Source organism: Serinus canaria (assembly GCF_022539315.1).
Source record: "Serinus canaria isolate serCan28SL12 chromosome 7 unlocalized genomic scaffold, serCan2020 HiC_scaffold_29, whole genome shotgun sequence".
NCBI classification, from domain to species: Eukaryota; Metazoa; Chordata; class Aves; order Passeriformes; family Fringillidae; genus Serinus; species Serinus canaria.
This window is the reverse complement of record NW_026108147.1, coordinates 508,425-758,843: the sequence shown is the minus strand read 5'-3', so window position 1 is coordinate 758,843 and position 250,419 is coordinate 508,425. Positions and strand designations below refer to the sequence as shown.

Here is a 250,419-nt window from a genome sequence, read left to right as displayed (position 1 = left end):
GATTTCTCCTGGAGGGAGAATGGATGGGGATAATATCTCTGACTTGTGTCTCATCCCACTGGTCCTCAGTAGGGAGAGCTGTGCTGCTTCTCTTGCACAGTATATGAACAGAGAGAACTCTAGCAGTTCACTGACATGGGTGTTGTCTTTGAGGGTTAATAGTCTATTTATTTTTGGGTTAAAAAAAAATTGCCATAATGACTCTGCCTGAAATGAGGTTCATGAAAGTATCCACTTGTCCGTGGGTGCCAAAATCTTAAGATCATTTATGATAATATTTGCCTAAGGGGAGTGATGGAGGATGAACAACTTGGTTTTATTTTTCTGTCTCTATACAACCCACCTGCACCGGACATTTTTAATAATTGCCAAATTCCTGTTACTTAGGCATTGTTTTCATCCATGTGTCTGAACCTCAGCTGGATTCAGCCAGGAACTAGCTCACCTCTGTGTCTGTAGGTGCCAGGGAACCTGCTCCCTGCGAAGCTGCTGTGTGTGCTGGCACTGGGAGGGCAGCCCTGCAGAGGCAGAGGCAGCTTCTTCACCCTCCCACCCAAATTCCTCTGCTTCCATGACTTTTTTTGTCCCAGTTCAATGACCGCCGGCGTTTGTCTCACGGTCTGGCAGAGCCTGGCGCCACACACACCCGAGAGACAAAGAAATAGGCTGTCTTTTCTCCTGGAATGAGGAGCCCACATTGTGAGGGACACAGGCAGAGGGCTCAAGTGTTTTGCTCAGCCTTGGGCACTGAAAAACCCCCTTGCTTCTTGAAACATATCAGCCCAAAGCTCTGGCGAGGAAGCTCTGACCCTGAGGGAAGGAGCCCCAAGGCTGCACCCTCCTGTTTGAAGATCAGAAGATGAATTTTACAATAACAGAAGCAGCTCTTTGGGCAGCACTGGAAGCACAGCTCACAGCCCCACACATACCCAGAGCTCCTGGACTGTCACAGGATGATCCAGGCCAGGAGAGCAGTCTTTGCTAAGGATATGAGCCTGGACAATAATCAGGAAAGTCTCTTGGAGCTGCTCATTAGCAGAGGCAGAAGAGGATCAAGGTTTCTGGTGTTCACATCTGATCCTGCTGCTTCTTCCCTATCCCATCATCACCTTTAAAAGTGAAATGGACAGCAAGAACCACCAGGAAAGAGAATTTCAAGACTCTTCAAGTTTTGATCTGTCAAATGATACTTTTTATGTTCCATTTTAAGGAAGGTCACTTTCCAGAATGACATCAGAATATGGTTTAAGGAGATGAGCTAGGACCTTGTCTCTGACTAGAAAAGGTTTGCTTTAATGCATTTCTTGGCTGAGGACTGAGCTAGAGATCTACCAGATCAAATTGCTATCAACAGAAAAAGGCTGTCTCTTTCCTGCTGACAGAGAGCCCCATTTATAGCCAGCTCTTACAGGAATGCAAGTACTCTTGGAAAAAATCAAACAGTGCAAAATTGCTGACAAACTACCTCCACACTAGAAACAGCACTACCTAAAAGCATCCCTGCTGTCCCTGCTAGTCCCACCAGAGCACAGATAACTGCTGTACTTTGCAATGTCCTAAATGCAAGAATTTCAGTGGTCAGGCAAATATTTAGAGTTGACATACTCCACTTTAATGCCAGGGAAATTATTTTCCCCCAAACCAGTGTTTGAGCCTGTTATAAAAACTTTCATGAGCTGATGTAAGGAAATTATCAATGTAGGTGGGATTTTTTTACATCAGTATGTGAAAAAGTTTTTTAAGTGACATGGTTGGTGTTGTATCAGTAGATTTGGGAACACAGGAACTGCCAGGGAATATGTCTGTTCAGCAACAGGGTTTAGATAAAAGTGCTTTTAATGCCAGTTAATGGTGGCCAGTGGGGCTGTCAGGGGACATGTAAACAAGTTTTGTATCAAGACCCCATTTAAAAAAAGTTTGAGATAACTTTTCAAAGTTTCTAAAAAGAAAAAAGATCTTCTAGTGTGAATCAGTACACAAACAGTAACTCATCATTTTTCTGAGTTCTGCATGTTGATTTACACTTCACAGAACTGGTTCCAAATATTTGCAATTTCACTTGTGTCTGGTGTTAGGTGGATATTTCTTGAACATTTCAACATTTCTTGGACAATACACACAGAAAAGTGTAAGGCTTATGCTCACACTGACTGCAAAATGTATTTTCATTGATGCTTTCAGTCCCGTGGTATAAATGGTTGCACAAGCAGCGATGGTTTCAGTCTGACAAAGCATTTTGTTAGGTGCTAAATTTGGTGAAGCTGAGTGAATTGAAATAACCTCATTTTCCCTGTCTGGCCTGACTCTACAATCTTGAAACAGTAGAAAGCAGAAAAAGTGTGTTCAACATTAATATTGTGCAGTAAACCCAGTGAAAAGATCAGACATACAAGGAATTGCTATTTTTGCATACTCACTGTTCAGAGAAGAACAGCAGCTTCAAAGAAAGCATTCACATCTTTGAATGAGCATTCTGTGCATTGAAAGACCCATCTAATGAACAGAGAGGAGGCATTCTATCTTTGAAAAATATGAACAAATAAATGGCACCATAATAGATTTATTGGTAACGTGTAACAACTGTGTTTAGGGATAATCTCCAAGTGCTAGTTTAAAAACAAATTACTGCAATACATTTTGAAACGGATAAATCCCTACGTAGGTGTCACTTATAAAAACTGGCTGATTGTAACTGAAGCACAGACAGGTGAAAAGGAAAACAAGGAAAGCCGGCGGTGTTTTCCTCTCCCAAAGGCAGCTTCCCAGCGGCTCCCACGTGGGAGCTGGGTCGGGTCCCTGCGAGCAGCTCTGCGGAGCGGAGCGGGCACCGCGCCCGGCTCGGACTGCCCGCCCCGGCCAAGGCGCCTCCCCCCGGGCATAAGAGGGCAGCGGGTCCCGGCTGGGGAGCCTGGCCACGCCGCACCGCTGTGCCACAGCCCCGCCGGCAGCAGGGAGGTGAGAGGGGCCGGGGGATGCCGGGGGATGCCGGGGGACTGGCCCTGCCCGGGGCAGGTGGATGCTGTCAGGGCAGAATCAGCGCTGCTCTGGAGCGCTCCTCAGCCTTGCGGACGGGGAGCAGGCAGGGCTGGTGCATGAAAAGGGAATTTTTGTTAGGGTATTTTCTAGCGTGTCTGGTAACATTCTTTCCGTTCGGGCACTGACTGCTGAAGCAGGGGAGGACATCAGCTGTGGGGTCAGATTCAGTACCTTGTGGTGGAGAAACAGGAGCCAGGTCGCAGGGCAGGAGACATTTACCGATGGGATATGAACGAAACGAGTGCCAGGCAATAAGGCTTCTTTATTTTCCCAGCTTTTGGGTTGGCAGCTCTCCCTCAAACAAACAGATCAGAGTCTCTGCTTTGTGAAGTCTGCAGGGAATGCTGCAATCTGAATTATTATCATATCCCAAGAGGGTCTCCAGACCAAGTGTGAGGGAGGGAGGTTCGAGAGGTGTTCATTTTGACCTGCTGGCACCCATCAAACCCAGTTCCTACCGGGCTCCCCAGACTGCTGGGCTGGACTCAGGGCTGCAGGCAGAGGCACAGCCAAAAGGACCTGCGACAGCAGGGACAGCAAAACTTTTCTGAAGCTCCGGAGCTGTCCCATGTCTGCCCCTCTCCTCATCTTGTGGCTCTGCTGTCTTCGAGAGCCCTGGCAGCAGAGTTTTGGTTTGCTGTGACCTTCCCCCTGAAGCCCGGGCTGCTGCCAGCGCTTCCCAGCAGAAGCCTTGAACGTGGTCCAACCTTGCCGATCCACGGGTGGAGCCCCGGGGTGCTCCCAAATCAACAGGAATTGCTGGAGCTTGCCCAGGCTGGCACTCCACCGTCCCTTCTGACCGCAGGGCCGTGCCACGACCATGTCTGAGCTGGAGAAGGCGATGATCGCCATCATCGAGGCCTTCCACCAGTACTCGGGGAAGGAGGGAGACAAGCACAAGCTGAAGAAATCAGAACTGAAGGAGCTCATCAACAACGAGCTGAGCCACTTCCTCGGGGTAAGCACTGCCCTCCCCACAGCCTGGCTGGGCTCAGGGGCCATCCAACAGCCCCTGCACTCCCCCAGCTCTCTCTCCCACGGGAAGCCAGTGCAGGTGAAGAGGTTTATTTACATAGCAGGGCATTAAATCCTTTGCCCCAGCTCTACAGAGCAGCAGGATGAGGGGAACAGTTGATATGTCAGACTGGGGTGTGGGTTGGATACTAGGGAAATTCACCTTCCCTGACCCAGGGGACAGCCTTGCCCCAAGGGGCTCAAGATGTCCCCGGGGCACAGGACAGTGCCCCACCAGACTGGGAACAGCCACAGGACATTTGGGATGTGTCTTAACAGAGATTCAGCCATGAGAGCACTTGGGAAACGAGTGCCTGTTACTGTCTGGGCCTCGCTGTGGCCCTCCCCAGCTTTGGCTGCCTGTTTCTATCCCTTCAGGAAATCAAAGACCAGGAGACCGTGGACAAAGTCATGGAGGCACTGGACTGCGATGGGGATGCAGAGTGCGACTTCCAGGAGTTCGTGGCCTTCATTGCAATGGTCACTGCTGCTTGCCACGAGTTCTTTGAGCAGGAGTGAGCTGGTGGGAAGCAGGTGAGCCCCTTCTGCTCATGCTGGAGAGAGGCAAGGCAGCATTGCTCCTCCAGGAAAAGGACTGGCTGTGATCACAGACACCTTAGAGTTCAGCTTGCGCTAGACTTAAGCAGCTTATTAAAAGTGCTGTGGCTTTGTGAACAAGGAACACTTGTGTGGCTCAGGAAAGGCTGGTGCCCACTGGGCTGGGTGCAGTGAGAGTGCCTTGCCTCAAGCTCCTTCCCTGCTGTTTTAAGTCAGGAATGTGCATGGGGGCTAGAAGCAGAGGGATGCTGTGATCCAAGCTTGCTTGCAAAGGAAAAAAGGAAATTCAAGGGTTGAAGGAAGAGGTGATGCAGAGGGGCTGGTTTTGGCAACTTGCTGCTGAGCGCACTGGCCTGGACGGGAAGGCTCCCAGTGATTCCTGTGGGCTCTAGGCATGGCATTAGAAACCAGCTCCTGTCCCATCACAGGTGCTCAGCAGAGCCCACCCATTTCTTGGTGCATTGAGACACCCTTGGCTTGCAAGGCAAAGTGTAACAATCTAAAAGCATAACCATCTGACAGCTCAGGCTTTTCACCTGTTGATCAATCCTGCTTTAGCAGCCGGCAGAACTGGAAGCAACAGCTTATAAGGCTCCTGCACTGGGGTCAGCTCCTGGGCCTGGATCTGCCTTGACAAGGTGTCCAGGCTCAGTCAGAAGGGAAGTGGGAGTGACCCAGTGTGACCACAGACCAGGGACAGCCTCCTGAGTGTGTGGAAATGACAAGGAATAAAACATTGGTTTGGCCTCTGGTGAAAACGTGTCCTTTTGTGCCAGGCTGCTGTGCACTGAGAGAGCAAGGCTGGGGGATCAGGCCTGAAGCACTGCTACAGCTGATGCCCCTGGGGTTCTCGTTGGGCATCGACCCCTCTTCTCTTCCCTGGTGTCTTTGTGACTGGCCAGCTACCCCTCATTTGTCACCAGCACTGTGCCAGGTGTACCTGCTAGGACAGAGGAACACAAGGGCCCTCTGCAGGATGTCACTGCTGCTGGGGTCCTGCAGCTCCAGCAGTGACAAATTCACAGCAAAGATGCTCTCAGTGGTACTGGTTTTACCTCACTCCACATATTATAATGATTTTATGCACAAAATGACATCTTTGGACAGGGACCCTCTTGCTATTCTCAGCAGCCTCCCCCAGGATGTGCAAGGGGATGCTCAGGCAGAGCCAGGCACACAAGATGCCACTGTCTTTTTATGTGCAGTGCTTTTAAACACAAAACACATTTTGCAGGATCGATTCTTGTTTGTTTCCTAAATCTACTGGCAGTACAAATGGTTTCTGTAAGTGCCTCACCCCTCTTGCCTTTTCAAACAAAACACTTGCCTTCTTTTAAAGACTACAACTTAATTTACTTCCATAAACAAGGATCTAAGTAAAAGCAGGTGGTTTGGTCAGGAACCTGTGAAAGTCTGGGTTAAAAAATGCAGATGACACGAAAAAATCTGCCAGGGCTCCTTTCCCAGCTGGAATGCCCTGTAACCACAGAGTGTTCTGCACACTGTGAGCTGCTACTGGGCCCAGCAGTCTGACTCATCTGCTGCACCTCAAAGAAGTGTTTGCATTGAACTTTGTGTCAGAGAAAGGAACCACTTGGGAACACACCTGGGAGTGATGCTGGTGCAGCACATCATTTTGTCCAGATAAACCAGACACCCTACCTCCCATAAGCCACATTGCAAGAGGGACAGGAAGAGTTCTTTCTGGGATTTTTTTACAGCCTTTCCAAAACGCTGCAGCGTTTGGAAGTGACATAACTTTAAAAAAATAATTAATGGTTTTGTTTTAATTAATCATAACCAGTATTTTAATTATAAGCAGTACATTATGTCACGTAAAGCAGCATTTAGCAAAGTTGTCTGAAGTTACTTTTATGGGAACACAGCTTGGGAAAACTTCTGACACATTAAGTTTTGATTAACTAAATCTGATATGCTTCAATGAACAAGGCCTGGGAGATAAAGATGTATTGTTGAAGCTGGACATCTGGAATGCAGAATTTAGGGACAAGAAGGACACTGTGCAGAAACCAGAAGAGACTAACAAAGACTGTGTCTGTGTGTGGAAAAGTCCTTACTGGAGAAAACAGATACTAAAACCCCTAAAAATATTTCCAGGGTATCCTTGGTCATTCAGGGAGTCCTGTGAGTATGGCCCTTGCCCTCCCCAACCCTTCTCACCCCCAACAGCCCCTCTCCTTCTCATCTGTCCTTCCCAGGGGGCACATGGGACTTACTGGCCTGAAAGGGGAGAGCCTGCAGAGAACCTTCTTTGCCCTGACAGTTCTGGAGAATTCTGGCAGCACAGCCTGCTGAAGTTCTGGAGGGCATCATCCCAGTGCTGCTGTTTCTGCTTTTCCTTTCCAGCTAGTGCTTCCTCCCTGGCAGTCATCAGCCTGGATCTGGCATCAGGCCTTTCTGTCCAGCTGCTGCCTTCTGCAATGTTTCCCAAGGGTACAAACTTCAGTGGATGCCTGGCTGCAAAGCAAGCAGGGCCAGGGCCAGTCTGTGCCTGCAGCTGGAGCTCAGAGGCCTGGAAAGGCTCAGTCATGCCTGGAGCAGCTGCTTGGCTGCAGCATGGCAGTGACATCCCAGCAGCCCTGCCCTGCCAGCCCCACAGCAGTGACGTCCTACCTGACACGGTGACAACAGCAGTGCAGCTTGGCAGAGGCTCAAAGCAGGAAATTCAGGAGCATCCAGGCTTTACAACTGCTTTACCTGCAAAGCAACTGCAGTGAGGTTTTGCAGAAAAAGCTCTTAATGCAATAAACTGTCTGTAACACGAGTGAGAACTGTGCTAAGCCAAGGTTTTCACCTAACAGCTTAAGTTTCAACATTCATCAAGTCAGATTGGCAAGAGCTGTTCTGAAATGTTTAATAAGCTTTTAGTTTTAAGATTTACTTTACAAGGCAACTTGTATCACTTTCATCAGTATCTCAATACAAAAAGTCTTACAATGCTTTGTTTGCTAAAAAACTACAACATGGAACTGGGGGTTAGGGAGTTGTCTCCTTCTGCCAGCTGTTTTGGGGGCAGGGCTGTCCCACAGCCTGCTGCTAGAGGCTGCTGGATCAAACAATAAGTTACACAAGTTCTGTACATAATTACAGTCAGAGTATGCAGCTGTATTATACACCACAGGTAAACACCATCAGGGCCCATAACTACTATAAAGGAGAGCTTTTTCTTGAAGATTTCAGAGTTTATGGATAAATCTGATCTATCAGGGGACTGACATCCATCTTTCTTAGGCACTGATCCAGGCAGAATTGCCTTGCCAGAAAAAACTGGCTCTTTTGCAAACTTGTGCATTATTAAAAAAAACTTTATGTAGCTCTCAAGTCTTTAACAAATTTATAAAAATAATTATTTGCTAGTCTTGTGCCTACCTTCAAACACAGAATTACTTGAATAACTTCATATTCTCTTTCTGTATTAGGTTCACTGCAGTATTAGATCAGGCAGAAACTTCAGAACCTTAATTAGTCCAACTGTGTCCCAGCCAACTGGATATTTTAGCCTGAACAAGAGTTTAAATACAACTCCAAGGAAAACAAAGGACGTTTGTACCACAACAGCTCAAGCTAACTAACACTGAATGGGTTTCCACGGTGGGGAGAAAAAAGCTAAATTTCAAGTTTTAGCACAGAATATTCAGGGAAAACATTTATACAAATCATTCAGAGTGGCTTTGGAATGGATTTTCAAATCCTTGGCATTGTGCAGGGCAGGAATTAACAGCTCACACCATGAAAACAAGCGACTTTGACAGGGAGTTAGAAGAGCAAGAGCACTGAAGGCTCCTGCATCAAGTACTTAAAACTGGGTATTACTTTGTATTTTATTATAAAGTTTATAGCATTACAGAGTCCAGCGTGGCACCGTAAGTAACCTTGTTACAGCATTTGTTTTTGCTTGGTACAAAAAAGCTGATCAGCAGCATGACTGTTACACTGAATCCAGGATTGGAAGGGGTTGGCTTCTTCTGAATAGGGATGAGTCAGTGTTTTCAAATAAAAAGGCTGCATTTTTAAATCTCAAATATGTGCAAAATGCCTTTCAGTAGAGAATGTGGCAGAGGTGTGTGCAATGTTGAAGGACATGCCCCAGTCCCACACTGCCAGTGTACTGCAGTCACGTGGAGGGGGAACTCTGGATGGCCACTCGTGACTTTGGGTGCTGCTTCCCGGAGTCCTCCTCACAGCTGGTGCTCTCTCCCCACCCCACTCTTTGTCCTTTTATGCAGTGCATCAAGTACTGACATTCATAATTATTCTCTCCCCTCTGCCCCCCCTCCTAAAATAAAATTGGTCCATGATAGTTGTAATAAGCTTCCTTCAGGAATTCCAGTAAACTCTCCATCCTAAGACAGCTGTGACTGTTACAATGGGTTTATGAAAGCAAATGCAATCTGGGAGATGAAGGGCTGCATGTAAAGAGAAGGATCTCCATTTTCCTAGGGTCTTCAACAGCTTTTAAAAACAAGAGCATGGATTCCGATGTTATTATGAAGAAAGCCCCTTGGATTTTGGTGCTTTAGCCTTGATGTTATTTGCTGTTTTCACATGTTGTAGGCAACATAAATAGGATCCAACTGATCAGCTAAAAATCCGTCTCTCAAGTGCATCCGTTGTTTCTCGCCACGGGAGTTGATGGGAATGACCCCGGGATCCACGATGACCACCACACCAACAATGAGATAATGCTCTTCCAAGACCACGTTGGTCACCAGTGCCACCAGGTCCAGTGCTTCCTGCTCTGAGCCTTCCAGCTCCACCACCACCACCAGCAGGTTTGTCCACGTAAACACAGCGCTGTCGGCATGACACACACATTAATGAGGAGGGAAAAACTCCCAGACAAGTTATTAGAAGAGATTATTAAAAGAAAGACAAGGCCTCCCAAAGCTTACAACCAAACCTGAATGCTTTGTGGCTGGAGAGGACCTACAGCCAGTGATATACATTAGGGCCAAATGGGAATAATGTATGTGAGAAGACACCATCCATGAAATCCCTGAGATGTGTTTACCACACCCACAGGTGTACATTCTGACACTGCCAAAGGAGTTACATGTTCTTCTGCTTTAGAAGAAATGAAATGATACAGAAGAATAATGCTGTGGCTCTTACCATTCTGCAATGCTCTTATGTGCCCTGATCACAGAGGTTTCTATGTCGATGGGGTGGTACCTCATTCCTCTGAGCTCCAGTGTTTCATCCAAAGAGCCCACCACATACAAGGCATCGTGTCTCTCTGCAATACAGCACACACATTTCAACATCATCACAAACATGATCACATGCACAGCCCAACCTTTGCTGCTCAGGCCCCCCAGCAGCCTAACCCCGGTGCCCTGCAGGTGAGAACACCTCCCCCTTAACTCAGGAATCTTCTTTGGTGGAAGTCAGCACAGCCTGGCTGCACAGCCCCGTGTCCTGCAGCGAGGTGAGAACACCTCCCCGTCAATTCAGGAGTTTCCTGCAGTGGAAGTCAGCGTGGCCTGGCTGCACAGCCCAACCTTTGCTGGCTCAGCCCCCCGTGGCCTGCAGGTGCAGGTGAGAACACCTCCCCCTCAATTCAGGAGTCTCCTGGGGTGGAAGCCAGCCCAGCCTGGCTGCCCAGCCCCGTGCCCTGTGCTGACCTCCGCTGGCGTCGGTGAGCTCGGTCCTGCGCAGGAAGCCCAGGTAGCCGGTGCGAGCCCACAGCGTCTGCGTGTCCCCGAAGCTCAGGCGGGCGCTGAAGTGGTCGGCGTGCAGAGCTTCCTCTCCGTACACTGTGTAGTACCCAGTGGCATTGTGGGGGCTGCTCACCCATATCTGGGGGACAAACCACAGCCAACTGCAATGAACGTGGGCTACTGTGCCAGGCACAGACAGCAACATTGACTTAAAAGACCTGTTTCACTGATAATTTTGATTACTCCAAAATGCCAGTTCTACTGAAAGCAGTAACTTCTGAGCAGAGAAAAGGGGTTTTATGTACACGTAGCTGAGATATGGTAAAGGCCATAAAGAAATGAACCAGGCATTTGGCTCACTGGAAAGGAACACCTGCTAACCTTTTAGCTGGGCATCTTATAAAAAACAAAAGATGCCTATAAAACAAAGGTCAAACCAAGCAGCAAATTACCTACTGCTGCTGCCCACTGATGGCAGTACATCCCTACCTGTTCTGGGCAGACACAGCCCAGTGCCCTGGTCTCACCAGCACCAATGCACACAGTGCATTCTCTGGGGGGTTCATTCACACCCCACCCGGGGGAAGGAAGGCATTTATCTAACAGGAGGCATCCCTGCATCCCACCACTGCCCACCACCACGGTACAACAGTACCAAAGCTTTACCTCTCCTAGATGGGAGTCTCCCAGAGGTCCCTTGGTTTCTGTGTGTGCTATGATGACCTTTACTCCCGGAAGAATCTTGAATAAGAAGAAAACAGAAGTGAAGAAAATGAATTCCTCAAAAGAAAAGTTCATCAGAAGTCAACAGTCTGTGCTTCCCTGTCTGCACCACAAACACCAACCATCCCTTCCTACTACAGCTGTTTAACTTATTAAATAAGTCTAACTCTGAGCAGTCGTTTTGCAGCCTCAGTGTTGGTTTCACACCCAGAAAATGCCTTCCATATGAAGGCCCCAGATTTGTTTTGGTGGTAGCAATTTGTTCTATTGCTTCATGCCATGCACCTGGCTTCACCTCACTACTCAGTCACAACCTGTTCTGGACACATTCTGATTAGCCAATCTCATCCCACACATTCTTTAATGAGATCTGGGTGATGCAGCTCCCCACCCAGGTGGGGCCATGAGGACATAAGAGCACCATAATGGCTTTAAACTGAAGCAGGAGTTTTAGAGGAGATATTGGGAAGAATTCTCCCCTGTGAGGGTGGTGAGGTCCTGGCTGGTAGAGGCTGTGCAGAGGCTACCTCAGGTTGTCTGTGGCTACCTCACCCCTGGAAGTGTCCAAGGCCAGGTTGGACAGGGCTTGGAGCAGCCTGGTCTAGGGGAAGGTGTCCCCCCCACCCATGGCAGGCAGGGACTGCAATGAGATGAGCTTTGAAGTCCTTTCCAACCCAAACCACTCCTCGATTCTGTGAGGAGGAAGGATGACACTGTCTCTCACCTTCCCAGACTCCATGAGTGGCAGACTGTGTGGAGAACCTCTCTCTACCAAACGCACCCTGGAAAATAAGAGGAATAAATTTGTAAAAGGCTTTAAAAACGGTTGGAAATTAGGTTTTCTTCTTTTTTTTTTCCCTCCTTTTTCTCTGAGGGAATTTTCTCCCATCTGCTGCCTAAGAGATGATAATGACTGTATTGAAGAGAGACAAAAGATGTAGCTGAGGAGGAGGAGGAAAGGTGCAGCTGGCTGCTCTCTTGTAGCTGAGGGGCTTTCTCTTGGGATACAGCCCCTGCTGTGCCCACCAGTACCCCCGTGGTTCCTGTTACAGCTGCAGAGTTTCTGCTGTGTTCTCTTTGCCACTCAGGGAAGGCTGAGGAACAGAGTTGTTTTGGTTTGAAGGAAGAAGAAAATAAAAAAGACTACAGGAGATTGTAACTGTGCTATTTCCACTAGCAAAAGGATTGTTAGGGAGCAGGTTCCTTGGCATTGCATGGCACAGGGATCTAAGATGGCAGGGAGCCATTGGCTGCTGCCAAGGATAGCTCAGCACAGCAGTGCAATGAGGCTGAGGTTTGCTCTCCACAGCCACTGAAGGGTTAATGCTGTGACACACTGTACCTGTCATGTCGAAGGGCTCTCATATCTACATAGACTGTTGTTGGATCTGGTCCTGCTGTGCCCTAAGGAGAATGAGGAAGAGACAAATTCAACAGAAGCCACAACACCCTGCTTTCATTCTCACAGCCCATAAATTCACACATTTCCTCTCTTTTTACAGACACTGAGAGAGCACTTCCCTAAGGTCCAAGAAATAAAGTAGCCCCCCATTGCACAGTGACTACTGCAGAGCCTTTGCTTTTTATGGAACCAGTAATGAATGCACAGGTGAAACACACAGTACAGGTAACTACAACTGCTAAATGGTTAGATTTAAAATTCAGCTTTTAGGATTTTACTAGTAAGCACCTGCTCTATAACCCCCAGAGCCAGTGCAAAAGGATGTGAGCACAGACCTGGGTGGGCCTAGTGCCCAACACTGCAGAAGCAGATGGACTTTAGGACGTGACAAGCACACATGCATCACTATACCTGTTCTGCCAGCTTGCCCAGCCTGTTTGGCTGACAGCAGGACCACAAACAGAAGTAACAGAGGCCATCAAAGTGTGGGAAACAGAGAGAAAGGGGAAAAAAAGAAAATACAAACAAAGAGGCACTGGAAACATAAGATACACACAGTAAGACAGAACACAAAACTTACACTGTTTTAGAATGAAAAGAAAATTTCCATTTCAGATTATTTAAGAGCTTGGCACTTTTAGGTAGTTCTTTTGAAAACATGCAAATCTCAGATCATGTAACAAAAGAAGGTTACAGCAACTCAAACACTGCCTTATGATAAACCCCTTCTCCCTGTGTAAGACTCTGCAGCTCCAGAAACACCTCAGTGAACAGTTCAGCAGGGCTGAAGACATGAATTTAACCTGCTAATTGTATCAAAAGTTTGGTCATTCATTTAAATCCAGTTTAAAAAGTCTAATGGAGGAATGGGGGAAGAATGGGGGGAAAGGAGTAGAAAACCCCCCCACTAAAAAGGATCTCAAGAATGGAAAACAGAGGTGAAAAAGGCATGGAATGAATGGGAAGCTGAACTGCCCAGCAGTCCTGCATCCCTCACCAGGGTTTTTTTGGAGTACTTTTCATGTTGCCATTCAGCATCCTGCAGAAAAAGTTTCTCACCCCTTTATCCCAAACTGGCTTTTGAAATTTGTATTCCACAGGCAATTTGGGAAGCTATTCTTCCACACTTGGCAGCTTATTCAGTGTTAAAATCTTCATTTGCAGTCAAATTGATTTCATGCGTATCCTTCCTGTTTTTCCACCTACTGATTTATAAAATCACTCTGACATTTCTTTATAACCATCTAGCTTGGTCTTGTTAAAAATCTTTTCTTCTTTAATTGTGAAAGAAACTACAGAAACTAAGGAAATAATTGTGAATGGCAACATACTGAAGTAACTCATGTCCCAGAATATCTCTCTTGTAGGAAAACTAGAACACTGTAATACATTCTGGGAGATAAAAAGGCTTCTCTTCATCTAGGGGGCACCAAGGAAAAAAAAAAAAGAAAAAAGTTTTGCAGAAGTACAGCAGCAATTTTCATAGAATCCTGTTTTACTAAGTGTAATCCATCCCAATAAAATTGGAAATTAAATTCACAATTACACAAAATATATAATGTATGTATTTTTTAAAATCTCCTGAGATTATTATCAGCTGAATACTGAACAATCAAAGGTGGATCTGGTCCACAGAATGTCATTATCTCCAGACTGTGAAGCATGGCTGAGTACTTTATGGGCATATCCTCCCTCTCAAAGCTTCCAATTTCACAACTTAAAGTAAAAAAAAACCAGTCTGGCTCTCACACAAGGTGAGACAAAGATATTTGCATGCTGCTAATACTCATTTGAGATCTTTAAAAATAAAAAACCCTGCCAACTGTGTCAATTTTCCTGGGTCTTATTTGTGAAATTTTGTCTTCCATTTAATTCCACATTATACAAAACAAGACAAAATCTGAATCACACAAAAGCTGAAGGAGCATTGTTTGTAATATTTAATGTACAGGAACATGTAATATTTAACATGTATTATTTAACATGTAATATTTATGTACAGGAAGCTGTTTGTTTAATGCACAGTAGGAAGGAAACAAGTTTCTTAGTCCTGACCCTCTGGATTAGAAAAGCAAATCAATTGGTCAATTAGTACAGAAAAGTGAAATTATCATAATCAATATAATATCAAAGATCTTATTAAAAAGCTTAATTTCACTTGGTGATGAAGCAAGCAAGCAATGGAGCTGCAGCTGATTAGAAAAGAAATGAATTCACCTGAAGATGATTTCCCACCAAGCCCCCAGAGATTCCGAGAGAGGAAGGAGCAGCCTGAGCTCACCTGTAAGCAGATTGCCACGTTGACCCTGCAGCCAAAGGTGGTGCTGACTGCCCGGGCAGACAGGCCCAGGTCCTTGAAGAGCTTGGAGAAGGAGTGGGTGAGGCTGATCCTGGGTCTCTCCTCGGCCACCACCATGCAGGTGCGCACGCACGACAGGTTCACCCCCTTCATCTGGGAGGGGGACACAGCACACACTGTCACCTCCAGGGCAGCAGTTCCAGACACAAACTGCTTCATTGGTGCTACACAATGGCTTTGGAAGCACTAGAGTAAGCCATGAGCTGTTTGAACACTACAGACACTCAGCATTTGGAGCTGGAAAACCCTCAAAATGTCATTGAGCCACAGGGCTGGGCTGGCAGGGTCCTGCTGGCTCCCAGAACTGCCCAGTTCAGGTGTCCCAGACACCATCAGCTCCTCTCAATGTGAATGTGAACCTGGAGCAACTGGCTGTGGGCCAGGATTTCCTTTGGGGAGGTCCTGTGGAACAAGATTCTTCCACAATACAATCACATTTTTGTGAAGGAGCTGCCTCACATTCCCAGTGGAAATCCTGGGCAGCTGAGTTACTGCAGCTGTGGGAATGCTCCTTCTTCTTTAAGGACATGAAATCTGAGCTGAGAGATTTCCCTCCAAAATAAATAGATGTGTTAGAGTGTAACTGATGTTGTTAGGAATCAAAGAATGATACAGCAAATGCTCTGGGTGGGAAGGAAAGGACTTGAAAGCTCCTCTCACTCCAGCCCCTGTGCATGCTGCTCCAAGCCCCATCCAACCTGGCCTGGAACACTTCCAGGACAGGGAGGATTATCCATTTTAGAACTTAACACTTTTGGTATCAAGAGACATCTGAAAGGAAGTGACATGTGCTGAGTTTGGGGGGCTTTTCCTTTTGGCTGTTTGGAGTGAGGTTTTTTGTCTTTGGTGGGGCTTTGGGATTTTTCTTCTGTTGGTGTGTGATTTCTCTGGGATTTTTTTTCCTGTTTGGTGGTGGGTTTTTTCCTTGTCTCAGACACAAACAAGTTGACAGGCTTGCTATGTATTTTGCCCAAAATCTCAAAAACATCCAGCAGCACAGAGCTTGCACAAATAACTAAAACTGAAAATAGAAGAATATTTCTTTCCCTCCACCAGAAACACGGAAGCTGAACCTTCCAGCAGCCTCAAAACTCCCCAAAAAATCAAATCATAATGGAAGGCTCTCACAGGAACACTTAAAACCTCATCTTCTCCAAGGCAAAATGAAGCATTTTTAGAAGAGAGTGGATAAATGAAGGCTGCTCACCCGGAGAACATCAGTCTGTGTGCCAAGGCCTTTGGTGCAGATCTCCATCACAGAGTAGGAGCAGAAGGTGACACGCACTTTGTACTGGCTGACAGCAGACAGCCACAGAGACACGTTGCTCTCCAGCTCCAGAGGAGGCACCAGGATGGACTGGTGGCCTGAATATATGCTGGGGAGAGGAAGCAGTAGGAACATGAAAATTTAGTAATTAATGTATATGGCATGATTTAAAAGGCAAAGAAATTGCAGCTTTGTGAGATGTGCTGCATTAGAGTAGGTATCTGGCTGAGTCAAGACTCACTCATTTTAGAGCACACATAACTGCTTCCTTTAGCAGTATTTCTTACTGCATACCAATCTTGCAGTGAGCACCTTAAAGGTCTTGTCAAAACATATGCTTTAATCCCAAAATACTTTAAAAGGATTTACTTAATCAACATGAAACAGACAGGTAAGTCCTTCTTCTTTTCTTCCTTGAATTTGGTATGCAATTAACTCCACTTGCAAACCTGAAGTTACTCCAGTAACTGACTGAAATGGATTTTCTTATCACAAAAGATGTTTTCCAAACTACTGATAAAAAGGTTCATTTGGGTTTCTTTGGCAGTTTCTCCCTGGGTTTCTAGAGAGGGCTGAGAACAGGAGAGGAGAGCCAGCATACCTGCACAAGCACCAGAGGGCAAAGCCCAGGCCACAGTAGGGGTCCAGGCAGATGGCAATCTGTCGGGAGGGGTACAGCTCACACTGCAGCTTTATCGAGCGACATAAGGCACTGGTGGCTGCGTGGGACATCTGCAGGGGGAAAACAGCACCTCTCAGGGACCTTCCAGGGAAAAAGGGCTGCACAGACTTCTTTATGACCATCATCTCTTGTTACTGTACCTTTACTCCTGCTAATATCCCAGTAGTAGACACACTGAAGTCCAAGTATGCCAGCATATCTGGAGATGTAGGTCTGAAAACACTAGCCAGCTTCTTTTTAGGCATGTCATCTATTTAAAATACAGAAGCAGAGGAGAGTACCATATTATTTTGGGAAAAAATGCATCTGTACAGCATTATCATCAGATCCTCCCTGTAGTTTCTGGACAGCTATTTTAATGCAATGCACAGCACATCCACTGGTGGTGTAACAAAATAAATATATCACTCTTCAAACTATTCCCATTTTGGCTACTTACCTGTATCCAAAATAGTGGGCCACGTTTTAATATCTACAGCTGCTGCAGCCTCCTTGGACCTGAGCAGTTTCATTATAGCTTGGGTGGTCAATATACATGCAGACTTACTGACCTGCAAGGGGCAAAGCATTAAGAGCACTGTTAAAACCAGGGAGTGCATGCTCAAAGTCATGTCATATGCATCCAGATGAGATAACCAGTAAGGTGATGAAGAAAGTAATTGGAAACAAAACAAAATAAATCACAACAATAAAAGATCATTTTAAATAAGTTTCTGAAGAAGTCATTACTGACTCAGGCACAGCACACTGAATATTTATTCTCTAGCTTATTTTACACTGACTGTGGCAAGGCAATCCAGCAGGCTGCATCAAGCATTCACCACTCCCCAAAAGCCCAGGGAGAGGAATGTCTCACCTACCTCTACAATCATTTTGACAGTGGGCAGGGTGGTAGCAAGGTTCTGTGGGTGAGGCGGGCGCACGGTGATGGGAACACAGCCAGCATACAAACAGCCATAGAAAGTGGCTATCAAGTCTACTCCTGGAAAGGATATTTGGGAAATTAAAGCCATTTTTATCAGATCAATAGGCCAAATTCTTTCACCAAAATCAAAATACACACTCATTTGTGTTATTGTCACACGTGCTATTTGTGTCACAAGTGCCTGTTCAAACCAACAGGCTGTTCCACACCCAGTTTAAAAAGTTCAGCATTTAAGAGCTAGCAAAAATGATTCAAATTCAATTAACAGACAGAACTTCTTCTCTTGTGCTGTGTGGTTGTGGGTTTTGCTGTGGTGCTTTACCTGGAGGGTACACCAGGGCCACGTGGTCACCGACGTTCAGCCGTCCCTTCTCCATCAGCGCCACTGCCACTCTCTCTGCCCTCTTGTGCAGCTGGATGCACGAGGCAGTGCTGGCTACAGTACCCTGCACAGCACACAAGGGACAGCAGAAACCTTTACAGCAACAGCAGCAGCTCAGGGACTTGGATACTGACATGAAAAGGGGTAAACCAAAAGGGTTTCTCCTGGAGACACATGAACACACCAACATATGGCATGGGAACTCTTTAGTCCTCAGCTGTTTAAGAGAGGTGTTCACCAACAGGTAATTTTTCTTTGTGCCCCAGTTTTGTGTTTCCTTTTGCAGAGTTTCTGTGTTGAGGGTAAAACCTGCCTGAACAAAGCGACCTGGGAAAGGGCTGCTTCATCCTAGAAAACCTCCCTCAAAATCTTCTTTACTCTGAGAGAATAAACCAATTTAACAATAACAACGTTGAAACAACTTCCTTTGCTAAAGCACAGTCTCAAAAGAAAAGTTGTAAAGTTTCAACTATGTCCTAAATTCTTTTGCCCTTCTGAGTGAGACCTACAAATCCTTCCCTTCCCAAAGACTGCTGCTGGACCTCCTGGAGGACTCCTGTCTGCAGTACAGCACAGCACAAGGCAGATCCAGTTTGTCCCTGGGCTCTCACTGTCACTCCATGTGCCATCCTTTCCGAGGGCAGAGCCTAGCCCACGGCAAGGCATCAGTATCCCCTGCAGGATGTGACAGTGCTCCTGGAAAATCTGACTCCAAAGCTGTCCCAAGGGCTCGCTACTTCAGCTCTAGATCTTCTTATCAGGAAATCCTCCATTTCTGACTGGCAGTTAACCCTTGTGCTCAGGAATGAAGACAGAATCATGGCTTCCATAAATATGGCAAAAGTTGTGTTCTGCCAGGAAATGCAATTACTGCAATGTTTTAAGCTAGGCAGAATGCATACTGAAATTCCAGAAGAGGAATAAAACATATGACATAAAATTCCAGAAGTGGAAAAATTTATGCTATTTACTAACTAGCAATTTTTGTCTGGTTCATTAAAATAATCTGCAGCATTTCAGGAAAAGACTTCTAAAAGGAATTTTCTCAGAATCTAACAATCTTTTGTTTTGGTCTTAATCTCCAAGTATGACCTAAAGTGCATCTTACCTTGGAATTCAACAGAAGGAAGAGGGGATGATCTGGAGTTGTCTGAGCTCGCCACTGAAGAACATCTGCTAAATAAAGGAACTGAAAGAAAAGAAAAAGGAGACACTCAAATTCACTCCAAGTACCTCAGGTTTATTTCCTGGTCTTTTCCTATTCTGAATAAGCTAATTGAAATATTTAACAAGCCCAGGAGCCCAGTGTCACCTTTCTTGCCTGGTCATTGTCCTCCAGCTGGCTGACGTCCCTGCCCGAGGCCTGTGCGATCCTCTTGCCAGCTACCAGGTTTCCTACAATCATGGAGGCAGGACCAACATCTGCATTTTGGAAAGAGCAGGGCAGGATGAGGAAAACAGCCTGGGGAACAAGCAGCAATGCAGCCTGCAGGTGGCCTGTACAGCACAGGAGCAGCACTCACTCTGCTCTCCTCACCTGGCTGCTTCTGCCGAGGCTTGGGCAGGTTGGTGACACAGGTGTGGGGACACATCAGGACGTTGCAAGGATGCAGAGCACCCTCCAAAAAGCGCTGCTTGGTTTCTGAAATATGAATTCCTCCGAGTGGAGCCTTTGGCAAAGTGTTGGCTGGCACCAAGGCAAGGCAGTACACACCTACTTGGTGAATGCTATCAATTGCCTTCGCAGAAATTAAACAAAGAAACAAACGTGCCACATTATCAACTGGGATGGAGCCAGAGCAAGAATTTGAATTCAATTAATTGATAACATTAAAATTTTTACTTGCACCACAATTTGCAAATAAAGGGTCCAATTCTGCACTCACTGAACTCATAGAAGCTGTGCCATGACTTCAATGGGAGCAGGAGCAGACCCAGGACTTTGCTTGTGCCCTCTATCAAGGGGATGCCACCTGCACATCAGGGATTAGGAAAGTCTCTTAACAGTGGGCAAAAAGTGCAGATATTTTCAAAAGCCAAAGTTATATCACAGCAAATTTAGCATGTATGGCACAATCACAAAAGCGCAGTAGAACATAAAACCCACAAAATTTAGGAGGGAAGTATCTTTGCTACCTAAATCTTAAGTGTCTCTTTTAGCTATGACACTTCTAAAAAGAGAAACAAAAATATTTTCTCCCAATACCAGATATTCTCTCCAAAAGGAAATTAGACAGAAACCATTATTACTCAACTGCCTGACTCTTAAGAGCAAATTTCCTTTAAGTTGTTCTCTGGATCCTTCCCTTCAGCTGTCCCCAGAGTTTTCCATAACTGATCTCTCCTTTTTCACTTTCTGAGAACTGATTAATTCTAAATCTGCAAATGCAGGTCTATCACAGTTCCCCTTCCTCCTGTCCTTCATCCCCAGGAAAATTCAGTAAAATAATTAAGGGGAAAAGTTTTTAATACTTCTTGTTGCAGATCCAGAATAAGGTTGTTAGTGATAAAAAAGCTTTTGGGGCTGTTCTGATACTTGGTGGAATACCTGTGAATATTTTCAGAGGTAACTCACAGTATGAAATTAGAAGAGACATGTAGCATTGACCCAAACAAAACCCATCACCTTTAGGCCTTTGAGAATTCTACTAGTAGGAAGTTAAAAATACATTCTGAGAGAAAATCTTACTTTTTACAAAATTCTGTTAATTCTGAACCCTGATAAAATGATCTCAGTACAGTTCTCTGTGGTTATACTGATAGGTTTTGCTTATGGGGAAAAAAAAACAACAAAGAAAAGCTGTAATATTCTCATTTCATGCATCAGCCTTATTCACCTGGAAAGAGAAAAGTTCAGACTGACTACCTGTAGAACCCTGCTCATCCACTGAAAACTGTCCTCCTCGGAGGCGTCAGGGCGCTGCTCTGCCACCAGCACTATCCGATCATCGTGCAGGACGGGCACAGAAAACACTGCTATCCTAAATAAACCAAACACAAAGGACAGCAGAGTGACAGGCTGCAGCACAGAGCATGGCTCATCAGCCCAGGGAATGGCTGCAGCCTCTCAAGGCACTGCCCCACACACACAAGCACTGCTCCTGCCAGATCATCACCAGATCACAGAGATTTGGGACACAGGTGGGCTCCTTGCTGGAAGTGCTTTCTGCTGGGGGCAGGTGGATTTGCAGCCAGCCCTGTCTGACAGTTCCATACCTGCCACATCACCACCAGATCACAGAGATTTGGGACACAGGTGGGCTCCTTGCTGGAAGTGCTTTCTGCTGGGGTCAGGTGGATTTGCAGCCACCCCTGTCTGACAGTTCCACACCTGCAGGGGCTGTGCAAACCCTGCCTACAGAGCTCCATCATGCACACTGCACTTGGAGCCCCTACACCTAGTGTCCCTTCTGGAAGACAACTCTGCCAAATTACTGATCACCAGGTGCTTGCACTGAAAAATACTTCACTCCCATGGGGAATCACCTTAGTTTTAGGCTTGCCTGTTCTAGGATAAAATATTAATAATGCCTCAGCCTGGGCTGCCCCCAGTCTGAGCCCTGAGAGACTCCACTTGTCATTGATCTCCACCTGGACATTGAGCCATGGACCACTAGGAGCACTCAGGCTGGTGATACAACATATTATCATCTCTGAGGGTCCTTCAGCAGCCTGGCTTGGTCTCTAGAACCAGTTCTTCCCCCAGCATCCCAAAAGGCTCAGGGGACAGAAGTGTTTTACATCCAGCATATGAGCTTCTCTTGAGAGCCTTAAGAGAAGCTTTGAAATAAGTTTTAAACAGACACTTTAGGATCTACCTTTATAGTGTGTGAAAGTAATTTAAAATCTATTATGCATGAAACAGGGTGTCGATATTTACCTTTCAACTTAGCAGGAACAACCAAATTCACAACCTAGTGCTAACTTTCCTATAAAACACACACAAAAAGGTTCACATGCATTGCTCCTGTGTGTGCTGGGTCACTCTCTGACTGTCTGTGGGTTAAAAAAAGAGCAACAAAGCCCAGCCAGCAGTGCTGAAGTTTGTGATGCACTCACCTTCCCCGATAGACAAACTTCATGGGCTCAACTGCCAAGGCAGTGGCCACCACATCATCTGCATTGTGCCTGCGGCCACTCACTGTCATCAAGCCATCCAATTTCCCCACCACAAACACCAAATAGTCCTGAAAAGAAGGAAGGATTAGAAACAGAGCAGAAAAACCTCCTCCCAGCTGGCAACAGATGCCTGACTCCAGCCAACAATACTCTCAGGACCTACAGGAGGTCAGTGCCCTGACACAAAGTGCTGCTGAGTTCAGGGCTGTCACTTTAGAGCTGGAGTCAGGACAAAGCAGGGCCCTGGGGGCTTGCTGACACTTACAGGACCCACAAAGCCAAGCAATCCTGTTCTGGTGAAGGGCTGGTCTGACACAGGCATGCCAGCTGCTGTCACTGGGATGGCCTGGAAGAAGACAGAAGGATTCAGACACTCACTGGACTGATAAGGATTGTCACTCCTTTACTGCCAGAATACATGAAATGAGGTACCACTGCAAGGAAACATATGGGCATAAAGATTGAATGCCTTCAGGTAACTACACATAAGACCTCTGTGTTAATTCAGAGCTAAGATAAATTGAAATGCTCACACAGGCATACACTGGACTGTGGAACACAGAAGCAGCTGACTGACTGCAGATGAGACTTGGTATTTTTGGTTGTAAGAGACAGAATGTCTTGTAATGATTCTATGGATGAAGCAAAATGTACCTGGCCAGGGCTTTTTTCTAACTAACTAAAAAACCAAACCAAACCAAACAATAAAACACACACACACAAAAGACCTTTAAGGAAAAACAACTCTATTTACATGAAGAAATACTAGAAATAGAACAATTAAAAAGAAATCCAAACCTCAAATACATTCTTGGTGATTCCGAGGAGGCCAAAATACGCTGTCCCAGTTGCTCCTGAATTCACACATATTTCTCCAACCTCATCAGCTTTACACAGATAAGGAGTCCCATCCACCTTTACAACACACATGCTGGCTGCATGGGGGAAGAACACAGAGTCACAGTGTCAGCCTGCTCCAGCAGCTCTGCCACTGACAAAGACTTCAGCATCAATCATTTGTAGCTGCAGCAAAACCCCAGCATGTAAGAGAGCTCACTTTAGCTTCCTGACAGCCTGTGCAAGCTGCTCTCCAAGATTAGGGTCACAAATGCTTCTTTCTTACAGCACTTCACAGCCTCCACACCAGCTACAGCTGAATGCAAGGCACAACGGACTGAGGCAGTGCAAGACTCGAGATCAAGAAAGAAATCAATAAATCTACCCAGGTCAATACAAAACAAACATGGCAAAGCCAGCTCTGCTGCCTGCACAGACCAAGAAGTGCTGGTGAAATAGATCTGGGTACATTTTCAAACCTTAGAAAAGTATTCCAACTGCCAACGTCCTAGGTCTGAACAGGTGAGACCATTATTCACCCTACCAATAGATCAACCTCTAAATTATCTTGGTTTCATAAAAATTACCTACCAGAACAACTAGCAGTTATTAGTAATTGTTGGAACCATGCAATGATATCCTTGTGTAACCAAGTAAAGAGATGCTATTCAAATTCTGGTACAGCTTCTGGATATTTTATGTGTGAACTAGATGTCTGGAATTAAAACCTACAGTATGAACTACTGGTCATGCAAAACCCCACGTTTTTCAATTTAGGAGGAAAAAATAAAACTCAGTGGTAAATTGGAACTGACAAAATAGTTTATTACTACAGGAAATAACTTGAGCAAACATCAGAACTCTGTAGGCAACACTTAAAAAATGATGTAAAGACAAGTGTTAGAAACTGGAGAAAGCACAGTTTGTGGGCATTAACAAATGTACATCCCTCACAAACATGGAAAAACCAAGGGATCAGCCTGCACTCCCTAAATGATGCTCCATCCACAAAGCCAAAGGACAACCCTATCACCCTGACCAAGTAAAGAAAAAATACTTACCAGTAACCAATGTATGGTACAGGTAGTCTACAGGTACATTCTAACAGCAGGCACAGTTCTGTCCTGCCAGGTTATACTGCAAGGCTGCCCTGCTGCAGTATCTGTGGAGCCTCTACTCTCGCTTCTCCTCCTTTTCCTGCTTCATGTGTGACATACAAGAGAGTGCATCTACCACCATTTCAGTCTCTCTCAACAGCATTGCATCTGAAAAAGAATTAAAGAGAAGGGAGAAGCAGATGGGACAGGAATGTACATGTGGACTGCACGGCACGAAGAACACAGACTCCTGCTAGGAAAGCTTTCTTTCCTCAAATGAGTCCACATGTACATTCTGACAGATGGTGGCTCGCAGCAGGCAAACCTGCCAAGAAGTATCCTGGCAGGAGATGAGAATCCTGCTGTGCAAAGGACAGTGCTGATGCCCTACCAAAGAGTGGATTCAGCTCTGGAGGCTGCAAGACTGGCACAGCAGGAATGCAAGAAGAATGCCAGGGTACAGCAGAAGGCTGTGACCAAAGCTACTGATGAGGGTCAGGAAGTGCTCTCTTCTTCCCTTTCCAGCATTTCAGAGTGGATCCACACACAGTGGCTACCCCTGCACTACAGTCTTTAGAAGAACTCCTCTTCTAGAAGCACAAAGCCTTGGGAAAAATACTAAAATGCCAGGATAAAATGCCTCTAAAATCACTGTGGAAGGTATTTCCAGGGTTTCCAGAGAAAACTCATCCTTGAGAAAAAACAGCATATGGGGATATCAAAAGCAGACCTGAATGTCCTCCTGCTCCTCTGGAAAGGGAAATAGGCATAAAGCAAACCAGCTTCCTAGATGAGGATGAACACAAATCTAGACTCTGGAGGTGAACATGAGCATCCAAAGTGTAACATTTAAACTGGAAGACAACATCTCATCCCAAGTGTGCACTGGCACAGCTCTCCAAGAGAGGTTGTTCTGCAGTGGCTGCTGTGCCACTGTGGGACAGACTGATGCCCTGAGGAACACAGATCTGATGATCATGACAAATTCTAAGGGCTAAGTGGAAAAGAGGTGCTGTTAACCCACAATCTAAAGAAAAAACCTGAAAGCTTCACCAAGTTGTTCTGTACCAGCTCTTTCCACTGAAGCAAAGGAACCAGACCCCTCTGCAGTGAAGATGCACTGTGGTAACCACCAGAACCTGGGCAAATGTTTGCTCAGACATGGACAGAGGAAACAATGAAACACAAGACATCCGTGGGCTGGAAACAATGTGAGCATCCCAACATTGAGGAAACTGGAACCATCTCCCTAAATTTCTAGAAAAGACACTGAATGCAGTCACGATCCAGAATATGATTCTGTTCATTGCACAAGATCTTGCAGAAGCCCAAGACCTGATGCCAAAGTGAAGTTTTCTGCTTGAGTGTAACCAAGTAGCTGCTGCAGCAGCATTGTGTCTAGGAAGCAGCCTTTGTATGATTAGAGGCTATGGGGACTTAGAACTTTTGGGTTAGCTCTTGTCAAAGAAAGAACACGAGAAGGATCCTGGTAAAAGAATGGAAAGGATTAGCTGGGAAGGAGAAGGGAAACAAACCTAACTGCACTTACATATCCACCAAGCAACACAGCCAGGCTCAAACTTAAGGTATAATGTGCTTTCAAGGTGACAGATAACACAGCAAACACTCTCCAGTTGATGTGAAAGGTGGAGGATGAGAATGGGCAGAAGAAAAGAGGTTTGACACTCTCCCACCATCTTTACCAGTCCAATTTGAAAAAACGAACTGTCCCAGACAGAAACTATGCAAAATAGCCCAAGATGGTTGACAGGTAGGGTAAAACATCATTCCTCTAGAACAGGATTCTGTCTTTGAGGAGAAGATTTCTCTGTGGATGCTGGCACTTCCCTTGAGAGTCTGGTGATGGGCATTCATGGTAGAAAATGAAAGTGAAGGGAATGTGGCATCAAGAATGGCTATGAGTTACACAGCAGTGACATGTGACATGATGGCCCTGCTGAGTAAGATCCCCTGAGCAGGTGGGCTCAGCATCTCAGAAAAAAAAAAAAAGATCTGAAGAAAAGGAGGGTGTGAGCAGACATTTTATCTGTGACCTTTGAACCAGGTAGCTCCTGAAAGGCCAGGGCAGACTTCCAAGTTCAGTGGGGATCAGGAGATGGAAGGAAGCCTTCAGAAAGAAATACAAAACCAAAGTCAGACCAAGAGCAAGACTCATCAGTCAGCAGAGGGGCAATGGACAGGTGGTGGTATGCTCTCTCCTGTATGCCAAACACCAAGCCAGAATGGACAAGGGCACACCCTCCATGAACACTACACAGGAGAAAGCACAAATCTTACCAGGTAAGGCACAAGTATCTCCACTGTTAGAATGTACATGCAGACTCATTTGAAACTAAGTCATTAATTTTTTTCATTTAGCACACTCCTGTAAGCAGCTGCTAGCCTTGTGACTTCCTTCATACTCTTCATACTCCAGAGGATTTTTTAAGAGACAAAAGTTATCAATAATCCTTTATAATGAAATCTATAATGCATATTCTGACTTAAGGAATGTACAGGGAAACTTCTGCTAGAATTCTTAATATGTGGATAAATGGAAGTAAATCTGCCACAGATTCTGATGGCTCAATGCTAGTCAGAATTTTAAAGGAGTTAATAAATTAAGTTGCCCAAATTCTGCTTAACCTACAAGTATTTTAACCACTTACCATTGCATTTTAAATAGGAACAGCCATCAATTACAAGTCATTTCACTCTGAGGCACTTAACAGTACACACTGAACTGCTCTCCCCTCACAATCAGACAAGTCACTTGATGCTTCTTATCAAGCAGAAAGTAATGGCAGCATTCTCACTGCCTGCCAGTGGCCCTCAAATCCAGAAGGGTCCCCAGATTTGCCAGACAATGCTCCAAGGGATTTTGACAAAGGAGAAGGGTTTTTTCCCACATCCCTCTGACTGCTCCATCAGGCATTTCACAAGGACAGAGACGTATTTTTTAACTCATAAGGTTTTGACAACTCAGGAGGTGAAATTACTTAGCCATAAGCACACAGGGAACTTTTCCAACATCTTAAGGCAGACTTGAACCTGCCACTGAGCAGATGCTCTGTGGAAAATTAACCCAGGGGACTTACAGCTCCAGCAATTGGATATGAAGAGCAGCTGCAGGCAGCTGTGTATCTTAGTGTGGTCAAGCACAATCTGCTGTGAGAGCAAGCCTACAGCAAAGCCAGGAGCATCCTGGGTTGGTTCTGCATGGCCTGGTTTTAGGTAGCAGGGGGGTCACAGAGGTGGAGCCACATGAGATAAACTCATCCAAAGAAAGATTTCAGCTGATTCTGCATCCAAAACCACTTTTTTGAACGGCAGCAATATTGAGTTTAAGCTCAGTAAGTTCACCAAAGGATTCATGACTACCTGAAGGCCATGCAAACTCGCTCCCTTCATGTCCCTGTGTCTAACCCATGATCTAAGGAAAGCATTGGGAGCGCAGGTGAATTTCAGTGAGCTTTCAAGGGGACAGCAGCAGTGTGGACACCCCAAACAGACAGCACCAGCAGTGGATGCCATCTGTATTCAATTCAAAGCAGAAAAATCACTATGTTTTGGTATTTAGTATGGACTTTCAAAAAAACTTCAAATGGTCTTAATACAAAAGAAAAACTTGAGAGAAGCTACACAACAACCAGGTTACTTCTCTGCTTCGTTTCTGTATGAAGTGCAGAGCTTCTGCTCAGCCTTCAGCAAAAGGGAACTCTACTGAATTTAAGTTCAATAACAACAGAACCACTGACAGGGGTGGCAATTTTCCTTATTATCCTCTCCTGGGCATAATAAGGAAAATTAAACACCACCAATGAGACTGGCACACAATGGCTGAAATTCTCATCAGCAGAGTGGGAAGCTGTCTACCTCCTCTGATTTGGTGTACAGAGAAGAGGTTGTTGCTGAAATCTCACAAGCTGAGTCTCCACTTCACCTTGAGTAAATGCTCCACAGAGAGCAGGGCTTTAGAACCACAGCTCTGCAAGGCAAGAAGTTCATAAGGAGACCAAGAATAGCAAAGCCAAAGGTGCCAAGGGCATGACCAGAATCAATCAGGTTCTTTGGTAACTACATAGTAAACCTGAGGGGTGAGGAGAGCTCCAAAAAATCTGTATTTCATCCTCTCCAAGCACACCAGAGCAGGTCAGGACAGGGCCTGAAGCTAGCAGTGCCAGGGAGCTGCCAGCCTAAAAGCTGGAGTGGATGGCACCAAGTGGCCAGTCCTTCATCCCACTGCTCTCAGTCTTAGGTCTGGTTTGGCACCCTACCTTTACTAACCTTCTTCACAGTGCTCTCCTCCCCAAATGCTGGATCTCAGGTGAGAACAAGGATGAGACAAAGTCTCTGCTTCAGTTAATGGGCTGAGGAACAGCACCCAGCTCTACCTAATTCAGGAACCACAGTGTTGCAAACAGATGGCATTAGGAAACAGGTTAATCCAGGTTACTCCTGATCACTTCCTTGTTCTCCATGGGCATGAGAAAATAGTTTCCAGAATTAGATGTTCCATCACCTTTGCAGGGTCTGAGATGAGGTCCCTTTCAACTGAAATATTCTATTCTACTCCACTCCAGTCCATTCCAAAACCAATTCTGCAAGAAGCCAAAAGCATTTGCCCACACCAAAATCTATGGTCATTCAGTTTTATTGAGCATGAATCTCTAATCCATCATGTGTCAAAACATAAATCAAACTACCTTAAAGGTCTTCAACATTTTATTTATTCCAGGCACACACAGATAACTTATTTGGAATATGCTGAAACCTACACAAAAAGCTCTCCTACCTCCAGGCATAATCTGCCCAACATCCTGCACAGTTAACACTGACAGCTTCTCCTCTGTATCCACTCTGATCACGCCGAAGCTCAGGCAGTTCATGGATAACACTGCTTTTCCTGGAGGGGGGCCACCCAGTTCTGAAGGTCTGGAAGACACAAAGTCCAGTTAGACATGAACCAACAGACCAGTACTGGTGAGAGGGTCACCCAAACCATTCTGCTGCTTTCTCAGCCTTGCCAAGGTTAAGGAGAAGAAGAATGATTTCTCACTTTGAACAAACAAGAGTTCAAGACTTCTACAGGAACTAAATGAAGAAAGGGCTAAACCAAAACTCTCCAAAATTTCAAAGTTTTTTGTTTCAAGTTTTCTTGAAGTTGACATTCTGAAAAGGCACATTTGGATCAGAACTGCTATCAAAAAAATCCAGCATATCCCATCCATTTGTCTATTAATAATTAAAGTATTTCTTTTTCTCAGAGCATCCCTTGCTATCTCCAGAAATCCAATGGCATTTCTCAGACCAGCTACAATTTGGTTTTATTTATTTTAGGTCCCTGTTTACAAACCATTGTACATAAGCAATTGATTGAGGATTCACCATCTTCTTCCTCCCAAATAAATCAGATTTGGGGGCATTCTAAAAGGCCCTCCAATACCTTCAGTGAGGATGAGACCTAACTTTCCCAAAGCATGAAAAAAACACCTTCTGCCTGACTATTCTTAGAAAATATTAAACTTTCTAAAGAAAATTTAAAAAGTCCCCCATCCTTTAGTGAAGGAGACACCTGTGAGCTTCACATTTCCTCTGCCCAGGTCTTTGGGCACATCTATGTGGGTTATGGTATTTTCTGGCTATCACCTTCACATGAGATTCCCCATCCCTGGAAGTGTCCAAGGCCAGGCTGGATGGGGCTTGGAGCACTCTGGTGTAGTGGAAGGTGTCCCTGCCCAGAGCAGGGGGTTGAACTCCTTCCAAGCCAAAGCATTCTGTGACTCTGTGACACATTTCAATGGTCAGGAAAAGCCTCAGGTCACTTCTCAGAAAAGGGAATTACCTGCGAATAGCAACAGTTAGTGCCTCTGAAGAACTAGCACAGGGACAGATTACTTCTGGTCTCAAGCCTCTGGATTGAAATACATTCAGGAAGGCATCACAGGAAGATATTGACCCTAGGAAGAACCATCACATCATCAGAAACATTTTTGTAAGAGCGGGAAAGCTTGAGCTGCAGGATTTCAGAGTGTGTGCTCACTCTCAGCTCAGTTATATCAACTCTGTGGCATTCATGTACAAACCAAATACTCTTTCAAACTCTCTGAAAGGCATTCCAGTTCACTGTAAGAGAGTAGATTTGGATAAAGAACTGCCAGTGACTAACACCTAAACTGAATGAAACTCCCAGCTGCATACTCCTCCTCTGGCAGCACTCAGGATCATGGAAAGCCCTTCAGGGATCAGAATCCTTTGTCACTAAAGGTAACTTTATGCCAGCCTCTTATACAGCTCCTATCTAATTGTTTCTTACAGAGGTCACAGCACTTAACTGCTTCTGACAAACTTCACAATTCTAGCAGGCCTCTAGCACTTGGCCCAAAGTGGATTTATGTCTATATCTGTATCTATATCTGTATCTATATCTATATCTGAATCTGTATCTATATCTGTATCTATATCTGTATCTATATCTGTATCTATATCTGTATCTATATCTGTATCTATATCTGTATCTGTATCTGTATCTGTATCTGTATCTTGTAGGTATCAATTCAAGTCAATTCACAGAAGAGTATAGCACTAATGAGAACATGAAGTTCAAAAAATGAATTGACACTGGTAATTATAGGCCAGAAGTGCAAATGAATGCAGTGGAAAAGCAGTGGCATCACTGGCACACAAAGAGTGTTTTACCACAGCACAAACTGCTTCACTCCCCAAGGGTCAGCTCTGACACAGGACTAGCACCAAGCAAAGCCTTGGCAGGACTGGCACTGAGGAAAGGCATCCATACTCACATGGATTGGCTCCATCTGCCACTATCAACATCCTCAGGGAGCTCAGGCTGACATCCCTCTGATCCCTCTGAGCCAAAAGTGACCAGTGCATATCACGGGATTTCACTACTGCTACATGGGCTGCAAGTCAAAATAATCATTATCTGCATGTGCAGAACAAAATAAAGACCAATTATAAAATTGTGTCAGTGTTCTTGTGTATTTACACAGATCTATGAAACTACACACAAAATTTATGAGACTACAAATGTAGAAAACAAACACCAGATATGCAACTACTATAACACGTGTACACTCAATATCTCCAGATGGACTTATCATAGAATTTGAATGTTTGCTACTAAGAAACAGAGATTTTTCATAAGAAGAAGCCATCAAAATCACTCATCAGTGATCCTATGAGCACACAGAATACTGACATGGGGTAATCAGTGGGAGACAAAGGCATTTTGCACAAACAATTTCATTTGTTTTCAATAACCCAAAAAGAGCTGGGTGAATTAAAACAACCTTTAGGGTACCTTTGTATGAGCAGACTTTCTGTATCCAGGAAAGTGGATTAACCTTCATTAATGCATAGGGAATACTGATGACATGCATCCTGTTCATAACACTCTACAAGAAAGAGATTCAAAAATAAACTTCCAAATGGCTTAAAAAATATGGAACATGTAACAATATTTAACCAAACCCCCGATCATCACAGCTACAGCATAACTTTTATGTAGTAGTGAAAACTATGTGTATACACTGAAAAAATACACTGTGTAAGTTCCTGAAAAATATAAATACTGAAACAAAAACCATTGGAGAGAAATGACAAATTTCTAGCCTCATTCTGCTATCAGTACACTACCAATGAAAGCAAACTGCTGCAGTTTTTTGCTTTCTTGCAATACTCACCGTTAGCACCCCATGCCAAAGGCCAGCCTCTCTTTTGAAATCCAAGACATTTGTTAGTGTTTCAGCTGAAAGCAAAGGAAAAAAAGATCAGATTTAAAAGACATATTTATAAAAATACTTAAGAACTAGAAATATTTGTTCAAGCAGCTCTGAAACTTCCATGACTGCTAAGAAACCAAAGCTCTGTTGCCTGTAACAAACAGGCTGCTTAGGCTCCAAGTGGCTTGTTCTACTTAATGCAATCATCTTTGAATTATGACTACTAGACTGGAATATTACAAGGTATTTAACATCTTGATTCATTGTAATACCCTTCCATCTGCCAATGAACTATGCAGACTGGAAATAGTCCTGAAGCAAACTTCTTCAGCTGAACTGAAAATGTTAATCTGTATTTGAAAGAATTAGAACCAGTAAGAAATATCACCATGGCTCTACTAAATTTTCTTGAATATTTTCTCTGAGGAATTTGAGTATCTTATGTGATTCAAAAAAACCAAATAAGAATCAAAGATTTCAAATCAAAGATTCAATCTGATTTTTGAGGGATATCTTGCACTGATTAGGTTAAACTTGCTTATCACTGATTCAGGATGGATGTATGCAGGAAAATGCTTGGTTAAATGGTAGCACAGATTAACTCTACACAGATGGTCAAAATCAAGTGCAGATCTTGGCTGTTCATTGGAAGAAGGACAGCAAACAGGCAGATCTCTCCCTGGTTCCCATCCCTGGGGAGATGTTCTTTTGTGGGGCAGGATTAGGTAAGAGGAAGATCCCCTCCTGGATTACATTTTCCCACCTCACACCTTTATGAATGAGGGAGTTTGTCTTTCCCTTTGCAGCTGAAGTGACCATTCTGCATCTAAAGCTCTCTGGAGACAGCAGACATGACTGTGCAACACGAATTGTATTAATTGTATTTTCAAGTTACCCCTACCTAACTTACCTTCTGAATAACCACACGCCTGAGTCAGTGCATGACAGTGTGCCAGCATGGAGGCATGAGAGACAGTAATGCCCACTGTGCTGCCCTCTTTACTTGTTTTGTACTGAGAAGAGAAAGTGTATGCAAGCATTAGATTAACAGCAAAACCAAGAAAATTCACAGTAGTGAATTGAAAACATAATTCAACGACAAACCCAGCTTTTTAAATTCAAAAAGCAAGCATAAAAATATATTTATGTCCACAGAATACACTACTATGGTAAAAAATCTGTTTTTCTAGTCCAGTTAAACTGTCCTGGGGATCCCAAAATGCTGATTATCCCCAGTCTTCAACCTGACTTCACAGTCTGCCTGGCAGCCTGATGGAAACATTCCTGTTTCACAGTTTACAACATTACAGCTGTCTCTTTTCTTGTACCCAGAGTTGAGAGGAAGAAGAGACCACATAAGCTATGAGAGAGGAGGCACAGGAGTGCTCAGTGACCCTGCATCACCTCGATGTAGGCGATCTCGGCGCTGGCATCCCGGACCTGCGGCTGCCAGTCCTTGGCTGGCTTTGCCAGATGCTTCCCATCAATCACAAACCAAATGAGACGAGGCCAGCCTTCAAAGGAAAAGAAAAGCTACTGTCACCACAGCTCCAAACATCAGAGGTTTGCCCTGGAATAGTGATGTGAGGCAAGCAAAAGCAAAATCCCCTGCTGGAGAGGAAGAACCAGCACAGAGCACTGCCATGACAATCAAGGCAGCTCTTTATGTCTAAGAACCATGCAAGCAACCCAAAACCTCAAGCTTGACAGCAACAATGAGTGTATCTGCTCTTATCCATCCCATAAAAAATAACCCCACACCTTTGAAGGTCACCACCTCGCCAGTCTGAGCTTTTGGGAGGCCCTTTCTGACAGGCATCAGTGGTTAAAGCTAACGTGACTCCACAGCTGCCCAAGAGAAACCCAATCTGCTGACTGCCAGCATCCTGTAGAGAAACAAAGAAATAGCAAAATTACAAATAACAAAGCTCTTGGACAGTTTGCTGTCATTTCTTCATGTTTAGAAAACATTAAGTCAATTTATATCACAGGAAAAAACAAAAGTCAATCCCGTAAGACCTTTAAATGACTGAGAAAATTAAGTTTTGCTTAGTGCCAGCTAAGATTTGCAGCAGGTCTAGTAAGAAAAGCAGTGTCAGAAGCAATGGCTGTACATCCCTCCACAACCCAATAGGATGTTTATAAATTCTGCTCAAACAGAAAACTGGCTTGGTGCTGTTTGAGTCCTGAGACACTGAGGAGCAGAGCTACAGCTTTTTAGCTCTTTCCTAACAATCTCCAGGTGTGAAGGATTATACCTCTATTTCAGTAATTGTGGTGTCTCTGCCTGCCTCACTACTCAGCATCAGAGCTGAAAAAACAACCCTTCTCTGATATACTCAGTGAAATACTTCCACACATATTTTTGAAAATACTGAATTAAAATCATTTCTACAATTACATACCCTAAAACACTTAAATTACTAGCTTAATATTGCTTCCCCCTTTCCTTAACTGAATACTGAATATAATCCCAAGCACAGAATGCACACTGAACAGTCCAGCTGGTGCTTTCCAAAGAGCAGGCTCAGAAGGGCCCCACGGAAGGACTGTAGGATTTGGACACACACACACACAGACATCCTCTTTGTTTATCAAACCATAAAAATGTTGCATGTATCTGCCTACCTTTCTTGTCAGTGGAACTTCTATTGGGACAGGAATAAGTTCTGCCAGGAGACATCCATAAAATGCCACCATAAACATAACGGGATCACTATTAGGAAATACAAGAGCTACCTACAAAAATACAGTAAAATAAGAACATTTTTTTAATTTCTCATTTGGCAGAGAGAGGGGCTGCTTTTTAATATGTGGAACAAAATTTTCACAACAATGTCCAGGTTCACAGAGAACCAGGCAGAGAAATACTAAGTACTGAGACAGTGTATTATCATAAGTCATAGTAATGATTAATTCACAAGATATTATTACAATATTTTATTACAAGGCTTTCTTCAGCTCAAGCTGTTCCTCACTATTCCATCCACAGGGACCACTTCCAAGAGCAGCCTACCCGGTCTCCAGGCTTCAGCAGGGGCTCATTCTTAGTGGTTAGCTTGTTTAGCAGGGTATAGGCTAACTTCAAGCTTCGACTCCACAGCTTGCCTAAAGAATAAAGGAAGAAATTAAGAAGCAGAAACTAAAATTGTAACACTTTATTGGCAGATCTCAGTCCCTCACACATGCAGTAAGCATGATGGTATCAGAACAGTTGGCTGAGCCCAAGTGCAATTTAGAACTTGGCTTCTTTTTGGTTTACCTCTTTTTTTTTTTTTAATTTTAAATGTAAAACTAAACATGCTATTCTAAACAAACCTCAAAGCTCCACTGCAGAGTAATTAAATTACTGCAGCTGCTGAGCTATATTTCCTGCATCCTTCATCTGTGAGAATGCAAACAATAAAGTTCAACATTCTAACAGATTATACAAGGAAATGCTGCAGTGAGCTATCCTGAAGGACAGAGTTATTTTCCCCAAAAATACAATTTACTATAATACTTCTGGGTCATTAGTACAGGCAAGTTTCACTTCCCCCCATTAACATCCTGATTATGCTCCTGAGGCATGAGTCTTCTCTACAAGGCTGTGCCAGAGGATGTTAAAATGGATTGTCTCCTCTGGGAAACTGAAGAGTGCATTATTAGTCATCTGTTTCTACCTCCCAGTTTACACTGGGCTATTTTTAGTGCTCTTTTATGAAAAAACCCCACACAATTCTAAGAGATTTACAAACAGCCTCTAGGAAAGAACCAATATGTTTTGCAATAACCATTTTCTCTTCCTTAACTTCTTTAAAAACGTTTTTCATACACAATGAGTTTCCAATTGACATTCCTCCAGCAATCTCCAGCCACGTGCTACAAGCACAGGCAGTCTCTCTGAAGCAGGGCAAGCTGTTGTTTGATGGTGAACACCTAACTCCTCCTTGGGGCTGGCTGCACCACCTACCATAGGTCAGGGTATAAATGGCTTTCCCCGTGGTATCCAGCGCTGTCAGACAGGGGGCTTTGGACTGGGTGGTTCCCCAGTGCTGCAGGGCAGCCAGCAGGGAGGGGGGCCAGCTGGTCACAACCCCCAGGGGCTCCCCTTTCAGCACATTCACTTGGTTTCCTTCAGGCTTTGGCTGATTTGGGTCAGGCTGTTGCACTGAAACCAGAGCACAGTACAAGGGAAATGTCAATCTGTACAAAATGTGTGAGTTCCATTTCACAGACTCTTCCATGACCCATTCACCTCTTCCTCACAGCCATCACTACTTCCCCTCTGCTTTGTGATGGTGCTAATCATCTGTTGGCTCCCAAAAAACAGTGACCATCCCTTCAGAGCTGTGATTCCACATTATCAAAAGAGCAGAATTTCAATCTCTAGCCCACTTCTCTCTACTCTGGAAAGGTGCTGTTTTCTGCTGCTTGTTCTCCACATGTATTTCAATGAAAGCCTCTGCCAAGTCAAGAAGAGTTATCAAAGACAATGGCTTCAGGGACATCTGAACACTGATTTTTGCTGCACTAAATTCTCAGCAGGTGATGAAAAATGACACTGTGCCTGGCTAACAATTATTTTTAAGGAAAGGACTTCTGTTAAAATCCTGCTCCAAGCTGCTCCAGAAAGTGAAGCATCTTTTAGTTAGCAAAGTCCAGGCTGAAGTTAACAATGCTCAATGCAGACAACCAGCAAAATTCATGGTTCCAAGGGATGCTTTCCACAATTACACACACCTCAATGGAAATTCATCTGAGAAACTTCAGCAAAAGACCAGAATCACAAAGCATTGGATCTTACAAGTATCAAACCAATATTAGGGGAACTCTAGTGGCAGCTGCTCAGCAATGTCCCACTGAGTAAGGTTGAGTTTAAGATTATCTTCCACTTGTGATAACATAATGACCCCCCTTGCTCCACAGTCCTAATTTTACCATGTCTAGTTTTCTACTGAGAAGAGAAACCAACACTTGCTAAGTATCCTGTCATGAACCACTCATACAAGGAGTAAAAAACGTATCTGAAAGAAAATTAACCTTCAAGCAGTTCTTCAAAATCATCCACAAAAAACTCCTTCAGAGGTGGGCGCTTCGGTCTTTTCAAAGTGTTTAGCAGCTGCTGGATTTTAGAGGACACTCTGCTGTTCACTGGGACACCTGCCAAATGGAAAAGATTTCTTATTTATCATATATTAACAAAAATACACTAAAACATACAACTTTCAGGTGCAACAGTCATTCAGGATGAGTACCTTGTTTGGAAGAAAACAGCTTTAACTAGTAAGAACTAGTAAAGTAACTTTCAAACCATGGATTTATTTGTTTTCCAACAATGCTGTTACCTGGCTGACACAGACACTTTCTCCCACTTAATTTTAACTATTCAAACCACTGACCCCTTCGTGAGATTTCAACTGAAACACGAACAATGCTCTTTTCTCCAGCAATCTAGGTATTTACTACACTTTAACATTCATTTCTGAAAGCATCAGAATGCTTGGAAAAAATGAGTGAAATCTTTCAATACATTACAGGGCTTGTAAAAACAATCACAACACAAAACATGTTAAATGCCGACTTTCATTGGCAGATGTTAAATTAAATGCAAATATATGTTTTTATATTCATCAAAATGTAACTATAAAATGAAGATGCCTATGAAGGTATATATACACAAGGGGACAGGGATGACAGGCAGGAGGTCTGTAGTGCAATCACCATCTGCAGTTTCCAGAATGCTGCTGCTGTAGCCTCGGGGCACTCCTCGCACGGAGGCGACCTGCGGGCGCTCGGGGTGCAGGTACTCCACCAGGCCAGTGGTCACGTCAGGGGGGGCACAGTGGTTCTCTGCAGAAAGGCAAGACACACACAGGAGCTCATCAGGCACCTTAAGAATCAACATAAAACTGCTTCTTACATGAGGGTATCTCCCACGTCCTCACAGGGGCTTGAGAACCTCCTCACACCCTGGAGATGAGAGCCTGCTTTGCTTGGAGCTGTGCCCCATTTCCTGGCTGGGGAGCAATGCTCAGGGAATGTCACAGGATGGCTCAGGTTGGAAGGGACCTCAAAGCTCATCTTGTTACACTCCCTGCCACTAGAGCAGGTTGCTCCAAGCCTCATCCAAACAGGCCTGGAGCACTTCCAGGGATGGGGCAGCCACAGCTTCTCTGGGCACCCTGTGCCAGCCAGGGCCTTGCTACTCTCACAGGGAAGAATTTCTTCCTAAGCTGAGTCTCTCTTCTAATTTAAAACCATTCCCCCTCGTCCTATCACTAATTGGCACTGTAAGAAGTTGCTATCATCATTCCAAAAATGTAACCATGGTTATAGAATGGTTTTGAATGGAATGGTTTAGGAAATGGCAGCATTTCTGAGAAGCGTTTAAACAACAGACAACAAGAACAGGGAGACTGAAATATTCAGAATCCTGATGAGTAAAAATAGGAATGCAGCAGGGAAGAGCTGGAGAAAACACTGCTGCTCAGGGTTGAAGCTGCCAACAGCCCTTGAAGGACCTCAGCATGTCACAAATCCTGCCAGAAAAACTGCAGGCAGAGGGAGATCTGGGCAGTGCTGTGAAATACACACATAATCCCCCACCATGAGGCACTGATCAGCCCCAGGACAGCAAGTGCTCCTTGCACTGCTCCCACAATTCCAGAGCTGATACACAAGCCACAAGTCCAGCTCTGAGTGGTTTTAGAGGAGAAAAATTCAAATTTAAATCCATTCCCATCCTTTCCAATGGAACTGACTGCAATGCCAGTGTTTGCATTGCAGAGACTCACCTCCTTTCACATGGGTGAGGTACGTGAAGGAGGAAGGGTTACTTCATCCGTCACAAAAATGTTCTGGGTTCAGTAACCACAGCTGTGCCAAGCTGACCTGTGTAACCAGGACAGGACCCACAGAGAGCCCATGCATCCACCTGCTCCATGCACATGCTCTCACTCTGTTCTATTTTTAAAGTTGCCTTTTGGCTGTTTTTTCTTTTTCTCTTGTTCCCCAAAGTACCAAACCAGAGGCTTCCTGCAGCACACAACCTGGCCACAGAGACAAGGGTGGCTGGTTCCCTTTCCCACCTGACAAACCCTCCAGGACCAGCAATGTCTCACTGTGTATGGAGAAAGAAAGGGTTCCATTTTCAGGATTTATGCTCAGATAAAAAACGCATTAGCTTAATTAATAATTGAGAATTTTATTAATCAATGCCCGAGAGACCCCGTGCTATTAGTTTGTATCATCCAGAAATGCCCTGGCACAGCAGGGTAAGAGAAGTGGTGAGGAGTTAAAGAAGAAAGTGTGAGCAGATTTGTGACTTCAGGAAGAGAGGTTAATTGGATTCAGACTGAAGGACCTTTCCATTAGTGATGACAAGACAGAGATAAATGCAAGAGAGCAGTGTCCAGAGGAAGAACAAATGGGATATGACAGAGAATTAAAAGCCATGATGATCTGTACTTCCAGCTGCTCTAAGAGCTAAGGGGGGACAGTTGATACAGTGACCTTGAAAAAAAACCAGAACATACCACCAGCCTTATTCATTAAAAAAAATTATTACACAAAAGAAAAAAAATCCCCCTGCATGAAGGGTTTTCCTTGCTGTTATTAAGTGAAAGGCAAACATCTTAAAATGATGCACATTTCTGTCTGACTCCACTAAATCCTGTCACCTTGCACTTCCAGCAGAGTTTACTGCCTGGGAACTTAGCTTGAGCTGACCAGTAAAAATGCAGGCTGGACAAGATGAGCTGTAAGGGAACAAGCTGCTAAATTTAAATTCTCCAACATCTCAAAACTGTGAATAGCTATTCAGTACATACCCAAAACACAGAATATTTCAGTAGGGCATGGCAATTAAGATATGTAAGATGCCTTTCAGATTGCTGACATCAGCACACTATCTGAAAAATAAATAAACTCATCTCCTATGCTCTAGGACAAATCAAAGCCCCTTTTAGAAAGTATGTGAGTATTTATCAAGAGTCATAAAAGTTTGCAGTGTAAGAACTGAGTCAGTTTTCATATTCTTGTGAGCTAGGAAAATACATGCAGACAGGAAAAATGTCCCAACTGAACTGATATTGGCCATGCATGAATGTTATCAAGGTAGGAATGAGAACTGATAGAACATGCCAAGCATTGCAGAAATGAGCAAGACCATTCTTATGTGAAAATGCATCTAATTGTTTTTTTTTTTTGTCAAAGGCACTGGAAATTTTATCTTTATAAATATTTTTAACAGATCAGCTCTTAAAGATCCCTGAGCTTCCTTCCTTCTAGATACTACAATTATTTCCCATTAATGAAATTTTAAACCTGCATACAGCCCAACATTCAGCTGCTGAAATGCTGGACTCTGATCTCTTCAGTAAGGCATTGATTCTCATACAAGGTATTGATTTTGTATGCTGTTGATTAAACAGTCCTGACAGACAGATCTATCTGGCCTGGGGCAGGAGACACAACAAGATGCTCTGCTACATTTTGGGTATCTTGTAAGTTTTTACAGCTATATTAAGAATTTCATCGATCCCAGTTAAGCTTAAAAGGTTAGCCATAATTGACTTTGTAATTTAAAGGAGTTAAACATAACTGCTATTAATCCATAATATGAAATCTAGAATGGCTTAGTGGTGACAGATTACCTCTTTCTTATATCAGGACATAAAAAATTGCAAATTTCTCATTATTAATAAGCTTGGAAATGGAAATATGAAAAATTAGGTTTCTTTAAAGGTTTTGTAGAAACAGTAAAAAATTTCCCTAATGATTAGGACCTCTGATTTTGTAACCTTCCCAAAGATTCTGTGTGTTGTTCTGTCTTTTGGATGCTTACCAACTGAATCATATCTGAAATACACAATCTGACACTGTTTAGGGTAAATACATGCAGATTGGAAAGCATGCACCAAAACCAGGATTCCTTTGAAATTCTGCTTTGGAATCCACTAAAACTGAACCTTAGTTTCTTGGTAAAGCAAGCATTTTACCAAGAAGAATGCACGTTCAGATCTCATGAGCAACTGGCTAGGGTTCAATACACAGACATCATACCTACCTGGTCTGTGAACTGCACATTTTAAGGCTATTCAGGGATCTCCTGGTTCACCAGGTATCTCCTGGTGCAGACCTTTGTGTTTAGCCCTGCTTTGGGATTTGTGATCTGATTTCATTCCAACCACACCGGCAGGTTTACTGACCTATCTGCGTGTGTGCCATGAGATCTGCAAGCACAGTGGCAGCAGTGGTGGCAGGAGCTGTATTGGAAGCAGCAGCAGGTTTCCCTCCAGGATGAGATGAGGTGGAGGATGCAGAGGATGAGGTGGAGGAGCCCTGAATGACCCGGTTAAGCCAGGGCTCTACGTTGGAGTGGCTCTGGAAGGGAGTGGAGCTGATCCGCCCTTGCCGCCGCAACGAGCCCTCATCTTCTGATGCTGACGATGTGTCTGTGGTCAAAATAACGGTGACAGGGCTGTCATGGGGGGATGGGGATGAGCCAGCACCGGGAGCAGGCGCCGGGCCGGGCTCCGCGCGCTCCGCGCCCGCACGCCAGGAATGGACACAAACACACACAGACCAAACCCCTCTGGCTGCCCTGCGCTGGCACAGGGGAACAGCTTCTGCACACTGGGGCCAGGGCACACCTGGAGACAAGCTTCAGTCACCTCCAGCATTTGGAATGACACTGTTAAAGAAGGCTTCGACCTACAGCACATCAGTGAGCATCTCATCCCGTCCCTCTTCCACTGAAAAAATACTTCTGTTCTGAACAGGGAAATTTTATCTCATCACACCTGAAATAAGCCCTTTTTTGTTGTTGTTTATTTCCTTTTTTACTCTTTTTGAGGGGCAGGGAATTCTTCACTTTCCAATTGTTTTGAGAACTAATTCCTAAAAACACCCATGGTGCCCTGAAGTTCAATGAAGGAGTTATTACAAAGCATGTATTTTAACCACATACACTGGTATGAAGGAGTACTACACAGAAATGCTTAGTACAGCATCTTTTCATTCTAGATGTATATTTGTTGTCTTTAGAAGTCTGACAAAGGGCTGCTAATTTAATTACCATCTAGTTACTTACAACTTTCCAGATGTTCCCCCTTGGAATCCTTCCTTATTTATTCTCCATCCAAGAAAAAAAAAAAAGGTAATTCGAAATATCAAGAAAAGACATCCCTTGTGATTTTGAGTGAAAACCAGAAAGTCTTATTACAGAAAAAAATCTTGCCCTCATAAAGAAGTTGCTGAATTTTAATGACTTGATCTGTTACATGCTTTATATAAGGTAGGGTGCCTCATAGTCTAAGAGTCCCAGACATGGAAATCTGGGGTTGGTTACACCAGGAGTTCTGCAACCTTAATTTTGGTTCTCTTAACCCTCTGGACACATAACTGTTCATCTAGATACAGTTGTTCAGCTAGATACAATTCCATATCCATTTCTTGAAGCAACATAAAAAAGCCCTCATCTTGGGCAATGCATTTCAGTTACCAGCTCTTTAATTTTCTGATCTTCAAGAATATGTGCACTTCCAATAACTTCAGAGTAATTTCTCTTAGGAGTCTAAAATCATAAAAACCAAAAAACCATTTCATAAGAATCCCATTATCTTGATGGCATTTTCAAAGTCCAAACTGCAGATATCTCATTATTTGACCTCCCTCATCAAACATGACAATTTTGAATGAAAATACCCAAACAATAGACAATAGATCTCTAAGAAGATTCAGCTGTGGTGCATCCCCATTCCTGGGTCCATGTGATAATTCCAGCCTGCTGCCACATTTGGAGTTTTTGGCAGCTGACTCCATTTGCTCCTGGAGAGAAGCCAAACCTGTCCCATATTGCTTACAACTTTCCCTTTCTTTTAGGCAGAAAGCAAAAATAAATAATCCCATGAATAAGGAACAAAATGGAATTATGAACAGCCAGGAATTCATAAAAAAACAAAACCAACCAAACCAAGCCACCAAGTCTGCCATTTCTTCAGAGGAAGAAACAGGACCACAGAAAAAGCAGGTTTCTCACAGAATACACACTGATAATATCTCCTTACCCTGATTCAAGACAAATGAAGTCTGTACAAAAATGGAGGACCCATGGTAAAAGCATTCTAACATCAAAACATAAATCCACCATGAAGTAGCAAGGTCACCCCAAGCAGGAGCTCTGAGGCAGTGGCAGGGGTTAATCCGTGGGTCCTGGTGTGTGGTGACAGAACACTGACAGAATTCTGTGTGCTTGGCTTCCAGCTCTTCCTGGCTGGGAGCTGGCCCAAGGCAGCCACAGAAACCACCCCTCTTTGAGCCAGATTTGCATGAAGGCTCAGCTCCAGCTCTGATCACAGGAAATTTGTGTGGGAAGGATCAGAGACTCAACAGGACAAAACCAGAAGTATGTTAAAACTTTTGGAAGGATAACTGATAAAGGTGGTTCCTTTCTGCCAGCCAGGAGCTAGCTGGATTTCAGTTTAACACTGGGCTGAGAACCATGGACTCAAGGAATGGCTGGAGTGGGAATACCCTGACTTGGAAGGGACTCATGAGGAATACTGAGTCCAACTCCAGGCCCTGCACAGGAGCACCCCAACAATCCCACCACGTGCCTAGGAGGTGTCCAAACAGCTCCTGAACCCCAGCAGGCTTGTGGCCATGGCCACCAGCTTTCAGCTCCTGTTACTGAAGGTGCTTCTGCACCCTGCTCAATCCCAGTGTGAGCACACTTGGCCTCCTTGCTGAGGCATGTTCCAAGATGCCACTCCAGCAGCACAAACACATGGAACACATGCAGATCCCAGGGCCTCACCTGGCTCTGCACACACCTGTACAGCAGGGAGGGCAGGCTCAGGGGCATGGCCAGGCACGTGGTCCATGCCTGAACCCTTCTTTTAGAGAAGAGGGTTAAGAACTGCAAATGACTGAGAAGGGCAGTAGAAGTCAGTGTGCTTCTGCTCCTGGGCCACATTACAAAAGACACGTGCACACTCCCAAAATAAAACATCTCAGGAAATCCCTCTTCTTTGTATACAAGACACTGGCCTCAAACCACTTGGCTTGCTAGCATGACATGTTCTATGATTTTCTTAACCTCCAGAAAATTCACTGTGAGACAACAGGAGATTACCTTTTCCCCTGAAATTAAAGAAGGCATTCTGCCATAACCAATCTGAACAATGATAATGCATGACTTTCTGACTGCTTCAATCTGCTCACCACTGAATAGCTGAAACCATCTGATGAGTGCTCTGCAATTAATGCAGCAACTTAATGCTCTGGTATTTTCTTCAGCTTTTAAAAGAAGAATCTTCTGCAGTGTGAAATGAGGTATTTTCAGCTCTGACATGCTCGCCTGGATTATCTCCTCTGAGTGAGACAGGATGTAAGAGAACATAATGCATAAAGGGCAGCTGCTTGACTGCTTTCATGGGGACTTTCAGCAGCCATGCTATCTCTAGATGAGACTCTAAAAACCATGAGGAAAACCAGCACAGCATAAACCCAACCAAGACCTGATTACAGAGAAACAACTGTGACCCAGAACTTTAGTGCCCTAACAGCTTAGGGCAGGGACACCTTCAGCTACCCCAGGCTGCCCTGTCCAACCTGGCTTTGGACATCTGCTGGGAAGGGATGGCCACAGCTGGCCTGGGCAGCTCTGTTACCTCTCTGTGCTCACCCAGCACACACCTGGAGGGGTGTAGGTCTCTACTGAAGAGTGCACCAGGACAGAGCGTCTCTTGGAGGGCATGGGCATCTTCCTCTCTTTATATTTTGCAAGTGCTGCTTGTACTGCTTCAGTGTGGACATCTAGATAGAAAACAAACAAACAAACAAACAAAGAGGTTAGAATTTCAGTCAGGAGCAATGAATCAGCACCACTGCCTCCAGCTCCAGCCCAGTGCAGAAACAATGGTTTCCAAAGCTAAGGGAGAATATAAGCAGGGGCAAGTTGATGTGTTTTCCTCATAAAATCAGCCTGAAAAATGCTCTGTGAGTAGCATTTTGAAAACCCCCCTGAAATATAGAGTACCCAGTGTATTAGTTTTGAACTATCAGTTATTTTCATTTGGGGGGGAAAGTTCAATGCAGATTCTGTAAATTTGCAACAACATTTGACTCTTCATCCTCAAAATCAGGAAGGGAAAAGAAGTGCAAGTACATGCACAGCTGAAGTTCTCACAAAACACTGCAAGTAATAAAAAACAGAAACAAGAGACTAATGGACTTAATGATATTAGACATACTTTCCAACTAACAAAATTCTATGATTCTATATGAAGAATTAGGGAAAAGACACACAGAGCTTCCACTTTCCTGAAAGCAAAAATTACCCTAAGGGGCTCAAGGGTTATACTTTATCTTTTCTAATTTTTAAGCCAAAACTGAGATTAAAGAGGAATTCAGTGTTCAATTAAGACCTTGCTGCAGATAAAATTTAATGTATTCCAGTGATTTTTCAGCAGCTTTTTCTCTCTGACATCTACATTCCAATGGTGTCAAAAGCTAAAACTTATGCAGGAAGAAAATTCATGAGAAGTGAACAGATGTTGAGGAGGAATGAGGCAGACCAAAAATATCCTCTGAGTTACCACTTGAGACTCAAAAGAAAAGCACAATATATCATGCACACACTTAAACACAGTTACAATGGGCTGGCTGAGGTTTAGGAATGGCATTCTCCAGTCCAGTATTCCCTCTAAAAACACTTCAAGACAGGCACTGCTCACTCCCTTCCCCCTTCCCTCCTCCCTGTGGCAGGATGGAGAGGAGCATTACCTGGAGGCACAAAAGGCAGAACAACTGACTGAAAAGAGGTATGAAAATGAACAGTAACAGCAAGACCAATGACAGAGGGTAGAAGGAAAGAATTCTATTGCTGAGTGTGGCAACCCCTGTCAATAGACAGAACCCAAAGCAGGACAGAGCCCAGGAGTGAGTACGTGGCTCTGCACTGGGCTGGCCACATTTCTTCTACATGGAAACATCAGAATTTAACTATTCCATTTGAAAGAAAACACAAATTCTTTCAGTAAATATCCATCCATTCCTTTGCTAAGATTTAAATATGTAACAGGTAGACAAATTTGAAGGCATGAAGCAATTTGTAGGTATGTGTGTATGACAGACATGTACTTAACACAACTTACATGGAATATACAACATAATTGTACATGCAATTTTGTACCTATAATATCCAATGTAACTCTCTCCCTTTATCTTACTGATGACTACAGTATCAGTATTTTACAGTATCTTCTTTTTTTTTAATTTAAAAAGTACCATTTCTGTGCTAGCCCCAAACCCTCTTTGGTCATGGCCAGCCCAAGGCCATTCCCAAGGAACATGCTCTTCAGTCTGGCCAAATGGATTCTACAGAATCACAAGAAACCCTGAGGAGATGGTCCCAGACACCAACCAGTTCCTCACAGCAATAAGGTCACTGCAGTCTGCAGCTCCCTGCAGAAAATCTGTTCAGAGCAGTAAATAAAATATGTATACATGCAAATATACTATCCCACAGGTGTTCCTACAAGACTCAGGAATGTACTAAGTAGATGCTTATCTCAAAGAAGAACTTTTTGTGCAACAAATATGGGAGGTTCAAAGATGATGTTGTTATGAGAGAAAAATATTAAGAAGGAAAAAGAAAAAAAAAACCTCAGTAAAACCTCTACTCTTTAATACAGTAATTTTTTTTGTCCTGGTCCTCCTGTCAGATTTTTGCTCCTGTCCTTCACACCAAAGACTTAATAATAGATGTTTTATAAATTAAAAATTCCCCTTTGCTTATGTCTCCTTCTCCATTTCCACATCTAGGCTTTTTGTCAAGTCTTGGTTTCTCCTGATCCTTAGTTTTAGCTATTATTGTTCACTAATGAAGATTATTCCCATAGAAATCCAGAAGCAAACCTTGTCCCTAAACTGCAGAAAGTTTAAGCAGCATTCAAGATCAAGGTTGTTTTTGGAGCCTTGAAAGTAGGAAAAAATGTCCATTCTGCAGGACACATTTCCTTGGCAGAACTTGCAGCCAAAACCAAGCTGGAATGTCTCTAGAAAGAGGCAGTAACTGTGAGATGCAGCCACCTCCACCATGCCTACATCTACATACAATTTAAAAGACATTTTTGTTACATTAACATCGCATAGGAACATAAATTTTTCTCCAGAAAAGGTCTCCAAAGAGCAAAATAACACAATATTTGTAGTCTGCATATAAATATATGAAGCCACTAAATAATGTGGCAGATTAAAAATGAAAGCATTCTTAGAGAGCTGTGCATTTTGGGAAGGGAAAGGCCTAGTTGGAGGCAAGGGTGTGCTGGGGCTTTTTAACAAAGCAGAGCAGGGCAGGGCAGGTCATAACATCACCCAGATTTGTGGGAGCAAGCATGGGAACTACTTCTTATTCCATTTCCAGAGGGCAAAATCACTAGCACCTCATCCTCTAGTCCTGACTCCCACCCCAGAACCTGGAACAGACCAGATTATCTGATCAAAATGCAACCAGGAGACACTCAGGATGAATTCTTATTCTGTTCCATGTTTTATTTTTACAGCGCCAATTTAACTCATCATTCCCTCTATACTCATTAAAATCTATTCCTGGCTTGAAATCTTTCCCATAATATCTTGTCCTTGGACATCAGCTGAGTAGGAACATCCTCTCTCATCCAAATCAATGTAGTAATTGCTTTCACTTCCCTGGAACACTTTGTTCCTACTCCACTTTTGCTTTAAGAGCTTTTCTACATGATGAAACACATTTCAATAAAACAAGTAAAAGGAATGAAATTATTTTAAAGAAGGAAAACACTTAGGGTACAAAAATTCATTAATTAGTATAAATCAAATTTTAGCTGGATATTGGAATTGCAAAAAGAAGCTCTCTACCACTGTCTGTTACTTAAATTCCTCAAAATTTACTGTGGAAGTGATTCACCATGTAAGAACTGTGGAGTTCAGTTTTCTTCAGGGAATTAATCACTCAGAATCAGACCAAATGTGCCACATTTTTGAGAACAAGGATCACAAACGCTCAACAGTGATGACTGGAAGTGATGAACAGCAAGCCCAGCATTTCACTAACACAAAGAATGCATGTACCAAAGTGAGGGAAAAAACCCAAACGCTGCCATCCAAATAGCAGAAGAAAAAGTCTTCCTCTCAAACCAGTACACATCCCCAAACCCAGGAGCTGGAATTACCCTGCACAACAAACAGAAAAATACCCAGCTAGAAGCCCAAAAGTATTGAGGAGAGAAAAGCTTTCAAACACCTGTTTTTCCTCACTATTGTGACAAGGAATTTCACAGGGAAATGCTGCACTCCAACCACCTGAAAAGTAACAATGGGAACAGGATGCAATGAGGATATCAGGATTTTCACACGATTTTCCAAAACAGGTTTGTCACTGTGGTGTCCATTTAAAATGAAGTAGAATATCCATTGTGATATTTCCCTTTTTTGTGCACTTGCTTTAAACCAGGAAATATCGGAAAGAAAGCTACAACAAATATATAACCGTGCTTTAACAAAAAACCCAAAAAAGCAGAAAGAAAATCCTCCAAATTCACACTCTCTAGTCCTCAAAATGTTTAAGTAACTGTTATACAGACTGGAAACCCAATATTGTTTTCTCAGCAAATATGAAAAACCTGTTGAGCATGGTAAAATTGACAACAAGGAACACATCAGAAGACAGGTCTGCAGCCTCTTTCCCTCCTTGCATTTCCTCCAGGCCCAATTCAAACAAAACCACTCTTGTAACCAAACAAAAAGACACTTGAAAACCACTCCTTATCTGTGTCCTCCTTCCCAAGCAGTACCCATTTCTGGGGGGTGCAGGTAGCACGTTCCAGGCATCCTTTCCTCTCAGGACACAGATTCTCAGCTGTTTGTGGGTCCCTTACCGGATCGGAAGCGCTCGTCCCTCGAGTTGGTGGATCGGGATTTCTGCTGTTTGGATACCCCAGCAGAGGCTTGGGAGGAGCCTGGGACTCTGTTCTCTGCTTGCAGGGATGGATCCACACCTGAAACACAGCTTTATTTTAGTACAAACTCAGCTTTGCAAATATAGTATCTGCTCCCCACCTCGACTTTGTTTCACTGCTCTCAACACACAAGTTCACCTGGGGCAAGGCAGTACCTTTAGAAAGGGCTCACCTTCTACCTGCATTTTAATCCAATTTAATCTAGACCCATTTAACAGATCAGTACTCAGAAGATTCACATTTTACAAAAATGCTGCAATTCCCTAGTAAGACCTTTGCGGGTATTAATGCAGAAGTACTGTCAGCTTCAGCTGGGTCAAAGCTCCTGCTGTAATCCAGGTATTCTGGGTGCTCCATGTTGAGGGAGGCTCCCAGCCCTGCTGCCTGCTCTCTTCTGTACCATCACAGTTATCCCTTTGCCTTGGCTCAGGCTTAAGGAGATGACTTGCCTCAATCTTCCTAACAAAATCTGAAGTTGCCGTTTATTGTTTCCAGATCAACAAATCCCCCTGGACTGCTGACCTGTGGTTGTGGAAAACTTGTGTCCAAGTGAAATGTGGAATAGAATTCTGCAGTGTTTTCACCACTTCTCAGATCTGTTGAATCAATTCAGTTGGCAGATTGCATTTGTTTTTCTGTTACAATCAGAATTCTGCTGAAGTGTTTCAAGGAGTGTTAGGTCTGTATGTTGGTAAATGCACATTCTGTTCTGCTCCACTGAGGACACTTTGGTTTCTTTGCTGGGCTGTCCCCATGTGTCCCACTGGGGAATGCAGTTATGTTAGACTACTTAAGAAATTCTCAGACAATGTCATATCTGCATCACTTTTGTATAATTTTGTCAAAAGAGACCTTGGGCAAAAAAGACAGCAAAAGAAAGCCAGAACTTTTTCTTGGTATGCCATTTCTTTTCCTCCAGGAGGGCTGCACGTTGTAAGCAGAAAAAGAGACTCATGCTCCTCCCAATTCCTTACTCTTCCCATTTGCAGTCTTGTAGTAACTACAGAGCCCTGAAATCAGGAGTGGTAAGAGCCCCTTTTCCACTCTGTGATCCCCTGTGGGAGGAGAATAATCTGGAAAATGAGCTGACTAGTGGCACCCATCAGCAGATGAACACCTGCATGCAGGATGTCCTGAGTCACGTGCAAGCCAAGCTCTGCTGTTTGCCCACACCAATCCTGGGGCAGGAGTGGAAGAAGTGACCACACATAACAACAGGAGTCCATGACCAACCCCAACCCAGAACACTCTCCTCCTCTCAAGACCAAGAGCAGATTTTTGTGAATCAGAGTTATTGTGATGCAGGATGTACCAGTGAATCTCAGAATCTCCTCTTAAATTAGGATGAGGCATGAAATCCCTGGCACTCTTAGAAACTACAACTCCGTTTCTTTGGATTAAGTTTCCCTTCTTGCTTTCTCAAAGTACATTTTATATCACGGGGCAAAAATAGCAACAATTAATCTAAAATGTCACTTTTTGGTAAAATAGTAAGATAGTTTCATAGCCTAAGAGTCAGATGCACTATGTGCCAGTAAAATGCTGCTCCACAAGCCTGGTGAGCTTGCTCATTTATTCTCCTACTATGCAAATCACTACCTTAGCCTTCAGCAAAAGCAGATGGGTAATTAGGCGAAGTCTCCCCAATCACACCAACACCTTTACAGAAAAAACATACACCAAAGGCACTTGATTCACTGCATTTTCTCCATTTTTAACTTGCCCAAAGCTAGCAAGAATGAAGTCAACTTAAAGAGGCTGCTTGTTCCAACTAACTGAACAATTTGCTTCTACAAGATGAAATTAAAAATAATATTTGAATTATTCTTGTATGAAACTATAAACTGCTTTTTCAGCTAGCCCACGTGGACATAGTTCACTTTCACACACCTCATTTAAACCAAATACACCAAGATCCAACCAAATTAGCCAATTAAAATTTGGATATCCTTTGATCACAGCCATTACACCCATAGTGTAAAGTGGGAATTTTAACTCTAGCACCAAGAAAGGTGCTTTTATGTTTTTTCCTTAAATTATAAGGAATTATAAAGCTTTTGTAGACTCCAAGACACCAGAGAAAGGTGCACATTCCCTAAAAATGGAACTACAGGTAGGAAGTGCTATAGGGGTATGTCCAACTCCCACTCTGACTGAATGAGAGGCTGATTTGTGGGTACCTCTTACTGACAAAGATGCAAAACCAAAAATCACAGTTATACAGAATCACAGAGCAACCCAGGTTGGAGGGACCTTGAAGATCACCTGGTCCAGCCAGGAATAGAACACATATGTATTCCTGGGAGCAACAGAAACATTTTTCAGAGACATAAAACCATGAAAACATAAGAAAAATAAAAGTATGGGACATGCAAGCCTCATCCAAAATTAGAGGACGTTTCATCATCATTTTCCCTTAAGATGAAAATTTGAAAATGGTTAACATTGCAATTTTCCTGGAGCAGAAGTGCTAAGGAAGAAAAGAGAAGAAAATAATAAAAGAAAATAATTTTAGAGTGGAGTCACTCTGCCATCAGAGGAGAATTGAAATCACTCACCAAGGTGTTCTTCTAGCACTAACTAAATCCAGTGAAATGATTTCCAGGGACTGCTCTGTAAAGCAGCACCAGGACACTTAACTGCAATTGCAACCTCATTTATGCAGCCAAAGAGGCAAACTGAAAATACCCAGTTTGTAAAAACACCAGTAAGAAATCAGGATCATCAGGAAACAACCATCACAAGGCAGGAGTTTTACCTGAGGGGTTAGAAAGGAAGCTTAAGACCATCACCTGCCCACCAGGAGAGGATGCTCACTGTAAATGCTGCTTATTTATTATGTTATTTCTGACTCTTTTTACATCCCAGCTTTATCCACATTCCAAATCACCCTCTGCCATGTGTCTGATGTTATCCATCACTCAGAAGCTTCAGCATGCAGCATGCCAGATTGCCTACAGATATAATTAATTATTTCCTCAGAGTTTTATCTGTCATTTGCATGCAGAGGTTGACTGAGGAAGCCAATTACTGACTGTTAAATTTTACTTCATTAAAATAATTAATTACTGTTTAATGCTTGCTATTACTCAACACTTGTTTTTGATTTTGCACAGTGCACTTGGTTGGATCAGTGGAAAATAACTCATTCTAGTTATTATTTCCATATAATTACAGAGTTTTATGGTTCCTAAGCAAAATCTTTACATTTCCACTAACTCTTCATCCCTGCAGATTTAGAACTTCAGAACACAAAACAATCTACAGGAAAGAGAATCACAGGGTGTTGTGCTTCATTTTCCTGTTAATTGAAAATGTGCTTTGCAGCCACTTCTGCCTTGTTCTGATCACCAAGCCCTCTGTGGGATGTTTAACCTGTCTGGGTAAAGATTTGGCTCCCCAAAGACAGAGCAGAACACAGCCCAAACCATTCTGAAGGTGCTGAGAGCAGGAGTTTGCACATGATTACTTTGTAGGTAGCAGCTGATGAGGTGGAACAGGGAAAGTTAAACTTCCAGAACCCAAACCTATGATCATGCAAGTGCACTTTTAAGACATGATTTAGTGGTCCTGGGGACGTCAAATCATAGAGCAAGAACTCATCAAATGTGAAATGCTGACATTCATCAGCCTGCAAAGACTTGATGGATACTGAACCTTATGAATCCTATCAGGAATGCTTCAATTAAACTGTTAATGATAAAAAATTTCTGCAGGCTCAAAGCCTTTGGGACTCCCACACTCTATTCTGAGCCACGCTGAAGCTGTGTCAATTAAGGAAATTTCAAGCTAGAACTGGGTTAATGGAGCATATGTCAGGAAACTGAACCAGGCAGTCAGCTTAATGTTTGAAGTAAATTTCATCTTTTAGCCAGAGCATCATTCTTTGAGCTCAGAGGCAGACAGTCTATTCATTTTTTAGCATTTTAAAGCTAGATTCCTGTCAGCTTAATGCTAATCTAGGCAGAAGTGGTAAAAAAAAGATCAGGTAATCTGGTCCTTCTTAGAAAATGTGGTATCAAGCAAGCAGGACAAGCCACAGGATTTGCTGACTCATTAACTGCTGCTTAAGGCGATTAGGGAAATATAGCTGAGCAAGGAGAAAAACCTTTCAGCAGCTGAAAATCTAAACTGACTTCAAGGAGTAGGGCAGACAAAGTACTGGAGCTGTCTAAGCTATGCTTGAGAGCTCAGGACTTGAATATTTGTGCAAACAGCCTGTGAGAGCTGAGAAGGAAAAAATTTAAAGTAAAGCCCCCACTGTCAACAGAAAGGAGTGAGGGCAGAGTAAATCAAAGATGATGAGAGATTAAACAAGAGACAGAAATCCAAAGACAGGACTTTCTAGGAGACAAAATGCATTGAGAGAATATTTCTGGGAATTGTGAATCCTCAGTCAAAATCTATACCTCACCTGGTCTCAGGATCTTTAACCAAGCTGAGTTAGAGGACAGGGTATTTTGAACAGAAAACTGAGACAGCTCTTTCCAGAAAAATGGTACAAGGAGGAGAAGCTGTGGCAGCTGAGGCTAGAGCCTGCTGCTGACTGCCACTGTCAGCCTAAAAACCCAAACTGCTTCTTTGCAAGGAACAAGCCTTTTTAAAGAGATGAGTTTGGTTCTGCTTGGCCTGTAGAGATTCCAAATTTGCTCAGAGAAAACCTACATCTATTCTTAAATAAATCCCCAAATCCAAATAAAAACCAAAACCACAAAAAAGCAACATCTGCTAAGAGCCCCCATGATGAAACATTCTGACATTCTGACAGTTCAACACTCTCAGTTTACAGTGTCTCATCACTGCTTCCACTCACCTTCGTTTTCTTCTCATTTTCCCTTTAAATCTGTCAAGCTATGGAAAATTGGGGGACTACAGAATACCAAATCTCAGTGGCAGCATAACAGCCCTAAACCCTGAGTGATTTCAGTGTCCTAGCATAAAAAGAAATTTTATTAATCTGGGCACTTAGGTTTTGGCTGTGGGTGATGAAGTCTGATAATAACCAGCTCCAGAAGTAATAGTTTATATATAAAAAGTCAGTACTTTGAGGAAGCAGAGGGGCTGAGGGACTGGGTGGAAATGGGGTGAGGCACAGGGTGAATGCAAAACCCAGCACATTAAACCATGAGAGTGGGGACTACTGAGTATTTTCACCTCATGGAAGCAGCCACTTGGCTTTTAGCAGCAACTTTATTAATTTCTAAAGTTATCTTAAAGTCTCAGATCCCGTTGTCAAACTGATGTTTGCTGACAAAAATGTTACCATTTAACATTTCATAGAAAACTATAAAAAATATCTATTTCAGGCATTTTCCTTGCTCTGCACTTCTCTGTGACAGCCATTTCCCACTGCTGCTTAGATGCCATATCAAACACTATTATAATTCCTCCAGTCTATTTAGTGAGAACTTTTCATTTTATATTTTCACAGATTTGGCACAAAGGTGTAACTTCCATGCAGTTTCTCACCTTGAATTAGTGGTATGTACCGTGCCAACAGCTTTGCCCTCTTCTTTTCATATCCTTTCTGAGTGATGTCTCCTAAAGAAAAAAAGAAATAAATACATGTTGTTTGGAAATTCTACAATTAAGTCTTTGCATCAAGCACATTCTGTCAGCAACATATTGGTGAAAGTTTAACAAAGCAAACTATGCAGGGAAAAATACAGCAATAAAGGTATTAATTACATGTATATATGGATTCAGCCTACCTCTGGCCAAGCAGAACCCCTTCTACTCAGTCAGACTTTACACATAAGAGTTCTTACTCTGTATTTTAAAATGATTCTCAAGTACTTTCCTTAACTGTGTTTAATTTTTTGCTTAATATTCTTAATTTCGGCAAATCTCTGCCTCATCCCTATATCAGAGAACACAAACAGACACAAAGTCATTTCATGCTGCCATCCCCAGCCTCCATCCAAGTGAATATGCATCATTTCAAGCTATTGACACTCTCCCAAAACAAGCAACGGGAGTTCAAAGACATTGGTCAAAACAGGTAACAAAAACAAATCCACATCCTGGAGTGCTTCAATTCTTGCAGGTATTTCAAAATACAATCCACCAGTTTTTCCTCATAAACCCATGTCAATATTATACACAAAATTTGGGCACAACACAGAAATTACCATTTTTTCTTGAGCAGAAAAAAAAAAACTAGCAGAAAAAAACCACAGAAATATCATTTTTATGTATCTATAGTATTATTGTATCGAAATGAGAATTAGATCAAACTAAAACAAAGCACTACCAATGCCCAAGCAGATTTGTCTGCCTGGGAACATGTGGTCAAAATGACAAACTACACTTTTAATGAACAAAAAAGAAAAGAATATCAGAAGATATTTTCTTTCAGCAGAAGAGATGCATAATTATCAATTATGGATGAAGTAAAAACCCAATCCAATAGACAAGAAGCACCACTAAGAAGGGCAGTTTTTCTTAAACCAGAAGCAATTAGGAAGACTAAAGCTCAGCAAATTCTTTCAGGATCAGAAGTGTACCTTAGCCAAGTGTGCTGCACTGTAAGCTCAGTGCAGACTGCAGTTTGCACAGCTCCAGAAATCTCCACAGAATCCCCATCCCAAGGCTCTGTGCAGCTCAGCCTCTGCCAGGCACCACCCTGCACAGGTAAGCCATGACCAAAAGGCAGGGCTGAAGAGAGAGTCCCAGCCAGACCAGAGCAGGTCACACGCTGGCACCTTGCTGCACTTGGAATTCCTTGATTTTGCTGGAATGCTGACCTGCAGGACTTGCCTTGAAGGAGGTTCAGCAAAGGACAAAGTCAAAAGCATCTCTGTCCCTCTCTGCAGTGCTGGGGCAGGTTGAGCTGAGCTGCCCAGCCAAGCTGGGCTTTGTTCCTTCCTCCAAAGCCTGGGGGTGGGGCTGCTCCTAACAACTGCTCCCCCCTTGCCCCCAGAGCCTCAGGGGGATTCACCCATCATATGGGGTTTTTGTGATCCCTCCTTTCTTCCAAAAAGAGCCACTCTGCCACACTGGTACACCGGGGCCACAGCTGCTGTCATTTAGCCTCACTTTCTCCTGAGTTACTGGATTACACAAAAGCAATCTGAGGTTCCTTGGCCTCAGCAAGGCAGCTGGGAAGCCTGCATAGAGCCAGACACTGGGCTGAGCTGTGAGAGCTCTGCTTGGAAGAGATCTTCACTTGAAATATCTGCAGTGTTGTAAAGTATATATCATAAAATATGTCAGAGGTACCAAGAAAATTAATCTAGACAGAGATGAAAGTGGCAGCATTTCTTAACATGATCTATAAAAACATATTCTTCATTAGTGCACACAAGAATCTGTCATGTAGTTACCCTGATTGTGCCCAGGTGTGGTTCTATTCCACCACGTTAGCACTAGACCTAGGAGAATCTCAATGCCAAACTCACTCAATGGAACTGAGAATGGATCTGTGAGAGCCTGGCACTTGCTAAAGACAGGGAAATGGCTCCTGGTGCCCAGTTTGCAGAGGTCAAGAGCACAAACATTTCTAAATGAGCTGACTGTACCTGAAACGTGGATGAAGCTAATCACTGGATCAGCTCTGCAAGATGAAACCTTTCCTAACTGCTCTGTTTGGCACTGGTGAGCACAGCCACAGCTGCAGGTCTGACACCTTGGCTGCAGAAACCTTTGCCAGCTCCTTCAGGATAAAGCCACAGGCACCAACACTGGCTTCTGCCTCAGAGCTGGCTCCTGGGTGCTTTGGAAAGGCAGGCAAGCTGCCAGTCTAAAACATAACTCACATGTCAACTGTAGAAGTATTTAAAGCATATCCCCCATGCTTCTGGGACAGGCTGTCACTGCATTTGAAAACTTGGTGGAAGTGGAAGAACCAATTCAGCAGACACCATTGCTAATTCTATGTCTTAAACAACCTTTTTAAAAAAGAAGATGAACCAAAGATCAAAATACAAATCCTTTAAGATAAACTTCAGAAACATTGGAAAAGATGGGAGAAGGTTAAGGAACAATGGCAGAAATTAAACAGTCTAAAGAAAACTGGAAGTGGTTTGGGAATATTTTCTCCATAAGCACACCTGTGAGCTCCAAGCTGGGACACACACAGGTGTGCCACAAAAAGATTCTGCCCACAATAATTTTATTTAACCCACAAGCTTTTATCACCACCTAAATCTAGGAACCAGAGCAGCTCCTCCAAACCTATTACTAGTACCTATGCCAAGACTTACCTGGCACTCGTTCTCCCAGACACAACACTTATGTAAATCAGGCAAAAGCCAAACTCATCAACAGGCAATAAAGGAGTGAAAAGATGAAAATCATTACTTGCAATCAAAGAAAGTTTTGGGTCTCCAAACTATACAGCAGCCAACACTTGCTGCCATCCCTGAAATATGGGCTCTGATAGTTCTGTGCCTACCACATCTGGTAGGTCGAGTGATACCTTAATTTAGTTTGCATATGATGAGCTAAGTGAAGTGTGAAAACATCTTGATTGGAATCTTTCATATTACAGGAATCTCTTTAAAATGGAAATGACATCTGATCATTTCATATGGTGATGCATTTGACTAAGCCATTAGAAATTCTATTTCAAAGACTCTATTTGAAACATCCTGAGAGCACCACCGTGCCTTTAAAGCAGTATTAGAAGTTTAGCACAACTCCACTGAAAATGCATGCTACTGGTAATTCCTAATTTGCAGCAGGACTTGCAACCCTTTGAGGGAATTTAAGTTATGGAAGTACAAAGCTTGTCTGATGTAAAAGCAGCAGCACGGAGATACACAACTGTATAAATGCAGAATTTCATTAAACCTTTGCACATACAACAGAATCACTGAAACATCAAGTTCCAGACACTAGACAAATACTGACTAGCTAATCATATGTATCCTAATGATAGAAACTGAAGGAATTTAACCAGTATGTTAATAGCAAAAGATCAAGTCTTCCACTGTTCACAATTACACAGTGGGACTCTATCTTACAATACCATTAATTGCCTAATAAATTATAGAAGGAATTATCAACACTAATAAACTTAGTTTGATCAAGCCATTAGGAATTTTGCAATTGACAAAGCAATCCAAAGTAACATTTAGAATTAGAAAATTTGAAATTAGAATGAGAAAATTCTATCCTGACACATTTACCTATCACCTTTTCACCTTGAAGTTTCAAAGCAGTTGCAGGACAAAGGCACCACTTGTATTTTACAAATTTAAAAAGCCAAGGGTGGGTGAATGCTGCAGTTCAGAGAGGATGTGCAAAGTCAGTGCATGTGAGGTTATTCTGTTCCATACAACCCATACTTGTGAAGTGTGTGTGCAGGCAGGGAGAAGAGAGCTGCTCCTTTGAAACTCTGGAGCTGCCTGGCTTAAACACTTATTTGCTTCATCTGCCAGGAGTCAGCATCTGACAGTGCACAGAAGGTTAAATAACCAGATCACAAAAGCAGCCTTAGCAGCAGTTTCTAGGCTCAGTTAAGCCAAACTAATGAATTGTTCTTCCCCTGCTGCAGTAAATCCTTAAGCTTGGTCCACAGGGAGACAGGAAAAGCTCCAACTCTGCCACTTCCCTTCTAGGCTGGAGCTCCCTGCAGAACAGACAGACTGACAGATGCCAGCTCCCACCACTGCCAGTCCTCGTTGGGATGGAGCTCAGTAACTCTGCCATTCCCTGCTCCCTGGAGCTCCCTGCAGAACACAGACAGACTGACAGATGCCAGCTCCCACCACTGCCAGTCCTCGCTGGGATGGAGCTCAGTAACTCTGCCATTCCCTTCTAGGCTGGAGCTCCCTGCAGAACACAGACAGACTGACAGATGCTCAGCTCCATGTCCCACCTGTGGTGGAACACCGCCTTCGACAGCAGCCCCACTGCCAGTCCTCGTTGGGATGGAGCTCATAAACCTGCCATGTCCCCTTCCAGGCGGGTGCTTCCTGCGAACACCGACCTCCTGACAGACGCCGCCACTCCCCCACTGCCAGTCCTCGCTGGGATGGAGCTCAGTAACTCTGCCATTCCCTGCTCCCTGGAGCTCCCTGCAGAACACAGACAGACTGACAGATGCCAGCTCCCACCACTGCCAGTCCTCGTTGGGATGGAGCTCAGTAACTCTGCCATTCCCTTCCAAAGCTGAGGAGAGCCCCACACATGGGCAGGAGGGAATGGGACTCCCCTGGCCCATAGGGGATGGATGGACTGTCTGCTTCCACAAAGCCAACAAAAGAAGGTGGGAAAAAACAGAGCAGGAGTGGTCAGGCAGATCAATGGACAGGAGCTTTAAACTTCAAGCCAAAAATGAGGGCTTGGTGTTTACTTATGAATAACTCTAACACAGTTATTTTGGTAAGATTCCAAAGTGAAAAGCTTTAGACACACAATGTGCTCCCCATCATGGAAATGCTATTTGAAAACAATCAAAATCTCAGGGTACTATAGAAATGAAAACACTCAGAGTTTCTGTTTGTCACTTCCCAGCTGTATCAAGGATAAAATACCAAAGTAGAATAACTGTCTGACATGTAGTAACCAATTATTATAATGAATAAAGCCAGAAATAATTATCTGAATCAAGTCATTCTATGGAATCCCCAAAAAATTCCATGAAAATTGCCTCTAGATCTGCCTGAAGATGCAAATCTAGAAACAGCCAGGCATGGAGGAACCAAAGAAAAGCCTTTCTAAAGCACAGCTTCTTTTCCTTTCACATCCTTCACAGCCTCATTACATAATGCACAGTGATTAATGCAATGAAGATCCTTTACATTATTAAACTGGTATGAAACTTTATTTTTATGGTGTGTTTTTGGATGCCAGCAACATTGATTATTTTTTTTTCCCTCCCTCCACTAATATGCAAGAAGTTACCCCATCAGCCACAGATATTTTACAGGAAAGAGAGAGCATTTCATACTTACTTCTTGCAAAAAGCTGACATTTCAACTTTGGTAGCACTCACAGCCATTTAGGCATGATGCACCACACTAAAGACTGAAGCAGACTGACTCAAAAATCCATGACCATGGAAATATCCAACTCATCTATGAGACCAAAAATAATTTAAGAACCCACCAGCAAACCCCAAAACACTCCAACAGCAGCACAACACTCAGAATTCACCAAGTATGTTAAAACATACAATGAGAAGGTCTGTAACCTGCAGTGTCTACTCCACACACAAGTTATTTCAGTTTGTAAACTATGAAACTGAGATTTCTAGTCTCAGTTTCAGATTTGATTAGTTTCCCCACATGCACTGTAAAACCATGCTTTTAGAGAAAAGATGTACAGTTAATCTTGAAATAACAGGTGGGGGGGGTGGCTACTGGGCAAAATTTTATGGTGAATGCAGACACTTTGACTTCTTAAAATAAAACACTGTCACATTTAAAAAAAATCAAACTTCATCAGTATTCATGTTAAAGCTACATAAATAACATAATACAATAGAATTTTACTAAGAAATGAGACCTCACTGATATATTGGGTGCACATAAGTCATCTGACACGACCACAAAGAATCAGTTGAATGATTCAGAGATCCTGGCTGAACTACAGAATGATAAACTGAAAAGAAATAAAAAAAAAAAAAGAAACCAGCTGAATTATTCACAGAAGGAGGCAGCAAAGCAAGCCAGCTGGTGCACACAGACATCCTCTCATGGCAGGAGAAAAAGCCCATCAATCCCTATTAGGACCAGAACAGTTCAGTGCCTGCACATTTGGGAAGCCCCAGCATGGGTCCCTGTGGTGGCTTAACTTATTTACAATTTATTTCCAGTTGCAACACTACTCATTAAGTGTATTTTCTGATGAAACTGAGCTCTCCCTGAACAGCAAGATCCAAACCTTGGCAACATGCTGAGCAGGGAGCCTGGACCAGCTGACCCACCGTGGTCCCTTCCAACCTGGCCCATTCCACGACGCTGTGGTTTCTGCCAACTGCACCTTTTTCCTTGTTTATCTGTTAAAAAGAGCCAAAGGGAAGCCAGGTTTGGTGTCTGCAGTCTCAGATGCTCAGGGCCCTGGCCAGCACCTGTTTGAGGCTGAATGGAACATGCTGATCCCAGGCTGCTGCCAAGGCAGGGGCTCAGCAGCAGAATTTTCTAGGAACCAAGGTTTGTTACGACCTCATTTGTGAAATGCATCTTTATCACAATACAGCAATAATTTTTAAATCAGCTGTTTAAGAACAAAGCACGTTAGGGAGGAAAGATTAATCAACTCCAGCACACACCACACATATTTCCAGAATCTGCCATGCAGTGATACCCATCATCAAAGGCCTGAGAAATACTCTTTGGCAGTAACATATCCTTACCAGCATTAATGATGATCTGGAAGACACAGGTTGGCAGTACCTTAAGCCACTTATTCTTCCCTACCACACCTGCACAATCTCTGCAACTGCTGTTTCCCCAAAATATGCACATGGATTCTGTCCTGCATCTTTTTTCCTGGATCTGCATGTCCTTGCCAAGCTACTTGGTTATTTACCTTTACTAATCCTACTGTAAGATAAGAAGTATCTGGTTGTCAATTGCATGAGAAATACAAAGCGCCTTTAACTGGACCAAACCTGAGAAATCTTCTAAAACTGCTGCCATTTGGGAGGTGCTCACATTTATAGGATCAGAGAATGGTTGGGATAGAAGGGACCTTAAAGCTCATCTAGTTTCAATACCCTTCTGTGGTCAGGCACCCTTACACTAAACCAGGTGATTAATTATAATTTACAGTTATTATATAATGAGTGTTCTAATACCCACAATGTTATCAAAGTATTATAACTTACAATTATGATGATATAATTAATTTATAATTCCCTTGTTAAGGTCATATCATTAAACTGCTTTTCAATTCATTCATAGTGACTTCTTACCTTTCCAGCTTCCTACTATCACATCACTAACTCCAATACCTCTCTTTTTTCCAGGATTCCCCCATGGGAATACTTCATAGCTGGTATCTTCCACTCAGGAATTACCCACAGTACCTCAAAATGTGCCAAAAACCCCCCCAACCCTTGCAAAACAATCCCCAAAATGATAAAAACCCAGGGAAAGCTTCCTTGTCATAAATACAATTTATTCCTTTCTTAAAAGGTGGAAAAAAAACTGACCTTCTCTAACTCCAGGCATGGGCAGTGTAAGAAATCTCAGATTGCTACTCCTTCCTCTCCAAGTAAGCAAGTTCTGAGCATCAATGATGGAGGGCTCCACTAAAAGTTGCCCATACAAACATCAAGCAAGGCAGGATACGAGCACATAACATATTACCAGATGCTGAAGAGCTATTTGCAAAGGTTTTCCAGTTTAGGAAATACAGAAAAGAAGACACATCAAAGCTCATAAACTAAGTCTTCAGAGTGATCAAGAAATTCGAGGTCACATAACACTTCACCCAATCACTCCATTAATCACAGAAATACACATTCCCCATCAGACCCACAGCACCAGGACAGAGTGCAATCACTTCAGGCCTCTCCCAGGTCTGACACACTGCAGATCCCCCCATAAAAAACCATTTTATCAGTTAAACAAACACACAGACAGGAACTACACAGCAGAGGAGGCAGCTCCAGGATATCCCTGCACGTGTCAGCAGGCACACAGGAAGAAGCTCTGTAGCCAGCATGGCCAGGGAGCTCACAGGCAGCAACTCATCTTGCACATGCAACAGGCCATGCCAGGTACTGCTGCTGCTGTGCCAGCAGGCATGCAGCAACAGGTTACACTTGGACAACAGTCACCCATCCTACACTCTTCCCCTGCCTCTGCACCAAAGCTTCCACACTGGAAATGACGACAGCAGACCTGGGAATAATTTCTGAAACCGTGACCCGAATCAGGCAGCTCATGTTTGGGTGAATTAGCCCCAGTTTTGCCCACCTGAACCTGCTGATCTGAAAGCTGCAACATCTGAGGAGCACACTGAATGCTCCTAATCCCAAAAGCACAGGGGGCATTAACAGGTTTTTAGCTCTTCTATTCAAGGGTGCAGCTTGACAGAGTAACTGGGGAGAATGCAAGGAGCAACTGCTTCCAGAAGTGCTGCCTCTGTCACCTCCACCCCAGCGAGCCCTCCTGTGCCAAGTGCTTACACCTGCCTGTCTGCAGGACAGGCCACGCCAGAGCATCAGTATGCAAAAAATCCTTCCCCAGCTCTTGAACAGAGATACCACGACTGACACCCACAGGGCTGTTATCACCAGACGCTGACCTGGAGGTGGAAGGGATGTCGCCTTTTGGGGGCTGAAAATCCATCAAAAGGTCACAGTGCCCGGCACTGCATATTGTCACCTCTGGGCCCTTTAACGCACAGGGCTGGAGCTCCTCTGCTCTGGAGACAGGCAAGGAGAGCTGGGGGTGTTTAGGAGAAAACTCTAATGAGACCCTAGAGCCCCTTCCAGTGTCTGGAAAGCTCCAAGAAAGCTGGAGGGACTTTGGACAAGGGCCTGGAGTGACAAGACAAGGGAGAATGGCTTCCCACTGACAACAGGGGAGGGTTAGATGGGATACCGGAGAAATTCTTCCCTGGGAAGGTGGTGAGGCCCTGGCACAGGCTGCCCAGAGCGGCTGTGGCTGCCCCATCCCTGCAAGTGTTCCAAGGCCAAGCTGGATGGGGCTTGGAACAACCTGGTCTGGTGAAGGTGTCCTTGCCCACAGCAGGAGAATGGAACAGGACGAGCTTTAAGATTCCAACCCAAACCATTCTACGATTCAGGTGGTTCTATAGAAATGGAGCGATCATCATCATATTCCTGACTGTATATACAGTGAAGCACAAAAAAGTTGGAAATTACCGACAGCTACAGAGAGAGCGATTTAAGGTTTTACCTACAGTTAGGAACAGATACTGAAACTAAAATAAAATTGTCTTTCCAGAGTATCCAGCTGCACGCTAACTGCCCGTTTGGACGAGTTCCTGCGGGGCCTCCACCAGGCGCCGGCCGCAGGGGCCGCGGGCGGTCGGTGCAGCCGCGGGGCCGGCGGGGGAGGCGCAGGCCCGCCCGAGCCCGGCTCCCGGCTCCCGGCTCCCGGCCGAGGGCTCCGGCAGGAGCGGAGCCGGGCCCGCCGAGAGCTGCGCCGGGGGGCGAAGCCGCCGCCGCCGTCCCCAGGCCCCTGGGCGGCAGCGCGGCCTTCCTACCGCGCCGCCGGCCATGCCCGCCCCGGAGCGCGGCCCCACTCACCCTCCGACAGCTCCAGCTCCAGCTCGGCCAGGCTCTCGCGCACCTCGGGCGGCAGCGGCACGGCCTCCAGCGCGCAGCCCCCGCGCTCCGCCGCCATGGCGCGGGTGGGCGAGCAGCGAGCGGGCCCGGCGGAGCCACCGCCCAGCGCTGCCGCAGGTGGGGCCGGGGGCGGGCCGGAGGCGGGCAGCGGCGGTCCCGGGCCGGCAGGCAGGCAGGGAGGCAGGCAGGGAGGGAGGAGGTGGCGCCGGCCCCGCCGCCCCGCGCAGCCGCTGCCGCAGCCCGGGCCGCGCGGGCCGCTCAGGGGCGGGACGGGGCCGAGCCGCCGGGAGGGGCTGCGGCACGGCCCGCCCGCTGCCGGGCCCGGGGCTGCCCTTCTCGTGCTCCCTTCTCTGCCTTTGCCCACCCTTCTCGTTGCCTTGGCACCTGCTGCGCTGAGGCCCCTTTGCTGTAAATACCGAAACTGCCCTTTCCCTCCCGACGGGAAACGGGAACTGTGACCCAGCCTGAGCCCACGGGGCCCTCCGGGGATCCCAGGATAGAGCAGGGACAGTTTGATGGCATGGAATTCCACCGTGAGAGCCTAGGTGTAAAGCGGTGCCTGGGACTGTTAACGTGTAAAAAGTAAAGAATTCAGTGAGAGTGTCCTGAAGCCAGCCACCTCTCAAGGGGCAGTGGGGAGCAGCAGGAGGCGCTTGGGGTGGAGGCTGTGCTGAGGCTGCAGTGGCTTCTCCCTGCTCAGCTGCAGCTTCCAGGGTGGGTGTGTGCCAGGGCATCACAGCCTGCTGGTCTGGCACTCCTGCAGCCTCCCAGAGGCTCGGGCAAAGCACATCCAGGACCTGGCCGGTGCTCCCGACCACCCAAACCACTCTGCCAGTAGCTACATTGCTAGAACTAGAACATAGGGAAAGCTGGGGAGTAGTCTGCCAACAACTGCTTCTGTCCAGAACACCACTCCTGTTTGGGACGATTGGGTTGATGCTGGGGCTTTTGATTTCTCTACTCACATTACTCAGGTTAACCCCAACATGTAAATGGACTAAAACTTATAAAAGTGTGAAAATGTGTGAGCTGTCACCCACATTGTGTGCAGCCTCGGCCAGGCTCTCATACTGCCCAAGGTGTATCCTAAAAGTGTCCAGAATAAATTGGACAGACTGAGGGAGGATTTATGTACTGAAAAAGGAGAAGAGCAAACCCTAAATTCACAGAAAGCTACAGGTACCTTTGAGATTTTTGAGAGTATTTGAGCAATTCATTTAATTGGAATGATCCTACAGAAATATACAAATCCTAGCAGTTTTAGGAACAGCAAAAGAAATAAATAGGTATGATGGAAATAAACAACCACACAACGTACAATTCACTAATAAAAAGCCATTTTAATAATTTTTTTTACAAGGAATCCACCTATACACTATAGAAAAATAAACACCACAGAGACTTTTTGCAGCTTACAATACAGAGATGCAGGCACACTTCAGCTGTTGACTTAATTTCACATGAGAATGTAAAATATTGTTCTTAGTGAAAAGTAAGTCCCTCTTAAAGTACTAAAATATAATAAAAAGAGTCATATAAAAATCTGCTTTAAAAGCACTGCCCTTTATTCAGTTGCATGGCAGATTGCAAGTGCATCTGTTGAGTGAGGACCAACTCAGAGGAAGCAGGAACTTGCAGGACAGATTTTCTAGGTGCTCCCATCACTTCCTTAGGTTTTTCTGATGAGGTGAACTTAGCACTTGGCCTAAATTAAAAAAAAAAAACCAGATTGATATTAGAAAACTGCTTGTGTTATGAAGCAACAGTGTACAATTAGCAGCATGTTATTTCCTCAAAGCACTTCATATGAGCTGCACTGAAAGCAATTCCAATTTCCACGAGCCACCTAGGAGCAATCCCAAACAGGATCTGAAAGCCTAAACAGCTGCCAAAGCAAACCCTGGGAGCAGTGCTCCACCACAGGCTGCTGTACCTGCTCTGACAGATCAATTCTGCCACTCCTGTGGTGATTCTTTAGTTCATTAGGAGCTGGGAAATCACCAGGCTGACAGCACTGTTCTAAAGATTGCAGCATCATTCTGTCATGCCTGGACATTATCATCCTGGAAATATGGAAATGACAGAAATCATAAACACTTTTCACAGCAGTGTTTATGGTGTTCCAGCTGTGGAGCACTTATTCCACACTTGGAATGAAGCAAAATGTGTTACACTTCCATACAGGCTGCCAGGTTTCAAATCTAAAATCTGTTTTTCTATCTGTATCAGCCATGCAGCTGCTGCAGGACTTGGGGAAAAAAACCCCAAAACAAACAAACCCACAAAGTCATGGTAAAGTTTCTAGGTTTCATTGTTCTCATTGCTGAGAACAAGGTCAAAGTTCCCCAACTCTTCAGGATTTCAGGATGACAGGCTGCAAGTTGCTCCTTAGGACAAGGTGTTTCTGTGCTATAACCAACACGTAACAAGAGGAGGTAATTAGACTAATTAAATGAAGTAAATCTGGTCTAGAAATTAGGGGGAACTGTTTAAAATGCCACTACAATCCTTTGTGTGCTCTTTGATAAGTCTCAGAACGAGATGGCTGTATTTACCAGCCTCCAAGTCTTTTTTAAAAATCTGTTATGAACATAAGGAAGTGATAATTAAGGGAAGCATTACAGCTTGTGCTGCAGAGAAAGCCCTGCTCAGCTATTACAACAGCTATGTTTGACCTGAGAGCAAATTAACTCTATACACAGCTTCATTTGAATGACAACGCTTGCTTGTTTAGATTGGGAACAGGAGGAGGGGGCAGAAATCACATGAAATTATTCCATCTTATCTCTTTCACTGTGAACTTAGAGAAATGCCCCACTTGGAGCAGTTTTAGACACAATTCAGAAAGGTTTCCTTTCAGAGACTGACTTTGTTACCCCCCAGTAACGATAATTACTCCTTAAAATGCTGCTCTTTATTGGCAGTGAGTAGAAAGAGCCTGGTGAAAAGCAGCCCAGACTTGCAGGAGCTGTCAGAGGTGGTTCTTACCTGGCTGCACCCCTCGCAGCCTTTGCTGAATCGCCTCCAAGCGATGGATGTATTCTGTGAGTGACTGATCAGGATCCTGAGGTGGCACAAGGGACTTGTCTGGAGCTGAACGTGGGGATGGGTGCAATCTTAGAAAGAAAACAAATGATTTTCTCCTTTTCATGCTATACTCTCAAGTATATCCAGCAGTTCCATTCATCTAGTCAGGATTTCTGGGCAAAGGAAACTGGAGCCATCAGCACCTTTGCTATTTCTACAGCTGTTCCTGGAAACAAGGGCAGCACCAGGCATCATTCAGCCTAGCTTGGATCTACATCAGACCTGAGCCACCACCAATGCAGTCCCACTGAGCACCAGAGCTGCTGTTATTAACACCCTGTTCCACATAATTCAGGCGACTTTTCTCAGCAGGGCTGTCACAAACACACATGCCATGACAGAGGAATAGGGTGGGGTAGAATTAAGTCTTTTGGAAGTTCATGGAGGTCTCAAACTCTCCAAAACATTGTGCTGAATTCCATGCAAACAGAAGCCTACCTGGCTGTGAGACAAACCCCTCCAAGTTTAAAACCCCTGCAATACCCAAAGCATCTCCCATCTCTGCAGACTGACCTGCTGTGGGAGCGGGAGGAGCAGCGTGGGGACAGGCTCGGGAACCTTGCAGCACACCTGGGTCTGTCCTGGGTAGGGGGAGAGTTCACAGGGCCAGCTGGGGGCTGCTGCTCTCTCAGGACTTCTGTTCTAGCACCAGAGGCTGTGGTAAACATGGAGGGTTAAAAAATATGCACTAGGAACCATTGAGAACATAAACACATCCAGTAAACCCATGAAAATGACAGCAGAGCGTGCTTAAATTTGGTTTTAAATGCAGGTAAATACACTTTCTACAGCTAACTCCTTTTTTTATTTTTGTGGGTTTGTTTCTTTGTTTTAACTGTAATTAACAGAATTATGATGCTATTTTGGACTGAGGCAGAAAGTTCAGCATTTGAGGATTCAAGTTTCTTAGGAATCATACCACAGTGGGTTTATGTAGAAAGCTGGTGTGGTCTTTTAAAATAAGCATTTCCAACTTAGAAACAGTGAAAAATACATAGTACCAGTACTGAAAAGTACACTCTTGAATCTGAATTTTGTTTAGCATTGAAAAGGCACAATGGAATTTTACACCAAGGGCAACAGTTTCCCCAATAATGGGAGCTGCATTGAGATGTTTGTTGGAATTCTTACCAAGGCACTCATCAGGAACTCAAAGGAACACTCAAGTTTCCCCCAAGTTACCCAAGTCCTTATCAGACCATCTATCCATCTACTCTACAGATGGACAGTAAATAAACAGATTTTCCCACTTGGGTTTTGTTTTTAAATGGAACACATCAGTGAAGAGAAATGACAAGGAAAACAATGTACTTATCCAAACATGTACCTGTGTTACCTCCTATGCTGTGAGAAATGCTTTCACCCTGTGTGCTCTTCCTGCCAACTTTGTTCCACTTCTTCACCAAAAACTTTAACCTTGGTAAGAAAACAAATTTTTGCAAGCATTAAAATAAGCAGAAATACATAAAATTTTAATATTATTTGTTGGTGGAGAACCAATTAAGTGATATAAGCAATGACTGTTGTGGGAATGACAGGAGAATTCTTCAAGTTCAGTTTTTGGAATGCTTGCTTATCCCATTTTACCCTGCAATGATCTTTGAACTGCTGATCAGACTTGCCTGTTTTGGCTCTGCTCTTGATCTCCAGAGAGCTCTTCCTACCTGAGAGGAGGAGTCTGGAGGTGCTGCAGCCTTTGCTGTTATTATGGTATTCACACCAAAGACTCTGTGTCATCTCCTGCTAGAACCTTGCTAGTGATCATTTGATCTAGACAAGGAAATTGCTCAGAAATCACCACCAATGACATTTAAAGCTGCTTTTTTTTTCATGGAATGGGCTTAAAGCCATTGGGAGATGGCATGTTGTCCCATGGACAGTGCCACACACACTGCTGGATTCCAGAGACCCATTCCTGACAGATCCCACTCTGCTACAGGACAGACTGTGCAGTGAGCCCAAGGAGACAGGGGGCAGCCCCAAAGGACTCCAGTTTGTGACTCTGTGCTGGTTCCCAAATTGACTGCAGCTGGGTAGCACTCAAGTAGCTTTTCCATAGAATTATGGAATGGTTTGGGCTGGAAGGGATCCTAAGGAAGCCCACCTTGTTCCATCCTCCTGCCATGAGCTGGGACACCTTCCACTGTCCCAGGCTGCTCCAAGCCCTGTCCAACCTGGCCTTGAGCACTGCCAGGGATGGGGCAGCCACAGCTTCTCTGGGCAACCTCTGCCAGGGCCCCACCACCCTCACAGGGAAAAACTTCTCAATATCCCATCTAAATCAACCCTCTTTCCTTTTAGAGATGCTTTTTACAACTCTTGAGTGCAGATCAAATTCAGCTAACAAGTCATGCCTGAAGCAGTTCTGGAGATGCCTGCTGCTCAATCCTCACGTAGGATGAGCCACAGGAACTATCAGTTTCTTAAGCTTCCAAGAAAACATCACCTCTAAGGGACAGGGAGTGTTGTGGCCTTACCTTGAGATGGCAATGATGGCTCTGACTGCACACCTGAACTTGGTGATGGGCTGGGAGTGAGCTGCAGAGAGCTGCAGGTCTGCAGAGGGATAGATGCCCATGCGGGCAATCAGAGACAGAGTTGCTTGCTCACAGTCCTGAAACCCACCAAGCAGCAGCAAGAGGTATTTCTTCTGATAAACCAGAGCCTTCCTAAAGCTCTCTGCTCGAATGTACTTCCGATATAATCTCTGCAACTGAAAAAAGAAAAAAAAATTTAAAATTTCATTTTTTTTTCACAGTTTTTGTTGCAAAAAGCCAGCCAGAAACAAAGTGTCTTCAGGTCAAATGTCCAGGGCAGCCAAAACAATTCTGTACACTGCTAAAACCCACCCAGATCTGGAGTGTCAGATCTCTTTAAATCTCCTGAAAGTTTTCAAGCAAAACTGTCATACTGAAAACTCCAGGACAGTTTAACTCTTTAATAAAGAAAGTACATCTGCTTAAAAAAAAGCTAGCCAGAAAGCATGGTGGGAGTGATGCTTATCAGATTCAATTACAATCAAAGTGTCAGAAAAATAACAAGTATTTAAGATTAGTCAGCAGGGATTAAAAATAATGAATGTTTTCTATTTTCATGCTTAGACAAGAAATCCAAGTCTCCCTCTCATTTAAGAGTGGAAAGAAATGCCAAAGGATCCAGGTTACTTTTGATGCAAGTTCCTGTCTAACCCAGAAAGTTCCAAATGAACTTCTCTGATGAGGTACATATGGGGAAAGCTTCTGATTTCAAATCACATATCAAGTTGTTTGTCTAGAAAATCAACCTTTTAAAATAGCAACTGAAGATCACAGCAGTAATTGAAAGATAAATGCCATAGTCTGGCAGATCCCTTTTTCCCCAGCAGCTCAGTTTCAAATGATCCCTCCTGGCTGTGGCTCTGCTGGCTCTCCAAGCTCCAGAGACCCCCTGTGCTGGCTGTCCTCAGGATTTTACCTTAGGATTGGAAGTTTCTGCCACTGGTTTCTTTTCAATTTCAGCATTGGCTTTAGCCAGCTGGGATTCTGCCTGTTTCAGCATGTTCTGCAGCATGTTCCTCTCTCGGTGCCAAGCCTCCCTTTCCAGCTCTTGAACAGGCTCAGCATCACCTGTAGGTCCCACCTAAAACACAAACCTAAAGGAAGTGAGCCACAATGGGTTTTGCACATTGTTTTCACCATCCAACTTCTCAAACTGAGTAATAACCCAACTTTGTGACAAATTAAAACACAGGAACAATGAGCCTGAAAACCAGCAATGGAATCAGGTGTTGAACAGCACAATGGGGAACTGAAATGCATGAAAAGCCCTTCTGAATTCATCTCTCTTCTGCATCCACAGGCAGCACAGAAATAGTGAAGATGTCTGCATACATGCAAAACCAAGCTGCACACACAACAAGTTGTGAAGAATTCTGAAAAAATCACATTCAATTCTGAGAGCCTGCTGTCCAGAGAAGCTGAGCTGGCCCATCCCTGGAAGTGCCCAAGGTCAGGATGGACAGGGCTTGGAGCAATCTGCTCCAAGAAGGTTCCCAGCCATGGCAGGGGGTGGAACAAGATGGGCTTTAAGGTCCCTTTCAGCCCAAACCATGCTGTGATTCTGTGAAACTGAGTTTGGTGATAAGGAACAGACCCAGGACTCCAGCTCCAATTCCTCATGGAAGTTCTGCCTTTGGAACCCTCTTTGTATCAATTACAAATTTATGGTCAGTTACATCACTGCATGATGAAGTAGATCACAACAGAAATAGAAGTTTTGGGGGTTTTTTAAGGTAGTTGATGTTTTATCTCTTGAAATAAAATCTGTACACTAGAGAAGCCAGTACAAACATCTGAGCCCAGTTTCTCCTAGCAACTTATTTCAGTTCAATCTGTAGTGTCTGAAGAGTTCTGCATGACTCATCCATGTCCTTGACTTCTGCTGCACTATTTGGCAGCTGATTGACCAGACAGCTCCATTTGGCACAGATTTTCCATGCTGACATTTTGCCAAGTTCCCTGTTCAATACTCCCCAATTTATTGCAACTCAAGGGGGAACAGCAGAACATTCCTTTGGTCTCCTGAGGACGTGGTTCACTACCTTAGAGGAAGGAGAAATTCAGGGAGGAGACTGAAGGAAAAGGTGATTCTGGGGAAAAAAAAATAAATCAAAGCCTGAAAAGAGAGCAGAGAGGAGGGACGGTTTGTGCCCACAGAAGAAAAGCCACTGAGGTGGAGTTCTTGCTGCTGGTCTCTAGAAAGACATGTGTCTTTAAAGTGCTCTACTGAACACTTTTTATGTTAAACAAAATTTAAGTCAGGAAACTTGAGTTCCTGCATTTTTGTGTGGTCAATCTCTGAAGGAGGAAACTCTGCTCCAACAAGACTTTTGTCTACAACTGACAGCTCTAAAGGTTTGTGAGAGGAAGGCTTAACCAAAATAACCCCATGAACTTGGAGAAGAGGCTGCATCCCCCTCCTCAAGGCTGGAGATCATCACCTTGGCAACTGCCTGGGACAGAAGGAAAATCTTAACTGCATTTTGTGAGCAGGGGGGCACAGGGAGAGCTGCAGCAGGCCCAGGCAGCTTGTCACACATCAGACTTGTGAACAGAGGACACAAAAAACTTCTCATTTATCAGACAGTCATAGATCTCTATCTATTGCAGGAGAAACATAAAACTGCAGTTAGCTGGGAATCAGATGGAATCTAAAAGTTATGCATTGATGTATTTTGTATCAATAGACCTGAGCTTGCTCTTGGGTAATCCCTGGGCCTGTGTAAAATGTTTGCAATACTGCAGGCTTGGATCAGAACATCCTTCCTGAGATTACAAACCACTAGGGTGCTTTTAGAAAAAAAAAGTACTTGGCATTTGGGTGAAAAACAACTGTCTCTGGATGCACAGAGAAGCTACAACACATCCCAAAGCTTGTGATCCTTGGACACATTACATATCGAGGAAAAAATGCTCTCAGAAGCAGACTGTGCAATATGACAAAAGAGTGGGACAGTAAAATGTGTTAATATTTTCCTTACCTGAGTCGTAGGAGGAGACAAATCTGATTTTAGCTCCCTTAATGTCTGCAGTAAAGAGGCTACAGCTTCATCATTTGATGCAGACCAGTCATGAACCGTTCTGTTAGGCAGAAATACCTTTTCAGTACCAGGCTGATTTGTAAGAATGTTAACACACATTTAATTGCTTCTTCCCACTACTTGACTTTAAGGTTCTGAGGTGTTACTTATGCAATGTTTACCACACAAACTACTACAAATACGCAGAGAAATTAGCAAGTTCTGTTCATTGTTAAGAATTAAAAGAGCTCTCAGCCATGACACACACAAGTGAATAAGCAGGATGGAAAGCAAAGTGCTATTTTATGAACTCACTTATCCAGAGTTTTATATATGAACTCATTTAGGTGCACAACCACAAAGAGCAACTGCTGCCTTATCTTCTCCAGCTGTTGCTGCTGCTGTTGCAAGTGGGGTTTTTCAGTTTCTTTTGTCACAGGCTGTGTGGCACTTCCATCTTTGCCTGAGGTACACAACAGTTCCTCCTGACAGTTTGGAGTTGGAGGATTTCTTTCTCTTAAAGCTGCCAGTATTTCCTGCAGTTCTTTAATTCTCTGTTCATCCCTTTGGTGTTGCCGTTCCAAGTTTTGCTGTTGGAACAAAGTAAGCAGTAGTTAATTTCATCTTACATTTATCCACTTCTGTAGGTGTCACCACAGCTAATCAGCATATCCATCTGGGTGTTCCTGAACTGCCAGACCACTTCTGGGGAAGGCTTAGAGCACACTGGAGTGGGCATGGTCTCCATCTAAGGGGAAGCCCAGGGTGAAACCAATAGTTAGTTTCTCAAGTCCTAACTGGGATCCTAGCTCAAAAAAGAAGGGCAATGACATGAAAGTTAGTTTGGTTTCATCCTGCATTTTACCCATACCCATCCCCACCTGTGAACAACCAGCACAGGCAAAAATTTAAGGATCAACTTTAAAGATTTAAAGATCAACTTCCATCAACAATAAACCCAGACACAAACCCTTGAAAACAGCTGCATTTCACAACAGCAGGACAAGAGCTCATTTAATGCATTTTTCAGAATGCTTTTAACAAAAGGAAGCATTCCAATCAAAGAATACCATCCAGAGGGTTAAATCCCAGTGTGTGGGGATTTAACATTTCAGTGTGTGGCTATTGCAGTGAAAGGCAGAGCATTCTCACCAGCCTCTCCCGATCTCTCTGCCAGTCCTTCTGTTTCTGTAGCTCTGTCTGTTGCTGCTGTTTCTGCTCTCTCTCCCTCTCCTCTTTCCCGTTCTTATCTTGCTCTTTAACCAGCTTGAAGAGTGACTGCAGTTGTTCCCAGTCAACTTTCAGCTTGACCTCTCTCTCCCTCTGGGCCTCCAGGGAATGGATCACCTCTTGCTTTTGTGCCTGAAGAGACTCCAGGCTGGCTCGCAGTTTGTCACTGACCTCCCTCTCCTTCTGGGTTTCCTCACAGCACATCTGTAGCTCAGCCTCCAGCTGCCTTTTGGACAGGATGGCTTTCTGGTGCATTTTCTCAATAACAGCAGCAAGCTCCACAGTTCTGCTCCTCTCCTCTGCCAGCTGGGCTTGGAGCTCCCTGACAAAGGCTTGCTCCAGCAGCGGCTCCCTGTGCTGGCAGGAAGCCCCTTCCTTCACCCTCATGCTCAGCTGCTCTGTCACAACACGCTCGTGGTTCAGGGAATCCAGGAGCTCCAAGGAATGGTTTTTCTCAGCCTCCAGGCTCTTCTGGAGCTCCCTGAGTTTGCTGTGCTCCTGGGCCAGCAGGGCCTCGCAGCGGGAGTGCTCGATCTGCAGCTCCTTGCGGAGGTTGTCTGTCACCGTCCTCTCGTGCTCCAAGGACACGGCCAGCTGGCAGCTCTGCACTGACTGCACATCCAGGGCAGCCTGCAGCTCCTGGGCACCAGGGGGAGAACACACTGATAACCCACAGCACAAACACTTCTGTGGCACTGCCTGCCAGTTAGCAATTTTCAACCTATTTTATCCTGAAAGATATTTAAGACTTAACCAGAGTTAAGTTCTTTATTCAGGTATTAACAAGTCAGAGTTCAGGTATTAAAAAGTTTAATTTAAAATTATAAGTGACAGAAAAATGCTCTTTAGCAATATGGCACCAAGCAACAAAATCAAAAATTATCATGTTAATGGATCTGCCAGTACATTACTGCTTTTTCAGTTAGTAAGATCCTCATTAGGAAATCACTATTTTTTACATCACTCAGTCCCATTAATAAGTAACATCTGCAACAGCAATAACCCTGTTGTTTTAAGAAGAAAAAATCTAAGCAGTAAGAGTAAATGTAAAGCTTCAGGACTTGGCAGCCCATCTCTTCAAAGCACAGAGTAGAGACTGAAAAAAATAATCACAGAACAGTCTGGGTTGGAAAGGACATGAAAGCTCATCTCATTCCCACCCCCTGCCATGGGCAGGGACACCTTCCACTATCCCAGGCTGCTCCAAAGCCTGGCCTGGACACTTCCAGGGATGGGCCAGCCACAGCTGCCCTGGGTAATTTGGGTGCCAGGGCCTCACCACTCTCACAGGAAAGAATTTCTTCCTTTTATCTAGTCTAAAATCTACCCTCTTTCCCTCTAAAATCCATCCCTAGGTCCATTCTCTGAGCCAGTGTTTCTTCAGAAGAAAGGCAGGGACTGAAGGGGCAGTTTAAGGCACTGCAGGCAGCCAGAGCTGGCACTGCTGTCCTGGCAGGGAGGTCTGCCCTGCCCTCCACAGAGCCAGCACCATTTGTTCTCTCCTGGAAAGCCAGGTCAGATGCTAGAAGGCAGAAGCTTTCCATAATGGGGCCTCAAAGAGATTTGTGAATGCCAAACTAATCTGTCCAACAGGTACCCCTGGGGCAAAGCACTTTGCTCCTGGCCTTGGCTACTCCGTCCTCTTTGCATGAGCAGGTTTCTGAAAAGGAGGAGGATGGGAGCAACATTTCCTAAGCACGCTTCAGTAACAAATATCCCAGCAAAAATCACTCACAAACTTCAACAACTACCAGGAAGATGACAGGAGAAGCCAGACTACAAGGAAATAGTCAGAACTGTGTTTCCTCACTCAGGGAATTTAAGGATTGTTTGGAGTTCTTTGAGAGAGTTTAGCTTTGGGGTTTAAGAAATGGTTCATGTTAAATCTTCCTCCTTTTCCATTTACTGGAGCCTTTTACAAGCACTGAGTCATTGCTATTACAGCCTTGGAGAGAAAGTTGTTCCCTTGTTTTCTGTTCAATTTAGAAGGGAACAGGACAACTTTGGTCAGCCTCCAAAAATACATATTATATTGAAAAGGCTCCATTTCCTCTCTGCCAAACCTATTTATCATTGGGTGGTTTTATAATCTCAGAGATCATCCATCTCACACCCTCTGCTGTGGAATTAAGGGTGCAGTTTCACAGCTGTAGGATCTGGCTGTCCCTACTCAGCAAGGGACACAACAGGGGAAAGTGGGAGAGGAAAAAACAGTAAGAAATGTGGAAAAAACCCCCAACACGGCATTCAACCCTGGTTTACTTCTGCAGTGCAATTAATGAGAGTAACTGAAAGCTTTAACTCGGTGAAAAAAGACGCTGTGCACATTGAGAAAAGGTCTGGGGGTTTTAACAAAGAACTAAACAAAGAACAGAGGAGGTGAAGAAGACTGCACAAATAACTCGCTAGTTAACATCATGCCCCAGGGGAGCTGGGCGTTACCTCCATGGCCTTTGTCTTTTCATCCTCTGCTTTCCTCTGCTGACGCTGCTGCTCCTCCAACCAAGCTCGCAGCTCAGAGCCCTTCAGCTGCTCAGCCTGCAAGTCTTCAAGGGCAGCTGCCAAATCCTTTTCTTTTTTTTCCAGTTCAACACTGCAAAGTTCAAAACGACATTTCTATGTTCAGAACAGAACATCCTTCACCAGCATCACAAGCAAGACTTTTTGGGTTGGTTTCTCTGATTTCTGTTGGTTTGTTTCTTTAAGGTGGTCTCTATTCTTTCTAAGGAGGGTCAGTTTTCAAGGCACAGCTAGTTAGCATCTGAAAACATTTACCTCCCTGCAAGCCCAGCTACAATTGCTCGATTTAGTAACAATTAAGAGATAGGTTATTTATTCTGGCACAGCAAAGCTGTTGTCCTGTGAGAGGAAAGCAAAATATTGGCATACACTAAGAAGGGAGTGGGAAAGGAACATAGCCAAGATGACAGAATTTAGTAAAGAAAACATAACCCTTACTAGTGAGAGACACAAGTTTTCCTCACTGTGTTTCCAAGTGCTTTATGGATCCAATTAGTACAAAGCTCTTTCAGTGCTTTACCTGCTGATAAATCAAGTAAATAAATAAATCTACTTCTCACCGTAAATGATTTATTTCTCTCTGAAGCTCTTCCAGGGATTTCTGCAACCTTTCATTCTCTTGCTTGCTTCCAGAAAGCTCTGATTTCAGGGATGCTTTTTCTTGATTCAGGAGATCACATGTTTCAGAGGATCTTTTCTGCTCCTCAGAGAGGGTGCTGTGCAAGTCACTTACAATAGATTTTTCCTGCTGAAGCTTATATTCCAATAATTCAACTAGGATAAGAGAACACTGTTACAGTTATTTATATTACAGAGACCTTGACAATATGATATCACTCACAGTAATCCAAATTAGGAAGAAAATCAGTTGTATTGAAGTGTTTTTGTCTGAAGAATTAATCTCTTTTCAAACGAGAGGAATCAGAAGAAGGATGCACAAACACTCTGATTCTATCATTGTGATATTCTGTAATATCACTCATGGATTTTAAAACTCATTAGACAAACTTATCCACTTACATAAATATTTTATGACAGGAATCACTACACAGAACCTGTTTTGCCAGCTCTGTTCAGACCAGGGAGTTGAGAGAAACAACTCTCCCTAAATTTGGAGGTTCCTGTTTGATAAGTACTTAAAAATAATCAATGTACCTATGTCTACAGCATTATGTAAATAAAATTAGCAATAAACTTCTGATGTCCAGAAAACTTTCCTCTACTGGCCGAGTGCATGTGCTGTTAAGTGGCTGAATCCTGAGTGATAGTGATGGGAAAACAAAAAGAAGGAAAAAGCAGTGTTTTGCTTTGAAGAGAGATGTTTATTTTTGACCAAGGTCACTTGCACTTGTTTCCTTATTACATAAAGGGAGCCTGCTGTGAAAACCAAGGCTTGCTTATTCAGTCAGAAACATGGTTTAGCAGTGGCCTTGGCACTGTTTATGGTGGGACTCCAGAGTGCCAAAGGTCTTATCCAGCCTAAAGGATTCTGTGATTCTGTACTAGCAAACACACAGATGAACAATTCCCTGCAAACAAACAGGGCTTTTCCTGTCCTTGCTGTGTTTCCATGCATACACTACAAAGTTCCACTGCTTTGGGTTATTCCACAGCTTCTCTTTGCTTCCCAAGGATTTATCTTTACTACTGACAGGAGGAAGAACTGCTCTCATCCCAGGCAGCCTGAGGGCTTTCAGTCTAACTGAGGAATTGTGCAGCCTCTGCTAATTGCAAGCCACCTTTTTTCTGCCTCTGACCTTTGAGGCACAAAGGAACTGATGCAGAAGACAGAAGGAGCTGACAGAGCCAGCAAGAATTACCTTTCCTCCGGAGCTGGTGCTCCTGCTTGTTGCCATGATCCTCAGCCTTGGTGAGGGTTTCCTGCAGCTGCTGCAGCTTCTCCTGGTTCTGCAGGTGCGTCATGCGGAGCTGAGCTTGGAGCTCCTGGATTTCTGAGAGCAGGCTGTTCCTGTCTGAGGAGAAGAGGTGCTCCACAACCATCTGCCTCTGCTCCTCCTGCAACAAACCAAGGCCTATTCAAACTACAAGCTTATTTCCATATCTTCTGCAAGGATAAATGCTAAGGAAACTCCTGCAGTACAAGTTTGGTACTGAAGCACTCAAAGGACTAACGTCACGCTTCACATTAATGCAAAATGTTAACATTATGTAAAAAAGAAAATCCCCACTTCACTGGCCTTGTCAGGTTTATACATCACAATTACTACAACCTAGAAACTGAATATCATTGCCAATAAGCTCCCAGATTGAGAGTTAGTTCAATATACACCCTGCACAAGAGAGGTCTGTGAAGTTCCAGATAAATGGGAAGGAGGGAAAGAATTCAACCAAGTATTTCCCAGTCACTACCAGACTAGGAAATACTTGATGCCAGCTAAAATAATCAATAGGTTTTGTAACACCATGGAAAAAGTTCAAGAGAAATGCTACCACAACAGAACTCTAAAAGCTACTGATCCCATGCCATCTGCATTACACAAGACAGAGAAGATAATAATATAATACACAAGATTTAACAACAGTAGCAATAAAACTGAAAAAACCCCAAAAGAGAATAAAGAAGTGATTTATGAGCAGCAGACTTGAAGAGCTTTTCATACTTGTTGTTTCATTATATACTCCAGCTTTTCCTCTAATGAACTTGTGTCACCAGATGCAGGATTGGAGAAGTGAGACTTCAAGTCAATTTGCAGCACGTTTCTCTCCTTCTCAAACACACTCTGTACTGCTTGCAGGAATTCTCCTCTCCAGTCAGCAAGACTTGATGTTTCCTGTTAAAAATATATTTTTTTTAAATGGCATCTTTCATACCATAAGAGTATATCTGTTAATTTAAGCACTTTTAGAAGTGTTTGAAGAGTGCTGTCCCTTACTCCTTAAACACATATAGACACACAGACATGCCTCATAACATAATATATAAAACATCCATTTCTATATACACACACAACCTGGTCCCCTTGCTCTAAAGGGTATTTCAGAGCCAGACCTTGTCTCCTCTGTCTGCCACCTTGCTGAGGTAATCCTTCAGAGACTGGATAGCATCCAGCAGGGATAATCCCTCCTTCTGCCAGCCCTCCATGGCCACTTGGGTCTGAGGGACGTTCCTCAGCTCCCTCAAAGCCAAGGGATGCTCTGACAAAGCCAAGATTTTGTGGCTCTCCTCATACACCATCTTCAGCACAGCCTGAGAGGGAAAAAAACCCAAATATAACATTAGGGAAGAGGCATCAGCATCCTGGCAGTGTAAGAGTAGGGTGGGATAGTACTAGACAACAGAAATCAGGTGTCTCAACACACTGAGATGCAATTAAGCATGAATTATTATTTATGCCAAAGGGCTGTACTTCACCTTTGTTCCTGAACCATTCAGCAAACTTTGCTGGGAATAAATTACATTCTATCCAGTCTGAAGCTTTGTTACTAAACCCCAGTGATGCCAGAAAACTGAATTATGTATTTAGACAACCTTGGCTTAATTTAGCAAATTATGTACAAATATCAACTCCCAAAATAGCCAGTTTAATAATTTACACAGTGGAAATTGTTTCCTCTGACACTGTCAGGCCAAATAATGTATTTTAAATAAATTCCCTGTTCACAAACTATTACATCATGCACAGATGTTTCCTGGCCTCTTTTCAAGGAAGGTCACTGGAGATTTAAGTCCTTTTCTTACACATATCTCATCAGAAATAGCCCAGCCTCCATGTGGAAACTGTTCCTCACTGATACCCAGCTTAAAAACAACACAGAGTACTTTTATTTAACTCTTGATAGTCTTGCCTTGCACAGGTTTTAAATTACTTTGAAACAAACTTAAGTTGCTTTTCTGTCACTGGAGTCAAAATAGTGACTACTTCAATAATCAGTGAAAACCTTCAGTAAACATTGACATCAAAAGCACAATAAAGAGTTCAAACTAAACATTCAGAACTGGAATATGCACTCAGATCTTACAGTCAGTCAAGTCTAGACTGATGCTCCACAAAAGAAACTTAAAAATCTGTCTGCACAGCTTGCCCTGGTGTTTCCACAGCTCTCCATCACATCAAGGTGACCAGAACAGGCAGAGGAGCTGGATGTCAGCCAGCTGTGGCTGCTTCTGAAACCACTTCCTGTGAAGCCTCCAAGGCAAACCCATAAAGCAGAGCAAGCAGTCCTTGGACCCCCCCATTCTGAACAGCACCAGTGCTGTCCTAGCAAACCCAGTTCAGTTCTAGCAGGTACAAACAAATGTCAGTGATGCTCTCACAAGAGCCATCATCACCTTGCAGGGTAAGCCATTCCAGAACACTGCTCAGTGTACATGTAGCAGCTATTTTACATTCCCATTTCCCTTCTGCTGTCCAGTTTTCATTTGCTGGTATGCTCAAATTCATCATACATCACCTTCATCTGTGGTGAGAGCATTTCCTTTTCTTTCATGGATTCCATGATATCTGGGATCATCCCCCGGTATCGCAGGTAAGCCAGGACAGGGGCATCCAGGTGATCTGATGTCTGCAGCTCCTGCTTTAGATGAGCTGCCAAGTTTGAGCTGCTGTCTGAAGGAAGAGACAACCCCCATCCCCACAAAGTGTTATAAATATGGAAAGAACCTGAAAGCAGAACAACCACTTGCAAAACAACCATGAACTCTTCTGCTCCTATGAACGCAGGGTCAGGTGGAGTTGGTTGGTTGAGATCTCAGTTAAGTTAAATTAAAAATCAGTAAAATTAAAAATCAGTTGCCTTTAGAACCAGAGAAGTAGTTAAATACTTCAGTCAGGACTCAACCCCCTGCCTCTGTCCTGTATGTAGATGAAAAGGTAAAAGCAGGCACAATATGCATTTATATATGTGTGTGTTTCTTAACAAAGAACCATCTGCCTAAGGCAGAGCTTTCCAAGAAAAGTCCCACAGTGAAAGGAAATGGGAGAAAGGAGAAACATGCTTTAATACTGAAGTTAAAAGGTAAAAGGAATCGACAAAGTTCAACTTACTGCTGCCACATCCATCGCTCATGGCAGATGCTCTTGATCTTTCATCATCTTGGAAATCAGAAGGGGTTAAAGTCAGATTATCAGCTTCTCTCATCTGCTGGAGAAGTTTTTCATGTTACTTTGGTTTTCTAAATGTAGCTATTGCTTTCAGTATTTATGACAACTTTTTTACTGGTCCAGATTTTAGCAAAAGCCTGCTTGATCCAAGTGTTAGAGATGGCAAACACCAGGATTAATTGCAACACTGGTGCTCCCTGGAAGACATTCCATCTCCATTTTTCCTCTTTTAAAAGTCTTAAGATACATGTATTTATTTAATTACCCATCAAAGCAAGGCACAGAAATATACAGCTAAGAGAAATTCTTAAGTACAGACTTTATCTTCCTGTGAAATTACAGAATGCAGACAATATATAGAAATATATGTATACAATATATTAAAAAATGCCATTAAAAGCCTCGAATCCAGTTTTGAAAGAGTCTCTTCTAACACTCAACAACACAACAGCTTGTTGAAGAAGTGGGGAGCTGTTAGAGCACACTGAGGTTTTACATGTTTAGTTTTATCAGAAATGAACCAGTTTTTATCACAGTGAGAGAGGAACTAATAATTGCATGTCCAGAACTTCACTGGGCCTACTGCCAGCAGTGTGTAGGTTTGGAGCCCATGGCCTCTCAGTGATCCCAGGGTGACAGGGCTGAGCAGTCTTGTTCAATAAGAATTAAATCAGACACGAAATTTCACTTACCAGAAGCTTCTTCTCCACATCTTCATCATCATCCACAGAATAGGTACTTGCAGAAAAAGCTGGAGATTTTCTGCCTGCTCCCACTGCTGCATCCCCACTGCCATTTTCATCCAGGTTAGAATACCCCAGTGACATGGAATTCACTCCTTGCAGGGATGACCTTGAGTGCACCATTTGAAAATCTGTGTTTTCAGCTTCTGAGAGGGGTGTCAGCTGCAGCACTGGCTGAAGCTCCAGGCTCATATCTTGCTTTCTCATGATCTCAGGCGAGCCCCAGGAAGACATACTTGCAATTAAATTCTGGAAATCTTTTGGAGTCTCTTTGTCTATGCTCAAATTGTGCTTTGGTGAATCAGGAGTTTGATGAATTTCCAACATTTGCTGGCAATGCTTTTTCAAATCTTGATCCCCTTCAGAGCTGTGGACCATGTCCAACTCCTGGCACAAGAGATTTTCCTGTGATTGCTTCATCTGTGCTTTTGGACTTTTATTGTGAATTGTCAAGTCAAACATAACTTCATCTTTTTGCTGTAATGAAACAACACATTAATTGTTTAATGGAATTTGAGGATGATTTTACAAACTGACAGACAGGCACTAAGACTCTTAACCAGCATTTATTACCTCTGTAAGCCACCCTTTAAAGACAGTAACTTGGTGTATGACAGATTTCTACAGCTCTCTGAAAAAAGGGACACCTGGGTCCTACTGCTCTCTAAAATGGAATGATTTAATAAGAATTTAAGAAGATTAGGTCACTTGGATCAAATGGTTCTAGAGAAGATGACAAGAAAGAGAACAAGTAAATAAGAATTTCTGAAAGGAGACATGAAGTGCTTATAAGCAGTTCCCAACACAGCCATCAAGAATGGCAAACAGTCTTGGTAGCTCATGGTGGGCTCATTGCTTGGCTTGCAGGTGCCCATCCTCTCACTCTCCATCCTCAACAGATCAGGAGGAAAAAATAAGCTGGAAAGAACTCACAGGTGGAAAGAAGGAAGGGATATCACCTACTAACTACTCTTGCTGGCAAAATAGAGTAAAATGGAGAAAACGTATTTATTCGGTTAATCTAGAAATGTATTACTAAAAAAAAATCTCCACAACAAATACTACTATTAAAAATCAAATAATGTACCAGTCTAGCAATAGGGGAAGCCAATACTCCAACTGACTGATCAATATTTGCTTCTAATTCCTGCATTCCATTTTTAAGGGCTACACCTTTTCTTTTACTCTGGCAGAATGGCTTGAGAAACTGAGTCTCTTCATGACCTACTTGATGCTCCAGCTTGCAAGATTCCAGCTGTGAAAGAATTTCAGCTCTTTCCAACCTCAGGGCTTCCAGCTCTTTCCTATGGGCCTTGATTTCCCCTTGCAGTTTAGCAGTGCTCCCCTGCAGCTCCTTGATTTCTCTCAGGTAAGCTACTTCTTTCTGATTCAGGGCTTGCACCTGGAAATCAAGTCTAGAAACTTCTAATTGAAGACTGTAAACATCTTGATCCTGACTTGCACCTCTCTTTTCCAACTCTGTTTGGAGCTCTGCTGCTTTTTCTGTCAAGTACTGCAGCTCAGTGCTGTCAGCTTCTCTTTGATCTGCCATTGTCTTCATTTGCATCTCTTTCTCCAGAATATTTGCTTCCCTTTCTCTCACCTTATCTTCAAGTTCTTGAACTCGAGATGTTGCCATCTTTGTCTCAGCCTCTCTCTGAGATAAAAGAGTTTGGGAAGCCCTGTATTCCTCCTGAAGTGCCTGGTGCTGGTTTCTCAGGGAGCTGAGCTCTGCAGCAGACTGCTCTGATGACTCTTGCAACTGTTGGCATTTTTTCTCCAAAACTTCCACTTCTGTCTTGAGCTGCAATTCCTTTTTGTCCAGCTGCTGCTGCAGATCTTCCTTAGAAGCTGAGACAAGCTCCAGTTCCTCCTGAAGTTCTCTCACTTTGGAGTGTACCAATGTGTTTCTTCTGGTTGGATCAGCATCACCTTGACAAGCTACCAGTCCTTTCTTCAGCTCGTTCTGAAGGTTTTCCACTGACTTTTCCAAGGTGTCTTCACAGAAATAAACTGGGTTGTCACTGTCCTCGTGACATACTGGTCCAAACTGTGCCAGCTCTTTCTGAAGCTTCTCAATGACCCCATGGAGCTGCTCCACCTCTTCATCCTTGTCCTTCTGCAGCCTCTCCTGGTCAAGGCGAAGGTGCTCCACCAGAGATCTGAGCTCTTCCATTTCAGCTTTTTGGTCTTCTGCAACCTAAGCAAAAGGGAAAAGTCTGAATATTACTGTATGCAGGCAATTATTATTGCACACAGAGTTTGCTTCTCTTCTGAATCACACAGGCCTTAAATCACACATTTAACAGCAGGAACAGCCACAAATTTCATCTGGTAGCTTCTCAAAATAATCTCTACTTTCCTAAGAGAATTATTGAACAGATTTCATTTGCAACAGGAATCTGCACACCTTGCTTCCCCCAAAATTCAAGCAAGGATCATATAGTAAGCACTCTTACTTTATTCTCCAGAGCACTCTGCAGCTCATGCTGCAGTCTCTTCATCTGCTCATTCAAGTGATCAATTTCTTGATTCTTTTCCTCAAGCAGTGCTTGTGGGAGTGACAAAGCTGAGGAATCATTAATGCCCTGGTCCTGGCTTTGCTTCACATGAAGTTTTGTTAGATCCTCCTGACCAGAAAAAACAAAAATCTCATTAGCAAAGAGGAGTTCATTTAAACATTCTCTGCCTTACTGTAATGAAGAGCTCAGGAACACAACTACAGCTTCTCTGGGCTCACACCACTGTGTTTGACTGCCCCAACCCAGAAAGTAACCTCAGCTTTTGATTTGAATCAAACCACTGCAGAAGATAATGCTAAAATGATGAAATGCTTTGAACTCTAGATTCAATGCACCAATCTAGAATTCAGGGAGGCTTTGGTTCTACAACACCCAGCATTAGTCTGGTAAAGGTAATGAAACGTTCTGATGGCAAGAGAAACAACCCAAAACCTGCTTACAACACCAGGAGGTGATGAAGAAGACCTCAGCACTCCAGCAAGCAGGTCTCTGACATTTTAGGCAGTGCACTAAGCTAGAGGAACCCACCTGCAAGTGTGCATTCTCTGCCTGAAGCTGCATGATGTTGGAAGTACTCAAGTTTTTTTGTATTTCTAACTGCAAGTTCAGCTGCAGTATCTCCTCATCTTTCTTGCTCAGGTTCTCTTTATATTGTTCTACTTGGTCTAGCAAGCTTGCAATCTAAAGAAAAATAAATGCAGAGTTGTTTCAATTAAGTCCTCCAAGATAAAACTTCATTCACTGTATTATTTAATGACAAGAAGTAACTTCAGCAAATTCAGTGATTTAAACTCTAATCAACTTGCATTAATAAAACATAAATAAATAAATATAAAAAGAGAGTAAGAAGCTTGTGTTCCAGCTCCTCATCTGCAAACAGAGTACTGCAAAGGTGGGTTTCTGCTTTCTTTTAAAAACAAAATCTACCTGCTCACAAGAGACCCATGAATCTGTGCTGTGAGCAATCAAGGCTCAACTGATGTCATGGGAGGTGACAATATGGGACAAATTAGCATTTGATGTGCAACAAAGACAAGCAGTCAGTACAAACCCCACCTTGTCCTCCCAGAAGCCAGAGAGGAGCCTTGCAGTGCCAATCCCAACACTGACAAAGAGATGATTCAATAACCACACTTTCTCTGCAGCCTGATGTTGCCATCCACTGATTTATCATCCTTGCCTTAATGGGCAGCAAGGTATGGTGGCTTTGGGAATTGTGATTGTTGAAATCAGACTTCATAACAGAAATGGAAATTCCATCTTGTGGAAATTAATTTTTATAATCTTGTTCTGCTCTTGAAAGAGTGGTGTACAATAGACTGAAGGACCACTCCTGTTTTTGTTTTTACACATCCTTAACTGGACTATGTTTCTATAGCACAGATATTGTAATAATATAAAAATACAGTGGGATTGTGTATACATTTATTCTGTAAATCCAATAAGAGTTCCAGATATTGTGAGCAATCTTCTCTGTGCTTCTTCTTAGCTTGACACAAAAACTCACCACAAACATTCTCTCAAAACAGGTTAAACTGCACCAATAAGGTGTAAGAATATATAATAATTATCTCAAATACAATTATAGAATATATAAATATATATATAAAATTATATAATAATTATCTCTCACTCTCAAACAAAAACTTATCTACCTACTTCAGCTTTGGAAGGAAAGGAAAATCAGTTTAGAGCTGACAGAGATCAGTCCCAAGGTCACGTGAATCAGCACAAGACAGTTCCCAGCAGGGAGGGAGATGAACACAGAACAAAGCAAGAAAAAGGAAGGTTTGCTGAGGCCAAAGCAACTCCCAGTCTATAGAACTCTCCCAGAGCTCTCACCTCTCTCTCCTTGGCCTGCAGTGCTTCCTGCTCTGCCTGCAGCTGCTCCTTCAGCCCTGGGGCAGAGCTGCCATCCAGGGGCACTCGGTGCCTGGCCTCGTCCAGCTTGGACTGCAGGGCAGAGATCTGGATCAGGTTATTGTACTGCTGCTGCTGCAATGCCTCTTTGTCCTGAAAAGGATTTGGGTTCACCTTAGAATCAACTGCTGCCAATACACAAACCTAGATCTGCTGAAATACTTCTCTGGCCCTGACACCCCCAGTACAAGGAGAGCAGTTCATAATCCCAGTGGCCTGGAAAGAAACAGGAATTCAAAACAACTGAAAGCTTTTAGCTCATTTAAGTTTTTACTTTTTGCAATCCAAGTTTAGCAACTCCAGAAAATTTAAATTACACTTTCTCAGTGACACAACACTTTATATGTTTAAGAACATAACATCTTGTTCTTCTAGCCATTTCCAAATTTGCTATACCATCTATGTGCTGAACTAAATCTGAGAGATGAACAGTCTAAGAAATGAAGAGTTCTGGGTAGATCAAAACCTACTCAAACACATCAAGTTCAGTCAGAATGTGATAAAGCAGCACTAAGTTTGTCCAGCCTGTGATCTGCCAAGCTACCACAGCTCATTTTATTGAAAAAAAGGATTTGGTTTTTGATCCTCCTTCTTTCAGTCCTTCTCAGGAGCTGGATCAGTCCAAGGAGGAAAGGTTCCCTTGGGAATGGTCCAAACAATAAGCATACATATCTGCACTTACTGCAGATGTTTGGTAACTTTTGCTAAATGGATTGTAGCCCTTAACTCTAGGCTGTGAGTAACTCTGTAGTAGTAACAAAGTGCTACAAGTTGTGGACTATGGCAAACAGAGCTGGCTCCAGCCCCAGTGCAAGAAGGGCTACAGATTAAGATGATTTGATTTTAAACACAGTAATTATTGAAGACCCTCAGTGTTCAGGTATTCAGTAACAGCACCTTCTCAGCAGCTTTCAGACAAGCTCAAGGGCAGTTCTGAAGCAGCAAACATGACAACTGATAAAAGCAGCCTTCAGAGTGGGACTTGGAGTCATATTTAAGTCTTACAAGTAATATCTGAGTACATACCACTTACAAGTACTATGTAAGTCTTTATAATGGACTTAGAGTTTGCAGAACCAGAGCTTGTTTAAAACTGTGGCTGTGATATTTGCCATTAATACACAGTTGAACTCAGCACTGTTTGCCAGACAGCAAACACTCCTGACAACCCCATAAAGCCACTGTCATCTAGTGCCAGCCCCACTGAAATAAGGACCTACAAATTACCTGCTTCAGTTCAGTTTCCACTTTCTTCATTTTCTGCAGCTGCTGTTCCAAGCTGTGCACAGTCTTGGAGACCTCAGCACCACTGAGCTTCAGCTCTTGGATCTGTGCCACCAGATTTTCTATCTCTTTATCACGAGCCTCAATTTCTTGGTGTTTTCTCTCCTTTTCTAGTAACAGCTTATTGTAATCATCCATCTTCTCTTTTATTTCTGCTTGCAGAGATTCTACCTACACAGAAATCACAGCATACAGCTGTTCAGGCAATATGAACAGATTTCCTGCCAGCTGAAAGCAAGAGTCATTTCACACTGAAGGAGGTTTTACTAGGGATTAAAGTGGTGCTAAAATCTCAGGTGAAAATAAACTATATATGCACAGAAAGTAAGAAAAAGTTAGCTTTCTGAAATCTTGTTTTCCAAATGCAGCAGCTCTTAGACACATGTCTGATGACTCTCTCCACATCTGCAGTACTCTCAAAGTACAAGATGCAGGTATACTCTCAAAGGAGCCTTTTGGTGATGGGGTTGCTTGGCTTTCAGATTCAAACCCCACCAAGATTACAGGAGTTATTAATAATAGCACTGGAGTTCCTTCTGGGACTTCAGAACCCTCTTCCAATATTCCAAGGAACTCCAGTTTAGTGGGAGATCCCAAGAGCTGAAGGATAAATATGCAATCAGAGAGACTCCCAGGAGTCAGAGGACAGGTGCTTAGCTTTCCAAAAACCATTTAAATATGAAGAGGAGACAAATTTGGAATTTGAGCTGCAGGAAAACAGTCATTCATTGATCCCAGTAATCAGGTGAAGACAAGGCCAGGAGCTTTGGTGTGACAGACTAGCTCAGGGTGTGATAAGGTCATTTAGCACAGTGGAAGCAAACTCAGGCAGAAGAGCAGTGGGAATGGAGAAGGAATTTGGTCAACACCCATGAGCAAGGAAGATGGGATTTTACAAAATAAATGTTTTGTTCATTAAAAAGTGTCTGAACTGGTGTAAATCCCATTAACATTATGAAATGGAAATTCTTTGCATTAACATAAATCTTCAAAGTATTGTGCAGATATTACTAAAGCAGGAGAACACCCTTGAGCAAACCAGAGAGTCAAATAACAAACAGGGAGAGTGAGTGTAGGAGACTGGTAAAGAAAACCCAAAATTTTGAAGATTACATTTTCAAGCTGCTTACAGGCACTAACATTTCCTTGACTGTATCTCACTCTCATCTCACCAGCAATTAACCACTGCTAATCACTGCACAGGTCTTACAGTAAAGCTTCTGGGTATAGAAAAATCTTCTACAAGTCTCATCTTCCTAATGCTACAAAATTTTGGCATCAGAATCCCCAAACTATGACCCTTCAGCCATAAAAAGCATGTTTTTAACACCCTGTTGCCAGAAAGCTGCTGCTGCCATCCTGTAGCTGAGACACTTCCACATAACCTTCACTGTCACAGGGCAGCTCCCAAGAACCAGTCAGAATCACTCCTTTCACAAAATACTCCCCCTTCACTGGGAACATACCTTGGACCCAGTAAACACCAGACACTTGTCAGAGCTGCCACATGCAGAACTCAGGAGTTCACTTGAGCTGGTGTGGAGTGAGCTGAGCACTCACTGATGTTACTGCATGGAACAACTGAATAAACAGTGACATTTCCTGGCACAGAGTGCCTGCATTCCTCACCTACCCTACAAATGGCACTGGCCTAGCTACCATCCTTGGGTGGCTCTCTCCAAGTAAGTTTTCATCCTTGCTCAGAGAGGCTGCAAAGCTGCAGCATTCATTTTTGTCAGCTGTGCCCTCCAGCATGGAAAATTCATTCCCTGGAAATTCATTCATCCTGAAGATATGGATGTGCAGCTCTAACACTGAGGTACACAATTCCATAGCTACACATCAATAGATGGAGATGAAATGAACTCCTTACAAGTTTTGGTGTGAGCCAGGCCACAAACAAAAGGCACAGGTTTATCATCACCATTCCAGTATCTTGGTTTCATGCTCCAAATTTCAACTTCTCCTTTTACAGCAAAAGGCTGTTCCAGTGAATAACTGCCTGTGACACCTCTGAGCAGTGAGCCAGGAGAGCTAAGTACCCATGTACAGGAAATTAAATTGAAAGCAGTTGCTCATTCCCTGCCAGAATTCTGCCACCCTAAAACCTGTATTTTTAGCTCCAAGTCATGCCTTGACATATCAAGAAGAGGAAAAAAGCTAAAGCATATTCTAGAAGGGATTGAAAGGAAAAGGAAAGAAAAGTTAAGAGACATTCATGCTGTTTTCCATACCTGTAGAATCAATTAATAGTTCTGTATAATGTTCATTTATGTGAAAAAAAAAAAAAAACAACCAGTCAAAAATAAAAAAAAGGCAAAAGTTAATCTTTGAAGCCAAGCATCAAACAAACAAAACTGTGTAAACAAAGACTCATTTATAAACTTAAATAGGATGAAACATGCAGACAAATGACATCTCTGTTACAATTGTTTAGGTGGAAAAAATAAACTTATTTAGAACCCAGAAGTCATTTCTCAGCTGAGCTTCTTAGAGTGGAGTGTCTGTAGTGTTTGTCCTCCTTGGTTTATTTAAACCCAGGCACAGAGATTCCTCTAAACCAGACTCAGGAACTTCATTGTAAAGCACCTGCAGCAGTTCTTTCCACCTCCATAACAAATAATATAAATGTACCCACACTGCCTAAATGTAGTTCAATCAGCTGGGGAAAAATCTGCTCTCTGAGAGGAAAACAACTCTCCCAGGAGCCAGACCCCCAGGAACATTCAGCTTTGGTATTTAATGTAATAAACAAACTCTGCTGGCCACCAAGTCTGATTTTACTCACCCTCTGCTCTCTGGACTGCCCTGAAGTCTGGGATTTTGCTGACTGTTTTAACTGTTCTTCCAATTTCTGAATTTCCTGCTGAAAATCATCTCGTTCATGCTCCCTTTCTATGGCTTGTTCCTGTAAACCCAGCCAGAGAGAAGCAAAATATTTCTGAAGATTTCACTACAATCTTGAGTACAAGAATAATTGGGGTTTGTTTTTGTGGGGAAGAAACTGCTAATTTAAACAACAATTAACTTTTAATTAATAATTAATCAGGACTACCTTCTAGTAGTCCTGAAAGCACATCTATAATGACAGGGAACTGAAAAAAAGAGAAAGCACCTTTTTGACTACAACATACATATAAACTACAATTATCATTTCACAAAAAGGAAAAATTACCCTGCAATACCACACAAACTGATTTTTTTCTTCTTTCATGAGACTAGTAAACCAAGGTCCTAATTTCAACCAAAACTAAAACTAGAGCCCATTTTGGGAACCACCTTGCATGTCTCAAACCAGCAGGAGAATTTACCCCCTCCAAAGCCACGGGAATGTGGTCTCTGACTCACATCCATGAACTGCCGCTGGCTTTTGAGCTGTTTCTCAAGAACTTCAATCTGCTGTTTCAATTCAGTAATCTCCAGTAACTTTGTAGCCAGGTCTTGGTTGCTTTGCAGCTGCTCCTCCAGTTCCACCTCCAGCACCTTCATCTGAGAGCGCAGGGTGGAATGGTCCTTTTCTGCCTGACACTGAAGCTCAAGCTTCTCCTTGGACAGAAATTCTACTTCCTTGAGTAGACCTGAAGAACATAAAAACAATAAAAGCTGTCAGGGAAGGGTACAAAAAGTCAATTATTTCGGATGAGCTTAAATTTGGGTATTTTAGACGGCATCAAAATAAAGAAAAATATTTATTCTTCAGGTGGGCTGTAAGAGATATCCTACACTGCCCTACCCTAAATCCCTGCCACCCTTCTGTCCCAAACCTCTCCTTAATCACAGAATTCTCAGTTCCTCTCAACTCTCACGCCAAGATCCTCCTTTTCCCATCCACTATCCAGTCTTGGCTGGTTTCTCCAGGGCCCCTGCCTTGTGCCATGCTGGATACTGGTCCTGCCCTCTATACTGGTGAGTCAGCACCCAGACCATCTCTCCAGGGGCCACTGGTGCCCAGGCTGACCCTGAACCAGCTGCTATGAAAAAACAAAGTTACTGCATTTCTCTGAACCTGAGTGGGGATGAAAACCCAGAGAAAAATCACCTTACAGAAAATCAGTGCAGCTCTGAGGTTATAAAGGGAAGAAAGATGGCACATATTTTTCCTATGCAGACTGCAAAAGAAATACCAAAAAGGGAAGTGGACATAACTCTTGATAACTTGAACAATTTGAGGTTATTTACAGCTACAAACTGCATTTCAATCAGTTGGATACATTGAATACACTGTTTAGGAGACCAAACTAAAGACTTTACTGTGAACACTCTTGGAGAAAAGTGACTTTAATTGTGAATATAGTTAGTAACCTGAGCAGGAAAAGAAACCTGTCTATTTTCTATCAAAGCAAGGACCTGCAAGAACTCATGATTTTACTTTCCAAATGTTCTATTACTTGTCTCAGATGTTTTTGGTGACAAGCTAAAGGTAAGTCTGGGATGCAGCAAGGACCTTAAGAAATCATCCAGCCCCGTTTCCAATTCCCTTTTTGAGGTATGCCCAATAAAATGCATGTGATTTCTGACACCATGTCATTACAAGCTGCTATTACAAAAGGCTACCACAGCCTACCTACAACATTTTACCCACAGATATTTAATGACATTTCTAGACCCTTGAAACTAAACAAGAAATCGTTAAAATTTCCCTGTATAAAAAGTGTGACAGGCTTGGAATAATGCAACAATATTTACATTACACATTGGGGAAAATGTCACCCCAGTGAGGACGATGGAAAACAATGTGAAGAGTCTGTGCATTCATTGGCTCTGGAAATCAAAATAAGCCAGAAAAAGAGAAACAAGGAAAGTCTGGGACAATACCATGGACTACATGAGCTCCACAGCAATCCTGCTGTGGGTTCCAGTTACACTCCAGCCCCATTTCACTCCAAGCACTAATTATAGCCTGTGTAATACCCACAGGGCAATCACTCTGCCACACCCCCTACTTTTTATCTTATTTTTAAATAATCACAAGTTCATTTGGTTGGGGATGTAGCTTAGGCTCCTGCACAAGGCATGAAGTGAAGACTTTGCCCTAATTTCTCTCCCAATCCCCTTGGAGCTGTATTATACACATAATTTATTATATGCATCATGTGATGCAACAGAAAAAAAAACATAAAACCCAACAATATCTGAATTCTATTAGGAATTATACACATAATTATTATATGTATTATACACATAATTTATTATATGTATCATGTGGTGCAACAGGAAAAAAACCCCATAAAACCCAACAATATCTGAATTCTATTAGGACACCAAATCCCAGCCATAGCTGCATGACAGAGAATATCTTCTGGCAAGCAGGAGATGGGAATAATGTGAATAAAATAGCACTAGAGTGTATTTACTAACACATGGTGCAGGAAGGAGGGCAAGGTCAGGTGCTAGAGATATTTATGATGATAATTTGGACACCCAAAGGAAGGTCATGGATTTAGACTGACCCTGAGAAAAAAAGAACTGGTATTGGGGAAAACAAGCACAAGAATTTTGCCTGCTATATCCTAAGAAACATTGTTGATGGCTTCTTTTTTAGCTTCCAGAGGAACAAAATAGTGATTAGGTAACACTGACCTGCACAGCCAGTCACCTCCTCAGACAGAAATGCAAATTAAGTGAAAAAATAACGAGGCAAGCAGATTTTACCTGGAATCAGCAGTATTTCATAGAAAGCAGGTATCAAATTCTGGCAACCTCTAAACTCAATCTTTCTGACAAATTTTCCAAGTTTTTAAGCCCAGTTCCCCAAGTGTATACACAGAGCTTCAAGCAACACACCAAGAGATGATCAGCTGACAGATTTGTTTCTCTGTAGAGACAAACCTGTTCTATCAATGCTACTGCACATCATGCAGTTCCAGCACACTCCCTCCCACTCCCCAGGTCATTAGCAAATGCCAGGCTCATTCCAGAAGAGGTTTAATTAGCAAGGCCATTCTACTCACATTAGTACTCCACATGAACAAGAGGAGATGTCAGCTTCTCAGGCAATGAGCCCATGTCAGTCAGCTCCAAACAACATGACTGGTATTGATCATCTTTTCCACATTCTACAAACAATTCCAAACCTGAGGAGAAGTGCTCCAGCTGCCTGGGCTGAGGCAAAGGGGATGGATCTCAGGGCCTGGCCCTTGCAGCAAAAGTAACCCTGCAAGTTCTAAGGAGCTGCTGGCAAGAGCTGGGCTCAGCTCCTGGGAGAATGTCAATCCCAAAATACACCATAACCAGCTCTGCTCTCCAGAGGGCAGCAGCAAATGGCAGGACAGTGAGGTGGACACCAAAAATAGGTGAAATTAAAAATAGTGCTTGAGGGAGATCTGAATGGACAGAAGGAATAAAGATACAGTAAGGGGTAAGAAAGCTCAGTGCAGCTTTTTGACTCCAACAGGAATTTATCTGCATAACTTTTTATTCACCTGAGTGATTTGGTTCACTCAGCTCACACTCCCTGGGGAAAAGAAAAGGTCCAGAAACAAGAGACAGTGAATATGCAAGGATCTATGAATATATATGGGTGCATAAATAAAATTAATTTAAAAACAATAGGAGAATTATATTTTGAGTAGGCCACAAAACATTCATGGCAACTATGAATTTATCAGATCTAAATGTTAGCCACTCAGGAGTTATGAATGCAAAATTCAGGAAGAAAAAAAAATTCTCTTTCCATTTGGCATCTACAAATTTGACTACAGCACTTGAGTTCCAAAATCAGGGTATAACTCCAAGGATCCTTCCTGCTTATTTCTGTTTCCTCCTTTCATTTCTTTACTAGCCTTCCCTACCATTCTGCTTTTCATTTTTTCATTTTGACCTACCAATCCATTCAGTTACATTTCTCTCATCCCCCTCAGACATCCTTCAGTTCTTGCTGCACTTTTTTTGCTCACACTTTGATGTCACCTCAAATACTTTTCTTTTTCCCCTCCCTTCTTTAACTTAATTTACTCATTTTGACAGCTGACTTTGTATCACTTTGCCACTTCAAACAGTCATCATTGAATTGAATATTCCTAATTTTGCACCACAGAAATCATAGCTTTTTATGGCCAAGATGCTTATAAACCCAGTAACCTGTCAGGCCTAATTATTAAGTACTATTCCTCATTGTTAAAATAAAAGTTATCAATTCATTCACTCAGCATTACAGCAACACAGCAAGAAATAAAATCCACACTTGTCATTACAAACCTGAACCTTCTTTTTGTGCTACATTAGCAACAGGTGCTCCTAGAAATCAAAGCACAGACACAGGGACAAGGTGAATAAGGCATTGTGACCCATTTCATCTTCTAGACCACCAAAAACATGCAGGGGACACAGAGGGGTGCAGGGGACCACAGAGGGGACCACAGAGGGGACCACAGAGGGGACCACAGAGGGGGTGCCAGCCTTCAGGCATTTCATCTTTATTGTGCTCCAAAGCTCCTGCTGCCCTTGGTCCATGTCTGCAGAGCTTTCTGCCTTTACAGGAAGACCCTCTCACCTGTGCACCAGCCTGAGCTGCTCACTAGGTCACCGAGCCAGCCTCTGCAGTGTCCTCCTGTCGTGGATCAATGTGCCCTGACTGCAGACAGCTTTGTTTTGAGTTAAGAATGTTGTACCCTGTACTCACCCAGGATTGCCTGCTCCTGGGTGAGCTCCTGGAAGCGTTCCCTCATGTTCTCCAGCTCCACAACGAGACGACGCTCAGATTCCTCTTTCAGGTTTAGGGCCTCTTCTAATGCAGCTTTTTCTGCAACGTAGCCTTCAATGATGCCTGGAAGCCAAATCAGAATGCAAATAAAAGCCACAGACAAACTCACCTACTGGGAAAAAGCAGCTTGAAAACACGGCTAAACAATTTTTGCCAAACAATGGAAAGTGACATGAAAAGGAAGAAGATGATTTATCTTTACACTGTAGCCAGGCTTTTGAATATCTTAAGGAATAAAATGTACCACTTAATGTATGCTAAGATTATGAAGATTTTATGAGGCTGACCCATCACAAAGTGTCTCCAAATCTGCAGGATTCAAACAGGGATCATTAAGCTTTGATGGCCTGGGATGAGCTTCCAACACATCCTCTGCTAAGGGCTGGTGTTTCAAGCAACAGAATCTCCAGAAAGTAAGATCAAATATTCGATTTAGAGCCCAAGAAACGCAGGAAACAGAAAGCACATTCCAAATGCTGGGAGGAACAAGCTGTGAGTAAAGGACCCTGCGATCCATTTCTCACCCTCTGCCTTGTGAAGCTCTAGTGCCAGCTGGTTCTTGGCCTCGCTCTCCTCGCTGAGGCACTGCAGCAGCTCCTGGTGCTGACTCACCACCTGCGCCGTCTCCCGATTGCGGCGCCTGAACTCCTCCTCAAACTGGGCATGGTTTTCGTGCATCTTCTCCAGCTGCAAGTCAACAATTGCCCCAGCATCAGACACTACAGACATTGCAACAAAAATCTCAATTTTTAAATACCAGTTGTGCATTAATTCCAAGTTTTGAAGGTTCATTTTAGTACTAAGCTGACTTTGCCCAAAACCTCCGGACACTTGGCGAGTCCCTCTGCTTGCACACCAGTACTTCTGCCACAAGTCTTGCTGAGGAACATGAGTTTCTTCACTGGGCATAAAGACAAATACCTCCCTATTGGCTGAACTGCTTAGCTTGACACTTCCTGAGCCACTTGAAACTCAAAGTATCCTTACACATAAATTCTTCAACAGATTCAGTCAGGACTAATACACAGTGAAGTCCATCTATCATCAGCTTTCCAAGGAACACCACCTGTAAGCAAAGTATGCTGGACCACAGCTGATGAGGGTCACCTAGAACCCAGACCTGCCATGGCTTAGCCAACTGCTTCAACCACAAGTTGGCTATGTCTCAGTGGAAGCATCATCAGTACCTAAGAGCAAATTTATGCACCTCATTCTAGGAGGGATTTTTGAAGACAGTGAATATATTTCACACAGGCACATATCTCTGGGTTTCACAAAATACCCAAGGAGTAGATTAATTTCAGACACGTTTTTCCCCTTCCCATCTTCACTTTAATTAGGGACTTCCTTACCCAACAAAGTAATTCTTGTCACACTAAATTAAATCCTCAGATGTACACAGTGCTTGTGAATCTACCCCAGATGTGCAGTTTAGACATTGCAAAAATCACTATGGAAATAGTGCATTCATAGAAGAACTTGAGTAAGTGCATCTCCTTTTGTCACAATTAAAGCAGCACATAATTACAAGGACATCTGCCTGCTGCTATCTACACTTTCCCCAAGCATTCTGACATGGGACTGAATTTTCCTGAACCTGCTTATCAGTGTTGAAAAGGCATCAGTGTGAAGTGTGATAAAACACCCTCAAAAAACCTCCTGGTCTCCTGAAGTTACCAAATGAATTTAAAATCCCAGTTTCAATCTACTTCAGGTGACCAATCCATTGCCTTCCCACAGGATCTGTTCCAAGGTGAAATACACAGCCTTAAAACTGATTGCACACTTCTATACACAAAACCATGGAATGCTTTGGTTTCAAAGGGACCTTGAAAGACCAGCTAGTTCCAAACCCCTGCCAGGAGCAGGGACATCTTCCACCAGACTAGGCTGCCTCTAGATCACTTGTAAAAGATTAAAAGCTTTACTTGTTTAGTTGACTCTGTAACCAGTTCCAGGAGTCTCTCCACTGCAGTGCGCAACCGATGACAAATTTTCAGTATGGCTTCTTCACTCTCACACACCAATTCTGGCTTTGCCAAAACACTTTCACATAAGTATTGGCTCAACTCAGACACCTCATCAGTCCCTGCAGACAGCTGGTTGTGTTCTGTCAGAGTTTCATCAAGCAGCTCCTCTACTGAAAACAAGGAAGCTGTTGGAAAACACAGCAAAGTGACAGCTAGCCACAAAACTGCTGACACAGAAAACTGACATCAGGCATGGACCTGGACATGCAGCACAAGATGAAAACCTGGACACATCAACGACTCAATGCTGAAAAATCATGAGGGTTTTTCACCAGGTTTGGCAACCTTGTGCTATACATCAGGACCTGGAACTCTGCATTCACCAAGTCCATTTTCCTGCCCCGTGATCTAGCCAAGGTTTCCTAACAACACTGTAGTAGTTGCACTGTTAAAAGAATCAAACAGATAACACTGGCAGACACAATCTTAGTGTGGAGCAGCTCTGAAAGACACAAACACTGCAAAAAGAGATTGTCTCTGATCTTCATCCATACAAAAGGATATGAAAAGGCACTTTTCAAGAATATGAACTGATTACATCCAGGTTTGCTGATCTGTACTCACCTTTTTCTAGGTGATGGTTTTCTTTGGCTTTGAAATACTGCATGAATCCCATTTCTTCCACAATACTCTGAGCTTCTTTAGCATCTCCAGAAGGCAGACTGTCATCAAGGCAAAGCCCAATCTTGCTGCAGATGAGGTCCTCAATAACTGCTGTGGCCTTCACCAGTTCCATGAGCAGTTTCAAAACGTGCTGATAAGATTCACGCAGTTTTTCCCTAGAACAAAAGCAGATTGAACATGTGAAAAATTGCACACACTTGATTTGAGAGACACTGAAGTTACTGTAAACCTGACAGTCTAAAATGGGTATCTGCCATGGTTGGGCAGTTATCAGGGAAGATCATGCAGATGACTCACAAAAACCAGGTCATTTTTAAAGAGCTGGCACAGCTGATGCTTTCTGAAGGCTGACCTAGAACAGAGGCCAGACAGAGCTAAAGAATAAAGCAGGGATTTATTAAAGGCCTCAATGGATCCACCTTGGGCAGCACCAGAGCCAGGCCAGGGCTGCACCCAAGATGAACCAAAATGGTCACAAGATGGACAACTGGTCATGGGATCTCTCACTTTGAGAAGTTCTGGTCCATTTGCATATTGGAGTTAATTGTCCAGTTGTAGCTATAATTATAAAGTCCCATCCCTCTTGATTTTCTCTCTCCAGCCCACATTGTTTGTGCTCTTGGGACTGAGATTTGGATCAGTTGTCCTTGGTCCCCAGCTGGAGCAGGAATTGTTTTGTCTCCCTGCTCTGTGAAAAGAGCTCACCATCCCCTAATGTGAAGCTCACTACACACTAAAGCAGCACAGAAACTGAAAAATAGAAAAGCTAAAACCTGAGGCATCCCAGCAAAACACCTTTGCCATCTCCAAAGGTAGATGACACTACAGCATCTCAGCCTTCCATAGCTATGGAAGCACCAGCAAGGAAGACACTGCCACAGCAGGAGGAGCAAGGAGTCTGCTACAACTAGAGGGTGTTCTGGCAGACCTGACAACAAAACTCTATTTCTATTTATCAAAATATTTTACTTTTAAGATTAAGCCAGTTTTGGAAAGATGAGAGAGGGAATTCTTGAAGCTTATTCAACGTGACAGCTTCTGTAATCCCCGTGACACATCAAACCAATCCACTCCATCTGAAAGTCTCTTGGTCACAGAACCTCTCTCCATTTTTCAGATTTCTCCAAGATTGGAGACAGCAGAAACCCCAAAACACCAAAGTCTTCATCATGCTGAAAGAAAGAGCAAGAAAAAACCCCCACTTGCTCTTAATGTCAGAATAAGTCGTTAATTTATAAAACCTTTAAATAATTTGCAAATAAAAGCAATATATCATCCTCCAACTCTACTATTTTGAGCTGGCTTAATTTTGCCTAGTTATTGATTTAAGAGAAGAGAGAAAACAAGCAAATAGAAAAGCACTAAGCATTATGGAACCAAAGCTGAACAAACCTTTCCTCCTTGGACTGCTCAATATCAGATCTCAGCAAAGCCACCAAATTTCCTCCTTCTTGGTTTTCCCTGCCCCGCCACTGCAAGAGTGCCTCCAGTTCAGAGTTGGTCTCCCCTATTTCATTCTTTAAAGAGGCCACTGTCTTCTCCAGCTGTGGAAGCACAGTGACAACACAACAAAGTCAACAATTGCACCTAAACTTTGCTTTATAAACTCCACCTGAAAACGAGTTTCTAGAAAAATTACTTCTCTCCTTATATTTATTTTTTCAGATTACACCTATACCAGATTAAAACATATGATTACATATAAATAAAAATACATATTTGTAGGTGTGTACCTACCCCCACCTCCACATTTTGCTGAAAAACAAATTACTGCCCTTGTCAGAAACTCTGTCTCATCAGTAAACTAGGAAATAAGTCAAAATATCCATTTGGGAGAAAACTGCCAAGACAGAAGAGCATTCTGCTCCCATGCCAACATTCTCAATCCTCATCAAGTCCTACAAGAAGAGCCTGAAAGAGTAATGCATTCCCAGCCAGGAAATTCTTGGTGTTACTCTGCTCCCCCCAGTCTAACATTGCACAAGAATTATACCTGCAGTCTCTCTACACACATGGAGGCAGAGCCCTGTGCTAAAACACACTCCAAAAAGCACATTTAAAATCTTAAATTATTAAATTATTTCCTCCACACCTGGTTAATTATTGCTGCTCTTTCCTCTAGCTGAGCTGATAACATTTCTTGTTCCTTTTGGTGAGCAGCCTGTGCCTTCTCCCTCTCCTGAATCAACATCTGCTCCTTGTCATGTAGTGATGCCTTCTTTTCAGCTTCAAATTCTTCCTGCATAAATCACATACACTTGGATTTACTGAGAGAAGAAAAAGCCCAAACACCACCACCATCCTCCAAAAAAAACCCTCCAACATCCCCTGTATTTCTTCTGTATTCTTTAGAAGTACACATTTTGCCTCTCAGAATAATAAGCAGTAATTACACACCAACACCTCCAAATCAACTAAATTATTCTGAAACTGATCAAAGTCAAGAACAGTGTGGCCAGCAGAACCAGGGCAGTGACTGTCCCCCTGCACCCAGCACTGATGAGACACAATTTTATCTATGAACAACAATACAATACACCAATTTTTTACATTGGCAAGTCAAGAAAAGAGGTTTTTCCCCATGGCAAGAAATAAGATTTCAGAGCAGAAGACCTGCAGTCACCTGAACTGACATGGATCCTGTGCAGAAGACTGAGCCAGTCTTTGCCCCATGCTCTAGCAGGAAGGTAAAAACGGGCTGACACAAAGGGGTAGGATGAGTTTCCTTGACCTAGAACATGGCATTTGTGGACAAAATCTCCAAAGCAGCCTGCTTGTTCTTCTCAGAAGCACTTAGGGACTAAGGCAGAGCACAGACAGCAATTCTGAATACCTCAAATCTGCTGGGGAGGCAGAGGGAAGAACCAAGGGAACAGGCTGGCAGGAAGAACTGCACAGCAGCACAGGGGAGTGGGAAGGGAAAGGCTTGCTGTAAAAACCTGAATCAGCCCACAGCACAGCCCAGTCTGGCACTGCAAGGAGATCCAGCCAGCCTCTTCTGGCACAAAACACTGGTTAGCAAGTACATGAGGAAAAAAACCCAGCTGAATCCACAGACAGCAGGAGAATTAGCCCTAGAAAAGTCTCAACAGAAAGTGAAATTTCTGGTGTTGCAAATGCTGATTAAGGCAGCCTAAGAGAAAAAAGCAGAGATCATCTCTGGAGTTTCTGTATGACCCTCAGTCCAGCCCCAGATTCTGGGGGCTGAAGGTTCAGCTGAGGACAGCAGTGCCAAATATACCTGCAGCAGCTTTGCAGGACACACTTGTGCCCTCTGTTTCACAAGACAGCTGCACCAGGCAGAGAGAGGTCAAACACTGATCAGGAGCACACAGAGGGCCAGAGGCAGGGAACTTGTTATGTTATCATGATGTTATCATGAAAGCAGAGATTAACAACAAGAGCAACAAACAAAGCACCTCATAGACAGAGAGCTCCCTGCCAGCCCACACTGGGTCAAAGCTTAGATAATACTGAATATTTTGCCACATAGACACAGTCTGTGCAGTAGATGTGGGATGACAGAAGGGCACAGTCTCTGCAGACACACTAAGAAGAAAAAGTCTCAAAAGACAAACTGAACATGCACACAAGGAATGCTGCTCAGTGCTTTGGTTTTGGCTGAAGGACACCTCACATCCAGTTCAGGACTTGAAGACAACCCTGTGGTAAATTGCTCACAGAACACTGCTTTATTTCCAGTGCTGTTTTTCTAGTTCTAACATTGTGAAGCATGGGAGACATCTCACTCAGACTCTATTTTAGAGGCTGAAGAACAAAAATCTTACACCAAATGCTCTTTTTTCAGTGAAACACACTCCCAGGGCTTACTCAGAAGAGCATTTTCACCAGAGCCTACCTTCAGCTGTGCAATCTGCTGTTCCAGCAGCAACTCTGACTGACACTTCAACAGCTCAATCTCCTCCTGGAACTGGAGCTGCTGCTTCAATTTTACCTCCTCAAATTGAGCCAGAAGAGCTGTTCTCACAGAGTTTACTTCAGAAGCTGATGCAGAAGCATACAGCTGCAGACAAGGAAGGAATATCAAATATTTTAGCCACAGGGTTAGAATTAAAGACAAAATGAACTCAAACCCATCCAGCTAAACCAAATTCTGAAGAGTACATTGACAATCCTCAAGGTCATGCAGGGCTGCTGTCTATCATCATGCTGAGTAAAGAAAAAAAGCAGGTTGATAAAAATAGATAAGCAACCAAGCATGAGGTATCGAGTATCTCCTGTATTTATGAGACCAGCAGGTCAGACTAACAAAGTATCCCTGACTTATTCTTTCCAACAGTCACTTCCCTCAAAGAAATTCAGAAAAATAAAGAGGAAAGAGAGGGGGAGAAACACAGGGAGAGCATATTTGGTTAAGATGTGATTTCCCTTGCTCAAATGGGAGCAAGCATTACACATCTCTGTTTAATGCAATTATCCTGGGATACAATAGTGAAAGGTTTGAGAGATTTTTGGTCATCTAGGGTTTTTTTTCCTACTGTTTTCTCTAAGAAGAGTCACTGTAGTCATCAGAACACAAATCCTGTTTCTAGGATAATGTGCCTGAAGACTGAATCACCTACAGAACCTCCCAGGAAACTAATGAAACTTTCTCCCCAGGCAATCTATCCTTCTAGAAATGATTTAAGAGTTATTTGGAACATCACCAAATTTTCAATTTAGTAATTGAAAAAGCAAAAGTTAGCAATATTTTCACTAAATGTGTTCTGTGGCTCTAGCTGGATAAAGCTCCTTTTGTTTGTGACTTTTCCTACCACATGAGTGTAATACAACACCAGTGCCTGCTTGCATCTGCACAAGTCAGACTGTGTCCTCTTACTGTTAGCACTGTTAAAAGAAATTCAAAGACCATCTACATGTACAGCCTCATTTCTAAGCTTACTAAAACTGGGTTTACTTTATGATAAAAGATGGATGGGTTTGGGTTTAGGTTCTAGCAGCATTCTGACCTCTTGCTCTTGTTCATGCTGTGCTTTTAATTTCCCCAGTTCTTCTTCCAGCTCCCTGGAGTACTGCTCCTTATGTTTCCTAATATCTGCCTCGTGGAGATCCTGCAGCTCTTGGAGTGCTCTCCTGTGCTTCTCCTCCATCTGCAACACTTCCTCACGTAACAGATCCAGAGCCAGGCGTTTTTCTTCTTCCAGCAACTGCCTTTGATTTCGAAGAGCTGTGTTCAGATCATCCTGTGTGAGCAGTAATTAAAAAAAGGGGAGAGAAAAAAAGAAGTACAATGATCTTTGCAACCCATTTGTCAAGCACATGCTGTACCAAAGCTTTTGAAGTAAACAGGAACAAGATTGTTTCATGAAGAATGAGCATACATACATATACATACTCTCCAAAACATTTAAATGGGTTTATTTTTCTTATCCAGCAAAAGTTTTGTAAATCCTTACTTATTTGGAAGGATCTTTAGATTCCTTCAGACGTGGCTTAACCTCCAGAATTGCATTTACTTTGGTCTAATCACTTTCTGAAGAATTACACAACAGCTCTGACCAGGAAGAAAAGGTCTGAACCACAAAATGGAGACCCTCCAATCTTCAAGACATTAAAAGATGGACCTCATTTGTGCCTTTTCCACAGATGATACAGAAAACTCACTAGACTGAGCATTTGGGGCAGGAAGCAACAGATGGATTTCATTTTCAGCTGAGGTTTCCTGGTTCAGCTCCTGTTATGGCCCCACACAATGTGTCAGTGCTGGCACAAAGGGGTTGTGAAAATATCCCCTGAGAACAAGGGAAAAGGGGATCCCACACAGTGTGCCCTGGAATTTCACCTCCTCTGCCAGGTTTTCTGACTCACCTTATGAGCCTCTTCTGCTTCAAGAGCCATGCTTTTAAGCTTTTCCATATTAACAGTAGCTAGCTCAATTCTCAGATTATTTTGGGAAAGCTGAAGTTCTTCAGCATGCTTCAATTTCAGCACCTCCATCTCCCGAAGCAGCTGTGCCTGATGGATTTTATCCTGCTCTTGGAGCTGCTCCCTGTGCTGCAGCTGCAGCTTCTCCAGAGCCCTGCTGTGCTCATCTCTTATAGTCTGAATTTCAGCTAGGTAGGAAGACTCCAAGGAATCCAGATTTGATAAGTGTTTCACCTCCAGCTCATCGATTTGGGCCTGGTGCTTTGTCTGTAGTTCAGCAACACAACTTTCGAGCTGAATCTGCTGTTTACTTTCCAGTGTAGATTTAAGTGTCTCAATTTCAGCTTGGTGTTTTGCCTGCAAATCAGCTGTCAGGGACAAAATCTGCTGCTGATGCTTCTCCTCTAACTGCTGACTTTGGAGTTCCAGCTCATCTACGTGTTTCTCTTTCAGCTTTTGGAGAAGAAGCTCTTGCTCAGTTGTGAATTTCTGAGTCATTGCTTTGTGCTCCTCCATAAACCTGCATTATTCCCAAGAAAATTAAGAGACTATTGTCAAAAAAGTCACTTCTTTTTAAAATAATTGAGCTAATAAACAATAACCCAAGGAAAAGAAATAGACCTCACTTAGCCTTTACAAGTTTTACTTGATGCTTCAAATACAGAACTAAATTCAAAGCAAGCCACAATGACAATTTCATAGCCACATAATTAAAGGTTTCTGCAGAGTCACTTGGGAGTAGCTGGTTATTACTACAGAAACTGGCACCCCTATAAACTTAAAAATACACAGAAATGTGTTGGAGAAGTACAGCCCTGACAGTATCTCATGGTGGACACATTGCTACATCTCAAAATGCTGTCTGCAAATAAATGAACTGTCATAACCAACACCTCTAAAAACATCTGGGAAAGACAGACATGAAACCACTGTGGAGGTCTCTGTGGGACACCTGGGGGCTCCTCCAAACTCAGCTGAGTTCTGTTTAAAGCTTGGTGCAGGAGATTTGCTATCTGCAGTGCTGCCCTTGACTGCAATCAGCAACTACAGCATTTCTGCATGCAGACACCAATAATTAAAACAAACCCAATTATCACAAGTTAAGTTGCTGCTTTCAGTGCTTCCTTACAGTCATTATTTCTCCAGTCTTGTTCTGTGAACATTTTTGGGGAGGGAAGAAGGGATAATTTTGAAGCAAAGCATGCAAATACCAACAAGTGATTGTTTACTTCTTTTAATTCACTTGAAACAACAGGTGTAGGAAGGGGAAGAAAAACAGGAGTTCCAGCACCTAACCAGAACTACAGAATACCAAAGGAGGCCCCATCAACCTCAGCATTCAATGGCTAGCACAAGCTTCATTCACCAGGAAAAGCTTGGTGACATTCATTGCAACTCTTGAAAGACATTTGGAGAATTTTTCCACTTCTGTGTCCTACTACACTTCTCTCTGAAGGCTTTCCCATGATTTCCAGCTGTGTTGTACTCTTAGCAGGCAAAACTTGACTGGATTTTGTTGGCTAGACTAGATGAAATGCCTTTGCACAAAGCCAAGCCTAGAGCCTGTGAAGTCAGACAGTGCCCTCAAGTGACTGCCTTGCACTACCACAAAGTCTAAAATAAGACAAAGCAGCTCTCACAATGAGTGAATTCTAAGGGAAACTTACTTCTTTTGTGCTTCCAGGAGTTTCAGTGCACATTCTTCCTGCAGGCAGAGCGTGGCCTTCTCCATTTCTTTTGCCATGAGGGCTTTGGCTGCCTCCAGGTCAGCTTGATATTGCTGCTGAGCTTTCTGCACAGCCTGGGCACCTGCAAGGCTGTCCTCCAGCTGCTGCAAGTTGTTCTGCTGCTCCTTCACCAGCTTCTCCAGCTCCAGAATTCTGGCAGCTTGGTGATCTTGAAGCTGAATCATTTCAGCTTCACGGAGTTCAAACTGTTTTTGTAAGTTCTGCTTCTCAGATTCTGCTCTGGTTTGCAGTTCTGTGTGCAAGAGTGATAACTTCTCTTCTGCCAGGATTCTCTGGGCCTCACTTTCACATTGCCATTTCTTCTCTTTTTCTTTGTACATAGTCTCTATTTTCTGGACTTCTTCTCTTAATTCCTTTTTGTGATCCTCAGCAATTTTATATTTTACCTGTGAAGACAATTATTTAAAAGAAAAAAGAATAAACCACCAAAACCAGACTGAAGTGCATGAACACTCTCAGCCATTTAAGGTTTTGAAAAGATTAAATTCTTGTAGTGGAGTAACCCTTCCTAATGAAAGTAAGGCTGAAATGACCATTGATAAACTGGCATGGATTAAATTCAATGCATTATTAAGAATTAACTTGGATTATGAAGATAAGAAAAAATTAAGGCAGAATTCTTGAATTAATATGGTACTCTATGATGATTTCTCTTGAGGTCACACCTTCTTTTCAGGAGTTCAACTTACACAGCTATGGGCATCTTAGGTGTTTATATTAGACATGAATAAAAATCCCTTTTAAATTTCTTTTAAAAGCCACATAAAAGAGATGTAGCACAAAACCAGAAGCCAAAGCAACAAATGATTGCTCCATTAGAGAAGGCAAAACCAGACAGTCTCTGCCCTCCTCCATCAGTTTGTGAGGCTGCAAAAGGACACACACACCCATGGCTCTTTAAAAAGGGTGGAAAGGAGGATGTGATAAATAAGAGCCTCACCCATCTAATTCTCACAAGCATTCAAATATGCCACAATTGAAGCAATGAATTAACATTGATTCCAAGCTGACCCTCAGCTGGAACAGCCGATTTAACATGTAAGAGTGATGGTGCCATGTCTGACTGCCTCAGCTCTCAGGTACAAGAGGCACCCCAAAACAGAAGTGTCCAACATTTCTGTCTACCCAGGCAAGTCCATTCAAAGCTTTAATGGACTTGGAACTTTTAAATTCAAGTGCTGCTTAGCCTTCCCACCAGGCTGGAGCTTACCCAGCTCTACACAAAACAGCTCTGCAGTACAAAATTACCTTTTCCATTTCTTCTTTCAGATGCTTTTCATTTTGCTCAGAAGAATCTTTTTGTTTTATAAGCTCTTCCTTTAAAAGCCTTATTTCCTCAGAGAGCTCTGCAATGTGCTGTTTCTCAGAGTTGAGGAGAGCAAGCCTGGCTTGGTGCTCCTCCTCCAGCACAGACACTCGCTCAGCCACCTCCACCTCCACCTGACGTGCCACATCTTGAACACTCTGCAGACACACTTTGGTGATCTCTGGAAGGGAAAACAAAACCAAAAGAAAAATCCAAGCCACACAATAAAATGACATGCTGGAATTTATTTTAACAGCTCCTATTGAGGCACAGAAATAAAGCTGCATATTGTCAGCTGTGCAGTTTGTCAGTAGCCACGCTAAATACAGGACAAGGAGAACCCCTTAGCTGGATGGTTTTAGACTCTGTTCCATTTTATCACCACCTTGGGAATTTACCAGTATTAACACACACAGAATAATCATAAAACCCGTGGCAGGACCTCCCTCCTTATCTGCAGCAGCCAGAGGAGCAGATTTTCTTTCTGGGCAATGTACTGGCAGATTTATGGAAGTTTTATCTCCTCTTTTGCACATCATATTTACACAAGGCATTTCCCCAGAAGTCAGATGGGACAGATCTCTAAATATTCTAATTTAAGCAGTTTTGATATCCTCTCAAGTATTAAAAATAAATAACTGAAGATAAGAAATCTAAGTGCAAATTAAAAAAGCTCCACTAATCCTTTTAACCAACATACAGTGGAATACAATTATAACCACGTGTGTTGAATTAACTAAGTTATGTATTGTTAGTCCAAATGTTTGTATGACAGTGCCCTTCTAGGCATCAAAAATGAAAACCTGATCAACTCCTTTTAGGAACTGCTCCACAGTTCTAGCAGCTTTTACTACAGAATAAACAACTTCAGGTCACCACATCTTCAGATGTGCAACTCCAGTGACCATAAGTCCTCAATGAAAGGGATTAACATCTGTTAAATGTTCCCCAGAGTTTAGAGTAAACTAATTAGGTGAAAACTTCCTCAGAGAAGCCCATTTAAAGAAAAATTTGAGCCACACAAGCAGCTCACTGTTTCCCTTCCCAGTCTGTCAGGCCATCCTACCTTTAGAGTGTTGTTCTGAAAGCTGGGCATGGAGCTGCTCAAGTTCTAAGCCATGCTTTCTTTTCAAGGCCTCAATTTCTGCTGCATATTTGTCTGACAGATCCATCTTCATTTTCATCAGGTCCTCTTTATACTGAAGTGCAAGGGAGGATCTCAAGGAATCCAACTCATGCCTGTGTTGCTCTCTAAGTTGTAGCTGCAAACAGGCAAACTCTTCCTACAGAAATACAGGGTTAGGAAGAGATCTTTAGCTTCTGATAAACCACGGTGAGAATCTTTCAGTGAGAGAAAGGAAAATTCCTTTTGCAAACTCTTAATCAACTTGAAACAAGTTGAGCAAAACTGTTGAGATCTTCAGTTCTAAACTGGCCCCTAAATCTGAGAGGGGCCAATTAGCACCTTGGCTTTAAGAGAACAAGGACAGGAGCAATTACTCACAGCATGATAAAAAAGAGAAACACCACAAATTCTGCCCTGGCATAGAAGAACTGCTAAGTTCCTTACCCAGCACAGGATAACCCAAGCAGCACAGAAAATTACAGAGCACTGTTTCAGCTGCTCTACTCCACAGCCTCTCTGAGGCTCAGAGCTATTTAAAGTTGGTAATTCACAACATTCTTGTCAAAAATAATTAAGCCCTCCTAAACACCTACAATTCATGTTCTCTTTGCAAGAGCTAGGAATCAGATAGCAATTTTCATACAGCTCATGTAAAGAACAGTAGAACTTTTAATACACCAAAAATCCTACCTGCTGTTGTTCCAGTTGTTGGTTTAGCTGATCAAGTGCAACATTTCTCTCTTTCTCAGCAGTCTCTTCAAAAAGCGTGAGAGAAGACCTGAGAAAAGGGTTTTAAAGTTGAAGATTGTGATATGTCATGAATCAAGTTAAATTTTCTGGATGACTTATGGTGTAGTACTGAAAGGAGGCAAAGAGCAACTGTTAACAACTGCTCAGGACGGGGCCACCACCTAATGCTCAATCCCAATAGGTTTAGATGCTAATATCTCTTTTATGCCAAAGAAAAATAAAATGGAAGCATGCTGTCACAAAATGAAAGGAAAAAGAACAGATCACCTGATGTCCCCTGCTTGATCCTGACTCCTTTCCAACTCTGGCAGTGAATTGTCTGTCAGCTCTTGTGGCCTCTGATGCAGCAAAGTCAATTCTTTTTTGTAGTTTTCTTCAGCAACCATCAACTTGTTTTCAAAATAAAGTCTCAGTTGTTCCAATTCAGCTTGGTGCTCCCTGTTTCTCTGCTGACACTGCTGCTCAAACTCCTGTTTTAGACACTCTATTTCTTCTACCTGTGATGCTCGAGCCAGGAGCTGCTCTTTTAGCTCTGGAACAGAGGCCAAGCCAACACAAGCACTAAGAACACATCTCGTTAGGCCAAGTCTAGCAGAATTATATTATTCAGAAAACCTGAAACAGTGTTTGAGTATGTTCCATGTGCCTTCTGCTCTAACTAACTCAAGAACCTCATGTTGAGAGTCCCAACACAAGGACACTGTCAGAGTCATGGTCTCGAGGTTTTCTTTTTCCCCAGAAGTTCTTCAGTGTGTTATACATCTGTGCACATACATCTAAGGCATGTTATATTTTATTCCAAAAGTGTATGTCCTCTCCAACCACTACCCAGCAAAACTGGCTCTTTTATTTAATACACCTGGCTCTTGAAACAGAAATAGAAATAGGAGGATGTTACTGCACTGAGCAGCATTTTCTCCAGTTTTTCGTTACATGATCTTAATTTGGTATTTCAATGAAAAACCTTTCCTTCTCACTGAATGTTTTTATAGAGTGCAGGAATGGAGTGGGAAGGGAAAGGAACAGCACAGGAGTAAGCTCTTCCCCAGAGTCATACCATGACTTTGACACTGCAGAACCTGTCATCTGACAGGAGCTCACCTCACCTAGGGACCCATCACTGGGTTACAGCCCACTGACACTGGGCCCTTCCTGAGTGCTTCTGGTACAACAGCTCAAAGCATTTCGTGCCAATGTGTCCTTCTGTATGAAGGAGAGGCAAAAAATAAACGAAACTGTGTCAGTTATGAACATACCACTCAGCTCCTGTCGATTGGCTCGGGTACTGCCAAGCTGAGACCAAAGCTGCCTGATTTCTTCTTGGGACTCAACCTTGAGTTGCTCGTGCTTGACCTGAAGCTGGTCCAGCTACAAAAAAAAACATGTTAAAGCCAAAAAAACACCCCGCCACAACTTGTTAAATGATTTTGTTCTCAGGGCTTATTTTACAGGCAAGAGACACTTCTGTCAGAACTAGGTGGAAACAGTGCCACCACCACTCTCAGCTCCTGACAGCTCCAGAGATACTGAGTAGCAACATCTCCTAACTTACACCCACTCCTCTGAGAGGGAAGAATTTGTTCCTGATGCCATAAGTATCTTCATTGGCAAAAAAATAAGGCATTAGCCAGATCAAAACAAAATGTGAGAACCATAAAATTAGCAATATAAATATGGATGAAGAGATGGCACCAAATGGCATAAAGGCAGCTGCATTCCAAAGGTTCTGAACTCCTCTGGAGACTCCCTGAGTATTTATCTGCTTCGTTATGCATTTTGCTTTTTCAATAGCATCCCTAAACACAAACAGGCCACCCAAATGATTTGTATATGATCTAGTTTTTGTAACATCAAGAGAAATCAACTACCCTAAACTGCTAAAGAAATGTAACTTACCTCCTTCTGAAGATCCTGCTCTTTTTCTTGGCTTTTCATCTTCATGTCTTCTAGGAGTTGGTTATGTTCAGCCTGCAGCTGTTCTTGTAATTTTGTGATGGCTAACTGGTGTTGCCTCTCCAATTCTATACATTTCACTAAAATTAAAAATTAGTTCTGTTACTCCCTCATCCCGGTTAATGAATAACCTGTACAACTTCTGTGCCACAAAACCAGAAATGTGTTGTCTGTAGCTAAGCACTAGCTGTCAGGGGATCAGAGAAATGCTTCAACAGTGAAGGATTTGCAAGTCCAACACTCCCATGCACTGCTGTGCTGTTCTCTGAATCCCACCTGTTAGTTAGCTAAGATACAACCACCTGTTCCATTGAGCCTTAACTATCCACAACCCAAATGCAATTTTTTGTTAGAAAAAGTTTCTATTAATATTCACCACAGTTTTGATTACCTCAGCAACTGTCAGAAAAGGTTTTCAGATGGGAGTAAAGAGCACCTCCCTTTAATACTCACCTTGCACCTCATACTCTGTGAAAGCTGAAATGCAACAATGCTATCCAGGTTTTAAACCATTTTTCATTTACAGCCTTGTCTAGACAGTCTCATGCCATCATCCCAGTTTTTACATAAGGCTACACAATTACAGCTTGTATTTGCTTTCATACATGTGGTAAAACCACTTAGCTCTGTCTCTGTTCAATACAGCAGCTGCCTCCCAGAGCATGGTACTCACTTTTAGATTGTACATTCTCAACAGAAAGAAGCCCCAGCTCTGCTCTGACTTTTTCCAGATCCATTTCCAGAGATTTCTGCAGTGCAATCATCTCAGCCTGATGCTTTTCACACAGCTCCTCACACACGTTTTGTAAACGTCTATCAGACTCTAATTCCCAGTCTCTTCTGAGGGTCTAAGAGAGAAAAACATGCATTATATTAAAGCAAACACGTTCAGGAAATTAATATTTTTTCCCATTTATTTGTCCTTTACAATAAATGTGTAGCAGATCTGGGACTTGTACCAGCTCTTGTTTTCTGAAAGGACCTTTCTATTTTCTTGTATAAAGAACAGAATTTGTACCTCTAATGCCTGGACATGTGTCTCTTCCATTTCCAATTCTATTTTCTTTCTCTGGTCAACTGTGAAATAAAATACTTATTAATACATTTACATAAAAATAGTATTAAATGGTAAGTAGAAATATGGATGAGATTATAATTTTTAACATCAAACTCAAGACCTAAATAGGGCAGGCACAGGGCAGAGTTGGGTTCTAGCCACGCCTGCTGTTCTGTTATATCCCACAAGTTCACTTGCATTTTAGAAAACAACTATTCTAGAACTTACAAAGCTGCAAAGTCAACTCAGAAAGTAAAGATCAATTTAATTTACACAGCCTGCTCAAGTCTACAGAGAACATGGTACTAAAAAGTAAAGCTAGAACTGAATATTGATGTCACTTTAACATCCCACTGCACACCACTGTGAGCACAAGTCTCCACAAAGACAGAAGGAGCAGCAGCAGGTAGGAAACTTCAACATTTCTTATACAAATGTCTAAGAAAAAAGACTGCAAGAGAGATGCCACTATCTGCTCAGTTATCACTGACACCAACAGATTCTTCCTTTCCAGCTCCTCCCTTGATCAATTCCAGCTTCTTGTTTGGCCCCTTTTTGATTTGCAGGAACCCTCTAAAGGCCTATCAGCCCCATTGCCTTGACTTATTTATAATTAATAGTTTATAATTTGAATTCAAGGAAAAACTTCTTGACAGTGAGGTGACAGAGCCCCCTAACAGGCTGCCCAGAGAGGCTGTGGAGCCTTTTTCTCTGCAGATATTCAAAGCATGCCTGCACACAATCCTGTGCAAATTGCTCTGGGTGAACCTGCTCTAGCAGGGCTTGGATGATCTCCAGAGAGCCCTTCCACCCCAACCAGCCTGAGATTCTGTCAGCTCCTTCAGGGAGGTGCTGCAAGGTTCACCTTGCTCCAGAAATTCCTCCAGCTCTGCCATATAGGGCAAAAATGCTCTGACCTGCAAAGAGGGAAACTTCCCAAACAATGCCAAGGGCATCAGCAGCAGGCCTTCAGTACCACGAGGTGCCACTGCCTTCTTGCTTAAGCCAAAATACAGCCTTGGATGAAGTGCAGCTCAAAGGACACCCAGCTACAGGTTCTCACTGAGCTTTGCAGCCCCTGCCTAACACTGACAGGGTAAGCCAGGAAGCATTCACATATCTTCTCAGAAAGATAACAGAGTGCTGACTTAGGGCGAGAAAAACCTTAAAAAACATCAGGGGTAAGAGCTCTTCTCTGCACTGAACAAGTTCTTTAAGAGAACTTGGTCAAAAGCCTCCTGAAAGAAAGCAGTTCAGTTTAGCACTAATTTACAGATGGAGAACAATTAAAACTTGGGTCTGCACAGCTTCATCTTCATATATAAAACATGCACATGGCACTCTTGCACATATTAGAGGTAACACAGCTGTGATTCACAGGCCAGTTCTACACCAAGACAGGAACCTGTGCAGGAAGAAAATACCAATTCCCCAGTTTTAATAATATTAGAGGTAACACAGCTGTGATTCACAGGCCAGTTCTACACCAAGACAGGAACCTGTGCAGGAAGAAAATACCAATTCCCCAGTTTTAATACCTAGCTCTTGCTGATACTTGGACTTAAGGTCTTCTTTTTCCTTCAGGCACTGCTCCTTGACCCTGTCCCACTCCAGCTGGTGGCGGCTCTGCAGGATGGCCACCTCCTGGGCACGCTTGTCGTTGAGCATCTCGCGCAGCTCCACCAGGGCAGTCTCCTTCTCCTTCCTCAAGTTGCACTGGGTGAGCTCCAGCTGAGAGGTGTGCATATTGTTTAAGGTCAGGCGTAAAGCTTCCAGTTCAAGGCTGTGCAGTGTCTGCAGTGGAGTAAAAAAGGGTTTCTCCCTCCCCTCTAATGAAATGTGCTTTTTCACGACCAGTTCCGGTTGTCACTGTTAAACACATCTAAGTTTTGCCTTGCTGTACCTGGAGATGGTTTCTTTGAGGCAAAAACCCTTAAAATAAGCTGCTGTAATGATATTTGAATGCTTCCAGTGCAGTGTAGAAGGCTTTCCTTACCTGCCTCTTAATTTCCTACAAAATATCCTGTATCTGTCCACTTCCTCCCATCAAAGCAGAGCACAAACCCACCCCAGCCCTTCACTATCTACTCAAAGAATTCCTCATGTTTGTTAACAAATTATAACCAAGAGCAAAGTTCTAAGTGATACTGGAAAAGGAGAAATAAAATTCACCACTTGTCAATTCTTAAGTGAACTAACCATTGTCCCAACAGGCTGTAATTAGACCTGACACTAGACATTTTTTCCATTTCCCCTTTGCATTTAGTGGAAATGTTCACAAACCCAGGAAATATAAAGAAGTAAAAGGTTTTCACACGTCAGCTGAACAAGAAAGCATTCCTAATTATTAATAGTGAATGATTAAAAAGTGGGAGGGGTTTATATCCTTTATAAAATTAACTTGTTAAACTTGCCAAGACAAAAAATTACAAAGCTGTTTTTCTCTCAAAATCATCAATTGAAACATCCAGTTTTCTTCATAATAAACGTTAAAATAGAATATCAAAATAAATATTAAATATATAAAATATAATACAAAGTGAGGATTCTGGAGAACTCCTCTAAAATATTACTACCACCCACCAGAAGAACACTCCTTTTCCTCTGGCTGCAGCAGCATGTGAAAGAGCATGTGTAACACCCACAAAAATTAAGGAGAAGGTTCCTTGATTTGTGTGTATGCTGGAGATCACCCAGTCAGCTCAGAGCTACATTAATCACTGTGTGATTTCCCTGCTTGTACCTGGGATTGGAGCTGAGCCTGCTCCTGCTCTGCTGCCATCTGCTGCTGCAGTTCATCCAAAAGGTGCCTCTGCTCCTCCTTGAGCTCAGCACGGAGTTTCTCCATCTCCTCTGAGTGTTTGGCAGCCAGCTCCGAGATTTCCCGATCGTGCTCCCGTTCGTGAACCTGCAGAGAAAGCTCTGATGAAAAGCTTTCCTCAAAATATGCTTGGTTAGCCCTAATCATGGAACCAGAATTCTCCCATCCTCCTGACCCCAAAGCAAAAACATAAAAAAACCCCAATAAATAGAATTTTGCATCTCTAAAATCTTTACACTGCTTGCACGACAATGAAAAATGACTTCATTTTTCCAAAATAAACCAAATTACAGCACGTACCTTTTTTATTATAGCAATCTCTTCCTTTCTTTTTTCTTCCAGCTTCTGGTGCTCTTCCACTTTGTCTTTTATTTCAGCATTTAACTCTTTTATCTGTAAACAGGCATACAAACATTTGCAATGGCTACCTTAAGCACCCAGAAATCCCATGACTCCTGCAGTCACCAGGGTTCCTACCTCTCTCTCATGGGCCAAACTCACTTCAGTTAATTCAGCAAGGTGTTGAGTCTGCATCCTCTCCATTTCCTCTTGGTAATGCCTCTCCATCTTGGACTGAGCCTCCTGGGCAGCCTGACAGGACTCCTGCAAGCGAGCCTCAAGCTCCAAATGAGCCTTTTTCAACTGGGCAATTTCTTCAGTCAACTGGTTTTTTTCTTCACTGTATTCAGTAGTCTTTTCCTTTATTTCAGCACTTAGTTTATTGATTTCTTGGTGGCTGAGGTTTAACCTGTCCTCATAGCTCAGTCTTTCACACTCCTGTATTTCTCTGATGTTTTTTATTTCAGCATTAAGCTCCTGGATGTTTTTCTCAAGGTCCTCAATGATGCTAGCATTCTCTGCTAGTGCATTTTCTGCTTTTAACAGATCCTGCTCTACATTGGATAGTCTCTCTCTTAAGGCTGTTTTTTCCTTCAACAAAAGTATTAAATTTTGTTCTTTATTATTGATTTCAGCTTTGAGCAACTCCAGTTCTTTCAGCAATGTCTCTTCAGATATGGTTTTCTGACTCAACAGCTCTGCTATTCTCTGGTTTTTAGCCTTCTGAGCATTAAGCTGGCTTTGCATCCCATCCCTTGGGCTGTGCAAAGCTGCCAGCTGATGGCCAAGAAGAGCCTGCCCTTCTCTTGTCACAGAATCAGAAGGTGTTTTCTGCTCCTGAGCATCTCTCACTACCTGCTCCTGAGATTGCAGCTCCATCACCAACACGTCTCTTTCCTCCTGGAGGTCCTTTACCATTTCTAGCCAGACAGAGGGGTTTGCCACTCCTGGTGGGGATGGCTGGCCTCCATCCTCACCCTGCTGCTTCAGCAGAAGCATGTGTTTCTTTTCAAGTTCTTTCTCCTTCTCCATTTTCTGAAGTTCTTTTCCACAGTGGATCTGTGCTTCACGTTCTTCCTCCAGTTTTGCATGCCTATGAGAGAGCTCAGACACAGCTCCTGCCCAACTTCCAGCAGCTCCTTGGGTGTCCTGATAAGGCATTCCCAAGGCTGACTCCTGGAGCAGCTCAGCTGGCCTCAGCTGTCTCTCTGCCAAGCACATCACCTCCTCATCCTCGATGCCACCGTGGTCTCCAGTTTTGTTTTGCTGCAGGGAGCCATCTGACACACACGGAACAAAGGCCTCTGCTCTCACCTCTGCCTCTTCAGAGAGCTCTTGAGCCAAGCCACTAAGACACGTCCCCTCCTCAAGGCTACAGTCTAATGAAGAAGACACAAAACCTCTGCTGAGTTCTAGGAGCACGCTGCTGTCTAAGCCATACAGATTGCATCTGCCTTCTTCAATGGTATGGCCCTCCAAAGAGCTGGACCTACAGGAGTCCTCTGGAGCTTCTGTGGCAACGAGGTATTTGGCCAGTAGACCCTCATCAGCACTGAGGAGCCCTAGCTCTGACAAGGGTCCTTCAGACAGGTTCTCCCCCTCAGCACTTCCATCAGCCTTCATGATCTCCACACTCCTTGTTTCCTCCAGCTGATCCCTTGAGGAGTCATACTCCACTTCTGGCTGATACACTGGCTCTTCTCTGCCTTCCAGCTGGCAGGCTCTGTCCCACATCTCCTCAAGGTCCACTCCCTGCAGCTGACACTTCCCTGATAAAACCTGCTTTTCCCTCAATTCCAGTAATTTTTTATTGGAGACAATCTCTCCATCATGATTCTGCCTTACATCCATACGTTTTTTAGCCTCAAAAAGTTGCTTTTCATTTAATTCCCGGATGTAGGAATTCAGCTTCCGAATCTCTTCATTCGAGGACTGTTTTTCTTTTTTATATTGCTGGGCTTCCTTCACTTGCTCTTCTGCAGCAGAAAGTTGATGCTTAAGGCCATCAATTAAATCCTTGCATTTAGTCTCCATTTCAGATTTTTCCCTCTGAAAGTCTTCCCGTTGGTTTTCAAGTTTCTTCCTCAAATTTTCTTTACTAATTTCAGATTCTTGAAGCCTTACATTTAAGTCAATTATAATGCCATTCAAATTCTGAATGTGTTCTTCAGAATTCAAAGCACAGAGTTCTTTCTTGAACAGTTCAAGTTCATTTTCATATTTTAAAATAATTTCTTTTTCATAGACTTGCTTGGCTTCTGCAATCTCTCTTCTGTGGCACTTCTCCAGCTCATTCCTCAAGTTATCCAACTGTCTGCAAATATCCTTCTCATGACTGATTTTCAGTTCTTCAATATGTTGCTGTTCTTTCACTTGGGATAAAGCAATTTCTTTTTTTAATTCTGTTATTTCTGAGTCCCGGAGAGAGAGTGTGTGCTGTAGTACAGACAAGCCAGTTCTTTCAGATGTCAGCAGATCTTGAAGACTTTTAATAAATTGTTCTTTTTCATCTATGCTTTTTTGTAGCTTTTGTATTGTATCTTTCATATCCTCTTCCATTTGGGCAAGCTGATTTTCTTTATCTTTGGTATTCTTAAAAATAAAACATGACATATAAAATATACCATGATTTCTTTTCCTTAAGCCTCATGTTTTTAATTTGCACTCAGAAGTAACAACATTTAAGTTTAAGGTTTCTGTTTATGGCACTACTAGCTACACTCTGAAAGGAAACCAAACATGAGGCTGTTTCATTAATTATGTTAGCCATCACAATCCCTATCAATTCTATATAAAAAGGCTTTTTTCATGAATATGTCACTAGAGCAAATTCAAGTTATCACCAAATTTGAAATAATGAAAAGAGCCAATGATGTTTTTACCTTTTGAGAGGACTCCAGCTGCATTTCCAGGTCCCGTGCTCTCTCACGCAGGGTCTCCAAGTGTGTGCTCTGCTCTCTGAGACGATCCTGAAACAAGGACATTTGCTGCTGAGCTTCTAACCCTTCCTTCTTCCTGAGACCTTGACTCCTCAGTAGCTCAGTGACCTGGACACAGCAATGACACAGTCAGGAGAATGTTTGTATCCACCAGCTCACACACACTGCTCGCTGTAAGCAAGTGCATTTACAGATTTGGCCTAAACCTTTCATTCTCAAGGAGTAAAAATCACCCTAAAAAGGCAGACAACACTTGCCATGTTTTAGATACTATTACTGAAAGGATGGAAATGTTAGGTAATTAATCCCTGAGGTGACTTTTCTAACAGTATGGACCTATAAATCTAGCACAATAAATCAGACTGAACTCCAAAACAAAGCAGAACTCCCAACAGATTGGAGCCATTAAGAGGACAATGAGCAAAACCAGTCTTCTCTGCAGAGCATTTCCAGCTCATTACTAAAGGCTGATTTCTTCTTCTCCACATCCCTTCAAATGAAAGGAAAACATTTCTCCCATCAGGAGAACATAAAATGTGTTTTATTTAATATCTTTTTCCCAGTATGCTGCTAAAACCAAGGAAGAACATGGAAGACAGTATCAGTGCTTTCATCTGATATCAAAGTTGACATCCTTCCAGAATGAGCATCCTCTCACTAGACTTATTTAGAATATGCCTGAAACGCTATTGAGGCTTGATCCTTGTCTTTCAATGGCTGATGGTGCAAATCCCCAACACCTGTTGAGCAGCCTTCACTTTTACCACATTTTGCTGTTGCAACCAGAACTGTAGATAGAAAGCAGTATTTTTTATTATTTTATAAAATTTCATTTAGCAGACCTTTTTCAGGGCATAAGCAACTCCTTTAAGACAATTCCTGGACTAAAAAGTCTCAGTTTTTATTTTAAAATTTTTTAAACCCCCTTCCCTTCCTATCCAGACTTGAAGATTTGTAATCCCATATCCTGCAAACCTGACACAGTTACCACACAGAAACATTTCTCTTTGGCACATACTACAAAGCTCCAAGGACAACAAATACATGGGTTCAGAGAGAATAGCCACTAGAACACTGAGTATCACCAAGAAAGAATAAAGCACTTTCAAAAATACATCTGAAAGCAGAGAGAGGCTGCAGCATCTCTCTGATCCAGGGATTAGATCCATGACTAACCTGTTGCACTGCAGCAGGTTCCTATGTGCCAGAGAGGCTGCTTGGACTGTGTCATTTTAAATTTCTTTCTTTGAGCCAAGTCACATGAGCTCAGCACAACAAGTTTCTGTCTAACAGCTGAGATGCTCCAGCTGCCCAAGCAGAAACTCACAGATTTCTCAGGCAAAGGACAAATGATCACATGCAAGCCCAAATTATACAGCAACAGTTGTGCACAGGCCACAAACCACTTGTGGCAGGACATTCCCCCACCACAGAAGGGCTTATCTGTTCTGCCTATCAGCTGGTGCAGCAGCTCAGGGCATCTTCCCCCTCACAAGAATTTGCTAATTGGTGAAATATTTCAGGCCAGACATCTGTCTGGTAGTGAGATATTTCTGGCACCACGGAGGTGGCATTCCCAGCTGACAATAAACATCTTGCCTTGGGAGAGAGGTTGAAGGAAGATAAGCTTGATTTTCTGACTGGCAGACACTTAACTTCCCAAACTATGAAAGCTACACCACATTTCCACAAGGCAGAAGTCTTCTGCACATTCTGTGGAAATGTCTGGGGCCCTTCCCAAAGCTGGGATGCCACTTTGTGGTCACTCTCTTGGGGTGGAGTGAAAGCAATCTGTGCACCTCTTCACCAGTTCAGTGGTAAGTTACACTGACTCAATCTACAGTATTGCTTGGTTAGCTATAATACAGTACCTTTATGTTGTGCACTGTTTTATGTCATCTCCTCGTAGTTGTCTTAACCTGTTTAAGGCCATTTGTCTGTTAATCTTCTGCCTACTCAGTAAATAACTCAATTTATGATAAACCTGATCTGCAGTTCCAAAGAACTCATCAGCCAGAGCAGTTTAGGTGTGCCTCACCTGAATTCAAGCTGCTGCCAAAAATCTGAACCTCAGGCAGGGCTTGTCTAATGCTTTCACTCAGCCCATAACACACTAACAACTTTGTGCAAAATTCCCTAACAAGGCCCAAAGAAGTGCAATGACCTTCAAAACATGATGCAAGCAAGTGGAAAATCTGAGGACATTTCCAGGACCTCTCTGTAGCAACCAGGAAAAAACCCTGCCTCGCCCTGAAATCATTCTCACTGCTGTGCTGCCAACTGAGCTGGAGGAGCTGCATGATCAGCTGGCTGTTTTTACACTGACAGTCTCAAGCTGTCCTTGCAGGCTCTGTGAGGCCATGCCAGCTGCAGGAGAGACCCACCTGGTGCAGCTGGAGCTGTAACCCCTGGATCTGAGCGGCCACATGCGAAGCCTCCTCCTGCAGCTCATCCCGCTCCTGCTTGGCCTGCTGAAGGCAGCTGGTTAACTTCCTGATGATTTCATTCTGCTCCTGAACTGTGGTTTCCTGCAGGGGTCACAAGAAGGGCACTTCTAACATTGAGATATTCTTAACACATTTGGAACCAAGGAGGTGTTCTTGAAGCAGAGCTATTACAGAGTCCATAGGTACATTTCAGTTTTAACCAACGTGCACCAAAGAAATCTTTGTGTCCAAAGATGATGGCAGGCATGAAGGAAGATCTTAAACTGATCTCAGAGATGACAAACCTAATCAAAAGTGATTTTATAAAGAAATTATGGGATACCAGCAGTGAAATTGGTATTTTTACTTCCAATGTAAAAAGCACTCAAGTTTTCAAAAAGAACATAGTGAATATTTAGTGCCCCCTAAATTGCTTCCTATCTGCCAGCAATTCCTTCAGTCATGTGAGAGGAAACTAATGAGATGGGAACATAAATTCTATTTTATGTTAACCACATTGATATTTTCAATTTATTTCTCACCAACAGGAAATGTCTTTATTTCCCCAATCCTAGAATGAGAAAAAAAAACATAAAAAGGGGAAACTAACTACTCTTAGAAAGCACCTGGTAATAATTTACCTTTACAAAGAACTCCTAGAGAAAGGGAATGCAAAATATTATTTTTTTTTAATATTCTGGAAGAGGATGCTGCTTTTTGCACTATGTGTTAGCAAGGTGGAGCACTTCTCACCACAAAACAAAAGGTTTTTGAGTCCTGAGCCCGAAATATTTTTAGGATGAAAATAAGGTGCTATTATCCCATTAGCCAGCTCTGTGGAACATACCTGGAGCTGCATGGAGTCGTTGTGCTGGGTGAGCTGGTCCTGCAGCTCATCCATCTGCTCAGTGAGTCTGTCCACTGCCTCCTGCTTCTCCAGCAGCCTGCTCTCCAGCTCAGCTATCCTGGCCTGGCACACCTGAGCATCAGCCTCGCTGTATTCTGCAGCAGAACTTATCCCAGCTTTCTTCACCAAGGAAACAGAAATGCATTTAGTCACTAAAAATACCATTCTGTGATTTGTCTGAAAACAAACTCAGCTTCAAGATTAAGTCCTGGGCAAATTCTACTTTAAAGGTAACTCAGTGCTGGGACTTTGTATCTAACAGAAACATCACATACTTAAAATCCTTAAGGTTTAAAAACTTCAAATTAAAAATGATCATAGATAACACATTTTCATGATAGTTTAGGCACAAAACTGAAGTTTAAGTGTTGTGATTCTATAGCACCAAATGGTGGCAACATGCCATTTTGGCCTGTATTGGGATTTAAACACCTCCAGTGGTGAGGAAGGAAGCAGAATATTGCCACTTTAAACAAAGCCTTGACATCCATCTGACTGGAGAACAGTCCACCCCAAAGAGAAACAACAACGGAAAGCTCTTCAATTAAAATGAAATTTCTGTGGTTTCTTAGGAGCAGCATCGTTACAACCATCAAACCATCACAGAGGATACAGTATCTTGTATTTTCTTTTGAATACTTTTTGGCTGTGTTGTATGAAACAATGAAAAATGAACCCACGTATCAATTGGAAGCATTAAAACATTCCAATTTCTCTGGGCAAAGCCTATGATTTTACAAACCCCAATTTTCTCAGCAACCAATTTTCACAGCCAGGATGTGTACATACAGAGAAATACCTGGTTTATTCCATAAAATAATGAAATCACATCAGTTTCATCATATCTGATAACAATTAATCATTTTAGCAACCAATCATCAGTCTTCTTTCATCTCTACCCAGCACCTTTTACTAAAGATACACCTTTTCACACTTACTTCAGTTGCATGATCATCCAGTGGCTCCCAGCTAGACAAATCAGTGCTGCCCTGGTAAATAAACAGATGAAACAAACACTAAATCATAGCTACTTTCATTAAAAATAAGGAAAACCAGAATGATTTTGGAAGCATCTTCAGCATGAGCCAGAAAGGTCTGTGTTGAGAGAAACTGACTTTATGCTAAATCCAGCTGGTCTTTCATGGTGAAATCAACTCAACTGCAAAAAAACCCAAATAAACAAAGGTATTATAATGCCCACTTAATTTAGGGCTAATCCTCAACACTGATTCAACGATTGATCCTCTGCTGTTGTAGCTGGCAAACACTTAGCAATCTTTATTCTACAACTGAAAATCTGTAAACTGACAGGAGATGAATTAACAAACACTTGATAATGTTCAGGTAATTCAGGTAACCACAAAAGCAACACCTTTTTCTGACACACAGATTTAACACAGCTTGATACCCTGGAAGAGCTTTCCCTCTGACTAAATTCCCAACAAGACTAAGATGACTATGGCATTGTTTGGACAGGGCAGTGCACAGCTCTCCCTGCATTCTGAGTCTGTTTGAAGCAGTTCCCAGTGACTGCTGCCTCCCTGGAGGCACCCTCTCCAGGTAACCTAGAATTCCAGCTGCTTTACAAACCAGCTATTTTGAAAAAAGCTGCTAGGCAGCAGAAAGTGATTTCTGTTTGCTTTTTTCATTTAAGCTCACAGGAATGCAGCAAGGACACTGCTATGGCTGAGTGACAAAATACGATGTTTTTCCTCAGTGTGGAGCTTCACAAAAGCCTCTGCAATGCTAACATTTTGTTGAAGATATCCTGAAAGCATCAGGGATACCCTCACAAGAGAAAGCAGGATAACACATGCCAATTTTATCCCCATCACTGCAGGTTTGCAAACACATTAGTTTGCTGCTATTGTGGTATGTTGGGAAAGCACCCTAACATCTGGAGAGATGCTTTTGGTGCAGAAGGCACAAAATTCTTTCCACAGAGACCATGACTACCTTCAGAGAGCCATCAGTACACACACACTGAAACACATCAGACACGAGCAGAGTCAGCCCTCAAACAAATCTGTGAAAATAACACCTCTGCTGGCTTTACAATGGCTTCTGTGAGCTTGCTGGAATAAATTAGAGTTTTTCAGAAAACATTTAAACATATTTGAGCCAGCCAAGTGATACAAACCCAAGTTAATGCTGTGCATTATAAGGTCCTGGCAGTTTTTAATCTGTTGATCTCCCAACCCAGATTTGCCATTTGATGAATTCACAGCCACACAAATGTACGTGTGCCCAAAGAGAAGTCCATGCAGTGAAAGGTGAAAAACTTTAATTCAGGAGGCTAACAGCTCCCTGGCAATAACAGGTGCCCGGGCCATACTGTGGAGATGTCTTAGCAAATGAGATGACTTTGTTAGAGAGTGAACTATCACAGGTGCAAATAACAGCAGCTCCCTTCCCTCCCTAGTGTGTCACCGACATGTTTTATGAAAAATCCTTTCCTTAGGATTTTTCCCTCTTGAGAAGCTGAGAGGCCTCAGGAACAAACTGTAAACAATTCTTACCTGCTGCTGTGGGATGCAACAGGGGGAATCTGGGATTGGTCTCATCTGGTTGTTTCCAATTAAGAGCCAATCACAGTTCACCTGTCCAGACTGTCTTAGAGACAAGCCTTTGTTATTGATTCCTTTTCTATTCTTAGCTTAGCCTTGTAGTGAAATCCTTTCTTCTGTTCTTTTAGTATAGTTTTAATATATTATCTATCATAAAATAATAAATCAAGCCTTCTGATACATAGAGTCAACTTTCTTGTCTCTTCCCTCATCCTGGGACCCTTGTGGACAATACCACACCAGTGGCCCATGAGCTCACAGTCAAACAACCACCTGCACCACTCCTTACCTGCAGATGGAGTGGAGCCAAGGCGAGAAATGCTAACATTTACCTGTGCCTCTGTTGCTGCCTCTGGCAGGCTGGTCTCTTCAGCCTGAGCCTCTGTGCCCTGGCCAGGATGCCTGGCTGCTACTGGGTGCTCTTCCTTCGGAAGGTCATGCGCGTGGACAGCCGAGCCCTTCCTCTTCGCCGCCTTTTTCTGCGGCTGCGCGACGTCGCCCTTTGCTTTTCGCTGTCTGAAGTAAGCAAACTGTTCAGGAAAGATTGCAAGAGGTACACAGAGAGGTAAGCAAGGAAAAAGTAGCAGGACCACAAGATTAACACAGTCATGGGTGACAGAGCTCCTGTCTTGATAAATTACATGCATCTGCAGAAAAACTGCTTTATCTGCCTGGATAATTCACAACATCCTGGATAACCGTGCCACTAAGCAACAAATCTCACACTGGCACTAAAGGCTCATTTCCACACAAGAATCAAAGTTTTACTCAGAGAAACTCTGTGTCAATAAGAATCCAGAATTACAGCGAGACAAATCAGTAAAGGAACGAGTTGCCAATATAGTAGAAGCATTAGGAAAAAAATAATAATCGAGCAGTCTTTCTGCAAGGCCAGCAAAAACAAGAACCCCCTTGTCACGGTGCCAGCACCAGCACACCCCTACAAATACATCTAAACAGGTCTTAGCCAGCGTAAGCTGTGAGATGAGGATTCACTTCCGTTAATTTTAATGCTCCTTCCCTGCCACCCCCTTAAGAGAACACAGCAAAACTTCTTCGCCAGAAAGCAGCCTCCAGTACATAAATAGAAAATCAATTAAGCCAGGTCATTTTAATTTCTTCTGTTGAAGAATCAGATGCTCTACTTTATCAGGCTATCACAGCTCTACAAAGCCCCGGAGACTTGTAAAGAATGTCACTGACAATTTATTACCCAACTCTCCCTAACACCCTAAACAGCTTAAAAAGGATTATTGTTATTTTCAACTCTAGTATTGTGTTTAGGCAGCATTTCCAAGTAACATCTCCCACACAGCAGAACTCCAGACATCCCTCTGATAAGGAAAAGACTTCCTCAAGGTTAAGACCACAGGTTATCGAGTGCAGTGTAATATCCTTGTGATGAGACAAAACAGATAGTTAACTGATGACTGGATGCAAACATCACTGCCAAGTTCTACCTGCAATTCATAGGAAAAGCCACTGCTCAACAGCTTGGTTTTCCTGTCAAACAGCCACCTTGCAGAAAAATCTTGTCCCATACTTCTCATTCAGTTTGTGAAAAGGATCTAGCTCAGTCCCCTCTCCTTACAGGAACTTCTACCTGACAGCTCAGCCACTCACCAGGTGCAGTTACACACCTGCTACACCCAGCAGCCTGTTTAAAAGGTACATGTGCAGAAAGACATCAATTTCCTACCAGCTGATAAGATTCTTATGCACAAAAACCTCATTTTTAAGATTACCTTCTGTAATTTCTAAGTTAGTAATCTGAAATGCAGATTAAACAAAGACTTGTGCCTTTCCTAAGAAGCAGAATGAACAGACCATAAAGCTGCAGTGAGACACAAATACAATCCTCTGAAACCAGGTGTCAGCTCCAGCACTTACTGCTGGCAACGTGTGCCAAAAATAGCTCCAGCACTAATTAACCTGCTAGCAGGGGGAAACGGGGCAGGAGGAAACCTGCAGAAAAATGGAGAGTAGAGGAAACTGCTGAAGCAGGGAAAAAGGGAAAACAGGAGTGAAACAAGCAGAAAAGATGAAAGGCAGAGAGAGTGGGCATTACAGAGAGCAGTTACTGATTCATGAAGGGAGACCAAGAATCTCACATTAAAACACCAAGACCTGGCATGACTGAACACCTAAACACTCTACATTTTTAACTGCACAGGTCAAAGAAAACAAAACTCATTTTGTCCCATTCACATGCCATGCAAAAATATCTAACTACACCAAAACTTTGGACCTGGTGGAGTGGCATGCTCCAGATTTATGGGAAAAGCTCTGTTTAGAGCAGTATCAGGTTTCCAAAGCCTTTCATCAGCTACATAAAGTTGTGTTGTTTTAAGAGAATATCAAATTCACAGCCAGCCACCCAACACGAAGCAGTGAGTGTGAATGTGAAGAAAGCAAGACACAACTGCCTCTGCCTCATCACAGTGAGACCCCATCATGCCTGTTTTGGATGATTTAACTCTCCTTTTGCTTTCCAGCAGCACTTGCAAAGGTGAAAGCTTCACTTTTGGCCAAGATGTAGCATTGCCACGGGCACCCTGAGAGCACTGTCCTCCACAGCATCCACAAGGACACCTTTCCACAGGTACCAAAGCACTGCAACTTGATTTCACCAGGACCACTCGGTTAAAACTTGATGTGCTTCAGAAATTAGCACCAAAACCAACACCCAGAGAAAGCAGAACAGAGCAGAAAAACCACATCAGCACCAAACACAAACAGGTTGTTCAAATAAACATTAGTCCAGCTCTTGGATACAGCTAACATAAACAACAAGTGCTCTTAGACAAAACCAAGAAATATTTTCTAGACCTTCCTCAAAATGATGAGGTGAGAAAACTTCCTGGAAAAGCCCAACTGACTTTTGAGGTCCTAACTGTAAAATGGAAGCAGAGCAAAACTTCCCACAGCTGAGGTATGGCACAGAGCTCTGTAACTGGAGGCACAGGTGATCAACACACAGACTAATTAATGTGGGTAGGGCCAAACAAAGAGAAAAAAGCAGCACTAAATAGTCAGGCTTGTTTTGTTTCTCAATTATTTCCTTGGCTATCAGTATTGCACTGGTTAGAAACAGCAATCTGAGGTACCTGACACAGTCAGTATTTAGCTGCCAGTTACAGTCTCCAATAAATACAACAGCTGGCATTATCATCATTATTAGATGATAACTTAAATGCATCTCAATGATGGAATTTTAAATTCCTACACGTAAAAGAATAATGCAAGTACTTGTCTGAAAAGGAAAACATTTAGATCATATTTCTTTGCCAAGTCATTGCTTAGCAGACTAAAATCTAAGGATGTTAAAGATGAAATAATTCATTTTCTGGAGGGTGGGGGTGAGGCAAAAAGTACCCAAGAGTTCCCACCTGCAGAGTGAAGCAGCATCCAACTGCAGTTACTGCACAGGTTGGCTAGTGATGTTTCTGCTTTTTAATGGGAAGAGAGAGATTTAGCACACAGTGTAAAAAATAGTAAATGCAACCCTGGCTCTGCAGGTATAACTTGAAACATAAGGCAAGTCCCTGCTTTTTTTTTTTTTTTTTAATGGCAAACAGTTTTCCAACAGGTGGAACTAATAACTTACTTAAGCTAAGTCTGTCTTACATTCTTCTAATCACAAAGAGATCCTGCACCTGGAATTAATGAAATGTTAACACAAGTTGTGCCATGCTAAGGTAACCTTTCAATCTTAGGAACTCCTGCTCTCAGAGCTCTCTCTTGGGCAGCTGTTCTCCAGCAGAGGATTGTGTGAGAGCACATGACAAGGCTGGGAAGGCAGGCAGATGAGAAACTGCTGAGCAGGAGCAGGCACTGTGGAATCCATGGCAGCATCAGGGAGGGCCAGGCCAGGCATGGAGGAGCTGCACTGCCCAGCAGCAGGCTGCAGCTTCAGCACAGCTCCAGCTACAACCCTGCTCCCTTCCACTAAAGCTCTCTTGGATTCTCTTGTGCCCAGCACTGGTGGGAAGCAGCTGAAACAGAAACACAGCAGACACACAGAGCTCACACAGCTCTGAGCCACCTCTGACCCCACTGGTCAGGTACCCAGGCTGGGTCCCTGCAGAAAGGGCAGGATCTGGATAGACCTGATGGGCCCAAACTGAAACAGAAACACAGCAGACACACAGGACAGCTCTGAGCCACCTCTGACCCCACTGACCCAGGCTGGGTCCCTGCAGAAAGGGCAGGATCTGGAAAGACCTGATGGGTCCAAACTGAAACAGAAACACGGCAGACACACAGGACAGCTCTGAGCCACCTCTGACCCCACTGACCCAGGCTGGGTCCCTGCAGAAAGGGCAGGATCTGGAAAGACCTGATGGGCCCAAACTGAAACAGAAACACGGCAGACACACAGGACAGCTCTGAGCCACCTCTGACCCCACTGGTCAGACATCCAGTGTGGGTCCCTGCAGAAAGGGCAGGATCTGGATAGACCTGATGGGTCCAAACTTCCCCCCACCCTGTCCAGCTGTAGCCCCCTCCAGTCCTACTGGAATGGTGAGAAGTAAAAGGCCTTATTTAGCAAGGACAGCCAGAAGGGAAATATGACAAAACCAGCTCAAAACCCAGCAGAAATGCTGAACTAAAAGGAAAGTAACCAAGCATTTCCCATCAGCTCCTTGAACATGGTTACCAAAACAAAGCAGAAGTGTTTATCTAACGGGGTTAGCACACAACCAGCGCTAAACACATGGCTGCAGGTAATAATTAGCTGGAGAATGTTATCTTTATGTGTCAGCCTCATCCTGTGAGCTCTACACAAGTCCCTAAACCACACCTGACTGTTCAAAGCTGACGAAGTGTTTGCTACCGGCGTGACTGGAAACCACCAAAGCGAGCCCAGCTCTCCGCTCTCCCTGCGGACACCCAGGCAAGCGACGGAGCCAGCCGAGTAACAAAACAGCACCTCTTCTTGGGGATCCCCGGCTGGAAACAGCACTGCCACAAACACCGAATCCTGGGCAAAAACGGGAGAGCCAGCCGGGAGGAGGAAAACCAAGAACCAAGGAGAGCAGAGGCTGCAGGCCGGCACATGCCGAGCTGCCAGCTGCTCCGTGTAGAGCGAGGGAACGTTTCTATCCCTGGGCAGAGGGATGGGGCCCCGCAGGCACCGCCGGGCACGGCTTCTCCTGCCCCACCGGGGACACTCCGGGGCCGGCACCCCGCTCCCAACTCCGGGTGCGGCGCGGGACCCGCCACGGAGGGGAGAGACCCGGGCCGGGCCTGGCAGCCCTCTCAGCGCACCGGGACCGGGGCGGGCGCAGCCTCCGCCTAACCGGGACTCCTTCCCCCCACCTTAGCCCTGCCTGCCTCCAGCTTGCGCCTCCGCGCCTCCTCCTCCGCCTCCATGCGGCGGCCGGGCCGGTTCGCGCCCCCCGCACCCTCACGGCGCCGGCGGCGGCAGCGCGGAGTCGGTCATGGCCGCCCCGGGCCGCTCCCCGCCCGCCGCCGCGCCAGCCGCACCGCGCGGGGCGGGGCTCCGCGCCCATTGGCCACAGATCCTGACGCACCGCGCCAGCCGACCAATGGCGACCGCTTTCCTCAGCGGGGCTCCGCCCACTCCCGCTAAGTGGCTGCTGGGATACCCCGGGCAAGGGGGTGTGAGCCTTTTGCCCCGCCCCCTTCCGCGGCAGCCACCAATGGGAGCGTCCCGCGCCTTTTCAAAAGGGCCGCCGTCCCCGCCCAGCGCGGGAGACAGCCAATGGGGAGCGCGGGCTTGGAGGCGGGGCTCAGGACAGCCAATAGGGCGCAGGGAGGGTTGGTGGCGCCCTTCGCACCTCTTTGTTTATTTGTAAATTTTTAGCGAATGAATTAATGAATGTTCCTCGGTTCTGAGGTGCGAGGTTCTCTCCAGTAATCGCTGTTCTGTGCTGTGTTCGTTATTGATTTCTCGCTCTTCATCCTAATTCAGTCATCAGCCTTTAATTCCTCTGTCATCATGTCCTTGCACATGGAGTTGTCTCCAGCTTCCCAGGCTTCTGTCTCCTCTAGAGTCCTCTGGGTCCCAGATGTCCAACCTCCAGCTCCCTTTGTTCTGCTCACTGAAGCTACGACACTGCTGGCTTCTTTATACTTTGAAATAATTGAATTATAAAAACACGGGCTTCAGTCAAATGTGTTGCTCGGAGCAGTGTTCTGGATTGGCAAACGTTAAAAAGCCCATCTGCCTCGAGGGAAAAAAGAGAAAAGAGGGAAAAAAGAGAAAAGAGGGAAAAAAGAGATCCTTTAGCAGATTGTCTGGAAAGTGCCTTAATTTTTTTAATTTTTTTTCCTAGTATTGGATTTCCTCTGGGACACCTGTCACATCAAGCAAAAAATTTCTCTCAATTTCCTCGTTAGTAAATTCAGTTGCTTCACGCTGGTGCTGTACTGTCAGCCTGACTGCTGGCTCTGGGCTTCTTTTAAAGATCCATTGGTTTAATTTCCTTTTTTTTCTTGTCCACTAAGGTGCCAGGCATTTGCTTTGCCAAAGGTACACAAGGTAAATTATGTTACCTGTTGGCACGATAAACTTAGCAACCAGACACAAAGCTCTGAGCTAATTAAAAGTCTCTAACAACACAGAGGCCAGGCTTAGTGGTGCTGCCAGGGGAAGGGCAGCAACCATTGGGAGCAGATAAATAAATATTCAGCCTCAGCTGCCTTCCTGTGAGCATCACAAGCTGCAGCACAAAAGTAGGTGGAGAGAAATGGCAGAAAAGCTGAGTTTGTGACCTTGGGAGTGCCTGAACTCATTCTGGCCTGGGGGTGACACTGGAGCTTTTATCTGCTTCTCTGGTTTCTACTCCTCTTGTGCTATTGGTTTTTAATAATGGAATTATTCCATGGAGATTTTGGAGGGGAAAAAACGAGCCCTGAAAACCTGTCTGTTTATCTTTTTAACCTGCTTTTGCCTGCCTGCTCTTCCAGGAGATCATGGCAGATCCTTCAGTGGTGGATCACCTGACACGACTGAAACTCAAACTCCTGGAAAAGGTAAGGGAATCCTTCTGCAGTCACCTCTGCTCTGCTCTTTGCTCCTGCATGTTGGAGCTTTAACACTGCATTTTAAAATAGTGTGACTCCCCTGAGATACACCCAGGAGTGGTCCTGCTTACTGCCACTTTCTAAAATAACATTCGACAACTTAAATTAAATTGACTTTGATTGTATGGCAATGTTTGAGCTGGGACAGGCAAAGTTTAGGAGTAAATCTTGGCTAAAGAGAATCTCAGATTGTTTTAAGGCAATTTCATGTCTGCTTTCACACAAGATGTGTTGCCTGCTCAGAGCTTTGCTGAATCAAGAGTCCAGATCTTGCAAGCCCAAACTCAACATTATCAAGTTCTTTGTATGATGCAGCTCTCTGCCCTACAAAATAAATTATTTCTCCTGATCCACCGTGCTATCAATTTTAATTGGACAGTTGGAAGCATCACTGTTCTCTACTGTAACTCGATTTGCAATGAGACATTTCATACTTCTTCAAGAATTTTTCTCCACCTCTGCTCTATTTCCTCCATCCCAAACCTTGGGAATCCTTGTGTGCTCTTCTGCCTGACTTATACCCAGCTCTGGTTGTGGTTCTGCCCACAGAGGCTGCGAAATGCCCAGGAGAACCTAGAGAAGATGGGATTGTCCCTCCCAGCTGCACGTAAGAGAATCCTTGTTCTAATTTTGGGCATATTTTGGAAAGGCCTTGCTTAGGCATGATTCCTCAGGAGATGATCCCCTCTCTCCCCTCCATCTGTCAGCTGACTGCTTTTTATCTTTTGAATTTCTCCAGCTGGTTTTTCTCCTGGCCAAGGGAAGTGGACAGCACTCCCTGAAGGTGCCCTCCTGCCCAGGAGAATGTTACCAGTAGCAGCTCTGTGATATTTCCAATTGATCTGACGCACAAATGGTTGGGATCTTTTAATGCTGTGGCCAAACATTTTTAAAAATCCCCTCTAACAAGTCACAGTTTCAAAATACAAAAGGGTGCTTGCCCGAGCAGGTGCCAGGCGTGGCTCCAAAGTGCACGAAAACATTCTTGCTTATCTTCATTTCAACATCAGCCACCTGTGGGGTGAACTGGAAAAAGGAGGTTGATTCAGAACAGAATGGAAGCAGAAAAGTTGACATTCCAAGCAGAGTTTGATGGAAGTGCTGCTGCAGACAGGCATCCTCTGCATGCACATTTGGAAACTTTCAGCCTGGAATGGATTCCTAAAGCAGGAGGTTAAAAGGGGGCTCTGGAGAACAATCTTCAGAGTTTATTTCCAGAGGTGTTTTGCCTTTGTGGAGCTGCTGAGCAGCTGGGGCTGCACGTGGCATAAAGTCATCCTCCACACCTGGGTTTGACAAGAAAGGCAGCCCAAGCCTTTTGTGGAAGAACTCAATCTGCTGAAGCAGAGCAATGCAGAGTCCCCAGGCAGGTGAAAAGGAGAGCTCTTTCTTGCAAAAACCAGACCTTTTTGGGCAGTTGGGCCTTCATCAGTTGCACAGTTTGAAATTATAACAGAGATGATCCAGCCAAAATTATACCAGAGACAATCCAGCCAAAATTATACCAGAGACAATCCAGCCAAAATTATACCAGAGACAATCCAGCCAAAATTATACCAGAGACAATCCAGCCAAAATTATACCAGAGACAATCCAGCCAAAATTATAACAGAGACAATCCAGCCAAAATTATAACAGAGACAATCCAGCCAAAATTATAACAGAGACAATCCAGCCAGCCAGCACACACCAAAATGTGTAAAATTATAACAGAGATAATCCAGCCAAAATTATACCAGAGATAATCCAGCCAAAATTATACCAGAGATAATCCAGCCCACCAGCACACACAACAATGTGAGCACACCATGGTTGTATAAATTCTTTTTCTACCCCTAATTCAGCTGGGTCACTCTCCCACAGTCTTTTTCTGCTTAGCCAAAGTAGGAGGCCCGAGCCATGATTTTACAAGGGTAACAAAGCCCTTGTTTTATAAGTTTTTACCCATATGCAACATCCAGCTATCCAATAACACATTTCCCACATTGATAGAACAACCAGGTGCTGGAATAGCTCTTGGTGATGCTTTGGGGGGATAATGGACTCTTCCTCCTCCAGGGAACAGAGCTCAGGACCTGCTCCAAAGTGCCCTGAGGCAAAGGGAGGATCTGCTGCAGGAGCTCAGGGTAAGAGCAGACATGGCCCAGTCACCTGCTGAGGTGGGTCCAGGCTTCTCCTGTCCTTTAATTCTGGGGCTGGGCAGGGTTTGGTGCTGCTCTGGAAGAGAAAGGCTGGGCCAGCTGAGCAGGGGAAGAGCCTGGAGAGCAGCTTGGCTGGGGGAGCTTGCACCTGCTTCAGGCACCAGAGGGGTGATGCTGCTCCTCCTGAGCTGCTGCACCACAAACTTTCTGTGCCCAAATGCAGAGAAGGGATTTATAGCCATGCCAAAGCAGAGACAATAGCAATTGCTATTTATTCCTGTTTGTGGGGGAGACCAACTCCTGCTGAAAGGTTTTCCCAGGATTTTAGCAGCTTGTTCTGTGCACTTTTTTGTCCCCCCAATCCTTTTTGCTGGTGCTGCAGGATCTGTGGGAAGGAAAACTTTCTTTAGAGTCGTGCAGGCACTGGCAGTGCCCTTGCTGCAGGCTCCCAGGGGCCAATCCCATGAAATCCAGGGAGCACAACCTCCCTGTCTGCCTTGCTGTCACCAGGTGTTCTTTCAGAAAACACTTGACTTTGCAGGAGCAGCACCTTCTGGAAGAGCTGGCACAGCCACCTGCACCAGATGGGGGACGCTGCCAGGAGCACAGAGCTGCCCTCCCACAGATCTACCAGATCCCTTTTCCAGCTTCCCCCGTGGAGCCACCAAGGATTATCCAGCAGGCAGTAAGGATTGTCTCCTGGAAAACACCCCCAGCACTGCCAGCAGTCATTTGGGAGCTGTGTGGGATTGCTCATCCCTCAGAAAGGGAAGATGTGCCTCTTGCTCTTCCATGGGACCCTTGCTGCCTGCAGTGAAAGCTAAGGGGAAATAAGGGGAAAACTTATTTGCCATCCTGCAAATGAGCCCCAAAATCAACAATGGGAAAGGTTTGCCCTTGGGACAAGGTGGCAAAAGGAGTGGCAGGGCTGCTCACACTCCAGCCTGGCCATTCAGCCCCTTTCCAAGGCCCATCACTGTCTGCCCAGGCACCCACAGCCTCCACAGCTTCTCCAGGAGAATCCCAGAGCTTTCCTGAAGCCTGGGCAGGTGCCAGCTGCTCCCACAGCTGGGGGAGCTGCCCAAAACCAACCCTGACTTCTCCACTTTTCCTTGCTGTTCCAGATGCCAGCTCAGCCTGCCACCATCATCCAGCAGCTGCCTCAGCCCTCCCCTGTGCTCACCCAGATCCCCCCAGCCCAGCCCTTTGCAGCCCCCCGCTCTGGGAGCATCAAGGAAGGTAAAAAACCCTCCAGGCTCCTGGCACCCCCCTGGGCAGGGCAGGTGGCAGCTGGAAGGGGACGTGGGATGCTGTCCAAGCTCGTTAGTGACCTGTGTTTAACGAGCTGGTGGAGCCTGGGCAGTTGTGCTTGGTCAGTGGGATGGGGAGCAGTTGTGAAAGGCATTCAGTTGTGAAACTCTTATCGCTGAAACTAAACAAAAAGGAACTACAAACTCAGGGGAAGGTTGGGAAAGCAAGGCAGCTCACCTCGTGGGGCTGAGTAGTGTGGACAAAGTCAAATCATGCACATGGGTGGTTCCAGAACTGGCACACGGGCTTCTGAAATCTGATTTCATTCTTTTGCTCCTTCCCAACCTGCGGTTCAACCCCCTCAGGCTTTTGTTTGTACCCTGTGCTTGGAAACAACACAGAACATCTGAAAGTGATGTTCCATAGTGCCAATAAAAGAGTTTGTTTCTAAACATAGGTGAGTGCCACTGTGAAATGATACATGAAATAAAACCTGGGACAGCTGAAATAAACCCTGGCTCAGCCTTCAGCCAAAGGTTCATCCCACCCAGGAATCCTCAGCCATGGAATGTCTGGATTTTTGGATCAGAGTTTATTTCCATAACCAAAATAGTCCCAATCCACTCCTGACTTCTCTGAAGCTGCTACACGCAAACCACTTTTTGTATGATCAGTAAAAAGGGAAATGAGAGTTGCCTTCATTATTTTTCCCCTTCTTTTCCTCTCCCCTCTCCCTCTGCACTTCTCCCCAGGTGAATTAGTTGCACTGCACAAATCCTTTGGATCCCAGAGATCCTGTCAGGAGATGTGATGGGCATGAAATGACAGACTGAGGGTGTTTGAGGTCTTTTCCAGCCTTTTCCATTCTGTGAGCCAGTGGGCTCTCACTGAAGGTGGCACTGCAATATCACAGGAATGGGAGGAAACCTCACAGGACTCACTGTCCCTTCTCCATCCTGCTTTCAGCACAGGCAGGGCTGTGGGCTTGCAGGGCAAGGTGAGGCACTCAGCAGCAGCTTTCCTGTGGGAGGGAGGGCAAACAGGAGAGCTGGGCTGAGCAGCCCCACTCCCAGACATCAGCTTTGCACTGTCTGGGGAGAAAATGCCAATATTCTGCACCTGTGTCTTGGTTTGAACAGACAGGTGTGTGTCTGAAATGGGAAATGCAAACTCCTTCTCTCTGAATTATTGTAATTGTTCAGTTAAGGGGTTTTCAGGTAAAGGTGTGGGAATAGGAATAACGGTTTTTTACTGGGAAAATTAAAAAAGTAGTACAAAAAGACTAGAAAATAAACTAGTGAGAGTTGGAATATGACTTGACACTTGGTTAGGGTGTTGGCAGCAGTTTTGGTTAAATGGTGGCTGTAGTTTCCTTGGAGGGACAGATGTGGTTTTGTCAAAGCAGTGATTTTTGGAAGGGTGTAGGTTTGTTTTTCTTTGAAGGTCTGGTGGTGGTGAAGATGGGTTTGTTCTTTTTCTGGGAATCTAGTGGAGAAGATAGTAGTTCTTTTGGGAATTTAGTGGGAGAAGGGTTTCTCTGTTGCTTTAAGTCTCAGATTATATTTAGGTGGGAATGTCTGGCTCTTCTCTCTGGGTGCAGCATCTCACAAGGGGGTGGTGTAATTTTTATCAGCCATGCAGGGACACTCAGTGGCCTGTTAACAGCAGAGATCTCTCTGGAGGGAGGAAGGGTTGTGGGAGAGATAAAGAAAACTGCCCAAGCAGCAGAAGAGAACTGCCCTGCTCCTAAAAGGTGCTAAATAGAGCAAACACACCTTACACCTGAGGACAGCAGCCCCTTCCAGCTGCTTTGCCTTTGTGGCACTCCTGACCATTCCCCCTGCTGCAGACAAAGCTCTCTGTCCTTCTCTTCCAGACGTGGTGGAGATGATGCTGATGCAGAACGCTCAGATGCACCAGGTGATGATGCAGAACATGATGCTGAAGGCTCTGCCCCCAGCACTGCTCACACAGCCTGGGGGAGCTGGCTCTGCCCCTCTGCAGCACAGGCACCAGGTAACACCAAGCACTTAAACACCTGACCTATCAAAAACCCATCTGCAGTACAGCTCCTAGAAATAAATAAAAAAAACAACAAATGCTGATTGCCACCTCAGCAATACCAAACAAATCAAGATGCTGTAATCCCCACCCACAAAATAATCCATAAGGTAAAAACCCAAAAAACAGTCAGCAAAACCACTCACCCTTCAACAGCCCCATTTAACCTGTGCATAAATCTAAAAACAAAATTAAAAATTAACTGTAGGCTACTGTGCATTAAATAAAAGAACTCCAGCACTGAGCACTGCTGTACCAAACTTGGCAAACTCTGTCACTGTGGGACACAAAACACGAGTCAAGGTGAAAAAAGGGAAGTTTGTTTTCTGACTCTTAACATTTATAGATTTCTAAAAGGGCCTTAGGAGGTTGGAGGCACTTGGAGGGTGACAGTGCCACCTCTCCAATGACACTGGACAAACCAGCAGCCCATCACATTTCTCCTCTTCTATAAAAGCATGTAAAACAATGAGTTATTTACAGACAGCGTGTGAGAAAGTTTGTTGAAAGAACGTAAACATCAGAAAGCTTAGAAAATCTTGAAAAATCAGGGTGACCAAAACCTTAAATCCAAACCAGCCAAGTTTCATGCCACTGTGGATATTGCCAGCGCATTTTTCTCCCTTCCAAAGCCCCCCTGTCTCTCTCCAAGGACCTGCAGCTGGCTGGGAAGGCAGAGAGGCCCAAGGCAGCTGTGGTGCACCACCACCACCACTACCCCAGCACGGGGGTGCTCCCAGTGCCCCCCAGCAGCCTCCTGCCCCCATCCCCAGAGCAGCCCTGGAGCAGCAGCCCTGCCCAGCCTCTGTAAGTGAGCAGGGATGGGCACCTGCAGCCCTTCCTCCCTGCCCAGGTGGGGGGGCAAGGCAGACTGGGGATAAATGAGGGGATCTGAGCAAGGCATCTGCCTCTTGGGGCTCCCACCTTGGTTTTTGGGGTTCCCTCCCTGCCTCCTGGGGCTCCCACCTTGGTTTTTGGGGTTCCCTCCCTGCCTCTTGGGGTTCCCACCCTGCCTCTTGGGGCTCCCACCTTGGTTTTTGGGGCTCCCATCCTGGTTTTTGGTGCTCCCACCCTGCCCTTTGGGGTTTCCACCTTGGTTTTTGGGGTTCCCATCCTGGTATGGGGCTCCCATCCTGGTTTTGGACCTCCCATCCCGGTTTTTGGGGTTCCCAGCCTGGTTTTGGAGCTCCCACCTTGGTTTTTGGGGCTCCCACCTTGGTTTTTGGGGCTCCCACCTTGGTTTTTGGGGCTCCCATCCTGGTTTAGGGGCTCCCACTCTGCCTTTTGGGGCTCCCACCTTGGTTTTGGGGCTCCCTGTGACCCCAGCAGCCACCAGCCACCTGAGGCAGGGCTGGGGAGGGGATGGGCAGGTGCTGAGGGTCCCAGCAGGGTTTTTTATGTTCCTAAAGCACTGCTGGGACGTTTGCTAACCAGGAATTGCTGGGAATAAAAGAAACCCCAAACCAGCAGCGAAGTGAAATGGAACAAAGGGAGGGGAGTGTCAGAACTGGTGCTGAGCCTTTGCCATCAGCTCGTGCTTGCAGCTGGAGGGGGGTGGGTTTCCAGGGCAGAACTGGCTGGGCTTGTCCCCAGGATGCTCCCAAATCCACAGAGCCCTTGAGCCCTGAGCACAGCCAGCTCCTCCAGGGGCTCCCCTGCTCTGTGCCTTCCTCTGAGCCTGCCCTGCTTGGCTCCCTGGCTGCTGGGAGCTCTCACGAGCCAAGGCTGGTGGAGAAATTCCTGCTGGAGCATGGAATGGGGGGAGTGATGTGAGAACTCAGCTTTTCTCTCTGTCCATGGCTCTTGGAGAGGCTCAGTGAGCAGCAGAACAGGCTGGGGGCAGCTGCTGGCAGGGGGAAATGCACAGCCCTCTTTGGCAGAGGATTTGAATTCCTGAACAGATTATTCCCCTAATGGGATTAGGAGGGATGAGCATTTCCACCTTGGCAGGGGTTTGTAATCTGAACCAGTGAAGAGCTCCTGGCTCCTGTCAGGATCACTGCAATCCACTGCAGGAATCACTGGGTCTTGTCATGGCCTTCAAACCTTGTTCTTCCTCTTCTTCAAGGCCTGAGAGCAAACACAACTTTCTGCAGTTGCAGCACCACTGGCTGTTCCTAAACACAATAAATAACCCTGTTTTTCTTGCTGCAGGTGGCCCACATACTGACAGTACAGGATCCTCTGCAAATGGACCAGAGCCTTTCTAAAACCAATAAAACCCTGCTGTTCTTCCTCAGCCACTGGCATGGCTTTTTCTTCATCAGCATAAACCCAGCACTTTTCCCTCCTTTACCTTCCCCCAGAGGGCAGGCTTTAATCCATGTTTTATCCTGTTCCTTTTAGTTTTATTTATGACTTCTTTAATCCATGTTCTATCCTGTTCTTTTTAGTTTTATTTATGACTTCTTAAAAGGCTCACTCAGAGTTTTTATCAGGCAACCCTTTTTCATGCTCCCAGCAGCCTGGTTTTCCTTGTGTAGAAAGATGAGCAATGATTTTATAGCACTTTCTCAATGTATTCCCACCTTCTGTTTTTAGAGTGGAGAACATCTGTACACTGGGTTTGCCTGCTGCAGTTTGTCAGTGAGTCTGGTTCAGAAAACCCAGGGACCCAAATTTTGTTTGGAACGAAGAAAAGATAGTAACTGTCACTGCTGGAAGCTGTCTGTGCTCCAAAACCAATTAATGAATAATTTATTGACTGTGTAAAACCTACCTTGCTCTTTGCCCTCTCTGCTCTGCTCTCTTTGAGATCCTCACTGCTCTCTGCAACTTCTCACTTTCTCCAGCTGCCTGAAAGAGGAAATTTCCTCAGGCTGTGAGTTTGGACTGAATATTAGGAAGAAAGTCCTGACTGAAAAGATTGTCAGGCCTGGAAGAGGCTGCCCAGGGAAGCTCTTGAGTGCTGCCCCATCCCTGTGGGTGTGTGACAGCCCCATGGATGTGGCACTCAGGGTCACAGCTTAGGGCTGGACTTGTTCATAAAGGGCTTTTTCTGCCTTAATGATGCTCTGACCAGATCTGCTGGGGCCAAATTGTACTTGGTGATACAAATGTCTGCAGTTTCACTGTCTGAGGTTTAATTACTCTGTTTGGCTCTAATTGGCTCCTCCCTTTGCAATGCTGCTGAGGGCAGCAGTGGCTCAGCAGGGCATTTCCATGTGAAGTTGTGCCTGCAGAGATGTCTCCTCACAGCTCATCTGAGTCCTGGAAAGCTCCTGCAGAGCAGGCATGGACCCTCTCCTAAGCATCACCCCCCAGCACCCTGAGCCACTCACACAGAGCTTCCTTGGGTGAAAGATGTCCCCAGGGTGGGATGAGGCTCCTGGGCAGGAAGTGTGGCTCCCATCCCAGCCCAGGAGAGTTCCAGAACTCACTCCACCTTGTGCCTCTGCAGCTGCATGCCAGTGAGGCACCAGCAAAAGCCTGGCCCATGCAATTCTCCTCCTGCTCTGTGCATTCCTTGCAGGCTGCAGGGCTGCTCTCAGATTTCCAGAGGAGCCTGAGTGAGTGACACCACGCTGCCATCTCAGCCGCTCAGGCTCAGCCAGGCTGGCTCCCTGACACCCTCTGGGCTGGGAGTTAAACTTTAATGGGAATGGGGGGAGAAGAAGCCAGGCATGACTCAGCCACCCACATCCCCTCCCCTCTGCCCTTGCCAGAGGGGCTGGGGAGAGGCAGAGGGACCAGAGGCAGAGCTGAGAGCCAGGGGCTGAGCCAGCATGGACCCCCGTGACCCACGAGGGAAAAGAGTGGCTGTGGTTGGTGGTGGTCTGGTAGGAAATGCCTTGGAGCTGCTGCATGATGGATTGCTGGGGAGCTGGGGCTGAGAAAGCTCTGCTTGGATCTGGGGGTGAAGGCTTTTCCTAAAGTCATTCCTCTGTCAGATGGTGGGGTGTTGATGGAGTTCCTGCTGTGGGAGGCTCCTGCTCTTCCCTTGGGTGAGGGGTTTGGGGGTGGGTGAGCAGGGGTGCCCAGGCACACCAAACACCAGTCCTGGTTTGGGCTGCCAGGTTCCCCTGTCCCTTGGGTGAGGGGTTTGGGGCTGGGTGAGGGGTTTGGGGCTGGGTGAGCAGGGGTGCCCAGGCACACTCACACCAGTCCTGGTTTGGGCTGCCAGGTTCCCCTGTCCCTGGGGTGATTTTGGCTGTAACCAAAGCTCTAGGGTGAAATGCTGTGCAGGAGCTGAAGCCAGTAAATGTCAGGCTGAGAGGGAACACCTTCCTCTGCCCACTCTGGTTTGGGGGTGGTTTTCATCCACTGCTGGCTGCAGAGAGGTGTGACACTAGAGGCCAGGCTGGATGGGGCTCTGAGTGACCTGCTCTGGTGGAAGGTGTCCCTGCCCATGGCAGGGGTTGTGACAAGATGGTTTTTAGCATCCTTTCCCACCCAAACCCTTCTGTGAGTCTGTGACTCTATGAGAGCTTGGGCACTGCAGCACCCACATCTCTCTCTTGACTTTTTGGACATTGACTTCTTGACAGAGGAGGCTGTGGTTCTGACAACAATTCATAATGGGAATTGAATTTTAAAAAATTAGTTAAATTACAGACAGGGCACACTTGTAGTGTTCTCCCTCACTGTGTTCCCAAGGGAATGCTGCTGTGCCCTGAATACTGGTGAGGAAGGCAAACACAGTCCAGAGGGGAGCTGGGGCTGGCCTGCACCAGCTCCTGCTGTCTCTGGCTGAAGAGGTGAGCCCTGCTGCATTCAGCTGCTGTGTGTCAGCAACCCTGAGCTTGCTCTGACTTTATAAAAAGAGCTTTGATGGGTGGCTTTTGTCTTGGAGACTCTGCAAACACACAGGGCTGGCAGAGGACTGCTCTTCAGGGACAAATCTTCTGAGGTTCTTGGTCAAAGGACCTCCCTGTCTGTGCTGAGCTGCATCCCCTGATCACTTCTTTCCTTGGCTGCACCAGCAGTGACCTCTGAGATGCTCCCCCCAGCAGCCCTGGTCCTTGTCTTGCAGGTGGGTGCATTAAATGCCTGTTTCTTTGCTAGACGAGGTTTCCACGTCGACGTTTATGAAGCCAGAGAAGGTAAGGTCAGCCTGGTCATCACTGTGTGAGCTCACTCAAACTGTCAGAAAATAATGAAAGCTGAGAGTGGCAGCTTGGGGATGTTCTTTTCTCCTCCTCCTGTGGTGGGGAGGAGCACTGTGTGGAGGGAACCCCCTCTTTAGCTGCTGAAATGATGCCCTTTTTGTATTCTTGGCTTAAACACTGATTCAGATCCTCCCCTTTGAAGTCTGGTCTCTGCAGAAAGCATTACAGCACAGTGCTGGGGCAGGAGAAGAGATGGAGCTTCCAGGTCCACGAGGCACCCCAAAAGAGAAATTAGGATTTAGAGCCAAGCCACTGGCTCAAAGGCAGAGAAATTGTTCATCTTCAGTGTCTGTCAGCTGGCAGATAAAAAAGACCTGGGCAGAGGTGGCAAGCCCAGAGGCAGGTGGGGATGGTACCAGGGAAATAACTGGAGTGTGCAGTGAAGGGAGGGAGGAGCCATGCCTGACACTCTGTGGCGGCTCCTCCTGCCCTGGTGGACACCAGACCAGGCAGTTCTGCTGCACAGCTTAAGGCTGCCAGACTTTCACAGCTTCAAGAAGCCTCTGATTGCTCCTACCTGCCTTCTGAGCTGGATGGGTCCCACTGGCCTGCTGCAGTGTTTGGCCCACTGCTAACACTGACACACATGCAGGGATGAGGATGCTCTGCCCCGTGCCCTGGCCAGAGAGCCCAGCAAGTCCAAATTGTGGAGGAGCCAGCCACTGCCCAGACACTTCCATCTGCTAAGCCACGGAGGAGGTGACCTGCCAGTGCCCCAAAAACCACCAGTCTGTGGGCCAGCAGAACCTGGCAGGCATTCACTGCTCAGCCTTCTCCACTCAGAGGGGAAATGTCTCTGCATGCTGATGGCCCTTGGTGTCAGCAGCACCCTCTGGCACACGGGGTGCTGTCAGAATCCAGCATTCCCTTTGCTGGGATGGAGCTGCTGCTCCTTCCAGGTGGCACAGAGGGTCCAGGCTGGGCTCCCCCTACCCCACCTGCTGCTGGTGCAGGGGTTTGGGAGATGTTCCCCTCCCCATCAGGGGGTCTCAGTGCCCCCATGACCCCCTGCTCTCCCTGCAGTTATCCCAGGGGGTCTCAGTGCCCCCCTGACCCCCTGCTCTCCCTGCAGATATCCCAGGAGATGTCAGTGCCCCCCTGACCCCCTGCTCTCCCTGCAGTTATCCCAGGGGGTCTCAGTGCCCCCCTGACCCCCTGCTCTCCCTGCAGATATCCCAGGGGGTTTGGGAGATGTTCCCTCCCCATCAGGGGGTGTCAGTGCCCCCGTGACCCCCTGCTCTCCCTGCAGATATCCCAGGGGGTCTCAGTGCCCCCCTGACCCCCTGCTCTCCCTGCAGATATCCCAGGGGGTCTCAGTGCCCCCCTGACCCCCTGCTCTCCCTGCAGATATCCGGGTGTCCAGCTTTGCCCGGGGCAGGAGCATCAACCTGGCCCTGTCCCACCGGGGCCGCCAAGCCCTGCGAGCCGTGGGCATGGAGGAGCAGGTACTCTGGCACATCCCCTCTGTCCCTGTGCCCTGTCCTTCCCTGTCCCTCTTCCCCTGCACTCTGGCTCTGCCCTGCTTCACAGCAGTCTGCCAGCAGACCCTCCCCAGCCCTGGCAGCTGGCACTGTGTGCTTCCCAAGCTCCTTCCAGTGTTTCCCTCCCTCCTGGAGCAGGGGCAAGCAGGGCAGGAGCAGGTGGACTCCCAGAAGAGCTGGTGCAATCCAGCAGGATGCAATAAAGGCAGCTGTTTTCCCCACTGACCTGCCCAGATTTGTGTTCTCCCAGAAAACCTTGATCTTTGGGCTGACCCCTGACATCCACCCACCCTCCTTTCTGCCCAGCACGCTTGGCTGGGAGCTCAGCATTCCTCTGCAGGGTCCTGGCTGCCATCTGACATCCAGCTGCTGGCACTGCTGGCATCTCCTCCTCCCTGGGTCCCTGCAGAGGAGCCCAGCTTTGACAACACACATCCAGTCCCATGGAGTAATTTGGCTTTCATCCCCTGCCCTGTCCAGCACTCTGGGATCTTTCACGTCCCCTCTATCCAAGAACAATTTCCCTCTGATTTTTATGAGCATGAGCTTGTAAGTGATCTCAGGAAAGTGTAGTAAATGGACATGACAGCCCTGCTCAAGTTTTCCCTGGTGATTTGGAAATGTGTGAGGAAAGAGCCCCCCATTCTCCACTCCCCCCATTCTCCACTCCCCCCCATTCTCCCCTCCCCCCATTCTCCACTCCCCCCATTCTCCACTCCCCCCATTCTCCACTCCCCCCCTTCTCCCTGGAGTGCAGTGCTTGGAGGAGGGGATGGTGCTTGGTAACTCTCACTAAAACCCCACAGTTTGGGCCAGAAGTGTGTTCCCTTCTGTTCCAGATTGTGGCCAAGGGCATTCCCATGAGGGCAAGGAGGATTCACACACCTTCAGGGAAAAAATACTCCATCCCTTATGGGAAGAAGGACCAGGTACTGGAGCTGCTCTGCAGAGCACAGGAGGTCTTTGTTAGCATTTGTGCTCTGTGTCCTGGACAGAGTGGGGCTGGTGGATGTGGGAGAGGCTGGAGAGAATGGGAAAGGGCATGGTTTCCATGCAGAGTGCCCTTCAGCAAAGCTTTCTGCTGGTTTGCCTTGCAGTTCATCCTCTCTGTGGACAGAGCAAACCTCAACAAAGAGCTGCTGACAGGTAGGTTGTCACTTCTCTTTGCAAATTCTCCCAACACGCTTTTTGCTGGGGATTTATGGTTTGACTAGAAGGCTTTGAGCCCCAAGATCCCTTACCCAGCTCTCACAAAGTGCAAACCTGAACGAGCAGAGGAAAGCCTGTGCTGGTTCCCAGCTAGCCAGGAGAGACCTCCTCAGCCTTGTCATGGTTTGGGGCATTTTCCAACACCCCTGATTGAACAGAGAGCAATGGAAACTGAAGCTCTGTGGCCAGACTAGACCAAATTTAGGCAAATTCCCCACTGACTGCAGGCACCTCACCCCATCCTGAACTTCAGTGGTGGACAGCAGTCAATGACTCACCTCGTTGTGTGGAAGAAAAAAATCCTTGCAGGATTCCTTGCATTTTCCAAGTCATTTATACCACATTTGACCAGTCCCAGTGTGCCCTGCTGCTGCCCCTCATGAAACACAGCAAATTTTTTTCTGTAATGGCAAAACTCCCCTATAATTTAGGGATCTCTAGGAAATATTTTTTGCAATCACAGGAAACCCCTCTACACTGAGCTGTCTTTTCTTTTCACAGCTGCTGAGAAGTACCCCAACACCAAACTGTTCTTTGGACACAAGCTCCTGGGGTGCAATGCAGAGCTGGGGACATTATCCATAAAAAGGTAATCCCAGTGGGATCGAGCCCTGTGGTCAGTTAGTTTCTGCTTAATCATTCATAAAACCTCAAACAATTGAGCAATCTCAGTTTTGAAAGTGCTGTGCAGACAAAACCTGGTGCCAGCTTTGGAAAGGGGGGGCATCAGGGCAGCATTCATGGGGAGACTGAGGGGAGTTTAGGGGGCTCCCAAAGCCCCAGGCTGGCAGCAGGCACACAGCTCCTGGCATTTTCCAGGGGATAAAGGTACCAGAGTCCATGGCTCTGGGTTCAGGGGCAGACAGCTCACCAGGGAGGGTGGATAACTGCTGGTGCCCCATCCTGGGAGTGTTCCAGGCTGGATGAAGCTCTGAGCACCCTGGTGTTGTCTCTGCCCATGGCAGGGGGTGGAACAGGCTGAGCTTTAAGGTCCCTTCGGACCCAAGCCATTCTGAGGTCCCATGACCTGGTTTCACAGTCCCTCACAGAAGTTCTGGGTGCCCCCCACCCAGGCTCTGCAGACCAGCAGTGTCATCCCAAAAGTGCCTCTTGCACTGCTGACCTGGCAGATAAACTGCAGGATAATTATCCCTGCTAATGCTGTGCTTCCCAGGCAGTGGGAGCCCACCTTCCCCCAGCCTAGAAGATTATGAATACATTTTAATTGATTAATTTAACTAACCCATTTTGCAAAAGGCAGATCCTCTGGGCACAGTGGTGCTGAGCTGGCCTGGAGTTACGGGAGGATTAACCACAGCATCCTGGAATGGTTGGGGTGGGAAGGGGCCTTAAAGAGCAGGTGGGTCCAAGGTTCTGTCCTGCTTCCAGATCTGACCAGCAGACCTTGGAGGTGACCTACGACCTCATCGTGGGCTGTGATGGAGCCTTCTCAACAGTCAGGAAACAGTTCATGAGGCAAACACGCTTCAACTACAGCCACGAGTACATTCCTCACGGCTACATGGAGCTGACCATCCCTCCCAAGGATGGAGATGTGAGTGTGCCTGTCCCAGGGGCTGCCACAACCTTCACAGGCTGGATATCCCACCCCCTTCTCACTGGGGCTCTGCTGACACAGCTTTGCAAGAATTAATTTCCCACCTGGGCTTCAGGCAGGGGATTAAACCTTGCCTAAGACAAGGCATGGATTTCTTCCCCTTCCAAAAGTGCGGCCAGTGTTGGTGCCTGCATGCAAAAATCCTAGAGAGCCTGTCCTTCAGTGGTGGGATTAACTCTGGCCCTGAGAGGTCCTGGAGGTATGGGAACATGTCTGTGAGGACATCAGCAATTGCAAAGCATCAGATTTCTGCCTGTATTTCTTTCCCTTTCCTCTTCCCCTTGCTCTGTGTCTCCCTGAAGCATCAGGGACCAGGAAGGGGCTGAATTTGTGTCTTCCCATGGGAAGTGTTGTGCTGCTGTGGAGGGGAGCCAGAGCCTGGGCTGGGGAAGCTGAGCAGGCCAAAGATACAAGGCAGTTTTCTTTCTCTTTCAGTTTGCCATGGAGCCAAACTACCTCCACATCTGGCCGAGGAACACCTTCATGATGATTGCACTGCCCAACATGGTGCTAACCCTGGCCGTGCTCTGCTGGGGCACAGCACGGGGCTGGTGGGATGAACAGCTGGGCTGCCAGGGGCTGGGAGGGTCAGGAGTCACAGGATAACCAAAACACAGAACCCATGGGGTTGGAAAAGACCTCTGAGATCACAGAGCCCAACCATGACCCAGCACCACCTCGTCAACCAGACCATGGCACTGAGTGCCCCATCCAACTCCTGCAGGGGCAGTCACCCCACCAGCTCCCTGGGCAGCCCATTCCAATGCCTGATCACCCTCTCTGTGAAGAAACCCTTCCTAAGGCCCAGTCTAAACCTCCCTTTGTGCAGTTTAAGACTGTCCCCTCTCATCTTGTCCCTTGTTCCCTGGGAGCAGAGCCTGAGCCCCACCTGGCTACACCCCCCTGGCAGAGTGTGGTAGAGAGTGATGAGGTCTCCACTGAGCCTCCTTTTCTCCAGGCTAGATATCCCCCTCTCCCTCAGCTGGTCCTCACTGCACTTGTGCTCCAGATCCTTCTGTGGTCCTTCTCTGGATGTGCTCCAGCACCTCCAAGTCCTTCCCAAACTGGAGGGCCCAAACTGGACCCAGCCCTCGAGGTGTGGCCACCCCAGTGCTGAGCACAGAGCAAGGATGGCTTCCCTGCTCCTGCTGGCCACAGTTCCACACAAGCCAGGTGCCACTGGCCTTCTTGGCCCCCGGGGCAGGCAGTGGCACAGGAGGGACACCCAGCCGTAGGTACCTGTGGCACCTCTCTGTGCCCACACCCCTGAGCCCAGGCAGACCCCCACACAGCAGCACTCTGCAGCTGGATGCTGTAAACCGCACTCCAGGGGCATCAGGACAGTGTGCCAGGCCCAGTCACACCCTGCTTCTGCCCACCCTGTGCCTGCCCACCGTGAGAAAGGGCTGGCCAGAGATTTGTCCCTTGCTGTGCCACTGGGTCACTGTGCTTGCCAGGTGGCAGGCTGGGCACTGAGCTGCTGCTCCAAGGCCACGTGTTCTCTCTGGGCTTCTTACTGACCCTCTCTCCTGGCTGGCAGGACAAGTCCTTCACCTGCACGCTCTTCATGCCCTTTGAGGAGTTTGAGAGGCTCACCACGGGCCAGCAAGTGCTGGGGTTTTTCCAGACCTACTTCCCAGATGCCATTCCCCTCATCGGAGAGTAAGTGCTCCCATCTCCCCTTTTCACCCCTCAGCACAGGTGTCTGTTATGGGATGGGCTTTGTCTTGGATGGTATCAGCAGTCTCAGCTGTGTTAGGCAGTTTCCTTTCCTCTTAAAATGAATTATCCCAGGACTTCATATTAACTGAGGAACTCAACTCTTCTCTGGGCTGTCCTCCCCACACTGACCAACATCTGCCACTGCTCACAGGATGTCAGTGATCAAGTTATTGATTTCATATTAATTAAGCTGTGTGCAGAACTTAAAACCTGCAGACAAAATATCTGTTCCACAGGGGGGAAGCTGACTCCCACATTTTCCCTAGTGCACAGGCTTGGGGATTGCACACCAGAGCTGACAGTGTCTGTGGCCTGGCTTCCTCAGCTTGGCTCTTCTCTCTTGTGGTCCCACACACCAAAATCTGTTGTTTTACCTGAAGGCAAGAGCTGAAGCACGATTACTTTTTGCTGCCAGCCCAGGCCATGATCTCTGTGAAGTGCTCCTCCTACAACCTCTCCTCCCGCTGCCTGCTGATGGGAGATGCTGCTCATGCTGTGGTGCCCTTCTATGGACAGGGCATGAATGCAGTAAGTTCCTGCCTGGCCTGTCCCTGTTGGTGGGGATCCCACTCCTTTCACCCACAAATGCCTGGTTTTAGTCTTTAACTCTGCAGAGTCCATGGGCTGGCCTGTCCCAGTCCCACAGCCTCATGCCCTCTGCACTGGCAGGGCTTGAGCTCCTGGCAGGATGTCCTCCTGGGAAGAACAGGGCACAGGGTGGTGATGCCACCTTCCCATGGAGCAGGGGACAATATGGGAGGGGGTGCAGGCAGCTGGGGAGGGCAATCCCTTTTATTTCTCCCAAGAGCCCTGTCAGAGGGGCCTGGAGTAAGACTGCTGCTCTGAGGCTGTGGTCAGTGGGACCCAGCAGCTCCACTAGCTAAGCACCCATGAGAGCACTTCTCCTGGATGTGTGGGTCCTTCATGCCTGTTAACCCCCTGCTGCTCCTCCCAGGGCTTTGAAGACTGTCTGGTCTTTGATGAGTTAATGGAGCAGTTCCACAATGACCTTGGTAAGTGAGGTGACTGGGGAGGTGAGGGAGCAGAGGAACATCCCTGTGCACCTGAGGGCAGCTGGGTACCCCTGCCTCTGAACTGCTTCTTTCCTCTCCCAGCTGCCTGCCTCCCTGAGTTCTCCAGACTGAGGGTGCCAGATGACCATGCAATTTCAGATTTGGCCATGTACAATTACGTGGAGGTAGGTGAGCCCCCACAGACCTGTGGTCAGGGGGCACACAGGCAGAGCTCTCAGCAGGCACCGGCTCTGGCTGGGCTCTCACCCTGGCAGGCTTTAGCCTCAGAGCCCCTTGGGAATGCCACCGGGGCTGAGGAGGCTCCCTGCATGCCCTCCAGGACATGGAGAGCTGGCAGAGCACAGGGGAGCTCTGCCCAAAGCTGTGGCACAGGGCTGACCTCTGCTCCGTTGCAGATGCGCGAGCACGTCAACTCAACGTGGTTCATTTTTCGGAAGCACGTGGACAACCTCCTGCACGCCCTCATGCCTTCCACCATCGTCCCACTCTACACCATGGTAAGTGTCACTCCCCACTTGTGTCAGCTCCTCCTTTTGCCTGGCTTTGGCTGGTGACATTCTCCTGCACGCCCTGCCAGGTGACCTTCACCAGAATTCGCTACCACGAGGCCCTTCAGCGCTGGAAATGGCAGACAAAGGTTGGTCAGGGCTGGTGCCCATCCTCCCTGCCCAGCTTTGGTGGTGGGATGGCTTTGCTGGGTGCTGCAGGGTCGGGGCCAGCCTGTGAGGATGTTGTGGTTTCTCTTTGCCCTTGCAGGTAATCAATCGAGGGCTGTTTGTAGTGGGGGCAGCAGGACTGGCTGGCACCTACCTGCTGATAAAGCGTCTGGCACGGAACCTGAACTTCTCCTTGGAAGACTTGTGGGGCTGGCCCCATCATCTGAGGAATATTGGGAATCTTCCCTTTGGCACACGAGTGGATTAAATGTATGGGGAGCTCCTTGCTGTAATAAAAACGAAGGCACGGACTGTTGGCTCGGCTGGGTGATTTTGTTTCTCTTGGGATGTGGTTTGGCAGCTCCTGCAGCCCCTTGGAAGCAGTTTGGCCTTTCTCCCTTTCCCATTTGAGAGGAGCCTGTCAGGCAAAGTGCCCAGAGAGCCTCTCCAGGGGCTCAGGTGTGTAACCTTGGCAGCCTGGCCCTAAGGGATGTGGTGTGGAGATGTGGCACTTAGAGATGATGGTTCAGTGTTGGACCTGGCAGGGCTGGGTTAGTGGTTAGATGGTCAATCATCTCAGAGTTTTTTCCCAACCTTAATGATCTGGTGATTCTGTGACCTGACTGGTGTGTCCCAGCCTGCAAGCTGCTGCTCTTGGCAAAAACAAGACAACATTCTGAGGGTCCTGAGGCCAAAAATAGCTGGGATAGTACTAGGAGGATTATCAGACACACTTTCCTTCTTACCTCGCCCTAGACCCTCACAGCCACTGCTTAAGAACAATAAAATGGCCCAAACTGACCCCTGATCTGATGTGGCACTGCCAAGCTCATTCGAGGTGGTCTCTGTACAGCTGCCAGCAGATGGGCAGGGACAAACACTGCTCTGCACTATTCAGTGAGTCAGGTTTGGCTCGCAAGGGAGCACCACTGATGGCATAGATGGCAAGTTGTGTAGAAAACAGTTTGCTTCTCTAGCTGGGGTCTTTCCCAGGCACTGTGATTATGGAAAACAGTGGCAGCAATGACCAGGTGTGGCTGCAGTTTCTCCAGTGAATGCTTTAGCTGCTGCCCTTGCACCTAATTCTTAGCAGAACAGGTGTATTTACCTCATATATTAATCTTTATTCGTATTAAACTTCTTCAGAGAGCAAAGATGCAACACAACACAACTCTTTGCAAATTAATCCCGAACTTGAAGCACTCAAGGAATTGTGCCACCATTGAACAGGAACAACCCACAATGTAAGAACAACTGGCTGCTGTGTGGTCGGGGTAAGTGCTGGAGATGCTCTGGGTACTGCCAGGTGTTTTGCACAGCTGGCTCCTGCTATGTCTGACAGGCTTGCAAAGCTGGGAGAAGATCATGCCCCAGGGGGTGGAAGAAGCTATGCTGACCTCCAACCTTCATTTTCCAGGTGCTCATAGATCACAGATCAAGTTTCACAGATCAAACAGTGGCTCCTTACTGTGCAGAGGACTCCAAGGCATGATGGAGGTAAGCCAAGCATGCAGAAGCCCAGGCAGAACCTTGCCTGAGGAAGATCTGAGTGATGCCAGGAAGCAGTTGGTGATTTGGGAAGAAGATCCAGTGCATGTTCTCCAGCTGCTCTGCATCACAAGGTGCAGGTTCTCACTAGTCCTTAGGGCCCACCACATCACTGCAGCCTCTAGAGCAGCTGCTTGGGCCCTTCTGTCCCACTCAGCATTGAGTTCTCTGGAAAACATGGCAGGGTGGTGGAGAGCAATGCAGCAGGGGAAGGCATGGAGCAGATCCTGGAGGCAGATCCTGCTGCAGCAGAAGAGAGAGGGCAGTTTTGAAATCCCAGCCCAAAATCAAAGCTGGAAGCACTCTGTGCTCTTGGCTGGCTTTGAGGCTCAGTGTCCAAGGCTGCTGCCAGAAAGCCAAGTTATCATCAGGAGATGGGGCAGGAGCCACTGCACATTCCTGTGGTGTTCCCCTCCACCAGCTCCACTGACACAACCATCAGCGGGCCAGGAGGCTGGCATGGCTGCAGTCCCTCAGCAGCACCTGACATGATGGGGGCCTCTTGGAAGAAGGGATGAAACCATGAGGATAAAGAAGAAGGGGTGGGAGCCCTGGTTACTGATTTCCTTCGTTTGAGCTTTCCTTAGCTTGGCATTTCCTTGTTTAACAGTGCATCCCAGTGCTGCCAGGCACTGCCTCATTCACTGAACTTGGGGTTGACCACAGTGGTGGTGGCACTCTTGAAGAGGGGATTGTCAGCCTGGAGGGAAAAGAAGAGAGAGGCTTGTGTTGTGCTTTCCAGCAGAGCATTAGCCATCCCACCCATCCCACTGCCAACAGCACAGAGAGCATTGGAAGAAGGATATTTAGGCTGTAGGATATTTATCCATAGGATATTTAGGCCCCTAAATGGCAAAATCCAGCTGGGCTGAAAATCAAGCAGTGGGGAGGGCTCAGGACTACATGGCTGCCCCTGGAACCCATGTCCCCTCCTGGTGTCCCCTCCCCAGTGGATCTGAGCACTCCAGAAGCCCCAGTGGCACGGGTGGGCTCTCTCACATCGTTCCACTTGGCTTTGGCCTTCTCCTTCTCAAAGCGGCGGTATTCCCGGCGGTCCAGCAGCTCCATCAGGAACCGCCAGACCAGCAGGACCAGAACGCCAATGAGGAACACGCCGGCGATGGTGCCGCCCACGATCAGGGGGACGTTGGGAGGCTGTGGGCACTCTGTGGGACAGACAGACAGACAGATGGATGGAGTCACACTGCAGCCCCTGGCGAGGCTGCCATGGCAGGGCTGGCAGCCTGTCTGTGGCAGGGCAGGAGGAGCAGGGATGGGATACCTCTTTCAGGATCAACGATGATGGTATATATCTCCTCGCCATCCTCCTGGACCATATGGAAGGACATCCAGCAGTTCTGGGAATCCTTTTCCCTGCATTTCCTATCGTTTGTGCTCACCTCTGTTGAGTTTGTGCGCAGGTGGATGTTGGCACAGGCCTGGGAGCAGTTCTTCTCAAAGGGGCCGCTGCCAAAGAACTTGCACTCCACACAGGAGCTGCAAAACAAGCAGCTGCAGCTCACATCTGCAAGGGCAGAAACCCTCTCACCTGGATTTGGGCATTTTGGGCTCTGCCCGAGCCTGGGATATCCCTGGGATAGTGGGGATCCGCGTGCCCTCTCCATGCCCATCACTCACATGTATCTGCCGCAGGGAGAAGGGCAGCCTGGGCACTCCAGGCAGAAGGGGGGCTGGTACCCTCCCGTGCACTGGCAGCGGTTGCAGTGGCAGGTCCCACGGAGGCTGCACACGTGTCTGCGGGCGTTGAGGCAGCTCTCTGTGGATTGCTGGCACTGGCAGGCGCTGCCCTCGTAGCCAGGCTGGCACTTGCACACCCCGCAGTCGCATTGCCCACGTGCTGCACAGGAAGATCTCTCAGATCCTGCAGACAGCCAGGCCACCCTCCCTCTGCCCACGCTTGGAGAGCATCACCCACCCTGCGCTCACCACACCACCCTCAAGGAGGTCCTACAGACTGGTGTGGTGGGACCCTGCAGCCCCAAACCCTCCCGCTGGGGTGATGGCACAAAAAGGCCACTTCTCCCTGGGCATTTAATTCTCCTAAGCTGTCCCGGGGGCGTCACCTGGGCCGCCGCAGAGGGAGCCGTTGAAGAACTCGCAGTTGATGTTGTCACACTGGCAGTAGGTGCCGTAGATGTACTTGCCAGGCACGTCGCTGGTGTGGCACACGCACTGCCCGCACACGCAGTCCCCCTGCCCCGAGCAGGTCACCGAGCTGTTGTCCCTCCGGCAGCTGCGCTCCAGCTCCTTGCTGCTCTTCCCCTTGGTGTCACACTCGCAGTTCTTCCCTGTGTATCTCGAGTTGCAGCTGCAGAGGAGAGGAGCAAGCTTGGGGCAGTGGCCGTGAGGCAGGCACGGGGCCCAGACCTCTGCAAAAGTGAAGCAAACCTGGGACAGCCTCACCAAAAAACAGTGACAGCACCTTGGTGCTAACTCCGTGCTGGAACAGGGAGCAAACCTCAGAAATGCTGCTTTTCCACCAGTTGTATTCACAACACCAAATAAATGCCCAGAAATTATTGTTGTGTTTATAACTTCCAAGCCCTTGCCAAGGAGATGTGAGTATTTCCTGAGGCAACCCAGTCTTTTCCTCTCCTTGTCACTAAGAGGCCATGAAGCAATAATTATACTTAAAAACCTGTGTAATCTGGAGCCAAGAAATGGGATTTTGAGAGATTTCTACAGAAATCAGTGTCTGCTCAGTGGGTAGAGTGGTGGATGGTTTGATACTGGGATGGATGGGTGGATAGTTGGAGGGATTGAGGCCTTTAAGAAAACAGCATAACCTCCACCAACAGAAGAACCAGCTCATTGTGTCCCTGCCTCCGTGAACACAGGGGACAGTTCCAAGGGGAATGCACAAATCCTCCTCTCTGAACAAAAAAATATTTGTGCAAAGCTACAGAGCCCAGCCCTGGCTCGGCCCAACATCCCTCTCCCAGCAATTGCCCAGCTCTGGCAGCATTTGGGGTCGTGTTTTGGGGGGACAGCACATACCTGCAGGTCCCACATTCAATGGTGCCTTGCCCATTGCAAGCAGCTGGGTCAGGCTTGTCGTTGCAGTGGCAGTCGCAGTTGCTGGCCACGTGGACAGTGAGGGTGTCTGTGAAGCCGAGGGGCCGGATGGTGAAGGAATAGTTGGGAATGCACGCCTTGGCTGTGACCTTCACTTGGAAGGTGACCTGGAAAGTGCAGAGTAGGACAGGGGAGGGCCAGATGTCCAGCTGTCAGAGTGTGGTATTGGCCTGAGGCTGAGGACATGCACAGAACAGCGGAGGATCTCCCGCATCCCATAGCAATTTGGACACCTTGGCATTAAATTAATGTAAACAAAAAGCCTGGAAGAGCAACCAGGGTTCCTGTCATGAAACAGGATGGGCAGCAGAAGCTGTGCAAGCTGTGGGGTGTTCCTGGTGCAGCAGAGCATACCTCTTCGTTGATCTTGACGTTGTCGCATTTGCCTCTTGCTTCATCCACGGAGTCCTTGTCATTTTTGCATTTGGAGTCATATTTGACATCCAGAGTGTCCAGCAAGGTGGAATGGTCCAAGATGATCCGCGAGGAGAGGTTCTTTGGGAAAATGGTGGAGAAAGTGCCATCAGTCCAAAAGTAGATCGAGACAAGAGGGTGTGGGGTTGCAGGTCAGGGAGAAGAGCCAGAGAGCACCACAGGTCAGGATCTCAGCTCCTGAGGCGGTTCTGGAAATACAGGTGATGTCCCTGGAGAGGTGGGAACTCCAGCACTTACATTGTAAGCCACTTGGATGAGTTCAATGATGTTGCTGGAGTCCTCGTTCAGCTCTCCCACCGCCGACTTTGGGATCATCTCACTGAGTTTCTGCCAGTGGAGAGCAAAGAGGTGAGCACTTCCTACCATGTGACTGCAGAGCAGCAGACAGCACCAGGAGACACACACAGCTGTGTCTGTCCTCCTGGGAAGGGGATGGAGGCACCTGGACCATGTCCTCACCTTGTAAACATCCACCACCCTGCTGGTGACAGCAAAAATGGGCTGAATGTTGTTTTCGGCAAGTTTCTGGACCAGCTGGCCAACAGATGGGTAGTCCTGGATGGGGAGAGGGATATCACACTCAGCACAGCCTCCCCCACCAGCAGAAGAGGGTGGGGGAGCACACCACACACTTTAGGTGTGGCAGCACAAATTGTGGATATTGAGGTGATGTTTTGGTCTCTGCAACAGGCTGTTTTACATAACATTGTCTTTTCTGCCTGGGGGAGGGAGGTGGGGGTGCTGGATTCGCTGAGCAGCACCCAGGCACTTACAAACTCATTGCTCCTTTTGTACATGTTGTCCTCCAAGTGGCACTTGCCATCGTTGGGGGTCAGGATGCCTGCAAGCTTGCCATCCCCAGCAAAGTGGAATCCATCATCGGTAGCAAACACCAGCAAGCGGGTCACGTTGCGCCAGCCAATCTGGTCCTGCAAGTGGCACAGAGAGTGGCCCCTGTCCCTGAGCAAAGCTGGCAGGACAGTGCCAGTGGGCATGGCCCTTTCCAAACTCTTGTGTCAGCCACAGCATGGGGCAGGGGGCAGGAGGAAGGTGGGTTAAGGGAGACCAGGGTGAGGAGGCTCTGAGATGCTCTCTTGTACTCTCCAGAGTGACCTGCCCTGCTGCCAGATCAGAACTTAGGATGGGCTTCCAGAGCCCACCTGGAGAGGGGGAAAAGCAGCCTTCTCCAGGGTGTGTGTGGGCAGCAGCCTCCTGCCTGAGCAGAGCTGCTGGCAGGACTCACCCCACACACTGCTGCCTGCATCATGGCATCCAGCCCGCCCTCGGGGGCATCCAGGTTTCCTGAGATGAACTGCTTGCCCACTTCACTCTCAAACTGCTGGGCATTGTCCGTCAGTGACAGGATGTGCTTGAAGGCGAAGGGAGGCTGGCACTTGGTGTCCTTGTTGGGGCAGGGGTTCTGCAGCTTCTCGGGGTGCGTGTTCACGAATGGCAGCACTGTCTTGTCCACAAAGGAGCCAAACCCTAGGGCAGCCAGACTACAGATTTAGGGACGGGGTGCAGGGCAATCTGCTGGCCCCTGTGCCACACTTTTCAGCCTGGCAGAGGACACCTGCTGTCCACTCCCCTCATCCCCCCCTCCAGCCCTGCAGCAAACAGAGGTGCCAGGCTGAAGACAGGCTCACCAATGCGCCGAGAAGGCGTGGTGCTCTCCAGCGCCCTGAGCAGCTCCCCTCCCAGCTTCTTCACGTTCTCCAGGTCATCCAGCATGGAGTAGGAGAGGTCCATGAGGTAGTAGAGATCAATGGGGTACCCCATGGCACGGCGAAACTTCACCTCAAACACAGCAGGCTGGCCTGAGGGACAGGGACGGCGGGGTCAGCTGCCGTGTTGGGCCAGCTTGTGCCATCAGCCACCCCTCCTCTCTCTTGGAAGAAAAGGGCTGGAAATGCAGGCTGCAATGTGCTGCTGTGTCTCAGGTGAGTCTGGGGATGAGTGGAAGGGCATTGCTGGCAGGCCACAAGAAGAAGGGAGTTGGGAACGCCAGGCAGAGCATACCTATCCTCAGCTTCAGGTGCACCTCCTGTGGAGTCAGCTGTGTCTCACTGCTTAAGGGCTTGTCCTGAGTTTTTTTGATCTCATTGCCTGGAAACTCAATCTCACTGCCTGGGCACCCCCTCTGCTTCAGCTGCTCAATGGTGTCACAGCGGATGGAGTCAGGCTCGCCGGCTTTGGTGAAATTCTGCGTGTGACAACACCAGCAGCAAAACAGAAATCAGAGGAGCAGGGAGGGAACAGGCACCTCACAAGATTACCTGGCCCCCACACCAGGTCTCCAGGGCACTGATGGAGAAAAGAAAACCTTGGATGGGTATTGATGGAGAAAGGTCATGGCTGTTGGATCCCTCCTGGTCCCATCCTCCATGCAGGACATGAAACACTCCCACCATGAAGTCAGGCAGAGCCAGGCAGGCAGGGTGACTATCCTGATGCCTGTTAGCTGACTGCTGGGGGGTGGCAACTAGACAGACTACATGGACCTACCAGCTTCTTGCACCAGGCACAGCCAGGACCAGACTGAATGCAGTCCTTGCACGTCCCCACCTTCATCTTGGGGCACTCCATGGCAAAGGCTGGAAAGGCAAGAAGACAGAGTTGGTGTGGGGGGCAGCTGGAGGTGTTCAGACACCAACACCAGGCACCCATGCTGGCCTGAGCCTGCCCTGCCTCTCAGACCAATGCTGGGGGCTCTGGAAAAGCCCTCAGCTGCCTCGCTGTCCTTCAGCTGGGCTGGCTGGTGTTAACTCCAGATCCCAGGAAGAGGAAGGACATGGCCTTGGCACAGCTCTCAGTGCTGTGCTCCTGCTGCTGTTGGGCAGCATTTTGGATCCCCCTCACTCTTTCACTGCCCATGAAAGGTGCTGGGAGGAAGGCAGGTGGGGCTCACCTGTTGTCACCAGCAGCAGCACCCAGGTCACTGCTGGCAGCTGGAGGCTGCAGTCACGAGGCATTTTCTGCAGGACAAAAAGCATTCTTGTGACCACCTGGGATGTGTCCCAGGGATGGGGCAGCCACAGTTTCTCAGGGCAACCTGTGCTGAGATCACATTTCATTAACATTGCCATGTGTCACACCCTCCCCCAGCAGAGCAAACCCTGACCGTGTAATGGCCTTGCAACATGGAACATGGGGAAGTCAGAAAAGAGGAATTTGTTAAAAGAAGAAAAAGGAATAAAAAAGTAAAAGGAACAAGAGACATTGCGCTTTAGAGTGTCTGAAAACCAGGTCATCAGTTTCAAAATAGCTGTGATAGCTGCTCTGAGTAAGACAAGAACCACTCCTTGGCTCCTGCCATCACCCCTTCCTGTCAACTCACCAAACAAACAGATCAGAGAGATGTGGAAATGACAAAACAAGAGAAACTGTCAGAAGACCTGAGGCAGGTTGAGCGTTAGGGCTGCTCAGATCCCCTTCTGAGGCATCAAGGTGTGCTGTCTCAGCTCATCAGCTCTGCAGGACACCACCCCAGCTGAGGATGACACTGGTCAGCCTTGAAAGGATGTCTGGTCTCCCCCCAAGGGCAGAGAGAAGGTCCAGGTAGGTCAGAGGGTATTGTCTGCACAGTGGGGTTTGGTGCCCAGCTGTGCCAGAGCTTTTGAGATGTGGCAGGACTCTAAGGGTGGTGGCCATCACTGATTATGGCTGGGGCCATCTGGAAGGCCACCCTGCCCTGGATCCAGTCCCCCTGGCAGAGCTCCACAGCCAGCACCACATTGCTGCACAGCCAACAAGAGGCACTGCTGAGGTCAGCCAGCCAAACCCTCAGGGTGACGTGGCCTGGGAGCTCACTCTGCCACACCTGCACAAGACCATCCTATGGTGGGGTGGCCAGAGCCCTTCTGGGCAAAGAACAAGTTTCTCTCCACCACCACAGCCCCCCACAGTAAGACTTTAAGGGCATAATTTATTGTCACAGCTGTCCCTGTCTGTGAGTCATGCATGCCCTGTGCTTAGCTGGCCCAACACATTCCTGTCACCTCCAGATTCTGCCTGCAGAGTTTGAGCTTGCAGGAGAGAAAAGTGGGTCCTGCCTTTGTTTCCTGTAGAACTCAGTGAGGGACACCCCAAATGTGCCGAATTAGGCTCCAGCTGTGCTACAAACCAGATGTTCCCTCGTGCTGTGAGGACCAAACCTATGGACTCAGTGAGCTCCTGCTTTCCCACCTGCCCAGGGTTTCCAAGCATTTAATTCCTGCTGCCATGCCAAAGTGTGCAGTGGTGATGGGATAGAGCTCTGTGAGCTCCTCATTCTTGCTGCAGGTTGGAGTTTTCTGCTGACAGGCTCATCTCGTAAAATAGAGCAACCCTAAAACTGGGTTAAAAACAGCTCCCAAACTCCAGAAATACTCTCAACACACCCCCAGTGCTAGCTGCTATCAAGTATTGTAAAGCAGGGTTCATGTTGTGAGCTGCATTTGGATGCCTTTTTCATCCCCACAGTGGCTTCTTGCTCTTGTCACAAGAGTGTGAAGACCATCCTCATACTTGGAGAGAGCAACAACAGGAAGTTCAACAGTTCTTCTCTTCTGCCCTGGAGGAAATTACACTGTGGTGTGTGGGCGGGCGAGCCCAGGGCTTTCAAAGAGAACAAATGGGGCTTCTGCCTTTGTCTGCCTCCTTACAGCCTTCAGAGGAGGGCAGAGCAGGTTTCAGCCTGACTCTGAGTGTGCAGAGCTCTGACACAGGCCTCAGCAGCATTTCTTCCAACCCTCTTGATGATCCCTTCAGCTCATCCCAGACTCGCAGGCACCACCAACCCCAGGCCTCATCTCCTGCCTGTGCTCTGCCTCTGAAGTTCCTTTTTTTCTCCTTCTTTCCCATAAATTCAGGCAAGCAGAGGGGTGCACATAGCCCTGGTGAGAAGAGCTGCAGAACTTCACAACCACCTTCATCCCGTGGTGGGCAGTGGGGTGCCAAGATGGAGCAAGCCAGCTAAGGGCAGGACACATTGCCACCAGGCTCTGCTTCCTGGCCAGGGCTGGCATCAGGGGGAGAAAGCTGCACCTCAGGACCAGGGTCCTTCTTGGCCCTGTGCTCTCATCTCCTACCACAAGCCTTGGGTGGCTCGGGATCAAGCAAGAGCCTTCTGCAGAAGCCACCAGGATATTCCCCCAGTGGAGCATCTGCCTCAGGGCAGGATGCCCCCCAGGGGTCTGCAAGGCAGAAGATGTGAAGGGGGCCTCAGGGAAGGTTCATGAGTTAAATGCTGGGTGCTGTCCTTGCTGTTCTGCAGAGCTGGGGCACTCTGGCACTCAGGATGTGCTGGGGGTGCTCTGTTGGGATGGAGCTGGCTGCTGTGCTGCATGGAGGAGCAAGCTGGGAGTTATAAATAAGGCTGAAGGGGAAGTGTTGATGCCAGCAGTGATCTTGTTGCTATAAATAAAACAAGTGCTCAACAGCAGAGATGAGTCTTGAAGTCTGTTAGCCACAAGTTCCCATCAGGGCTTTGCTAAGCATCTGTTTTCCCACCAAAAAGAAGGATATGCACTCATGCTCAGTATCCTGGGTGGTGTTTGCACCATCCACCTGTAATAGGGAAGCTCCACTAGTGCCAGAGCCCATGGGTGCTTCCTCCACACTGCCAAGCATCCCTGGTCACCATCATGCTGTGACAGAGATGCCAGGTAGACCCCCCAGCAGAGCTGCTCCTTCCCACCCCTGGGCAGCTCCAGACCCCAAGCACAGAAGGGAAATGAGCAGAGTGGGGTATGGTGAGGATGGGACAGTGGATGTCACTTGTCTGGGGCTGATTTTGCTGTCACTCAGTTGTGTGATGTAGATAGATCCCACCCAGGTGGTCACAGACAGGTCTTTCCCTATCCATGCAGAATATCACACTCAGTGTGTGTGTGTGTGTATATGTCTTTTTTTATATTTTTTATATATGTAAATTGCAGGGAAAATATAAAAATAAATATATAAAAACTTATTTGTAATAGATAAAGAATAAAACTAATTAAATAAAAAGTATATATATACATACACATATCTGTATCTATATCTATCTATATCTATTCCCATGTACTGTTATAGGAAATACAAATATATTTTATACATATTTCCCTCCAGCAGCCTCCAGTGCCTGCAGAGGACACATCTATGGGGTGAGCTCTCTCCCATGTGCACCACATCCCTGCCTAGTCCGTGGCATCCCTTGGCTCTGAGCACCAAGCTCCCTGGGGTGCCCTGCCCCGGGAGGAAGGGAAGGATTTGTGCTGCTGGGTCTGCCAGGGTCAGGGTCCTGCTCGGGTGGGAAGGGGCTGCCTCTGGCTGACCTGCCCTGAGGCCACCACGCCCTCCAACCTGCTGAAATCACTCAGCAGCAGCAGCAGCAGCAGCAAGAAAGTGCAAAACCACTGTGAGGCAGGATGTGAGAGCTGTGAGAGCTAGAATACCAAACTATTTAGAGATTTCCCACAACTTGCAGCAGCCCCACCGCAGCGCCCATGCTGGCCACAGGATATGATGTTACTGGATGTGTTCCCCTCTTTGCTTCTCACCTGCCAGGAGGTGGGGAATTGTAGCTGTGGCACTGGAAAAGCATCAAAACCAGAGAGCAGGCTGCCTTCCCTGACACCTGGCACGTGCCCTGCATTCCTTCTGCATCCCAGAGCCACTGAGGTGTTGGGAAGGACCTGCTCTCCCCAGGCTCACATGCCTGCAGAGTATTTGATGTGTGCAGCACACAGAGGGATGGAGGAGAGGAGTGAGGGTCTCACTCCCTGTCCCAGCTATTCCCCAGGCTCACAGGGGTGCAGGGACACCTGGGAAGCTCTGAGCACAGACATTCCAGGTGGTGACACTGTGCTGAGCCCTCCAGGCAGCCATCCCTGCCACCCTCATGCCACGCTGCTGCGCCACTTCCCTCTGTCCCACTGCAAACAGCAGCTGGCAGTGGTGGAGATCCCCTTGGGAACCTGAGAGAGGGTGATGGGAAGGTGCAGCCCCAAACTCTGGTGCTGCAGGTGAGCACCCAGCCTGTGCCACCCTGCCCAGGGCCACGTGTCAGGCCGTGGGAAGAGCACTCTGCACCCTCTCTGCTCTGCTTTCCGAGCCCATGGGCTGCTGAGGAAAGGGAGTTCTGGAGGTCTGGCATCCTCCCCACCACAACCACCTGCATTTCCAGGCTCCAAAGGCAAAACTGGTACAGACCAGGCGAGCTGCATTGCAAAGGCTGCACAGACTGATGCACCAGAGGCAGGGATGCCATGCCAAGCTCCCTGAAGCTCCCTGAACTCAAGTGGCCAAAGGTTAGATCAGGAATAATAAAAATATGCCATTGAAACACCAGAACTACAAACCCCCTTTGCTGCCTGCCTGCCTCCCCCCAAGAAAGGCAGAACAGAAGCATAAAAATCGAGATGCTGTACTTGCCTGGCCTCCAGCCCTCGTCTCTGTTCTGTACTTGGGCTGGGATGAGGAAGGTCTCAGCTTCTCAGTTTCGGCTGGGAAAACTAGCTGGGCATCAGGAGCTCTGTGACGTACCTTTCCTTCCTATTTCTGTCTTGCAGTTGAAGGGGAAGAGGAAGTAAAGAGTGGTGCCTGTGGGAGGGGTGTTTCCAAACCAAACACCCCAGCCAGCCCCACTCAACCTGGCCAAACCCACAGCATCCTGCCCTGTGGGACTGGGACTGGTCTCCCTGGGATACCCAGGGCCTTGCAGCCCTCCCACTGCACATAGGAAAGGGAACCACCCAAAACCCTACACTTTATGAGAACTTTTCACCCTTCACAGCCCTGCTGGGAACCAGCACTGACCTCAGGGGGCAAACAAAGCTGGGAGTGGGGGCAACCAGTTCATGTGGGAGCTACTGGCAGCCCTTGGTGTGGGAAGATGGGGAGCTCCTCTCAGACTGTGGGCTGGCCTCTGAAATGATTGTGTAGCCAGGCCTCCTTACATGACAAGAGGATGCAGGTGCTGCCGTCCTCTGACAAAGCTCAGGGCTGTGTGGGGAGTTTTTTTTAAGCAACCTTTTAGAGTTTTTGTGCTGGCTTCAATAACTCCTCCCAGCAGCAGCATTTCCCTGAGCAGAGAGGAACCAGCTCCTGGCAATTTTCTCTTAACCTCTTCAAAGAACTACAGTTAAAAAAAAAAAAAAAAAAAAAAAGGAAGAAATTTAGAAAACATACAGGATTGTAGGGTTTTTTTAAAACTAATTAATATGAGTCTTTATTAATTGCTTTGCAGGTTCTCCTTCCAAGCAAGCTGATGTTGAGTCACCGTTTCGGATTATCATGGAATCCCAGAAGAGTTTGTGTTGGAAAGGACATGACAGATCATGTTGTTCCAATTCTCTGCCATGGTCAGGGCAACCTGAGGCATTGTAAGACCCTGATGCTGTTCACCTGCTGCTGTGTTACAGTTATGGGTTTATTTTTGCAGCAAGAAGAGAGAGATTGCAGTGCCAGCAGAAAATTTCCAAGCCTAGATGGATGCTCTGTGGATTGGTGCTTTTATTAAAGAAGCCATCAGAGTCCTGGCTTGGTTTCATCCCAGCCAGGTGCAGCAGGAAAGCATCACAGCAGTCCTGGCAGTGGGACAGGAGCATGGGAACATCTGATGCGGGATATGGTGGGGATGGACCCTGAGAGTGAGCCAGCTGGAACTGGGATGCTCCCTCAGGCTGGATGGCTGGAGCTGGATGCTGCAGAGCACTCCCCAGGCCTGGAGTGGGTGAGCTGTGCTAGATGAAGCTGGGAAGGTTGGTGGAGCTTCCTGCCAGTGATGGGGGTGCAGATCTGGGGGAAGGAAGTGTGGTTGAATGAGATGAGCTGCACTAATTTTTCTTTTGTGTTGCAGGAGGCCCTTAATGTGTGGGTCTTTTCTCCTCAGCTGTTTCATGGGGTTTGTCCAACCACTTCTCTTCAACTCACTCAGGGTTGCAGGAAGGGGGTGGGAGAGCTGTGAGCCCTCGGAGATGGAGCAGTGGGAGCTGAGAGGGTGTTCCATGATCCTTGCAGCCAACGCTGAAGCTTGCTGGCATATCCCAGTCCCTTCCAGCTGTTCCTCAGGCTCTGCTGCAGCTTTGGCCTTCAGTGCTGCAGGTAAAGGGGGTGGGCAACTTTGGGGATATGCTTGGTCACAGCACATATGCTCCCCAGCCTGTTCTATAAGCATTTTAAGCAGCTAAACATTCCCTTTCCTATTTTAACTGCCTTTATTTTTGTTGGTTCATATTTTTATTTTTACTGTGCCGCAGAGTGTCGGGAATTAACCCAAGCACGGGGAACACCCTCAGGCTGCTCACGGGAACCACCTCGGGCAGGCTGCAATTGACCAGAGGGAGACTGACCAGGTGGAAACTGACCAGAGGGAGACTGACCAGAGGAAAACTGACCAGAGGGAGACTGACCAGAGGGCGATTTTCCGCAGGCCGCCCTGCACAGAGGCTGCCGCAGGACCTGCCACCATTCTGCTCCACAGCGGGGCTGTGGGGCCGGCCCGGGCAGCCGAGGAGGCGGCTCCCGAGCTCCGCCCGTGCAGGGGAGGAAGGCGAATTTCCCGGGGCGCGGTGAGGGCGCAGCCGGAAGGTCCCGCCCGGCCCAGCCCGGCCCTTTCCGTCCCGCAGCGCCATGGTGGGCAAGGCCAAGCGCCCGCGGCTGCACCGCGCCGCCCCCCGGCCCGCCCGGGACCCGCCGCCGCTCCCCGGGCCCGGGCTCGGCCCCGCCGCCGGCGGATGGAGCGCGGCGGCCGGGAAGGTACCGGGGGCGGGGACACGCGGGGCGGCGGCGGGCGGGGGCTGGCGGCGGCCGCCTCGCAGCGACTCCTCCGCCTTCCCCCTGCAGAAAGGGCCGGTCCCCGCACAGCCCCAGCCCCGCTCGGGCTGCTGTGGGTCTGTCCTGGCTGCGGGGGTGTCCGTCGGTAGCTCCGTGCCTGCCGCGGTGATGCGGCGGCTGAGAGGGTGGCACAGGCCGGGTCCCTCAGGGTGGTGGAGGCCGTGTGGAAGCCCTGGTGCTGCTGGGCAGTGGAAGGGAGCCCTGTGGAAGGCCTGGTGCTGCTGGGCAGTGGAAGTGAGCCCTGTGGAAGCCCTGGTGCTGCTGGGCAGTGGAAGGGAGCCCTGTGGAAGGCCTGGTGCTGCTGGGCAGTGGAAGTGAGCCCTGTGGAAGCCCTGGTGCTGCTGGGCAGTGGAAGGGAGCCCTGTGGAAGGCCTGGTGCTGCTGGGCAGTGGAAGGGAGCCCTGTGGAAGCCTGGTGCTGCTGGGCAGTGGAAGTGAGCCCTGTGGAAGCCCTGGTGCTGCTGGGCAGTGGAAAGAGGCTCTGCTGAAGCCCTGGTGCTGCTGGGCAGTGGAGGCCCTGTTGAAGCCCTGGTGCTGCCGGGCAGCTGCTGCTCCCCACGCTGCGCTCAGCCTGGCAGCGTGTGGCAGGGCATGGAGGGGAGGTGACAGAGGGAGCCGGGAGCTGCTCCAGCACAGCACACCATGGCAGTGCCACTATTCCAGAGCAACAGCAGCCGTGCCATGGCAGCACCGAGGTGTCCCGACAGTGACACGTGTGTCCCAGCACTGCTGCTGCTCCTGGAGTGAGTCAGGGTGCCTGGGCTGCCTTGCCATGTGTGCAGCAGTGGGGATTGTTAATCAATAAGTGTTGTGAGAGGACAGGAGCCTTGCAGTGTGTGCCTTCAATTTTAGTTTAGTGTCAATGGAGCTGTTTATACCGAATTATTTAGGATATTTTTGTTTTCCCCAGCTGTGTTTTGAATTCATGGTTCAGGTGCCGCCCCCTCACAGCAAGGACACAGCACCAGTAAATGGTTTTTATGTGCCTGAGCTTTGTTTGTGAGGAGGGAGGAATTGCCTGTGCTGAAGGCAGCTGGGTTTATACCACTCTGAAGTTACGTGTTGGTGATGGTAGATACTGTTGACTAAAGTAATAAACTCTAATCCAAACAGAGTAGCTATTGCAGATCTTAGGGAGGCATTGCATGCCTAAAGCATGAAGCTGAAGACTTGGTGAGTTTCTAGTAATTACTGAATCTGCCTAATGTCCATTGATTTAGGCTTTAATCCCCTAATCTTCTCATTTGTTGCTTATCTGTATTGTTCAGTACCTGTAATAAATCTGTCTTTTCCTAAGGATGCTGTTCCCAGGCCTCCTGGAAGTGAATGCACTTGAGTGAGGTGAGGTTGACTTGAGGCAGGAATATTTTAGGAGGAGAACAGTCCAAAATGAGACTTTTTGAAACCTCCTTCTGTGTGGAAGAGCTGAGGGGTAGGCAGGGGGGAGCAGGACTGTAGGGTGCCTTTGTGCCCTTGCCTGCTCAAGAGAGACACCTGCTCACTACCACTGTTCCCATCTGGATGGTGCTAGGTTTGATTTTTAAATTTTTTTTAAACAAGTGTTGCCTGGTAGTGTATGTACTGATTCCTGCTTTATGTTTCTTTTGCATAAGGACTGGGACTTCTCATCTTCTGGTGTATTTTCTGGGCTGAAAATTGACCCTGATACCCTAGTAAAGAAGCTTGACTTGGACTCCAGAAGCATCATTTCCTCCAGAACAGGTTTGTTGTATTTTGAATGAGTGCTGCTTTAGGTTGTGAGCAAAGACCCTGGGGACTGTATTTGCAGTGGCTTTTAGTGGCTGTCCCATGAAGCTCCGGGAGCTACAATGCAAACACAACACAAACTGTGTTCCTCTGAAGGTTTTTAGGAGAGGTTTGTTTTGGTTTGGGCTTCTGCGTGGATGTGCTTAGTGATCCCCAGGTGGGGGACTAGCTTCAGGAGTCTGTGGGATATCCTGGTGCAGCCAAAGATTGCCAGGGCTGAGAGCACAGCAGAGCCAGGGTTTTAACCTGATCTCTGGGCTTGCTCTGTGGCTGCTTTTGCCTCACCAGCAGCTAACAGCTAACTAACCAACAGCAGAGCTGGCGAGTTTAATGAGATCAAAGGCTTCACCTGGAACAGCTGTTTGGCTGTGTCAGAGCCAAAGGGCTGCAGTCCTGTAGGAAACCAGTCCCCTGCTGTGCTGGGCCTTGAGGGCTGTTGCCTGTGGTTGCCAACAAGGGAGGACACCTCTCCCCACAGTTTTTTCCTCACTTTGTAAGTGAGCAGCTGCCATTGGTAGCCCAGTACTTTGTCAGCAGGTTCTCATTGTGTGCCAGCAGTGCTTCACTCACAGCAGCCTGACTGCAGCAAATCTTCTCCTGTCCTTTACTCTTCTGAGGTTTGTGGCTTGAGGATTCCCAAGCAGGAGAATGCTCACAGGGATTATGGAAAGTGAGAGGGGGAAGAGGGAGGACACGATAGAGCCCTTTGATTTCCAGTCCCACAAAAAGGAAATGCTCTCTTTGGCTGCTCACTGTGAGATAGAGCTTTGTGTCTGAAACCTGTTTTCACTTCTAAATGTCTGCAGGGATTCAGAAAATTTCTCTGAAACCTGAATCCCAGCCCTCCACAAACTGCATATAAATGTGTAAAAAAACCCAGAAGGAACAATCTACCAGAAAGAGCCTGATAGCACAGCAAGCTGTCCTGATGCAGAAAATGCACGTGACTCCCAAATACCTTCTTTGCAAACTCAGTTAATTTATTTTCTTCATGTGGATAAGTACTACAGTGACTTTGTTTTCCTGTCCAGAGCTCTAAACAAACGAATCACGCAAGGGCAAGTGGTTGCCTGTGCTGCCTTGCCCATCAGTGACATTTGGGCACAGAATGAGGAAGTGGGGAGGTTGTGTGAGGACTCATTTGCCAGCTCTCTGCACAGAAACCTTGGCAAAACAGATTGTTCTTGAAACACTGGGCTCATTGTTGGTAACTCTCCTGAGAAAAGGACACGTATGCATCTGTGTGTGCACGTTGCCATCTCTTTAATGAAATCAGACAGCATGTTGTTGGGGGCTGGCAGCCTGCAGTGCCAGCCTTTCATTGCAGGCTACATGTCTGGGTTATAAATAGAGCCGTGCTGCTGGTCCCCGTGCAGTGCTGATGATGCAGATGTGCAGTGCCTCTCTCGGGGCTGTGTGCTGCCTTCCTGCACACAGCCCTGCTGACCCCGCTGCTCAGCGCCTTCCAGATGATCAGCTAAAAATAACTGTTCATTTGGGGGCTCCAAACTGCAATTCAACCAGGCAAAAAGGGATTTGAGTGGCTTTTTACGTCTTCCCAAGCTGCTGTGCCCTTTCTTGTTGCTGCACTCTGGGGCCATGTAGAGGTTTTTTCGTTATGGAAATCAGTTCATTATTTAATATTAATTCAGTGAACTATAACTAGGCTGTGCATACAATGGCAGAGACCACAGAGTGAGAAACGAGATTCTAGGCAGAAGTGCTTTGTCTCTGGCCTCTCTGGTCAGCTCAGAGCCTGTTCTGCAGTAAGTTCAACTTGACTCTAACCCTCCCTCCACCTCTTCCTCCCTTTCCCCCTCAGCCTAGTGCACAGGGCAGGAGGGTAGGATTCTCCTACACACTGCTATTTTAAGATTTAATAACAAGACAAAAGCATGCTTCCCTCCCACTTGCTTTTCAAGCTCTGAGAAGGTCAAGTTGGCAGACTGTAGGTGGGCTCCCTATCTCCTGTGCTTTTCACAGCTACAGAAGATTGTTTTTTTTCTGCCAAGGCTGCTGTGTGGCAGCTGGGGAAACAGGTATTTGTCCTGTGTGTGTGTATCTCTCACACTACTTAAGGTCTATTCACATTGTCCAAGATTGCTGGTATCTGTGTTTTGTGTTCAGATCTGGCCTTAATCTGTGACTCCCTTCCAAATAAAACCAAGTCTGAGGAAGATCTTGGAATTGGGTTAGATTTTAGAGGATGTCAGTTTGGAGCTCGACAGCAGTCAACGAAGCCAGTTGGATGTTGGGAAGTAGGAGGAAAAGAGAACGTGGAGAGCATTGTTGTGCTCTAAATAAACCCATGGTGTAGGCAGCTCTTTGATGCTGTGTGTGCCATCACAGGGGCTAACTAACCAACAGCAGAGCTGGTGACTTTAATGAGATCAAAGGCTTCACCTGGAACAGCTGTTTGGCTGTGTCAGAGCCAAAGGGCTGCAGTCCTGTAGGAAACCAGTCCTCTGCTGTGCTGGGCCTTGAGGGCTGTTGTCTGTGGTTGCCAACAAGAGAGGACACCTCTCTCTATGGTTTTTTCCTCATAGTTTCTCTCAATTTCTAGGTGACCGGCTTTTGCTGCTCTTTTGGCTGGGGTGGTTTTGAGGCATCAGGGAGGAACACGATGTGTAAATTGGAAAGTCCAGACATTCTAGCAGGGTTATCCCAGTAAACACATGTGCTTGTGTGTGCTGGGGATGAAAGGAGTGAGGCCCCTTTTTGTGGGAGGATAAAGTGGTGGTGTTGGTTCTTGTTGGCTGAAGGCCTGGTTTTTATGGGGATTTCTGCAGACTGTTGGTGCATCTGGTTGAGGCAGGGTGCCCTGTGGAAGGATCTGCTACTCATGGTAGTGGTGTGTTGCTTCCTTTAGGTACAAGGCTGATTCAGTGTGCTTGTGATTAGTGTGAGGTACCAGCACAGGCTGTTCTGGCATCAGTACTCCTTGTGGCAGGAGAAGGAGAGGGTGGAACTGTAATGAAAAATGTCACCAAAATGGAATTCATTGTAGGTGAGCCTTGCGTTGTGTGATATAAAAAGCCAGTGGTCTAAAAAGGAAAGTATTTTAATATATGGTAGCTCTAAGCTGTGTCGTGCTGCAAAGCAGACCTGCTGCAACTGCTTTCCCCTGCTCTGCTTCTTGTCTTTAATCATTAGCTCAGCTTAACACCAGCTTCCAGATGATTTCCACTCGTGTGTAGGTAACAGAAGCCAGTGCCATCCCTGGGAATGCTGGAGTTCAGTCCATGAGTTCCTCTGTGCTCAGGGATTGCTTCCTGTCAGTGTCCTTTACTCAGCCACTGACGTAATGTAAACCAAAGGCTTTGCTGTAATCTAATCCACGCAGGGACCTCTGTGGCTCGAGTGAGAGGATAAATCTCATTTGGGTGAGCCTCTGTAGCGTGGGAATTAAATGTTTCCTACCAAGTCAGAAATTATGGCCTGTCATATCAGGGTTGCTGCTGCTCATTTTTTCTTGTTTTCTTTAACTTTCCTTCGTCAGTGTTTGCTCCTTGAAGTAAGGGCCTTTTCAAGCTTGGCTCTGGCTGAGCAGTTGCCTGTGAATGTCTCTTTTTTTGGCATGGATGATGAACCAGTTGTGGAATGATATGAACAACTGGATTGGTAGCTTCCTGCTTCAGCTACTCCAGAAGGGAACGGTGGCAGGCTGGGTTGTTGAGAAAACAAAAGTGCAGCAACAGCACGTTCATAATAATTTGCAAAACCTGATGTAAAATCATCCTGATTTCTGAGGTTTGATTGAATATAAAGAAAGGCTTCTCATTTTACTGTGGGGGCGATGAGGCCCTGGCACAGGATGCCCAGAGAAGCTGTGGCTGCCCCATCCCTGGAACTGTTCAAGGCCAGGTTGGAGCAACCTGGGATAATGACAGATGAAAGAAGGGGTTTAAATAGATGCTCTCTGCTGGTTTCCTCCAAGCCAGGCCACTCTGTGGGTCTGAGATTCTATAGCAGGGTGTGGAGCATAGGGTGAGGTTGGTCATGAGCCTGAGCAGAGGTTGTGTTCTGAAGACCAAGACTGCCTTGGAGCATAAGAGCTGCTGTCAGTGGCACACAGGGGTGTAGAGGAGGGAAATGACTGAGCATCTGACAAAGAAAGGATTCCCTTCTCCTCCCAAAGAAATGTGGAGATAGGAGGCGATAAAATCAGACTAAGCAGGAATTCACTGACAGCTGTGAATTTCTGGGGTCTGCAGGCTGTGTACAGCCTTGCTTTGCTTCTTTCTGAGGTTTTCTGTGAGTTTCTTTTGATACCAAGCCTCTGTTTGCAGAGTCACTGACAGATCCCTTCTGGTTTGCACCTCAGCTTCTGCTCTGGAGTTCCAGATTTGCTGGGTCTATCACCTTATCTGCTTCTGCTTGGGCTCTGCACCCACTGGTCTCTGTTCTGCTTTTGTAGCCTCCAAGAGAAGCAGAAAAGCTGTGCTTGGTTGGTCCTGCCTTAGCTTCATGCAGTATGATTTACTGTCCAGTTTTGAGGGGTTTTTAAAGGGATGTTGTACCAGACTGTTACAGAGTCCCTGTAAGACCTCTCCTCTGACAGCATTGCTGTTCCTGCAGTGTCTAGACTTGTGGTTACCCCTGAATCCCTGGTGTGGAAAAATTGCAGCCATGCCTAGGCTCCCATTACTCTTGAGGAGCTCTTGACAGGATGCCAGTCTTTGTGTCTGTAGTTTGTTCCTGTCTGTTTATTGGATTTCTGCATGTTTATTGCCTTTAAATATTAAAGTTCCTCCTCTTTTGTCCTCATCCCTCATCACCTTTCCTTTGTTTTGATTTGATGTCTTGTGTTTTATTTTTTCCTACTCTTCTGGCATACTGGGGTGTTTACCATTGAAACATTAAAAAAATAAAAATACTGCTTGTTGTAAAGAATGCATCTGTTCTGAATATTAGTTCTAAACTTCTGCTGCTTTTTCTTAATGCATGCTTGGGGATTTATGAAATCAGCTCGTGTTGGTCATTCACATCCCTGGTGGGGAAAGCTATCTGAAATCTGCTTGTGTTGGTCATTCACATCTCTGGTGGGGAAATCTGCTGGATCCTCACAATTCTGCTGCTGTTGCTTTTCTTCAGCTTTTCATTCTGTGCTGGCAGTTGTCAGGCCTGCCTTGTGTTTGTTTTGTGCAGAACGCCTTCCTCAAGCTGTTCCCCACAGTAACACAGCTCAGATGGGATAGGAGGGTGTAAACGGGCTGCTCCTCACACTGGAGATGGCAGGGAGTGCCTGCAGCACCTCCAACGTGCTGCTGAGAGCTCCCTGGGAAATGCCTGTGTGCTGTGCTAGACCCAAGTGATGAGGTGTTCCTCCTCCATCTGTCTTGGTTATTAGCTGCCCGAGCTTTGGGCTGGGTGAATTTGGGGAGTGGTGAAATGATGTCCCTGGTGCTGTCAGTGATGCAGCACTGAAACCATTTTAATGCCTTTGACAATACCTGATGGGTGTGTGGGCTCTGCCCTGGAAGGAGCAGCTGTTTGAGTGGTGTTTGAGCTGGGAATTCCTGCTTTAGCTCCCCCCTCCCTCCACCCCATACCTTCTGCAATGTGCCTGTGTCCTTTGTGTCACCTGCACAGGTCCAGGACGTGTCCCAGGACCGAATGTGCAGGTCTCAGCTCAAAGGGGAACCTTCCCTGCTCAGGCTGGTGGTGCTCCTGACATTGTGTGTGAAAGTGTTTGAAACCTCCAGTAATGAAATTTGCAAGAAAGGAAAAGTTCCCAGGGAAGGGAAAATGCTGTGAGGGGATTAAACTCTTTACTCTCTTCCAGGCTCAAGGCTGGCCGCCCTGGTATATTGATAAAGTGAGAGATGGCAGTTTACCTGATCTGGGTAAATTGCTTTGGGTAGCAAATTACTGTACATTCCTTCTGCCTTGCTGTTCAGCTGAAACTTACTTGGTTTTTTGTTTTTTTTTGACTGCATCATTAGGACCTACTTTTATCTTGACAATGCCAGATCACCTTTTAAGGGCAAATTGGTGTCTGAGAGTTTTTTAACAGGCTGTTAGAAAGCTGCACAGTGTTTGGGAGGAGCTGAGATAGTGGTTTGTCATCTGGGAAGCCTCTCCAGTGAGGTCAGATGGCCTCAGTCTGCAGGACACCTCAACAACTCGCCTCAAAGCCAGGAGGTTTTTCTGTTCCTTTGGTCCAAAGGATTAAAGTCAGTGGGATCTTTCTTCAGCAGTCAGATGGAGCAAATTCTGTATCAGTGGTGAACAGCTGTGGGGTTTGGTTGAAATGCAGAACAGACCTACTGTGGTCTCTGGGAACTGTGGAGTGGGGATCCTACTGACAGCTGAAGACATTGGTGCCTTCAATAATATGTTTAAGAAAAGGTTAAAAATCCATGCTGCTTAATGTTGCTTTAACAATTTGTCTGTGCAGTGTGGTGCTGGCTGTGAGAATAGCTGTGGGAAGCTCCACTTTAATTAAAGTAAATGCAATTAATTGAGAAGCAGTAAATGAGCGTCTGAAGCTTGCACTGTTTTCAGTGCTTTTGCTTCCCTTCTGCAAATAGAGCCTTTCCATGTTGTGAGTGCCTTCTGCCAGATCACAGGAATCAGTTGTGTTAATATTTATGGAACCAATTAACTGTTTTGTTTTCTTTCCCTCCCTCTAGCTGTGGCTAAGTCTCTGTTCTTAAAATTAACATTAAAAAACCAAAAGACTCCAATTAGCTCGTGGTTGAGCACTACACAAACACAAACATTTTCCAGAGAGCCCAAACCTTCCAAAATGTTCTGCAGCCTGCTCCAGGGGAGGAGGCTGTCAGTGGGAAGAGCTTGAAATGAGTCCTAGCAGTTTGAGGGATGTGTCAGATCGCTGCAGTTTCTTATTATGGTCGGTTCCTTGGCTGTGCCTGCTGTGTAATGCTCACCAGTAGTGCTGGTGGAAGGTACGTGCCTGCCCTGGAGCAGCCTTTCCATGCTGCTGGATGGATGGAGAGAAGGATAGGGCTCAGTGAGGGATTGCAGACTTCTTTGGAGAAGCTCCTGCCATGCTGCTCTGTGGTTTTGCAGAGTTTTCTTCCAAACTTTGTGAAAGTTGGGTGCTCAAGCATGAGCTTTTTAGGTCAAGCCTGTCAGTGCCTTGTGCCACTGTAGGGCTTGCTGAATTTGGGGCCAGGGTGATCCCTTGCCTTCCTGGCCAGGAGTGGTGGGGCATGGCAGCTGCATGTCATGCCTTGTCTTGCTCTGGGTGATCACAATTCCTGGAGCTTTAAAAAGGCACTGATCTAGCCTGGTGTTCTCTTGTGAAATGAATTTAAAATGGTTGGACATCCTTACACAAAAATAGATCAGCGCTGCTTAGGAGAGTACTGCAGCTGTGGTGTTACAAAAGAGGGTTATGAACTGAAATCTTTGTCTTTGCTGTACTCATGTCAAAGCTTTAACATAATTAAGTTATAAAATTATAAATCCTCCAAAGAGAGAGGTGGAATGGCTCTGCACTGGTGCCAAAAGGGCATCCCAGCACCAGTGCCAGTAATGCAGACCTCTCGTGGGGTGGGAGAGGGATGGCTCAGCACTGCAGGAATTGAGAAAGCAAATCTGAAGAGGAGTGAGGAAGCACTTGTGGAAAGGGCAGGTTGATAGCTCTGGAAGTCAGAGCCATTTCCTTGTCACCAGCAGTGCTGTGGTGGTGTGTCAAACTGTCAAATGTCTCTCTGAAATACATGTCCTGGGAGTTTAATAAACACTGTTTAGAAAATTGGTGAAGGGTGGATGAGGTTTCCCTCTTCTGGTTGCCTCTTCTGACTTGTCTTGAAAGGTGCAGGAATAAGTGAGCTTTCTCCTTACCCTGCTGGGAAATGCCTATGTGAAAAGCTGGTTTTTAAAAAAAAAAACAAACTTCTATGCTATATAAATCACATTTCTGATTCACTGAGCTAAATCTCTGCCCTGCTAATGTGGGTCTGAGTTACAGGCTGTGTTACAGGGAGATCTCAAAAGTTCATGTCTGTCATTCAGACCTAGTGGGATCTATAGTGTTTTTCTATTCCTGTGCTAGTTATCCTTTATTCTGGTCTTTGTGAGCAATTTATGGACCAAGGTTTTCTTTATGCTTGGGTGAAAATGTATGTGTCAGCTGTTTATCCCCTTCAGCATTTTAGACTGGCACTGCTGATGCTCATATGTGGCATAACTGGTATTATCTAATTTGGGCTTAGGTTTTAATCAAGTTTTTAATCAAGAAAGAGGTTTTTGTTGTTTTTTTGTTTATTTTTTTTAAATGAAGCTTTCAGCACAGTAAATGTACATTCTCTGAGCTAAATGTGGGAAACACAGCTATGCAAGGATTCAGTGCAGTGGGTACTGGAATATTCTGGGTTGTTTGAAATGATAATTTGGACAGATTTAGATTGAACTAGCAGTGCTGGAAATGTTCCATAAGGCAAACCACAGAAAATTCTGGAGAAAATCCTGCTGTGGGAGAACAGGCTATCCAAGCAATTCTCCAAACAGGCAGGAACTGTGAGCTGGAAGGTACATCGTGACAGTGATAACCAATTCCAGTGAAAGGTGGTGTTTCAGAGAGTCCCAGGCAGGAAATTTTAGGGCAAATGGGGCACACAAACTTGTTCCCTGACCCATGTGTGCTGTGTTCTTGATTGCTTGGAGAACACACAGCAGATCAATAGATCTGTGTAAAGAATTTTGGCTTCTGTGATTGTGGGTGTTGGTGCCTGGTGTGGCTGTGCCCATCCATGTTCTGGGCTGATTTCTGTTGCATTTCCTAGCCCCATGGCTTTTTCACTTTGTTTTTCCTCATGTCTATTTTCCTCTCCAAGGTTATTTGTAAATTCAGGTCACTGAGTGTTCTTATGTAACGGGAATGGGCTTCTTTAGCATGGAGAGGACATTCCCAGCTGCAGTGGGTACAGGCTGTGTCTGTACAGGCAGCAGTTACTGCACAGTGTGGTTGGAGTTGAAATAGCCTGGTGTGCCTGTCAGCAGGGAGACATGGGAAGGTTTTTCCACACTGCAGGAATTCTGTTGTCAGGAGTCACAATTTTAGATTGCTTTGTTCAGTGACACCTCTGTATTTTGCTCAGCAAAGCCTCTGGCTATTGCTTTTGATTCATGCCAGTAATTTGTGACTGCAGGGCTGGGCTTAGGTGTGCTCCTCTGCAGCTGCAGGTGTGCTTGTTGTTTCAGTGTCTGTGCCTGAGTGGGTTTTTATTTATGGAAATAGCATGCAGATGTCTAGGTGCTGTTTATGTGGGAGTTATTACAACTTCTTAATGTATTTTCTTCCTCCAAAATAGAGGGCATTGGCCTGTTTACCTGTCTTGGGTGTAAGTGGCAGGGTTTTGGTAGCAGGACAGAAGCCAGAGCTGTCACATTCTGAGCACAGCCACGTCCAAGGAGCTGAAGTTCACCCTGTGCAGCCACAGCTGAGCCTGTCAGGCACGATGGTCCTGTCTCTGGGAAAACAGAGAATTAAGGAGGAGTAGGAATAAAGTGAGAGAGCCCTATAAAGCCCAGGGACAGGAAAGGAGGTGCTCCAGTCACCAGGACCCCAGTGGGTGAGTGTGAGGAGGAAGGAGCAGCAGAGAGTGACTGTAATGCCATTCCTGGCCCTGTGCTCAAGGGAGCTGGGAATGAAGAAGCCAGAATGAAGCTGAGAAGGGGGTGGGGTGAGGGGAAGGTGTTTCAGTGTTTGCTATTCATCATCTGATTCTACTTCAATTGGCAATACATGACATTAATTTTTCCCAAGTCAAGTCTGTTTTGCCTGATGGTAATTGCTGAGTGATCTCCCTCTTGTTTACCTCAGCCCACAAACTTCTCATCTTATTTTTTTCCCCTGTTCTTTTGAGGAGGGAGGGAGCAGCTGGGTGGGCAGCTGGCCAAGGTCAGCACACAGCATCACAGTAGCTCAGTAAAAACTGAGATGAAACTCAGTACCAGGCAGAACTTTCCCCATGGTGGTTCCTTACTGCATTTTTCAACTCAGAATGTCTTCTGAGCATTGTGCAGATGCAGAGACACCCTTGAGAACTGACTTCCTTTGCTTTCATGGAGGCACAGAGGTGTTGAAGCCAGTCCTTCTCCCTCATGTCTGTGGTACCTGTATACCTGCACAAGGCCAGGTGTGTACTTGGAAGAAGGTGCACAGGCCTTTGTGTCCTCAAGGTCAGCATTAGGAGCTGCTCCCCTCTCTCAGGTCAGGCAAGGAGAGGGAGCAGAACAGGACACACATACTCCAGTCTGAATTCAGGGAACTACAGTACAGATCTTGGGCCCGTCTGGGGGTTTCTTCTGCCTGTCTTTGCTGTGTAGGAGGTGCTGCTCCAGCTGTGTCTGCGTTGCTGACAGCGTTGTAGCACAAGAGGACGTACCTGTGGCAGAGCAGAACAGATCTCTTCTGAGAGTGTTCTTTTTCAGATGTTCGATGTGCTCATTAGAGGGCAGCAGAATAACTCTTCCTTTTTCTAGGTCAGGTCTATATTTTTGATTATTTTTCATGTCTGCAGGGCATAGAACAAAATTTTCCAGTTCCTACTTTAGTTTTTCCTGGTGCATTAAGTGTACAAAACAACAATGCTCATATGAAAACCTTAGTCTGTATAAAGAAATATGGAATATTTATAGTAAAAGTTGCTTCTTTGAAGCTTAGTGGGGTTGCAGGCTCATATGAGAAAAAGCTTCTCTAAGATTAAGCCACAAATGGTCAACACAGTATGTGGAAAAACAGCCAAAAGAATATTTCACAGCTAACTTGTTTTTTGCTCAGCTTAATTCTTATTTGACCTATATGTCCATATGCATCTATGGATTTGTTTGCTGCACTCCAGCTGCTGCTGCCACCTTTTTCTGCTTGAAGAAAATGTTAAAGAACCAGTCTTGCTTCATCCAAAAGTAATCTTTAAATGAGATCTGATAGCACAGCCCCCACCATCCTCTGGAATGTAAATACTATAAATAATTATGGCACTGTCTTTAAAGGCTAAGTGGGGCTGGGATTTGGAGTTCAGCATCACAATACTTAAAATGCATTATTTATTATGTAACATTCATAGAAGGAGGCTGTGGCCCTGACTTTGTAGCCAGTGTGTTTCAGGCTTCTGGAAGAGCTGGGTGCAAGTCCTGGCTAGGAATGAACATCCCCCATGCACATCTTACTGGAGATGTTTTGCATGTTGGTGTTGACTTTTGGAAAAGGTAAGCTGGTTCAAGACACCTGGAATGGCAGGAGATTTTTTGTTGGTTTCCAACAGCTGATTTTGGAAGGTCCTCAGTGGAAGCAAAGCTTCATTAATGGATCTTTGCTCCTTGGCCTGATATGGTGGAGCAGGTGGGAGGGCTGGCAGGGTGAGACACGACACCTTTCTCTCTTACCCACGATGTGTTGTGTGTTTTGCCACCCTGCAGGCTTCTTCACCTCCCTGTCCTCTACCCCAAGGTGCAAAGGGACAGGTCCTTCAGGAATTTGTGAGTGCCTTGTGTTCCTCACATGCATGGGGGCTCTACCAAAGCAACGTGTACTTGGCTGCTGGCAGTTTTGTGGCACAATTCTGCCCTGAATTATTTTAAGGGTGGCGATATCCAAACCCACAAACTGCTGAAATGGAACAACCTTCTTGATACTGTCAAAATGTTGTTCCTGGCACAGTAGCTTGGATCAGTCCTGCCTCCTGGAGAAGTCCAGATTGTGCTTTGCACTCCTGCTTTGGGATCCACCATGTAGCTGGCATTTCTTCACGTCGTGCTGCGACACCTCAGCAAAGTCAGGGCTAATAGGGAGCTCCTCATCAGGGAAGGAAAGCTGAACAAAGCCATAAAAATGTGAACAATGGCTCATAGCTCTTGGCAGCTCTTGGACCATTAGGTAAAATTAATATCCTGTCAGCAGGGTAAAAAGATTAAACTCAGTCTTACACCAAGTGAGAAGCATGATGAGTCTGTAGGCGTGTGGATTTAACTCCCTTGGACTGTGATCCATATTAGGAAATTAGCAGGCACAGTGCTCATGCCACAGCCTTCCTCATGCAGAGCAACACTCTTCCTGCCAGCATCTTCTGTGCATTGCAGGAAGGTTCTGCCTTCCCTCATATAATGAAAGTCTCTCCTGGGGGCTAATTTGGTATTTTGCTGGGGATGTAGGTGCTCTCAGTGGGTGTTTTCTTTGGGTGTGGTGAGCCCAAGTATTGCAGATACTGCTTGGTAAGGGGTGTGTAGCTCTTCTGTTCAGGGAGCACTTTGTTCACAGGAGAGATGCCAGTCCTTGCTGCCCTGTCAGCATGGGGACATCGAATGAGAGGTGAGGGCATGGATGAGCAGTCTCAAGGTTTGCTGCTGCAGTCCCAGACCTGAGAAGATCAAGGCAATGCCAAATGTCTGGCAGCTCTGAAAGCTGAAAGGGCTGTCAGAGAAGCACCTACTCGAGGTAGTTTGTTCCTTTGCCATCCCCTGGTATTTCTTTTAACATCATGGGTGTTCTCTCCACAGCTCTGTGCTGGCAGCTGCTGATCTCATCTCTGTGTGGGGTGGATGGGGCTGGACCCGTTGATGCTAGTGCAGATGGTGGAAATGAGACTTTATTGTCTGTCTGTGCAGCTGGCAGGCAAGAGCATCAAGTACAAAGTGGCAGAGCCCTGTCACTTTTTTAAAATTTGGCTTGCTTTAAAATAGGTTCTACCAGGAAAATGTCATTCCAAGGTGGGGAACTGATGCTGACCTTCAGGGTTGAAATAAAGTAAAGGTGAAGAGGTGATGGGCTGGAGGACAAAAACCCAACAAAACATCTCCTACCTCTTTTAGAGGGGCTCAGACCTTGATTTTCCTTTTTTAAAAGATTTCCTCTGCATTTGATGGAGCCAAATGGGTATTTTTAAGCAGAGAGGCTTGCTCTAAGACCTTTTTTGAAAACCAAGTCTTGTGTGAGAATCGTTGTGGGCCAGACAAAGAGCTCCCTAACAGGGGGCAAGCCTAGCTTCGTCAGGAGATGAAGAGTTCTGTGGGAGCCTGCAGTGAGGTGATGGTCCCAGGGGTCTGTTGGTGGTGGGATGGTGCCCTGTGTCCCTGGAGCCAGCAGAGGAGTGGGAGCAGGGTGTGGATGTAGGTCTGTCCAGGGGGGAGGATGCTGTGTGTGTGTCTGTGTTGTGTAAGATGACAGAGCTGGTGATCCTGTTGGTGCCTCAGGGCTTTTGGGAGCTCTGAATTGTCAGCTGAAGCGGAAGAGCAGTTGAGATAGCACAAAAGCAGCAGCCACCAGAAGTGGCAGTGGCAGCCAGAAGAGATGTGAAGCAGTGTTTGGAGCAGTTCCACTTCCAGGGCAGTCTGTGCTCCCAGGAGGAGGGAAGGAGACCTGACATGCTTGGGCACCACCTGGGATGATGTTTTCATGGGCTAGGCTTGTTCAACTGTTTAATCAGCATCACCACCATGGAAAAAGCCCCGTCAGAACTGGTAGTTCACTGTGTCATGTTTGAATGCTGGAGCTAGTAAGACCTTTTCAAGGTTAAAGTGCCATCATGATCCCTCTGAGGCTTCATGCAGACATAGGATCACCCTGATCTGTCCTTTAGGGGCTTCAGTCTTGGCCCTGTGGTGGAGCAGTTCCTTATCAATGGTACTCAGTTGTACAGTGCTGTGGTACAAAAGCCATCTTGTTTCTGGTCTAGACGTAAACCCTCTGAGCAGGGAAGGCTGTGTGCTCCTCTGGGGCACGAGGGGGTGCCTGGGCTCAGCAGAAGCTAAGCTGCAATAGATGCTGGGAGTGGGTTGGGGTTCCATCTCCACCCCAGTCACAGACCAGAAGAGCAAGGGTGTTATGCCTTGTACTTCTCCAGGTAGTTATTTTTCCAGCTCTATCCTTCAAGTACTTCCCAGTTTTGAAACCTGCTCTACGTGCCCCGAAAAGGGGAAGAATAAGAAGTGTTCTGCATTGCCAGTCCTGTGTGTCAGGTGTTGCTCAACTGACCTGGAGGCTGCACATCAAACATATGCCTGGCACAAGCTGTTTGGGAATCTTTTCTGGGTATTCTCACCCTCCTTTGTTAGTGTTTTAGTCCTCTGTGTGTGCAGCAGTTTGTAAAGCCACTTATGATGGAAGTGGTGTTTGAACTGACTGATCAGAATGTGACTGGATTGAACTAATAATTCTTAAATTATGTGAATAATGAAAGTCTGCTGATGTTGTACTGGTTGAGTTGTGGCGCTCTTTTCCATGTCTAAATCTAAAATTACTTTGTATATATTGCCTAAACAGACTATTGGGTAAAAGAAATGAGTATGATTATGTTTAATATGTGTCTGCTGGGTGATAGAAGATGTGGCTGGACTTAGTGTTTCCTCAGTGCTCCCAAACTGCAGGTGTGGGGCTTCCCTGGAGTGTAGGAGCTCTGACAGCTGCAGATGGTGGGATTAACTCCTTGACGTATGCTTGTGCAAGAGATAGGGCAGCATGGGGAGGGGACCACACCACGCTAATCTGCCACACAGACTTAACCATCAAGGGCAAGCTCTGACATGTGATTACTTTTTTCATTTCACTGTCGTGCATGGAGTGTTGTGAGTGGGGAAACTAACTCATGCCACAGGGAGCCTGAGACCAGGCATGTTAAAGAATCCAAGGAAGAGTGCCAGGAGAGGAGAATTAATCAACAGTTAAAATAGCACAGTGGAAATTTTGCCATGGTCCTAAAGCTCTGAGTAAGGTTCAGAGTAATTACTGCATAAAAAGAATTGATTGGAGCAGTCAGGAAGTGTCTCTAGAAACTCTCATTCTGCTTTTCTTTCTGCTGGTGTGGAGGCATTGCCCAGGTCCTTGCCAGGTTCACTGAGCTTCCTTAGCACAGGGGCAGCAAAAGCCCATGTGCCTCACCTCAGAGGAGGTGGAAGAGCTCACAGCAGTGTCTGCAGTCAGTGCTGTCCTTCCTGAGCTTCCACATTTATCTGCAGCAGGTTTTTGGCATTGATGCCAAAAGTGTGAGATATGAGCAATGACTCAATTGATCAGAGCTCTTTTGCTTGGAAAAGAGCTCTGATCAATGGAGAAAATAGGAGCTGATGAAGTTTAATCAAATAGGTTTGCCCCAGGGACTAAACTTGTTCCCAGTGTCTTCCAGTGAAATAAGTGGGGAAAAAACAAAGTGGAAGGTGCTGGGTTCAAGGTGGGCAAAGATCCTTCAGTAAAATGGCAGTTAAGTGGCAGGACCCCTTGCACATAGCTGTTCTGAATTTCTGGTACCCACATGGGTTGGAAGCAGATCTTCCAAAATAAAAATTCATTGGAGGTACTGCCTGCAGGCACTCTCTACGTGGGCACTGCAGACAGCTGTGGTCAGGCCTGGCATGTTCTTGGCTCAGTGGTGCTGTTTGCTGCACACCAGGCTCCAGTTCAAGTCCTCAAAGTGCCTTCTGTTAATGCTTTGTGAGGTGTTGGTGTGCAGCCTCTGCCTGTGGCTGGCCACACAAGGTGGAGGGCTGGGGGGCTGCCCATGGGTGCTCCAGTGGCTGTTCCCTCCAGGCCACTCTCAGTGGCTTCTTTTTTGTCTCCTGAAGCCACAGCTGGAGATGGGGCAGAGGGGCTGCCACTGGTACAGCTAAGCAGTGCCAAAGTGGAATTTTTTGTTCCTGCCCTGATCTCAGTCCCAAATGCGTTCATGCAGTCACTCTGCCCCTTGACTATTTTAGCATAAAGCTGTCATTACAGTATTTCTGCTGCAATTTAAAAACTGGAATGAAAGCATTAAGAATTTGACCTCGTAGATGCTTTTAATACAATTCTGTGGCAGACCTGCTGGAACTGAGAACAGCTGATTAAAATACTTACAGGGTACAAGTTAAGCTTTGGGCTTTTTTGCCTGTTCTGCCTGTAACGTTTTTGCAACTGCCAGAAAATTGGTATATCTTCCCAGTCTGTTCTGCAGTCATTAGTCTGTACTGACTTTCTTCTTTCCTGTGCTTCCTGCTGTCCTTCAGATCCATCATGGAATTAACTGGTGAGGAAAAAAGAACAGGGAAAAAAATTGTCCGCTGCACATGGCAGGAATTTGCTGTCAATGCTGTCTCAGGTTAAGTACAGAATTGTAACATGCTTTTTTTTCTGTAAGCTACCAGGCATCTGCTCTGTGTTTCTTGCTTCAGAATAGGATATGCAGGTTTTGTCTGGAAAATAAGGCCTATGGCCAAGACTGGGAATGTTGGCTAGTTAGCCCTGGGGAGGAGAGGGGAGATTCTAGTTCAACAAGCAAACAAGGGCAAGAATAGAGTAAGCAATAGAAGTGCTGACTCTGCTGCCTTCAGAAAAGGGTAACTTGAGCCCGAGTGGTTGGGATGGCACTGTTTGGAGGCCAGGAAAGAGCTATTGTTGGGAAAGCAGAGGGATCTGTTAGAAAGGTCAGGGACTGATTGCATTAACTAGGGCAGCACTGTAAGCTCATCAGAAAGAAAGTAAGGTGTGGCAAGGCTTTTTAAACTTGTTCTTGCCCAGGATCAAGCCCTGGGAACTCCTTAGAAGCTGGAACTTTCTCTCTACCCCTGTGTCCCAGGAAAGGATGTGTCTGTGCTCCTGGCTTGGGTCTCACTGGAGCCTGGTCTCTGCAGAGTCTTGGATGGTGTGGCCTTCCCCCAAGCCTTCCTTCTCCCCTCATGCCTGTTCATAAAGCAGACCAGAGCACTGAGTCCTCTGCTGGGTTTCTCTTCTAATTCTGTTTTCTTCTGTTTGTTTGGTTATGCTGCAGTTCAAGCTGTGCCTGTTTATTCCTTGTGAAATTCCCGTGTGCACATCTGAAGGGAAGTCTCTGTCATGTTTGCATCTTTAATTTAGAGGCACATACTCCTCTCTGGGTGTGTGCTCTGGGCCACACAGGGCAGAGGAGTGGCTGAGGGACTAGCACTGGTTTTAGGTGCATCCTGTTAAGTGCCTGGGACCAATCAGGAATCTGCTGTTTGCAAACACAGAACATGCAGCTTGTAGGGCCAAGGCAGTCAGGATACACAGATGTGTGTCTCCAAATGTTACGCATATCTGCTATAATTTTTTTTCTTTCCTGAGGTTCCTGTGGGGGAAAGTCTAGTGTCCAGACATCTCTGCATGATTTTTTCACGTCAGCATCTCTCCAGGAGCCATGTCAGGCACTTTGTTATGTGTGTCTGAAAGCTGCTGCATCCTTGGTGGCCTTGCACAGCCTCTTACCACCAGGTTCCTGATAGTCTTGAGCTGATATTTTTTGTTGTGTAGTCTTGGTGGGCTAATCTTTTACCAAGCTCTCCCTTCTGGGTTTTGGGCAGTGTTGATGTCCCTGAGCTCCTGTGGAGTCTGCTTGCTGTTGTCTCTGTGCCAAGTTTCCCAATGTCATGTGTTGATACTGCCCGTGGTATTGATACTGCCTCACATTCCCCGTCGATCTTTCCAGGGGGAACAGCCCTGCCTCTGTGTCATTAACATGGAAGTCAATTACAGTTGATATTTTTTTTTTTTAACTTTAGTTCCATTAGAGCCAAGCAATCCAATACTGCCTTCAGTATTCCCTGGAGCAAGTCAGCACTTTGCAGACCCCTTCCCTGCTCCCCAAAGCATCCTGCCAGCATCACTGCAGAAGCTGAGAGTGTCTGCTGTCTTTAGCAGTAGGTGGGGCATTGGCACACAGAGACCTTGGAGTGGTGTTCTGGAGATGTTGCCTGTACAGGCTTGTGGTGGAAGAGGCTGCCAGTTTGCCAGGAAAACAGATTTACTGAAGAGAGAATTTATGAAATGAAATGGGGGCTCCTTCCTCCTCACCCAGCCCAGGGTGAGGGCTGCCTACCCTAGGTGTGGCTGAATACACTCAGGCTTTTTGACTGCTGACGTGTTTTCTTGGAATAGGTGTTTTGGTGAAATCCCAGCTTGGTTGCAGATGCTAAAGCACTATTTCTAATTAATGGAACTTTTTTTGAGGAGCTGGGGGGGGGAAGAAGAGGAGTGACATTTCAGCTTCCTTGTCCTTGAGCTGTGCACCTCTCTGAACAGTGGTGGCAGGGTGGTCCTTCCTACTGAAGGAGTATCCTCTCTGCTGAAAAGGCAGCCTGAGATAGCTGCTTGCCAGTGTTAGAAGGGTGCATTCAGGGCCATCCTGAAAATCCCTTTCCTCAGGGCTGGATTGCAGTAACACCCTAATTTAGCAAATCTTCCAAGAAGAAACAGGGAAACTGTTAGCTGGGAAGGTTTTGTGGATCTTCAAAGGATTTCTCATGGTTTTGCCCATGTACTTTCATTGCATCCTTGTATTTCTGGACACTTGTGAAGAAGGAAGAGCTTCAGGAATAAATTTTAGACTATTTAATGTTTTCCTGCTTTGGGCATGTCCAAGTCCATGTTGCTGTTGGAGGAGTTGTTGCTGTGAGAGATGGAGGGGTGCAGAGATCAGGCTTGGGTGTTGCTTTTGGGTCAGCTGACATGTCTCAAAAGTGATAGGTTCAGATTTTTCTGGAAGCACTGATTGGCATAAGCACAATTGCTTCTCAAATGGAACTTGCTGCAGTGAAGTGCTTGATGCAAACTAGACACTGGGGAAGAAATGGTCGGGGGGAATTCTCTCCTCTCCCAGCTCTTCTCTGCCTTCTGCTGTGCCCCTGAGTGCTTATTCCTTCTCAGCTGATGGAGGGAGAGCATCTGTGCAATCTGTGCCTTATGTGCCCTGTGGAGGAGAGAGGGCTTTGGTGAGTAGGTGCTTTGGGTCACCAGGCTAGGAACAGAAATGATCCTCCTGCCAACTCCCTGTCTGCCCAGATGGGCTTTGGTTTTGCTGTGGCAGCAGCCCCACTTCTTGGGTTTTGCTGTGACCTTTCTGTTGGAAGACAAACCTCGCTGAACATTTAGTGGTGTCCTGTGGGTGTCCAGCTTCCTGTAATATCCTTGTTTCTGCCCCTTCCCTGGCTGTTCCCACTTCTCTCCTTTTTCTCTCTGCAAGAGCTTCATCCTTATGCTCCTGTCATTTGAAGCTATTATTTCAGCCAGTTTTGACAGTCTTCCCTTGACCTTCGTGGCTCAATTCTTCTTCCTTTGCTGTGGAGACGTTTGTGATGTGATCTTTTCTCTCCTCCCTGGGCTGCTGAAGCTCCTGTATGTAACTCCCACTTACTGCTGATCTTGTGATGGTTTTGTTTTTACCCTGGAGTTACATATCTGCAAAGTCTACTCAATGCAGTTTCTGGCTGGCATTGTTGCCTGGAAATATAATGAAGTATTGATCACTGGGCATTCAGCAGTCAAATGAGTTAATATATTAATTATGTGTAAGAGTCTGTCATTGCAGGAATGTTTGTTACCTACTGGCTGGCACAGTGTGTGTGTGTGTTGAGAGGAAGGGTGTACATGGACTTTGGAGTGGTGTTTGCTTTTTCTTTTGCCTTTTTATGGTCATGAGTCCCTTGACCAGTGGTGTTCTGGGCATTGCTCTTTTGCTGGTGCTGTTGTTTCTTGCCTGTTCCTGCTCATTGTTCTCTGCTGATGATAAATTTTCAGAAGACTTACACTACCTCAGTGGTTACTTCTGAGGGAAGCCAGGCTGGAGTAATCCCAGTTAACATCTTGCTTCCAGAGTTTTCCTGGGAAATGGCAGTGCCTCCCTCGCTCAGACTGTCTGAGTAGACTGAGGAACTGAGTAGCTGCTGGCTGGAAGATGTGTCTGTCTGCCCAGCCTCCACTTCACAGAGAGTGCAAAGAATCCACCTTGTCCTCCTTGCTCCCTGTGTTGTCACTGCTCTGACTCCCACCCCACCCTCAGCCCCACAGAGGGGGATCCATGGTGGATACGTGGCTTAATATGGAAAAAAAATGTTTCTCTGCTGTGAAGTCTTGCTACCAGTTCACATTGGATTCTGTCCATTGAAATTCTTTGAAAACCTCTGGCCAAAGGCAGCTTTTAATAGGAGCTGTGTGATTAGCCTGAAACAGTCCCTGCCAGCTTCCCCTGTGCCACAGCTGGTGTCAAAGCTCACAAAGCCTGACCTCAGTGTGGGGGGAGATTATTCACCTGTCCAGAGAAGGGCAGTGGAGCTGGGGAAGGCTCTGGAGCAAAATCCTGGTGAGGAGGAGCTGGGGGAGGCTCAGCCTGGAGAAAAGGAGGCCCAGGGAGGACCTTCTCACTCTCTACAACTTCCTGACAGGAGGGTGCAATGCTGTATTATTTTATTTGTTTTATTAATTTCTCTTCTTTCCCCAACACTTGCCATCAGATAAAGTGTGTGTGCACTGTCTTTGCTTAGCAGGATGGAAGGGCCGAGCCCTGGGGTTCCTCCTGCCTCTCTTTTTTCCATCTCCATCTGAGGAAAGGTCCAGCTGTAGCTCTTGGTGCTGGCTGCATCCCTGCCTTGTCAGGTGATGAAGGGAGTGGTTCCTGCAGGCACTTGTTTCACCAAGTTACACAGGAGCACGGTCTGCTTGCCTGTCCTTCCTCCTTTCAGTTAAAGAAACAATTCCAGATGATGCAGCCTGTCTGAATTCCTCCATGGCCTGTTCCTCCCAGGAAGGTGGCTTTGAATGCCAAACCTGGCTCCAAGAAATGAGAAAAGCTGGGTACTTCTACAAACAAACAAACAAATCCATGGAATGTATTGTGTGTGGGAGTGGGGGGAAGGTGGGGCTCTGCACTAACAGATCCTGGTGTTTGCTGTAACCCCTGAGAAACAGAAACAACTCCACAACTCCTTCTGGCTGATGTCTCCTCCCTCCTCCTGTGTGCAGCTGGTCTGCTGCCAGTGCTGCAGTGGCAGCTGACAGTGACATATTTGTCTGTCTGCCTTGGGAGTCTGTCCCTCTGTGCTTTTGTCCCTCTGTCCTCTGAGCATCTTTAAATCCTTATTTTGTTTCCCTCTCTTCCCTATTTTTGTCTGCTCTCTCACCTTTCCCCATCAGGCCACTGCTTTGACTTTGAGAGGAAATGCAGCATAAAATGCAGCCTGAGGCAGGCTTGGTTGGAGCTGGATGATCTTTAAGGGCCCTTCCAAGCCAAATCATTCTGTGATTCTGTGCTAAAATGCAGTGTCTGCACTGAATCCATCCACTGGGAATGAAATAACAAGTACAGCTGAGCAGAGCTGCCTCCCCTAAGGTGCAGAAGGAGCAGATATGAAGGCACAGGTATAAGAAACACCAGGTGCCAAAAACAGTACAAGGGGGGTTATAGGAACCAGTGGCTGGAGATGGAAGACTTCCCTAGGGAATGCCAGTTTAATTGTCTGCTAGCTAATATGCAGTTAAAAGACAGGGAAATGAAAGTAAACTGTTCCTGCTTTCTGGATAAATAAGAAGCACCAGATAAAATCCAGTAGTGTGACTATTTCAGATCTAGATCTTTCACTGTGTAATACTGCAGAGATACTGAACTACTGATTTTTAAAGCTTCTCAAAGGACAGGATAGTCAAAGGTAATCTTATTAGCAGGAAAGGAAAAGATATTTTGGGAAAAATCTCTTTCAAATGCAGGCCTGCAAGGCATTGTCAAAAAGCATGGTAATGTTTCAGTATTCTGCCTCCCTCAGTAAGCCCTAAGGAGAGAATTTACCCATTGGTAAACATGAATTACTCCTGGTCTCAGAATAAATCTCATTGCAGAGATTGGTTGCTGTTCAGGCTTTTATAGAAATGGTGTTCTGTTCTTCTCACTGCCCTTTATTGAAACTGCAACATTCACACAAATAGCTATGGTGTGTGTGTCTCTGTTGCTAAAATACACATTTTTATCCTCTCTGAGAGGACTCTTACCAACTGTCCAAATTGTGCTGCAGACTCACTGGAGTCTGCTTTGGTGGTCCCCTTTGATTTTTCCTTATTCAGTCTTTTCTTGTAATTCTTGTCAAGGTTGAATAAACCTTTTTAAAATTTTAGAAGTGAGGGTCATTTCTCACACCTTCCACGCTGGGGCAGGAAGAGCATCAGGCTTTTCTCCTAACACCTGGTGTAATTATTAAGTGTGAACAGAAATCATGTAGCTTGTTTTAGATGATGAAAAGCAAATGCTGTATCCATGGAGAAATGCCATGCAGGAGCTGGCACCTTTTCCTCCAACACTGGATCCCAAGCCTGCTCAGGGGGTGGCAGGGATTGGATGGGCAAAACCCAGATGTGTTGTCTGTGCCCCATACATCCAGGTACCAAGCTGGCCCTGGGGGCTCCCCTGACACCTAGAGGACAAAGAGCCTGCACACAGCCCCCTGCCTCTGTCCTTGCCAGCCCCAAGCCTTGGTCACACTGGTGACCCTTGTGCATCAGTGCTTTTGGGAGCAGTGGAGGTCACAGATTGGCAGCTGGCAGTGGGATGAGGGCAGGGAGCTGTGGAGCATCCTCTCTGCCAGAGGACATCCTGGCTGGCTTTTGGCCTGGCTCGTGTTGTCCCTCAACTCTGTTCCTAGAGGAATAAGAACACCTTCAGGGGTGCTGCAGTGACAGCTGCCAGGTCACAGCCCTGTTGTGCCTGCCCCAGGAGACTGTCCTTACCATTTCCCAGGCTCTTTATTGGCCAAGAGCAGTGCACAACTTACAAGTGACACTGTGTGATTTAAAAAAACAACCCCAAACCACACCCAATATTCTGCTTTTGGATGTAGCCTGACTTCCTTCATTAACTCATCCCACAGCTGTAGGCATATGCTCATTCTTGCTATTACACAACTGAGGCTAAAATTAAAACATCTGTTGTTATTTAACTTCAGTTTGCCAAAATACAATGTTTTGAGCAGCAACAGCTTCACTGTTATGTATCATTGGGGTTTTGGAATATTAATTAATGTTGTTTCTTAATGTCTCATAGCCCAGGAGGAGCTTTGCAAATGTCTGGTGCTGAAGGACCCTCCTCTGTCCATGTGGCATTGCCCAGGTTTATTGAGTATTTCTGGTCATGGCCAAATGCTCCAAGCAATGAAATGTACTTTCCTGGAACTGTCAAACCCCCTTGGCTGCAGAGCCAAAATTAAATAGTGGGATCTTGGGGCAGGGAAGCCTGTAGTGTTACAGCTTTAACTCACTCCAGCTTCTTTCTGAATGCCTAGAAAGGATAAAATGGGGATTTCTAAGGTAGGATTTATAGATATATTTAGTCTAAGGAGTTCTTTTTGAAAAATAGTCACATATATATGTATATACACACAGACAGACATATATATATTTTCTATTTTTATTTTTAGTCTGAGTCCTTTACCAAAAAACCCTCAAGATTTCTGAAAGTAAGGAAGCCATCCTCAAAAATCTGCTTCTCTGTCATGAAAGCAGGCTCCTGAGGATTGCCAGGAGGAGTACCAAATGCTTGATGTAGGTGGCAAAAAGCTATTGTGGTTTTTTTTAACTTGTTTGTATCTGGCATGTCTTGTTCTGCACAGATCAGAGGGAAGAAAGAAAAAACCCATGTTCTTGGTAAAACAAATAATTGTCAAGTTTACAGTATGGAAATGATCCTTAGGTAATGGGATGGGGTTTGCTCACCTTTCCTCCATGCATCGGGTTTCAGAGGCAAGTGTTGTTAAATTACCTCTGGAATGGGCTGGACAGGGGGATTCAAACCCTCCTGATTTCACAGGAAAATAATGAAAATGGAGCTGTGGTTTGGCTTGATCTCAGAGGTGCTTGCAAGCTAAATAAAAATAAAAGGCTGCCTTGGGGACAGTCTGTGCTGTTAATTAACCAGCTAAAGTCTGCCTTCACTGTCCTCCAGAGCCTTCCCAGCGGTTTTGGCACTCCACCTCACAAGTGGAAGCTGCCAAACACAACTTTCCACCTTCAAGCAGCTGAGCAGCCTTCTGAGGGCAGGCTAGGATATGGAAACTGGAGTGTCTAGGGAGCCAAGTGATGGAAAAGGGCAGGAACTGGCTGCTGGCAGAGGAGGGATGCAGCTCCTTCCCCTCAGGCACCCTTGGTTGGCTGTGGCCACCTTCCCCTGGCCAGCAGCAAGGTTGGGTTTCTGCCAGGAAAACAGCTTTTGTGTTTCTTAAATATTCCACTACTGTTTGGGGGAAAAAAAATACCAACCCAGACCTGAATTACTGTTATTACTGGAGTTGGCCAGCTGGCTGAGTTGGGCCTTTTTATTTTCATGAACAAATGCTGCCAGGCGATGTTTTTGCAGTGAAGTCATGAGTGTGTTTCCAGATGAGGGGCAGATCTTCCCAGCATTGCCAGGGCTGAAATTTGGGCAGGCTGGAGCAGCTGTGGTGTTCTGTGCAGGCAGCCCTCTGGAGATCATTGGGGTGGGATAATAATTCCATAATAATAATAATAGCAGCTATGTGATAACTGACTATAATTCATCCTTTTTTCCCCTGAAACCACAGAAATGTGGGGTGATTGGGAGTGGGTTATTGGAGATGCAGTTTATTCTTTCAGCATCTGTTCTGATACCACAACAAATGTGGTTTTAGTAAGTGCTTTTTGGGAATTTATTTTTCTGGGAAATGAGGCTGTGGAAGCTCCAGCTTCATTCTCCCTGTCTTAGAAACTCAAAACGTGGTGGTGATTGTTGGTTTTAGGGGAAGGTCGCCTTAGCCCCAGCAGGTTTGTTCTGTTCTTAAGAAATTACTAAAGGATGCTTTTGTTTAAGTCGTCCTGAAGGATCTGTAGCTTCAGAGAAGTTATGCGTAGTGAGTTGTTTTCATAATTGTATTGAATTCGAATTCTTTTCTTTTGGGAGGGGAAAAAGGGGCACTTTTTCTTCCCCAGACTTAAGAATAAGCTAAAGTGAATAGGAGCTTGTTACTCTATTGGAATTCTGGTATTTCCAGCACATTTCAGGAGAAAAGTTGGCTAAAGTCAATTTTGTTTTAAAACATGTGAGATAAGATCATTTTATAGTACTTAGAACAGATCTCCAGTAAAAATATTTGTGATGGTATTTAATTTATATTGGATATCAGTGCTCAACAGCTGCTTTCCAAATACTGAATTTGGTAAATAATAGGTACTAGTCTGTTTTCCATGCTGCTAGTGAGCAGCTGCTCCTTAGGGCTGCCCTGGATATATTTCAGAAATGTCTCCTTGTGAGGGTGGGCAGGCCCTGGCACAGGGTGCCCAGAGAAGCTGTGGCTGCCCCATCCCTGGAAGTGCTCCAGGCCAGGTTGGACAGGGCTTGGAACAAGCTCTAGGCTCCACAGCAAGGGAGTTTGAAGGGGAAGAGCTTTGAGGTCCTTTCCAATCCATTCCATTCTGTGATGCTGTGCTCATGATGTGATCTGTTTATTTGTTTCTTGTTTTTGAACTCCCAGCAAGGCAGATTTGATTTGTTTGGCTAAAAGTTGGGGTACAGGGTAGCCTCTGGACCTGCCTGCAGCCTGCCTGCTTCAAGGGCTGAGCAGAATCTGATATGCAGGAGCCAGGCTCCATCTCATGTCTCTTCTCTTCTAGGTTTGGAAGAAAAAACAGTGCTTTCCAAAAAAGAGAAGATGAAGCTGAGGAAGGAAAGGTGGCTGCAGAGTGAGTATTGCTGTGACATGGAATCACAGAGCATGGTTCTGAGGGATCTCTGTCCTCTGGGTTGGGTGACAGTGCTGGAAGATGCTGAATGCTTCTCAGAAATCCCAGCACTGCCATAAAAGTTCCAGGTATTGTTTCTCAGTGTTTAGCACCAAGACTTAGTCATTGCCCCAGTTCTACTTTTGATTTTTTACCATGTGTAATATGTGTGACTACATTAACCCTTTGTTTATCCAGAAGGGCACTGTGCCCATGGAAGTTTAGCGTATTTTTCTATCTTTTAAGACCTTGGTACAGATGTGAGGAGCTGTCTAGTGGAGCTCCTCCTCCCCCAGGAGCCTGGGGATGGCAGGACAGGCTGGAGGAGCCCCACGCTGCCACCAGCTGATCCCAGACCTCTGTGGTGAGACCCTGCAGTGGGCTCTCCTGCCCCCTGAGGAAGGGAGAGCTCTGGACCCTGCTGGCTGTGTTCCTGCTCTTTCCCACATGCTGCAGGTCAGTGACCTCCCTCACCAGACAGTCTGGCCTTTCTGGAGGCAGTGAAATATGAGCTAAACAAGCCCAGCCCATGGCAGAAATGTTTCTCTTTGCCTATTTTTGCTTTGAGTGTCTTAGCACAGCAGGGGACTGTGCAGTTGTACCCAGTGTGGCAGAGCGGTTCCTTGTGTCACCTGAGGCCGTTCTTGGGACAGGCTTTTCTCCTAACACCAACAGAGTTGGACACAGACTGTTTTGGGGGCAAAGGGAGTGGCTTTTCTGCTACACTAAATGATCTCTGTGCCTGAGCTCAGAGCCCAAGCTCATTAATCTTTGATTTCACCAGTCGCACTGAAGGTGTGTCTGGCTCTTCTTAGATAAAAAGATATGAATTTAACACACATGAGTGTGAAGGAAACCTCCTCCCAGCCAGCCACTAACAGCTGGTGAGTGCCTGGACATCTTGCTTGGACACAGAGCACAGGTGGCTGTGCTAGTCAAGCTCAGCTGCTTTGGAAAAGCCCAGGAGCAGGATGCCTATGTGGTTCTAGTCCAGCCCTCCTGGTGCCTTGGTAGCATCAGTCTTTCCCAAGATCATGTCTGCTATTCTGGCCCTGCTGTGGCCTCTTTCTCTTGGCTCTGAAATGACTAAGATGAGGGAATGCAAGTGAAATGCAGAGACTTTGCTTTGAGGAGAACACCAAGACAGTAAACTCCAGGCTAAATGACCTGTCTTAGGAGCTACTGGATGTTAGAAGTACTTTACAGGCACAGAAGTACCTAAAAGCTCTGCCAGTTCTTTGTGGAGAAAGAGCTTTTTGTCCCCCAAAAGAGAAGCCAGCTTGGACTGCTGAAGTTATCCCTGCATCTCTGTTTTCCTAAATCTGAGTTTGTTGTTTCTTCTTGTCCCAGGGCTGCTTTTGTGACACTGGATGCCAAGACCCTGGGAACCAAAGATCAGCCCAGTAGTGCAAATGCAAAACTTTCTCCCATTCCAATAAGTAATCTTAGCAGAGACAGAGAGGGGAAAAAACCTTATGTAATGCTTCAGACATTAGAAGTATGCACATTTAAAAATACATATATTGCATGGCTCCTCAGATGAACAAGACTTCATAGGAAAAGAATTTGGGATGTTTGTGCAGAATCAGGTGTCTGAAAATTTTCAGCACATACTGTTTATGAAAGCACTGAAGTAGTCAGCTTCATAAAGCCAGACCAAAAAAAGAAGTAATGCAGAGCAGAAAGCTGTGTTCTTGGCAGGGATTGCTGTGAGGAGAAGTGTTTCCAATCCTGATTTGTCACAAACATCCATGGGCAGCAGAATTGCAGTTCATGAAAAACTGCTGCTCTTCAACTCAGCTGAGTTGGAGAAGAAGCAAGGCCAAGCTATCAAAGGAGCAGCCACTGAATTTGAGTTGTGCTTCCTTGGCTGTGGGAGCAGGATTAGACCCAGGAGTGTGGTCTGTAAGTGGGACTGGCTGCTTTTGTGCTCCCACCAAAAATACTTCTGCCTTCTGTGGCCGTGCTGCCCTGGGAGCTGTTGGCCTCCCTGTGTCCCCAGCTCAGCCCCCTGCCTGCTGGCACTGTCACATCCACACAAGGAGTTTGTAGCTCAGCTCTGAGGCTCATCCTTGCAGTCGTCCTAGGGACTTGTGGGTCAGTGGAGCATCTTGGAGTTCAGCTGGAGGCCTTTTGTGGGCTGTCCTAAAGGATGTACTCTGCTGGTGCTCACCCTGGACCTGCTGGCTTTGGGAGGTGTGGGCAGCTGTGGGACGTACTGTCACATCAGGGAGCCTCAGGGACTGAGGCAGAAGCCTGTGGCTTTTACCTCCTGAGGGAAAGGAGACAGATGTAACATTTGTGGAGCTTTCTGTGCCCCCAGCCTTGCCTGAGCTGCTGCTGGGAGACAGGGAAACCTGGTGCTGAGAGAAGCCATGTGCCTCTGGCACTTGGTGCAGTGCTTTCCAAGGGTCCAGTTCATCCAGCACCCAACTGCTGGCACTCCACAGTGACTCACTGAGGGGGAGCCTTGACTCTCCTCAAACCAAGTAAACAACTGACATGTAGTCCATCTTTCTGCCTGTGCTGGGAGACTGTTGTTTGGTCCCAACAGCAGCACAGAGAGGGGGCTGTGCCTGTTTAAGGCCAGATTTGGAGTTGACTGTATTTGTGCTGTCCCTTCCCCTCTTATTTCCCAATTTTATGCAAGGTCAGTGTGGTTTTTGCCACACCAGGACTCCTGTGCTGTTTTGCTGTGTAAGGGATGGAAACAGACAGAATCTGGGAATTTCACTTCCCATGGCAATGTCAGAAGGGATGTAAATAGTTACAAGTGAATACATCAGTAGAGGGCGTGACCCAGCTGCATTTTGTTCATTTTTTCTCTGGTTTAAATCACCCCCAGCCTGTTGTAAATGGTAAAACAGCTGATGAATTTCTTAGCTCAGGGCTTATCCCCTGCAGGTGTTTGCCCTTCTTGCAGTAATGCCTGTTTCTGATGCAGAAATAGAAAGTGTGAAGATGGCCAAGCAAAAGCAGAAAGCCGAAGCGAAGCGGAAAGCAACACCTGTGGTGGGAGACATGCAGCCCTTGATGGAAGCCCTGCCTGAGCTCTCCTACCTGACCACAGGTGGCAGGGGAAGGAAGCCTCCCAAAAGGTATGTGCCCTTTGGAGATGGGCTGTGTATTTCCCTTCTTCCTGCAGGGTGAAGGGGCCTTCAGCTCAGCTTGTAGCTGCAGGCCACGGTCAGGAGAGCAGGGTCTCATTGGCAGCTCTGTTTTAACCCTTTTCATGCTTCACTTGACACAAGAGAAGGAGATGAGATGTGTCTTCTGAACCCACAGCTGAGAGGGGAACCATATTGCTTGGATGAGGCTTGGCCTGAGACAGGCTGGGAGCATCCAGGTGTCCTGGCCCACAGGTGTCCATGTTGTAATGCTGCTGAGCTCACCTGAAATCCTTGTCTTGTGGTGTTGCAGCCTGACATTCCACCCTTCCAGGCCTTCATCCAGGCTTTGTCCTGAGGCACTTGAAGCCTTTGAGCAGTGCCCTTTGTGCTGTGGCCAGAATGTTTGTTTTGCAGTGTGACTTTGGCCAAGAGCATGGCTGAGTTGGCTGTTCCTGTGCACTGTCAGCTCTCTCTCTCCCTATCCCAGACCTTTGCCAAGAGCCTTTCCTTTTAGAATCCCAAACTGGCACAGTGGAGGTGGGAGTTGGACATGGGATGATGTCACCTACATGCCTGTGACCTGCTAACCCCAAACCAGCCTCCTTGGTGCTGGCATGGAGGAGCTACAGGCTCCTCTTCCCCTTGCTGGCTTCTGGCTTCCCCAATGGCTGTAGAGGAGTGTTTGAAATAATCAGAGGAGGCCTTTATAGGATTTGAATCATTACAGAAAGGAAGGGTAATACTCTGGTGATTTGTCAGCAGTATTAATAAAAGATTAGATTCTCCAGGAATTTGATCTCCTGCAGGGTAAAAGCGCATTACAGGGAGGTTTTTATTCTGCTTTATAATGAATGAAGGCAATGAAGTGTAATGAAGCTGAGCTGCTAACAGGGTCCGAGTGAACAGGCAGCATGCTGGTGATTTTGAGGGGAAACCCAGCAGGAAATGTACCCCAGGATAACTTTCCTTTAGGCTTTGTCACCCTCTGCAGAGCTGCTCACCTCTGAAGGGTGACTTGGTGGCACACACAGATTTGGCCAGCCCTGGCTCTGGGTGACCAAGGGCTGCCATCCAGCTTGAGAAAGGGTTTTCCTGAGTTTCTGTGAGCATTCCAGGCAAACTAAGACCAGAAGTTGTTCTGTGCTGAGCTTTTAGAAATGAGGGAAGGGAGAGGAGAGGAAAATGTGCAGGAACTTATTGAATAGAGATGGGTGATGGCAATGAGTGAAGGAATGTGAGGCAAGGGGAGTAAGAAGAAAGGAAGAATGGGGGAAAAAAAGGCAACATAAGAGGATGGAGGGTAGCATGCCAGAGAGGGAAGTAGGAAGTGGAGGTCACTGTAACAAGAGACCAGAGCCTGCTGTATGGAAGAGGAGTGAGAAATTGTTGTGTTTCCTGACCTTTGGGGCAGATCAGGTGGGGGTGGCCATAGCCCCCAGCACCCACCAGTATGGGAATATTCCTCCTTGATCCCTGCTCCAAGAGAGGTGGGATACAGACCCTCTTTCTCCCCCTTGGCCTGTGTGCTGGGGCTCTGCTTCAGGGTGAATTGGGGAGGAACCTCCCCACAGAGGCAGAGCCTTTTCCCAGCCTCTTTCTTCTCTTAACTTCTGTATCTGTGTAATCCTGAAAAATGGAAATTTCTTCTCCTTCCCTTAAAGTCTAGCTCTACCAGCAGCTCCTCTTGTGCACCACAAGTCCCAAAAGCAATCTCTGTGCTTCCTGTGTGTCCCTGGCTGGGGCTTAGTGCTGGCTTTGTGGTAAATCTCTGCTGCTGCTGCTTGGCATGGGGCGTCACGAGGGCTGGTGTTCCAGCTCTGGTCTCCTTGGACTTTGCCCAGGAGTAAGGAGGGCATGGAGAGGTGGCAGATCTGTAGCTGCTGCTGTGCCTCTTCTGCACACAGTGCACCATCCTGCATTCCAGCACACAGCAGGGCTGGCAGCTCCCTCCCCTTGCCGAGCATCCCTGGTGCTCCCAGGCTGGCTGTGGGGGCTGGAGCTCTGCAGTGTCAGCAGGAGGGAGCATGAGCTGTGCAGAGGTGACACGTGTGGAGGGGAGGGGAGGTTCCATGGGCTCTTGGCTCTAAGAGATCAGTTTGACCTGGAGGTCAGTGATGAGCAGAAAGGGATCTGGGCATGGACAGCTAATGACCAGTGCTGGCTCTGAGAAATCTGCTTTTCCTGTAATGCCTCCTGCTCTCTCAGCCTCGGGTGGAAGGAGTTTGCCTTTCCCTGCAATGCCTGGCTATGGAAATAATTGCCTTTCAGGAGAATTTCCATGCAGGACAATTGATTACCTGTTCTTTCTGGAAAGGCAGATGCAGAATCCCTGGACTCTTTCCATCTCCACAGCCATTGCTGAATTAATGCTCTAACACTCACTTGTTTTGTTTCTTCTCTCCATAGCCACATAAAAGCAAAGGCAGAACCAGCAGACTTCTGTCTGATGAAACAAGCTCAGAAACAGCAGCTCCTGTAAGTACCCATTTGTCAGTGTCCAGTTCCTGCTGAGCCTCACGGAATGGTTTTGTCTGGAAGGGATCCCTGGGGGTCACCTGGTCCAACCTTGGGCTCAAGCAGGCTCACCTGGAGCTGGTTGCTCAAAACCCAAGTCCACATGGCTTTTGAATAGCAACAAGGATGGAGAACTTAAATGTGTCCAAGTAACTCCTGGGTTTAGTCTGGCAACTCCTTATTCCCTCTCTGTTGGGTAGTTTATAGTGCCACCAAGAACTTCATTTTCCCTCAGCACAGCTCTCCTGGGACTAGGCTCTGTCATCTGGCACTGTTTGCTTTCTTGTTCCCTGGATTTCTGTCAGTTTTGAGCCATTCAGCTTCCAAGTGAGGCTGAACAGTCAGGCTGCAGATGCAGCACTGCTCTCCATGAATACCTTCTCTGTCAGAAACAAGCCTGGCTTGGTGCTGGATGCCTTTCTCACTCAGTTCTGCCTTGCTTTGCTTTTGGTGGCCTGGCAAGTCTGTGCTTCTTGGGAGAGAAAAAGTTTGGAGGAGGTTTGAGGTTTCTTTCCCAAGGTGTGAGAGGTTCCCTAAGCCTCACCTTAATACCCAAGCCAAGCTTTGGGAGCCTTGGCTCCTCTCTCTGTTCCTCTGGCAGGAGCATTGAAGGGGAGGGAAGCAGCTGAGCACTACCAAGAGTTTGTCTGGCAAGGCTGTGGACAGTCTCAGACAGCCTGGCAGTCTGAGGGAGATGGGGATGCTGTAGTGGATGTGGCTGTGTGAAAACTCACAGGGCTTTTTTTATACTCCTGCTCTGTTCTTGTCCCTCCCTGCTTGCTTGCTTTTTGAGAGGAGGCCATTTCCCCAGGGAGCAGCTGTGGCCAGGCATGCAGAGGTAACTCTGTCACGCTCTCCCCGTGGTGCCCAGCTAGTGTTGCATGTAGGATTACCAAGGCTCGATGTTCAGCAATAAAGAGAGTCAGTAGAGGGGCTCTCTAAAGAGAATCTGATGTTGTGCTGGTGCAATCTGAAGTCATTTTCATTCCTGGTGATGCACCAGATCCACAGTCTCTTGTTTCTGGTTTACTAGAGAAAAGCTCTAAAAAAAACCATTCCCAAGTGATGCTGGACACTGTCATGATTGTTTGTGTCTCTGTGGCATGAGATCAAAGTCCCTGGCTCCCATGAAGCTGGCAGCAATTTGAGCTTTGCCCTTGGCTAAATGAGGGTTATTCTTGCTCTGTCTTTCTCTGAGATTTACACTCAGGATCGCTCTGTCTCAGCAGAAATCTGCTCCTTTGTGAGCTGCTCCTTATCTGCTCAGTTCCTTTCACATGAGGCACTTGGAGAACTGGTGTGTTATTTTTCTTTCCTCAGAGAGGAGGAAGTGGCTCGGTTTCGAGAGGTTATCAGCGATCCCCAGTACAGAGCCAACCCCCTCCTGGCCATCAGCAAGCATCTCTCCGAGAGGCTGAGGCAGGGGGAAGCAGGGGAAGCCCTTTAGAGCTTCAGCTGGGCCCAGACAGGCACAGGCTGCAGAGGAGCACATCCCTGGCACGACATCCCAGCCTCTTGGGTCCTTGGAAGCAGTTCAGCCGATGATGAAAACCAAGAGCCCTGCTTTCTGTCTGCAGGAATAATGCAGCTCTCTCCTGACAGGGCAGCTGCTCCTTCCCAGGCAGGCTGCAGGCTCTTCTGAGGGATTCTTGGGCAGGCATTCATCTCCCTGCAAAGTCTCCTGAGACATTTGCTCTGCTTGGGAGCAGGTATGGTTTCTGAAATGGTGCCAAACAGCCATGTGTCTGTTTTCTGTCACTCCCCCTCTCTCCCTGACAACTTTGAGGGAGGTTCTTGCTTGCTGTGTTCAGGACCCCAAGCCCTGGAGCCCAGGAGGCTTTTGGAGTTTGTTGTGACCAGTGCTGCTGTTCATAGAGGTTGTTTTCTGTGAGAAATTTAGCTTTGGAATAAACGTACTTTCATACAGCACTGAGTTTGTCTGGCTCTTGTTTTGGTAAATAAGAATTGAAATATGAGTTCATTTCTTTCTCTGGAAAAATGACTTAAAATAATTGTTCTTTCCACGTGTACAGTGAATTGGGAGACTGCTGCAAGCAATGACCAATGACTGCAGATCATGTCTAACTCAGGGACTTGCCTTCCTCCTGCCCTGCAGGGGCTTCCTGTCAGTGATGCTCATCCCTTTTGGCCTTTGTGCCTTGTTTGGCCTGCTCTGTAGGAAGCATCCCAGAACATGTCCAGCCTGCAGGCTAGGAACTTCAGCCAGTCGTTTTTGGGATTGGGAACCTCTGGAGCAGGCTTGTCCTTTACCAAACACCAAAGTTCACTAAACCCCAGTGAATTTCCATGGGGCACAGCTGAAGGCAGGGCCATTCCCTATTAGAGATGATCCTGATTTGACACCCAGAAATACCAGTGCTGTCTTTTGAACCATAAAAAATAAAGTTGCTTGTTAACCTTGGGAAAGCAGCCTGCTGCAGTTGACTCTGACCCAGGTTAGTGCCTGAAACCAGCTCCAGAGGAGGTGGCTGGCCCCTTGGCCCTGCTTGTCTTGCCTCCATAGTAATGCTGGTCTGTCTCTAGGCTGGCACTGCTGAACAAAGGCTTTGTCTGGTGCCTCTTGGCTCTGGCTGTCGCTGACTCTGCCTGTTAGAGGAATGCCACTCCTCTTCCCACAGGGCCTGGCAGGAGCTTCCTGCTGGCACAGGCTGCAGAGAGAGATGCTGCCTCTGTCCCATCCTCCATGCTGCTGCTCTCAGGCTGGCCAGCCCCAGGTGCAGCCATTCTAGTGCAGAAAGGGAGATGAAGAAGGCAAAGACATCCAAGAATTGAGATTGTTTAGCCTGGACAAGACAAAGCTGGGGGGAGACTGAGCCCCCTGCCCCCCCAGTGCCTATAGGAGCTTCAACGAGAGCAAGAGAGGGGCTGTGGACAAACACCTGGAGGACCAGGACGAGGGAGAATGGCTTCACCGTGCCAGAGGGATGGATATTGGGATATTGGGAAGAAATTGTTCCCTGTGAGGCTGCTGAGGCCCTGGCACAGGTTTCCCAGAGCAGGTTTCCCCATCCCTGGAAGTGTTTAAGGTCAGTTTGGACGGGCCTTGGAGCAGCCTGCTCTGGTGGGAAGTGTTCCTGCCCTTGGCAGGGTGTTGGAACTGGATGAACTTTAAGGCTCTTTTCAACCCCCAGCCTTGTATAATTCTCTCACTCTGTAATTCTAAGTACAAGGAAGGATGGACAACTGCAATGAGATAAGGAAAAAAACGGTGACAGCAACAATGTTCATAACAAAAGAGTACAGAAGAGGGGGTGATTGATGTGCAGCAGTGCTCACCCAGACCCTGAGACAAGCTGCTGTTTATCTTCAATTGCAAGCCAGAGACTCCCTATCCCTTATGCTGGTTATGATGTGAGGGGTATGGAAAAGTTCCTGGGTACTAGTCAAGACTTGGCTATACCTCTGCAAAACCAGATCCAAGCACTTTGGAGCCCTCAAAGGCATTGCTGTCATGAAGGGCTCTGTGTGTTTCAGTCTCTCCGGAGTGGCAGCAACATGGGGTCCCTCCCCCTCAGGCTGCTGCTGGATTTCTCAGCACCTTTAGGTGGCTACAGCCAGAGCTGGTCACTGGAAATTTGGACACCAGCAGTGGAGTTGTCCAGCACTTGTTCCTTGCTCAGCCTGCGTGATGGGTCCCATTCTTTCCCTTCAAACCTCTGGGAGCCAGCAGAGCTGAAGCCTCACGATGTGGGCAGTGAAGGGTTACTGATCTGGTCGAGGTGCTGGGCAAGGTGACCCCCAACCTTTTTACTGCCTGGTAGCTGTGTCCAGACCCCCCTCAGTGCCTCCTGTAGCCAGGCTGGTGGCCCTCGGGTGGGCTGGCACCCACTTGGCTGCGTGTGCAGCTCTGAGCCCTCTGTTTGGAATTGTTGGTCCCCCAGGGATTCAGCAGCAGTTAAACATGTGAGTGTTTAGAGCTCCAGTTCACAGCCTGCTGCTGCAGGCATCTCCTGCCCCCGAAATCTGCCAGGAAACAGGCGTCTGAGACACAGAGTCGCCTTCGCAGTTGGCACGTTTTCAGGATGATAAAAGCTTTCACGCCTTTTTTTTTCTTTTTTAGATAGCAGGGTGGGAAAAAAATAGCTTCCAAGCTGTAAGGAGTAGTTGTGCCAGAGGGGTGGGTGGGGGCCCAACCCGGCAGCTCCAGACTTGGCAAGAAGTGAGTAAGCAGTGAATGCATCTCAGCTCGGCTCTGGAGAAATTTGGGGCTACTTTTTTGAGCTGTTCTCTTTCTTGTTGGGGATTTTGCCTTTGAAGGCTGTTCATAGAGCTGTGTCTGCAAGTGGGAGCCAGGGTATCCTGTCCATCTGGTGGATATTTTCAGCTACACACAAAGCAGTGGGTGGAAGGGGATTCTCCCTTCCCATCAGCTCCTGGGGAGTGCTGGTGGTGTGCAGGGATATTTTTTAATACCCCTGCTCTTCCTGCTCCCACGTTTCCCCGTGGTACCTGCCATGGCCCACGGGCTGGTTCCTGCTGGAGCAGGGCTTGCATCAGGGCAGCAGCACAGCCTGGAGAGGTGCAGTGAGTCACACAGGCACAGTCCAGCCCTAGGAAATCCCTTGGGTTGTGAGCACATTGCCTACGTCCTTCTTCCTTCCTCTTGCTGCCTTGTCTGCCTGGAAAGTTTTCCTTGCACACCTCATCCAAGTCCCCTTTGCCTGTGGAAAATGTGGCTTTGGCTGGGTTGAGAGCACTTTTGCTTGCACTCTGTTTGAAGCCATGAGCTGCCCTGTGTGCCCATGGCTTTCTCTGGTCCCCTGGAGCTAACTAAGCATGTGAGATGGCTTCTGCCAGCCCTGCCAGCCCTGGCACTGGGGCACTGCTGGTGCTGTGGGTGTTGGGGTGGAGCTGGCTGCCTCCCAGGCTGCCACAGAAACCTGGGCTCCAGATGGCTCATCCCGAGTGCTGGCTGGGAGCAGTGGGGCTGGGGGACTGCCTTGGGCTCCTTGGGGTGACTCCCAGGTTGTCCAGCTGAAAGCAGGCCCTGAGCCATGCAACTCCAGCCCTCAGCTACACTTCTTCCTCTCTCCTTAGGGTGCCAGTGGCAGCTGGTGAGGAGCACTGGGAATATTGGGAGCATTGGGTCTCTGCTGCAGTGTGGTTGCTCTCCTCTGCTCCCTGGCTAGAGCACAGCAGGACTGAGTGCCTTCCCATGCATTTCCTCACCACAGCCACTGCTCAGCCTGAGCTTTGAGCCTCCAGGGGGCATTTGGGGGTCTAGCTGTAGGTTTGGTGTATGGGGGTAAGGAGTTGTCTCCCAGCTCACAAAAAAGACCTGCACTCCTTACCCTTCCATGACCTGGCACGTCACCAGTCACCCCCCACCCCAAGGAGAGTCTGCCTGGGGCACCTTGACCTTGCCAGGGACGTGGCTGCAGGTGCCCCTCCAGCCATGGTGATGGCTCTCCACAGTGCCACTGTGGGCATTGTTGCTGACCCAGCACTCAGGGAGCTCCAGACAGTTGAAGCTCCAGTGTCTCCTGCTCCTTCAGGCCCAGAAGGTGTCTGGCAGAGCAGAGACTTGGCACTTGTGACCTCCTGGCACTCTTGCATGCTCCAGGATGTGCAGTGAGCGCTTTCCCCGTGTGGGGTTATTTCCTTTCCCAGATGCCCTCTTCCCTGGCTGATCCTTACATTTCCCACACTTTTATCTGCTTCTTTTGCCTTTTATTCACCTCTGAAACCAACCCAGGTGGGTGCTTGCAGGAGCAGCCTCAAGAAACCCAGGAAATAAAACTGCATGCAAATCTGAGCTGCTGGATGGTTTTGGGAGCAGATGGGATTGGCACCAGCAGCTCCTTTCACTGAGGTGTTGCATAAGAGAGGGGCAGAGGTGAATCACCTGATCCAGCTTTTGTTTCAGAGCTCAGCCCCACCTGGCCCTGCCCAGAAGAGCAGGTTTCACCTTTTTTGCCTTTGTCTGTTGGCAGCACTGCCCTTGGTGTCCATCCTGCCTGGATGTGCTGCCAGTGCTGGGTCCTGGCCTTCCCAGAGCACTCGGGTAGGATGCAGCAGGCTTCCCTTGGGAGGAGCAGTCCTGTTCCTGCTCTTTGCTTCCTGACCTCCCACCAGTTACTAATCCCAGGAGGGCTCTGCCTCTTATCCCATGGCAGCTGAGTTTCTCTAAGAGCTTTCGGGTATTCTTTAAGTGCTTAAGAGCATTGCCACACACCATTTTGAAATCCCCATAAAGTCCAGTTAATTGGATCACCCTTATCTCCACACTCACCATTTCCTTGCAAGGGAAAGCCATGCTGACTCTTCCCAATGAGATAATTATCTGGGATCTGCTGGTTGTGCTGTGAGCCATGATTGCTTTATGTGAGGTGTTAAACCTGGCTTTGTGTTTTTAGTTTGATGAGCAATTCAGTGCTGGTCAGACATTCTTTTCTGGGAGAGGCAGCTGGTGTGTGGCTCTGTGGTTTCTGTCTGTCTGTCCTGATGCCTCATTGGGTGCTCTGGCAGCCCAAACTGGGATTGGCATCAGGAGTGCTGTTGCTGACAGGGGGACAAGGATTTTTGTGGTGGCTTTTTTTTTTTCCCTAACCAATTCAATTTTCCTTATGAAATAAGTTAAACGTGTGCAAACATATTTAAACAAAACACAGTGCCTTGCTAGCAGCGTTTTTAAGATTTAGACCTTTGCATCTGGATTCTCTGAGATTTTCCAGACTGCTTGATTACAAGTAGGATGCAGAAAATGTTATCTGAGGGTTTCTCTCTGCTTTAACGATTGGTGTTCTGTGCCAGATGGGGTGTGTTGGTGACCTTGTCTGAACTCAGTGTGGTTTGTGCATGAACCATACAGGTCTGCCTGTATCTGCTCCTTGTGGGTCCTCATCCCCAAACACCTGGGGGGCCACAGCTGTCCCCGATGGTGGGCAGTGAGGAGTGGGGTCTGCATCCATGCTCAGTGTTCCTGAACTGAGAATTTCTGTGGTTTGATGCAGTGCAGGTTCTCTTTGAGACTAAGCCATGGCCATGCTGCTGGTCTGCCTGCCCAAGGAGTGGGTAGGATGCAGTTTGCTGAGGAGGATGTAGACAGTGGTGCACACATTGTTTGCCTGATGCTCTCTGGACTTGGTTTCAGCAACTCAAGTAGGAGAGGAAGCTTAGACAAAGAAATGTCCCAAACAGGAAGGTGCTAGAAGGGAACAAATGTCGGGCAGGTAAAAGCAGATGCTACCAGGATATCCTCCCAAGTGAAGGAGATGAAGGAAGAGATAATCACCCCGGGGCAGGCTCCTCTTTGTTCCAGCTCAGCCAGCCCTTTGGGGGGGGTGGACAGAGGTTCTCAGCTGAGCCCTTGATCTGTATTTAACGTGTGGTTTGTCTGGCTTTAGCAGGAGCTGTCTGAGGGGTGATGGACAGAAGCCAGCCCACGCAAGGGGAGAGGCAAGAAGAGTTGCTTCCCTGGGGGATGCTGCTGCTCTCCACAGCCTCGGCAGGGAAGAAGGGGGAGCTCAGAGCCCTGCTGTGGGACAGGGCCAGGGTGTCATCAGTGTCCCCAGCTGTGAGCCCAGACAGCCTGGTGGGTTTATGAGCACATCCATGTCCCTGGTGCCACAGCCTAGAGCTGTGCTGGTGGCTCCAGGCTGGAAGCAGTGCTGGTGCTCAGGCAGAGGGGATGTCACTCTTCCTCCAGCCCCAAGGATGGAGTTCCCTGTGGGTGGAGATCCCTGTCTTTAGGATGTGTTCCCTGCCCAGTGTGGGGCCTCTCTGTCTTGAGGCTGCCCTGATGCAGCTCTTCCCTTGGATGCCATCAGGCAGGGCACTCTGCCTGGCTGTCACCTGATCTGTTTGCTCACAGGCAGTCTGGCACCACCATCCTGCCTGTAGACCCAGCTCAGGACACTGTGTGGACATGAGCACACACCTCAGCATTGTTCAGGGGTCTACACAAGCAGGTTACTGCAAGAGGAGCTGCCAAGCTGCCTGGAAGCACGTGCTGCCTTAGAAACTCCTGTTCCACACCACCCATGAAGCAGCTGAGTCTTTGATGAGGCAGCTGAGCTCCCCAGTTGTCCTGCAGCAGCAGCCACCACCCCGGTGACAATGCCATTGTCCTTCCACAGCACTGCCAGCCTGCCACTCAGCAGGGAATGGGTTAAACATTCTCCCTCCTTTGTGGATTTGGAAACAGGTTCCCCAGGCTTGGCAGCTGCCCCGCTTAGGATCATATGGCGACAGCAGGGAGAAACTCCTAAGCTTGGATCTGCTGCCAGGGCTTTTCAGGGATGCAGCTTCTGTTGGGTTGGTGGCACAGAATGGTGGAGGAGGTGCTGGGTCTGGCAGTACATGCAGCACATCCTCAGGTGAGGCTGAGGACTCCAGAAGCAGGTCTGTAGGAGCTGGCGTGCTGGAGGCAGGGTGTGTCTGCAGTACGGCGGGTGTGGGATGGAGAACACATCCAGATCCATGCAGAGCTGTGCACCAGGACCAGCACACAGGGTGCAGCACAGGTGGGGACCCCAGGGAGCAAGGCCAGTTTGCAAATCAGGTTTCCTGGGGTGGAGAATCACTGTCAGAGCGTGGAAACCGTGAAGCTGCTTTTGACTTGTGGAGTTCGAAATGCGCCGTGCTCGCCTCTCTGAGTGACCACTTAATATTTCCAATTTCCCAGGACTTGGATGAAAAAGCCATTGTTAAAGAGCCATTCATTTATTAAAGTGGGTTTACAGAAAACAAACCAAGCCAAAAAAACCCGACCAATAAAAAAAACCCAAGAAACCCACACCAAGGTTTGAGTGACTTGGAAAACTGTGGTGTTTCATAAGCACCAGCAGCTGAGTCACAGTGGCTCAGCTCAGCAAGACCAGGGCTGTTGGGGAGGGAGCCCCTTTCCTTCCACAGTGCCAGGGTGCCAGCTAATCCACGGAGGGGTTGGATCTGCACTGAGTGGGACAAGGAGCCTGGGAACACGCTGGGCCTCCCAGCCTTGTCCCTGCCACACTTTGGAGGGGACCACAATGGGTCACCTGGTCCAACCTCAGAGCCCAGGCAGGATCATCCCAGAGCACAGAGCACAGGATAGTGTCTGGCAGTGATTTCCCCAACATCCTGGTGGGACACAGCCACTTTGGGGACACAGAGGTGGAACTGGGGAGGTTTTGTTTCGTGGCTTCGCTGCTGATCCTAAGGCAGGGGAAAAATGCAGTGGTTAGTGTTACATTTCCTGAGTGTAAAATGGGATAAGAAAACACAGGCAGGCATTCCCAAGGCATTCCCAGAGGTGAAGGCACCAGCAGCCAAAAGCTGCCTGCCCGTTTTTCCTGCTGCTCCTGAGCAGGGCAGAGGCGAAGGGCGGTGTCTCAAGAGAAGGAAGTATAAAAATAGGTTGTTGTTTCCAGCACTGGCTTTTGTGTTGATCCTCTTTACCCTCTCCCTGCATGGATATTTACCTCACCAGGAGCTGGGAGAGAAGGAAGAAGCCCCGAGCCTCTCAGTGCTGCACCTGAGCCCGTGCTGGGCAGTGAGGGGTCATGGTAATGTGGGTGTCAGGATGGAGCAATGGTGGTTGATGCAGCAACACGTGTCAGCACATGTCCAGGACCGTAGGAAAGGGCCTCAAGCTGTACCAGGGGAGGTTTAGATTGGATATTAGGAAAAATTCCTTCACGGAAAAGGTGGCCAGGTAGGCTCAAAGGGACAGAAAGCTGGGAAAGTTGAGATTTCTCTGGGTGGTTGATGTCTGTAGTCAGACATCAACCAGAGAGTGAGACTTTGGGACATGATGGAAGTGCTCTGAAGGGCACAGATGAGGAGTGATACCAGGCTGTAAGCCTGAATCCCAGTTCCTGGTGGGGTAAAGGTCCTGAGCCACAAAAATGGGAGAGCAAGGCCAGCACTGCATTCCTCTGTGTCCTGCAGCATCCCACGGGCTGAGCCAGGCTCAGGACCTGCAGATGTCATTAAACTGCAATGGCCTGCAGTGGTTTTAAACTGACAGAAAGTAGGTTTAGATTGGATACTGGGACAAAATTCGTGGCTGTGAAGGTAGTGAGGCCCTGGCACAGGTTGCCCAGAGGAGATGTGGTTGCCCCATCCCTGAAGTGTTCCAGCCAGTTTGGACAGAGCTTGGTGCAAATAGTGGAAGGTGCCCCTGCCCGTGGCAGAGAGTAGAAGAGGATGAGCTTTAAGGTGCCTTCCAACCTAATCCCTTCTGGGATTCTATGTCAAGAGCAAAATGCAGGTCACAAACCTACTCCCTAGGTGACCATACGCCTTCTAAGCCTGCTGTCACAAACAGCCAAGGTTCAGAGCAGTTATTTCATCCTTTTCGGATCCCCTGCTCCGCAGGAGCCTGAAGCCCTAACACACATCAAGAGCCATACAGGCGGTGGAAGCGCTGATGAACCAGACTGACGGTGTTCGGGTGGCGATCTCCCACCGCATCTAGAAACACCGTTTGGCCTTCTCGTCTTGGTGCGCGGGGATGCGCTCGGACACGGACACCGCATCCAGGACGACGCTGGAATGGCAGAGGCTCATTGCCTGGGCCCCATGGGAGGTGCTGGGTGTCCCGGCAGTGGAGGCTGGTGCTGGACCGCTCTGGGTGCGGGACCGCTCCGGGTTTGGTGTCGCGGCCGTTCGGTTCGGGGGTGCGGGGGGGTCCCGGCCGGCCGGGGGGGCGCGAACCGTGCACCGCCTCGGCCCCGCCCCCGCCTCGGCCCCGCCCCCCGCTCGCCCAATCAGCGCCCCTCGTCCCAGCGCCCGGCCCCGCCCCTCGCCTCCCCGTTGCCATCTCCGCCGCGCGCGAGCGCCCTCGGCCCCGCCTCCGCTCGCGCTCGGCCCCTCCAATGGGGATGACGGAGCCGCCCGCGGTCCCGCCCCCGCGCGCGCGGGGCTCGCGCCGCTGGCGGGCCCGGCGCGGCCTGCACGTCGGCGGCGGCGCGCGCACGGAGCCGCGGCGGCGGCGGCGGCGCAGCGGGGCCGCCGCGGGGCTCGGCCGGGACCGCGCATGGCGGAGCGGCGGCGGCGGCGGGGCCCGGGCTGCGGCGCGGACGGAGGTGAGCCCGGGCTGCGGCGGCGGGGCGGGAGCGCCCCGCGGGACCTGTCCAGGTCCTGATGCCGTGGCAGGTGCCGGTGGCGGCCGGCCCGGCCGCCCCGCACCTGTTGAGGACGGCGGGGGCTGGGCGGGCCGGGCCGCGGTGGAGGTGCCGGTGCGGGGGCGCAGTGCGGCGCGGAGCTGGGCCCCCGGCCGTTCCCGGCGGGGGCGGGCGCCCGGGCGGGCTCCCCCAGGCAGGGCCCGGGGCGGCGGCGGCGTTGGGGCCGTTCTGGGGGTGCCGGAACCGGGGGAAGTTTGGCCCCGGCCGCCCGAGCCGGGCGCAGCTCCCCAGCGGCACCGGCCGCCCGTCAGGGCGCCCGCCCGGGGCCGCGGGGAGCGGAGAACCCTTTGCGGAGCCGGCGCTGCCGCGGGGGCCGGCTTGGCCTGCTGCCCTTCTCCGGTACCCCCCGGCCGCCGCCGTGCTCCTCCGACATCGCCGGGTCCGGGTCCGGGTCCGGCCGCCCCCGGCACCGCCGCCCGCCCTCTGCAGTGGGGAGGCGGCGCGTCCTTGGAGAGCAGCTCGGGCGTGAAACGCGGCCGCACATCCCAGCGCCTTCCCTTCCCGGCTGGATAACCCCGGCACAGCCCTTCTCCATCTGTTGCCGTGGCCCCCGGTGGGTTTCCTCGTTCCTTTGGGGTTTGGTTGGATTTGTGCTGTGTTCGGAGCAAAACTGCAGCCGTGAGATCTGTGATTGTGCTTTTCAAAGTCTGGTTTGCTTAGAAAAACAGAGATAAAAGGCTTCCGAAGGGCGCCTGTCTGGTGCCCGAGGGGCTGCGCTGGCCTGGGCTGCTCCTGCTCTCTGCCCATCTTCACCTTGTACCTCTCAGGACTCCTGGCCATGGCAGAGAGGTCTACAGAGTATTCAGGACTCTGCACTCACGCTGCTGAATCCCCAGAATCAATGGATGAGCCACCATCAGCCATGCTGGTCCTTGGCCTGGGCTTTAATGTTTTCTTTTTAATTTTAAATTTTTTATCTACTTTTTTGGGTGATATTTAAAGGAAATACCAGCTTCATGTAATTTTTTAGCATAAACAATATTAAGGTCCCATTTCTTACTGTTTTTTATTTTCTCCAAGTGCTGGTGAGCTTACTGGTGCTGTTGGGATCTCCCAGGCACCCTGCTTGCTCTGTGAGTTACTCTGTCACTCCTGAGAATGAAGTTGTAGCATTGTTCTTGGAGCTGTTTTATGCTGGAGGGTGGCAGCAGGCCAACCTTCCTGGACGCACGAGATGTTTAGAATAATTAGTGATGAAATACCCCTTTAAAATAATTGTTTGGGTTTATCTAGCACTCAGTTGTAGCAATATCTACCTCTAAAAATAGGCAGGCCTCTGTGTAATGAGCCTGGTAGTATAAACAAGTCATATCTTGAATGACTGTTGTTACTTTTGGGATGTCCGAGATGGATGCCTTTGGGGGTTTTGCCAAATCTTGTGTCTATTTTTTTTTCCCTCTGCAGTGAGCTATGTTTCTTGGCCCTTACTCCATGCAGTTGTGTGCACTGACCAGAGGCAAGGCTCAGTAACCCTCGCTGTTCAGGGCTGGCACAGAAAAGCTTCCCAGGGCTGAGCAGTCCTGCTTTTCCCATGGAATCCGTGCTGAGGTGGAGCTGGCCAGCAGTGGGCTCTGCCAGGTGACTGCATCAGCCCTGCTCTGAGGCACTGCCCCCTGAATCCAGCACAGAGCCCCGTCCATCTGTGCTCTCACTGCACAGTTTGCTGTGAGACAGGGCCAGGGCAGCTCGGGTGTGATCCTGGCTGTGCTGCTCCTTCCTGGGATGCCTTCCAAGTGTCCCAGGGTGCAGCTGGGTGAGCACACCACGCCGTTCTTGCCTTCAGGAGGTAGGAGCGAGGATGGCACGAGGAGCGTTCTCACATCCTGCTGCCTGCTTTACCAGAGCCCAGCCTCTCACGTGCATGTGCTTTTTGGGGTTTGCTTTCAGCAGGCAGCATGCTGGCCAAGGCTTCTCTGTGTTGCTGACGTTGAGGAGCACTGGCTCCTCAGCTCGAGAGAGAGAAAATAGCCAACTTTTTCAGCAGGAGGAGTGCTTGCTCTGTGAGCACTTGTTTTCTGAGACAGGAGTGTGTCATAGCTTTGATCACACTGCTCACAGACCCCAACCCACTTTGATGCTGCCCCCAGTTACCCAGATTTATCTGCTCAGTTGGAAGATGAGTGCCCTTTTGTGGGCTGTATGTGTTTTGGGAGTGGAAATGCAGTTCCATGAGCCCTCAGTGGCAGGCCTCTGGCTTGCTATGAGCACAAAGGTCTTTTGGAGAACTTTTATTTTAACGAAATGGGGCTTTTTTCTCTTTTAAAAGCCACCCATGTTTTGGTTTAAGTGAGTAAAACCTAAATGGCTGGGCTCACTAGTTCAGACAGTTTGAGACTGGGAGCAGGTGAGGCTCTGCTACTCCCTAGGAAAGTGATGCCTACACTTGGCAAACCCCAGAGTGCTGCCTGTAGCATTCCCCAGTCACCCAGCCAGAGATTATGCCTGGGTGGTGGCCAGCACTGCTGTGAGAGAGCCCTGGGACAGACCATGAGTGTGACATGTCCTCTCAGCAGTCGTTTGTCAGTGCCACCTGTGCCTGGAGGAGGTTTTGGGGATGGCAGTGGTGCTTGTGCTTCAGCTGGGGAATGTTTCCCTGGGTGTGGGTGCCAGGCTGGCGTCAGGTGAGGCTGAAATGGGTTCTCCCCAGGTGGTTGCAGTGAGTGCCTTGTTAGGCTCTTGCATTTGAAATCTTGGTGGTGCAGGAGCCCGAGGGTCTTTGTTGGATGCCTGAGGATGTCTGCTCTGATGAGAGCAGAGCTCTTGCTCTTCCTGCAGCTTCTGAAGCTGGAAGGTGCTTGGCACGTTTGAAACTCAGGCCATCCAGCTGCTGCAGTGTGGCTTTCAGCTTATGTGTAAGTGCTGAAGATGGAAACTGTATTTATCAGTGGATGCTGTTATTTATGTATCTTGGTTTTAAAGGAAATACCTTTATAGTAGAAATGCTGCCTGACCAACAAAAAGAGCCCAAAAAAGCCCTTGGTGAAATGATTATGTAAGCAAGTGAAATGGCATTCTAAAGCAAAAGTTTCTTTCCTGTTTGGAGACAGCGTGGCTGGTTTTTTTTCCCTTTCCTGCTGTTTAACATTTTTTAAATCCTTTTAGTGAATGTTTTTGTATGGTAGGTATGAGAAATAGTTGTTTTTGCAATTTAAGTCCTTAAAGAGGTCATCAGCAGGCTGTGGGAGCTAGCAGGAGCCAGATCTGAGTGTTTGGGGCTGTAGCTGACCAAGGCAGCAGCACATGAGTGCATTTAAGTAATAATTAAGGTAAAAAAGCCAAAGAAATCCATGTAAGTGCTATTTCTGTGGGAGCTCAGAGGATGCTCAGTACAGTCATCCTCTTCGGAATGTCTGGCTGCAGAGGGATTCAGGATCTCTTCCTGTTCTCTGCCCCCAGGTCAGCTGTGCTGTGTGTCTGTCCCCAGCCAAGGGAATCCATCTCCTCCACAGAAGCTGCCGGGGTTACCTTGAGCCTCTGTCCCAGCAGGAGCAGGGGCTGAGTCAGTGCTGCCTGCCCAGGGCTGTGACTCAGGGCTGTCCCCTCGGTGCACAGCCAGGCTGTGCCTGCAGCCTCCTTCCAGAGCTGTCCTCTGCCAGTGTCACCTGCATCCCCGGCTCTGGGAATGCTGCTCTGCTCTCCTGAGCTGCCTGTGTTGCTGGAAGTTGGTTGTTGCTAAGCTGTTTTTCTGTGTGATCCTGAGCATCTGTGGAAGTGCCAGGAGCTCTGAGACAAGCAGCTTCTCCTGTGTGCAGTGTTATTGTTTCATCGTTGTGGGTTGTGTTCCTGCTTTACACTTTATTTTAACTTAGTTATTTTTAAAATTATTTTTTAAGCTTTTTGTACTTGAAGAGGAAGGGTGCTTTGTTTTTCTTTTGGAGAAATGTCTTCCCTGATGCTCCAGGGTTAGGTCTCTTTGTGGTTTAAAGCTGTCTATACTTATGACTCAGGATTGCTTCATAAAAAATGTCTTTATTGGGAACTCTGGCTATCTTCCTGTGCCTCTAAGCTCAATTTCCCATTGCCTGGCATCACACTGTTAGTGCCCTTGAATGAAATTGGTCAACGCCTTGAAAAGTCCATCAGATTTGGCAAGATTTGTCACAGGTAAATACTGAGTTGTGTGAGCACAAGAATCTGCTGAAAGAAAAGCTGTTGGTGGAGTGCAAATATTATTGGACATCAGAGGAACTCCGTGGTGGTGAGACAAGCAGGAAATCAAGTTTCATAAGAAGTTCCAGTAAAAGGTAGGTCCTTATTTCCTTAAGTATCCCTTGTTTTCCTTTGTGAAAGCCAGGAGGAGTGGTCTGAGGAGCAATCTTGCATCATCACAGGTGATGGAAGAAAACAAAAGGTTTGGGTCCAGTCCCTCACCCTGCCCTGGGGGCTGAAGCAGAGGGAGAGAGCAAAGATTTGAAATGTCCCTGTAAAGGCTCTTGCAGTTGTTTGGAATAATGTCTTTTTATAGGTGTGGGAAAGCACCAGGTCAGGATTTTTCCATGCAGAGTGATTTTGGCAGAGATGTGAAAGGAAGGGCTGCTCAGCAGATTGCAGAGCAATACTTGGGTTTAGTTAATTCTAAAGAGATTTTAACAGAATGGAGTTCTTGGACCTAGGCAAGGTGAAGAGTATCCTGAGTATCCTCATTTGCAGAAAACATGTGAGGAATAGAATATATTTTGAATTTAAAGTAGAAATGTTCCTCACTTGGGGGTGAGTTTGGTGCTGCATGGCAGAAGGTACTTTCTGATTACTTTGCTTCCTGGTGCTTTTGTTATTATGGTACTTTTAAGTTGCATCAACAATTTTATGATGGGCCTTGGGTAAAATTATGTGTGAATACTATACCAATGTCAATTTGTCTTTGTTCCAAAACCCAATTTACCAGTGGCTCCTTCTTGCTGCTATTAGTTTTGTCATACCAACTCTGAAAAGAGATGAACTGTTTAAAATTTGATCAAAAAGAGAACAAGCACATATGCTAAACACTAGTTTGTTTCATTTGTCATGTGTAATGTGAATAGGAAGTTTTTACATAGGAATTGTGAGGCAGCCTCAACCAGGAGTATTTTTTTTTTCTCTTTTAGCCTGTGTAGGTTTTAAGATTTGCAGAGGTAGTTAATGCTTGTCTCTGCCATTCTGAAGGCTTCTCCTCAAAATGTTTTGTGTGTCTATAATGAGGTTAATTTTGATTTAGGTTGATTTACTCAGCTCTTCAACTTTATTAGCAAATGAGCCTTAAGTTTAAGATTTCACTGCCTTTTTCCTTGCTTAGTTATGCTCTAGTATTTGTGCATGATCTACTGGAAAACTATTAGAGGGGAAAAATACCTTTGAGTTTGTTCAGATGCAGATTTTATAAAACCTTGTTTACAGAGGCCATTCTCTATCAGAATGTGATTTAATTTTTCACCTCAAGCACTGAGCACAGATAGTGAGTACTTAATAAAACAACTCCAAAACTCTTGAGATGGCTCCCAGTAAGAACATAGTAGGATCTCTAATTAAAACATTCTGATCAAAACTGGACTAAGACAATGCATTTGAATGCTGCTTTTGGCCTTAGAGTTGCCATGTTTTTCACAGCTGAAGGATCAGTGCTGGTGTATTTAAATATCTGAAAAATGAGAAGAATTAGTATAAGCTGATGGCTGAGCTGTGCTTTGTTTGGGAGAAACTTGGAATAAAACTGGCTCTGTGAGAGGGCCAGGCTTGCAGCCCTCCTCCACTACCCAGCTCTTAAAGCTTGCTCCTGATCGGCACGAGTAGATCGTTCAGGGAGATCAGAGGAGGAGGAGATAACTTCTTTTGTTGGGTGCTTACTCACTTTTATAACCCTGATAGCCTTTGGTCAAGTTTAGGCCTGGAAGGCACTTTATAGTAAGGGTGTTTCCCACTCTATGGAAATTGCCAAGGTGGGTTAAGCAGGGAGAGATCTCCTTTGCCAGAGCTTCTGAATCTGGAAGACAAATTGTGGTTTTCTCCCTTAAGTTTTGGCAGCTAAAACTTGTGAGCTGATAGAGCAGCACCCGTTGGATGCTGACTCTGTGCAGGTTTGCAGCCCCCTGGACCTGGTGCCTGTGGAGTCTGCACAAAGTCTGGGTGTTATTCACAGGTGAGGAGTCACAGACAGCTGCAGAATCATTATTCTCTGTTAAACCAGAGTCATCTTTTCCAGCTGGACTAGAGCATATTCCTGTTTTTTTTTACCTGTAAGCTTTTCAGAGCAGTTGTGTGGCACGATGGTTGTGTTTTCTCAGCCGTGGTGGCTTTGATGTCTTCTCTGGGGCTGCAGCCCCTCTCTTGGTTTAGAAGCACTTTTACAGCCAGCAAAACCATCCTTGCAGTGCTGGCAGCAGATAGGCTTTCCTGGGATTTACTGTGTATTATCCAGAGCTCCTTGTAGTGATGTTTTTACAGATGCTGTTTGTCTCCCGCCGCTCAGCAGTGCCAAGTGGAGTTCTGCAGTTTGATGTCATGTGATATTCTGTTTTGATAACAGAGAGGAGCTGGAAATTAATGCTTAACTCAAACCAGTGATCCTGGCAGTTGTGGCCTGGGTGTGTGTGCCAGTGTTTTAATTGGAGTTGGGATCATGCTTCTGAGTCTACAGAAACACGGAGATGTGGCACACAGGGGCATGGCTTGGTGGTGGCCCTGGTTAGGCTCAGTGGTCTTTGAGGTCTTTTCCAGACTTGATGGTTCTGTGACAATCCTGCCTGTGCTTGGGTGGCACAGCTTGCCCAGGCTCCTTTTGGGGGAGGGTGAGTGCACAGATGAGCTCTAGGGGCACGGCCACTGCCTCCAGGTTTGTGGTTGGATTGTGCTTCTCTCACTAATGGCTGTTCAGAGTTTGATTAATAAGAAGCTAAATCGGGACCTTACACTGAATGAGCAGCTCTCAGGAACAGGAGACAGGAGAGCACAGCTGATGCAAGCCAAAGCAGCAGGGTCTGCTTGGGAGTGTGTGCCTGTGCTTTTGGCAAAGCACTGCCAGAGGGGTGCAGTCTCCCAGAAAAAGCTCTTGTGAAAATGGAGAAAATCCTCCCTTCACTCTGTAATCTACCGTACGTGCTGGAGTTGGGGGGAGCTCAAGCCCAGGAGCTCCTCCCTCTATTTCACCAGGACTGTCAGGTCCTTCCATCAAATCCACAAAATCTGGTTTTTCTCATGTCTTTGAAACTCTTGCAAGAATCTGTGATGTTAACTGCAGCTCTGCTGTTTTCCGTGAGGATGATAATGAGTTGGGAAAGCTTCCCAGCTGGGGGAAAGGGTGCCTTAGTCTGGAAGCCTTTGGGGGTTTGTCCCTGTTTGGTGCTTTTGTATCCAGGTTGATTTTCCCAGACCTGAGTGCTGACAAATAAGGATAAGGAGGGATAGTGAGTACAACTGTAGCTCTGTCATTTTTTTTTTTTTCCCTGGTGCAGCCTAGTTTATCTTCTTTTATCCCCTGGAAGCTATTCTTAGTAAGTGGTTGTTTTTCTTGAATTAAATGAGTGAATAATCACTATTTCATTCACTGTCCTTACATATGTTTAAATATAGTATTAACCTAATCTTCTTACATGCTTTTCCTTCTGCTGCTCCTGAGTTCCTAAAGGAATCAGGTTCACTATTGGTAAGATCTGTGAATGAACTTGCCTGGAAATGAAATAGTTCTTTTGAGCTTTGGCTTGTGTTTATTGCCAAGATGGTAATTTATTCATATATTTGGACAGCAGCATCGTTCTTCATGCACATAACTTCTGTGCTGTCAAGAGAACTTTTTCTGCATAAAAATTTCTCAGATGCAGTCTATGAGATGGTTTTGGTTTTTTTTTCCCTTGCTTGGAAAGGAGAGCGATTGTTCGGTGTCAAACCTTTGGTTTTGCAGGGGAGCTCTCCGTGGTACCGAGCGGGGCCGCCGGGCTGCGGCTGCTCCTGCCGCCGGGAGGGAGTGGGGAGAGCCTGGTCCTGCCCTCCTGCCACATCCCTCTTACATAAGGCACTATTCAAGTTATATTTCATAGGGTTTTTTATGTTACTGTGTATGATAGATAGAGATAAACAGCTTCAGTAAATGTAGCTAGTGTTCTATAGCTCTGTCCTTTTCTTTCTCTCATCACTGTGTTTCAGATCACTGTGGCTAGCTGGCTTTTTTTGCAGCCCAGATAATACCCAGAGCTGCTGGGTAGGATTCCCAACCCCTCTGCTGGTTTTCCATCTCCTCTGGCCTCCTTGGATGCTTTCTCAGCCGGAGGCTGGGTCAGGTTTCAGTCAGCAGCTCGGCTGAAGGTGGGCCATGACTCTTGGGGGCCCCTTGCCCAGCCTGGCTGGGAACACCCCCAGCTCCTTTCAGCATCCCTGATGCCCTTGCTGGCTTTCAGCCTCTTTCGAGCCCAGGGTTCATAGCAGAGCCAGTGTTGGAAGAGACCCACAAGGGTTATTGAGTCCAGCTCCTGGCCCTGCCCAGGACAGCCCCAAGAAGAGCTGTGGCTTGTTCTCCTTTCAGTGTCTTCTTTCTTCAGTCCTCTGTTCAATAGATTTGCTTTCTCTTAAAGTTTGCATTCCAGACTTAGGTGAGGTTCCCCAGTGGCTGTGAGAACATTTTCTAAGTAACTGCTCTTGCTGGCTTTCAGTGAGGATGGAAGGAACTAGAAGTACATTTGATTATTGCAATAAAAGCTCTGTTGAGGAATGTGGCTATTGACTGTTGCTCTCTTGCCAGAGGATCACCTGATCTGTAGGACAGCTTAGCTGGAGCAGGCTGCTTTTAAGGCTGAAGAGAAATAGCCAATATTTTCAAGGTCATAGCTTTTAGAATGCTGTGCTGGAAAGCAGGGAAAGGAATTTTTCTGCTGGTAGCTTTCAGTGCAGCACAGCTCCTCAGCATTATTTATGGCTTTGGCTTGGGTGATTTTGCATCTCTCTGGGTCACAGACCTTCCTTGCTGTCTTCTGTGTTTTCTTGCCCAGGTTTGGTATGTTGCTGTAGCCCAAATTGGACATAAATTGTAAAAATACAAAATAATACAAAAATTAATGGGTATTTTTACATCCCGTGGCACTTAAAATGCATGCAAACACCTCTTGCTCCAGCAGTTGTCCTGGCAGCATTGCTAGTGAATACTGCTTTAGTATGTGTGCAGTGGGGTAGTTTTCAATAAATGACTTTTGCATCTATCTTAGGAGGCTGCTGATGTTCTTATTGGAGGATTTCACCTCCTAGAGCTAAGACCTGATTTCTTGTAAAGTGCCTGTTCACAGTGCATAGGTTATCCTTGAGAGAACAGCCAGCTCCCTGCATTTCTGAATCAGTAGCTGCTTCTCTACTTCACAGAAAATGCAAGCAGTATGTGCATATATTAAAAATACATGCATATGTATAATATTTTATCTTCGGTACTTTGTCCAGAATAAAAACTTCAGTCTAAAAATAGCTACAGTAAAAGGTCAACCAAATAGGTTCAGAATCCAAATTCCACTCAACATGGAGTTTTTTTGGCATGTGAACTGATAGACTCTTTGCTCTGTGGCTGAGATCTCTGAAGTGTTCTTGATGGCATTAAATGGCTCTTTCTCTCTGTGGTTTTGTTCTCCTGAACCTGAAGGAAATGTTATGTCCTGAGTTATTTGCTGCCCTGGGTTGGTGTGCCAGGGGAATGGGGATTTTCCATCCTCTCACCTGGAGCAGGTGCATCACAGGCTGTGCAGAAGCAGTGCTGGTCTCCTTGGTCATCTCCTGCTGTTTCAAAATCTTGGGCACCTCTGGTGGTGTCAACTTGGACCTCATGCCTGTGCTGCTCTAGGTGTTGGGAGCAGCAGAGACAGAGGAAGGATGTGGAGGTGGTCCAGGTGTGTGTGTGTGCCCTGTGAGATGGGGGGATGGCATCTTGGGGGGCTCCACTTCTGCCTGGAGTGGAAATAAGCTGAGCAGGGAAGACACAGCTCTCTGGTGTCCAACAAAACCCCAGGCAGGTGACTGAATATGAAGGCAAGTCCCATTTCTGCACAACGTGGCTGAAAAATGTCTAATATTCTGTGATGGCAAACACTCTGCCCACACACCTGAGCAGTGATGGCACTCAGGTTTTACACCAGAATTGTGCTGGCTGGGAGGGGTTTTTTGTTTCTATTTTTTCTTTCTTTAACATAAAGTAACTTGATGTTGGATAACTCAAGGAACTGCTCAGGAAGGGGCAGTTTGAGTCAGTGTTTTGTTAGAGATCCCTGACAGGCAGCTGCAGGCCAGATGCTGAGGAAAGCTTCCAGGATCCCAGAAGGCTGGCGGGAAGTCAAGGTGTGTCAAAACTTACCTGGAAGTTCTTCAAATCTGCTCCTATTTTAGTAGGAGAGAAGCAGAAATGAGACTGCAAAGTGAAATGTAACACCTCTGTATTCGTAGAAGTCCAGCAGCTTGTTCTTCTAAAGCCTTGCAGGGCTGAGACAGATGTCCCAGTCTGGAAGTGACCCCTGGGGAGATGCAGGCTGTCAGGGAGACCTGGGTCACAAACATGGGGTGCTTCTGCTTTGGCTTCCTGCTGCCAGGCTCCCTCTCTGGGACAGCCTCTTGTTTGGCTGTGCTCTGAAAACTGCCAGCACCAAACAGAGAAATTACACTGACTTCTTCACTTCTGTTGCCTTTTAAAAGCTGCTGCTTGCTCTGGAGGTTGCTCTGTTGGACTGTTAGGGTTTGACTCATGTTTAAAGCAGTAAATGAGCAATGTAAATATTTAAACGCTAGCAATAGTGAAAACATCAACAGCAAGATTAAAGCCTAAGCTCCCCTGAAGACATTTATGGAAATTTTGCTCATGTTAATGATTTCTTTGGCTTCAGTCATGTTCTCTTCTAAGGTAACTGCTCTTGTCCATGGGATCATCCTGTGAAAAGAGGAGTGGCATTAAAACCTTTGATTTTGAGATAATGTTGTTTCAGTATCAAAATTTTGTATTGAGGCTTTAGGATGCCAAATGTACCAGTACACCAGGGAATATGATTTTTCAGACATAGGAGGTGGCAAAATTAAAAATTAGAAGTGGAGAATTGTTGCTGATACTATGCAAATATGTGCAATTATTTTTGGTGAGGGAATATTTGAAAAACACTGTGTTTCTTCCTTACATTTTTTGGATAATTGTGTGTTTTAGAAGAAATTATGAACATACTTTTGTTTGTTTGCTGCAGTAAAAGCTTGGATAATACTCGATGGAGTAGCATTCTCTTTTGTATTTTATCCATGGATTCCTCTTACTTCATAGCTGCTGAATTTTCTTAACTTTTGAAGTGTCAGTGAACTTTGTTTCACTGTCTTGTGTACCTGTTTGTTAGTTCCAAAAGAGTTTGTTTTTTGTCAAGGGAAGGAGAAGCATTTGACAGCTTGTATTATGTTTAAACTGTACTTTTAGTTGCAACATACAGGTCCTTTTTTTCCTAAACTTTTATTTTCATTGTGGTGTTAAGTTGCTAGTCTTTCCTAATTTACCTCAGGATTTTAAATGAGCAGTTCCAAAGGTCTGTAGGGAGTATGGGCTGGATTTGGGCTGTTGTTTCTTCAATTCAGACTGATAAACTGAATTAAGTGCATCACAGATGTCACATTTTCACTTTGTGTTTAGATGGAAATGATTTCAGAGGAAAGCACTGCTCTGCAGTTGTGCTGTTGGACTGCATTTATGGTTTATGGTGGAGGCTCATGCCTTGGTGTATGAAAAAACATGTCACAATCCCAGAATATTGAAGGGACCCACGAGGTTCTGGGAGTCTGACTCCTGGCAGCCCCAGAATCCCACCCTGTGCCTGAGAGCACTGCCCAAACACTCTGAACCTCATCATGTCTCTCACTGCAGCCTCTCACCACTGTGCTCTGGCATCAGGAGCCAAGTCTTGCTCCTTCTCCCATCCCCTGAGTGACTTCTGCCCAGGCAGGGGTAGGGAAGGGGGAATGGTTTAAACTAGAGAACAGAGATTTGGGAAGGTGTTGGGGGAAATTCCCCTGGCTCAGGGGAGCTGTGGCTGTGCTCTGTGTACCTTGAATTCAGTTCTGCAGGGTACCAGCACCCTCTCGTGGGCTGTGGGATTGTATTTTGGAACTGTGGTGGAATGCTCTTCTCTTCACTCTGGTATGGCCCCATCAGTGGTTTTTAGAACTAGGAGGTTGTTGGTGAAATTAAAGCTGCCTGTGCCTGGTCCAACAGCTCTGCTTATTTGTGGAAATAAAACTGCTGACAGCATCCCTGGTATCCTGTGTCCTCCTTGGAATCAGAATCACAGAATGGTTTGGGTTGGAAGAGACCTTAAAAATGGTGGGGAGTGGGTGTTTTACCCCACATCTGCCAGTTGCTCTCCACCCCACTGCTGGTAGTTGAGGGATTTTCCTTTTTTGCAGGAGAATGCAGTTTGATCTCAGTGGGATCCAGAAAGTGCTGTTTGGAAAGGGGGTTGCTGTATGAGGGGCCTTTTATATGGATTCAAATCACTCCCTGAAAATAAGAAACAAAGATTTAAATTAAAAAAAAATCTAACAAGATGAGAACTCTGGATTTGCTTTCAGGATAAGCTGGCTGTGACAGCACAGATGTTTATTTTGGTTTCACACCATTATTTACTACATTTTTGCTGACCCTCTCTCTTGGAAGGTGCAGATAATGCAGATTGGGTTCTACTACATAACTGCTTGCACCTTAGGGATGGTTTTATCTGACCCCCAGAATTAGGCATCTTGAGTCTTGATTTGTTTTTTTAATTCTTTGTTTTTCAACCAGGAATGTCCAGAATGGTCTTTGCAAGGGTTAGAGAGTCTTTGCAAGGCTCTGGGAGTGTGGATTTGTAGTATGGGCTGTTTATTTTTAGGGAATCAGAAGTGTGTCCCTTTTTAAGGTCAGGAGTTGCTATTTGTAATGCACAAATTGTTAAAGAGCCAAGCAATTGACTGGATTTCCTCTTTTTGCAGCTTGCAGAATCAGCATGTCTCTCCAATAGTTAAAAAGGTAAGCACACTGTATTTGCAGAATCAAAGGAACACTAAATGAGTTTGCTGACAATGCTGATGAACATCTCTGCTTTAGGAGGGATCACTTGGGTAAATCCAGTTTTGGTCAGGATTTACCCAAACAGCCCAATGGTAAGCCAGGGCCTGGGCTGCTGCTTTTAAACTTATTGTTAATAACTTTCAAACCCAATCAGTTGGTACTTAAAGCCTAACTATCCCCTCCCTGTTTTCCAGACAGAAGCCGTCTCTGCCAGCCAAGGAACCAGCAAAGAGATTTCACAATGGATGTAGACGATGAGGAAAACATGAGTAAGATGTGTTTATTTTCATAGTAAGCAACTCTCTAGGAGTTTCTGAGAGTAATTTTTTCTCCCAAGCACAGAGTCAACTGCAAAGAAACTTCAGGTGCAGAAATGAAGATACTTTAAAGTGCAGTGAAGAAGAGTGAATTGGAGCTTTTGCATTAACAATGGTTTTAATATGCTAATATAGTTATACCTTCTGTATTATACTTTATACCTTATATTTTTCCTACAGCAGCTGACTGATCAAAGTATTTCCCTGTCTTGAAGCAGCAGTGAAGAAGGGAGGGATAATATCAGTGGTGCCCATGCCAAGGGTAAAGTACCAGTCAGGAGTGAGGGGTGGTGAGATGAAGGGCATGGAGTTGAGGAGTGCGATGTAAAGGAAGAAGAGCAGGAAAGGAGAAAGGAAAAAGCAAAGGAGGAGCTGGAAAAGCTCTGTGCAGGTCTCACATGGGCTGATGATTCTCTGTAGATGATGATTGTCCCAACCTGAGCTACTGAATTACTGAAGTGATTTTAAAGCACAGGAAGTCTTTCACTTTCCATCACAAACTTGGATTTGGATCAGCTCCACAGTTGCCTCCTTTCCTGGTCTCTTGGTTTGACTCAGGATCAGCTCCCTGTGTTCTTCCCCTCCAAGGCTCTTCCACCTGCAGGTTCTCCAAAGCTAGCAAAGCCTAGTAGCTCTCAGGCCAGGAGTAGTTTCCTGCCCTTCTCTCTGAATAAGACCAGGTAAGCCTGCAAGTTCATTTCCTGCTCCCTCCAAGTCCCTGCTCTTGTCAGGACATGGTTTCCCCTGCCTGATGAAGGAGTTCTTCCAGCTGACATGCTTACATGGAAAAGATTTTCATGTTCAGCTGAAGTCTGTTCAACTCCTGTTTCCTCCTACAGGCACTGGTAGTGGTTTTCATCTAAAAAGAAGTGAAACCAGAGACCATTAATTCGTGTTAATTCAATCATTTCTGTTTAAGTCTTGCTGGTGGATAACAAATATCTGGTGCCACCAGTAAGGGCAGTTTTTTAGATGAGAAGTAAGAAACTCACTGTAAGGAAAGATTTAAAAATTTCCTCCATTGTCCTTAGACTCCTCCACCATAAATACATATTTTATAAAGAATATGTGCATGAACACTGTGTATTGACAGTGGTGGCCCTGTAGCCTTCATTCCCCAGGCAATGTTTGTCACTGAACAAGAGATGCTTGATTATATCTAGCAGATTTCTAGCAATGAAATGCTTCAGAATTTAGATTCTTGACAGAATTTAATTGCCTTAATTGCGTGATCAGTACTGTAAATTCTTTGTTGTGCTGCTGTGATTTAACAAAATGTGTTCCTACTTTGGCTTTTTCTTTTGATCTTTTTTTTTTTTCCCCTTTCCTTTTTTTCTCTTGGAGCACCGAAAGGAGTAACCTATCGAGCTTTTGCTGGAGGATGTTATAAATGAAAATTTAGTAACCATTCCGTCAGCTTTGTAACTTGGGTGAAGTGATGTGTGCATGGTAGGGATTTTAGGGAAGGCTGAAAGCATGACTGGAATTTGTCACTGTGAAAGAGCTTCCACCTGGTTTGCTCTAATTTCAGTGACCATTTACCACCTTGGATCAGTGTAGATGTGATAGAAATAGATTGAAGGTTTGGAACAGGAGAGTTAAAAACACTTGATCTGTTACATTTGCCTTTTCATTCACAAATGCCAGTAGAAAGCACAAATAATTCATTTCCTTAGTTTCTTTATCAGGGTGAAAATGAGGTCTTTGAACTTACAGCAAATTCCATTCCTTGTATATAGCTCTGACATATCATTACTCCAACTTATGGAAACAAATCATTACATTAATATTATGTTGTCCTCCCTGCCCTCCCACTAAAATATTATCACAGTGAGTGTGCAGCTTTTGTCACACATCTGTTCTACATGGCCTTGGAGAGGATCTCTAGTGATTTTTGGGTTTGTAACTCCATGACAGCAGTTTCCCTGAGAAGGAATTTTGCTTGTAAATGACGAGTTAGAGATTTTTGCAATAGAAGGCAGTGTGGAAATACATGGTCTTGTGGTTCCTGCTGGCACAGAGGGCAGCTGTGGTTCCTGAGAAAATTGGGATGAGCTGAAATGAATGTTTAGGAAAGGCATAAAAACCCCACTGAATTTGAAAAATATGGAATAGCTGAGGAGAAATAAAAGCATTCAAGCACTCTTCGGTCATGGTGCCTACCAAAGAGCTGCCCAAGTTTTCAGTGCTCTGAACAGAGGTTTTCTTTATGTAGTTTTTCTATTTAAGCAACTAAAATCACTGTGTGGAAAAGAGTGGCATGACTAAACTGATAAGATAGAATTAAATATCTAGCTCAGAGTTGTGGTCTTAGGCATCCATTTTTGCTTTACTGATGGTAGCTGTTTGTTTTGTGGGCATGTGTTGCTATAGCTTATATTGTTGATTTAAAGCATTTTTGAAGCTAATATGAGTTAGAAGTAAATGTTTTGTTCCAGCATAATTAGAATGAAAAGTTGTAGTGATTTTTTTGCAGTGCAGTTTGAAGACTGAGTGTGTTATTGAATTCTTGAGAGGTTGTGTTGCATTACCATCATCTCCAGTCGCGTTGCCAAACTATTTAATCTGCGAGCACACATCACTTAACCAGTTACAAAGAGAGATAAAGGAATCTATAAATTTTGCATTTACAAGATCCTGCACCGAAGGCATTGTAAGTTACTCTTTCTGGGCACCGCAGGTTCGAGCAGCACCGACATCAAAGAAAACCGCAACGTGGACAACGTTCCCGCCAAGGACAGCGCCGGGCAGGGCCCCGGCGAGGGGACCCCGCTCTCCAACGGCGGCGGCAGCAGCAGGAAGAGACCTCTGGAGGAGGGCAACAACGGCCACTCCAAATTTCGCCCCAAGAAGAGGAAGAAAACGCCCGGCCCCGTCCTGCCAAAGAACGCGCTGATGCAGCTCAACGAGATCAAACCCGGCCTGCAGTACAAGCTGCTCTCGCAGACGGGGCCGGTGCACGCCCCCATGTTTGTGATGGCCGTGGAGGTCAACGGGCAGGTGTTCGAGGGCTCCGGCCCCACAAAGAAGAAGGCCAAGCTGCACGCCGCCGAGAAGGCCCTGCGCTCCTTCGTGCAGTTCCCCAACGCCTCGGAGGCCCACCTGGCCATGGGCAGGACTCTGTCGGTCAACACGGACTTCACGTCCGACCAGGCCGATTTCCCCGACACGCTCTTCAACGGCTTCGAGACGCCCGTGCCTGCCGACGCTCCCTTCTACCTGGGCTCCAACGGCGACGGCTCCTTCGGCTCCGGCGCCGACTACGGGCTGCCCTCGTGTGCCCTGGGCAGCGGCCTCTGCCAGTCCCCCCTGCCCCCGGCCTCCCCCTACCCCGCGGCCAGCGGGAAGAACCCCGTCATGATCCTCAACGAGCTGCGCCCCGGGCTCAAGTACGAGTTCCTCTCGGAGAGCGGGGAGAGCCACGCCAAGAACTTTGTCATGGCCGTGGCCGTGGACGGGCAGACTTTCGAAGGCTCGGGGAGGAACAAAAAGCTGGCCAAAGCTCGGGCTGCTCAGTCAGCCCTGGCTTCCCTGTTCAACATGCAGCTGGACCAGACTCCCTCTCGCCAGCCCATTCCCAGCGAGGGGCTCCAGTTACACTTGCCACAGGTGAGGAACGCTTTGGGGAAGGACCAAGAGGAGTCAGATTGTGCATTGAATCAGTTTGAGCAGCATTCCTGCTTCTCTAGATATGTGTCAAATTGTGCATTGAATCAGTTTGAACAGCATTCCTGCTTTTTTAGATATGTGTCAAATTGTGCATTGAATCAGTTTGAACAGAATCCCTGCTTCTCTAGATATGTGTCTGTATATATGTGTAGGAGTGAAATTGTGCATTGAATCAGTTTGAGCAGCATTCCTGCTTCTCTAGATATGTGTCCATATATGTGTGTATGTATATCTGCATTATGTGATTTACACAGTTACAGCTTCTGACAGTTTGTGTTCTCTTGCACAGAGAAGAGGCTTTGTTTCTGATGTTTCCAGCCTTGATTCTGTTGTGTAAGAGAGCACCAGTGCCAGCTTGAATTATGGCTTGTGCTGCGGAAAGGTTGAATCACATCTTGCTCGTCTCAGGCAGCAAGACTTAGATGGGTTTCAAGTGAGAATCGCTGCTTTAAGTGAAGTTATTATTTGATTTAAGAGTTTTTAGCAGAGAACAAAATAATTCTCTCCTGCAACCAGGAACTGTTGCGAGTCTAGGTCAGACTCAGTGAGGCTGTTGCAGCTGCCACTGAGTTCCATGTGCATATATCCAGGATGTGTGGTTAAACTGCTCTCATCTGAAGGATTGTGCTCTAGGCAAGTGAATTAATATGCATGTGGAAGTTACTTAAACAAGTAAGTCTGGCTGAGAAATAATTTAAATCAAATAGTTAATGAACTAGGGAAAGTATCCGACATACCAGACACAGATCAGAAATTTGAAATCACTAGAATGGAGTAATTTTGTTTTTTAATGCAGAAAAATTCTCCCCTCGTTTTGTTTATGTTTCTTCCCACTCTAACTACACTCATAATTGTTTGACTGCTGTCTTCTCCTGCGTCTCCTGGGTCTTTTTAATGATATTATGTACCCATCTGAATGACAATATTTGGCTGTGAAGTCTTTTGCAACTTTCTGTTTATTATGAGAATTTCAAGGCTTTGACCTTTTCTATCTCAAAACCATTGTTCCAGATTTCATTAAAATTCTAACCTAGTGTTCTCATTTGATAATGTGGGGTCAGAGAGTAGAAGTAAATGTGACTATTTTGAGTTCATTGTTTCCTCAAAATATATGGAGATTATGCATATTTTAGAGTGTCCTCTATGGTTTCATGTTAATGTTGCACAATTATTGTGTTAGTGATCAATGTCTCCTTCATTTTCAAACCCAGGATCACGCTGGTTTGGGTGGTTACAATTCTTGAGTAGATTCAGTGATTTTAGACTGCATTCTCTGCTTTTAAAAGTAGATTTGACCCCAGTCACCAAAAAAAATTCACTGCTAGTAATTCATGTGTTTTTAGTTCTGGCATCAGTAAAATGGTGAAAACTGAAACTGGAAGAGGAAAGTGTGAAAAACCCAAGCTGAGCTGGGGAAAAGATGGTACATGGGTGCTGCCTCATTTAGACCCTGTTTCAAGTAATTTTTTTATTCAGGGGCTTTTGATCAGCTTGTCATCAGGATGTCATCAAGCACTTCACTGTGTTGCTTTGCTTTGAATTATAATTAGCTGTTACTGGAATTACATTAGGTCTCTTGCATATTGGTGATTTTGGTCTGGTATGTATTTAATGATTTAAGCATTTGTGCTGTTTTCAGGTCCTGCTTGATTTATCTTCCTTTAGAAGTCTGTGAGTTGTTTAATTATTTTAGACATTGTTTACTGTGTAAAAAAAAAAAGTGTTAGATTCAGAGATAGCCCTGAAGTGGGTGAAATCACAAAAGCTGGAGAGTGCAGGAATGATGTAAACGAGGGTAGGATTTGATACAACCAGTGGAAAAAATAAAATATTGATCAGGTTGGGAAAAAAGAAAGCTAGAAAAATGTGAGGGGAGGAAAAAATCAAATAGCAAGTGCTTAGGGGAAATAAAAAAGTCCAGTGTGGTTTTACCAGTGAAGATGGAATTGGCTGTTGGGTGGCAGGTCCAAACCTGCCTGTAGCTCATTTGTGGTGAGAAGGATGGAGCTGAGAGATGTTCCCTGTGGTGGTGGTGGTTGTGAGTCTGGCTGGATGTCTGTCTGTGGCCCCAGCAGAGCTGCAGGTGTCCCAGAGAGAGTTAAATGCACAAAGAGGTGCAAATATCAAATGTAATCAGAAATGGATTGCTGTGGCATGGAGGTGAGAATAACCTCATGGGCTGTGCAGGGGGTTATTGAGGTGCTGCTCCTGTGGGTCAGGTCCAGCTTGGCTGCTTGCTCTCAGCTTGGTGTGCTGGCAGGGGTGAGGGAAGGCTCCCTGCTGAACCCAGAACACACTCGTGTGTGCCCCAGGGTGGGGAGAATGGCCAGTGAGAACTCAGCAGTTGTCCCCTTAGCACCTTGGCACTGAGCAGATTGTCACACTTGTATTACAGGGACTTGCCTCTCCAAAACAAAGAAAAGATTGTTATAGTCAGCTCTGCTTTGTGAACTGATCCAAGACAATCACAGAATGACAAAATGGTTTGTAAGAAACCTTAAAGGTTATGTTATTCCTAACCCCTGCCATGGGCACAGACACCTTCTGCTGTCCCAGGATGCTCCAAGCCCTGTCCAACCTGCCCTTGGACATTTCCAGGATGGGGCAGCCACAGCCTCTCAGTGCCATGGCCTCAGCACCCTCACAGGGAGGAATTTCTTCCCAGTATCCCATCTAAAGCTGCCCTTTGTCAATGGGAAGCCATTCCCCTGCTCCTTCACTCCAGGCCCTGGCCTGAAGTCCCTCTGCAGCTCTCCTGGAGCCCTTTCAGGCTCTGAAGGGGCTCTGAGCTCTCCCTTGATCCTTCTCTCCTCCAGGTGAACAGCCCAGCTCTCCCAGCCTGGCTCCAGAGCAGAGGGGCTCCAGCTCCTGGAACATCCTGGTGGCCTTCTCTGGAGGGGTCTCACACCTCTGTCCAAGGTGGCATGGTGCTGTCCCCAAAAGGAGTTCTCAGGCCAGTACCAAATGCTTTGGAGTAAAACTGAGACAAGAACACACTGGTGGCAGTAATTCCAGAATTTGCTTCAAGCCTTCAGCAGTGCAGGCTGCTGGTGGCACTCAAGGAACAGTTTTCCATCAGGCAGTGGGATCCTGCTCTGGAGGTGTCCCCTCTTCAGGCCACTAATGGCTGATGTTAGAAAGCTGATCTGGAGGTTTTCACAATGTTATTTCCTCCCACAGTTTACTTTAAAAGATAACTGATGAGTCAAGGTGTGCAGAGAGCTGGAAATTGAAATTGTACACGTTGAAGCTTGAATACAGTCATTTAAATGAGAAAGCCTGAGTGTGGTGAAAGCAAGTTGAGCTACACAAATGAGCAGTGTAGCTGCAAATGAGATCAGTTTGAAAAGCATCACCAGAGTGAGTATTTTTAATCATTCACCTAATTCAATTTATCCTTTCTGTAGTTGTGGGCAGACATTGAAACAAAATGTTACAAACAGGAGAAATGGGGTGAGAAGCAGTTCTGAATGGCTGCTTGTACTTGATGTGCTGTTTGAGTCCTGGGGCGAGGGGAAGTATAAAAAACCACTCAGATTTATAAAAGACACACAAATAGTTATGAACATGATTGGAGATCTGGGAAAGCTGCTTCTGGAGAGGTTCTGAGGGGTTCTGGGCAGTTCATTGCAGTGGATTGCTGAGTGTGTACAGGAGGATGAGACTGAGATGGATTCAAACCTGGGAAAAAGAGAATACTGAATATAGTTATGGGAATATCATGCATTATGGGTTAGAATAATTGCTGTGGAATTGGAAGGAATACACAACATAAATCAGCATAAACAGGTACAAGTTTCTTTAAATCATTACAGCAAACTTCTCTGAACTGTGTGTGCTGCTCCCTGTTAAAAGGGGGGACCTTGATTGTACCTGCAGTGGGAAGTTCACATAAGCCATAAACTGTGAAGATAAGAAAAAAAGAAAACAAAAACAAACCAAGGGAGAGCATTTCTGCTTGAGAAGGGTCCCTGGAGCTCCAAGAAGAGCACAAAGGGCTGAGGTGTCTCTGGTCAGTTCCTGTGAGAGCTGTGAGCTATTGCTGCAGCCTTTCCCACCACTCAGGGGATCCCAGCATTCATCCTGGGTGGTCTCCAGGGCCTTCCAGGGTCTTTCAGCTCCAGACTGACCTGAACTTCATCAGCTCCTGAAGATTTTGCAGGTGTGAAGGGTCAGGGTGGTTCTGCTACAGCGTTGCTGCAACATCTGTGTTTAACCAAAGGCAGTCTGTGTGTGTGGAAAAGGAGTGGATTCACTGTAACTTCATCAGAGAAGGGAGCAACGCACCCAAAATAATTTGGAGCTCACATGCCTTACTGAGCCAACTGTCAGCTATTTTGGGTCTTTCCTTTTTTGAATTACTCAACTTGGAATAATGATTTAATGCAGAAGCGGGGGTAGAGGAACTGTGTGTCAGGTGTTAGGGCATTCACAGGGAAGGTGAGACATGAGTGCAGCTTCTGTTCCAGTTAATATTTATTTATATCAAAGGCAGTGGAGCAAAGTGTGATGTGAAAGATCCCTGCTCAGGCCTGTCCCAGCTTCAAGTCCATGGTTTTGAGATGAGGACAGCAGGATGTCATTTCTGGCCAGGAAGTCTTGTTCTTGGTGCTGCCTTATTCCCTTCTCTTCCATGCCCTTAGCTGTGTCAGTGTCATGGACTGCCTGGGAGAGAGGGATAATTCTTCTCATTTCCTGGGGCAGTGTTCTTACCAAAGAGCAAAATCTTAGTGCCTACCAACAGGCATTTAACAGTGTTTATAACTCACTGCCCAGCTGTTGTCATGCAGTTTGTGTATCAAATAGAAATAAGAAAACTTTACCACATCTGCCTGGTTTTTGGCAGTGATTTGTTTTCCCCCTCTCCAGTTTATCCTGTGAAGCCTCTGTTAAGCAATCATAGCATAGTTTGGGTTGGAAGTGGCCTGAAGGATTTCCTGTCTGCAATAGTTGGTTTCTGTAGTATCTATATTCAGCATGATTTTACTGTCTGCTGTCCAGCACATCCCAGTGTAGGGTAGGGCAGAAAATAGATGGGTTACAGAAGGGAGAGCATGGAACTTGCAATTGGGAAGCAAATATCCATGACTCTGCAGTGAGGCTAGGGATAAAACACTGCAGTGGGAATCTGTACCTTGGCTATGCAGTGATCTGCCTGCATGGCTGCAGGGAGCTTAATAATTTAAGCCTTTTGTGTGTTAATTTTCCATTTCTAAGACCAGGGTGATTAAAAACCCCTCAATGATTTGCCTTTTCTTTTGTGTATTTGCCTTCAAGTTCAGCTTTCTGCATTAGGTAAGTACTAGGATGATGAAATGCAGATTTTAGCTGTGTGGTTGTGGTGCTGGCAGAACATGGACTAACCCAATTTTGGGTCCAGCAACAAAGAGACTTTGAAAACCAGAGTTCTTCTTTTTGGAAGTTAGCCCCACTGAGCCTGACTTAAAGTTCAAGCTTTCCTGAAAGACAGAAATCTTTGCTAATTTTGAGATAGATCATTTGGGGTTGGACACTGATGTTTTCTATTCCTGATTTTGTATAGGTCTTGTAAAAATAGGAAGCATTAAACTAGGGTTGAAACCAAAGTTGTCCTTATTTATATAATAGATAAGGAATTGGATTGTTATAAGAGGTTCATTTGAGGGGCATGGATTGGGACTTCAGTCTTCTTGTCAGGTTCAATGTTGAGGATTCTGAAATGATGTGTTTTGAGGTTTGAGCATGAGAGCATTGACTTATCTGTCTATCCAGTTGTTCTCCCCAGCCTCAGATGTTCATCAGGATCGTGGGCATTAGGTGCTTCAGTGCTTTGCTTAGCTCTGACCTTGTTTTGGTAGGCATGGAGCACTCAAACCTCTGCTTCCACTTGCAAGGACACCTCAATGTCAATTTTTCAAGTGAACAATAAAAACTCCCTTCACTTGTTTTGTCCACTCATTTAAAAGTGTAAATCTTTATAACTTAATGCTCCTGTAAATTTAATTTTTTAAAAATTATTTTTTAATGTGCATTTCTGTATGGTCCTGCAGGTGTTGGCTGATGCTGTTGCACGCTTGGTTGTAGATAAATTCAGTGATTTGACAGAAAATTTCTCATCTCCACATGCACGTCGAAAAGTCCTTGCTGGAATTGTCATGACAACAGGTAAATAAAAAAAAAACAGGAGTGTCATGAATGCCTAAATATGAGAGCTCTCTTTGCATCTAGAAAACAAACTCTTTTCAGTCAAGCAGTGTTGAAATGTATTTCTACTGTTTAATCTTGAAGGTGGACTAAATATAGTAATTAAATCTGAAGAACTTACAGGAAAATTAGACCTGCAAATACTTCTTTCTCCACAGAGTCCCTGTCCTCAGAGTAGCTCACAAAATTCATGTTTTGAAGTGAATCATGAAACTTAGGGAGAATAAATAAGATTCCCCATTGGTATTCCTGGTTTGGGCACATTATGTAACAGTTACCTTCTTTCCAAGGTTTTAAGATTTTGCCCTTTGTTATTCTTGCTGCACTTTATTCTTAGTGCTCTGTTAGTCATTTCAGTAAAAATATCAGAGGAAGGGAGTTGATGTTTTGGCAGATGGCAGGGCTGTGCCCTTGTCAGCAGTGCTGTCACCTCCCTGGGTGCTGACACGAGATCCCAGCTGGTCCAAACCCCCCAGAGCAGTTTGGGGCAGAACCTGACTGATCTGAGTGTTCCTCCCATGAGGGTTTCCCTTGGTCCTCAGTCCCTGTGAACCCTTGGTGCAATGTTCATTTTGAGGCTGTCCCAGCTGTGTCCCCCCTGCTCTCTTGGCCCTTGGGAGGTTTGGGAAGCCTTGGTGCTCCTCAAGCTCTGTTGAGCAGCAGCCAGACCTCCACCTGCTAATAACACTTTTAGCCCCAAATACATGAGGAACATGCTGGAGTTTTGTTTTTGTTCTATTTATTTGTGGGTTGTGACATTTAACAGCTTTTTATGCTATTTACAGCCCTGTATGTGCAATTCTAAGAAGAGTCCTGTGCCAAAGAATTAAGACTTAGCTGCCATGTGAATGCCTTTTGGTAAACTGAAGGAGTGGCTTTACACACGAGAGAGCATCTTGCCATGAGCACATCTGGGGAACAGCTGGGATTAAACCAGCCCATGGCACAGCCTTGTGGTACAGCTTGGTGCTTCTCCTCTGGCCCTCTGGGCTCAGGCTCATTTTAACTTGCTGGGCTTTTTTCACCCCTCAGTGTTTTGCCAAGTGGCATTTTGACCCATTTTTCTTCATTCAGCTGGGTTTTTTTCAGTGATAAAGGCAGTTCTCTGCTTAGAAAACATCCTCCCAACATACTCCTGCATGGAATGGTTTCATACCAAGAACTGCACTTGATACTGGTAATCTACAGTGATTAAAACATTTATTTTTTTTTCCCCTACTCTTCCTTTTCCTGAATTTGGCTCAAGACCCTTCCATAACATTTTGCTGCTTTAATAAACCAGTGCCCTTCAGATTTTCAAAGTGGCTGTGAATATCTGCACAGGTGACCAAAGGTACAGCTGAAAGTTGTGGCTGCCTGAATCTCAGGGAAAATAAAGCACTTTGGATCTCAGGCTTTAATTATTCTTATTAAAGCAGCACTTTGTACCTGCAGGTTTTCAGTTTTGAACTTGTCTGAGCTCCAACATGGAAAGAGTAGTTCTCATAAGAACCACTGATGGTGCTGGTGCAGGGAGGTGTGGCTGAGTGAAGCTTTTGTTTTAAATAAGAGAAAATAAGAAGAAAAAAACATTTTCTTCTTAAATAAGAAGAAAAAAACATTTATTTTTTTTAAATAAGCAAACCACCAAAAAAAAGAGCCTTGTGTGGGTTCTGCAAGAAGATCACTCGGTGCTTTATTTGTGATGTAATTGTATCTCCTTGCTGCAATTTTGTTTTGCAGGTACAGATGTGAAAGATGCCCTGGTAATCAGTGTTTTTTGTTTTGCAGGTACAGATGTGAAAGATGCCCTGGTAATCAGTGTTTCTACAGGAACCAAGTGCATCAATGGGGAGTACATGAGTGATCGTGGTCTTGCACTGAATGACTGCCATGCAGAAATCATAGCTCGACGGTGTCTGCTGAAATTCCTCTACACACAGCTGGAGCTTTACCTAAGGTGAGCTGGAGGGAGAAGGTGCTGAGAAGGTGTCTGTGGAAAACATCTGTCTCCCTTATTTCAGTGTAAAGCACTTGTCCTGTCGCGTTAGGAGGTGGAATTTAGAACTTGTGCCCTTTGCCCTGAGGTCTGAGTAGGACAAAACATTTATTCAGTGAGGTGTCAGTCATGGGAGGGGAGGACAGGGAAGATAATTGGCAATCATTTTGTGAACTGTAAGTGTATAAATCAAAATCATATGAAGTGGGCTAAAGGTTACTGGTGTTTCCTTTAAGTGCCTGAAAGCTCTTGACATCTGGGATTGCCACAGGCTCTTTGTTTCCTGTCTCTATGTTCCTTTAATTGTGTTAATTGTCACAACTGGTAGGTTTATATTGCAGAAATTTCAGCCATCCTGTGGTTGTTTTTAATGCCTGTTAAGCCTGCCCAGCCTATGCCTGTTTCCACGTTAATGTCAGTTTTGACTCCAGCTTTCTTCTCTGTTTCAGCAATAAAGAAGATCAGCAAAAATCCATTTTCATCAGGTCAGAGCAAGGCGGGTTTAAGCTGAAGGAGAATGTGCAGTTCCATCTCTACATCAGCACATCTCCTTGTGGTGATGCTCGGATTTTCTCACCCCATGAAGCAGCACAGGAGGGTATGGCAGCAGTCCTCCTCTTCCAGCCAAGGGAGCTTAAATTATTCTTGGGGCATGTACAAGTGGCACGGTTAAAATTTAGGTGTCTTCTTTCCTTTTAGCATAGAAGTGTGTTAGACAAAGATCTCTTCCAAAAAAATCTGGGCTGTTCTTCCTCTGTGGTAGAAGTTCAGTATAGAGTGATGAGCCCTGTGGTCTTGAAGAGGCTGATGCTAACTGAGATAAGCCAGTGAGTCAGCAAGTATTCCTACAGAACTAACCATCCCCTTTCCCTGTTTCACCCTTTAACAGCAGTTCTTAACTGCCCTTAACTTCACTTTAACTCTGTAACACACAGAGCAGAGCTGCCTGCTCCCCCTGCTCCCTGGGTGAAAGCCTGGTTGAACTGAAGTGTGTTTTAAGGCAGTTTTGGGAGAGGTGTCTGATGCTGTGGCTGAGTTGCCAAGAGCAGCAGGAGCTGTGATGCAAGCCAGCAGTAACTGCAGGCAGATAGCTCCAGTCAGTCCTCCTTACTGTGATTGTGATGTAGAACCCTTGGAGAAGGTTCCTCAGCTGACCCTCAGTGTGTTTTGTCCTTCAGACCAGGGGGACAGACACCCCAACCGCAAAGCCCGGGGGCAGCTGCGCACCAAGATCGAGTCTGGGGAAGGAACCATCCCTGTGCGCTCCACCAGCACCATCCAGACCTGGGACGGGGTCCTGCAGGGGGAGAGGCTGCTGACCATGTCCTGCAGTGACAAGATAGCCAGGTGAGGCTGGATGGCTCAGTGGTAGTGCTGAACCAGGGCCTGGGACAAGGGGAGTGGCCTTGAGCTGCAGCAGGGCTGGGTTGGGTGGGATGTTGGAAAGGAATTCTTCCCTGTCAGGGTGCTGAGGCACTGAGGGTGCCCAGAGCAGCTGTGGCTTCTCTGCCCCATCCCTGGAAGTGTTCAAGCCAAGGCTGGATGAGGCTTGGAGCAACCTGGACTAGTGGAAGGTGTCTCTGCCCGTGGCACAGGGGTGGAATAAGATCATCTTTAAGGTCCTTCCCATCCCAACCCATCCTGTGGTTCCTACGAGAGAGGAGGGGTGGGTGGTACCCACAGTGGATGTGCAGGGAGCTGATGGGCTTACCTCACTGCTCAGACATGGTGGGAGGGTGGCTGTCAGCCCTGTGACAGCTCTGTTCTTCACCTGCAGCTGGTGTCACACCTTTTGCTGCCTGCAGAGACAAGGTGCAGTCACTCTGTGCCACTGCAGCCACTGCAAGTCATGACAGCTTTTGTGTTTCTGTCACTGGGGAGCAGCAGAGGAATGGTTTAGATTTTTCCCCCTAAAGTAGTGTAGCATTAGGAAAGCAGTACCATAAGTCTGTTGCTTAGATTAACTAATTAATGAATTAATCAATTACTTAGATTTGAATAACTTCTCTGGTGATCTCTGCCCCTGCCCCATCACGGGGACTGTGCAGAGTCAGGTTGGATGGAGCAGCCTGGTCTAGTTGAAAGAGTCCCTGCCCATGGCACAGGGATGGAACAGGACAAGATTTAAGTCCCTTCCAACCCAAGCCATTCCATGATAGTAAAGATTCCTGCATTTTCCATGCATAGTTTAGATTTTTATTATTTTTTATGGTGAAAAGTGTCCCTGTTAAAAAATCCTGATTGATGGGCACTTCTAGTTCTTACTCTAGAATTGTAACTATATTTTAAATATTTTATTGAAATTAAGTATTTTGTTTCCAGAATATTATTTTAATTTATATTTCATCAATTTCCTTTTTTTTTGTTGTTCTTTTTGACACAGATTGAAATATTTTTCTTGTTTGGTTTCAGAATCATTCAGCAGTAGTAATCTTTAACAAGCATTGGAAGGATGGGAGAGTTGCAACATCACAATTTTTTTAATGAGTCTGCATGTTTGCAGCCTTTGTGCTCTTGCAAAGTAGCTGAGAAATGCCAGATTCTTTAGTTATTTTCACTGATATGTATGCTATACATGTTTAATTAAAAGAGCTCTGCTGGTTTCTCAAGTCACTGTTAGCCTGATTTAAAGTTTATTAAGATATTAAGTTGGAACTATTCTTGTGAAGTGCCTGTGCCAAATGAGAAATAGAGGAGGGAGGTTACAGAATGCTCAGAATGTGTCCAGTGCTGTCACAGACAGTTGTTTTGGCTCACCTTAGACAAGCAGGGCAGGTGTTTCCAGTGAGAGGGTTTGCACTGGGAGAGTTCCCTGCCCGTTTCCCTGGGTGTTCTTTGCCCTCTGTGCCTCTTCACCTGCCTGACTTGAGGCATTTCAGTGTCTGATGTGCTGCAGCATTCCTGTGTTCTGCTCCTGCTTGTTCTTTAGCACCCAGCTCTGGGGCTGTAAGCTGCACTTAGGTCACTTCACTTACTGAACTCTTTTCTGATGCTGTTTTTAATGTGAAGAAAAAAAAAATCCATTGTTTAAATGTTCCACTGGAAAGACAGCACTGACTTGAAGCTTTCTGCAGTGCATTTTGCTTTTCCTGCTCTGCACTGCATGGCCTGTAGTGAAATGCAGCATTTGGCCCCTGAATCTCAGAAGAAATGTTGCCTTCAGTAAAGGTTAATGCTATTTTGGCAGCAGTTGTTGGTGTGAGTTCTGACAGTCTGTGTTTGTAAGCTGGAGGATGAGGCACTTTTACCACTCCTGGAGGTGATGCCTGTGGCCTTTTGAAAGCTGATCTGTGGTGGTGGCTCCTTCTCAGTTTATATTCTGAAAAGTTGTTGGAGTGTACATGGTGATGGGAGTGAGATATTCCTGTTTGGCAGAAGTGCAGGATAAAAAAGGAACGAGGAGAAAGGGCTGCATGGAGACTCTTTCACTCTGCTGTGATCTGCAGAGCACAGCCAGAAATCAGGCAGGGGGGCCTGGGGAGCTCAGCCTGGAGGGAAGGAGGCTCAGGGCTGCCCTCCTTGCTCCCCACAGCTCCCTGTGGCAGGGCACAGTCAGCTGAGGGCTGCTCTCAAAGGCAGCAGCAGAGGAAACGGCCTCAGGCTGTGCCAGGGGAGGCTCAGGTGGGGAAAATGTGGCCAGGCACTGAACAGGCTGCCCAGGGAAGGGGTGGAGAGTCCCTGGAAGTGTCCAGAAGGTGTGGATGTGGCAGCTGGGAACAGGGTGAGCAGGATGGTGCTGGGCAGGGTGAGTGGTGGGGCTTTTGATGGTTTTAGAGGGCTTTTCCAGCCTTAGTGAGTATTGGATTCCTTTGGGTTTCCTGTTTGTCTCTGCACTGTAACCAGTTTCTGATACAAGAATACATTTCTCTAGAGAAGGAGATGTTCTTTTGGTATAACCGTGAAATTCAAAGCTAGCTTTATAAACCTCACCAGCACCCAGCCCTGAATGAGAGGAGTTTTGGTTGTGTGAGTGGTTTCTGCAGTGCTTGCACTGCCCACTGCCCTGAGCCCAGCAGGGACCTGTGCTGGGCTGCCAGAGGGGATTCAAACAAAAACAGCAAAGCAGGGCTGAGCCCAGGAGCATCAGCTCACACAGTCCCCTCTGCAGAGGCTGGCTCAGCTCTCCTCATCCTCCTCTGATCACAGCTTCACAAGACAAATGTCAGCTTTCATTTTCTGCACCAGAGAAGGTCACCAGCTGTGGGAGGAAGCAGCAAAACACGAGCTCTGGAAATACTGAGGTCAGAAGTAAGGCAAAAGGTCTGGCTGAGGGTTTGTTTAGGGAGTAAGGGCTTGCCAGAGGGGTGCTTTGGCCTATTTTAAATGTCTATCATCACTTGATCATGTAGTGTAAAATGGGATGTGCCTTGTCTTTGCAATGCTCAGTCTTGAGTTCTCTTTCCAGATGTTTCTTCCATAGTGTTACCTGTGTCTGTAGCAGTCAGAAAGGCATATTGGTCCTGGGAAGAAACAATTTTCACTTGCTATCTTTACTCTGACATTTGGTTGCTGATTGTGTTCTCAGTCTTCTAAAAAATATGCCTTTATTCCATGTAAAATGCACCTCATAAACTAGCACAGCATTTTTATTCACCTGTTAAGGCCAGGTGTTTTAGTGATGGGTGAGTAAATTAATGCAGATTGCCTCCATTTTCATCATCACTAAAGATATGCAAGGAAATAGTTTCTTTGGATTATAATCTCTGTTTTACCATGTTTATATTGAAAGAAACATGTAGCAAGTGCTGGGGGCAGCCTGTGTGGCTCAGGTACTGCAGCAGTGGAGCAGTTGTGGTGTGGAGTTCCTGGCCACAAGGATGCTGCTGTGCATCCAGCACAAGGTCACTGCCAGCAGCATCTGAATTCCCTCTTTTCCTGGGAGAGCCTTGCAGCCTGCTATAGCATGGGCTTTTTGGGAGGGACAGCCATTCTGGGCAGCAGGAGAGCTTCTGGTGTGCTCCTCTGCTTCATCCCAGCACCAAAGGAAACTTTCCTGCTGGTTGTGTCTGCCTTTGTACCTGGACTCCAGCTCCAGGTTGGAGCAGCCTGGCGTGGTGGAAGGTGTAGTTTAACCCCCCCATGGCAGGGTTAATCTAGGTTGTGTTCAAGGTCCCTTCCAAGCCAAACCACTCTAGGGTTCCCAGACTGAAATGTGCTGTTTTCACAGTGCCTCAGTGTTGCTCAGAGGAAGGCAGTGAAAATACTCTGCAGGAGATGCTGAGGTTTTCAAAGGTATTTTGTGTGACAGTTACAGAGACACTGAGAGCCAAAGCTTTGTCAAATGAGCACAATTTAAAACAAAAAGTCAGAATCAGGATTTTGCTCCCAGGCATTCTGTAACCCTGCCACCAGACCTGATGCAGTGCAAATCACCGGGATTCATGTTTGGAGTCTGTGAAGGGCTCGAGGGAGCAAGGACTGAATGCACTCTTGGCATGTTTTCAGCTCTCACAGTCAGCTTTGTCCCTGCCCATGGCAAGCAGTGCCCAGGCCCTTGGTGCCAGCAGGGTGTGGCCCCTTGGGCCAGGGCTGGCAGGACAGGCCTTTCCCTGCCCTGCTGAGCTCTGAGGTCTGGCAGAGAATCCTTCTGTGCTCTGGGGACAATGCTCCTCTCCCTTGTGTGTTCTGCAGGGACCAGCTGCTGTTTCTGGTGGAGCATCTCGCAGTTTGGCTTTCTCCCACGGGATGATCCCCTCCATCTCTGGCAAATGCATCCCCAGACATGTTAGCAGGGGTGCAGGTTACAGAGTGCTCCTGTTCCAGGTTATTTTACTCAGGGCTGTGCTGTGTGTCCCCTAAGCTGATCTCTGCCATTCTGGCAGGTTATGCTCCCCTGGTCATGTGCTAGGCAGGAGGAAGGGTTGGAAGTCTGGTCCATTGTGATTAACTGCTGTTATGTCTGGCAGATGTTACTTGTTTCATTAAAAAGAAAGTGTTTTTTTGTTTTTTGTTTTGTTTTGTTTTTCCCTCCCTCTTAGGTGGAACGTATTGGGTATTCAAGGAGCCTTACTTAGCCTCTTTGTGGAGCCAATTTACTTCTCTAGCATCATCTTGGGGAGTTTATATCATGGGGATCATCTATCCAGAGCCGTTTACCAGAGGATAGCAGAGATAGAAGACCTACCACCTCTTTATACACTCAACAGACCTTTACTTAGTGGCAAGTATCTCATGGAGAAGGCCGTGCCGGTAACTGTTGCAGTAGCATTGTGATTTTGTAGCTCTCAAAGCCTTGCAAACTGTGTGCTGTGAGTGAACTGCTTGCTGCTTGCCATAGAGAAGCTGTTGTCCAAAGATGATGCAGACACCTAGTCAGAAATAACCGTAGCAAGGACCTTGAAATGCTGGGATGAAACTCGGGTGAGTTCCCACACCATTCCTGCTTGGAGCATGTCCTAGGAAGATGTGAGGGGAGCTGAAGGCTTAGGGGAATCTCCTCCACCTGTGGAAGAGTGTGTTAGCCCTCCCTGTCACTTCTCTTGCACTGCAGATTTTGGTGGAGGGGTCCCTTCCTCTCTCAGTGTGCCAAGTTGAGTCACCATGTTTAGGTCAATAACCAGCTCAGGATGGACAGAGATAACCCTCACCTGCCTGCAATTCTAAAATGGCTTCTTACAGCAGTGCTCTGAAAGCTTTAAAGCTGAAATCCCATCTCCCTCTCACTGTGTTTATTGCTTTGTTCTGTAGAGATCAGCTTTTGGCATGTGTTTATTTCCCAGGGAAGAAAAAGCAGCTCATAATTTTAAAGCATGTTGAAAGTTTGACATGAATTTTTAAAAAAGATTTAGGGAGGGAGTGGGGGAAAGAGCATTGTGAACAATGGGTATTTCTTTAGGTAAGAAAGGTGATAAGGATTCCCTGAACTGGGATGTATAAAAATGTTAAATAATGTATTTGTCCTTATATTAGCAAGTAAGTAACAGTTGCAACACTCTGTACCAAAGATCTGATAGTTTTTTGGGCATAGTAGCTGATGTATGGACTGTTTTTTGGGAATTTTTATCAGTCCTTCAAGACAGCAGGTTTGTGGCAGGGTGAGAAGCATTTGTGTTATCCTTTTCACAGCATGTAGCAGTACCTTGTCTTCTTGAAAATCATCTATTTCCCATGAAAGAGAACCATCTGTTTAAACAGTTGAGCCAGGACTTGCTGTGCAGCAGAGAGAGTTTGGAAATGTTCTCAGCTGTGGAGTTTTCACAAAAATACACATCTCAAAAATGTGCAGAAAGGTTCTTTAGGAGCTTGGGCTGAGAGCTGTGTTGGTGCATTTTCTTTCACTGATTCAGTCTTGAAAGCTGATTTTCTGACCTCTGCTGTTGGATTCAGCTGGGGCATTCGTGTGGCTGCCCATGTGCTCTTGGAGTCACATCTTTTTCAGTGTGTTCTTACCTCAGAGAAGCGTGGCAGAAATGCCTGTCTCCAGTTCTGTGTTCTTTCTTGTATCCCACACAGTAAATCCTGCCCTGGGCAGGCAGCCAGACTCTGTTTGCACTTGGGTGGGGTTGTGGTGGCTTTGCTGCTCCTTCCCTGCAGGCAGAACCACAGCTGGAAGATGTCACCTAATCTAACACCTGAGCCAAGTGATGTCAGTCCTGTTTGGGGTCCTGTGGTTCCCTGTCCCTGGGCTCAGGGTGCAGCCCTGGGCCTGTCAAGGGGGGACTCAGCTGGAGCACAGTGGATTTGTGCTGGAAGACCCAAATTCTGCCAGCTCTGGCTTTGTGCAGGTGCTGAGCACGGGGCTCGCTTGCAGCAGAATCACAGGATGGTTTGTGTTGGAAGGGACTGTAAAGCTCATCTCATTCCACTCCCCCAGGTTGCTCCAAGCCCTGTCCAGCCTGGCCATGAACACTTCCAGGGTTCATAGATATTTGGAAGTGAGGTGAGCCCCATGAACTCCTGCCCCAGGGCTCTCCATGGCCTCCTCTGCCAAGGAGGCTGCTATCTCCAGAGGTGCACACTCGCCCTAGAGAGCACTTTAGCCAGAAGGAGAGTGAGATGTCACTCTGTGAGTGGGTGAGGAATCTGCAGGACAAAGCCCTCAAAATGAAAGATCTGCTTCTAGGACTGCTCACCCTCCAACACAACACCAAAAGCCGAGCGTTGGCGTTTGTCACCATCCTGAGCCATCACTTTTCTTTCAGGTATCAGCAACGCCGAGGCCCGCCAGCCCGGGAAGGCCCCAAACTTCAGCGTGAACTGGACAGTGGGGGACTCTGGCCTGGAGGTCATCAATGCCACCACGGGCAAGGACGAGCTGGGGCGCGCCTCGCGCCTCTGCAAGCACGCCTTCTACAGCCGCTGGCTGCGCATCCACGGCAAGGTAGGGCCAGCAGGGGCTGGGCACACCCCTGCTGCTCTGGGCTGCCTGGCACCGAGGGGCCACCGAGGCTGGACAGAGCCCTGGCATGGTCAGGTCCAGCCATCAGCACAGCAGCACCATGTTCCTGTTAAACCGTGTCCTCTGTGCCACATCCCCGGGGATGGCGAGCCCACTGCTTCCTGGGCAGCCTCTTCCAATCCTTTGCAACCCTTTCCATGAATGTTTTTTCCCCTAATATCTAATGAAACCCTTAATATCTAATTCTCTAATATCTAATGAATTCCCTAATCTCTAATTCTCTAATATCTAATGAATTCCCTAATATCTAATTCCCCAATATCTAATGAATTCCCTAATATCTAATTCCCCAATATCTAATGAATTCCCTAATATCTCAGCCTGTTTTAAGCTGAGCCTCATGTTTTCCCTAATATCTAATGATTCTCCATATCTAATTCCTATATCCAATCTAATGAATTCCTTAGTATCTAATTCCCCAATATCTAATGAATTCCTTAGTATCTAATTCCCCAATATCTAATGAATTCCTTAGTATCTAATTCCCTAATATCTAATGAATTCCCTAATATCTCAGCCTGTTTTAAGCTGAGCCTCTGTGTTTTCCCTAATATCTAATGAATTCCCTTGTATCTCAGCTTGTTTTAAGCTGAACCACAGAATCATTAAGGCTGGAAAAGACCCTTAGGGTGGTCAAGTCCAGCCATCAGTGCAGCACCACCATGTTCACATTAAACCATGTCCTCCAGCACCACATCCACGCATTGTTTGGACATTTCCAGGGATGGTGAGCCCACTGCTTCCCTGGGCAGCCTCTTCCCATGCTTTACAACCCTTTCAGTGAATGTTTTTCCCCCTAATATCTTATCTAAACCTCCCCTGGTGCACCTTGAGGCCGGGTAGCTGCTGCTCCATGCAGTAATGGAGGAGAACAATGTGTTTGTTAACTTATTTTTAATCTGATGTTGGTCCAAAATGCACATTCCTTGGTTTGTAGCTGAGTAGGCAAAGGATGCTGTTTCCTTTGAGCTTGCCTTTGCATTTTATTTTATTTGGAAGGATAATTCCATTTTCACTGCTGAGGTTTCACTGTTTCTCTCACAAAGAAAGCCTCCAGGAGGTACCTCTGTGGCTTTTGGCCTCAGCATTTTGTTTGATAGATCCTCGCCTTGTTTTAATGTTATCTGTTGGAATACCTCAGTCACTCAGGTGCTGTTTGGCTAAATGGGGTCTTGTCTCTGTGCTTGTCCTGTCCCTGACCCCACAGCTTTCCTCCAGCCTGCGCTCCAAGATCCTCAAGCCCCACCTGTACCACGACACCAAGCAAGGAGCCACGGAGTACCAGACTGCCAAGGAGTGTTTGTTCAAAGCCTTCCTGAAGGCAGGACTGGGAGCCTGGGTGGAGAAGCCCATAGAGCAGGATCAGTTTTCTCTCACAGCCTGACTGACCAGCTGCACACTGCTTGGGAAGGGGAGCTGTGCTGCAGATTCCCGGGGTCCAGCGCTGCTTCCTGGCATCTCCACAGCTGTCAAAAACATCTTTGGAGTTGGGTTCCTTTGGGTTTGCTTTGAAACTTCACAGTAGCTGTTTCTGTTTTGCCTAAGTATCGAAACTCAATGATGATGCAACACATAATTGTATATTTTGTTATAGGAAAGTAATTTCTGGTGTATTTCTAGAAATACTTTTATTGTAGAAAACTTGCAGTAAGGCTGTCCTTACTGTGTACAATGACTCATTTTTTCTGGGTTAAAATAATTTCTTTTTTAATTCAACGTCATCAAGTGCATGAAAAAATTAATAGTTTCTCTAGGTTTTACACCACACTCTTAGGAAGTAGCTTAATTTTTAAAAAAGAAGATAGGTGACAAAGCTGATTCTACTCCTCTGTTAACTTGTTTTTCAACTGCAGATATTTTTAGTACATAGACCACAGAGGTGGAATGGAGTCTGGACAGCTAGTTTTTTTTCCCAATTCCTTGCTCTCTAAAACCAGCTGCTGAAAATTTCATGTCTTTGATGTATGTATTTATTAGTCTGTGAGCCAGTTTTTAACATGCAGCTTTTTATTCTGTTTTTAAAAATACATTTACCTCCCATTTATACCCATTGTGAAGTCTTCATTTTTTTTTTACCATTGTAAACTGGAAACAGCAAAACAATTATTTGTGAGTTAAGAAGTTTAGTCTGTCACATGCAGAAGCCGGTTTAGAATTAGGTGATTTGTGTATCCCAGGAACTCATCTGAATCCAACCTTAACTGTAACAGCAATGTAACAGCTTTAAAAACATCTGCTCATTTTAAGGGCACCAAGCCTGAGTTGCCAAAACCAGTGACTACTTGTTGGGTACGAATTGCTCTCCTCTAGAAACCCTTGTAAGAGAGAAACCAATCCTTCACACTTATTTCCTGTGAGTTATTTCTGCTTTCAGCCAAATTGCTGTGTCTGAGATCCCCTCTTGCCTTTGGGCTGTAATGTGGGATGGGCATCATGCAGCTGACTAGGTAAGTTGCTCTCAGATGTGTGTCCATCTGTTCTGTTCCTTCAAGAAGTGTTTTTCCTGGAGGTGGGGACACTTCTGCTGTATGTCAGAGAGTGAGATGGAAGTGAGATCCTGAGGTCTGATGAACTGCTGTGTGGAAGGAGCACCTCAGCAGGTCAGCAAGCCCTGGGCTGGGGAAGGCTTTGGTGTGACCCCACTTGTGCCCACTCAGGAGGGCTGGGGCAGTTCTGCTCAGTGGGAAGCTGTGCTCACCTCCTTCAGAGCCTGCTCAGACACTTGTGCATCAGTGCAAGTCCCTGGGAGGAGGGCACTGGGGTGCCAGCAGGGCTTTGGGGTGGTGCTGTGGGTGAGCAAGCCTTCCCCTGGGCAGGCAGGAGAGGCTTCCCCCAGGGAATTGCTGCTTCCAGAGGTTACTGCCTTTTCCAGAGCCTGGGGGGGGGAAGCTGCAGTGCAAGGGCTGGGTTAGTTCACCTTCTGGTGGCTTCAGGCACCCTGGGAGCTGCTCACTAAAGCTGAGACACTCCTGTGGCTCTGCAGGCTCCTGGGGCCATCAGGGGAGGGCAGGGTGACCTCTGCCACAACCCTGGGAGCTGCCCACTAAAGCTGAGACACTCCTGTGGCTCTGCAGGCCCTTGGGGCCATCAGGGGAGGGCAGGGTGACCTCTGCCACAACCCTGGGAGCTGCCCACTAAAGCTGAGACACTCCTGTGGCTCTGCAGGCACCTGGGGCCATCAGGGGAGGGCAGGGTGACCTCTGCCACAACCCTGAGATCTTCCCACTGAAGCTGAGACACTCCTGTGTTACAAAGAAGTTTTCCAGGGTTGTCTGCAATCCATGTCTGTCTTGTGGGAGTCAGGAAAAACTGCTTGGCTTCCTTCAATCCCCTTGGAGCAGCTCCCAGTGGAAGGAAGTAGGGACAGCTCCCTGGGCCAGGAGGGAGAGCCATGTAAATAACTCAGGGGGCTGCAGGAAAGAGCAGACAGCTCAGAAATGATCAGCTCAGCCTGTGGCAGCTGCCAGGCTTTGCAGGACACCAGCTTTTGGAGGCTCTGGAAAGCCTGGCCTGAGGTGGGAGCTGGCCTGCACAGGGAGCCTGTGCTGCTGCTCTGGGAGCTGCTTCATTCTTTTCCTTTTTATTTTTTCCCCCTTATATTTGATTGAATATTTATATAATTATTTTGATTGAATATTTACATAATTATAATTGAGTATTTGTCTCAGGATCTTCAAGAGACTTAGAGTAACAACTTTAATGTTGATGACTACTTGAAATTGAATTTAAGGTGGTTTTTTTTCTCCAGATGGCAGTCTGGCTTATAGTAAAGTTTTATAGGTTAGGTAAATAGATAATTTTAAATATAGATGTTTAATATATATATATATATGTATGTTCTGCAGGATAATTTTAAGAAAATCTGGGCCTAAAGGTTAACACTTGAAATGTTGCTTATGGCTGTACTCAGGACTGGTAATGAGTGTAGCTAATTAATGACTGTGTGAGTGCTGGAGTGTGGGAGCTGTGAGCAGTGGGGATGGCAGTTCCAGCACTGGGGTTTCTGCTCAGCTGGCAATTCCCATTTTCTCCTTGGCTTGGAGGAATCTTTTCATGGCTGGGTACTGCCCAGGGAGCTCTGCAGTGGAAGGGTTTTGTGTGCAGTTCCTCTGATTGTCAGAGAAACTGCAGCTGAAGGGCTCAGGATCAGGGAGCTGGGGTTTATTCCATCACTCCAGGTCTGGAGACAGGCTGGGAGAGCTGCAGTGCCTGGGTGGGCACACTCTGGGGTGACTGGGCACACTCTGGGGTGACTGGGCACAGTTTGGGGTGACTGGGCACACTCTGGGGTGACTGGCAGTGGGGCTGTGCTTTAGGGGCACTTTGGGGTGACTGGGAGTGGGGCTGTGCTTTAGGGGCACACTCTGGGGTGACTGGCAGTGGGGCTGTGCTTTAGGGGCACAGTCTGGGGTGACTGGCAGTGGGGCTGTGCTTTAGGGGCACTTTGGGGTGACTGGGAGTGGGGCTGTGCTTTAGGGGCACACTCTGGGGTGACTGGCAGTGGGGCTGTGCTTTAGGGGCACACTCTGGGGTGACTGGCAGTGGGGCTGTGCTTTAGGGGCACACTCTGGGGTGACTGGCAGTGGGGCTGTGCTTTAGGGACAGTTTGGGGTGATTGGGGCTGATCCCTGATGGGCTCCAGCTGTGCAGGACAGGTGAATGCTATTGAAGGGAACGAGCCTGGAGTGCCCAGGGGCACTGCCCAACCACCCCAGGGAGCAGAGGGCACACAGGGGCAGGGCACCAACAGCAGGGGATGAAAGGCTGGGCTGAAGGACAAGAAGGGCAGATGCTGGCAGCCTTCTGGAGAGCTGAGGTGTCCCTGTGTGTGGGCAGGTGCCTGAAGCCCTCTGGAGAGCTGAGCTGAGGTGTCCGTGTGTGTGGGCAGGTGTCTGAAGCCCTCTGGAGAGCTGAGCTGAGGTGTCCCTGTGTGTGGGCAGGTGCCTGAAGCCCTCTGGAGAGGTGAGCTGAGGTGTCACTCTGGAGCTCTCTGACCTTGCCTGCTGATGCTCTGTGTGTGGTGGCCATCTCAGCTGTGACATGTGCTGGGACAGGGCTCCTCACCAAGAGGGAGCGGAGGCCTTAGAGCCCCTTCCAGGGCTCCAGGAGAGCTGGAGAGCACCTGGAGTGCCAGGCCAACACCAGGGCTCCAAACCTCCAAGGGAGGGGAGGTTTGGTCTGGGTGTTGGGAAGGGTGGGCAGGCCCTGGCACAGCTGAGCCTGCCCCATCCCTGGAAGGGTTCCAGGCCAGGTTGGACGGGGCTGGGAGCAGCCTGGGATAGGGAGAGATGTCTCTGTCCATGGCAGGGGCTGGGACTGGATGAGCTTTAAGGTTCTTCCAAACCATTCCATGATTTTGTGATGTCCAAGAGTGCATGTAGCCAAGGAAAACCCCAGAACTCCCTGTGCCCTCAGGGCAATGGGCACAAGTTGGAGCTCTTGGTTCTCTTTGGGAGCATGAGGCAGAGCCTGTGGCACAGAGTGGTGCTGCTGCTGTGGAAACCAAGCTCTGCTCTCAGAAAAATTACCAGCCAGGAATTGAGAATGTGGTCTAAGAACTGCTTGGTCGTGGTCACCACATAATTAAAATGTGGAGTTTTTTTAGGTATCAGTAGTTTTCAAAGTAGTTTTATTTCCATTCCTTCAATTGATATTTGGAAGGCTCATGTTGCAGAGAAGCTGCACTTTGAATTCTTTCCAATTTCATCATCATTAATTGTCCACTGTGAAAATTAGCCCAAAGTTTACTGAAAAGGAAGGAGAGCTGCAATTCAGGTAGAGAGTCAGAACCAAAACCTCTCATGGTATTTAAAACCTAAAACCCCACAGAAACAATAGCTATAAAATAGAACTCTTCTGTCTCAGAATCACTGCCTGGTTTTTGTTGGGTCTCTTCATCCATTTATTTATTCGTTTTCTAACACAAATTGTTTTCAGTTGAGCTTAACTGTTTCCACCTTGACTTTGTGTGCTGCTGTTGGGAGGGGAGCTCCTGTTTCTCCTGGGGCTGGAGCTGGCAGAGGCACGGAGGGTTTTGTGTCTGCCTCTGGGGCTTTGGAGGCTCCCTGGCCTTGCTGCTCTCCCTTTGAGCAATCAGCTGCAGCATCTGCAGCACTTTGGGGCTGATTCCCTGTGGGAGAAGCTGTGTGGTCTCTGGGCAGGCAGGAGTGGGGGTTCACCCCAGCAGGAGTTTGTTCCTGGAATGGGATGAACTCCGGCAGTTTTCCCCCAGTGCATCCCCTGGCGTTGTGTGCTCGAGCCCTGAGTGCTTCCCATCAAAAATTCTTCTCCACAGCTTCTGTCTGGCTGGGAATGACACAAACCAGTCACCAGGGGCCTGCAGGAGCTGAGTGGGGCTGCAGTCCTGGAGCTGGCAGGGCTGTGGGGCCAGGGAGGGCACACATTCCTCCTTGGATCCTGGCACTGTGGTGGTTTTCTGCACCTCCCAGCCCAGGGCCTGCCCCTGCCCGGTGATGAATGCACCAACAGCATTTGTCTCTGCAGCATGGCTTTGGGTGAGCTGTGTTTGTGTTCTTCAGTCATTCCAGAGGGGAGGAGTTGAGGGCTGTGTTCACAGCCTCGGCAGGTGGAACAGTGTAAGTAATCCCTGCTCTCTGCAGGGAAAGCTCCTTGGTTGGTGTCACTGCTGTGTTTTTGTGTTTTAATATCTCCATCACTATCACACCAGTGTCATTCCTGTTGCAGTTTGGCTGAGATGTCCTCCACAAGTTCAAGACCAATGTGTGTGTGTGTGAATATGTATTTATACTCCCTGTGTATAATATTGCTGTATATTATTTGCATCAAGCAGTTACTCTGCCCTGTGTGACAGTGCAAGCACATCAGCTTCACCCACCTGGTGTAAGGTGACTAAAGAACACTAGCAGACACTGTCCTTGCCACCTCCTCCACTCATGGCCCCACATTTGAAGAGGAGCCTGGTTATACTCTGGTTTGTCACTTTCCTTCCAGCATTCCTGTCCTCTCCCAGTGTCCCTGCTGAAGCACAACCCCTCGGTCGATTATTTCAAGCAATGACTGTTTTGCATACTACCTTGCTTTGTTTAAGTAATGTTTGTACAGAGATTTCAAAATATAAAGAGCTATATAATTGCTAAGTTTCATTATTATTTTTTTTTTCCTATCAGTGTTGCTAGTGACAGCAAAACAAGGAGTGAAATGTCACGAGATCCTGGGCATGTCCTTAAGGTGGTGGTTTGGTTGTGTCCTGAAGAGCTGCTGAGAGTGTGGGCAAGGCAGGTGACAGCTCTGGGACTCCAGTGTAGACACATGGCCTGTGTCAGGGGCTGTGCCACCTCTGGTGTGCTTCAAAACTCTCATTTTGCACTCAAATCCCAAGTGGGATCCCCAAAACCTGTGGGTGGTCACCAGGGTTATCCCCCCAGCACGTGTCTGCCCTTGGGCTGGGATCCTGAGCTGCTGAGCCCTGTGGGTGCCAGCTCTGCCACTGCCCAAGGAGGGGACCCAGCAGGAGCCCAAGCCCCTGATGGGCACCTCCAGCCAGCCCCTGATGGGCACCTCCAGCCAGCCCCTGATGGGCACCTCCAGCCAGCCCCTGATGGGCACCTTTACCCAGCCCCTGATGGGCACCTCCAGCCAGCCCCTGATGGGCACCTTTACCCAGCCCCTGATGGGCACCTCCAGCCAGCCCCTGATGGGCACCTCCAGCCAGCCCCTGATGGGCACCTCCAGCCAGCCCCTGATGGGCACCTTTACCCAGCCCCTGATGGGCACCTTTACCCAGCCCCTGATGGGCACCTTCAGCCAGCCCCTGATGGGCACCTTCAGCCAGCCCCTGATGGGCACCTTCAGCCAGCCCTGTGCCAGCAGAGCAGGAAGGTCTGGTGCAAACGTGCTGCCCTGCTCAGAGGATGCCTCTGCAGTCCTGGGCTCAGCTCTCAGCCAGAAATGCCAGCTCAGGTCCAGAGCTGCAGCCCTGGCTGGGGAAGGGCAGGGAGCCATGGGCACACAGCCCTCTGGATCTGCCCCCTGGGAGCAGGGCACCAGCTTGGCTTGCACAGAGGAAATACAGCTGGAAGAAGAGCCAGATCAGGACTCTGCTCCTCAGCCTGCTGCTGGTGGGGCTGCCATGGATTGTAGCCTGCAGCCAGCACCTGGCTCATCAGATCAGCTCCTGGTGGGGGATGCTCCTGTTTTGGGAAGACCCCTTGTGAGCTCCAGTGATCCTTGTGGGTCCCTTCAGCTTGGAATGTCCTGTGGTTCTGGGACCTTTCCTAGGAGCAACAGCAAGGAACGTTCTAAAGGAAGCTCTCAGTGTGCAAGTGGAATTTCTGGCTGGATGGGTTTAGGCTGGACTTGAGGACTTCAGAGGTCTTTTCCACCCTGACTGCATCTGTGGTGCTGTCACCGAGCCCTTGCACAGCCACGTTTGGGGCAGCAGTGCCACCAGCAGCTCCTGGCTCAGGCTGTTCCCCCAGCCTGTGGCACTGGCCTTTGTCCAGCTGGTGACAAACCCCAGCAGGATCTCCTGCACCACCTTCAGCTCTTGGGGAGGGCAGTGATCCCCAGAGGCAGCA

The 250,419-nt window shown here is 46.5% G+C and overlaps 8 protein-coding genes across 19 annotated transcripts; 5 read left to right on the top strand and 3 right to left on the bottom strand.

The window, feature by feature from the left end:
* Positions 1–2,868: 2,868 nt before the first annotated feature.
* On the top strand, positions 2,869–5,366 carry S100B (S100 calcium binding protein B). Its single transcript, XM_050987616.1, has 3 exons — positions 2,869–2,955; positions 3,842–3,994; positions 4,429–5,366. The coding sequence occupies exons 2-3, from the start codon at positions 3,857–3,859 to the stop codon at positions 4,567–4,569; spliced, it is 279 nt and encodes a 92-aa protein (XP_050843573.1). The 5' UTR covers positions 2,869–2,955; positions 3,842–3,856; the 3' UTR covers positions 4,570–5,366.
* Positions 5,367–7,469: 2,103 nt separating this feature from the next.
* On the bottom strand, positions 7,470–64,154 carry DIP2A (disco interacting protein 2 homolog A). The gene is given in 39 exon segments (XM_030231195.2): positions 7,470–9,423; positions 9,742–9,865; positions 10,254–10,428; positions 10,956–11,030; positions 11,737–11,794; positions 12,355–12,416; positions 14,696–14,866; positions 15,981–16,149; positions 16,642–16,772; positions 16,863–16,972; positions 17,162–17,273; positions 17,583–17,704; positions 17,970–18,093; positions 19,138–19,218; positions 19,351–19,451; positions 19,567–19,768; positions 20,896–21,010; positions 22,089–22,216; positions 22,414–22,494; positions 22,947–23,083; positions 28,878–29,017; positions 29,928–30,042; positions 30,886–31,005; positions 31,407–31,500; positions 31,789–31,853; positions 32,738–32,840; positions 33,232–33,341; positions 33,589–33,634; positions 33,636–33,713; positions 34,456–34,566; positions 34,844–34,935; positions 35,780–35,977; positions 36,850–36,969; positions 37,531–37,659; positions 41,019–41,264; positions 44,509–44,628; positions 48,732–48,851; positions 54,282–54,353; positions 63,988–64,154. Coding segments are annotated over 39 exon segments (4,707 nt in total). The 5' UTR covers positions 64,085–64,154; the 3' UTR covers positions 7,470–9,170.
* Positions 64,155–65,346: 1,192 nt separating this feature from the next.
* PCNT (pericentrin) lies at positions 65,347–129,524 on the bottom strand. 4 transcript variants are annotated; one of them, XM_050987531.1, is made up of 52 exons: positions 129,456–129,524; positions 124,466–124,663; positions 122,505–122,555; positions 121,507–121,686; positions 120,618–120,761; positions 118,177–118,341; positions 115,433–117,886; positions 115,256–115,348; positions 114,878–115,042; positions 113,673–113,928; positions 112,096–112,154; positions 111,751–111,925; positions 111,021–111,157; positions 110,381–110,492; positions 109,392–109,656; positions 109,065–109,152; positions 108,315–108,531; positions 107,191–107,429; positions 105,862–106,328; positions 104,138–104,714; positions 103,279–103,512; positions 102,168–102,332; positions 100,401–100,547; positions 99,701–99,852; positions 98,249–98,463; positions 97,583–97,809; positions 96,179–96,341; positions 95,574–95,717; positions 91,301–91,530; positions 90,741–90,860; positions 87,896–88,123; positions 86,591–86,761; positions 85,277–85,429; positions 84,686–84,856; positions 83,314–84,426; positions 82,176–82,703; positions 81,427–81,523; positions 80,834–80,988; positions 79,431–79,628; positions 79,042–79,212; positions 78,241–78,436; positions 76,981–77,194; positions 76,343–76,493; positions 73,823–74,539; positions 72,986–73,260; positions 72,632–72,731; positions 70,567–70,731; positions 69,591–69,826; positions 68,441–68,529; positions 67,627–67,768; positions 67,015–67,142; positions 65,347–65,731 (listed from the first exon to the last, which is right to left on the bottom strand). In XM_050987531.1, the coding sequence occupies exons 1-52, from the start codon at positions 129,507–129,509 to the stop codon at positions 65,688–65,690; spliced, it is 13,335 nt and encodes a 4,444-aa protein (XP_050843488.1). In that variant the 5' UTR covers positions 129,510–129,524; the 3' UTR covers positions 65,347–65,687. The 4 variants fall into 4 exon arrangements, with proteins under 4 accessions (XP_050843488.1, XP_050843489.1, XP_050843491.1 ...); XM_050987532.1 differs by having other exon boundaries at positions 97,583–97,794; XM_050987534.1 differs by having other exon boundaries at positions 81,427–81,520; positions 97,583–97,794.
* A 1,551-nt stretch (positions 129,525–131,075) lies between these two features.
* On the top strand, positions 131,076–138,849 carry C7H21orf58 (chromosome 7 C21orf58 homolog). The gene is made up of 8 exons (XM_050987535.1): positions 131,076–131,135; positions 131,736–131,793; positions 133,245–133,312; positions 133,869–134,012; positions 134,452–134,566; positions 136,455–136,594; positions 137,292–137,388; positions 138,794–138,849. The coding sequence occupies exons 1-8, from the start codon at positions 131,076–131,078 to the stop codon at positions 138,847–138,849; spliced, it is 738 nt and encodes a 245-aa protein (XP_050843492.1).
* Positions 138,850–140,280: 1,431 nt separating this feature from the next.
* On the top strand, positions 140,281–150,708 carry KMO (kynurenine 3-monooxygenase). 6 transcript variants are annotated; one of them, XM_018911795.3, is made up of 16 exons: positions 140,282–140,418; positions 141,612–141,681; positions 143,095–143,192; positions 144,068–144,157; positions 144,326–144,374; positions 144,939–145,026; positions 145,827–145,992; positions 146,491–146,562; positions 147,596–147,717; positions 148,158–148,305; positions 148,733–148,790; positions 148,893–148,975; positions 149,207–149,308; positions 149,389–149,448; positions 149,568–149,737; positions 150,614–150,708. In XM_018911795.3, the coding sequence occupies exons 1-15, from the start codon at positions 140,365–140,367 to the stop codon at positions 149,733–149,735; spliced, it is 1,428 nt and encodes a 475-aa protein (XP_018767340.1). In that variant the 5' UTR covers positions 140,282–140,364; the 3' UTR covers positions 149,736–149,737; positions 150,614–150,708. The 6 variants fall into 6 exon arrangements, with proteins under 6 accessions (XP_018767341.1, XP_018767340.1, XP_009086605.1 ...); XM_018911796.3 differs by lacking the exon at positions 150,614–150,708 and having other exon boundaries at positions 140,281–140,403; positions 149,568–149,778; XM_009088357.4 differs by lacking the exon at positions 150,614–150,708 and having other exon boundaries at positions 149,568–149,778.
* On the bottom strand, positions 150,569–162,101 carry ITGB2 (integrin subunit beta 2). The gene is made up of 16 exons (XM_018911790.3): positions 161,942–162,101; positions 157,455–157,521; positions 157,052–157,140; positions 156,566–156,749; positions 156,193–156,363; positions 155,790–156,031; positions 155,320–155,475; positions 155,006–155,101; positions 154,784–154,873; positions 154,466–154,606; positions 154,034–154,218; positions 153,100–153,344; positions 152,654–152,873; positions 152,298–152,512; positions 152,015–152,181; positions 150,569–151,715 (listed from the first exon to the last, which is right to left on the bottom strand). Exons 2-16 carry the CDS (start codon positions 157,516–157,518, stop codon positions 151,653–151,655), a joined length of 2,328 nt encoding a protein of 775 aa, XP_018767335.1. The 5' UTR covers positions 157,519–157,521; positions 161,942–162,101; the 3' UTR covers positions 150,569–151,652.
* Positions 162,102–164,113: 2,012 nt separating this feature from the next.
* Positions 164,114–199,107, top strand: SLX9 (SLX9 ribosome biogenesis factor). Its single transcript, XM_030231055.2, has 6 exons — positions 164,114–164,266; positions 165,957–166,065; positions 191,447–191,515; positions 194,499–194,652; positions 197,071–197,139; positions 198,499–199,107. Exons 1-6 carry the CDS (start codon positions 164,141–164,143, stop codon positions 198,623–198,625), a joined length of 654 nt encoding a protein of 217 aa, XP_030086915.1. The 5' UTR covers positions 164,114–164,140; the 3' UTR covers positions 198,626–199,107.
* ADARB1 (adenosine deaminase RNA specific B1) lies at positions 197,075–243,905 on the top strand. 4 transcript variants are annotated; one of them, XM_050987634.1, is made up of 11 exons: positions 197,075–197,139; positions 221,238–221,274; positions 221,511–221,585; positions 224,314–225,242; positions 231,332–231,446; positions 233,256–233,424; positions 233,913–234,061; positions 234,642–234,810; positions 239,442–239,623; positions 241,605–241,783; positions 243,069–243,377. In XM_050987634.1, exons 3-11 carry the CDS (start codon positions 221,558–221,560, stop codon positions 243,243–243,245), a joined length of 2,097 nt encoding a protein of 698 aa, XP_050843591.1. In that variant the 5' UTR covers positions 197,075–197,139; positions 221,238–221,274; positions 221,511–221,557; the 3' UTR covers positions 243,246–243,377. The 4 variants fall into 4 exon arrangements, with proteins under 4 accessions (XP_050843591.1, XP_030086610.1, XP_030086611.1 ...); XM_030230750.2 differs by lacking the exon at positions 197,075–197,139 and adding an exon at positions 208,085–208,211; XM_050987635.1 differs by lacking the exon at positions 197,075–197,139 and adding an exon at positions 212,340–212,554.
* The last annotated feature ends 6,514 nt before the right edge of the window (positions 243,906–250,419 follow it).

Coding starts and splice junctions, on each gene's coding strand:
- C7H21orf58 (XM_050987535.1), top strand. CDS start 131,076: ATGGCAGATCCTTCAGTGGTGGATCACCTGACACGACTGAAACTCAAA. Junction 134,567..136,454: donor CTCTGGGAGCATCAAGGAAG/GTAAAAAACCCT, acceptor CTTCTCTTCCAG/ACGTGGTGGAGATGATGCTG. Junction 136,595..137,291: donor CTCTGCAGCACAGGCACCAG/GTAACACCAAGC, acceptor TCTCTCTCCAAG/GACCTGCAGCTGGCTGGGAA.
- ADARB1 (XM_050987634.1), top strand. CDS start 221,558: ATGGATGTAGACGATGAGGAAAACATGA. Junction 233,425..233,912: donor CAGCTGGAGCTTTACCTAAG/GTGAGCTGGAGG, acceptor TCTCTGTTTCAG/CAATAAAGAAGATCAGCAAA. Junction 234,062..234,641: donor CCATGAAGCAGCACAGGAGG/GTATGGCAGCAG, acceptor TTTGTCCTTCAG/ACCAGGGGGACAGACACCCC.
- PCNT (XM_050987531.1), bottom strand. CDS start 129,509: ATGGAGGCGGAGGAGGAGGCGCGGAGGCGCAAGCTGGAGGCAGGCAGG. Junction 115,349..115,432: donor GTTTGGCCCATGAGAGAGAG/GTAGGAACCCTG, acceptor GCCTGTTTACAG/ATAAAAGAGTTAAATGCTGA. Junction 97,810..98,248: donor AAACCATCACCTAGAAAAAG/GTGAGTACAGAT, acceptor GTTTTCCAACAG/CTTCCTTGTTTTCAGTAGAG.
- S100B (XM_050987616.1), top strand. CDS start 3,857: ATGTCTGAGCTGGAGAAGGCGATGATCGCCATCATCGAGGCCTTCCAC. Junction 3,995..4,428: donor AGCTGAGCCACTTCCTCGGG/GTAAGCACTGCC, acceptor CTATCCCTTCAG/GAAATCAAAGACCAGGAGAC.
- SLX9 (XM_030231055.2), top strand. CDS start 164,141: ATGGTGGGCAAGGCCAAGCGCCCGCGGCTGCACCGCGCCGCCCCCCGG. Junction 191,516..194,498: donor GAAGGAAAGGTGGCTGCAGA/GTGAGTATTGCT, acceptor TTTCTGATGCAG/AAATAGAAAGTGTGAAGATG. Junction 197,140..198,498: donor GCTCAGAAACAGCAGCTCCT/GTAAGTACCCAT, acceptor TTCTTTCCTCAG/AGAGGAGGAAGTGGCTCGGT.
- ITGB2 (XM_018911790.3), bottom strand. CDS start 157,518: ATGCCTCGTGACTGCAGCCTCCAGCTGCCAGCAGTGACCTGGGTGCTG. Junction 155,476..155,789: donor TGCAGGCAGCAGTGTGTGGG/GTGAGTCCTGCC, acceptor TGCCACTTGCAG/GACCAGATTGGCTGGCGCAA. Junction 154,874..155,005: donor GGGTGGTGGATGTTTACAAG/GTGAGGACATGG, acceptor CTCCACTGGCAG/AAACTCAGTGAGATGATCCC.
- KMO (XM_018911795.3), top strand. CDS start 140,365: ATGGACCCCCGTGACCCACGAGGGAAAAGAGTGGCTGTGGTTGGTGGT. Junction 146,563..147,595: donor TGATTGCACTGCCCAACATG/GTGCTAACCCTG, acceptor CCTGGCTGGCAG/GACAAGTCCTTCACCTGCAC. Junction 148,791..148,892: donor GCAGTTCCACAATGACCTTG/GTAAGTGAGGTG, acceptor TTCCTCTCCCAG/CTGCCTGCCTCCCTGAGTTC.